The sequence below is a fragment of the Lithobates pipiens genome, unplaced genomic scaffold (genome assembly GCF_037356315.1).
Source record: "Lithobates pipiens isolate NorthernLeopardFrog02 unplaced genomic scaffold, aLitPip1_a1.2 Scaffold_13, whole genome shotgun sequence".
Lineage (NCBI taxonomy): Eukaryota > Metazoa > Chordata > Amphibia > Anura > Ranidae > Lithobates > Lithobates pipiens.
The window spans coordinates 233,457,700-233,746,057 of NW_027507718.1; the positions used below are offsets into that span (position 1 = coordinate 233,457,700).

Sequence of the window (288,358 nt, forward strand, 5' to 3'; positions counted from 1 at the left end):
CGTGGGGGGGGGGCACCTTCTGCAGAGAGAACCCTAAGGTAAGGGGGTGGGTTACTAATATAAGGAGGAAACCCTTTATATCAGTGCCCCTTACATTATCGTATTCACCCCCCTTTACATCAGTGACCCCCGACTGGCCTGGCGGTGCTTTCACTAACCTCCTCTCAGGTGCACTGTGCAGGGCTCAGTCAGTCGGCTCCAGCTTGGAGGTTTTATCCTATAGTCTCCTGTCCACAGTCCACACAAGTCTGACTTCTCCCATGACCCCCATCTCGGCGGTGCTCCCACTCTTGACTCCTCTCCAAACTCCCTCAGAGACTGCAGACATGCTACAGGAGATGGACAGAGACTGCAGACTTGATGCAAGAGCTCAATGCAGCCTCACCAGTGCCCATCAACAGCCTCACTGTGCCCACCAAATGCAGCCTCACTGTGCCCATCAAATGCAGCCTCACTGTGCCCATCAAATGCAGCCTCACTGTGCCGTGAATGCAGTCTCACTGTGCCCATCATTGCAGCCCCTCCTGTGCCCCATGTCCCAGTCTGCAGTCCCTGTCTGTGGGAAGATGTGTTGTTGATGCTCGGTACAGTACCTTGCATGCCAGCAGGATATCCATGACGGCCAGCAGCAGGCAGGGTCTGTTCATCGTTTTGGATGGGGACGGTGCTCCTTCCAGAGGATCTGTCTGCTGTGAGATGGAGTGGTCCCTGGCCACCTGCACCTTCAGCTGTCCTCATTTTCCGGGCCCAGTCAGCCTGCCCTCTGGTCCTGGGGAAGTGGAGAGCACTGAGTGGGAGTTGGAGAGAAGGGGAGCAAAGAGTACTGGCGGGGTTGGAGAACACATGGGTGGGGGCAAAGAGCGAGGGGGAGTGGAGATCACAGGGGTGGGGAGCGGAGAGCGCTGGGGAGGGGGGAACTTGAGAGTACTAGGGGGGCCAACAAGAACAGGGATAGAGAGCACGGTAGGCTGAGAGCACTGGGGGGGCTAAGAGTGTGGGGTGGTGGAGAGCACTGGGGGGGGCTAAGAGTGTGGGGTGGTGAAGAGCACTGGGGGGCAGAAAAACAGGGGTGGAGAGCACGGGGGCTGGAGAGTACTGGGGGGTACAAAGGGCAGGGGGGAGTGGAGAGCAATGGGGGGGAGCTTGAGAGCACCAGTGTTCGCCAGAAAGAACAGTGATGGAAAGCACGGGGGACTGGAGAGCGCTATGGGGGTGGAGAGCACATGGGTGGGGGCAAAATGCAGGGGGAGTGGAGAGTACAGGGATGGGGAGTGGAGAGTGCTGGGGGGAGCCAAAAAGAACAGGGGGGAAAGCACGGAGGGTAGAGAGCACTGGGGGGGCTGGAGAGCACCAGGGGGGCAGAAAGAGCAGGGGTGGGGAGAATGGGGGGCTGGAGAGCACTGGGGTGGGGGCTGGAGAGTGATGGGAAGAGCTGAATAGCACTGGGGGGGAGAAATAACAGAGGGGAGAGCACTGGGGGGAGTGGAGAGCACTGAGAGGAGAGCACTGGGGGGGGGGGAAAGAACAGGGGGAGAGAGGAGAGCGCTGGGGGGTGGGAGGAGAGCACTGGGGGAGAGCACTGGGGGGAGTGGAGGGCATGGGGGGGAGAGCACTAGAGGGAGTGGAGAGCACTGGGGGGAAAGAACAGGGGGGAGAGCACGGGGGGGAGAGCACTGGGGAGGAGAACGGGGGGAGAGCACAGAGGGGAGAGGACTGGGGGGAGTGGAGAGCACTGTGGGGGGGGAACAGGGGGGGAGCACTGGGCAGAGTGGAGAGCACTGGGAAGAACAGGGGGGGGGGAGAACGGGGGGAGAGCACTGGGATGGTGGCTAGAGAAGGATGGGGAGAGCTGGAGAGCAGCAAGAACAGGGGAGGAGAAAACGGGGGGGGGGCAGGAGAGTGTGGTGGTGGAGGAGAGCACTGTGGGGGGGGGGGGCAGGAGAGTGTGGTGGAGGAGAGCACTGGAGGGGGTGGCAGGAGTGTGTGGTGGTGGAGGAGACCACTGGGGGGGGGCAGGAGAGTGTGGCGGTGGAGGAGAGCACTGGGGGGGCAGGAGAGTGTGTCGGTGGAGGAGAGCACGAGGGGGGCAGGAGACTGTGGTGGTAGAGAGCACTGTGGGGGGGGGGGGGGACAGGAGAGTGTGGTGGTGGAGGAGAGCACTGGAGGGGGTGGCAGGAGAGTGTGGTGGTGGAGGAGAGCACTGGGGGGGCAGGAGAGTGCGGTGGTGGAGGAGAGCACTGGGGGGGGCAGGAGAGTGTGGTGGTGGAGGAGAGTACTGTGGGGGAGGGGTCAGGAGAGTGTGGTGGTGGAGGAGAGCAATGGAGGGGGTGGCAGGAGAGTGTGGTGGTGGAGGAGACCACTGGGGGGGGCAGGAGAGTGCGGTGGTGGAGGAGAGCACTGGGGGGGCAGGAGAGTGCGGTGGTGGAGGAGAGCACTGGGGGGGCAGGAGAGTGCGGTGATGGAGGAGAGCACGGGGGGGAGAGTGCGGTGGTGGAGGAGAGCCCTGGGGGGGGCAGGAGAGTGTGGTGGTGGAGGAGAGCACTGGGGGGGCGGGAGAGTGCGGTGGTGGAGGAGAGCATGGGGGGGGCAGGAGAGTGTGGTGGTAGAGGAGAGGACTGTGGGGGAGGGGGCAGAAGAGTGTGGTGGTGGAGGAGAGCACTGGAGGGGGTGGCAAGAGAGTGTGGTGGTGGAGGAGACCACTGGGGGGGCAGGAGAGTGCGATGGTGGAGGAGAGCACGGGGGGAGAGTGCGGTGGTGGAAGAGAGCACTGGGGGGGGCAGGAGAGTGTGGTGGTGGAGGAGAGCACTGGGGGGGCAGGAGAGTGTGGTGGTGGAGGAGAGCACTGGGGGGGGGGGCAGGAGAGTGTGGTGGTGGAGGAGAGCACTGGGGGGGGGGCAGGAGAGTGTGGTGGTAGAAGAGAGCACTGGGGGGGCGGGAGAGTGTGGTCGTGGAGGAGAGCACTGGGGGGGCAGGAGAGTGCGGTGGTGTAACCGGCTCATGTGATAGGCGGAAAGTGATTCTCTCTACTATCACACGAGCTGGTCTGGGGGGGGCGGGACTGTGTTACAGACGGCCGCCGAACACAGAACCACCGCTGTGAACCAGAAGAGAGAGCGGAGGATGCAGCATGGTGGCGGCGGCGGCAACACCTTGGGGATTCCAGGGGGGGCACTTGACCCCCCTTGCCCCCTGCTGCGGACGCCCATGCTATCAGTGCTCATCCGTGCCACCTATCAGTGCCCATCCATGCCGCCTATCAGTGCCCATCCATGCTCAACCGTGCCGCCTATCCATGCCCATCTGTGCCGCCTATCCATGCCCATCCATTTTCTGTCACCTATCAGTGCCACCTGTTTGTGCAGACTATCAGTGCTACATATCAGTGCCCATCAATGCCACCTCATCAGTGCCACTTCATTGGTGCCACCTCATCGGTGCCCATCAGTGCCGCCTTATCAGTGCTTCCGGCAGTGTTTGTCTGGAGGGTCTGGCACGCCAGGGGCATTGATAAGGGGAGTCACGGCTTCCCTATTTTGTCACTTCGTCTGCCAGTTCTTTTTCCAGGCTGATTGGTGTGAGCTGATTAGGGATGTCGGCGGCAGGGCAACTCAGGCTTTAGTATGGCATTTGGGGTTTGCATGGGGGGGGGGGGGGAGCTGTGTGTGTGTTGAGTGGTCATGTGGGGATATGTATATCGCATCAAGTATTTATTAAGGGGAAAAAAAAACCTCACGTTCCTGGTTTTTTTTTCTAAGGCCGCGTACACACGCGCGGACTGTTCGCCCAACTTTGTCCGTCCAACAGTTTCGGCAAACAGTCCACTCAAACTTAGCATGGACGGACATGGCCACACACGACGGACGAACAGTTTGCTGAAACCGTGCGCGATGACGTGAACGGCACGTACGACGGGACGAAAAATACGACGTCCTATACACTGCATTATAGCTTTCGGTGTGAAAATCCTTTCTGAGCATGCGCGCAACTTTGTTTGACGAACAAGCCTACACACGGGCGGACTGTTCGCTCAAACAAGGTTTCAGCGGACAGTTTTTCGGAATTTCCGAAAAACCTTGTCCGTCCAACTGTCCGCTGAAACTGTCCGCTGAAAGCCCACACACGAGCGGACTGTCCGCCCAAACACTGTTCAGCGGACAAAGTTGGGCGAACAGTCCGCCCATGTGTACGCGGCCTAATTAGTAGTTTATATGTTTCTTTTGTTGGTTTGTTCTAAATATCTACAGGAGGCACGAGATTGCATTCTTTGCCATTTTCTTTTTCCTGTCCATTTCAGGTAGGTATTTGTTTTTCTTCCGCCGGTTACGGGGGTGGTTTTATTTTTATTTTTTTATTTTTCTGTTGCTTCAGATTGTTGCTGAGCAGTTGTTGTGTGTATAGTTTCCTTCTGTAGTGGTTATTTTCTACATTGCAGCAGGGTTTCTCAGTTCCCTGGCAGTTCAGGTATGTATTTTCAGGTTTTAGACCAGGTTTGACACTTTTCTCACGCATTAGGGCCAACTACGTCTTTCCACTGCTGGTTACCCATCACGTCTATGGGTTTTTCTACAAATTGAGGTTTTCGTTTTTCATTTAGCTTGTTTCATGGCAAGTCTCCTTATCTGTTCTCACGCCGCCCATCGTTTTCTCACGCAAATTACGTTTTCTCATGCAATTTACGTTTTCCTATGCAGGTTACGTTTTCTCATGCTATTTTTAGTTTCTTATGCAATTTACGTTTTCTCTAGCCATTTACATTTTCTCATGCATTTTTACAGTTTCTCAGGCAATTTATGTTTTCTCAGCAATTTACGTTTTCTCGTGTGATTTATACTTTCTCATGCGATTTTCTTGTGCAATTTTACGGTTTCTTGTGCAATTTTACGGTTTCTTGTGGCATTTTAGTTTCTTGTGCGACTTTAGTTTTTTGTGAGATTCATGTTCTCGGGCAAATTACGTTCATGGGCAATTTACATTTTTCAGGCAATTTACGTTTTTCATGCAGTTTGTATTCTTGCAGCCACATTCTCATGCTGCTCACATTTCTCACGTTTTTAATTACTCGCGCTTTCGTTCCTTACGCAGCTTGCTTTTCTCAGACAGCTCACGTTTCTCACGTGGGTCATGTTCGTCTCCCGGTGTTGCTGGGTAACGTTTATGTGTTTTCTCTGGTTTCAGTTACTCAGTTTTCATGTTTCCATGGGTTTGTGTCACATCTTCACGTTTAGTTTGGCATCTCCGGTGCAGTTACCTGTCACGTTTTTCAGTTTCACGTGGATTGAGTTGATCGTTTCTAATTGGCTTGTGGGGTGGCAAGTTTTTTCATCCGTATCACTCACATACACCTCAATTTTCCTCTTTTTGTGTTACTTGTTACCACTTTCATCGCTGGCCTGACACGTTTTCAGGCTTCAAGGCCTGAGTTTGCATTTTTAATTTGCCTGTTATGCCTCAGGTAGCTCGGCCTGGTAGTTTCGCACACTGGTATATTCGGTCCCTTTGCTTATGTTGTTTGTAGGGGGAGGAGTGGCCGTTCGGTCGCAGTTAAGTCATGGGGTCGGTTATCATAATTTCTTTCTTATGTTTTGCACGTCATGCCGCAAGCAGCGGATATTGGGGATTTCGCTTCCATCCCACCTTCTTCGGCTAGGGGGTCAGGGCACGGTAGCTCATCCTCTCTGAGAACTTGGACTGTTCTGAAACTGATGGCAGAACTTCAGCGCAGAGGGATTTCATACCCAGCGTCAGCCCGAAAAGCCCAGCTTTTTAGGTTACTGTTCCCTCGTGCGTCAGACACAAGTGCGGAGCAAGTCACCCTATGGACTGTGGCTTCCCCTCTGGCTCAAATCCACACTACCCTAAATTCCCTGGCCACGTCCTGCCAAGAGTTGCGTAATAGGGTGGAGGTTTTGGAGAGCCAGCTGAGTTCAGCTCCTGCAGCGGCTGCCAGCCCTGTGGCATTAGCAGATCTCGGGACCTGGGCACGTACAGATAGGCCCAGGTAATATCTTCTGTGCTCCCCCTGTTACCCCAGCACATTTTATCCCGCGTAATATTAAGAAGGACATCCTGGAGGGGAAGGATGTTAACCTGGCATCCCTGTTAATTGCTGCCCATGATTTTGAGGACAACAGATCCTATTCTTGCAGGGATGTTTCAGTGGTGGTCAAGACCAAGGATCACAGGCTGAGTCGCAAGTTGTCCATCCCTGAGTTTGTCCTGGCCTTTAGTCTCTACAGAGACATTATTTGCTCTATGAGTCCACTGAGAAGGGAAGAGTTGGACCTGTACCTATATACGGTGGTCGAGTTAGGCTACAAGTATGGGGGGGTCCAACTTGATTATCACCGGTCTTTTTCCGCCAAAGCTGCGGCCCGTTTTGCTCAATTCCAAGTAGAGACGGTTTGGAGCAACATAGATACTGAATTATTTTGCCTGTATTTCGCTGGGCTCAGGTCTCCGGTATGTGCGACTTGTCAGTCATCTACACACACAGCATACTGGTATCCTAATTCAGAGGTTCCTGCACTGCCTAGTACATCCAAGGGGTCACAATAAGTGTATATTAATTGGTTTGCACAAAAGTTGTAGCGTCTACAAAATAGGGGATAGATCTATGGCATTTTTTTTATAAGTAATGGCGGTGATCTGCGATTTTTATCGGGACTGCGACATTGCGGTGAAAAGATTGGACACGTTTGACACCATTTTGGGACCATTGACATTTATACAGTGATCAGTGCTAAAAATAGTCTCTGATTGTGGAATGTGGAATGTGTTCCCTCAGCATGTTCTAACTATAGGGGCATTTTTTTTATAAGTAATGGCGGTGATCTGCGATTTTTATTGGGACTGCGACATTGCGGTGGAGAGATTGGACACTGTGCTAAAATAGTCACTGATTGTGGAATGTGTTCCCTCAGCATGTTCCAACTATGGGGGGACATGACAGAGATCACTGCTGCTGATGACAGGGAACAGAAGATCCCCGTCATGTCACTAGGCAGAACAGGGAAATGCCTAATTCCCACTAGCCCGAGATTACAAAGGGATGTACCGGTACGCTCTTTTGCGCACACGTGCCATTCTGCCCATCAGTGTGCGGCGGTAGAGAAACGGTTAAAAGATATTAAACACTATCAATAGTGACCACAGTGATAGTCAAATCAACGCAGTGAAATATCTTGCTCAAACTAGCAAATTAGTAACAGTGAGAAAACAAAAAAAATGAAACAAACATGTGTCAACCACGTAAAATGTGTCACTTGGTGTCCATATTGTTCATTACTCAAAGTCTACTGTGTAATATGTCTCAAAGACAACAATGTGATATAATCAATAAATGTTCAAAAACGAATCAAAAAAAACAAACATGATGCAAGGTGCACTGTTCCCAGTTTTCTTTAACAATTACATCCGCTAAAGTACTTCTGTGTTCCACCAGTAGTGCTCAAAAGTAGAAATAGTGGCCTCTTAACAAATCTCCATGATCTCCAGACTATAAGAGATCATGAATAGCGTGAGTTGCAGAGCTCCCTTCAATCTCCCAAGTTCAGCTGCACATCGGCACTGTGTGGAAGTGGATCATATGTTCAACCATAGATACCTCAATCTCCACACCAGATCTCGTTGTGAGCCTCGAACCAGTTATTCTTAGTATTGGGCCATGTTGTATATATAAAAAGAAGGAAGACTAATCGGACAGAAGCAGGCTGCCTCTCTCCCTGAGCGCATCGCATGTTTGTTGGGAACCCGGTGCTAAACCATTCGTAGACTAAATGTATCTGATTCAGAGTTTTGTGAGTAGCAAAGCAGCTACCTCACTGTGATCTATTGAGTCAACCCTTGAGCCAAACTTTTAAAAAACGGAGCTCAGATGGAAGCGGGCTGCCTCTCTCCCGTAGCGGTGCTAAATCATCCGTAAAACGACTTGATTCTGATTCAGGGTTTCTTGCATAGCAGAGCAGCTGCCTCGCTGCCATCTTTTGAAAGTAATCCCTTGAGCCAAGCTTTTAAAATGGAGCGCGGATGGAAACGGGCCTCCTCTCTCCCGGAGCGCATTGCATGTTCGTTGTTTAGTGCCCTGGAGTTTAGTCAGGGAGCTCCTCACCAAATTCCTTGTCGGGGTAGCTACCATAGTTAACTTGTTAGAGATCCATTGATTTCTCCCAAAGTTTGGCCTTTTCTCTTCTACCAATAGGTGGCCAGGCACTTGGTGTTACTAGATATGAGAAGGGCAACCCAAGGTCAGGTTATGATTATGTGGGTGTCCCAGCCAATGGGCTGGGGTTTCCTTTAATCCCTTGGCTTGCTGGGAGAGCCTATATATTCGGGTGAGGTCAGGTGATCTGTGTTCTGTGCCACCCGGACTGCCGTCTGAATCAGTGGGTCTACTGAGCGACCAGGAGCTCAGTATTAAAGAACTACTGTGAGCAGTTGTAGTGGAGCTGAAAGAACTGATACGTTGAGTTAGGAACTGTTAAAGGACTATTACCATAGATAGGGATGAGCTTCGAGTTCGACTCGAACATTGCCTGTTCGCCTGTTCGGTGAACAGTGAACAGTTTGGGGTGTTCGCGGCAAATTCGAAAAGCCGAGGAACACCCTGTACAAGTCTATGGGAGAAATCTAAAGTGCTAATTTTAAAGGCTAATATGCAAGTTACTGTCCTAAAAGGTGTTTGGGGACCTGGGTCCTGCCCGAGGGGACATGGATCAATGCAAAAAAAAGTTTTAAAAATGGCCCCCCCAAAGCACCATGTCCCCATGTTGATGGGGACAAGGGCCTCATCAACACAACTCTGGCCAGTGGTTGTGTGGGTCTGTGGGTGGGCGGCTTTAACAAGGGGGCCCCCAGATCCCGGCACCCCCCGTTTGAAATGGTAAGGGGGTACAAAAGTAGCCCTACCATTTCACAAAGAAAAGTGTAAAAAATAGTTAAATAAGACAAACACACTTTTGAAAAATTCCTTCCAGCGGTGATAATCCACTCTTGCTATCCAGCGACGGATGATCATCTCTCTGGGGCCCAGCAATGGCTGATCTGATCCAGCGATGGGTGATCTCTCCCTCCAGTCCAGCGCAGCGCAGTCCATCCATGCATCCTCTGTCTCCACTGTCGGAGACACTGCGGGGATGCCGGCGGCCTGATGTTTCTTATATGAGGGCGGGTTCCCCAATGACGTATGGGTGACCCAGCCCCCCTCTGAAAGTAATGGAAACCTGAAGGGCCTGGTAATTGAATTTGGGGGAACCCCACGCTTTTTTTTTTTTTTTTTAATCAATGACTTTCAATGAGTGTTCTCTGTATTACAGGAGCCGACAATTCATTATAGCCGCGAGAGATTTTAAATGACTTTTTTTTCTGCAGAAATGACACTTTGTGCAGGGACAGTTCTAAGCACGGGAAACATGCGCCCCTTCACAGGCATACTATAGACACCCCCCAGGTACGAAATTTAAAGGAATATTAGACTTTTATTGTTTCACTTTAATCATTATTAAAATCACTGCTCCCGAAAAAACGTCAGTTTTTAAAACTTTTTTTGCATTGATACATGTCCCCTGGGGCAGGACCCAGGTCCCCAAACACTTTTTAGGACAGTAACTTGCATATTAGCCTTTAAAATTAGCACTTTAGATTTTGAACGTTCGAGTCCCATAGACTTGAATAGGGTTCTAAAGTTCACATGAAGTTGAGGTCTGTTCGCAGGTTCTGGTGTGAACCGAATCGGAAGGGTGTTCGGCTCATCCTTAACCATAGAAGACAGCAATCCTGCACGTGCAGAAGTTGTGCCTTGCTGTATGGCAGTTCTCCTATTGAAGTCTCAGAGTCTGCCTTATTGAGTTTGCAACTATCTAAAGGTGTCCTGGCTCTAACCCTCGTTCCCCCCAAAATATATAAAAAAAGACTGTCAAAAGAAATAAAACCTCTTTAACATCCAAGAAGTGTCTGGCACCTAATGACTTTCACCATCTTTGCACCCACTATGGCTCAAAACCCACCACATATTGAAGGATGTCAGCTACCTTTGGCCTCGGAGGTTCTCATTAGACCAAAAGAGGTAAAGGGCCTTGCTACAGTTGGGAATCCGGTGCTAAATCATTCATAGACGACCTGATTCTGGGTCAGGATTTTGTGCGTAGCAGAGCAGCTACCTCACTGCGATCTATTGAAAGTCATTCCTTGAGCCAAGCTTTTAAAAAAATCGTAGGGCAGACAGAAGCAGGCCGCCTCTCTCCCAGAGAGCATCGCATGTTCGTTGGGATACCGGTGCTAAATCATTTATAGATGACCTGATTCTGGGTCAGGGTTTTGTGCATAACAGAGCAGCTACCTTGCTGCGATCTATTGAAAGTCATCCCTTGAGCCCAGCTTTTAAAAATGGAGCGTGGACAGAAGCAGGCCGCCTCTCTCTCGGAGAGCATCACATGTTCGTTGGGAACCCGGTGCTAAATCATTTGTAGACTACCCGATTCTGGGTCAGGGTTTCATGCGTAGCAGAGCAGCTACCTCACTGCAATCTATTGAAAGTCATCCCTTGAGCCAAGCTTTTAAAAGATGAGCATGGAGGGCCTCTTTCTCAGGGCGCATTGCATCTTTGTTGGAAGCCAGGCGCTAAGTCATTCGTAAACTACTTGCTTCAGGGTCAGGGTTTCATGTGTAGCAGAGCAGCTACCTTGCTGCAATCTGTTGAAAGTTATCCCTTGAGTCAAGCTTTTAAAAAGGCACGATGAATCTTCCTTCTGTTTATATATATATATATATATATATATATATATATATATATATATATATATATATACACACAACATGACCCAATATTAATGCCGCATACACACAAGCAGGAATATCCGACAGAAAAAGTTAGACGGAAGCTTTTCATCGTATATTCTGATTGTGTGTATGACTCATCTGACTTTTTTTTTCAAAAATTCTGACGGACCTAGAAATAGAACATGTTTTAATTATTTCCTACGGAACCCTTTCCTATGGGGAAAATCGCTCGTCTGTATGCTGTTCCGATGGACCAAAAACTATGCATGCTCTAAAGCAAGTATGAGACGGAGGCTATTGAACTTCCCTTTTCTAGTCTCGTCATATGTGTTGTACGTCACAGCGTTCTTAATGATCTGACTTCGGTGTGATCGTGTGTACGCAAGACAGTTTCAGCGGAACGCCATTGGAAAAAAGAGTTTATTCCAATGGGAAAACCGGTCGTGTGTATGCGGCATCAGAATAGGCAACAAGATCTGGTGTGGAGATTGAGGCATTTATGGTTAAACATATGATCCACTTCCAAACAGTGGTGATGTATAGCTGAACCTGGGAGGTTGAAGAGAGCTCTGCAACTCATTCTGTTCATGATCTCTTATAATCCAGAAATCATGGAGATTTGGTAAGAGGTCACTATTTCTATTTTTGAGCACTGGTGAGACACTGAAGCACTTTATTGGATGATATTATTAAGGAAAACTGGGAACAGTGCACCTTTAGAGTCCATTTACACAGGGGCAACACAACTTCCAGCGCGACTTTGGGGGGCAACTTGGACACAACATGAGTATGAATCACAGCGCGACTTGGGGCAACTTCAACACGACTTTGGGCGATTTACAACGCGACTTCAAGTCGCCCCCCGGCCAGGTGACTTTGGCTGTGGCCACAGAATAATCAGCTCTCGAGGGGGAACTCCATGCCGAATTTTAAATAAAAAAACGGTATGGGTTCCCCTCCAAGAGCATACCAGGCCCTTAGGTCTGGTATGGATTTTAAGGGGAACCACCTACGCCGAAAAAACGGCATGCAGGTCCCCCCAAAAGCCATACCAGACCCCTATCCGAGCACACAGCCTGTCCGGTCAGGAAAGGGGGTGGGGACAAGTGAGCGCCCCTCCTTCTGAACCGTACCAGGCCGCATGCCCTCAACCTAGGGGGGTGGGTGCTTTGGGGTGGGGAGACTTTAAGAATGAGCGGACCTGCCCACACACGACGGAATTTTCCGGCTGACTAGGTCCGGCGGATTAACCGCTGGACTATGGTGGGAGTCCACCGGACTTTTGAAATGAACGGACTTGCCCACACGGAAAAAAAGTCTGTTCATTTTGAATGCGGCTCCGGGTAGATGGGACTAGCAAAGGAGGTCAATGTCGCCACATCCATCGGCGAGATTGACACCTTGCTAGCCCCGTCACCTGGTATAGACTTAAAGGGGAAGCCCTACGCGTGGTTCCCCTCAAGGTCCATATCAAACCCTTATCTGAGCACGCAGCTCAGCCGGTCAGGAAAGGGGGTGAGGATGAGCGAGCGCCCCCCCCCCGAATGGTACCAGACTGTATGCCCTCAACATGGGGAGGTGGGTGCTTTGGGGAAGGGGAGCGCCCTGCGGCCCCCCCACCCAAAGCACCTTGTCCCCATGTTGATGAGGACAAGGGCCTCTTCCCGACAACCCTGGCCATTGGTTGTCGGGGTCTGCGGGTGGGGGGGGGGTTTATCGGAATCCGGGAGCCCCCTTTAATAAGGGGCCCCCAGATCCTGGCCCCCACCCTATGTGAATGAGTATGGGGTACATCGTACCCCTACCCATTCAACTGAGGGAAAAAAAGTGTCAATAAAAAAAAACACTAGACAGGTTTTTAAAGTAATTTATTAGGCAGCTCTGGAGGTCTTCTTATGACTCTACCGACTTCTCCACTCTGTCCGGCCTTTTCTCTAGGTCTCCGGTTCTTCTGCTAGGCTCCTCCGCTATCTTCTGCTCTTTTAACGCTCTTTTGCTAGCGGTGGCCCGGTCTTCTCCGTCATCTTGATCCCTCTCTCTCCCGCTATAATGCCGTGTGCGAGCTGCGCAACGACTTATATAGGCATGGGGCGTGGTCACCGGGTGATGCCTTATGACGTCACAGTCACAGGGCATGCTGGGAATATAAGCGTTATACAAAAAATGTAATATATAAAAATTATAACAAAAGGGGTATAAAAACATATTAGTATGTTGGCCTATTCCTATTTATTCAAAACATAATCAACCCCTTATTTCCACCATCCTAATATGTTATTCTAAGCTACTGATGAAATAGCTACAAAAGGGTAGGCATGGACACCCAATAGAAACACTAATATTGGCATCTTTTTATCGCAAAACAAGGGATAGTCTGAGCCAAGATGATATTTACTACTAAACTGAGAGGACTAATGTAGAGGCATATATTTATTATCAGCTGTTATCTATATAGCAGTTGATATCCCACTTGATGTTAAGTCCTAGGGGGCTATAACATTGGATATCAAATATGCAGCGAGTTTCTCTATGTGAGATATGTCGTTTTAAATTGTTGCCTCCCCAATTTCTCTATGGCAATAACTTCCAGCACAGATGGGTCCCTATCATGAACTGGCGGAAATGCCAAGACATACTATGTCCAATGAACCCCCATTGAATATTAGACTGATGCTCACCTATTCTGACATTTAATGCCCTAGTGGTCCTACCAATATATTGGTAGCCACATGGGCACCTGAGGAGATATATTACCCCTACAGTCTTGCATGTTATAAATTCCTTAATTTGATAGGATCTGGAAGTCACATGCGACACAAATGTAAAAGTTTTGGTAGTTATGGAAACTGTACACATTGCACACCTCTTGCAAGGAAAAAAGCCTTTGAGATTACCAAACATCTTGGTTTTGGGGGGCAGATCTATGACTCTAGGTGCCAACAAATCTTTTAAAGTTCGATTTTTACGAAATAAGACCTTCAGCAGTTCTGGTGATTCAGGCCCAAGAATCTTATCACACTTCAGAACCTGCCAATATTTCCGTATAATTTTGTTGACCCACCAAAAATGAGATGAAAAAGTGTCAGAAACCATGGACAAGACTGAGACAGAAGTACAATTAAATCACACTTGTTTATTAATAAAAAATAAAAAAGTAAATAGAGTAAGCGTAGTCAAAGCATAGCCAGAGTCCAGTAACCGGATCGAGTAGTCACCCAGTCCAGAGTTCAATAACCAGATCAGGTAATCAGCCAGGCAAGAAATCAGGGATCCAAGTGGAGCAACAGCAAGCAGGATAAGAAGCCAGAAAGAATGTCAGCAAGCCAGTCTTTAAACAGAACCGCAGGAGATGGTTTCTTGTGATGTGACCAAGGCGAAGGCAGAGATGAAGTGAGCTGGACAGCTTTAAAGTAGCCAGGTCAGATGAGCAGGATCAGGAACAGCTGGGTAACTGTGGAGAGAGATGAGAGCTGGCAATTAGCCGACAGCTGAGAAGCCAGCCCAGAGAAGGAAGGGCTAAGCCAGCCCTGACAGTACCCCCTCCTCAATGACCCCTCTCCCTCAGAGGGCCACCGGGCTTGAGGGAAAAACATCTATGGAACTCGCGGAGGAGAACAGGGGCATATACGTCCGAGGATGAAACCGAGGAGCGTTCCTCTGGACCGTACCCCTTCCAATGCACCAGGTACTGTATGCACCCACAAAACCTACAGGAGTCAACAATGGATTGTACCTCATACTCCTAATGGTTCTCGACATGAATAGGGTGAGGACGTGGCACCGAGGTGGTAAATCGGTTGCAGACCAACGGTTTTAATAAGGAGACATGAAACACATTTGAGATGCGCATACTAGGAAGAAGGTCCAACGCGTAAGCCACTGGGTTAATCCTGCGAAGGATACAGAAAGGCCCAATAAACCGAGGTGCAAACTTCAGTGAGGGAACACGAAGCCGGAGGTTGCGAGATGACAGCCAGACCCTGTCCCCAACCTGGTAGGATGGCGCAGGCAGGCGTCTGCGGTCAGCATGAAGTCTGTACCTATCATTAGCATGACGCAAAGCCTCTTGGACTTGTACCCAAGTGGATCAAAGACCACGGAGATGCTCCTCTAATGCAGGAATACTATGTGGAACAAATGAGTCAGGCAACATGGAAGGTTGGAAACCATAATTCGCCATAAATGGAGACAATCGGGAGGCAGAATTCAAGGCACTGTTGTGAGCAAACTCTTCCCATGGTAATAAGTCTGACCAGTTGCTATGGTGGTCAGAAATATAGCAACGTAGGAATTGCTCCAAGGACTGATTGGCTCGCTCTGCAGCCCCATTAGACTGCGGGTGATATGCAGAAGAGAAAGCAAGCTGGATACCCAACTGTGCACAAAAGGCTCGCCAGAACCGGGAGACAAACTGACTGCCCCTACCCGAGACAATCACCTTGGGTAGCCCATGTAAGGGAAAGATCTACCGAGCAAAAATGAAAGCCAGTTCCTTAGAGGTAGGCAACTTCTTAAGTGGAACACAATGACACATCTTTGAGAACCGGTCAACCACCATAAGGATAACAGTGTTGCCTTGGGAGTTGGGCAACTCCACAATGAAATCCATTGACAGGTGGGTCCAGGGCCTCTCTCCATTGGGTATGGGTTGTAGGAGGCCCACTGGAAGGTGTCGTGGAGTCTTACTCTGAGTATACATGGAACAGGCAGCTACGAAGGCAGTAACATCAGCCCGTAGACTAGGCTACCAAAAATTGTTGGGAAATGGCCCAAATTAGTTGATTCTTCCGAGGATGGCCAGCTGCCTTGGGAGAATGGTAACTCTGGAGCACGACACTACGGAGACTCTCTGGGACAAAGCAGAGGTCACAAGGTTTCTCAGTAGGAGCATGGACCTGAGCAGCAAGAATTTTGTCACCCAAAAGGAGAAGTAAGACTCATGCGAACCGTAGCCAAGATACAATCAGGAGGAATCACAGGAACCCAGAACCGACTCCGACTTGGAAGCGCTTACATTCTTAGTACCAGTTAAGAATGAGACAATGTAATTAAAACTCAACAAGAAAAGAGCCCATTGCACCCTTCTGGGAGAGAGGCGCTTAGCCTCAGACAAGAATGCAAGATTCTTATGGTGAGTAAGAATAAGAACCGGCACAGTGATACCTTCAAGGTAATCAGCCAGGCAAAAAGGTAAATAGAGTAAGCGTAGTCAAAGCATAGCCAGAGTCCAGTAACCGGATCGAGTAGTCAGCCAGTCCAGAGTTCAATAACCAGATCGGGTAATCAGCCAGGCAAGAAGAAGTCAGGGATCCAAGTGGAGCAACAGCAAGCAGCATAAGGATCCAGTCTTTAAACAGAACCGCAGGAGATGGTTTCTTGTGATGTGACCAAGGCGAAGGCAGAGATTAAGTGAGCTGGACAGCTTTAAGTAGGCAGATCAGACGAGCAGGATCAGGGACAGCTGGGTAACTGTGGAGAGAGATGAGAGCTGGCAATTAGCTGATGAGATCAGAGAACAGAGAACAGATGAGCAGCCAGCCCAGAGAAGGAAGGGCTAAGCCAGCACGGACAAAAAAAATGGTTATAAATGACCATTGGAAATCCTTTCCAGTATTTTCCTTATTCCTATCCTTAGGGACCAGTAAACTCTGCCTATCCAAATTGGAGACTTCTTGCAAGACTTGTTCTAATGATATACCCTTTCTCAATAAAACGGTCTTTCAACACATCGGCCTGAGATTCAAAGTCTTGCAACGTGCTACAATTTCGGATTATGCGCTGGAATTGTCCCCTAGGGATGGCCTTCAGCCAATTTGGATGGTACCCACTTGTGGTTGGGATATACCCATTTCTGTCAGTGTTTTTAAAGAAGGTTTTTGACATCAGTAGCCCTTCTTCCTTATATATAACTAAATCAAGAAAGTTTACTGATGTCATACTGCTTTCATATGTAAATTTGATCCCCCAACTGTTATCATTCAGGCCTGTCATGAAGATACACAGTGATTCCTGGTCACCCTTCCAAAGCAAGAATGCGTCATCAATGTACCGTAATATGAGGCAGATGAAGTCTTGGGGAGGGGGGTTTAGTCAGAGGCAACGGTGGTGGGGGGGTTCAAACAGACTGTCCACTGTGCACTGTGTGGGTATGGCAGCGAGTGCTTTGCCCAGGGCTGGACTGGGACAAAAATATGGCCCTGGACTTCATCCAGGCTGGCCCACTTTACTCCATACACCTGGTGTTGGTGCTTCAATCATCATGGCACCATGGTTGTTATGGTGTCAGGATGATTGAAGCGGAATTTTTCTATTATTACATTGTAATATAAAATGCAATTGTTCAACTCACCATAATGCAGAATTAGTGGCAGCCCTTAGTGTGTCACTTGCCACTGTCTCCTGTCATCAGATGCAACATGTCACATCACTTGTTAGCGGATGCAGTGTGTCACTTGCCACATCACCTGCCAAGCATTGTGGATTGTCACTTGCCACGTCACCTGCAGATTGCCACGTCAACTGCCACACATTGCAGATTACCCACTTGCCACACGTTGCGGATTGTCCACTTGCCACCTCACCTGCCACACATTGCGTATTGTCCACTTGCCATGTCACTTGCCACACGTTGCGGATTGTCACTTGCCACATCACCTGCCACATGTTGCGGATTGTCACTTTCCACGTCACCTGCAGATTGCCACGTCATCTGCCACATGTTGCGGATTGTCACATCACCTGCCACACATTGTGGATTGTCACTTGCCACAAGTTGCGGGCGGAGAAGGAAGAATACTGCCACTCTGCCACTGACATTGGATGCTGGACTTGTTTGTCTAAACTGCAGCAACAACTGTTCCCCTATTTGGGGCTCCAGCTCCTGTCACGTCGGCTCTGAGACTCGAGTCCGACGTGACCCACTGACGTCATTCGTCTGAGACGCAAGTCCGATGTGACTCTGATGTCACTTGTTGCTAGACGCCAGGCGGCTCAGGTGCTAGCAACGAGTGCATGGAAGAGGCTCTACCCACCTCCTCCGGCTCCTGGTCAGTGCGGCGTATAGCCGTAATAACACTAGACGAGTGTCTCTCTCTGCGCCGCTGATTGGCTGATGTGAGAGAGAGACTCAGGCAGAGGCAGAGCAAGTGACATGTCAGTGTGGCATTTTCGGGGGGGGGGATTGCCTTGTTGCTCCTGTTGCCCTCCCCTGGATCCGCCCCTGTGCGAGTTCCAGTCATCACAAAGTGGGAGTATACAAGCCCAATCAGTCCCCGTGAAATAAGCATCAAAGCGGGTGGAACGAGCTGGCTGGCTGGGCGGAGTTAGCCACCCCTCTGAATGTGCCACCTGGGACCCATGGTCCCACTGTTTTCCATGGTAGGGCCAGCCCTGTGCCTACCCCTGCCCTATAGTGTGTACTTGTCTACATTAAAAGCACTAAGTGTCAATTTTGTCTGCTGCTCCATTTCTCTGCTATCAGCATGAATCACTTCTGACAAGTTTTCCTGGCACCAAGAGAAAAATGGTGACAGGGGAGGGAGCTCCAGCTGATTGACAGCCTTATCTCTGTTCCTGTCAGCTGTGTGTGTGTGTGTGTGTGTGTGTGTGGGGGGGGGGGGTCAAGGGAATTTAAACTAGGATAGTTGGCAAGTATGAAGCAACTGCTTTGGGCCCCACAACAATAACAGGGCACAGGGCAGCTGCCCCTTTTGCCCTTCCTTAAAGACAGCCCTGATGTCAACTCTCCACCCCCCCTTATTAAAGGGGGCTCACGGATTCCGATAAGCCCCACGCCCACAGACCCCGACAACCAACGGCCAGGGTTGTCGGGAAGAGGCCCTTGTCCTCATCAACATGGGGATAAGGTGCTTTGGGGTGGGGGGGCGTGCGGCCCCCCCTTCCCCAAGACACCCCCCCATGTTGAGGGCACGTGGCCTGGCAAGGCTCAGGAGGAGGGGCGCTCACTCACCCCCACCCCCTTTCCTCGCCGGCTCAGGTAAGGGTCTGATATGGACGTAGGGGGGACCCCCACGCTGATTTTTCGGCGTAGATGTTCCCCTTTAAGTCCATACCAGGTGACGGGCCAGCGACGCCTCCTTCGCTGGCCCCGGCTACCTGGAGACGCGCTCAAAATGAGCGGACTTTTCTCCGCGCGGGAAAAGTCCGCTCATTTCAAAAGTACGGCGGACTAGCACACACACGGCCGTACTGTCCGCCGAAATGCGAGTCCGGCGGACAGATTGGAGTGCAAAAATACTTTCCTTGTCTGCCTGACTTTTGGGTAAAAAAAAAGTCCGCCAGAGCCTACACACAGCGGATTGTCCGGCGGACTTGAGTTTGCCGGACTTTTCCACCGGATTGTTTGATCGTGTGTACGAGGCATCAGAAAAACGTTCTAATTCAGCACTTTGAATGGATGTAGAGACGACTGCAGATAAATAGGTTCAACTTATGTAAGAGGATTTGTTTCATCTCTGTGTATCACCCGAGCCTAGTCACTTCACTGGGTATATGTAAGGTATTACAACCACTTTAAGACCCCTTTCACACTGGGGCACTTTGCAGGCGTTATAACGCTAAAAATAGCACCTGAAAAATAGCACCTGCAAAGAGCCCTGAAAGAGCCGCTGCTGTCTCTGCAGTGTGAAAGCCCGGAGCGGTGCACTAGCAGGAAGGTAAAAAAAGGCCTGTTAGCAACACGTTTGGAGCAGGGAAGGAGCGGTGTATACACCACTCCTTCCCTGCTCCAGCCCATTGAAATCAATGGGGCAGCGAGGCTACAGCGCCTGCATAGCGCTGCTGCAGCAGCACTTTTCAGTGTTTTAACCCTTTCTCGGCTGCTAGCGGGGGTGAAAGTGCACCACTAGCAGCCGAATAGTGCCGCAAAATTGACTGTAAAGCGCTGATAAAAATAGCAGCGCTTTACCGCCAACGCACCCACCTCCCCAGTCTGAAAGGGGCCTAAGGTACACATTTTTAATATCTATTTATTTTTACCTACAAAAATATAAAGGATGAAAAAAATTTCCTTGCCTACCTGAACTTCTTGCTGATGTTGCAGTGTCTCACTGGGAGCCTGGGAAGGTCTTGTTCAGGATTTACACATCTACCAGTTTCCTTTCATATACTTCAATGACCTCTAGTTATCCCTAGTTTTACACTGCTCTTCAGCCTGGGATGCAGACAGGTCAAGTCTGCTAGAGATGATTAGGCTTGGTCAGATACAATTAAACTGTATATTATGAGGTTGGCAAGCAACAGGCTTACTCAGTTAGGAATGTTATGTTTTAGTTTTTTTGGAGCATGAATAAAAGCACCTTTGCCAAGACACTACTGGACTGATTTATCTGTGTAAAAATGTTTCTCATTCCAGGAAGCAATCATCCATATTGGTCCCTTCCTATACAACATGACAACTGATAATGACCCAGAGGCCTTTCAGGGTAACATTGTGGCGGAACTACCAGGGTTTCAGCAGTCACACTTGCGACTGGGTCCTGGCGTTCCGCCACTGCGGGGGGCCCCAAGACCTGGCATCTCCCCTTGCATGTCTAGGTGTCAGTTCATTATGCAGTGGAGGGGCAGGAGGGGGTGATCGGCAGTTCTGTTGTGCCCACGAGCTTCGGGATCTCTTTCCGGATAGCAGTTCACTTTTCTCTATACATTGGGGAGGGGAGGGGCCTCCGTAGTTACCAACTGTCCCTATCTGGGTAGATCCCAACCTCCTCCCCAGCAGCGGATCAGGTGGCACTTGGGTAGACTTGCTCCTACTCCTGCAATACGTTCTTGAGGCAGAACCTGCAGAGGTTTGCATTTTGATTGAGCTGGACTCAGGAAGGGGGTGTGGCCAGCCATGAAGGTGATGGTTCCTGGTCCGCTTTCTGGTGCAGGTGCGAGGCTTAAGGTGCATGGAGAGACCCTGCAAGAGACTGAAGCAAACAGTGGAGGAATCCAGGTTGTACATGTGCAGCAGGTTGAGCTCCACTTAAATCAACAGATCTGGTAAGCAGAAAAGTGTGACCATATGAAGATGCTGAGGTTCCATGGATTTCATTTGAGGGTGGAGGTGTGCACCTCAGTTTCTCTGCCGCCAGCTAGTTTAATACTTTGTTGTCAGTGATCAAGATTACAGATTTAATTGATTATTATGGTCACTAGGACATTAGGCTGCCAATGGAAATGTTCCTAATATGTAAAAAAGTCACCACATATACTGTGACTGCTTTTTTTACTTATTGTTAATGCAAACGTGGATATTTATTTGGGTTTATTATTATAGTTTATAATAAGCTACAATAATAAATCCAAATAAATATCTGTATGTTTGTATTACCATGAAAGTAATAAAAAAGCACAGTCACAGTATTTTAACCTGGAGGACAGGTAGCAGGTACAAAGCCCCCTGGGATGAGCAGTCTTTCGGGCACAGATATCTGTGTAGTGACAAACAGTGCGGTGTTTGTGATATATACAAGTCTATATACAGGTGCTGTACAGGGTACAGGGTTCCAGAAAAACAAATAGGAACAAAAATAGCCAAACAAAAACCTAGCTTTGTCTTGGCACTAACTATACAATATTTATAATACCAAGCTGAGCAAGCCTACAGCTCGTCAGCTTCCACATACGCAGCTTAATAGCTTTTACCAACCTTTTGCTCTCCTAGGCAGAAGTTGTTTGAGGTTTCCAGGCCAAGAGCACTGGCTGTCTGTCTCAAGTGAGTTTAAATTGGCCTGGGGGAGAGAACCAAGATCTGAACTGGAACATGGATCAGAGATCCCTGAATGTGTGTCAGAGGAGCCTGGGAGACATATAAACCCCAAACAGGACTTTTCCCGGTTCTCTCTGGAACGCACTACTACATATCCTCCCCCCCTTGTTTCAACACCAGGGTTGGAACACCTATGGCCCAACAGGAGTGAACAGTGAACAGGGCATCTACATTCCCCATCTCATCACCTTGTCTGTGTTTTACAGTGAAGGAATATCCTGTAGAGCAGTGGTCATCAACCCTGTCCTCAGGGCCCACTAACGGGCCAGGTTTTATGTATTACCTAGGGGGAGATGCAGACTAGAATACTGCAATCACTGAGCAGCAAATTATATCACCTGTGATGTGTTTAAGTTATCTTGCAAACCTGGCCTGTTAGTGGGCCCTGAGGACAGGGTTGATGACCACTGCTGTAGAGCCAGAAACCACCGGTTCACCCGTCTATTAGTCTCCTTTTGGTCCATCCATTTCAGGGGAGCAAGGTCAGTTATTAAATCTACTGCATCTATGGTCCACTTTATGCCTAAACATTTCTTTTCAATGACTGCATACTTTTTCTCATGGTCTTTGAGCTTTCTACTTAGGTACACCACAGGGTGTTCTTCCCCATTGTGTAGCTGTGACAATACTGCCCCGAAACATACATCAGACGTATCCGCCTGAACCAAAAAGTCTTTAGAGAAATTGGGGGAGTACAGTACTGGCTGTGCACAAAGAGCCTTCTTCAGGACTTGGAAGGATTCCTCTGCTACTGGGGACCATTTCACCATTACAGAGTCTTTCCCTTTTGTAAGGTGTGTCAGTGGGGCAGCTATAGTTGCAAAATTTGGGATAAACCTACTATAATAACCAGCAATCCTAAAATAAGCCCTGACCTGCTTCTTGTATGCAGGACGTGGCCACTCCTGGATGGCCTGGAGTTTGTCTACCCTGGGCATCAGGTACGTGTCAAACTTTGTCACTGCATTAAGCTTCCTGAAGACATTACAGAACCTCCATGTGCCATCCGGTTTTGGGACTAACACGATGGTTACTATTGGATTCCTCAATGACATCTAGCTCCAACATCCTTTTAACTTCATCACTGATGTCCTTTCTTCTAGCTGTGGGAGATCGGTACGGTTTGAGCATGACATGGACCCCCAGTTCAGTACCAATATCATGTTGAATTGCTAAAGTCATGCCAGGTAACTCTGAAAATTTCTCATCAGGAGCTCTCTAGCTTCCTGTTTTTGGAAATACAACAGGGTGTCTGGATTTGTGACTTCAGGGATCAGAGGGGACTCAGTACCCTTAGGAGTTACCGGATGTCAGAAACTGTGAATCAGACTGAGACAGAAGTACAGTTAAATCACACTTTAATAATTAAAGTAAATAGAACAAAACATAGCCAAAAGTTCGGTAACCAGAATGGATAGTCAGACAAGCCAGAAAATCAGGAAGCCAGAGATCAGCATAGTGGAACAGCAAGCAGGATCTGGAGCCAGAAGGAATGTCAGCCAAGCAAGTCTTTAACAAGAACGCAGGACAAAGTCTCTGTGTGTTGAACAAGGCGAAGGCAGAGATCATCTGGGCTGGATAGATTAAGTAGGCAGGACTGACGAGCAGGATATTATCAACAGGTGAGCCACTGTGGAGAGATAAGCGCTGGCAATTAGCTGACAGCTCAGAGGAAGGAAGGGCTGAGCCCAGCCCTGACATCGGGAGAGATCTTGCGTCAATGTGTCAGAAACCATGAATCAGACCGAGACAGAAGTACAATTAGATCACACTTGTTTATTAAATAAAAATAAAAAGGTAAATAGGAAAAGCATAGTCAAAGCATAGCCAGAGTCCAGTAACCTGATGGAGTAGTCAACCAGGCCAGAGTTCAATAACCAGATTGGGTAATCAGCCAGGCCAGAACTCAGGGATCCAAGTAGAGCAACAGCAAGCAGGATAAGGAGCCAGAAGGGATGTCAGCAAGCCAGTCTTTAACAGAACTGCAGGAGATGGTTTCTTGTGATGTGACCAAGGCGAAGGCAGAGGTGAAGTGAGCTGGACAGCTTTAAGTAGGCAGGTCAGACGAGCATGATCAGGAACAGCAGGTAACTGTGTAGAGAGATGAGAGCTGGCAATTAGCTGACAGCTGAGCAGCCAGCCCAGAGAAGGAGGGGCTAAGCCAGCCCTGACACAATGCCAGTCTATCCTTCCAGGGCTTTAACAGGTTTATATGGTAAATTTGTTCAGGCTTCCTTTTACCTGGTTGATATACTTTGTAATTGACCTCCCAAACTTTTTCAATTACTTTGAAGGGACCCTGCCACTTAGCCAGAAACCTGCTCTCAGCAGTGGGAACACCAGGAACCTGTCACCAGATGAGAAAATACAGAGTTGGGCCCCCCATTGTATATTCTTTGTTGGGCTGCTTGGGCCTGCAGTTCGTGTTCTTTTACCATCGGCATGATTGCTGCAATCCTGTCCTGCATTTGAGCGATATGCTCAATTACACTTTTGTGGGGTGTCTGCTCCCCCTCCCAGGTTTCCTTGGCTATGTCTAAGAGTCCCCGAAGGTGTCTCCCATAAAGCAACTAAAATGGAGAGTACCCCATAGAGGACCAGGGAACCTCCCTAATGACAAACAAGTATGGAATAAGGAAGTCCCAGTTTTTACCATCCTTGTCAACAACCTTTTTTTTTACATGCTCTTTAATGTTTATTGAAGAGTTTCCCCAAGCCATCAGTTTGAGGGTGGTACACAGAGGTTCGCAACTGCGTCACCTTAAATAACTTGCACCACTCCCTAGTTATTCATGACTAAATGGAGTGCCCTGGTCTGTAAGGACCTCCTTAGGGATCCTAACATGACTGAACAGTGAACACCATGTACAGCTCTTTGGCAATGTTCTTAGCAGTTGCAGTGCGTAAGGGAACTGCCTTGTGGTAACGGGTAGCATAATTTATAATTACAAGGATATGCTGATGACCCCAGACAGACTTGGAGAGTGGGCTCACGAGGTCCATGGCAATCCTCTCAAAGGGCACTTCAATAATGGGCAAGGGCAGTAAAGGACTTTGGAAGAGGGGCTGACATTTGACATATAGGACAGGATTGACAATAATTCTCAATATCTTTCTGTATCCTGTATCCCGGGCCAGTAAAACCTACGTAAGTGGTTTTCTCAACCCCTAAATGACCTCCTAGCAAGTGCCCGTAGGCAAGTTCCAACACCACCCATCTGTATGGTTTAGGACCACCAACTGTTCAACAATTTCATCATTCTTTTTGCATACACGATACAGTAAATCATCAGTGCTGCTGAAATAAGGAAAACAGGGCCTGTCCCCTGGTTCGACAGGTACATTATTAATCACTACTACATTTTCTCATCCCCTGGCAAGGGTAGGGTCTTTTCTCTGCTCAGTACCAAAGTTTTCCTTGTGCACATTGAGGTTATAAAACTCTAGTGTAGCCTCAGAGTCAGCAGATGGCTGTCCGCCTTCCCTGGTTGTGGGGACTTCCTCAGGCTCCTCCAGTTCTCCTGCCATAACTGAGAAAGGAAGACCCGGGGAACACTGAGAGAAGTCTCCTGAACCCACGTTGTCAGTGCTGACCAGGAGTTCTTGCTCTTCTACTGAGTCAGTTACTGTGACTGAGTCGGGACGATCCCAGAGTTCCCAAAACTTAGGGAAGTCCCTACCAATGATGGCTCACTATACCAAAGTCAGTTTTAAAGTTAACAGTGGCTGTAGGATACTCCCAGGTATCCCCATGTACACAGATCACATCAACCTTTTTTGCATGAAAATTCAATTTCAACCATCTCAGCTTTAACCAAGGTCACTAAACTTCCAGAGTCCAGCAATGCCATAATAGGCTTATCATTAACAGGCATTTGGCACATGTAGTTTTCCTACACTTGCGGCTGCAGCGCATGAAACAGCAGCAAATGTAGATTGCCTTCTATAAGATACATCACACTGCATAGGTTCATCTGTCAATGGACAGTTTGCTGCAACATGTCCCAGTTCCTGACAACGGAAACACCTGATATTGCCCCAATTTGATTTGCTGACAGGCAGTGGCTTCCCTTGTTTGGGATGCCAAACTTCATCCCTGGCACCAAAAATTGTCTTCTTGCCATGCTTACCACCTACTTTCCCTGGAACAGTCTTACCAGTTGCCTGGGCAGATCGTGGCTTTGGGTGGAAAGTCTGTGTGGCTGTAGGGGTGGTGACCAAGCTCTCTGCCGCAAAGTATCTCTCCATGAGCTCCACCAGGTTGTTTGCCGACTTGGGATCTCCTTGATTCACTCACTTCTGCAGGGGAAGTGGTAGTGACCTCAGGAATCGGTCCATGACCACACGCTCCACTATTTGTGGCCCAGACAGGGACCCCGTCTGTTCCCGAACTGCCAAGGGGACACTGAGTCGCACCAAGATTTGCTGCTTGACCTTTTCATAGTCTCCTGCTTCTGCCGAATCCAGATCATAGTAGGCCTTCTGCGATTCTCCAGAAAGCAAGGGGGTGACCAGTCCTGCCCACTGGGTTCTAGGCCAACCTTTCGCTCAGCGGTGCGTTCAAACATTAGCAGAAAGGCCTCTGGATCATCATCAGCAGTCATCTTGGTAAGAAATCGACCCACATGGATGACTGGGGGCTTTTCTCCAACATCATCAATTTTGGCAGGTGATCACTGTGCTAGCATCTCCACAACTTTAGTCAGGGTTTTCCTATCTGCTTTTGCCTCAGTGGCTAGCTGTTCAAACAGCTTCTGCGATTTCTCCTGTATAATATCGTTAGTTTGCTGTTGTGCAGCGTTGGAAAAACACCATTTGTTTGAAGATTTCCTCCATGTTTACTCACTTTAGGTACTGGCCCTTTAAATAGTAACTTACTACCGCTGGTCACAGCTACCACCATATGTAACCTGGGGGACAGATAGCAGGTACAAAGCTCCCTCGGAGGAGCAGTCTTTCAGGCATAGATACCAAATCCAGTGAGGTAGCGATAAACAGTGCGGTGTTTGTGATATATATAAGTCCATATACAGGTGCTGTACGGGGTTCCAGAAATACAAATAGCCAAACAAAAACCTAGCCATGTCTAGGCACTAACTATAAAATATTTACAGGTCCTAACTACTAGGCTGAGCAAGCCTACAGCTCGTCAGCTTCCACATACACAGCTTAATCACGTTTACCAACCTTTTACTCTGCTAGACAGAAGTTGTCTGAGGTTTCCAGGCAAAGAGCACTGGATGTCTGTCTCAGGTGAATTTAAATTGGCCTGGGGGAGAGGACCAAGATCCAAACTGGACCATGGATCAGAGATCCCTGAATGTGTATGAGAGGAGCCTGGGAGACGTATAAACCCCGAACAGGACTTTTCCTGCTCTCTCTGGGACACTCTGCTACAGTATATATGGTCACTTTAGCAAATTATCACATCTTCATACATATTATAATATCTCAAATAGCATCCTAATGTCCTAGTGGCAATAATAATAGATACATGCAGTAGCATCTTTAGCCCTGGGCACTCAGATAATGTACTCCAAATCTCTCATAGGGTGTCCTGGGTCCCAAGTGATGTGATCACTAATGCTACAGCAGCATCTCTCCCCACCATTCGCCACATTTCACAAAAGTTAAACAGTAAACTTTAGAGACAAATAAAGCTTCCCCCTAACACATAAATGTGTGGAAGTGAACTGCTAGCTGAAGGAAGATCATGCAGCTCGCAAGCACCACAGTGCTGGCAATCGCCCCTCTCGCCCCCTTCACTGCATAGTGAACTGCAGCTGAAGTGAACTAAGGTGCAGGAGGAGATGTTCAGGTGAGCCATGGGATGAAAATGGGGTGGGGTACAGAGATGTGCTGGGGGTTGGAGGTGCACATCAAGTGGTTACAGAGCAGAGATGTGTTAGGCCCCTTTCACACTGATGGACCGATCGGGTCCACCTGTCTGTTTTTTACTGACGGACCAATCGTTCTATCTATTGCTCTCTATGGAGTGGTGAATTTCAGCAGACATCTGTCTACTGAAATTCGCCGCCATTCAATACGATCCTGTCCGCTAAAAAATAGACAGATGGGGATCTGCTCTCCATCCATCAGATCATATGACAGGTGGTCTGTTTCCATCCGACAGCCCCATAAAGAGCAGCGGGCTGTCCGTGTCCACTCTGCATCAGTGGAGCGGACATGGACCTGTCATCCATTTACTCAGCGGAGAGATTCCCCGCTTAGAAAGCGGATCCCGCTGACGGGTCTGCCCCGTGTGAAACATGTAATTAAGATACATTCTCTGCCTACAATAGCTGGCTGAACACACATAAAAAAAAAAAGTTGTCCCTGAATTTTTTGGGGAAAAGTTGGCAACTAAGCAGGAAGGAGTCCCGCTGCAGAATATGTGCAATGGTCCTGCTGAAAATAGTTTTCAATTTTTTTTCCAAATAAATATCTGAAAAGTATGGCATGAATTTTTATTCAGCCCCCTTTACTCTGATACACCTAACTAAAATCTAGTAAAACCAAATTCCTCTCAGAAGTCACCTAATTAGTAAATAGAGTCCACCTGTGTGTAATTTAATCTCAGTATAAATACAGCTGTTCTGTGAAGCCCTCCGATGTTTGTTAGGGAACCTTAGTTAACAAACAGTATCATGAAGGTCAAGGAACACACCAGATTTTTTAGGGATAAAGTTGTGGAGAAGTTTAAAGCATTGTTAAGCAATAACAAAAATCCCAAGCTTTGAACATCTCACGGAGCACTGTTCAATCCATCATCCGAAAATGGAAAGAGTATGGCACAACTGCAAACCTACCAAGACATGGCCGTCCACCTAAACTGACAGGCCGGGCAAGGAGAGCATTAATCAGAGAAGCAGCCAAGAGACCCATGGTAACTCTGGAGGAGCTGCAGAAATCCACAGCTCAGGTGGGAGAATCTGTCCACAGGACAACTATTAGTCGTGCACTCCACAAATCTGGCCTTTATGGAAGGGTGGCAAGAAGAAAGCCATTGTTGAAAGAAAGCTATAAGAAGTCCCGTTTGCAGTTTGCGAGAAGCCATGTGGGGGACACAGCAAACATGTGGAAGAAGGTGCTCTGGTCAGATGAGACCAAAATTTAACTTTTTAGCCTAAAAGCTAAAGGCTATGTGTGGTGGAAAACTAACACTGCACATCACCCTGAACATACCATCCCCACCGTGAAACATGGTGATGGCAGCATCAAGTTGTGAGGATGTTTTTCTTCAGCTGGGACAGGGAAGCTGGTCAGAGTTGATGGAAAGATGGATGGAGCCAAATACAGGGCAACCTTAGAAGAAAACTTGTAATGTCGCGTATACACCATCGGACATTCCGACAACAAAATTCCATGTTTTTTTTCCGACGGATGTTGGCTCAAACTTGTCTTGCATACACATGGTCGCACAAAGTTGATCTGTAATTCCGAACATCAAGAACGCGGTGAAGTACAACACATACGATGACCCGAGAAAAATTAAGTTCAATAGCCAGTGCTGTTCTTCTGCTTGATTTTGAGCATGTGTGGCACTTTGTGTATCGGAATTGTCTACACACGATCGGAATTTACGCAAACGGATTTTGTTGTCGGAAAACTTGAGAATCTGGTCTCAAATTTTGTGTGACGGAAATTCCGATGGAAACTGTCCAATGGAGCCTACACACAGTCGGAATTTCCGACAACAAGCTATGATCGCACATTTGCCGTCACAAAGTCCGACCGTGTGTACGCGGCATTAAGTCTGTAAAAGACTTGAGACTGAGGCTAAAGGTTCATCTTCGACCCTAAACATACAGCCAGAGCTACAATGGAATAGTTTAGATCAAAGCATATTCATGTGTTAGAATGGTCCAGTCAAAGACTCTTCACTCTATGGATGTGCAAAGCTGGTAGAGACATACCCAAAAATACTTGCAGCTGTAATTGTAGCGAAAGGTGTTTCTACAAAGTATTGACTTGGGGGCTGAATACAAATGCACACCACACTTTTCAGATATTTATTTGTAAAAAAATATTTAAAACCATTTATCATTTTCCTTCCACTTCACAATTACCGTATGTGCCACTTTGCGTTGGTCTATCACATAATATCCCAATAAAATACATTTATGTTTTTGGTTGTAACATGACAAAATGTGGAAAATTTCAAGGGGTATGAATGCTTTTTCAAGGCACTGTAAAAAGGATCACAGTTTTTGTAAAAACTGTCCCATATTCAAAACAAATTTTGAACTCACAATATTTATCAATGTTTCAGAATGAACACATTTCTCAGTTGCTATGTACTGTACATAAGCTGCAGTTATTGTAGCCTTAGTACTGCCAATTTCTCTTATGCAATATGAACAGTAAGAATTTTGTTAAAATAAGCTGTAATTTTACCCAATTTATATCTTGTAAACTGCATTTGCTGCTCCTGGAAAATAAATGTAATGGTGGAACAAGTTTCAGCAGGCTTGTACATCATGTTTTGGTTATATACAATCTGCTGTAAAAATTACAACATTCATGACCACCCCAACCGATATGAAGAACAAGTGCTTTCCATCAAAAGCAGGATCAAATGCATCAGTGATCAGGATTATTTGTGGCCAGACACAAGATAGGGGCTTGTTAAAAAGCAGTGACAATGTTGATAGTCATGCCCTCTTTTTACACCCTAGCAAAAGAAAATGTTTTTCTTATAGGATTAACTGGAAATTTGTGGGCATTGCTGAAAGACTAGGGACAAATAAGTGATCCACAATTAAAAAGCTTTCCTAGCACCATAGTATATTTCTTCGTGTTGTTGGCTTGTTCATCTTCTTTAACTGAATTTGCTACACATTTTCAACCACTCTAACCACAAAATTCATGCAGTCTAGTGATTCACAACTCTGCTGTTAGCTGTTACTAACTACAAAGCATACAATTTGTTAGTCCATCCACAGTGTTTAACTGGACTAGACACTAGATCATTATGTGTACACCCTCAATCACACTTGCTCCAATCCGAGGACCCTCTAAATCTTATATTCTCCGACTAACGCCCCACACCATAAACGTAGGCCTAATTTTCTCCACTCTCCCTTACCACTCCTTAAAGCTTAATTCTGTGCAGAGGGTGAAGGAGCTTACAAAGGATCGTCTTCCATATTGGATGGCAATGTTTGGTCCTGCTGAGTGGCCATTCAGGCCTGAGTACTGTATCATAGGAAGAGGTCACATTCTCCCCCATATCAAAGCAACATAGATTTTTTGTGAACACTCACCCAACTGGCGGTGGATAGGGGAAAGGAAACCAAGCGGGTTAGTGGTGACTTGGTAAAGGTCTCTTTTTTTTCTTTTCTCTTTTTTTGTTCTTAATTGGTTCCTTTAAGCATCTTACAGAGTTCTAAGGTAAGTTTTAGCCTCAGATAAACATTAAATCACAAACTGGCGGCCGTGGACATAGAAAGTCTTTACAACGCAATCCCCCATGATAGGGGCGTTGGGGTGGTGCAGACTTTAATAAATTAAAGGGGCTCAACATCCTTTGAATACAACAAATTTGTTTTGGAGCTACTTGATTAAATTTTGAGACACAATGTTTTTGTATTCGACTCTTCCCACTACCTCCAGGTGCAGGGGGTTGCGATGGGAACTAAATGTGCCCCATCATATGCCAACCTGTACCTGGGGGGGTGGGAAAACACTGATACCTCTATCTATACCTCCCTTATTAATATTCCAGTTGAACTGCTTGGTAAAACTATAAGGTGGGCACTTTTTGTTGCCTGTAGACAGATTGTTCTTAAATGGACCTTTTGTGAGTGGGGGGGGGGGGGATTGGCGGGGCGTGTTGAAGGGAAGTGGTTTGGGGTTTTTTTTCTGGGGGGTTTTGGTTTGGTGTGATTTCTATTTTTGTGGTTTTGTCTGTATTTTGTCAATGTAATTTTCATATGAAATAATAAAAAGGATTTGATTAAAAAAGAAGGTAAATGCACCTGTTGTTTTTCATAATGTTTTTATTGCATTAGCTGTTAACAAGTAAAACAAATCTTATACAGGAACAGGTAGGACAAGAATTGCATCACAGTAAAATGTGATAAGGAAGTGAACCTCAATTTTACCAGATGGCTATGGGGATTTCCACATCTAACTATGTTAGGGGTTTCATTTCTGCAATTTGTGTAATTAAAGGGGAAGTAAATGACATTTCTTTTGAATTTTATTTATTATTACTTTACAAGTGAATGAAAAATAATCAATTGCCAACACAATACTTTCAAATTATCATGCCACTGCTTTATACAAGCATTTAACTAAATAAGGCATACAAATATACAGTATATTGAGCTGGTGTAATCCATGCTATAATGCTAGAGAAAAAGGAATTGTCCCCCGTAAGGGGTTTTCTGGGCAGCAAGAGGTTGAGAAAATTCTACATGAAGTATAATTAATTAAGGTTTTAGTATGAGATAGTATCAAAAATTTGACAAAATCGGTCAAAAACGTGAGCTGTAAAAAAAAGGATAAAAACAACATCATTAATGTGGCTGTACACAAAATAAATATTTTTGTACTGTTGGAATACTGGTAAGAGGACACACTAGACACCTTTGCTGGGATGGTGCCATATGCTGGGTGTCTAGTGTGCCCCTGTGCTTTTAAGGAGGGGTGGGCTCCTTCCAGGCTCACCTGGCCTCTATCTCTCAATTATAATGCATGTGCTTCTACTATGGAGGCTCTCTTAATTTAGAGTTAGGACTTCAAATAATACTGGGGTGCCATGAAGTGGCTCTGCAGCTTATGCATGTATTTGCACATGTGTGCAAACGAAAACCCCTGTTTTTAACGCATACTGTTAGACAGGATAATTCAGTTGGTTACGGGCTGGTCGGTAAGTTGACCTGGTAATTTTCTTTGTCCTTCCATGTGCTCCTTGCTGCAAAGGCCAGTTATAGGTGGGGGCAGTGACCATTTGTTTGTAAAGTCCAAAATGTCCAGCACCTCAAAAGCAAATCAACTATCACTCAAAGGTAAGTATTGTACTCCTCAATCCCTCCCCAGACTCTTACTAGATTTTCTAAATCACAATGTAGATTTGGATCAAATAAAGCTTGATATAGGGGCTGCATTGGGTAAGGTGTTTTGTGCATAGGATGTGGAACATGGTGGCAAGCATGTATAGATGGAGTCACAGTTTTTCACTTCATGGAGGATGATTTGATGCAAGCACAATTCTAATTAGTGTTTAATCATTTTAATACTACACTATCCTAGTAATTTTTCTTTTTGAGAGACACTGTGGGGAGGAGAATCCTGAGATTGTTTTTGTGGACTTTTGGTGGAATGATATGCATCTTAAAGTGGAAGTTTGGTTAGAAGATAAGCAGAGGGGTGTGTGGTCATGTCTCACTGCTATTACGTATTTTTGAAGTGGATGTATGGTAAAAAGATAATCAGAGGGTTTTTGGCTTACTGCAGACTCTGTTTCATGCGACGGTACATAAGGATTAGTGCTTTCCATTCTTACCTCTGATCAATTATGGGCGTTTATAGGTGTTGCCTGCATCGGTCCTGTGTCCGTGGTACTCTCACAGTTTCCAGATCCTTCCACTTCTCTCCTTTCTTGGTTTCTTTTTTCTGTTCTTCGGTCTCCCTCTCTTTTCCTAGATAACATCTATTATTGGGGACTGTCACCCCTTAGAGGACATAAAAGAAATTGCTGAACACCACAGCTAGTTCCAAAGTCCTTTATTGGAGTCCCAATGTGACACTACAGGACACCAACATGCTGCATGGTTGACGCGTTTCACATGCTACAAATGTGCTTAATCATAAAACCTTCTTTGATTACTATATGTGGAGGCGAGCTGGGGCTAGCACCCACGTACAGTTTCAATTAGGCTTTCTTGCCTCACCTGGAGCAGCAGGTTGTCTTTATTCACCCTTAAAGAACAGCCTGTCAATGATTGGGATGTTTAACTTGACTTTCTTGCTGGTCTACCTTAGTTTTGGTTCAAATTCTACTGTTTTAACAATACACGTGGCTTATGTATGCCTGTTCTTAAATGTGACTGTTTAGCCCCTCCCCCTGCGTGGGCAAACTGAGAGCTTGCTATGATTTCTCGGGGGGCGTGGCCGAACCTCACAGGAAGATGGACGCATAACAGGTTAGCTCCCGCTGTGTTAACTGCCGCTATGCCGCTGAGAGACTTTTCTTTGCTTACCCGGTCCAGCTGACATGGGGACAGCATCGCGGACATCCTCCGCCTCTCATTCCCGCTCACCGAGAAGTAACCAAAGCGGCACAAACAGCAATTTTCCTGACCCTTTCTGGACACAGGGCTCTAACATGGCGGCTTCCCGCCAAACTTCCTCACAGAACTCCCAGTTACCTCAGCAGAGATTACCTGGAATGCAGCCAGATTATCACCCCACTGACTCAGATATTTCAGTGGCCTCTGCTTCTGCCCTAGCTGCTACACACCCAAGTCTTTTAGACCTCAGAACAGTAGCAGCAGATATAAAGGATACACTGTCAGCTGCCATTGCAAACCTGCGTCTAGACATCTGTGCCATTGCTGACAGGGTTCTTGTGGTAGAAAACACAGCTGCCCAGCATCATACAATTCTGTGCAGAATGTCCCATAAAATAGATGCGCACACACTACAACTTAGAGACATACAAAGACACACAGAAGATTTGGATAATAGAGGGAGAAGACATAATCTGTGTGTCAGAGGTTTACCAGAGTGGCTTCTGATCATTTACTGTCTGCCATTACTACTATATTCAATGACCTACTAGACAGACCAGTGCACACAAATATAGCAATGGAAAGAATTCACAGGGCCCTCAAACCTAAAGGCAGAGAGAATGATCCCCCAGGGATGTGGTGTGCTGTTTAGTTGATTATAAACTTAAAGAAGACATTCTTCACAAAGCGAGAAACAGGATTCACATTATGTTTGAGGGAGCGGAGATTCATATATACCAAGACCTTTCTGGCATTACTCTGAAGAACCGAAGAGACCTAAAACCCCTATTAGACACACTGCGTGTCAAAAATATTCCGTACAGGTGGAAATTCCCCTTTGGACTCTCAGCTACATTTCAAGGTCGCACGGCTCTGCTGAGAGTGCCCGAGGACCTACCATCCTTTTGCAACACCATGGGCATTCCTCTAGTAGAAGTCTCAAATTGGTACTCTGAATTCCGACAATCTGTGACTAAAAAAGAACAACAACACGAAGAGCCTATGGAGGCACAGGAGACCCAACACCGTCGTCGTAGATCTCCATCAGATGACAGGTCTTCAGTGTCCACCAGAAGACAGCACAATGGTACAAGCTCACCTGAATCCCCGCAACCTAGAAGGGCCAGAAGGGACCACGGGTCACAGCGCAACCGTGTTTACCAGCGCTAACAATCAAGCTTGGAGAGTATACTGGTTTAATCCATGGTTGTTTATAATCTCCTAGTTCAATGGGTTTATTGCATAGTACAAGATGCCTTTTCTAGCCTCTTTACACCGACTTTACTCATCTGCTTTGGTTAAACTGATTAGAGATTGTCAACATCATATACATTCTGGGGTTAAGTTACTGTTATAGATTGGATATGATAAGTTCTCTTACACAATTCAAATCTCATGTTCCCACTAGAAGAGTACATAGGAAAGTACTACTGCACAGTTTTTAAACATACTCATTGAAGTAACTGATCAATACAACCTATTATTATTATCAGTTATGTATTACTTTGTCTAGTCCCTATAGTTTAGTTAGTCCATCTATACTCCAAGCACATGCTATCGTTTACATCACAATACTACCACAATTAGCTATGAAATCAACACACGATCTAAGATCAATCAAATCTCATTTATTTCCCAAGGAAATAAGAAAGCTTACATAAGGTATCAATAGAAGTTACCAGAGTACATAACATACAATCAGAATACAATAGAAGCATTATACTTATCCGACCCTCGTGACTGGACCTCCTGATGGAATGAGAGGCAGCTCCCATTGATGAACCCCTTTTTGATAAACACACCTCAGCCACACCACACCCCATTGCCCACCCCCCTTTGCCTGTGGACCAATCAGCGTCTCTGGGGCGTCTCCTCCCCCAGGCTAACTACCTCTGACAGTCCTGCCATAATTGGCCTCTGGGGGGCAGTGTTTGCCCATGAATTGTAACTGCTCCGACTGGGTTCACATCTTGTGATTCGATCTTGGACGCCCTTCCCGCTCATTAGTTATCTTTTTGTCCTTACAGACAGACCGGCGCCGTCATTGTCTACATGTCTTTGAAGCTCCGTGCACACCAGGTGGGCTGAATAGAACTCATTCTGCTATGCAGATTCTGTTTGGTGCCACATTCCTCTATCCTTTAAACATGTGGGACTGCAAATATCAATATGGCTGAGTTCGGTTGTACAAACAAATGTGTAGAACTTTATATGTATAACATTAATTCCTGTTCGATTCCAACACTCATCCTCATTTATAGTGCCTTGATATTAGTTACTGCTCAGTCTGTTTCATTCAATTTCCAGCAGTTGATTAGTCCTATATAAGGTTTTCCAATGCAGAACCCCCCCCCCCCCATCACACCCATAGGACTACGGTTATTAGGATTTGTTTTCGGTTATCCTGCTCTGAGGAGACCAATGAGCTAGTATCATCCTGTGTATGATACCTAGAAACAGTCAAGCTAGGCACTGTTTAAATTAGATGTAAGGCATAAAGGTGGTCCAACAAGGCCCAAGGAAAATCGGAAGCACTATTAATTTTTTATTTTTTTGCGTTTTTTAAGCCATCATAGGTAAAATTGGCCTTTAATTTTAATTTCAATATTAGTGTTATAGTATACCACTTTAGTGGAATCATCATAATGGTTATGTCTCGTTCTTGAAAGGGCTTTAAATATTCCTACACCACTGCCCGGGTCTATTAAATCACAGAGGCAAAGATTGCTCCATTTTTTTTTATGTCCTCTGCTAGGCAATTTATACCTGCTTATTGGAAGACAAAGAATACTCCCCCATTGTCACGGTGGGTATTGATTATGAATGACACCATGAGAATGGAGGAGATGCTGGCGCTGGACAATGATACCTACGCCAAATTTATAACTCAATGGTCGATCTGGCTCCGCTTCTCCTCCTCTGACACTTTGTTGAACAAAATTTCGAACGCATAGGGACAATATGGGCTCCCTCTTACCCTACCCCCTTGTCCGTATCCCTTCACCTTCTCCCCTTCCCTCTACTCTCCTCTCTCCTTGCTGTTCAGCTCACCCCTCTACCACTTTGTTCCTCTTTGTTTTGTTCTTCTCTTCTCTTTCCTCTTTTCTCTCTCTTTCTGTCTCCTTTATGATATTGTTTAAACATTGCCTCATGTAGTAACCCATGAGCATCTCTCACTAGTATGACCTCGTGGATTAGAGAATAGGCTATCTTCCCAATTCTCCAAGCTTACTGACGGGGACCAGCTGTGGCCGATGTGTCATTAGCTGTGTCATTAGCCGGCCCCCCGTAAATGTATTTCTGTTACTGTTCTTTGCTTGCATTTATATCATGATGTTTACTGTTTTACTGTTTTCTCTTGAAATGCACCAATAAAAATATTTTCAACACTAAATATTCCTACACCATATCAGATTGGAGATTCCATGTCTGATAAGGATAGATAGGTGTGAAAATCAGGAACACCTTTATACCGAATATTTCATGCACCCACTATTACCTCTTGACAGTCGATTCACATGTCACAGAACCCAGATACTTGTTTTCTAGTTTTCTTAAAAAGTATCAGTTGTTATGGATGAAATACTAGAAAGCTTTATTGAATTACACTACGGTCAAGACATTAAGTGAGACTCTTCACATTTTATAATTGTTAGTTTTGCATTATTACTTGTTGTGCTGTTGTCCTAGTTAGTGCTTAGGTATGGCTATTTTACTTCCAGCATTTGATAAGTCCATCCCAGGATTCTACATTAAACTATCGCCACCTATCCTCACATCCATTGGAATGTGGCAGTTAGAGATTGTTATATTTCTTCCACCGTTGTGGATATACTAAGGAACGTGAATGGGTTTATACATAGGTATAGTACCAATACAATTAGACACTACACAAGTAGTTGGGAGATACTAGTTTGGTTCAAGAAAGCCCAAAATACTCCGACTGCACTAGAATTATTTTATTAAATTTTTTTTTTCCTGTTCTGTACTTGTCTTCTTAGGTTAAGATAATCTTTAATATTAAGGTTAAAGTACACCAAAGACACCTTATTAATGGTATATTGGTAAGGACATTCTGGTGTGGCAAATATTTCTAATTTTACACCGTCTATTCCATACACCCACTAATATTTCCTGTTAGTTGTTCTATAAATAATAGGATTCAGAGCTGTGGTTTCTAGTTCTTTCCAAAGAAGTATAAGCTTATATAGGCGTGATACTGCTATGCTTTATAAATTTACAATGTAGCTTTTTTTTTTGTGAGAACATCTCAGTATTTTATTTGCAGATTCCACAAAACAAGTCTCTACTCCCATATACCATGTCCTGATTTGCGTCACTCATGTAGTTGCTTGGGTCTATTATCATAATTAGATATTTCGTACTTCCACACCCATGCCAAATACATGACCGGTATCAACACAAATTTTCCTTAGTTTCTCATATTTACACCTTTATATGCATTTGGCATTGATAACAGCGGATTACCATGTCACTCATTCTCCTGTTCTCTGTGAGGTTTTATCCAACCCCCACACAGTAGCTTGGACCAGAGTTGGCCTGTGTTATGTAGGCTTTCTCTGGCCTTGCTCTGTACTTCTCCGATTAATTTTACGCAGGTCTTGGGTAGATCCCATAACCTGCTCGGTTATTGCTTCAGACCTTCCCCCACATTACACCATCTTAGCCTTATCACATAACCTGGTCTATTCCCCTTCCCTCTTTCCCCTATTGCCAAAGTTATTCCAAAAAGAAATCTACTAATCAAAACATACAATGTCTCTTGCAGAAAGGCACTGCCCCAGGTCAAGCTATATATATTCTTTAAACATAAGGAGTCTTAACACTCCAGAAAAAAGATCTCAGTTGTTTATGTTACTAAGAAAACGGACATTGTATACCTCCAAGAAACACATTTTAGATCAGATAATATCCCCAAACTTTTCAATCCAGAGTATCCAACAGTATTTCATGCCACTAATCCAGACTCCAAATCAAAGGGAGTATCTATTCTGATATCTAAAAAATGCCCATTGCAGATCCAAGATACTTTGATTGATACTAATGCAACATATATTTTTCTAAAAGGCAAATTGCATAACAAACTTGTTACTTTGGCTAATTTGTACACCCCTAACAAACAACACGTTCCTTATTTCCGTGAAGCCTTACAAAACCTCAGTACATTTCATGCAGGCATGCTCAGCATCGGGGTGATTTCAATTTGGCCTTGAACCCCTCACTTGATACATCCTCAGGTGCCTCCACTATCACACATAGGGCTCTTTGGGCAATAAAAACACAGCTATCTAACCTGGAGTTACACGATACTTGGCGCACATTGAACCCAAACTCTAGAGATTTCACTTTCAATTCTCCTCCGCATCGTAGATACACAAGAATAGACTACTTCTTCTTATCACAACTGGATTTGGATCTACTTCATCAAGCTACAATTGACACAATGGTAATTTCAGATCATCACCCTATTTCTGTCACAATCACATTTTTTACATCCAACACTAGACAATCAATCTGGCGAATGAATAGCTCTATTTTAATGGATCCAGTAAATGTAAAGCGTATAAATGATCGCTTGTTGCAGTATATTCAGGAGAATGATTCCTCCGAAATTACCCCGGTTACCCTTTGGGCAGCACATAAGTGTGTCATACGGGGAGAACTAATTTCCATAAATGCTCAATGTCAAAAAGCTAGACAAGCTCTGATATCCAAATTATTGGATAAAATTCATTCCCTGCAAAGACAGCATAAACAATCATTGGCTGATCAAACTTTTCAAGAGTTATTAAAAACTAGGGAAGAACTTCTAGAAGAACTAGGGAAATCCATACGTCGCAAATATGCCCTATCACAAAAAACCTTCTATGAGTTTGGGAATAAATCCAGCAAATTTTTAGCTAAAGCCCTGCAATCTAAAAAAGCAAATACTACCATTCATTACATAACGGACCCCAAAGGGAATAAAATAGAATCATCCAGTGGAATTGTAAATCAATTTAAACAATTTTTTTCTAAACTTTACAACATACAATCCCATTCGCAGACAGGCTCAAACAAGGACAGGATAAGATTAATACAAGATTTCCTTACACAATATGGTCCACACCCTATCACTGAAGAGGAGGCAGATGATTTAGATCAGGGGTGTCCAAACTTTTTTCAAAGAGGGCCAGATTTGATGAAGTGAACATGCACGAGGGCCGACCATTTTGCCTGACATTCTTTGAACCATTAAAAATCGGTCTAAGTGTGTTCGTTCGAACACTAATACACGGCCCAACAAGAATTCTCTTGCCTTTGTGGCTGTGTGTGTTGAAGAGATGAGCTCGGGCGTGTTATTTGGATATACCGTATTTATTGGCGAATAAGAGGGAAGTTTCAGGAAAAAAAAACTTAAAATTTTAAATAAAAAACTCTGAAGCAAAATAAGGGTCAGTGCCCATCTGCGCTCCCACCATTGCCAGGAATGCACCCACCATTGCCAGGAATGCACCCACCATTAGCCAGGAATGCACCCACCATTAGCCAGAAATGCACCCACCATTAGCCAGGAATGCAGCCACCATTAGCCAGGATTTCAGCCACCATTATCCAGGATTTCAGCCACCATTAGCCAGGATTTCAGCCACCATTGCCAGGATTTCACTAACTATTAGCCAGGAATGCAGCCACCATTAGCCAGGAATGCAGCCACCATTAGCCAGGATTTCACTCACTATTGCCAGGAATGCAGCCACCATTGCCAGGATTTCACTCACTATTGCCAGGATTTCACTCACTATTAGCCAGGAATGCAGCCACCATTGCCAGGATTTCACTCACTATTGCCAGGAATGCAGCCACCATTGCCAGGATTTCACTAATTATTGCCAGGAATGCACCCACCATTGCCAGGATTTCACATACTATTGCCAGGAATGCAGCCACCATTGCCAGGATTTCACTCACTATTGCCAGGAATGCAGCCACCATTGCCAGGATTTCACATACTATTGCCAGAAATGCAGCCACCATTTCCAGGATTTCACCTACTATTGCCAGGAATGCAGCTACCATTGCCAGGATTTCACTTACTATTGCCAGGAATGCACCCACCATTGCCAGGATTTCACTCACTATTGCCAGGAATGCAGCCACCATTGCCAGGATTTCACATACTATTGCCAGGAATGCAGCCACCATTGCCAGGATTTCACTCACTATTGCCAGGAATGCAGCCACCATTGGCAGGATTTCACATACTATTGCCAGAAATGCAGCCACCATTTCCAGGATTTCACCTACTATTGCCAGGAATGCAGCCACCATTGCCAGGATTTCACTTACTATTGCCAGGAATGCACCCACCATTGCCAGGATTTCACTCACTATTAGCCAGGAATGCAGCCACCATTGCCAGGATTTCACTCACTATTGCCAGGAATGCAGCCACAATTAGTCAGGATTTCACATACTATTGCCAGAAATGCAGCCACCATTGCCAGGATTTCACTTACTATTGCCAGAAATGCACCCACCATTGCCAGGATTTCACTCACTATTGCCAGGAATGCAGCCACCATTGCCAGGATTTCACATATTATTGTCAGAAATGCAGCCACCATTGCCAGGATTTCACATACTATTGCCAGAAATGCAGCCACCATTGCCAGGATTTCACTTACTATTGCCAGGAATGCAGCCACCATTGCCAGGATTTCACTCACTATTGCCAGGAATGCAGCCACCATTGCCAGGATTTCACATACTATTGCCAGGAATGCAGCCACCATTGCCAGGATTTCACTTACTATTGCCAGGAATGCAGCCACCATTGCCAGGATTTCACTCACTATTAGCCAGGAATGTACTTACCATTGCCATCAGTGCAGCCTTGGAGGGGACATGGAGGGGGCTGGACGAGCGCCAAAGAACAGGAGAATCTCCTGTTTTCACAGCGGCCTCTTTAAGAGAAAGTCCCGCCTCCTTTGATGGACAGAACAGTCGTCCAATGGCGGAGATGGGACTTCCTATTACAGAGGCTGCAGTGTAAACAGGAAATACTCCTGTGTGCACAGCGCTCGTAAAGCCTCCTATCTCCAATGCAGCCAGACTATATATCTTTTGTGGCCCCGGCGCTGGGAGATCGTCGGGGGCCACAAAAGATATATATATTTAGATTACCAGGCGGGCCGTTCAAAACCGGGCCGCGGGCCGCGATTGGCCCGCGGGCCGGACTTTGGACATGCCTGATTTAGATAAACCTCTTACCAGGGAAGAAATGCTGGAAGCCCTCAAAATTATGAAGCCAAACAAAAGCCCTGGCCCAGATGGTCTTCCGGTTAGTTACTATAAAACATTCACTGAAGTTCTCATACCAAGGTTCTTAGAGACCTTTAATTCCCTAGATACCCTCTCAGATAAAAATAAAGATCATTTAGAAGCCCATATAGTAATGATACCAAAACCAGATAAAGATTCATCTATAGTTTCTAACTACAGGCCCATTTCTTTAATAAATGTCGATGTGAAACTTTATGCAAAAATTTTAGCTAATCGTATACTTCCTCTACTGTCCTCTTTGATTTCTCTGGACCAAGTGGAATTTGTCCCCGGTTTCGCGGCACCGAAAACGCCGCCTCCTCAGGAAACGTCACCTACAGCTTTAGTACAGACAAAGAGAAAAAAAATAATATAACAATTCAATAGATACAATGATCTCAAATTACTTATAAAACCATAAGCACATAAATACAGTACAACCAGAGATAATAATGATAGAAAAACGTCATGACTCACCTGGGGCCCTTTAAGCCCCTTAACACTGGAGCGACCAACTTCGAGACACCCGGAATTAGGGTGCCCCCCTGGGGGCGGACACGGGGGTGTAAAATATGGGGAGACACACTATACGCTATAGATGAAAAACTAGAAAAAATGTAATAAAACAATCCGTTTAGGGCAACAATATGTCGGAAAATTCAATAGACCATGGACGGGAGAATTGAAAAAAGTGAAAAAAATCAGGATATTGAAGAAAGGTTAGATAGAATCTATCAAGCCAAAAACGGCACCCAGTGATTCATGGTCTATAAAATTAAGTGATAAGAGCTGGAAAAAAGGGGTAAGATAAAAAAGCAAAACCTACCCCAATTTTATCAAGATGACAAAAAAATTAATCTGGAATAACACGCTGCACTGCAGTTTATAAATACAAGCAGGTCTTCAATAAATGCCCCAGCAAGTTTCACAAAAGTTTGCTCTAGGTTAGAAACTTTTTAGGGAGTAAAAATGTATAAGCTGAAGCCATAAATGTGGACAAGCTGGGGTTGAAGAGCAAAGAAAACAAAACAAAAATGCAGTGGTCATATTACCTTTAGGACAAGATCCCCGTTCGTGTGTGTATCTCTCTCCAAACGGCGCCGCTCTAGGAGTAACATTCAATCAGCGGCGCCTTAAACATCCCCAACCCGGAAGTGGTCAGAGCGCAGCTGTGCGCTCCTTCTCAACATCCCCGTCAGGTACTGCGCAGGCGCGGAATACGCGCGTGTGCAGAACAACGTAAAAAAGTAATTTGAGATCATTGTATCTATTGAATTGTTATATTATTTTTTTCTCTTTGTCTGTACTAAATCTGTAGGTGACGTTTCCTGAGGAAGCGGCGTTTTCAGTGCCGCGAAACCGGTCGATTTATACGTCAACCCTACATTTATGTAAAAAATCCCCCTCTCTTCTATTGGGGATTTTCCAATCACTTTTGTATATTATATGTCTTCTCTCTTTTTTTTTGGATTGAATACATTGTTTGTTTTGTCATGTGTGTTTATGCTTTTCTACTACCCTTGTGTAGGTATTTATAATAAAATATTATTGAATCTTTATTTTTTTAAAAATCTATCGTTTGATTATATGATACCGCAATAGTCCCTACTGTTCCCACAAAAAATCTTTTAGGGAATTTCCCTCCAGAGTCTTTTCCTATTTTACGAGCTTGATGCTCAATATTCATCATTGGCTGACATCTTCCAACACCCCTGCATTTTTTTTTTCCCTCGATGCAGAGAAAGTGTTCGACAGAGTGGCCTGGGACTATATGACGGGAGTCTTACGCAAAATAGGTTTCAAGGAATGCATGATAAACTATATCTTAACCTTATATTCGTCCCCAACAGCAAAAATCAGAGTTAATGGTCTTCTGTCGGATGCTTTCTCCGTGTCGAATGGAACTAGACAGGGTTGTCCCTTATCCCCCCTTATATTTATACTAACCATGGAACCTATTCTAAGCAAAATTAGAGCCAACAGAGATATTAAAGGAGTTGAAATAGCAAATACTCATTACAAATTAGCAGCTTACGCAGATGATATTCTTCTTTTTCTTACTGATCCCATCATAATAATTCCAAACTTATTGAAGGATTTTGACCTTTTCAAAAAAATCTCCAACCTCCAAATAAATTTATCCAAATCGAAAGCACTCAACATTTCTCTGTCAGATTCCATTGTCTCCCAATGTCAGTCCAATTTCCCATTTGACTGGGATGCATCAGCCATAACCTACCTAGGGATACAATTACCATCAAAACTACCTGATCTTTACAATAAAAATTTTGCCCCCATTTTAAAAACCATACAGAAAAACCTTCAAGACTGGAACAAAGGCAATTTTTCCTGGTTTGGTAGGGCAGCGATTATAAAAATGAATGCACTCCCCAGACTCTTATACTTACTCCAAACAATTCCTATAAAATTACCGCCAGCCTTCTTCTCCACATATAAAAGATTATGTTTAAAATTTATCTGGGCTGAGAAATCATCACGGGTCAAATGGGGTAAGCTAATGTCCCCAAAATTGAAGGGGGAATAGGTCTTCCGGATATTCAAAAGTATTAGTGGGCTTGTCATCTGACTAGAATATTAGATTGGCATTTACATCACAAGACAAAGGCCTGGATAGGTATCGAAAAAGCTGTCCTCCATTTACCAATGTTTTATTTACCATGGATCAATCCACAAAAATTAACACATGAGTTCAGATCACATCCTCTAATAGCGCCCACGTTACAAATCTTCCATTCGGTTTGCAAGAAGCTGAAAAAAGGGGGGAAAAACTGCGCTACGGGATGTTCAAAAATGAAAATGATCGGAAGCTGCAATTCTAATGTATACCAAAAATACACCAATGAACATAAGAAAAAAAGAAGCAAGAAGCTGCACATTGCCTCAGTTCCGGGCCCACTAACCCCAATTGACCAAATCTGGACTTCCCTCCTGGTATTTCGCCTAAATTCGATGCTGACATATCTGCAGTGGAACCCATGAGAGCTAAATCCTTCTATCACAATGGTCAGATATTATCTTTTCAAGAAATTTTAGCTTGTTTCCCTGAAAAGAAGATTCCTTTCTTTAAATACCTTCAAATAAGACATTTTTTGCAAAGCTCTAACTCCCAATCTCTGTGGTATAGAGACCATACGCCGTTTGAAAACTTATGCTCCAAAACAGACCCTCAAAGACACCTCATTTCATTTACCTATTCTTTAATGTTCCCAGATGCTTCTTTCTCAAATGACACTACATGTAAGAGATGGGTAAGATAACTGTCCTTGGATTTAACACACGAGGACTGGCAAAACATATATACACACATACATTCAGGCTCCCTAAATGTTACCGCTCAAGAAAATGGATACAAATTATACTCTAGATGGTATAGAACGCCTGACCGAATTCACAAATTCCATTCTACTATCCCTACCACATGTTGGAGATGTAATCTAGCGCACGGTTCTCTTCTCCACATATGGTGGGATTGTCCTTTAATCCATTCATTGCTAAAATCACAACCTATACCCCAAACTACACGCCAGCTCAATACCTCCTGCATCATACCCCAATCGACTTATAAAAGATCCCTCACATTACATCTTATAAATGCAGCAAAGCTTTGCGTCCCCGTTCATTGGCGTTCTTCATCTCCCCCCACTATTTCTGAATGGTTCCGCAGAATAGAGAAAATAGCTGAAATGGAGAAAGATACCCATATTAAATTTCATAAAATGTGGTCATGTTGGTCACATTTTAAGTGCTCGACTACATATAACACCCTAATATCTGTCCCTGTTTAGCTTGACCTGGGGACCCCAACTTAATATAATAGAATAAATAAAATTTCACTGCTTTTATATAGTAGCTTGTACTCAATTTTGGATAGTAATCCCTTATAAGGTAGACAACCATGTTGGTTTTAGCTCAAATTAAAGCCATACAGACCACTACTTTATATAGTCTGATGTTAGGACTCAGATTATTTTCGCGCACAGATTGATCCCATTAGGGGTGTGTGAGATAATATGGAATTTACAGATTCATTGTTACTCTAGTTTGTTACACCTTTTTGTGGTTTCTTATGAGATGTAGGTACGTGATTAATATGACTCCATATATATGCATGTGTTGTTTAAATCAATTTTATCCAGCTTAGAGTAATTTCATCTATATGATAGATATTTACAAGTGTTTTTTTTTTTTTGTTTAATTTTTTTTTTATTGATCTATGCATTTCTACCTTATGGCAAATATCAATTCATATTGTTGCTTTATTTTCAAATTCTGTATTTCATGATATTCAGATTTATGTTTTACTATGTGTATGTAACATGCAATTTTTGTTTTATCAATAATAATCAATAAAAACATTGAAACAAAAAAAAGATATATACACTTATGGCCCATACACACAATCTGAAAATTGGACGAAAAATCATCCCTTTTTTTTTGGATGCTAGTCACATATCGAAAATGGAGAGGTTACTAAAGTTAAAAAAAAATTCTTGTACGACAATATAAAAAAAATCAGAAGTGTGCTATGATTTCTCTGAAAAGTTCAATGAACATATTGAAACAGAAGATAATCAGAGGGGGTGAGGAGTCACCTATCAATGGTGTTCATCACGTATGTTGACATGCACATATGTGAGCACAATTTCATTTTTTTTTGTGCTATTTTAGAAATTAATACACTATATGAGTTTTTTTTTTAACTTTTGGGCATGCATATGTGATTAGATGAAGAGGTTTATGGTAGATGTGAAAACATTGAAGTTACAAGGTCTATTGCAGGGATATTCAATTAGCGCACCTCCAGCTGTTGCAAAACTACAAGTCCTATCATGCCTCTGCCTTTCGGTGTCATGCTTGTGGCTGTCAGAGTCTTGCTATGCCTCATGGGACTTGTAGTTCTGCAACAGCTGGAGGTCCGCTAATTGCATACACACAGAGACGTTAGTGATTGAAATGACAGTAAGAATATCCCTGCGCTATCGAAACTAAACTCTACCTAAAACCAAATTAGGGTTGCAGCATAACACCGACAGAGGTATAGACCCTACCACTGAAAAATATAACACAAAATCAAATAGATGGTGCTGCGCTCTCTTAAACCAATAAGCTAAATAAATTAATCCATAAAAAGTGCTAATCAAATATATAAATGTACATAAAATATCAGTGAATAGACTCTGATTTACGTGACCAGTCGTGATCAGTGATAAAAGTGACCAGTGCAAACAGAAAATTCCAATATAAATTAATATATATATGTGCAAAAAATATATAAAAATCGCACCAACTAAAACAAAGTCGCATAAAAGCACACAGTGATAGTGATGAATACAAATAAGTAAAATATCTCACAAAGTGAATGTAAAATATCAAAACAAAACAATAGTGAATCACTCAGTGCAATTCGAAATAAATAAGTCTCTTAAACTGCGAAATAAATTAAAAGTGGCATAAGATCCATAAAGTGCTTCTTGTAGTAACAGGTGCAACAAAAACGCAAACGGTGTACACTCTGGTGTCTCTTCAGTGTCCCGCACCTAGCAATTAGGGTGGCCCCTTACCTTACTGCTGTAAGGCAAACAGCATATGGAGACCAGGGTCTCAAATGGTAGAAGCGGTGTACCCTTAATTCCCAATGGGAAGTCTTATCCCCACATCAAGGTATCCCAATGGCAGGATCTCATAGAAAGGGAAACAGGAGGGCTCCATATAGTGAAGTATGTATACACTCTTTATTAGTAAAAATCGATCAAAGTGGAGAGGTACTCACAAACAATCAGTTAAACAAGCGCAAAAATGTACAGCTGAGTATTCCATTCGTTTCTCAGACGTGACTTCCAGTATCCACAAACGCTTCCTATTCCGACGCGTGTCGTCATGTGTCACATGACTTCATCAGGGAATGGATTATGGGTATACGGAAGTGTCTTTTATATTATTATTTACGGCGGCCATTTTCCCGAAGTCTCCTATTCATTAACATTGGATCGGCCATTTTCCCGAGGTGTTTGTATTATTATGTACGGCGGCCATTTTCCTGAAGTCTCCTAATAGTTCCTATTGAGTCGGCCATTTCGCCGGAGTCCGGGCTCATCCGATGGCCGTCTACCCCGTGTTCGACCATCGATCCCTTTTTTGATGGCCTCCCATAGGGGAATATTCGGTGGCAAAGTATAACTATATTCGCCATCTATCTTTCGGTCATGGCCATTTTCTCGAGGTCCGGGTAGCCGCCCCCTGCCATTTTTCTTATGTCAGGCCGGCGGCCATTTTCCAGAAGTCCTCTCATAGGAATAGATTGTAGAATGTATTTTACCTATCACATTTACAAATAAATAAATAAGACCTATCCCACAAAAACATAGTTAACCCGTATTACCTATATATTGACTAGCTAATGTTTGATATTCGATACATCAAAGCTATTGTATATAAGATGATTAAAAATTGCTCTAGAGAAATAATATGTAGTCCCTATTTAAAAGGGCTTTGCTTAAGATATTTTAATAGAGGTAATAACTATATATCACCACTAGTACCTAAAACCGATAAAATTATTTTAATAGGGGTAATAACTATATATCACCCCTAATAACTAAAACCAATAAGAATAATCTGTAAAATCAATTTAAATTTTAAAATACATGGGTAATAAATATCAACTATACCCAATGAAAAACAATGCTCTAAAAAGACTTAATAAAATACAAAATTAATCCAGATTATGTGAATTCTAAAAAAATAGAAAAACGTGGATACCGAGAATAACGTCCAAGATGCCCATAAATAGAAATTAAAAATTAACACAGACCAATAGTATATGTTCCAATCTTCTAGATACCCTTAATTGTCCTCAACATTCTATCACTAAAAGTCACTAATAAAACAGTTAACATCAAACTCTATATTCAGGCCTTGGGGTTAGAACGTATCTAAAATAAAAATCCATTTAGATTCTAATTGGCTGAGTGTCCTGACTTTATGGCTGCCTCTCCAATGTTTTTTATAAGGTTCGATCCCCCAAAAAGTAAGGTGAGTGGGATCCCTATTATGGTGAGTGCTGAAATGTCTGGACACACTATGTTTGTCAAAGCCGCTAATGATGTTTTTTACGTGTTCCTTAATCCTTACTTTTAATGGCCTTTTTGTTCGTCCTACGTACTGCAGGCCACAGCTGCATTGGAGAACATATACGGCTCCTTCCGTATTACAACTTATGAAATTTTTAATTTCATATGAATTACCAGTACTGGTTGACATAAATTTAAATTTCTTCTCAGCCGGTCTTTTTATTCTTGTGCAGGCGTAGCAGCGTTTACATGGGTAGAATCCTTTTCTAGTGAAAAACGTAACCCCATTAAACGGTGGATCGGGGACGTTCTTCACAATTTTATCTCTTAGCGTTGGGGCCTTCTTATAAATAAATTTAGGATGTTGAGGTAAGATTTCTTGTAAGTGTACATCTGACCGTAGTATGTGCCAATGCTTTTTAATCATTTTTTCAATACTTTTATGTTGCATATTATAATTGAGTATTATTGGTACTTCATTCGGTTTATTTAAAATAGATTCTTTATCTTTTATTAATGTTAATCTATCCATCTCTTTTACTTCTATAATTTTCCTCTCAATTTCTGCATTCCTATATCCTTTATCAGTAAATCGTTGTCCAATTTTATTTGCTTGCATCAAAAAATCTCCAGGGAGGGAACAATTTCTTCGCAGCCTGATCAGTTAACCCTTTGGAATGTTACATAACCACGTACGGTGGTGGCAACTGTCTACTGGCAAGTAACTATTTCTATCAACATTTTTAAAATGTGTGTTAGTATAAAGTTTGTTGTCTTCTTGCCAAATTTCCAAATCCAAAAAGGAGATTGATTTCTCACTTATTTCCCATGATAGACTAATACTTCTATCATTATTGTTACATTTTTCTAAAAACGTTAGTGATTTAAAGCTTTCAAATCTCCATTGTGGGTCAGAAAATCCAGTAGGTGTCTGGGGAGTAATTGAGGAGGACAATACTTACCCTTGAGCTATAGTTGATTTGCTTCTGAGGCTCTGGATGTTTTATACTTTATTGAAACTGTAACTTGCCAGGTGGCACTGAGTTTGATCCAGGTGCTGGGAAGTTGTTGCGTGCATTTAAGCGCTGGTGGATAATTGAACTAATAACATTGCTCTAAGTGGTGTTATTGCAAGCTTACTGACAGTTCCCCATAAACGTTTACTGTACAAAATAAGGTCCGTTGGCATGGACCATAGGGTGAGTACATGGATTGAAAACTGGCTACAAGGCGAGTTCAGAGGGTGGTGATAAATGGGGAGTACTCTGAATGGTCAGGTCTGGGTAGTGGGGTCCCCCAGGTTCTTTGCTGGGACCAATCTATTTTGTTCATAAACGACCTAGAGGATGGGGTAAACAGTTCAATCTCTGTATTTGTGGACGATACAAAGCTAAGCAGGGCAATAACTTTGCTGCAGGATGTGGAAACCTTGTGTCATGAAGATCCTGCCAGTAACAGGCAGATTAGACCCATCGGTGCACGATTGCGGGCGTCTATGCACATGTGCACCCGTTAGTGTCTGGCGGGTTATTTAAACCTGTTTGACATTTGCATCGTTACTGTTTGCTCTGCAGCTCTGTGTATGTGTTCCCTGAAAACCTGATATCTGCTCCAGTTTTGACCCGGCTTGACCCGGCTTGCTTTGAGACTGTTCCTGTTATCCACCTGTACCCGACCCTTGGCTTGTTTGATGATTCCTCTGCCTTCTCCTTTTGTACCTCTGCTGCCAGCCTGATTTCCGACCCAGCCTGTCTGACGTTTCTGGACTTCTCTCCTGTATGCTGGGCCTGTTTGCTGATCCATCCAGTCTGCCGAGCCATCCAGTCTGCTGAGCCATCCAGGTGGCTCACCTGTTTTCTGATCTATCCTGCCTGCTGTCCTGTCTGCTGAGTTGTCCAGTCTGCAGTTCCTATTAATTCATCCTGTCATCTGCGCTGGCCATCTGATCCTTCTGCTGTTGATCCTACCCGGCACTCGTACCACTCCACACTCCTGTCACCACTACCAGTGTCGGAGGCATAAGAGAGGCCACCCTCTGCAATTTGGGCTCACCCTTTAGGTACGCAACATCTTGCAAAAAGATCTGAACAAATGAATGGGGTGGGCAACTACATGACAAATGAGGTTTAATGTAGAAAAAATTTAAATAATGAATTTGGGTGGAAAAAATATTAATTCAATCTATACACTGGAGGGAGAACCTCTGGGGGAATCTAGGATGGAAAATGACCTGGGGGTCCAGTAGATCAGCAATGACATGCAATGTCAAGCTGCTGCTAACAATGCAAACAGAATATTGGCATGCATTAAAAAGGGGATCCACTCCAGAGATAAAATGATAATTCTCCCGCTCTACAAGACTCTGGTCCGGCCGCACCTAGAGTATGCTGTCCAGTTCTGGGCACCAGTCCTCAGGAAGGATGTACTGGAAATGGAGTACAAAGAAGGGCAATAAAGCTAATAAAGGGTCTGGAGGATTTTAGTTATGAGGAAAGGTTGTGAGCACTAAACATATTCTCTCTGGAGAAGAGACGCATGAGAGGGGATATGATTTCAATTTATAAATACCGTACTGGTGACCCCACAATAGGGATAAAATATTTTTTGTGGAAGGGAGTTTAACAAGACACGTGGCCCCTCATTAAAATTAGAAAAGAGGTTTAACCTTAAACTACATAGAGGGTTCTTTATTGTAAGTAAGAGCAGCAAGGATGTGGAATTCCCTTCCACAGTCGGTGGTCTTAGCAGGGAGCATCGATAGTTTAGAAAAACTATTAGATGAGCACCTGTATGACCACAACATACAGGGATATACAATGCAATACTGCCATATGATCACACACATAGGTTGGACTTGATGGACTTGTGTCTTTTTTCCACCTCACCTACTATGTAACTATGTAACTGAGAGGCGGAAGTGATTGTGGTGTACTTGGGCCAAAGCAATCGATTTCAATGCACAAGAAAAGCATGCGAGCCAGAGACAACTACTTCTTACGTGCCTGTATTTACAAGTTAATTACATTTTATCAGTTAAGGAGAACAGTACCAAAGTATTAAATGCAAAAACATGGAACAGTTAACAACAAAAAGCAATCCGGACTCCTTTTTAAATGTGATACACAAACTCTAATTGGTTGCTAAAGAAACAGCTTCAGAGTTGCACAGATTTTTTTAAAAAAACATTTTTTATTGTATATTTATTAATAACTTTCAGTTATACAAGGATAGTAAAATGTTATCAATGATATACAATAAGAAGAACAAAAGTAGAATTACACTAAATCATCCAATTAAATCACAGAAAGGTAGCCGCCTGGAGGGTTAGAGTACGGCATAGTATTGGAGAACAGTTTAATATATCGTTAACCTCCAGCTTGACAAACCTAAGTTTGTCAAACAGGAAAGAAAAGGAAAAAAAAAAAACAAGGAGTAGGGACACCATGGGTCAGTAGACTATGGAATCAAATAGCAAAGCATTATAGGGGTAAATGAACATAAGAGATAACTATCTATCATTCTGTAAGGGACCTTTCTAGACCTTAGTCGGAGTTGTCCCAGACTCCCGAAATTTTGCTAAACCGCACCAGGGAGTCGATAGATGCATTCAAGTGTTCCATCCTACAGATGTCAGCTATATTGGATAGAAGCTGAGAGCTAGTAGGGGGGAGGTGGACAGTCAACAACATGGTATTGCTCTTTTAGCTGCTAAGAGTATAAAGGCCATCAGTTATTGTGCTGATTTAGGAATACCCGGGAAAGGAAGTTCTAAGAGGTAGTGTAAAGGGGTTAAGGGTATAGTCACATGCAAAAGGTCTTGCAGAACGGTTTGGGCATGAGCCCAGAAGGGTTTGATGAGGGGACAGTCCCAAAAAATATGATAATGGGAGCCTATCTCCTCGACACATCTCCAGCACTTTCGGGAGGCCTCTGGATTATGGGCATGCAAGATATCAGGAGTCCTGTACCAGAACATAATGATTTTGTAGGCTGTCTCCTTCCCCACGCAGCGTGATACCTTTGAGAAGGATTCCCAGATTTTATCCCAGGCTGACAGGGAGATGGTTTGTTGGAGAATACGAGTCCATTTAGTCATGTAATGCCGCGTACACATGATCAGACTATCCGGCGGACTTAATCTGGCGGACAAACCGCCGGAAAGTCCGCCAGACTTTGCGAACGAGCGGACTTGCCTACACACAACTAGGTCCGACCGGACTATTGCGGGAGTCTGCCGTACTTTTGAAAATGAACGGACTTACCCACACACGGAGGAAAGTCTGTTAATTTTGAACGCAGATCCAGGTAGCCGAGACTAGTGAAGGAAGTAAATGTCGCCGCCTTTGGCACATCGCTGGCCCCGTCACCTGGTATGGACTTAAAAGGGAAGCCCTACGCCAAAAACGGTGCACCCCCCCTCCTGAGCCGTACCAGGCCACGTGCCCTCAACACCCCAAAGCACCTTGTCCCCATGTTGATGAGGACAAGGGCCTCTTCCCGACAACCCTGTCTGTTGGTTGTCGGGGTCTGCGGGTGGGGGGCTTATCAGAATCCAGGAGCCCCCTTTAATAAGGGGGCCCCCAGATACCGCCCCCCCAACCTATGTGAATGAGTATGGGGTACAATGTACCCCTACCCATTCACCTGTGAAAAAAATGTCAATAAAACACAACACACAAGGGTTTAAAATAATTTATTGCACAGCTCTGGGAGTCTTCTTCCGTCTTGGGGGGGGTCTAAAGGATGCTGGGACTGTGACATCACAATGGGCGGGGACATCACTCGGTGACCCCACCCATTCTCCCTATATAAGTCACCACGCAACATGTCCCTGTCATTACGGCCAGAGACAGCGTTGAGTCAACATCTCAAGGAAGAAGAAAAGAAGAAAACAAGGCGGCGACAGAAGACCGGGCCACCGCCAGTAAAAGAGCTGGAAGAAGGAGCGGAGGCTCGGCAAGAAGAACCGAAGAGGAGGACAAGACCCCCAAAGTCGAAAGAAGCGGCGGCGGCGACAGAAGACAGGGCCACCGCTAGTAAAAGAGCTAAAGGAAGAAAGCGGAGGCCCGGCAAGAAGAACCGAAGAGGGGGACAAGACCCCCGAAGAGGGGAACAAGACCCCCGAAATCTGAAGAATACCCCCGGGTGGCGACGAAGAAAAAAGCCGGGCTCCTCCACTAGTAAAATAGCTAGCAGAAGATCTCGGAGGAGTCCGGCGAGAAGACCCCCCAAGACGGAAGAAGACCCCCGGAGCTGTGCAATAAATTGTTTTAAACCCTTGTGTGTTGTGTTTTATTTACTTTTTTTCACAGGTGAATGGGTAGGGGTACATTGTACCCCATACTCATTCACATAGGGTGGGGGGCCAGTATCTGGGGGCCCCTTATTAAAGGGAAATCCCGGATTCTGATAAGCCCCCCGCCCACAGACCCCGACAACTAACGGCCAGGGGTGTCGGGAAGAGGCCCTTGACCTCATCAACATGGGGACAAGGTGCTTTGGGGTGGGGGGCCACAGGGCCCCCCCTTCCCCAAAGCACCCCCCATGTTGAGGGCACGCGGCCTGGTACAGCTCAGGGGGGGTCCATACCAGGTGATGGGGCCAGCGACATGTCAATCTCGCCTGCACTAGTCCCGGTTTCCTGGGGCCGCGTTCAAAATGAACGGACTTTTCTTCATTGCGGGAAAGTCCGTTCATTTCAAATGTCTGCTAGACTAGCACACAGGCAGCCGGATTGTCCCTCGGACAATTTTTGAGTCAAAACTACTTTCTAAGTCAGTCGAACTTTTGGGGAAAAAAGTCCGCCGGAGCCCACACACAGGCGGATTGTCCGCTGGATAATCTGATTGTGTGTACGCGGCATTAGAGTGACTAGATTTAGTCAAAGTGGCAGCCTCTTGAAGAATTTTGTATATAGCCGATATAAGTGGATTTATCTAACGAGAGGCTTTAACAGATAAGAAATGTTTAATTTGTAAATAGGAGTAAAAGAGGGACTTTGAAATGTGCTTGGGAATGTTTATGGGAAGGGCCTCAGTTTTGGCAGGGTTTATCTTAAAGCCCGACAAAGTGCCAAAGGAGTTCAAGGTTTTATGTAATGAGGGAAGGGAAGTGAGTGGGTGGGTTAATGTTAAGCAATATGTCATCAGAAAAAAGATAGAGCTTATATTCCTCCTGTCGCTGCCACACTCCCCTTATATCTGGTTGAGAACGAATAGCTGCAGCCAGAGGCTCCAAGCTTACAAAAAAAAGCAAGGGTTAGAGTGGGCACCCCTGCCTGGTGCCATTTCGGAAGGGAAATGACTGCGACAAATGGGAGGTAAGTTGGACCTGGGAGGTGGGTATAGAATATAATGCTTGCAGGGCATGGAGAAAAGGGCCATAGAAACCATAATGGTATAATGTTGCAAACATGAATGAGCAATCCAGACGACCGAAAGCTTTTTGGGCATCTAGGCTTAAAACCATGGCAGGGTGTTTAGTTTTAGTGAGGAGATCTATGAGATCAATAGTTTGTCTAGTATTATCACCTGCATGTCTGGTAGGGACCAATCCCACCTGGTCTCTATGGATTAAGGCTGGCAATACTAGTGAAAGTCTGTTTGCTAAAATTCTCAAGAAGATTTTATAATCTGAGTTTAATAATGCGATGGGACGGTAGTTCTCAGGGTGGGATCGTACCCTTCATCAGGGATCTAGAGAGATTTAACATTTGCGGGGCAAGGGTTGGGTATATACGAATACAGGACCAAGGATTTATGTGATGGAAGATGTCAGATGACCTTGGCTAACTCCTCAGCTGTAATAGGGGCATTTAGCGCTGACCTATTTGCTGGGGACAAATTAGGGAGCTGTAAGGAATCAAAGAAAGCATTGAATTTCACCTGTAAATCGGGAGCATGGGTCAGTGCCCACACTACTGTATAGCTTGTGATAGAAGTCCCCAAAGACCCTGGACATAGTGTGGGGACAATAAATAGGGGAGCCATACGGTTGGAGGAGAAAGTAAGGCACGGAAAGCGAGGATCTGGGTTTAAGTCTTTGTACGAGCATTCTATGCGGTTTGTTGGCAAACTTGTAAAATTTCTGTCTAGCCCACAGCATTGATTTTGAGATCTTACCCAAATTCAAAGATTTAATGTGATTATGTAGGGGAAAGGAGTAAACTGGTAAGCTGTTCAAGCAGCTGCACTTTCTAGTGGGCAGACGCCATCTTCAGATGAGATCCTGCAGAGATGCATTCACCCCTAAAAATGAGCCTCCCATAGGGTGGATATCTCAGATACCGTACCCTCATTAAGTTGGAAAAATTCTGACTTCTGTAACAATTGATCTTTAATGTTAGGAATCCGAACGCATTTCATTGAGATGCCACTGACACGTTTTTGTAGTCGGGACAGACAGGGTAAGATCTAAGAGTTTGGGTTGATGGAGTGGATTGAAAAAGGGTGCGTCTATCTTTAGTTGGAGACATGTTGAAGTCACCACCTATAATCATGAAGGGTTGGGAAAGAGGATATATTTTCTCAAGCACCTCCATCAAGAACCCTATCTGCCCGAGTTAGGTGAATAGATGTTAACCAAAGTAAGAGACGTATGCATGTACATGTAATCACAGTTCGGGAGAAGAAATCGGCCTTGAGGATCTAATACAGATGATTTAACCCACAGTGGGCATGTGCGTTTGATTGGGATAGCAACCCCAGCTTTCACAGATGGTCCAGAAGCTACAAAAGTGGTGGGGAACAATTTACAAGCAAACTTAAAAGCACCCTCTGCACTAAAGTGGGTCTCCTGAATCATGATCACATCAGCATTAGAAGCCCTAAAAGCTAGCCATCTCCCATGAATAGAATTCAAGCCCTTAACATTGCATGAAAAAACATGTAAAGCCATAAAAGTTAATACATAAGTAAAGCCGTTGTAAGCTGGTCATACAAAAAGGAGAGTACAGTCCATGATGTATGGAAAAAAAAACAGTCCATAAGGAGCAAAAAAAAAAACAACTGTCGGGTGCAGGTCAAAAAAGGACCCGGTAAAAATAAAACAAAATAACATTGCTAAGTGGCCTGAGGGGGGTCCTTCTCTCAGGAATCCAAGGCTTGTGCCAAGGATGATGGAGTGGAACACAGCAGCCCGCAAGACCAGGTTTGTGGATCCTGACGTCTTCTGAGAAACTTGCAAACAAAACTAATTGAAGAACCAAACATGTAACAATAGGCACGGTGGTAGTCCCATGGGTAGAGGGACTAGATCGCTGCACCAAGAAATGCAGCCCACAGACAGAACGCCATCCATCTGTGTAAGGATAGAACATCTTAAACTGTATAGATAAAGAAGCTCATCAGGTGGGGTGTCGAGTAGCCTGTTGCAGGATAGAAACAGCTTTCCGTGGTTTCTCTTGTGCTGGGCATCAGATCTTCCCAGGGCTGGAGAACGGTCGAGGTGCAGGAAGAGGTAGACGGAGCTCATCTTCAGGTAGCGATGGAAGGCCAAGGTTGCGTAGGAAGGCTTCATCTTCATAGACATCTTGTATCGTACGTTGGACCCCCATCTTTGGAAAGGAAAACCCCAGAGATAGGTGATCTGGTGGTTTTGAAGATGAGTGGTAATGGGTAGGGATGGCCTTGCGGTTCGCAGCAAATTTTACGTGTTCGCGATTCGCCAAACCGGCAGACTTCTGCCGCTGTTTGCATGGCGGACATATGCGTTTACATTGTTAAATAATATGGACCCATGATAACACATCCATCATGGGGTACAGCACAGCCAATTGAGACATTTCAGCACATGGACAATTGGATATTCCCCCACCTTATAAATAGACCTGATCTGGGGGCCATTTTACATTCTGTCTTTTGTCAGTGTAGGGAGAGGTTGCTGTGTGGAGCAGGGACAGACTGTAGTGACAGAAATCACTAGCTATTAGGTCCACAAAAGTCCTTTTAAGGACTGGTATAGGTGTACAATATATAGGGTTCTGGTGCACTGCTGCTGACTGCTGTGCTGCTGATTGCTGAGTGCACTGCTGACTGAATCTGCAGCCGTCTTTTGTCAGTGTAAGGACAGGACGCTGTGTGGAGCAGGGACTGTCAGTTTAATCACTAGCTATTACTATTAGGTCCACAAAGGTCCTTTTAAGGACTGGTATAGGTGTAAAGTATATAGGGTTATACACGTATAATATACTTTCTTTCAAATATAGAAAGCCTATTATACTTGACTGCTGAACTGAGTGCTTACCGATTCTGCAGCTGTCTTTTATCAGTGTAGGGACTGAGGGACAGTCTGAAAATCACTAGCTACTAGGTCCACAAAGGTCCTTTTAAGGACTGGTATAGGTGTACTATTTGGTGTGCAGTATATAGGGGTGTAATACACATATAAAATACTTGCACATATAGAAAGCATAGTATAGTGCATTTCCACTGTGCAGCATTGTGACTGCTGAGCGGTTCTGCAGCGATACTACAAAGAGTGACAAACGCAATTTAAAAAAAAGTATTATAACTGGTGTGATAGACCAGTGGCCCCAAAAACGACAGATTGAAGCGGGGTGTTATATACCTTCTTCCACATACATACTGCACTTCTCTAGAGACTTTTGTCACAGGGTCATTTAAAAAATGACAGGCAGAGGAAGAGGCAGGCCCTTCCGCAGGGGTGGTAGAGGTAGGGCAGGAGCAACAGACTTGAGCCAAAGTGGCAAATTGCAGAAGGTGTGTGTGATTACGTCAAAGGACGCACCAGACTTGTTTGAGTGGCTCACGCAGCCTTATTCTTCTGCACCCATCCTCTCGATCTGCACCCTCTTCACTATCTGCAGTGTGCACCCCCAAAAACACTACCACCAACACCACCACCACCATATACCTTCCGCTTGAGTCACAGGAATTATTTTTCGATCCATCACAAGACATTTCCGATGCACAGCCATTCTTGGCATTGGATCAGGAAGAGGAGGTAGCAACAACCGCCACTCAGCAGTCTGACGACAGTACCCAGATCAGCCCAAGGAGGAGGTTGGTCCCCGGTGTTGCTGCCTACTCCGAGATCTCTAATTATAGCGGTGGGGAAGGTGACGTCGATGATGACGTGTCTAGTGATGTCACGTGGGTGCCCACAAGAGAGGAAGAGGAGGGGAGTTCAGAGGGAGATATGGACCAGCAGATAGGGAGGAGAAGCAGGTGGAACTTAGATTGCACAGGAGGGACAAAGGAGACTGCTAATGTATCAGGAGCGAGGCATCAACCATGTACGGTCACATCCGGAGCTCCCAGGACGCCGGCACATGACTCCGCAGTGTGGGCTTTTTTTAACGTGTCCGCTACTGACAATAGTGTTGCCATCTGCAATCTTTGCAGTCAACACATAAGTCGCGGTAAGCCCAACACTCACCTAGGGACGACCACCTTAAGAAGGCACATGAGCTGCCATCACCGAGCCCAGTGGGAGCAATGGAACCTACAAAGCCACACTCCAGGCTCCCACTGTCCAGCCTCGTCTTCTACTTCTCCTTCCTCCTCACAATTGTCCTCCACTCCACCTTCCATCATGCCATCCTCACGTTTTTCTGCAAAAAGGCAGGCTTCCATGGGCCAAATGTTCGAGCATAAAAAAATGATGACTCTGGATAACCCTCTTGCCCAACGGTTGATGGCTGGCTTGTCAGAACTGATAGCCCGCCAACTACTGCCATATAAACTGGTGGACTCTGAGGCCATTGGAACACCACAATGGAAGGTCCCAGGAAGGAAGTATTTCTCACAGAAGGGCATCCCAGAGCTATATGGCCATGTTCAGTGGCAAGTGAATGTATCTCTGGCACACAGTGTCGGTGCCAAGATACATCTGACCACAGACACGTGGTCTAGCAAACACGGGCAGGGAAGGTATATAACTTTTACTGCCCACTGGGTGAACCTTCTGACGGCCGTCAAGCATGTAACCCGTGGCACCCATGTAGATTTGGTTTTACTGCCACGGATTGCATGCAGGCCTCCCTCTTCTTCTCCTCCTCCTACTCCATCCTCCTCGGCTGACTCCTCCTTTTCCGCTGCTAGCGTCTCTTCCGCTGCGCCGCCCAAGACCCCAAGAACCTATTTGACATGCCAGGTGAGACGTTGCCATGCTGTGCTGCGTCTGTTGTGCCTGGAAGCCAAGAGCCACACTGGCCCTGCACTTTCAGCTTTGCGTTCACAGGCAGATCAGTGGCTAACACCGCTCAATTTGACAGTTGGTAAAGTGGTGTGTGACAACAGTGCCAATCTGCTTAGCGCATTGAAACAGGGCAAAATTACACACGTGCCATGCATGGCACACGTCTTAAACTTGGTCGTGCAGCGATTCGTTGTCAAATACCCTGGGGTCCAGGACATCTTGCTGCAGGCAAGGAAAATCTCGGCCCATTTCAGAAAATCTTACACGGCCATGGCTCACCTTGCTGACATTCAGCGGCGACACAATCTGCCGGTCAGACATCTTATTTGCAATTGTCAGACGCGATGGAACTCAACCTTCTATATGCTTGATAGGCTGCTCCAGCAGAAACGTGCAGTTAACGACTACCTGTACGAACTCTACGGCAGAACAGGTTCTGGGGAGCTTGGTTTTTTTCACCATGCCAGTGGCTGCTCATGCGCGACGCATGCAGACTTCTGCGGCCATTTGATGAGATCACCAAACTGGTCAGTCGCAGCCATGACGCCATCAGTGACATGGATCCTTATGCCTTCTTTATGGAGCGTGCAATGCATGTCATTGATCAAGCCATGGAGGAGTAGGAGCAGGAAGAGGAGGAAGTCGCAATTCTGGATGAATTCCCAGGGGGGCTACTCTATCTGAGACAAGTCAACAACAGGAGTCTGAAGAGGAGTCAGAGGAGGATGGTGCTGAGGCGGATGAGGAGGAGCAAGAAGAGCATGCTTTAAACCTTTCTGGGATCCCTGTTGTGTGTGGATGGGGAAGAGGAGAACGAGGAGGACGACATTATCCTGGATGATGAGCAGGAGCCAGGCCACCGCACCGCTACCAGTTTAGTGCAAATGGGGGCCTTCATGCTCCAGTGTTTTAACAGGGACCCCCGTATAAAAAGCATAAAGGTCAAAGACCAGTACTGGATGGCAACGTACTTAGACCCCTGGTACAATAACAAAATGGCAGAAATGTTACCACCGTCACAGAGGGCTGTCAGAATGGAGCACTTCCAGGCCTTGCTTCGAGAAATGCTGCATTCTGCTTTTGCGTGCGCTGGCAGAGGAGGAATTCCCTCTCCCAAAGAAAGAGTTGCGGGTACCAATCCAACAGCGCCTGCAAGAAGAAGGCGGTTTGAATATGTGTTGGTCACTTCTGATGAGATCATTCTTTCAGCCGACCCATCGACAGGTTTCATCCGGATCCAGCATCAGGGAACGCCTAGACCGACAGGTGTCCGACTACATCGGGTTAACGGCCGATGTGGATGCTCTGAGGAGTGATGAACCCCTGGACTACTGGGTGGGCAGGCTTGACCTCTGGCCAGAGCTTGCCCAATCTGCAATGGAACTGTTGGCTTGCCCCTCGTCCAGTGTCCTGTCCGAAAGGACTTTCACAGCTGCAGGGGGGATCGTGACCGATAAGCGCACTCGCCTAGCTCACAACAGTGTTGACTACCTCACATTTATAAAAATGAATGAGGCATGGATCTCGGAGGAATTCCAACACATGTGACCAGTAGACCATGTATATGCATAACGCTATAAACTATTTATTTTATCGAGCACACAGACCTTTTTTCTACCTTTGGCTCACTTCCTTGTACAAAAAAAGCACACCGTACTATATCCCTGTACCCTCCTGTTTGAAGAGGTTGAGCGGTGTCATATTTTTGGGTCCCGCGGCGAGTTGCTGGTATCAGTGCTGCTGTCAGTGCTCTCTATCTCGTGCTGGTGTCAGTGCTCTCTCTCTATCTCGATGCTGGTGTGGTCTCAGTGCTCTCTCTCTCGGTGCTGGTGTGGTCTCAGTGCTCTCTATCACGGTGCTGGTGTCAGTGCTCTCTATCTCGCTGCTGGTGTCAGTGCTCTCTCTCTCTCGGTGCTGGTGTGGTGTCAGTGCTCTCTCTCTATTTCGGTGCCGGTGTGGTGTCAGTGCTCTCTATCTCGGTGCTGGTGTCAGTGCTCTCTATCACGGTGCTGGTGTCAGTGCTCTCTATCTCTGTGCTGGTGTCAGTGCTCTCTATCTCTGTGTTGGTGTCAGTGCTCTCTATCACGGTGCTGGTGTCAGTGCTCTCTATCACGGTGCTGCTGTCAGTGCTCTCTATCTCGGTGCTGGTGTCAGTGCTCAGTCTCTATCACGGTGCTGGTGTCAGTGCTCAGTCTCTATCGCAGTGCTGGTTTCAGACAGTAAGGGAGATAGCAGCGGAGAAGCCAATCAGCAGGCAGTGCTAGCACCATGGCTGAGGATCCGTGCTGGACTGGCACCTCCGGACCACCGCAGTGGAGCCCTGCATAGGTGGGGGTAAGGGCCGGGCAGAGGCTCAAGCACAGGTTGGCACACTGGGACACCAGCACAGGACTGCGCTGCCCTGACTGTAACACTGATCATCTCCTGAACCCCCTTCATAGCCTGCCCTGACCTTGCCTCTCCTCCATGGCCTTCATGCACTCCTGAATTGTCAAAATTTCACAGATAAAAAAAGAATGCTTGTCGTTGTCGATCCCAGATTCACTTAATACTTTTGTTATGTCAGTGTCCATGTTGTGGGACTATGTGTGCACAGCTAGTAAGTATTTTGTGGCTGAAAATATGGCCTGGAGGTTTTTAAGATTTGCCTGCCATTAAAGTCAATGGGGTCTGCCACGAACTTTGCGGTTCGCAAACTTTTGGCCGCGTTCACGGTTACGTCCCGTCGGAAGTTCGTCCATCACTAGTAATAGGGCGCAGACTTTGACATTTAGCCAAAAGTCATGGGAGACAAGCCACTGAATATTTGGATCTTGGTGCTCTTGTAGTCTAAACAACTTCTGTTACGGGGAGCTGTGATGAGGAATTCTTTGCTCTCATAATAATAATGGAATCACACTATAATGTCCCTGGGATTGGTTTCCGGTGGACATTTAGGGGCCAAAGATCTATGTGGCTGATCGAGGCGCCAGTCGATATCTGGAATGTGGGGGGCCAGTGACAGAGACCCAGAAGATAGGGCTGGATCTCCTTGTCAGTAATGGTCTCAGGGACTCCGCAGATCCGTAGGTTCTGTCGGCGTTGCCCGTTTTTTAGATTTTCCTGCTGTATTTGGATGTGAGAAACTGTGTGTGTGAGGGCAGCATTATCTTCCTCTAAAACAGTGGTCATCAACTCTGTCCTCAGGGCCCACTAACAGGCCAGGTTTTATGTATTACTTTGGGGAGATACAGACTAGAATACTGCAATCAATGAGCAGCAAATTATAAGTGGCCTGTTAGTGGGCCCTGAGGACAGGGTTGATGACCACTGCTCTAAAACATGCATATATTGCACCAGGTCATGAAATTTATTCTCAAGGGTGTCTGTACATTCCCCTAAGTGGGTGATTTCCCCTCTAAGTACGTGTGCAATCTTCCCCACTTCCCTGGTAATGTTATGGGTTAAGTTTTGAAGCAGGTTTTGCCGCTTAGCATCGAGAACTTCTACAGTGACTGCTGCGGCAGGCCCTGTCAGGGGTGTGGATGATCGCTCTATAGGCAGCCCTTCCGGGAGCACTAGGGGGTCAGTAGGTTCCGGCGGGTCATCTGGAGTACCCGAGGTCGGGGATTGCGGCCCAAGTAGCGACCGCTCCATGTGCTGAGAAAGCAGCAACTCTGTGAAGGATCGGTATATGTATTTTTGGAAACCAATCTTACCCATGGGGTGCCCGGGATCTTCCAGAGGTGATTGATATAGCTCCAGTTGGGGTAGGTGCATGCGGAGCGGGAGCCATGGAAAAGAAGACGGGGCCCGAAGCCTGTGGATTACACGTCCACCATCTTTACAAGCCACGCATGCGCCCCGAGTTGCACAGATTTTTCATAGTACTTCCTATTAATCGACCCGAATGTAAAATATATGTAGTTAAATCATACACCATGAATGGACTAGGTCCTGCATTAGTGTCCTCTTTATTGCCAGTAAAATACCGTATTTATCAGCGTATAACACGCACCCCGATTTTAAGAGGGAAGTTTCAGGAAAAAAACTTTCCACAGCATACAGACCCCCTGCACAGCACAAGGACTCCTTTCATTATAAAGCCTCCTGGGACAGCGCTGTCAGCATACCTTTAGGGGTTGAGAAGGTGTTGCTGACAGCCCTTTCATAGTTACATAGTTAGTCAGGTTGAAAAAAAGACACAAGTCCATCCAGTTCAACCTTAAAAACAAATAAATAAAATAAAAAATAATCGTACAATCCAAATACCCAATTTTATGCCCACAATTTCTCGTGAGCCACTCCTCCTGTGTCACGCTCATTGTGGATGGGGGCTTCCGTGTGCCTCAATTGATGCCGCTCCCTCGTGGACCCACTCATGCAACTCTCCTCTTCTGTTTCATTGATGGTCACATGACCGCTCTCCTCCTCAGATCAAAAATCTACAATCGAGGAGGCGGAGCGGTCATGTGACCATCAATGAAACAGCAGAGGAAAATCACATGACCAGGTCAACGAGAGCGCGGCATCAATTGAGCCACACAGAAGCCTCCTCCTCCAATCAAAATCTACAATCAAGGAGGAGCCAGAGCGGGAGGAGGAGAGCAGAATTGCTTGAGGTATAGGCTCCTGTTTGCATTGGGGGGGCGGTGTGTGGGAGGGGGCTGGCAGTGTTATTTTTTTAAGCATGGCAGCACTGTCCCAGGGCCAGGAAGGGCGAGGCGGCCGGCCGACACCCTCCCAATGAGGCGGACTGCCCGATCCCTGCCCCCCATTGGTAAAAAATAAAATAAAAACATTGGCATATAACACGCAGCCACGGTTTACCCTCTGTTTTCAGGGGAAAGAAAGTGTGTGTCATATGCCGATAAATAAGGTACCAAACAAGGGGCCTGAAACAAGTATCAACATCCTAGTCATTCAAAACCAAAAATGGTGAAACTATCTCTGGACCAGAGAACACCAAGCTGACACTTAATCACTAATATATCTTGTGCAGACCTAAATTGGTCACAAAATATAAAGTATTGATTTGTAAATAGAAGGTTTAGAATTATTACATGACGTAAAAAGCAGGAATGTAAATAGTAGCTTACACAATAAATCAATGAAATTTAACATGTAATTTGAATATAAACTGTATTCCAATATTATTGATCATCTTTCATCACCCATCATCCTCTGCAGATATTTTTTTTTCTGAAACAATTATTACACAACCATTTCTGAAGAAACTGGTCCTGTGGCTTTGTTGTCAAAACAAGAAGTTACACTTCCCTTTTTATTTTCAGTTTCAAGAAAATAGGTTAAGAACACTTTGTTACAAATTATTGTTAAATTGTAATATAGGCCAGGGGTAGGCAACCTTTTGAGTATAGCGTGATAGGTTAGGTTTTTTTTTTTAGGTTTTCAAAGAAATTGAAAGTGCCGGTTATATAAAAAAGTCAGCTTAACAATCTCAGTCACGAGAAGGAATTCTTATAAAGTAAATGAGCCAAACTACTTGAGTAATTGTAATAAAAACTAACATTGACCTTTCAAAGACCAATGGTAAATGGTAATTTTAGTATTATTTTGGTATTCCAAAATGTGTGCTGCGAGTTGCGTACGGTGGTTGAAATGAATATGCCTGTATCTTATACCTGCGATAAAATATACAGTTGAAAATAAAATGTGAGGTGATAGTGGTCACCCTAATAAAGTTCTATCTATTCAATTCCTGTTTCTTCAGGCCTCAGATCAGCTCCAATTCCTGTATCATAATACCACAAATTACCCCAATTCCTGTTCCTTCAGGCCTCAGATCAGCCTCAATTCCTTCATCTTCATACCTCAGACCACCCCAATTCCTGCACCTTCAAACGTCAGATAACCCAAATTCCTGCACCCTCATACATCAAATGGGCCCCAATTTTTTCACCTTCAAACCTCAAAGAAGCCCCAATGCGATCACGCTCAAACTTCAGAAACAAGGGGTTTTATATACCTGCTGCACAGTTTAAACAAGAAAAAGAAGAGTGTATGTATATGTGCGGGTGAATAAGGAAAGGGATGGTTGGCACTCAGGATGACATCCAAAATAGTATACCTTTATTAAATACATGCACAGAGCTGTAAAACAGCTTAAGTGTTTCGGACATTAGTCTTTAGTCATGGTGGGTGGTCTTGTTCACAAATTGATGTCCTTAGCTACTATATGGAAATATCTTTCAGTAATATCAGGGAGATGGGTAAGCCATGGGTCAACCATTGTAATGGGCAACCTACCCACCACTCTACTCCCCTGCTCATCTGTCCTACCACTGTACTTGGGGATTTCAAATCCCTGGATTGCTGGAGTGGCTGTGGGAACTCTGACAGCTCAGGATCACTGGAAAGCACAATGGCGACCAGGGGGTGGACAGAGACTCTGGTGATACTTCACTTTTAAATTATTTCTGTAAAGGTGAACACTTAAAAGCCAAACTCTGGGAAAAACTTTACATTGAACTATTGGTGACTACTTTAGAATATCTATTGATAACTTTTTTTTTTAGAAAACACTTGACTAAATTTGTATATACCGTACGTCCTAACTATATGTACAGTGGGAATATTATGGCTTCTTTTTTTTTGTCAGTGAAGTTCTAAAGTAGTCGTTAACAACATCTGTTCTAAACTTGTACATAATTACCAATAGCAGTTATAAAGTAGTAGTTCTTTCTACTGGAAACTACTACTTTAGAACAGGGTTTGGTAACCACTGCTTTAGAGCTGCTTTTGGGAACTACTACGGTATAACAGGGTTTGTAGCTACAACTTTAAAAATTCGAAAGTTACCTACTACTTTAGAACAGGGTTTTGGTAACTACTACTTTAGACCTGCCTTTTGTTCTAAAGTAGTAGCTCCTAAACCCTGTTCGGAGAATACATTTGCACAGGTGTTTAGCTAGGATGCAAATGGCAGCTGATTGCTGCTCTTTTTGACACCCGTGGGAGGCTAGCTGCAGCTGCTGAGCCTGTACAGTACACTTTTATGAAAGACTGCTGTCAGCCACTTTTTTGTGATTGTTCATGCAGCTAGCAATTACTGTAGGTGATCGCTGTCGAACACACTTTGTGCATGTCCAGCAGTGATTACTACTGGTGAACAGTCACAAATAACTACAGGCACCAGCACCCTGTTATTTAAGTGTACGGGCTTGGGGCTAGCCGCTCACACATGTCAAAAACAGTAATCAGCAGATTCTTGCCGCTGGCTGTCGCACCATAGCTAAACTCCTGCAAATGTAGCCTAAATTATGAGTTCCCAATAGCTGGAATGTCAGAAAAGTCCTTAAAGCCCTCCTCCTACCTCCATGGTTGCATGCAAGAACCCCAACTGGAGTTCACGCGATTAGCTGGGAGAGGAAGCCCCACTGAAAGCAGCTAATTGCGCCAAATCACATCTAATCACTCATGCAGCGATCACATGCGGGGGATCAGTTGTGGACACAGGTAGGCTTTGTCCAGAGCTGATCACTCGTATGTGATCGCTGCATGAGTGATTAGATGTGAGTTGGCACAATTAGCTGCAAGAGCCAGCAGCCTCCCATTGCTTTAAATGAGGCTGCCTCTCGCAGCTAATTGGGAGAGCTCCAGTTGGGGTTCTTGCATTCAATTGGGCTGCATGTGCATTTGCAAGTGTGAATGCACCCTAAATCTTCTACTGCAGTGGGGTACTAACAAAAGTTTCCTGCAGAAGAGGTTATAAGCCATTTGCAGATAGAATTCTCTGGTTATAATGGAATCCCTTTCAACCTGAGCTAGATGCATGGCTAATGGGGAAGAGGAACATTCAGATGCAGGGCAGGCACACTGATAGTAAATGCCTGGTCATACGCTAGCTCAGGCTGAAAGAGGGCTGCACCATAGGAAAGGTAAGAACATCAGCACGTAATTACCTTTTGATTTGCTGCAGACTGAGATGGGCAGAATCTGATGCTGACGAAAATAAGAGATGGGTGGAAATAGAGGTGGACAGAAATAAAGGAGGGCACCAGCCGTGCTGGAAACAAAAGCGGATTCCAGATAGGTTCATTCATTAAATTCTCTGTTCTCTTAATCCTCTGTTGTGAGAGGGCACATCAATACAAACAATACTAGTGTGGTTAACCTCTTTCCACCAGCCATATGCATATACTGTATGTGGCCTCTCAGCGGGTGGGCTATAACACTGGGAGGCCACAGATATGTGCTGATGGCATGCACCCTGCACAGTTACTGGCAGGTCCTGGAAAGCTCCCGATGCCTACTTGCGATAAGGATTCTGTTCGTGTGATTGCTGCGACAGCCAATCACAGTGGTCACATAATCGGAATGCCCTCCCCCTGGCATTTAGAACTTCTTAAAAGGACCAAGAGGTGGTGGGAAAGGGTTAAACCTAAAGTGTAAATTCACCTTTACAGAAAAATCTGTAAGGTGAACTTAAGAGGGCTTTGTGCGGACTCTGATGTAAGGGGTCTGTATGGACTCTGATGTAAGGGGGGGTCTGTGCAGACTCTCATGTAAGGGGGCTCTGATGTAAGGGGGCAGGAGGAGCTGAAGAACTGCACAGTGAGCAGAGAGTAAAAGGGGGCACTGTGATTACAGAGAAAATGGGGGGGGGGGGGTAATTGCAGGGGCACTGTAATATAAAGGGACCTACCTGTAAAGGGGCACTGTAATCATTACAGTGGCACTTTACAGTGCTGTCCTGATTATATCACAGTGTCCCCACAGTGTGGCGGACACCGACACCAGCCACCCCCGCAAATGTCTACCGAAATCAAACCCCCCCCCCCCCCCCCCGTTCCTGGAAAAATTGGGTGCTCAGTCCGGGCCTATTTTTTGTCCCAGTCTGGGCCTGGATATTAATATCTTGGTATACCCACAGGTTACAATCCGCTAACTTGCATATTACTGTCCAGCACTGAAATACCTTCAGAATGAATATAACTGACAGGTTTCTGATGTATACTTTACCTAGGAGGGATAATGTGTTCCGTTAGCTCCCCATCTTGTCTAAGATAGAGGGGTTTGGACTTAAACAGTTACAGATTTACTGATGGAGGTAACTAGTTCCTTATTCTGGCTGTACTGTTATTATTTCATCAGTTATGATATAACCTGAAGTTATTGATTCTACCAAGACAAAAATGTGTATTTCTAGAGACTTTAGCTAAGGTATTTATGAAGGTGGGGGGGGGGGGGGGGGTTCTGGCAGGTCTTGTTTTCCCAAGCCTGCGAATTTGACAGTTTTATTACAGCTTCTAGACTGTGGATTCCGCTAGTAGGCGTTAGAGGGTCTGCATCTGAAGGATCGAATAAGAAGGTTCCGATATTGGCTGACATTTTGTGTATTGTATGAACTGAAGGAGGAGGGAGCTATGTGTCGTATTCTGGCAAAATGGCATGGGTGACTTGAACAAAATGTCTGCCACACATACAGGTTTTTGTGTGTTCAGTACGTGCAACCATTACAATCATGTGTATAGTGCCCAATAGAACATTTAATTCTCTATACATAAGGTACAGATGGCCTGAAATCACCTGTATTAGTTCTTTACAAGTCATAATTTAAAGCCAGAGAAAATAATTGACTTTTATATTTTTATTTTTTATTTTCAAGTAGAATATAAAACATAATTTTTAGAGTACCAGTCTGGGTTTACATTAGTAAACATTTACTTAAACAGTTTAAAACAAAACATACAAAAACTATTGTAAAATATGCAATGTAACCTTATTGTGTAATAAGAAAGATTAAGCGATACTAACGCTGGGCACTGTTTTTGGAGGTTAAAACAGTCATATCAAACACAAGTGGCAAACCATACAAAAATAAACCAGCTTATTTTGCAGGAGTACAATGTGGAGTGGCTGAAAGGAAACAGGACACCATGCAATAAACCCCTATTAACCCCAGCTGCCTTAAATGTTTAAAACCAACCTTGTCAACAAAGTCTGTGATGCAAGGAGTACCTAAGCTTTCAAGTGTATATGTACATAGGTACATTTTCACAGTATTCTTTTCTTTATTTTAAAAAGTAAAAAATGCTTTTCGGCAGGAAACTGGGGTTGTCAAGAATTTACCCACATCATTTATGTATAAAAATCTATAAACATTTTCTCAAACATATTTTGTGCATAGGGTTACTTTACAATGTAAAAAATCTGTTAAGAGAAACATCAAGAGCAATATGTATATGTTAGCGGTGAATATAAAAATACACAGCAAAGCAGACAATTTAAACCATCTTCAGCAAACTAAAACTGTAATCCTTGGTGTATCAGTAACTGTTTTAATGTTCTTTTGCGCCCAAATCAGCACAACAACATACATGTGTAATGTGTTACTGCATGTATTTTCCCTGCATTTGAAAGTGAATGTGCATTTTTCTCCACTCTTGTGTGTGTGCTAAATTACTCTCTATATAAGCTATTAAAGAAGGACTAGGTAAGAATCTGTTACTGCAACTGCTAGGCTGTGGGTTTAGCATTCATCTAAGTTCAACAAGTTTTACCGTTAAAATTAAATAAAATTCTAAAAAAGGGGTAAAAAGCTCACTACAATTCTGCATAGTTTTTTATCAGAGTGTGGATAAACCAATATAAGGTGGTGGAGCCCTGATGTATTATCAGGCAAGATTTCCCTCTCCCTATTAGCCAATAATATTGAAGAATTCAATTCAATGAAGGAGCAAAAAAAAAAAAAAAATGTCAGAAAATTGTATTTGTATGCTTTTTAGTGCAGAACACAAAGCTGAGAACAAGCATTTACAAGAGCAGTACTGAGCATTTGAAGTGAAACTTTGGTCAGAAAATAAGTCCTCCTTGATATATACTGTTTATATACTGTTTAAAATCCAGTAGTAGACCCTGCTCTGCACATTCCCAGTCACTCTATTTTTAGGCACTGTGCTGAAAATGTAGAGGCCGATCTACTGACAGCCTAAAGAGTTACTGCTGCTCAGAGGCTCTGGGCTTCAGCAAAATGGCAGCCTCCAGCAATAAGAAACAAGAGCAGTGCTGGAGGAAAATTACAGCACAAACTATCTTTGGTAGCAAATTATTATTGTGGAATGTATCTTCCTTGCTAAAGGACATTATTTTTAATCAAGTTGTTATGGGTAAAGTTCCACTTTAACATATGCTAATGCAGGAGCTACAGGCAGAGGATGGTGAAGAGGAAAGGGGTTAAAAAAGGGGTAAAAAAGCGTTGGTACATTTTCATAATATATATGATTAAAACAAGGGCTAAAGAAAAGATACTATGTAAATAGATATTTTTCAAGCATTTAACTATGACACTCGCTGTGATATTGAAAATTATTATTGGAATATATGTTTTGCAGCACTGAGTGCTTCTGTTTATGGTTGATTTAAACTTTGGTATGTGTCTGAACTGCTTTTCTTCCCTATTTAAGTCAAAATGAATGCAAAAGCACCTCAAAACAAATCATAACTAATTTTAACTGATCCAATTCTTATTTAAAATATGTATTGGAAGCTCCAAAAACAATATATAAAACTATTAGACAAGATGCAGTTTCATCATATTCACCCTCCCCAACGCAAAGCATTGTGAAAATGCTACTACCTATAGAGCTAGGTTTCATTTGGTTAAAGTAGAGTGCAGTTTTGGGGTGTAGTATTATCACTGATTATTGGTTAGTACAATACCCAGCTGTTTAGACTGGTTTACATAAAAATTCTAAAGTTAGACAGAACATCTTGCTGATCATAGCAAGATTTGCTCTAGTTTATTTTAAAATCTCTTACTGGTTTAAGCAGATAGTGAAGAGAAGTGAAGGGATTTGTTAAAATAATGTTTTAAATAGGTCCATAAATCACAAATCAAATCTCATCAGGTGAAATCCAAATTACATCTGAACCCTACTGTGTTACAATACAGAAAGGTCACAAAGATCTGGAAATCTCCTTTAAGATTAACTGCAATAAGCTATTTGATACGGCTTTGCTTCAAATGGTTTCAATATATATCACCAAGATGTCGCCACATTGCTCTCAATTGCTTCAATAGACAGGTTTAGGCTAGTGCAACAAACCCTTGCACAATGAAATTCAATTTGAAATACAGACTTATCATAGTTAGAAAAATAGGCACACGTTCTAAGACAAAAATACAAGTTAGTAAAGATAGCTTACTTAAATGTTAAACAAAAAAAATTAAAAATATTGCAGGGAACAAATATAAGAGGAATCTTCTTGTAATTCAAGACCTATAAGATGAGAAAGACTTGCAACAGTCTCAGTGGTTCACCTGTGGAATAGCAATAGCAAATTGATGATTTAGTCAACAATGTTCTAAGAGTGCCAAAGAGGACATGTGGGCCTTTCAATCATGTAGAATACCCCTATAATCAACAATTCCTTCTACATGACTTTTCACCTGTAGGACAAATAAAAGTCAGTTGTTCCTGTAATACATATGGAAAATAAATCATTTTTTTTTAACAAATAAAAAAAACTAACAACAAAAGGGATCAAAAAACTTTCTTAATCTAAAAGAGTAAAAAAAAAACTAAGTAAGGCAGTATACAAATTAATATGAAAAAGTTGTGATTTCGGCTCTGGGTTGATTATTTTAAAAGACTAAAGTGCAACAGCCTAACATATTATATTTCGAGGTATACAATCCAAAGACTTTAAAGAAAAATAGTCTTATTTAATAAAATGCCACAAGGCATTAAAAAGCAGCCTTAAGTGACCACTACTGCTTTGCAAGTGATGGCATAAGGACATTTTCTCTTTCCTTCAATTCCCCACCCCTGCCTGGGTGTTTTTTTACGATGTAATAGGGAACCTGCAATCCTAAACCTTTCAGGTATCAACAGCTGATTTAATATAGAATGATTAGTGTTAACTGGATGCTACAATTTTACCAAAAACAAATTAGACTATACAATAGCTAAAATAAAGCACTGTTCAGCAGCATTGTCATGTATAAATGAACTGCACACACATAATAGAAATTATGGTTAATTGTTATATATGCAAGAGGAAATGCTATCCATCTTTGATCTACAGTGTAAATACCGGGGGGAGAACAAGTATTTGATACACTGCTGATTTTGCAGGTTTTTCTACTTACAAAGCCTTTTAGAGGTCTGTAATTTTTCATAGGTACTCTTCAACTATGAGAGATGGAATCTAAAACAAAAATCCAGAAAATCACATTGTATGATTTTTAAGTAATTAATTTGCATTGTATTGCACGACATAAGTATATGATGCATCAGAAAAGCAGAACTTAATATTTGGTACAGAAACCTTTGTTTGCAATTACAGAGATCATATTTTTCCTGTAGTTCTTGACCAGGTTTGCACACACTGTGGCAGGGATTTTGGCTCACTCCTCCATACACTCCTTCTCTAGATCCTTCAGGTTTCGGTACTGTAGCTGGGCAATACGGACTTTCAGCTCCCTCCAAAGATTTTCTATTGGGTTCAGATCTGAAAACTGGCTTGGTCACTCCAGGACCTTGAGAGGCTACTTACGGAGCCACTCCTTAGTTGCCCTGGCTGTGTTTTGGGTCATTGTCATGCTGGAAGACCCAGCCATGGCCCATCTTCAATGCTCTTACTGAGGGAAGGAGGTTGTTGGCCAAGATCTTGCGAAACATGGCCCCATCCATCCTCCCCTCAATACAGTGCAGTCGTCCTGTCCCCTTAGCAGAAAAGCAGCCCCAAAGAATGATGTTTCCACCCCCCATGCTTCATGGTTGGAATGGTGTTCTTGGGGTTGTACTCATCCTTCTTCCTCCAAACACGGTGAGTGGAGTTTAGACCAAACAGCTCTATTTTTGTCTCATCAGACCAAATTGACCTTCTTCCATTCATCCTCTGGTGATTGGCAAACTTCAGACAGGCCTGGACATGCGCTGGCTTGAGCAGGTGGATCTTGCATGAGCTGCAGGATTTTAATCCATGACGGCGTAGTGCGTTACTAATGGTTTTCTTTGATACTGTGGTCCCAGCTCTCTTCAGGTCATTGACCAGGTCCTGTCATGTAGTTCTGGGTTGATCCCTCATCTTCCTCGTGATCATTGATGCCCCACAAGGTGCGATACTGCATGGAGCCCCAGACCGAGGGAGATTGCCTGCCATCTTGAACGTCTTCCATTTTCTAATAATTGCACCAACAGTTGTTGCCTTTTCACCCAGCTGCTTGCCTATTGTGCTGTAGCCCATCCCAGCCTTGTGCAGGTCTGCAATTGTATCCCTGATGTCCTTACACAGCTCTCTGGTCTTGGCCATTGTGGAGAGGTTGGAGTCTGACTGTGTGGACAGGTGTCTTTTATACAGGTAACAAGTTCAAACAGGTGCAGTTAATACAGGTAATGAGCAGAGAACAGGAGGGCTTCTTAAAAAAAAAATAACAGGTCTGTGAGAGCCAGAATTCTTACTGGTTGGTAGGTGATCACATACTTATGTCATGCAATAAAATGCAAATTATGTAAAAATCACACAATGATTTTTTGGATTTTTGTTTTAGATTCCGTCTCTCACAGTTGAAGAGTACCGATGATAAAAATTACACCCCTCTTACATGCTTTGAAAGTAGGAAAACCTGCAAAATCGGCAGTGTATCAAAAACTACCCACTGTAGAAACAAATGTACTGAATGAAAAGTGGCATTTTTACACTGATGCATTGCCGTTTTTCTGCACTCAAGGGTTTTGTGCAGGTTACCTGCACTTTGCTATAGACTTCTATTTCATGGGGAATGGAACTAAATTCCCAGAAGTAGCTTAGGTCCTCATGTGTGGCTAGGCGAAAACTGAGCTGCTTCTAGCAAATGGAGTATTTGGCCACCAGCAGTAGCCACCACCCAGACTTTGCTTTTCTTTATGTGCCTGGCGTTTTACTCCTGCAGGTGGCAGTATAAACATTATAGAACGAATGATCACCCCTGTGTACTTCAATGAACGTATGAAAGCAGAATTACTGTTGTAATAATCCATGTATTATTGTACAAATTGCTTTCCAAATAAGTTACATCTGTGTCTTTTAGAGTTAAATTTAGCAGGAGGACGTTGAACTGTATTCACACATAACAATGGTATAAGTGCACTGGTCTGCATTCATTTACATTTTAGTGAAAGCAAACTGGTCAATATATATTTGGGAAAGCTACGCATTTTTCGCTATGCAAGGTTGCTGACAAAATAAAAGTTCAACAAACCTTAGATCTGAACTCAGTGAAACTTAAAAATCTTCCCCTGCAGTGGGTCTGCGCCCACACTGCAACCGCTAAAGAGGAAGTAAACTCTCCCACTCTAATGCTTATAATAAGTAATTATCAAACTATAGCCACTGTAATCCAGCCCAAAACGCATATTACTTACTGTTTAAAGAAACTTTTAAAAAACGTGTTTCCAGGGGTAAGGCAGCACCATCTTAAGTATTGTTTTCTGAGTGCACAGTAGAGTGTATTTCCGCCCTCACATTGAGCACTTCCTGTACTGTTAACCAAGCCTCCTTCTCAATCCAACGTTTCTATGGCAACCCTGCTTCCCTGCTCATAGCCGACTTGTTTTATTTCATAGTATTTACTTGGGCCAATTATCTAGTGTTTGCCTTTGTCAGTCTTATCAGCTTCAGCTGATAAGACTGCAGTAATGCTGTCCGATGCCTTTTTTTCCACTCCATGTGATGTCACATGGGGTGTAGGAGGAAGCTCTGAGTGATTATGCAGTCTCGTGGGATTTCAGTGTTGTGCGTAGGAAGTCCTGATAATAGATAGACAAGCACACAGAGTGTGCCGTAAATCATGGGAGATATGGGCATGCTCAGTGATGTCATTCTAAAGAACAAAAAGGATTACAACAAAACTATGCAAGTAAGGCGATATCTACAAGCAGTGTTCATTAGGGTTTTTATGCTGATTCACATGGGATAAAGTTGTGGGGGAGAGTTTACAACCACTTTAAGTTCATGATTCTGTCTAGGAGACTTGGTAAAGCACTTTTAGTTACTCAATCCTCTGCGCCCACATGCTCCTCTTTGCTGCTAGATCCCATAAGTCCTGTAGCCTCTTATACCTTCCCATTGGGTGGTCAACAATCCTCTGATGTCATCAGGACCGATGCGTGAACCACAGCCCTGCACTGGATGTGAAGATTCTGAGGAACAGTTCACCACCATGGGGAAGTGCCATCTGCCAGGGAAGCAGAGCAGGTAAGTAAAATAACTTTTTCATCTCCTAGACAGAAATAAGCATTTAACCCTTGTAGTGCTGTTAATTGCATTTATGGATTTCTGTACAGAATGCTAAACACAATTATTTATGTATGCATATTAGCTGGAAAGGGGTTTAATTTCTTAAATGGCATTACTAGGCAGGAAGTAAGCCAGATTGTACAAAGATTCTGTCCTTTATTTCAAACATCAACTCTGAAACATGTATTTTTTTAGTGTTATAAAAGTTCTCTTATATAAATAGGGTTACTTATTTCCTTATTTTATGTTTCTCAAACTGTTGATTTTTTTCTTACTTTTTTACATTGCATTAACTTTTCTTATAAAGTGGGCCGATAACATGTTTATTTCTGTGCCTATAGAAGCACAAATGTTATACAAATTAACCCATGTAACAAATCAAACACAGGATAAAGTACTAATGAAACACCTTCTTAAAAAAAAAAATAAGCAAAACAATGAATTAGGTGTTAAAGGTGAAAGCAGTTTCCTCAACAGCTAAATGTATGCTTCAGGGCCGGGATTCCATGATAAGTTTCTGCTTTACTCTTAAAACTAGCATTAAAGCTCCACTCTGGGCAGCAGAAAAAAAATGACCCCTACAGTAGAGCCTCTCTGTTCTATAAGGGTTAAAAAGCTCATTACATGTGGAAGTAGAGGAATAAGCTGTAATACTTACAGTTCTTCCTCTGCGACTTGTCCCCCAAAAACCAACTTCCTTTGCCACTCCCCACTGTCTTTTTGATGTCATAATGTACAAAGCAGGACCAGCAGTCCCATATTGTATGCGAGTACAGTAAGGGATAGCCCACAACCTAGAGCATCAAAGAGAAGAGGAGCCAGCCGCCAGGGCAGTGAGAATAAAGCCTAGTACATACAGGTCGAATCTCAGGCCGCACCGGCCGGTTCAATAGAAACCGGCCAACATTCGGCCCAGGTGTACTACAGCCGGTTTAACAGAAGGCAGCTGTTCGGCTGGCATGACTGAAAAAGGTCTGCTCATGATCAGCGATTTCAGCCAACTGCTAAGCGCACTGACCAAAGTGTTCTGGCAGGTGGGGCGCCATTCCCCTGTCAGAACACAATAGAACAGCAGGGGAGATCGCTACTAACAGTGTCTCTGACCTGAGCTGTCAGGTTATTTTCATTCAGGCCGCTGGGTTGAAAAAAAACAAAAAACAAAAAAAATTGTGTATACAAGGCTTTAAGGTATTAGTCTAGGTTTTTGTCTCTTTGGGTTCAGCGTGCCTCGTTTACATGAGACCGGCAGCCTATTCATTTAAATGGGGTGCTCTACCTGCAGTAAACACTGGGAAAAAGTTCTTGACCCTTTTTAAAAAATAAGGCCTCATGGAACCGCATAGTTTGCGCACTAGAAAATGTGCCACGCTTTCCAATGCATGGGGGTGCCATTAACAATGTCACCCCTTTGCGTCTACTAAAGAGCAGCACATTTTGCCTGCGGGTCAGGAATATGTGTGATTATGCATGGATTCCTAACGAACACAACTTTGTACCTAGCTATACAGCTTTTTCATCATCTCCTAGACTTAATGTGGAGTTCCAGTCATTTTTTTCTTTTTTTTAAGCCAGCAGCTACAGAAAGTGTAGCTGCTGACTTTTAATAACAGCCCCTTACCTGTCCCCCAACCCAGCGGTAAACTCACCTGCGTGGTGTTCTCCCCGTGACCTCACTTGGTGGTGCTGGCATCTCTACTATGGCTACCCGGCTGTGACAGCTTGTGACTTCTCAGCCGAGTGCCCACTGCGCATGCAGCGCCGCTCTCTGACTGGTTCCAAAGTCTTCTAGGACCTGTCATTTGTACCAGAAGACATCGGGAGGGAGATCTTCCGCTTCTGATTGCCTAAGGCATCTAGACTGGAAGTGGGGGCAGGTACCTGTGAAAACCTGGTACCTTCTCCCCCTCTCCTTCCCAACAGCTCAGTTTCACAAACAGGAGCCAGGGAGGAGGCTTTAAAGTGGAAACTCCACTTTTGGGTGGAACTCCGCTTTAATGAGCATTTGAACCTTGCATTGTGGGAAGGACTCCAAAGCTTTTCCCACAGAGTTCAGCTTTAAAAAACAGTCAGTAAATGGCCGTTGTTTCACAGCCCAAGCATAAATGTGCTGTACTTCTTCACAAACTCCCTTTTAATTGTAGTCTATAATAAGATAATGAACACTGTAACAAAGAAAAAATGCAGTCAAAATTATGTTTGCCAAGACTGAACTGGTTTCTTTGGGCCCCATTACCACAGCCAAATATTGATGTCTCCATGGTCAGTATGGCCCCACATTTTAGACTGCTAAACGGTCAGGTTTAGGCTTAGTGCTAGGGTGGATAGAGCTCTAAGTATAATGTACACCAGGGGTTTCCCAGGACACAGAAAGTTATAACTGATTAATTATACTTGGAGGCACCACCAGCTGCCTACATTTTGAAACAGTTAGGCTTTGTTTACACTATTGTGGGTTAGGAAGGCTTGTAAAAACGTATGCATTCCTGCCTGCAGGCAGAACACGCCACTCTTTAGAAAACACGTGGGGATGACAAATTATTAATAGCACCCCAGCTCATTGGCAAACACACTGTTTTCATGCGCAGAAAATCACATGGTCTGTGGCATCATGTGACTTTGGGGGCCTTCTTTTCCTGCATTTCTGCGGGTAGGGCAGCCCACTGAAATGACAGGGCTACATACATAAAGAATGCGGGTCACACAGGTGGGAATCTAGCCTTAGGCCTCATCACCTTTGCTTACTTAACAAGCCCATCAAGTAATTTAAAGAAGAATTAGAGGTAGGCCAAACAAAATACTGTGTTCTTACTGCCTATATTTTGGACCATTCAAATTCATTCCATTTAGTCATACACACTACATTTTTCTATAATTCTAATATTCATGGTCATAAAGAGCAAGCAAAGTAAAAGGCCCATAAACCATCTGCCCCTGAGGTGGTACCAGTTATGTGGCGAGCCAGCACCACAGTCTGGTACCATTCCTCATTTCTTGCTTGCAATAACACATTTGATACCTTCCACATTTTCTGATGCATACAGTATATAATGGTAGCAACTGCTACTAGCGTATTCTTAAAAAATGTGTCTTATTTTAACATTAATACATTTTTATAGCTGCAATAGTATGCAATTTGCCTTGCAGAGAAATTCTGCAAGAAACACATCTGAACATGCATGTATACTGAGTGAATTCATATTCTCTCATCAGGGTCAAAGTAGCTAGGCATGAGTTAAAAACACAATGAAATATGTGATTCAATACTCCGGCCTCCCTTCATGACTCATATTTGTGAAGTACACTTTAAATGTGCTCTTTATGGGCCACTGTGGAATGCACAATACATTTACTAAAGTGCAGAACAGTTTGTCTAAATGAAAAACTCAGGCATAACATATCTGATAGGATTTACTACTTAATTTCTATACCTTTAAGGCTTAAGAATGTAATGCACATAATTTCTGCTACTCCTGCTCAGTGTATGGTAACCTAACATATAGATGTTGGATAACCATACACTGAGCAGAAAATCAGTGTTACATTCTTTCAGCAACCATCTCCTTAGCACTCATGCAATGTATAAAATAAATGCTCCTAAAAAAATAAAATAACCCCCCCCCCCCCCAAAAAAAAACAAAAAACTGGTGTTATATATTAAAATATAAGATTAATGAAAGTTAAGCTAAGGTAATGGGAGGATGAAGGAACTTCGTACTTGTGAGTTACACAGTAGTTCATTGATACTGCTGTCGATTAAAGAAAATCAGATACTGCTGTATACGGCTGTAACTAGCAGCATCTATGAAAAATTCCATTAAACACTATTTTTGCTAACGGGTCTGTTCACAGACATCTACTCTCTACATTGCACAAGAAGGTAAGAGGGTGTTTTGAAACTCTACGTGGCTTATTAAAAAAAACAAAAAACAGTAAAACCATTATTCTTCATGAAATCCATCGACCAGGCTCAGAAGAGAACAGGCTGCCTAAAAACAAAGTTCGAATTTCTATTCCAAACGCAACCTTAGGCACATTCTTCTACAGGAGAAATTGCTGTTAAAAAATGAAAGGTTCACCGAGATGGTGGTGCCAGCACAGGGTATGACAGAGAGACATTAAGGGCATCGTTGTGCTGTACCAAGGATGTATGTTGATAATGCAAAACCAACTCTTTCAACGAAGCATAAAGGTAATAGGGCTCAGCAAAGCCATATCCAGTGGTTGTCTTGTAGATAACGCAGTGTTTGGTATCACCATCGACCCTATATATAGGAGGTAAGAATAAACAAGTTAGGGGATCTAAGGTCACAGCATACACTTTCATTTTAGATCATCAGCATTGTGATTGTAATAAAAAATAAGATTTTTATAACAGCTTACCTGTAAAATCCTTTTCCTGGAGTACATCACGGGACACAGACCACCACAGTAATAACTATATGGGTTATAGGCCACCTTTATGTAAATGGACACTGGTATAACCAAAAAGGAAACAGGAAGTGCCCCTCCCTATATAACACCACCCATACCGGGAGTTTCTCAGTTTTTGTAGCAAAGCAATATATACACATATCCCAATAAGAGGGCAGGGACCTCTGTCTCCCATGTAAGCCAAGAAAACAGGATATAGTCTTTCATAGCATCTACTGTGAGACATAATGCGTCTGATACACCAGCCCATTGCTGGGCCTGCTGATCAGGCAGAATTTCAAGTATTTCCACAAACTGTTCCTTAATGGACTGAGATACACCAATTGTAGCAAGAACCGGTTGCTCTACTGAACTTACTAAAGACATTGTTTTTAGAAAGAAGTTCCAACCTTTTATCTGTTGGATCCTTTAACATCAGTGCATTATCCACCGGACTTCTGAGATTCTTGCTCACTGAGGCGATTGCAGCATCAATTGCTGGAACCCCCCCATTTTCTTCATAGAAATCCTCTTCCATAGGATAAAGTGTGGAGAGTTTCTTGGGAGGATAATATTGTTTATACGGATGTTCCCATTCAGAATACATAAGCTTTTTTTTTTAGCTATGCATGAATAGGAAAAAACATCCTCAGATGGGGGAGGTTCTAATGAACCCAATTAGAGGTAGGTTCCTCAAGAGCCTGTGCTGCAGGCAGCAAAAAGGTTGAGTAAGGGAGTACACAAGCAACCTGTCTTGTGATGCTACTCCTTCCATATTAGGATGCTCAGAAGGGGATAAATATCTTCCAAATATTTGGGAAGATCTACCTGACCCCCAGCCTCATGCACCTCAATAAGAGGGTCCTGTGCACTAGATGGGAATCTGCTATATTTAGCCCCACTATGGAGAGATATCATAGCATCAATCTTCTTTCCAAATTACAAATGGTAGAAGAAAAAATCCTCCGGTGAGTGGCCATGCATTCTGTCCCTTTTTTAAAAAAGAAAACAAAGGAAACTGCTTTTATATCAATCCCCCGAAGGGGAAAAGGGTCAATATTGGGGGCGTAGGAGGAGACCCAGACCCCCCTTGTTGTGGCTGGAGAAGGAGAAATTAAGGCTTTTGCGCTGTTTCCAGCATCAGGTCGGTGAGTGCTCAATACAGCCCCCAGTGGTGACACATAGGCATGAGCCCACATTACACATAGAAGGAGAAATTCCTGAGAAAATCTCCCTACCTTTTCCTCGCAGCAGGGTTATCTGAGATAAAAAGAATAAAGAGTAGTGGTGCACTGTACATAAGAGATAACGTGCAAAAGTGCTGTAAAAATACTAAAATTACTATAAGAGATGAGTGCTGGTGATAGCCAGACCTAAAAACGTAGAATAAAGTGCAGATGTCACAAAGTATCCAGGATGTAGAATAGTAGTAAACGAAGATGAACGAAAATAATAGTATTAAACTACTGACAATAAAATTGAATTCCAGTAGCATACAACATGATGATCCATGTTCTATGCTACTGGAATTAAATTTTATTGTCAAAAGGTTTACTACTATTATCATTTTCGTTCATCTTTGTTTACTATTATACTACATACTGGATACTTTGTGACACCTGCACTTTATTCTACGTTTTTAGGTCTGGCTATCACCAGCACTTGCCTCTTATAGTCATTTTTGTATTTTTACAGCACTTTTGCACTTTATCGCTTATGCACAGCCCACCACTACTCTTTATTCTTTTTATTTTTTTGGGGTTCAGATATTTCCCTCAGTGTGTGCAGTAGTACTAGTTGTATATTCATTTCAGTTGGCGCAGGAATACTTTCTTTTATTAATTATCTGAGATAAAAACCCAATCTTCACCCTTCACTGTGGGCTCCGAGACCTTTAGGAAACCTTCAGGAACAGGGGAACCTCAGGTTACCCACAATCCTGGACCTGCAACAGCACCCTGCCAGTAAAAACTTTAAGTGCCTTACTACCAAACAGTACTGGATCCCAGGGTCCAGCTCTCTAAGGAGAAGCGTTCGCAAGCAAAACCTTGTTTCTTCGGACACGAGGCCCGGGTACCATCCATTTAGCCCATGAAAGGACATCAGAACAGATCCGGTCAACATGGCTAGCCCCAGCAGGGAAGCTTCCAGTGGAGCTCAGCACAGCACATCTTTACTCGTGACCAACACCTTAGACACTGGTAAAAAAACAGAGGACTCCCAGTAGTGGGAGGGGTTATATAGGGAGTAGACTTCTTGCCTTAGGGTGTGCCAGTGTCCATCACCTATCAGTGGCCCTAAAACCCACATAGTAAGTACTATGGCTATGTGCCCCCGATGTAAGAAAAGAAAAGGATTTTACAGGTAAGCTGTTATAAAAATCCTATTTTCTTTATCGTACATCACAGGACAAAGAGCATCATAGTAATAACCAAATGGAATGTCCCAAAGCAATGCCACCGCAGGGGAGGGAGACACAAAGCAAATAGCTGCCGCCAGACATGAGGACCTATACTGCTATTACTACATCTATTTGATATAATCTCATGAATATATGTACTGACGACCAAGTAGCGGCCTTGCAAACCTGAGCCACAGAGGCTTGGTGATGCACTACCCATGAAGCACTGACTACCCTGGTAGAGTACGCTTTAATCTCAAAGGGAAGAAACCTTCTTTTCAGACCATAAGCCTGACTAATCACCTGACGAATCCACTTAGCAACAGTAGATTTTGATGCTGCTTGACCCTTTCTAGGTCAAACAAAACATCAGTTTTCTGTATCAGAGCAGTCACTTTCAGATTTAATTGCTCTCACTACATCGAGAGAATGTAATAATTTTTCTTCTGCAGAACGAGGTTCTGGGAAAAAGGAAGGTAAGGAAACCTCTTGATTCAGATGAAAACCAGACACAACCTTTGGCAAAAAGGTTGGGTGTGGACGCAGCACAACCTTGCGATTGATTAAGTATGGCTCTTTACAGGAGAAAGCCGCCTATTCTGATACTCTTTTTGCAGAGGTTATCGCAACTAGGAATACCATTTTCATTGTCAAAAGGATCAAAGGAATATTCTGTATAGGTTTAAAGGGTTTTTTTTGCAACACCGACAATACCAGATTTAAATCTCATGGGCACAAGGGTATTCTAACTGGCAGAGTTATCAGAGTTACCCTTTGTATGAATGCCCGGACTAAAGAGTGCGAAGCAAGCGGCCTTTGGAAAAACACGGCCAAGGCGGAAATCTGACCCTTAATTGTACTCAAGGCCAGCTTCATTTCTACTCCTAATTGTAGAAAGGCCAGAATTCTTCCTATGACATACGAGGATGCCAACCCTTGGTTTCACACCAAGTGACGTACAGTGTCTTGCGAAAGTATTCGGCCCCCTTGAACTTTTCAACCTTTTGCCACATTTCAGGCTTCAAACATAAAGATATAAAATTTTAATTTTTTGTGAAGAATCACCAACAAGTGGGACACAATTGTGAAGTGGAACGAAATCTATTGGATTTTTGAAACTTTTTTAACTAATAAAAAAATGAAAAGTGGGGCGTGCAAAATTATTCGGCCCCTTTACTTTCAGTGCAGCAAACTCACTCCAGAAGTTCAGCGAGGATCTCTGAATGATCCAATATTGTCCTAAATTACAACTGATTACTGCTATACCCTGGCCCCTTAGTCTGGCTAGTACTGGGGCTAACACTTTTATAAACAGTCGGGGAGTGGTGGCTAATCCGAAAGGCAAGGCCACAAACTGAAAGTGGCGCTGCTCTACCGCAGAAACTTTTGGTGAGCGGGAAGCATTGGCACAAGTAGATACGCATCCCTGATATCTACAGATGCTAGAACCTCTCCTCCCTGTAGGGTGGAAACAACTGACCGAATCGACTACATTCGAAAGGAGCGGATGTTTAGGAAGTGATCTAGAATGGGTCTGACATCTCCATTTTGTTTTGGTACCATAAAGAGATTTGAATAAAACCCCATGTCTCTATTCTGAGGGAACCTCTATTATCACTCCCTGACACAGTAAGTGGTCCAGTGCCAGAAAGAAGGACTTTTTATTTACTGTGTCCTTGGGAACGTTTGATTTTTGAAAAAGAGATGGTGGAAACTCTTGGAACTCTAGTTTGTAGCCTAGGGCTAATACAGAGAGGACCCACTTTGTCTTGGATTTCCTGCTACCAAGTTTCTGAAAACCACCGCAGTCTTCCCCCACTCGATCGAGCGGGGCGCTCCTTCACAAGGAAGACTTGGGATTCTGTTTTGTGGACTTCTAACCCCAGGGCTTTTTGTAGCCCTGTGTCTGGTCATGAGACTTACCCTTTGCCCCCGACGGTGGAGGCTGTGGATACTGCCTAGAAGCTGTTGCCCCAGGCATAGGAGGGGAAGTCTTGAAAGAAGGCCGTCTATTCTTTTTCTTAACTGGCAGAAGGGTACTCTTACCCCCAGAAATCTTTTGGATATACTTATCCAAATTTTCCCCAAACAACCTTTCTCCATGAAAGGTAAACCCAGCCAAGTGCTTCTTGCATGGTAACTCGGCTGACCATTTTTTAAGCCACAGAGTGCTGCGCATATGTATCAACATAAGTAAGAATCTTTGATAGTGTCCACTGCAAAGTATAGGGCCCTAGGAAGCTCAGCTAAACTTTGGGCCTCATCAGCTTGAGCAGGAACTTTTTTAATAACCTGCTTGAGTTCATCCCAAAGGGATTGACAGATGCCTATTGCTGCTACTGCAGGTTGGACCACTCCCCCCGGCTACAGCAAATGAGGCTTTTACTAGAAATTCCAACTTTTAATCAGCTGGATCTCTAAATACTTGTACATTGTCCACTGGACAAGTTAAACTTCTGTTAACAGAGGAGATAGCAGCATCCACTGCTGGCAAATCCCATCGCTTTGAGAACTTTTTCTCCATAGGGTAAAGAAATTGAAATTACTTAGGGGGAGAAAACTGCTTATCTGGGTGATCCCAATAAGCACAAATCAGTTGCTCCAGTAATGGGTGCATAAGGAAGGCATGAGTACCTTATGGGGCTTTTAGCAAACCCAAAGAGGAGAAGGAAACCTCATTCACCTCTGCAGGAGGCAACTTATATCCAGAGCGGACCAAGTCCATAAGGGATTGAATTAGCAATTTCTGAGACTACAAAGTTGAGAGAGGTTCTCAGAAGAGGAGTCACTTGAACCTCACCCCACCCACTGCGGACTTATGCGCCGCCCCTTTAAAAAAAGCCTTTCTCGCGATCTGTGCGGAGATAGCCGGCCCTGTAGAGAGGGCAGATGAAGGGGGGGTGTGCCTTCAGCAGGGGGGAACCTGACCTCTCTGATTCCCCCAAACACCTACTGATGGCTGACAGAGCAGGAGAAATAATGCTGGGGCAGGACGCAGGAAGCCTTTGCTTACACTTGAGCACATCACAGGGGAAGCATGGAATGCTGGAAGCCAGGTATGTAGCTTTTACACCCTATGGTGGCAAAACACAGGCAAGGCATCGCATACTCACACCAGAAAGATCAGGTGAATTATATATACACACACACACACACACACACACACACACACACACACACACACACACATATATATATATATATATATATACACACACACACACACCCTGTCTTTCTGACTTACCTGATCCCTGCCGCAAGACTGCTGGAAATTATCAGACACAGATCCAGCCTTCACCCAACACGGCGGGCCGTGTCATGCCAGACCATCAAGGACCGGGTCCCCTTTCATGGGTCCACTCCCTTGGACCTGTACAGCCCCACTGCTGGAAAACTCTTTGGCTGTATTAACATGACCAAGGTGCTGGGTCCCAGGGTCCAGCTCTCAAAAGAGAAGCATTACAGGCAAAAAATGTGTTTCTTCTTGTACGAGGTCCGGGTACCATCCATTTGGCTTTCAAGCACTTTGGATGGATTCGTTTGCACAGCCCCTTGATCCCATCAGACACTGGTGAAAAAACTGATACTCGCGGTATGGGAGGAGCACTCCGTTTTGGTTATACCAGTGTCCATTCACCTAAAGGTGACCTATAACCCATCTGTGTCCCGTGATGTACAATAAAGAAACAATAGTTATCTTTGGCAATCAAAAATAAGCTTCTTTGAAAAATCTTTCAGGTTATAAATGCTGCCAGTCTGCTGCCCATCTCTTCCTGCAACCTCTGCTGCACTCTACTGTATTGGTGGGTCGGGGTGCCATTCAAAGTGAATAGGACTACAGCACACCAACGACAGGTGTGTTCCAAGAACAATGGACAAACCTGGGTACAGGGTACATTACTGGAGCCCCTGAAGTTTTATTAGTGTTAGGCAGGGTGCTTTAGGTGCCAGCATAAAAGTAACAATAAATATTCTATATTGGCATGATTATCCATTTAAATACATTTAGCCTAAGAAAAACAAACACTATTTAACAAAAGTATTATTAGGGAATTGGGAAATATACATCTCACAGGTTTGTAACCTCATACTTACACAACAGAGCAGGCATAACAGCCTTTCTGTCGGCTCTCCCGAATCAGAAAGGTACCATCTGCTTTCCCAGCCAGCATCTCTTCAGCCTGCTCTCTTTTCATCTTTCCCATGTACCAAGTGCTTTCATCATGGTGTAGGAGATCCTCTTCACCATCCCTTATGGAGTATGGGCTGCAAGTCACATAGGTATATCAAACATCTATTTTCTAAATACACAGTTTAACATAAAGCATAACCTGTATCTCCACTCTATAGGTTAATCCCCTGTACGGTTTTGTTTAATACCAAATCAAACAGACAAAAACTTGAGAGAAATTCTCTATTGCATGCATGACATTTTAAAAGAATATTTACAGCCGTGAACAAATCTGGTAGCCTTCCATGAAAAAAAAAAAAAAAAAAGAACCTACAATATTCTCTGAATTAACTAAAAAAATATATGACATTGGTCATGGTTTACTCTTTATTTAGTACAGAAAAAATAATGGCACTTTTGTTTGAGTACTGAGTAAACAGAATATTTAAAATTCCAAAACATATGAAAATGGCATGGACAAAAATGATAATTGTTTTGCAACTCTTAGAGGGAATCACTGCAAACAAGCAATTTCTAGAGCTCTCATTGAAACTTCTGCACATGCCAACGGTAGTTTAGCCCATTCAGTTGTCTCAGGTTTGACGTTCCCTCTACATACGGCAGGTTTCAGCTTTTTCCATAAACGTTTCATAGGATTCAGATCAGGGCTCATAGAAAACAACTTCAGAACAGACCATTTTATTCTTAACCATTCTTGGGTGCTCCTACCTGTGTGTTTTGGGACAATACACTTTTGGGAGGACCCATGACCTGCAACTGAGACAGCGCTTACTCACACTGGGCAGTATGTTTCACTCCAGAATAATTTGAATTCCTTTAAGGGAGTGCTCCTAATCTCAGCTTGTTACCATATAGAAGACACCTGGGAGCCAGCAACCTTGCTAATTGATAAGCGATCAAATACCGTATATACTCGAGTATAGGCCGACCCGAATATAAGCCGAGGCCCCCAATTTACCCCCAAAAAAACTGGCAAACTTATTGACTCGTGTATAAGCCGAGGGTAAGACATGCCTGTCCATCCCTGTGTGTGTGTCCGTCCATCCCTGTGTGTCCGTCCATCCCTGTGTGTCCGTCCATCCCTGTGTGTCCGTCCATCCATCCCTGTGTGTGTGTGTGTCCATCCATCCATCCATCCCTGTGTGTGTGTGTCTCCATCCATCCATCCATCCATCCATCCCTGTGTGTGTGTGTCTCCATCCATCCATCCATCCCTGTGTGTGTGTGTATCCATCCGTGTGTGTGTGTGTGTGTGTCCAGCCTACCTGTGTCCCGAGCCTTTGTCCCGAGCCTCCGTCCCGTGCCTTGCCTCCTTGCCTCCGTGCCTCGCCGCCGTGCCTTGCCTCCGTCCCGTCCCGTCCCGTGCCTTGCCTTGCCTCCGTCCCGTGCCCTCTTCGTCGGCGCCTCGGCGGCCATTGTAAAATTCAAAAGCTGCGCCGCCGCCTTCGCCTGTGATAGGCGGAACACTGAATTTCCCAGCAGCCTGTGTTCCGCCTATCACGTACATCGTATCATCCTCGTCCGTAGTACGAGGATGATACGATGTCCGTGATAGGCGGAACACAGGCTGCTGGGAAATTCAGTGTTCCGCCTATCACAGGCGAAGGCGGAGCCGGAGGCGCGGCTTTTGAATTATAGAATGGCCGCTGTCTGTCTGCTCGACACGCTGATCGAGCGGGCAGACAGCGATGACTCGAGTATAAGCCGAGGGGGGCACTTTCAGCCTCAAAAAAGAGGCTGAAAATCTCGGCTTATACTCGAGTATATACGGTACTTATTTCACTCATTAAAATTAAAATCGCTTTCTCACTTTTTTGGAATGCGTTTTTTTGGATATTTTATTTTATTCTGTCTCTCACTGTTAAAAAAATGTATAAAAAAAAAAACTAAAAAAAAAAAAACTACCATTAAAATTATAGACTGATCATTTCTTTGTCAGTGGGCAAATGTACAAAATCAGCAGGGGATAAAATACTTTTTTCCCACACTGTATGTGTGAACCTAGCCTGAAAGTTTTCCTTGGCTCTTTGTTGATTATTCCTACTATCCTTTAACTCAGCCTGGGGCCGGTTTTCCAGTTGCAACCACGTCCAAGGAGGTTGCACCTTAAAAGTCTTAATATTTGCAGCTGTAGTCACAAGATCATCGAGCTTGCTTGGGGATGGTCTTTTAGCCTCAGATGACTCCTTAGCTTTCATTGGTACATGTTCAGTGTGGGGCACACAATAATACCAAAAATCACAGTCACTACTATTCTCCATTTATATGGGCTGATTAATTACAAGACGTATTATATTAATTAGACAAAACTGTTTGAAATATCACATTGATCCAATTATTTATCATTTTTTCTAGCGGTACCAGGCTATTTTAGAATATCTGCATATTAAGGAATAATTTCCTCTTTTCACACCTATTTGCTTTTTAAAGTCATGCAAGTACACATGAGAAAATTCCTTTTAATTTCATCACTTTTCAGAAAGAAGTAAATATTCAATGAACTGTAGGGGCACCAACAAATTTGTCCAGCTAAACGTCCTTAGTTTTTATATATTCACTTCCTTTCAATCAAGCAAAAACCCTAGCTTCGATGATGGCATACAGGTCAAGATTATGATGCAGGCAGGATTTTGATTGAAGTGCAAGAGTAATGTTTATTGGCCAGTTTTACCTAGTGTTACTAAAGACAAAAAACTTTTACATTTTCAAATAGAGTAAGGAAGGGTTAAAGCCTGAGAGTTTTGGGGATCACAGGAGTACAGTTTGCTTTGTGACCCATTTCAGCTGACAGTGGGCTAAAGCCCGCTACTGGCCATCATCACTCAGCCAATCCAGGCTCTGGACAGACAGCTGGCTGGGCCGCTCCAGCCCACTGCACAGTCTGGCGCTGGAGGGGCAGGGCAGAGAGCCAATTGCTGACTGTCTATCTGCTCACTGAACACGAAGAACTGAGAGATCATCTGTGTTTGATCGCTCAGTTTTCAGTCTCAGAGGTTGCGGGGGACAGATGCAGTATCGGATCAATACATTTTTTTTTAAACCCATACTTCTCTTATTTACAACTGAAAGTTTTACTAAATGCCAGGAGGGGCAGAAACAGCAGCTCAATATAACTCTGCAAATACAGAAGCTGAGAACAAAAAGGGTACAGCAAGTTTTACATAGTGGCTGAATTTCTGGAGTTCAGTGTTAAGCTTTCTGCCTAACCTTATGTTAGGCCGAAGGAAGAATTTCAACAACTACTTGCCTTTATGCATGTTGTTGTGCTAAGCGCAAGCCTGTAAAATCGTTTAGGACTACAGTATATATTCAGATTATTGCAAATACACAATACCGGTTTTACATTTCCAATATTGTAATAAAAGACCACATAGAAAGAACAAAAAAATATATATATATTTACTCTTCAGCTTCATTCTTCAGGTCCAGCCACTCACTGATATCTTTGTGACGAGCCCCTTTGCCAAACAGCCAACTGAAATACAGGACAGGACAATAAAACAGAATATAGGCAACAGCTATAAGATGCAAGGAGACAATAGATGAAATACCATTTATTTGTAGATGATCGTATGCACATTAGTAAAACCCCATATAGGGCATGCTTCTTTGCAGCTATCTTGACTTAGATGGCCTGATTAAATAAGCTCTTTACATTAAAAATAGATTGTAAGAATGTGTAGTTCACTGCACCACCTAAAGGTCATAAAAGCATAATTCTATCCCAGTTTCCTGATAGACTGGTGAGGCACGGTTATTATAGTTAGGCCTTTATTACTGAAGTGGCAGAGCTAAGCCTACCAGTGCTTTGCTGTAAACTGTCCTTCTCAGTTCTCCACACATCATTTAACCTTTTACTGGGAAGTAAGGAAAAGCAGGACCATTATGGGCTCATTTCTCTTTCACTCTTCTTTCCCTTTCTATCAGCATGCTTTTTGTCAGCACACAAAATGATTTCCTCCCACACTACAGCTCTGTTATATATACTGCGCAATGCTGATATCCAGTTAAAGAGGTTTTAAATTCCGCTTTTTGATTTTTACCTAAAAGGTACGTCTATAATAGGGCTTACCAGTAGGTAAAATAAATATCTCCTAAACCTGCAGGGTTTAGGCGATATTCATAATGCATACAGACGATGATATCAGCGGCGCATGCGCTCTGAAGGTCCGGCTTACTGTGCGGGAACTTCAGAGCTCCTTCCCGGAGCTCACAGCGCCAGAGCCTGCAATCCCAGGAGAAAGGATGGGAGAAGAGGTCACCACTCTAAGTGGTGAGCGGGTGTTGCTGAGAGGGTTTTGAGCATTTCATAATGTGCTAGTATGCGAGGCATACTAGCACATTATACCTTTGTCTTGCAGTTTCTTCTTCCTAGGTTTACAGCCATTTAATTTAAAATAGGATTTTATGTTAGTATTCTAGGTAAAATCTTTTTCTTGGGAGTTCATTGAGGGACACAGAAGTCTTTAGTCTTTGTGTCATACTGCCCTCAACAGGAGAACTGGACACTGACAAAACAAAACACTGTGGACCAGCCCAGAATAGCCCCTCCTACTACCAGCATGCCTCAGTTCTGCAGAAAAGCAGTATTGGGAACATGATCATGAACACAGTGGGGTGGGACTTTGGTCTCTCAAACTCCAAGGAAAGGATTTTTACCCCTTCCATCACCTTCCACTAATGTTAAGCAACAGACTAAAAAGAAAGAAGAAAAATAAATCTAAAACTCAATAGAAACAAAGTAAAGCGAACATATACAAAGAATATTCTGAGCCTGCCAATATAAATTTAAATAATGATTCTGTCCCTTTAAATTTTCCAGCTGGTTAACACTACAATCACACTCTAAACCTATATAAATACATGTACATATCATAAAAATGTAATAGCAGAATCCTGAATCAAGGGGCAAATGCAGCATGCTTTGTGGTGCATTCCGTTTGCATTTGAGATGCTTCCAAGATAATTCACAGTTCGCTGATATATTTGACATTTTGCCCATGGCAACTCACCAAATAACTAAAACAAGAAAATAGCTAAATTCAGGACTGTTTCCATATTCTCAGGGGTCTACTTATAAAAAAAATTGCTTGGCATTATGTCTCAACATTCGTGTAAGCATAGCAAACAATATCCATAATATAACAATTAGTTACATAATATAACTGAGTACTAACATTTATAGGTAAAGTTTATCCAGGGAATATTCGATTGCCTCTTGGGGGGTTCAGGAAGGAATTTTTTCCCCTGCTGGAGCAAATTGGATCATGCTTTGCTGGGGTTTGCATTTGTCTTCCTCTTGTCTTAGCCTTAAGAACACTTAATCATCAGGGGAACCCACCGATGTCCTAAAAACCAATGACTCCAACCCCACCACCAAATCTGGCACATTCAGCTGTCAGCTGCATGCTCGAATAAGTTCCCCTTAAAATTCATACAAGACTTAAAATGCTGATACATTTTGGTGGAGACCTCAGGCTGTTTTCTACGCTATCCTGGCTGTTTACTTACATTCACCTATCACTCTATCAGACAGCTCAATACACCGGTTGTAAGGACAGCGGTGAGTGACAGCTTCCTAACAGGAAGAAACATTTAGCAGTGGTAATAATACCATTACTAAATGTTCTGCTGCACACTCCAGCTGGAGTTTCATTCAGAAAAACACCCATTCATTTGGCTGTGTGCACAGGATTCGTCAAAGACTGTACACAGGCCAGAAAATATTTCCCCTGCTGGATGAATGTTCTTGGCCTCTAGCGTTCGGCTGTTTTCTGTTAGTGAACAATTCTCATGGTCAAATGTGCTTATTGATATTTTTCTCCTAGGATTTAGGCCTCATGCACACTGGATGTTTTTTTTAATTTTTACAGCAGTTGTTTTTGGCTGTATATGTTTTCTACAGTCATTAAACTCTCCATCATGTTATCCTAGGTGTCCATGCACATATAGGCTGTTATCAGCAGTTTTGGGCAGTGGCGTTTTTGAGCAGTAAAAAAAAAAAAAAACGAGTGGGTTCCGTGAGACGTATTTCAGCTGTAAAAACGCTCTAATGCTGATAAATGTTGATAAACACTCAAACATTTCGCATTTTTTTAATGTTTTTGATCTATTGAAAAAAAAAAACAACAAAAAAAAATAAAAACATTTTTTCTTAAAAAAACAAAAAACAAAAAAAAATAAAACGCTAAAATACTAATGCAGAAAAATGCTAATAAACGCTATTGCAATAACATTGAAAAACTCACTGCAAAGCTACTGACTTTTTTATAACGTTATTTTAACGTCCAGTGTGCATGAGGCCTTAATGTTAGGGAATGTTATATTTGCCTAACTAAATGACAACAAGGAAACGGTTACACACATATTGCAAACATTACGAGCATTATTTGTTACACTTGCATAAGTGTGGAGACATTAGCAAAGAGAATTCTTTATTAATAGACACCTTAATATTTTTTATGAAATGGATACATTTCTGTTTCTGTACTTCTGCTCAAACAGTAGAAGAGCAATTCAAAATGTATACCAGATAGAGATTTGCTGCGCTATGCTACTTACACCAGATACTGGTCTCTAAGTTTACGCAGCTGCAAAAGGTCTGGCTTCAAGCTGTTCATTTTCTTGTCAATTTCACGATTTTCATTCGCTTGTTTTTTTAAGTCTTGCTCTAGTTTCTTCTTGCTGTCATGAATTTCGGTCACTCGAGACTTTAGTTTTTCTGCATTCATTAAGATCCTATTAGAAAAATAGTTAAAGAGATATGATAAACAAAGCAATATCTCAAGTACAGGAGTATAAAACCTTGCTTCATGCAGTGATGTGTTTTTATTTTTTTAATCGCACTGTAAACGGCCGCTGTGATTGGCAGTTTACAGCGATCTGTGACTGGCTGTGTCAGGGGGACACAGCCAGCACAAAACTTCCCCGATGCACGCCCGTGGGGGAAGTTAAAGGGAGGACGTCCAGGGACGCCCTCCCAGCTATAGCGCGGGCGCAAAGTGGTTAATGAAAAGTGTTATTTATTCAGGATTTAAAAAGTGTTTAGAATGAGCAAACCAAGGGTCCCATTTCTTATCATATAAATGATATGTATTATCTTTTAATGCTTGTATATTTTATTTGTGTTTTTTAATACTATACAAAATGTAAGTAGATAGCAAACTTAGGGTAGAATAAAAGGCAAACTTATTTTTTTCAGATTTTGGATAGCGTAAGGGGAGGTTATAACCCCTACCAGTTTTTTTTGGGTTTTTTTTTGCCATCTGTTTCATTGGGGAGATTTCCCTTTACTTCCTTTCTGATAGCCAAAACAGGAAGTGAGTGGGGGAATCCCAGGGGAGTCACCAGAACTAGTTTCCCCATTGAAAAAAATCCCCTCCAATTCAGTTCTGATGTTAAGCCAAAATTTGGACTTTATCTTACTTTTTAGAACAGTAAACAGGATATCTACCGTTGCATCGTGGGTGCAATGTCAGGCTCCTGTCAATATAGCTGCCCGCTCTTACCTCGTATGGGTAGGCAGTTACTGAATGGCAGAAAGGATCACTGAGTTACATAGAGGCTTCATCAGCACCCTGGTAGTTTATTGAGAACTACAATCAGTCAGCTCCCATGGAAGAGGGTAGTTGTAGTTCACCCATGCACAGAACGCTGTGAGTGAATGATGCGGCTGGGTGGGGAGAGGGGGGGTAAGGGGAGAATCTGGGCCGCTCTGTATGAAATGATTATACAGAGCAGGCAAGTATAACATGTTTGTTATTTTAAAACCCAAGCCTTTAGTATTACTTTAAAATATTGTTTTCTTGCAAAAACTCTTCTGTATTTTATTAACCACTTGCCGACTGCCTTCCGCATATATACTGGCAGATCCCCCTTCTGACAGGAGACAACTCTGAGATCTGCTGTACCTAGTGATCAGGAACAGCAATCTGTATTTTCCGAACAAGCCCATCCCCCACACAGCTAGAACACACCCAGGGAACACAGTTAACCCCTTGATCGCACCTTAGTGTTAACCCCTTCCCTGACAGTGTCATTTTTACATTGTTTGGTGCATTTTTTTTAAGCACTGATCACAGTAATAATGTCACTGGTCTCCAAAAAGTGTCATTTAGGGTCAGATTTCTCCGCCACAATGTTGCAGTCCTGCTAAAAATCGCAGATTGCCGTCATTACTAGTAAAAACATCCCTAAATCTATCCCCTATTTTGTAGACGCTATAACTTTTGCACAAACCAATCAATATACTCCTATTGCGTTTTTTTTTTTTTTTTTACCAAAAATATGTAGCAGAATACATATTGGCCTAAAACTGATGAAAACATTTTTTTTTTTCGTTTTGTTTTTTTGGATATGTATTATAGCAGAAAGTAAAAAAATATTGTTTTTTTTTTCTTTAAAAATTGTCAGCTTTTTTGTTTATAGCGAAAAAGATAAAAACTGTAAAGGTGATCAAATGCCACCAAAAGAAAGCTATATTTGTGGGGAAAGGACATCAATTTTGTTTAGGTACAGCGTCGCATGACCACGCAATTGTCAGTTAAAGCGATGCAGTGCCTGACTGGCACTGGTCCTGGCCTGGTCATTAACCACTACAATACAGCCCAATTTTCAGCTTTCATCGCTCTAGCGCTTTCAGTGACAATTGCGCGGTCATGCTACACTGTACCCAAATTAAATTTTTATCATTTTGTTCGCACAAATAGAGATTTATTTTGGTGGTATTTATTCACGACTCCGTTTTTTATTTTTTTGCGATATAAGCGCAAAAAAAGCGGAAATTTGGAAAAAAAACAATATTTTCTTTTTTCTATTTTAAAAGAAATCCAATAAAATCAAATTTTGTCATAAATTTAAGCCAAAATGTATTCTGCTACATGTTTTTGGTAAAAAAAATTCCGTTAAGTGTATAATAATTGGTTTGTGTGATCACGGACATATGTACGCAAATGATCATGTACATATGTGTGCAGGTGATCACGTACATATGTGTGCAGATAATCATTGGGACATGTGATTTTAGTGGGACATATGTGGGGGACATGTTTTTATTATTAGGGACATGTGTTTTTATTTTTTGGGGACATGTATGTTTTGGGGACATGTGTGTTATGGGGACATGTGTGGGGACTGTGTTTACACTGTGTGGTGTGTTGTGTGTTTACACTAGACTGAAGATCAGTGAGTAAAAAGCTGTAAAAAACAGCTCATACTCACTGATCATCAGCCGGCTGCAGCAATCTGCTCTCCTCTCCTCAGCGATGACTTCTGTGTGAGGAGAGGAGGAGTCGATTGCCTAGCAACCGGCTGTTTGTTTACATCACATGACGGCCGTGATTGGACACGGCCGTCATGTGATCAGGAGGGCCAATCACAGAGCCCTCCTGCCGATCTGAGATGCGCCGTGTCCGGGTGACACGGGCGCATCGGGATCGCGCCGATGCGCGGGCATGCGCGCGCGCGATCCCGCTCCTCCTGATGGACGTTCCTGAACGTCCTATCAGGAGTAGACGGCTCCCACCCGGCAGTATATGTGCATTGGCCGGGTGGGAAGTGGTTAAGGGGGTAAATCCTTCCGGGGCTTAAGTGGTTAAAGGTAAAGATGACCATGTTACGCATTACACCCATATTTAGGATGGAACATGCTCCAGCACCTCCTCCTGTACCCCTGTTCCAGTCCCACTGATCACAGGTAAAAATGCTTTGCAGGCCCATTGAGGGAAAAAATACAGGCAAGAAAATAAACCCACTACCAGTGCATCCAGGAAAAGCAGCGTTTTGGCAGAAAAAACACTTTTGCATTAATGCTAGGCTTGTTTAGGAATTGCTTGTTTATTCATTTCAATGGCCAGAATAAATGATTATTCTGGCCAGTGAGAATTACCGTCCAAGCTCTTGATGCCTGAAAAACACACCTAAAAGCTGGTAAAAGCTTTAGACACTTTTAGGGTGCAATGCTTTACAGGCTCCAAATAAAATGAATAAATGCACAATTTTTTACCTGCAAATGATGTGTATTTATTATTGTTTTTTAAAAAGGTGAACTTATCCTTTAAATGGACAAGCATCCCTGTGTTAGATTTGGAAAGTAATATTTCCTAAAAGGGAAGATGATGGCCACCCCTTATGACTGAAAGGCTGCCTGCCTGTAGAGATCTGCTTCATGAAGAAGCAAGTAGAAACAGGTAGAAGAAACGAACAGAAAGAAGACAGCAATACAGACTTTTGGCTCACAACCAGCATACACTTGTCATATAACAGGTTCTCAAGTCCCCACCTGCTCCAGGGGTTCAAAGGAAAGGTCACCAGCAGTTTAGCAGTGTTTTACCCAGAAATCTCTCAAAATAGTTTCCTGCTCCATGCAACAGCTAATGAACACATACTGACTGCTTCCTGCTCTTTTCAGCCCTCTCTTACTGCGGGGTTAACCCTTTGAGGTCCAAAGTACCTGTACTCTGCACATCCCAGTACTCCAATTACAACACAAATAGCTGTTATATATACCTGCCATCCAGGACTCATCCCTGGCATCCTGTACAAAGCCTTTTGAGCAGGTCCTTCTTAGACATGAAAGGTCTGCCATGACAAGGCAGTGAACAGATTGTACATGTAATATAAAGAAGGCCCATTCAATAGGGAGGTATGATTGTGGATATTGGGGTAGGGAGCAACTTCCTTCCGTAGATACCTCAATTTAATCCTTAAAAGGAGAAGTCCAGCCTAAGCTTGTTTGCCTGGGCTTCTCCTATGGGTCACAGGAGCATGCACTATGGGCAACTCTAGAAAACTTCTTGGCAGTATCCAATTATCTTAAAGTGATTCATTAATTAAATTATTTTGTTTAAATAACAAACATGTCATACTTACCTGCTCTGTGAATTGGTTTTGCACAGAACAGCCCCGATCCTCCTCTTCTCAGGTCTCCTGCTCTCTCCCCACTAGCTGTGACAGTAGTGGGAGCCAATGGGAGGAAGAAACCCTGGAGAGCGACTGCTCTTGTGCACATTGCTGGATTGAAATATTGCTCAGGTAAGTACTAGGGGGGCTGTTACTGCACACAGAAGGTAAATGGGTAAAACTAGCATATCAAATGTTAAATTTATGTTGCAAAATGACCAAGTCTACAAATGTTCTATGTCTAAGGATATACATGAGTAGTTTCAGACACGAAAATGGAGACAAAACTAAATACATAAAGCGTAAATATGTGAACAGACAAGATGCAAATGAACAAGAACAAGACTGTAAAGTCTAAAATAAATTTAAATAGATGAAACTATGTATTCTAAACAATTGCCCTTTTTTTCTCTCCATAAAATAATGTATCGACCGTTTCTATCATTTTGACAAAAGCTGCAGAATTAACACAACTTCTGAAATTATGTGAACATATAAAGCTTCTATTTTAGGGATTGGGATTACATTTTGTGGCAAGATTTCTCAAGGTTTCTGTGATATGTGAGAAATTAATGCAAGCTCGATTTACTGTGTATTGTGTTACCTTGTTTGGTTCAGATCCAAGCAAAGATTTTAAATGTTCCTTTACCCTAGGAAAGGGGACCCCAAAAGAATGAAGGTTTACAATTTACTTGGAGAAAGGTGTATGGTACCTGTCAATCTCCTGGTTATTGCCCTCTCGACGACACTTTTCAATGTAGTCTTTAGTGAATGCTTCTTGGGTCTGACACTGCTCTTCAAAGATTTTGATTGTTTCTTTAAAAGCTTCAACGGCTGTTCTCTTCATCTGTAGTTCCTATTTGGAAGAAAACAGAGAACATGGGTGGTAAAATACTAGAAGAGTGCAGGATTTAAACAAAATACACAGATGATTTATGTCAAAGGCATACCTGAGTTGTTCTGGTATATTCCTCATAAAGAGAGTCAAATTCCCAGCTTTTCTCTCTGTATTGTTGGTTATAAACTTTAAGCTGTTCTCCTACAGCTTCTACGCTGTCTTCTTTAACAATCTGGTCCTATTTCCATAAAACAAAATATAGTAATTAAAGAAATGAAGAATGGTATTGTACATATTTTTATAATGTATAGTAAATATAGATATAAAACAGAAATAAAACAAACTTTAACCTCTTGCCACCTGCAAACAGTAGTTTTACTGTGAGCACACGGCAGATACAGGCTCAGCAATGTACTGGTACACCAGTAGTCACGAATGGTTTCTATTTACGACTGCTTGTTTACTATTATGATCCTGTGATTAGCCCACAGCTATCACATGGTACCTGACACCCTGTACCATGTAATTATCTGTAGGCAATTACAGATCACAATAGTAAGCAAATGGTCAAGAATGAAAGCCTTTCATGACATCTAAAACTATTGTGATAAAAATAGAATGTGGTGCTACCTAACTCAAGAAATAAACAAAAACTATTGCTTTTAACCGTGATCATCACTGTTATAAGCAATAACATTGTAACAAAAAAAAAAACCCCAATCAACCTCCAAGTGCAGTACAGTAACTATGGTGACACTATGATGTGAGTATGTAAAAAGAAAACCTTAAAGAGCAGAAAAATCTTAACTTGCTTCCATACCTTACCAGTTTAGAGTTACAGAGGAGGTCTTGCACTAGAATTATTGCTCCCTCTCTAACATTCACGATGATACCTTACATGTGTGGTTTGAACATTGTTTACATATGTGGACATGACTTATATATGCATTAGATTCTGTGCGCGAACATGTGCGCGAGGGGATGGGGGTACTTTCATTTTTTTTTTTTTATTGTTGTATATTTTATTATAAATTTTCTTATTTTTACACTTTCCCTTAATGTATTTATTTTTTTATTCCTATTACAAGGAATGTAAACATCCCTTTTAATACAATTAGGGCATGGCAGGTCCTCTTTAGAGCGAGATCTGGGGTCTCTGGAGTATGTGAATGATGCACCTGCAGGCATTCACATATCTCCACTGAAAGCCAAGGACATCATATGATGTCCAGCGGTACGAAAAGTGGTTTTTACATACTGTCACTAGTCAGTATCTCTGATCACTACTACACTGGTCAAATAACGTCACTGTACTGCACTGGTGACTGTGTTAAAAAAAAAAAAAAAAAACACATTGTGAGAAAAAAAAAAAATCTTTTATTTGATTTTTTCATTTTCCAAAAAATCGTATCATATCAATACTTTTGACTGGTTATTCAGCTAAATTGGGTCATTTGGGGGTATTTGTACTGTCCTGGCATTTTAGGGCCCCAAGAAATGAGAAAAGCCATCAATCCTGATCAATTTTCAATATATATATATTGTATATATACACATATACACACACACACACACATACATATATATATAATACACCACCACAATGGATTTGAAATGAAACAAACAAGACGTGCTTTAACTGAGGACTTTCAGCTTTATTGTGAGGGTCTTTACATCCAAATCAGGTGAATGGTGTATGAATTACAACAGTTTGTATATGTGCCTCCCACTTTTTAAAGGGACCAAAAGTAATGGGACAATTGGCTGCTCAGCTGTTCCATGGCCAGGTGTGTGTGTTATTCCCTCATTATCCCATTTAAAAGGAGCAGATACAAGGTCCAGAGTTAATTTCAAGTGTGCTATTTGCATTTGGAATCTGTTGGTGTCAACTCTCAATATGAGATCCAAAGAGCTGTCACTATCAGTGAAGCAAGCCATTATTAGGCTGAAAATACAAAACAAACCCATCAGAGAGATAGCAAAAACATTAGGAGTGGCCAAATCAACTGTTTGGAACATCTTTAAAAAGATAGAACGCACCAGTGAGCTCAGCAACACCAAAAGACCCGGAAGACCACGGAAAACAACTGTGGTGGATAACCAAAGAATTCTTTCCCTGGTAAAGAAAACACCCTTCACAACAGTTGGCCAGATCAAGAATACTCTCCATGTATGTGTGTCAAAGTCAACAATCAAGAGAAGACTTCACCAGAGTGAATATAGAGGGTTCACCACAAGATGTAAACCATTGGTGAACCTCAAAAACAGGAAGGCCAGATTAGAGTTTGCCAAACAACATCTAAAAAAGCCTTCACAGTTCTGGAACAACATCCTATGGACAGATGAGACCAAGATCAATTTGTACCAGAGTGATGGGAAGAGAAGAGTATGGAGAAGGAAAGGAACTGCTCATGATCCATGCATACCCCCTCATCAGTAAAGCATGGTGGTGGTAATGTCATGGCGTGGGCATGCATAGCTGCCAATGGAACTGGTTCTCTTGTATTTATTGATGATGTGAATGCTGATAAAAGCAGCAGGATGAGTTCTGAAGTGTTTCAGACAATATTATCTGCTCACATTCAGCAAAATGCTTCAGAACTCATTGGACGGCGCTTCACAGTGCAGATGGACAATGACAATTAACAGTAACAATAAAAATAAAATTAAAAAAATATATATATTAGTGATAAAAATAGTGGTAATAATGAGTGTAATAATAATTTTTGATGCATTTCACTTGCCAAAGACAAAAATGCCCCAAGAACAAGCAGGAACTGAAGACAGTTGCAGTAGAGGCCTTGCAGAGCATCACCAGGGATGAAACCCAGCGTCTGGTGATGTTATGCATTCCAGACTTCAGGCTGTAATTGACTGCAAAGGATTTGCAACCAAGTATTAAAAAGTGAGTTTGAAGGATGATTGTTAATCTGTCCCATTACTTTTGTGTCGCTGTCCCAATATTTATGGACCTGACTGTATATATACACACATACACACACACCATAGTTTGTAGACTCTATAGCTTTGACACGTTTCCTTTTTTACCAAGGAAATGTAGCAGACTACATTTTGGCCTAATTTATGAAGAACGATTATGTTTGCAGAAACTAAAAACAAAAAGTTTTTTTTTTCTAATTCTTCAGTATCCTTTTACTTATATATAGCAAAAAAATAAAAACCTATTTTTGATTAAATACCACCAAAAGTAAGCTCTACTCGTACAAAAATAATTATAAGAATTAAATTTGCAAACAGTGTCACATGATCAAACAATTGCAAGTTAATGCAGCATAGTGCTGAACAGCATAAAATGACCTGGTCATGAAGGGGGGAAAAACTTCCGGTGGTCAACTATAATAAAATCGATCTGAAAGCAATCTATTGCTTCTCTGTAACAGGCGGCAAAGGAAAAACAAAAACAATAAGCCAAATGATTACAAACCTGCTGATACTTAGACATGGGGTATAGCAGTGTGATGTCAAGTTTAGGGTTGTACTGAGCTAGAGACTCATGCCTGTAATGTGTAATAAGGGCCACCACTGATGTAAATGTTAGGGGTTCAGAGAATCCATACACGTTATCTCGATGGAATATCTTGATCAGTTTGTTGTTTCCTCCTTTCCTGAAAAGTAAATATTTTAATAGGATATAGATATATACACACATACACTATATTACCAAAAGTATTGTGACGCCTGCCTTTACACATATGTGAAATTTAATGTCATCCCAGTCTTAGTCCGTAGGGTTCAATATTGAGTTGGCACACCCCCTGCAGCTATAACAGCTTCAACTCTTCTGGGAAGGTTTCTGGGAAGGCTGTGCACAAGGTTTAGGAGTGTGTCTATGGGAATGTTTGACCATTCTTCCAAAAGCGCATTTGTGAGGTCAGGCGCTGATGTTGGACGAGAAGGCCTGGCTCGCAGTCTCCGCTCTAATTCATCCCAAAGGTGTTCTATTGGGTTCAGTGTTAATTTTCTTGACTAAAACATTTTCGTTGAGGAAATTAATACTATTTTAGTTGACTAATATACAACAAAAACAATTGAGATGACTAAAATACGACCAAAACTAAAATCGCATTTTAGTCAAAAGAGTATGACTAAAACTAAATTGAAATTTGACGTCAAAATTAACACTGGTCTGTGGTGCATGTTCAAACCATAATACTATAAATAATAACATATTCGATTTTTCACTCCAGCAGTAAATAATGAGTTTGGAAATTGTAGAAAAATGCTTAAATAATGCATTACAATTTAACGACACCCATTTGATTTTTGATGACTAAAACTAATGACCAAAATTAGTTTTAGTCGACTAAAACATACTGGAGATTTTAATAGACTAAAGAAAATGTATTGGAGATTTAGTCGACTAAATATGACAAAAACAAACAATTTCAGAAGACTAAAACTAAAATGCCATTTTAGTCAAAAAAGACTAAGAATAAAACTGAATCCAAATTTTCTGCCAAAATTAACACTAATCATATTGAGGTCAGGACTCTGTGCAGGCCAGTCAAGTTCCTCCACCCCAAACTTGCTCACCCATGTCTTTATGGACCTTTGCTATGTGCACTGGTCCAAATCCTTTAGTGGAGGTGGGATTATGGTGTGGGGTCGTTTTTTCAGGGGTTGGGCTTGGCCCCTTAGTTCCAGTGAAGGGAACTCTTAAGGCATCAGCATACCAAGACATTTTGGACAATTTCATGCTTCCAACTTTGTGGGAACAGTTTGGGATTGGCCCTTCCTGTTCCAACATTGCTGAGCACCAGTGCACGAAGCAAGGTCCATAAAGACATGGATGAGCAAGTTTGCGGTGGAGGAACTTGACTGGCCGTGTGCAGAGTCCTGACCTCAATATGATTGGTGTTAATTTTGGCAGCAAATTTCGAGAGGCCTCCATTGATCCTGTGGGCATAGAGAACCTGCTTATTGATCCTGGGTCTTGTAGAACTCCAGATAAATATGTATGTATACGTATGATGTGAGGAGTGACATGGACCGGTAAGACCTAAAAAAAAAACAAAAAAACAAAAAGCAGCTTTGGCAGGTAAGTCATACGGCTGGTTGCGATCCTTCCGAACCAGGACAACGGGAGGGTAAACCAGGAGGTGAGCATAGCTGCCAGCTTCCCAAAAAGTAAGGGAAAGTTGGCTTGATAAAGGCCTGAGTATCGTGGGGTAAGATTGATCCCCAGGTAGGGTAGTGAGTTTAACCATGGGAAGGAAAATGCAGATCTTAGGGTATCTAGTTCAGAGGACAAGAGGTTGATCGACATTGCTTTGGATTTAGCGGTGTTGATTGATAGGCCCGAAAACCTAGGTGTCAGAAACCATGAATCAGACTGAGACAGAAGTACAATTAAATCACACTTGTTTATTAACCGGTTCCCGATCAGCGCACGCAGATGTACGTCGGCAGAATGGCACAGGCAGGCATATTGGCGTACAGGTACGTCCAATCTTTAATGCCGCCCTGCCGGCGGCGCGCTCGCGTGCTGGTCGGGACCCCCATGAGTCCGGTCGCGGGTCCCGCGGACTCGATCGCCGCGGGCATACCAGCGATCGTCTCGCGGGGCGGCTGAGCGAGGAAATGCTGTTGTAAACAGCATTTCCCCGTTCTGCCTAGCAACTAGTGACGCTGATCTCTGCTCCATGTGATTGGAGCAGAGATCAGTGTTCACTAAATTAAAGCCCAGCCCCCAACAGTTAGTAACACACACCTAGGAACACTTAACCCCTACATTGCCACCCACTGGTTAACCCCTTCACTGCCAGTGTCATTTACACAGTAATCACTGCATTGATATAGCAGTGATTGCTGTATAAATGACAATGGTCCCAAAAAATGTGTCAAAAATGTCCGATGTGTCCGCCATAATGTTGCAGTCACAATAAAAATCGCTGATCGCCGCCATTACTAGTAAAAAAAAAAAAAAATTTATAAAAATGCCATAAAACTATCCCCTAAACGCTATAACTTTAGTGCAAACCAATCAATCGCTTATTGCGATTTTTTTTTTTACCAAAAATATGTAGAATACATATCGGCCTAAACTGAGGGAAAAAAATGTTTTTTTATATATTTTTGGGGGATATTTATTATAGCAAAAAGTAAAAAATAATGCGTTTTTTTTTTCAAAATTGTCGCTCTATTTTTGTTTATAGCGCAAAAAATAAAAACCGCAGGGGTGATCAAATACCACCAAAAGAAAGCTCTATTTGTGGGAAAAAAAGAACATCAATTTTATTGGGGAGCAACATCGCACGACCGCGCAATTGTCAGTTAAAACGACGCAGTGCCGAATCGCAAAAAGTGGTCTGGTCTTTGACCAGCAAAATGGTCTGGGGCTGAAGTGGTTAATAAAAATAAAAAGGTAAATAGAAAAAGTGTAGTCAAGCATAGCAAGAGTCCAGTAACCAGATCGGGTAGTCAGCCAGGCCAGAAGTCAGGGATCCAAGTAGAGCAGCCACAAGCAGGATAAGGAGCCAGAAGGGATGTCAGCAAGCCAGTCTTTAAACAAACCGCAGGAGATGGTTTCTAGTGATGTGACCAAGGCGGAGGCAGAGGTGAAGTGAGGTGGAAGGCTTTAAGTAGGCAGGTCAGACGAGCGTCATCAGGAACAGCTGGTAACTGTGGAGAGAGAAGAGAGCTGGCAATTAGCTGACAGCTGAGCAGCCAGCCTAGAGAAGGAAGGGCTAAGCCAGCCCTGACAGTACCCCCCCCCCCCCTCAATGACCCCTCTCCCTGGGAGGACCACCGGGCTTCAGGGGAAACAGTCTATGGAACTCGTGGAGGAGGACAGGGGCATGTATGTCGGAGGATGAAACCCAGGAGCATTCCTCTGGACCGTACCCCTTCCAATGCACCCAAGGAACCTACGGGAGTCAACAATGGATTGTACCTCATACTCCTCATGGTTCTCAAACTGAATAGGGTGAGGACGTGGCACCGAAGCGGTAAATCGGTTACAAACCAACGGTTTCAATAAGGAGACATGAAACACATTTGAGATGCGCATACTAGGAGGAAGGTCCAACGCGTAAGCTACTGGGTTAATCCTGCGAAGGACACCGAAAGGCCCAATAAACCGAGGTACAAACTTCAGTGAGGGAACACGAAATGGGAGGTTGTGAGATGACAGCCAGACCCTGTCCTCAACCTGGCAGGAAGGCGCAGGCAGGCGTCTGCGGTCAGCATGGAGTCTGTACCTATCATTAGCATGACGCAAAGCCTCCTGGACTTGTACCCAAGTGGAACGAAGACCACGGAGATGCTCCTCTAACGCAAGAATACTCTGAGGAACAAACGAGTCAGGCAACATGGAAGGTTGGAAACCATAATTCGCCATAAATGGAGACAATCGGGAGGCAGAATTGAAGGCACTGTTGTGAGCAAACTCTGCCCAAGGTAATAGGTCAGACCAGTTGTTATGATGGTCAGAAATATAGCAACGTAGGAATTGCTCCAAGGACTGATTGGCTCATTCTGCGGCCCCATTAGACTGTGGGTGATACGCAGAAGAGAACGCAAGCTGGATTCCCAACTGTGCACAAAAGGCTCGCCAGAACCGAGAGACAATATGACTGCCCCTGTCCGAGACAATCACCTTGGGTAGCCCATCTAAGCGAAAGATCTCCCGAGCAAAAATGGAAGCCAGTTCCTTAGAGGTAGGCAACTTCTTAAGTGGAATACAATGACACATCTTTGAGAACCAGTCAACCACCATAAGGATAACAGTGTTGCCTTGGGAGTTGGGCAACTCCACAATGAAATCCATAGACAGGTGAGTCCAGGGCCTCTCTCCATTGGCTATGGGTTGTAGGAGGCCCACTGGAAGGTGTCGTGGAGTCTTACTCTGAGCACACACGGGACAGGCAGCTACGAAGGGAGTAACATCAGCCCGTAGACTAGGCCACCAGAATTGTTGGGAAATGGCCCAAATGAGTTGATTCTTCCCAGGATGGCCAGTTGCCTTGGGAGAATGGTAAGTCTGGAGCACAGCAGTACGGAGACTCTCTGGGACAAAGCAGCGGTCACAAAGGTTTATCAGGAAGAGCATGGACCTGAGCATTTTGTCACCCAAAGGAGAAGTAAGACTGGTGCAAACCGTAGCCAAGATACGATCAGGAGGAATCATAGGAACCGGAACTGACTCCGACTTGGAAGTGGAGGAAAATTGTCGTGACAAGGCATCAGCCCTTACATTCTTAGTACCGGGTAAGAATGAGACAATGTAATTAAAGCTCTACAAGAAAAGAGCCCATTGCTTCCTTCTGGGAGAGTCACTTAGCCTCAGACAAGAATGTAAGATTCTTATGGTCAGTAAGAATAAGAACAGGCATAGTGGTACCTTCAAGGCGATGTCTCCATTCTTTCAGGACTAAAATGATCGCCAACAGCTCTCTGTCACCAATCTCATAATTGCATTCAGCAGGTGACAATTTCTTGGTAAAGTAGCCACGCGGATGCATAGTGCTCTCAGTTAGGACGTTGAGACAGAAGGGCGCCAACTCCAGTCTCAGAAGCATCAACTTCTAGGGCAACGTAGGATCAGGATGTGCCAACACAGGAGCAGAAACAAAGGCGGTCTTGAGAGTCTCAAAGGCCTTAATGGACTCCGGAGACCAACTCTGTGGGTTACCATCCTTTCTGGTCATACTGTATCAGTCAGGGGCTTGACCAGAGACGATAAGTTACGAATAAACTTCCGATTACAAAGGCCAAAAGGCATTACCAGGTATTCATAATGACCTGTTCTGGTGTTAAACGCAGTTTTCCACTTGTCGCCCTCCTTAATGTGCACGAGATTGTATGCCCCTCTCAAGTCAAGCTTCATGAAAACCGTTGCTTCCTTGAGGCTAGGGATGCACCGAAATTTCGGCGCCGAAACATATCGGTCGAAAATGCCCTTTTCGGCAATTTGCCGAAAGAGAAAAACGGCAGATAATGGAGCCGAAAATGGGGCGTGGCCTGGGTGGGGGACGGGGCTCCGCCCCCCGCCCTGGTAACGCCCATCACGGGGGTGTCCTATAGCGCAGGAGAGCCGCCTCCGGGCACTTTGATAGACAGATCACCCGCAGGATTGGACGGATGATCTGTCTATCAAAGTGCCTGGACAAGGGGGAGGGGCTGTGTGTGACGGCGCGGCCGGGAACACACAGCTATTGAAATGAAAGCTGAGATGTTCCGACGCTGTGATCAAACAGGTGGCGGAGGCGGCTCTCCTCTCTTCCATGCACCGGCTGGCTGCAATATGGGGCACTCTGGCTGCAAAATGGGGCACAGGCACTCTGGCTGCAATGGGACACACTGGCTGCAATAGGGGACACCTCCTGTACCACGTCCTCTGTCTCTGACCATCTCCTGTACCGTGTCCCCAGTCTCTGACCATCTCCTGTACCGTGTCCCCAGTCTCTGACCATCTCCTGTACCGTGTCCCCAGTCTCTGACCATCTCCTGTACCTTGTCCCCAGTCTCTGACCATCTCCTGTACCTTGTCCCCAGTCTCTGACCATCTCCTGTACCGTGTCCCCAGTCTCTGACAATCTCCTGTACCGTGTCCCCAGTCTCTGACCATCTCCTGTACCGTGTCCCCAGTCTCTGACCATCTCCTGTACCGTGTCCCCAGTCTCTGACCATCTCCTGTACCATGTCCCCAGTCTCTGACCATCTCCTGTACCATGTCCCCAGTCTCTGACCATCTCCTGTACCATGTCTCCAGTCTCTGACCATCTCCTGTACCATGTCCCCAGTCTCTGACCATCTCCTGTACCATGTCCCCAGTCTCTGACCATCTCCTGTATAAAAATATTATTTTTTTAAATATGTTTCGGTATCGGTTTCGGCCTAGTGTATTTTTCATTTTCGGTATCGGTTTCGGCACCAAAAAACACATTCGGTGCACCCCTACTTGAGGCGGTCAAATAACTCTGTAATCAGCGGAATCGGGTAGGCATTCTTAATCGTGACACGATTGAGACCCCTATAATCTATACAAAGTCTCAGTTCACCGCTCTTCTTTTTCACAAAGAAGAAACCAGCACCAGCAGGAGACGAGGATTTGCGGATGAAACCTTGAGAAAGTGCATCAGCAACATACTCCTCCATGGTCTTATCTTCCAAGACCGTCAAGGGGTAAACTTGGCCATGAGGAGGTATAGCACCAGGTTGAAGGTCAATTGCGCAATCATAAAACCGGTGTGGAGGCAAACTACCGGCTTGACCTTTATCAAAGACATTGCTAAAATCGCGGTACTCCTCCAGCACGGAGGGGAGTGAAGAGGTGCACAGGACCTTGGATACCTTCAGGAAGCATGTCTCACTGCATTGTGGTGACCAGGACAGAACCTCAGCATGGAGCCAATCAAAAGAGGGGTTGTGCCTCTGTAACCAAGGATAACCAATAAGCAGCAGAAACCTGGGTGAGGAAATAACTTGGAATTGGATTATCTCATGGTGAAGAGCCCCTACGGCCATGGACAATGGACCCGTCTCATGAGTCACATGGGCAGGCTGTAAAAGGTCTCCCATCAAGAGCCTCAATGGCAAGTGGAGTGTCACCCAGCTGCAGCGGAATCGAGTGCTGCGAAACAAATGCAGCATCAATGAACAGGCCTGCAGCCCCAGAGTCGATTAGAGCCTGTTGTCAGGAACCATGAACCAGGCTGAGACAGAAGTACAATCAAATCACACTTGTTTATTAATAAAAATAAAAAGGTAAATAGAAAAAAGCGTAGCCAAGCATAGTCAGAGTCCAGTAGCCAGATCGGGTAGTCAGCCAGTCCAAAGTTCATAAACCAGATCGGGTAATCAGCCAGTCCAGAAGTCAGGGATCCAAGGGGAGCAACTGCAAGCAGGATAAGAAGCCAGAAGGGATGTCAGCAAGCCAGTCTTGAAACAAACAGCAGGAGATGGTTCCTTGTGATGTAACCAACGTGAAGGCAATGGAGAAATTAGCTGGAAGGCTTTAAATAGGCAGGTCAGACGAGCATCATCAGGGACAGCTGGTAACTGTGGAGAGAGAAGAGAGCTGGCAATTAGCTGACAGCTGAGTGGCCAGCCCAGAGGCGGAAGGGCTAAGCCAGCCCTGACACCTGTATCTCGATGGACGACTCAACCCAAGAAAGGGTGACCAAAACCAGGGGCTTATCCTTCTGGATAACTGGGGACGAAACAACGTCACCTAAGGTCTGTCCATGACAGGACCTCGAGGTTCGGGCGTTCCCTGGACGGGTAGGACAAGACTTCAAAAAGTGACCTGCCTGGCCACAATAAAGGCACAATCTCTCCCTCCTCCTAAAGGCTCTCTCATTCGCAGAGAGATACATGAAGCCCAGGTGCATGGGTTCATCTTCACTGACCAACTCGGTACCAGGAGGCATGGGTGGGAATACAAAGCTTGCAGGCAAATGTACAGGAGGCTTCCGCAAGCGCTCCTTAAGAGAGAGTCTTTCTCTGAGTCTGGAGTCAATGAGGATGGCAAACGAGATCAAGCTCTCCAGCTCAGCGGGTATATTTCGGGCTGCTATCTCATCCTTGATGGAATCAGAGAGACCGTGAGAAAAAGCAGCCACAAGGGCCACATTGTTCCAAGCAACCTCTGCTGCCACAGTACGGAATTCAATGGTGTAGTCGGCAAAAGTTCTCGTACCCTTTTGATGGACATGAGGCACTTGGCAGCAAAAGCGGGGTGTGCGGGAACGTCAAATACCCTTTTAAAGGAGGCCACAAACTGAGGGTAACTCAAGACAACAGGTTTTTGCGTCTCCCATAGAGGGTTAGCCCAGGCCAAGGTTCTCTCAGAAAGCAAAGATATTACGAAACCTACTTTGCTTCTGTCCGTGGGAAACGCCTGGGGCAGCATCTCTAAATATATCTCAAACTGATTGAGAAACCCTCTGCATTGAACTGGATCGCCCCCAAATCGCTGGAGAAGCGGAGCGGAGCGGAACCAGACATACCTCTTATAGAGGTAATACTCGAGGCGGGTGCCTGCACAGAGACTGGCACAGCAGCACGGACGGCCTGCGACTCAGGTTGTACCGGAGCAGCCACCGTGGGGGATTCCAGGTGAGCCGTGCAATTCAGGAGCATTTGTAACACCATGGAAAACTGATTCATGCGGTGATCTTGCAATCTGGAAAAAATATTACCAACAAGTGGATTGAGTGTCTTCTGAATTCATGGCCTTCGCCTACTGTCAGAAACCATGAATCAGACTGAGACAAAAGTACAATTAAATCACACTTGTTTATTAATAAAAATAAAAAGGTAAATAGAAAAAGCGTAGTCAAGCATAGCCAGAGTCCAGTAACCAGATCGGGTAATCGGCCAGGCCAGAAATCAGGGATCCAAGTAGAGCAACAGCAAGCAGGATAAGGAGCCAGAAGGGATGTCAGCAAGCCAGTCTTTAAACAAACCGCAGGAGATGGTTTCTAGTGATGTGACCAAGGCGAAGGCAGAGGTGAAGTAAGCGAGAAGGCTTTAAGTAGGCAGGTCAGATGAGCATCATCAGGAACAGCTGGTAACTGTGGAGAGAGAAGAGAGCTGGCAATTAGCCGACAGCTGAGTAGCCAGTCTAGAAGAAGGAAGGGCTAAGCCAGCCCTGACAGTAGGAAAGATATTTAAAAAGGGATAACAGGCTTGGGAAGGGGAGTCTGGGCTTAGTAATAGTGAGCAGAATATTGTTCGCAAACAAGGACAATTTGTGGGAGGTACTTGCTATTTCCACTCCCAAAATATCTGGGTGGGATTGGATGTCCTCCGCCAAGGGTTCCAGTGCCAGGATAAATAGGATTGGGGAAAATGGGCAACCCTGGTGGGTTCCTCTTTTAATAGGAAAGGTAGGCGATTCAAAGCCATTTTGCCTTGGCCTGGGGGGTGTCATGAATAGCTGAAACCCAGCTCATAAAGGATGCGCCAAATCCATTGTGGTTTAGCACCCGAGTCAGGTAAGGCTATGACAATGTGTCAAAGGCCTTGTTGATGTCCATTGACAAGAACATTGTTTCTAGGCATTATAAAACAATATCATTTCTATTATGAACAATGTGTTGTATTTGGAGGAGACGTCTGATGGCATAACTGGCTTGTCTCATTGGGATAAACCCCACCAGATCTTTTTTTATTAGACGTGGAAGAAAGGAGTTAAGGCGATCTTTCTTAAGATCTTCGCCAAGATTTTCAAATCTATATTGATTAAGGAGATCGGCCTGAAATTAGCCCAGGAGGACTGGCCCCCATCTGGTTTGGGGATCATTACGACGCTAGCAGTCAGAAGGTCTGGTGTGTAGGGATGACCGAGTTATACATAGTTGTCAGATAGGGGGCAATGACGTCTGCCAATTTCCGATAGTATAGTGCTGTGAAGCCATCTGGGCCCGGCCTTTTACCCACTTTCAATTCCTTAATTCACTGAAGAACTTCCGAGACTTGTATGTCCCAGTCCATAAGGGACGTGTGGGATTCAAATAGGGATGTTAAAGATAGTTTCTTCAGAAAGGCATCAATGTCTTCGCCTTCCACCTGGGTGGAAGACTAAAGTTTAGTAAGACAATGTCTAAATTCGTCCAGGACCCGCTGAGGGTTGCCCGTGAGAATGTTGTGGCAGGTGCGCAAAGCAATGGGTTCAAATTTAGCTTGATTGGATTTCTACTATTCAAATTTTATGGCCAATCAAAAAGAACAGAATAATCTACTGTATGGCAATGGCTTGGGTGATGTTAAGTTATTGTTTGCATTTGCCTTATGAATAGAATTAGCAGATGAAGAGTCTGCCAATTCTATTCTATCAGTCCTGAGGATTTTGCTATTAATGAGTAAACACAGGTCCTCATGTTACCAAATTGCTGTCTTCTGGTACCAAATTGCCACATCTTCCTGGGCCAATCTGGTGCACTGAGAATCATTGGAGGGGGGAGGGAGAGAGGGAGGAGAGAGAATCTGAAGATACAGAAAGACATATATCAGACTGAACTAATTCCACAAGGTCCGAGTGTCTACTCCAAAGGCCTGAGGGTTAAAAGACCTGGTTACAAACATGTCCAGATTGTTGATGAATCTAAACACCACCCCACCTGTGGCAATGGGCTTACAAGGCCTTTGCCCCATCCAAATGCTGACGACTGGAAAGGTCTACCTGTCAATTATCCACACCTGGGATGTGGACAATGGAAAGAGCTGGAATGTAAAGTTCTGTCCAAGAAAGTATGATTAATGCTGTGGAATTTTCCAACTGGATTCTTGTTGGGTGTCCTTGCAAATAAGGTGTCTGGCTTTAAGGGAAACCCGCATTGCTCTAAGCTCCAAAATGTTGATAGAAATTCTCTTCACTTTAGAGGGCATATACAGTATGTCAGCTCCCCACAGGACAGGGTAGCATCCATCATAAGAACTTCGGAGGAAAAGGATTTGCTGACTCCAGTGCTGGGTTGAAAATCCACCATAAGGAGAAGCTGGCCTTGGCAGTGAAACACATGGTGTGGCCCAATGCTACCAGAATGTTGAATTGAAATGGTGTGGAGTAGGGGGTCTATGTCTACAAAGTACAGCTAATTTGTTCTGGCCAGCATCTAGAATCTTCAGGCTCACTGTAGAGATGGTTTCTGCTAAAGTTAACAGTCCTCAACCTCAGGCAGTATGCAGTGCAGGTCCGGCAACCTGACAAAGCTCGCCCCACCTGGCACCTCACTGTGTTGTCGGTTGCTAGGCCTGCCCACATCCTAGCAACCAAGTAGAAGTACTTCAGTGCAGACCTGCTGCAACTCCTATCAACTCCTTAGGTGTATTTCAAATTGGCACAATAGAGAGCCTATTGTTTCAGGGCTTCCAGGGCACTCTAAGATAAACCCCCCCTGTATACAACTGGTTGTGTCCCACACATGAGACCAGTATACGTTTTCTTGGAGAGAAGAGCTCTTATCGGAACAACACTTTGTTAAAGTGGTTCTTAAGTCAGAAGGTTATTTTATCTTAATGCATTCTATGCATTTAGATAAAAACCCTTCTGTGTGCAGCAGCCCCCCTAATACTTACCTAAGCCCAATCTTGATCCAGCGATATTGGACAGGGCGTCTCGGCTGTCCAGGACGCCCCTCCTCATTGGCTGTAACAGCAGCTGAACACTATTGGCTCTCGCTACTGTCAAAGTCAGTGAGCCACAGAGGAGACAGAGGGGGCGGGGCCGAGATACGGTGTCTGAATAGACACACAGAGCAGTAACTCGGCTCGGGTGCCCCCACAGCAAGCAGATTGCTGGGTACTTGGCAGGGGGGAGGGGCCAGAAGCACCGGCAAGGGATCCAAGAAGAGGAGGATCTGGGCTGCTCTGTGCAAAACCACTGCAGCCGGTAAGTATAACAATTTTTTTTTCATTTAAAAATTTAAAAAAAACAAATGAGACTTTTGTATCAATTTAAGCCTGTGGAGCACTGCCTGCAAGTATGATCTAATAGCATTTCCTTGACTTATACTTATCTTGTTTTTTTGACCTTGGCATTTTTAAATGCCTGTTGTGCTTACTGAACCCAGGCCTACCTAGAAGGCAGGTTTTATGTCTGCCTGACTTTAGCATCCCTATTATAGGATTTGCAACCTGCAATTCCTCCCCTTTTGAGAGGTGATATGAAAAGAAAAAGAACAATTTGGGACTTTATATGAGGCGATGACCTGGTAAGGTCCAGTGCCTCCATCCCTATCTAAATGAAGGGAGAACAATTATGCACTAAATTTGATCTTTTTACACCTACGTGCTTCATTCAAAGTCCCACCTTTTGAGACATGCTGAGCATTATGCAGATGTAGAGCAAGTTGGGGAATGTGTACTGCTAGTAGTGTTTTAAAGAAAAAATACTGTGTCCAAAGACAGAGGGTTATATTTCCATATATTTATTTATATAGCTCAGCAAAAAGTTACCATTTTTTTTCCCCTGGTTTAAGCCACATTTGAAATTTTTTATACCAAATGCAACCAATCTGAGGCAGTTAAACACTGCAAGGAAACTGTTGACCATGGACCAAAATCCTAATGTTTTCCAAATTTCCCATATACAGTATCTCCAATCAGAACTATCATAAGAAATAGTGTAATGAACAAAACACAAAATTGACTGCTCTTTCAGACGGATATTATAATTTAAAGCATGTTATTGTCACAAAAACATGTGGTTACCTGATTGTAAGTGTGTATTCCCCCGGAATTTTGTTGGCAGCATCTCTCACCAAATATGTACCATCTGGTGTGTCTCGGAGTATATCATTCACCTCTTCTCTGAAGTAACACAAACAGCAAAATTATTTCAAATGAGTATTGTCTATTTAGTATTATGCTGTTTTTATAATTGAGAACAAGTTGTCAAAGAATATGCATCTAGTTTTCCCTTTTCTTTGAAATCTTAAGCGGTCTTTCTAAATATCTTCTGCTTACTGACTCGTACCTAAAACTGGGGAATTACTGAACTTTAACACTTTTGGATGGAGTGCATGAAAATGATACTGTGTTAATGTGGAACTAAAGGTAAGGAAAGTTTATGAAGGAGTAACTGATGGATTATATCCACTTCCCGACCAGCGCACGACGATGTATGTCGACAGAATGGCACGGGCAGGCATATTGGCGTACAGGTACGTCCAATATTCAATGCCGCCCTGCCATTGGGGGCGCGCCGCCGGCGGCGCACTCCCGCGCTGGTCGGGACCCCCGTGAGTCCGGCCGCGGGACCCGCGGACTCGATCGCCGCCGGCATCCCCGTGATTGTCTCACGGAGCGGCGGAATGGAGGAAATGCAGAGTAAACAGCATTTCTCCATTCTGCCTAGCAACTAGTGATGCTGATCTCTGCTCCATGTGATTGGAGCAGAGATCAGTGTTCACTAAATGAAAGCCCAACCCCCCCAGTTAGTAACACACCCCTAGGAAAACTTAACCCCTACACTGCCACCCCCTGGTTAACCCCTTCACTGCCAGTGTCATTTACACAGGAATCACTGCATTTATATAGCAGTGATTACTGTATAAATGACAATGGTCCCAAAAATGTGTCAAAAATGTCCGATGGGTCCCCCACAATGTCGCAGTCACAATAAAAATCGCTGATCGCCGCCATTACTAGTAAAAAAAAAATAATAAAAAATGATTAATAAAAATGCTATAAAACTATTCCTATTTTGTAAACGCTATAACTTTTGCGCAAACCAATCAATAATCGCTTATTGCGATTTTTTTTACCGAAAATATGTAGAATACGTATCGGCCTAAACTGAGGGAAAAAAATGTTTTTTTTATATATTTTTGGGGGATATTTACTATAACAAAAAGTAAAAAATAATGCGTTTTTTTCAAAATTGTGGCTCTATTTTTGTTTATAGCGCAAAAAATAAAAACCGCAGGGGTGATCAAATACCACCAAAAGAAAGCTCTATTTGTGGGAAAAAAAGGACGTCAATTTTGTTTGGGAGCCACGTCGCACGACCGCGCAATTGTCAGTTAAAGCGATGCAGTGCCGAATCGCAAAAAGTGGTCTGGTCTTTGACCAGCAAATTGGTCCGGTCTGAAAGTGGATATAGTGTGCACTTCTCCCATCGGTCATCACTGCAATATGGTAACTATTAAATATCACAACCATTAAAGTGGGAGTAAACTCCCATCTCTGACGTTTACCTATAGGTAAGCCTATAATAAGGCTTATCTATAGATACTGTAAATATCTTCTAAACATGCATCGTTTAGGAGATATTTACTTTACATGCAGCCAGTGACATCACTGCTTTAATGTTTTTACTGATCAACAGTAGGCTGGAATAACAGTCCATTATCCATTCAGAGTTAGTAGATGTGTCCATGGAACAGATGCAATCATTTTTAACTAGGAGCCTGTTTTAGCAGCAGATGGGACAGTTGCAGGGAGCATGGGGGAAGAAATAGCAGCACATTTTTTCAGGACACTGTAGGGAAGTTCACAATTTACCCAGGGGCAGTGGATGTTTGCTAGGGTGTGTTACAACGAAATGCAAGTGGTGGGAGGTACAAGAGATATGGTGCAAGTCTTGTTGTTTACGTGGCACCAACTGTGGAAGTTGGCTCACACTATAGCTGGCCATACATAGATTTAAATTTGGCTGGTATAGCAGGTAACGACTACATTTTAATCCATGTATGGCCATCGTTGGTAAATTGCCAATTGGCTGCAGTGCTAATCAGTGTATTCTGACGGCCAGGGAATCTCACTTTCAGGATACGCCACAGTGGGGATGATTCCCGCATCCACATTGAATGTGTGGATCAGGCAATCGGTTCGGTTGTTTTTGACCAGCCTAAGACAGACAGCAGAAATAAGACTCATGTGTTTAGTGTGTTTTGCATGAACTTGGCAGCATGGACAGGAGTCTGTTTGAAGAAAGCATGCAAGTTCCATAGGGGAAAATGGAACAATTAGCAGTTGGTGTGTTGCAGCAGGCAAGGCAGCTCTTTCATATAATGTGTTTGAGGCTGGGTTCACACTGCTACGATGTCAGACATTGCATGTGATTCGCACAGCACATTGCACATACAGATTGTATGGCTAAATTTGCATTGCACTCGGATCAAAATTGTGCTGGACCCTTTTTTGGTCTGCACCCATGTGATCCGATTCCTGTCCGAATTGACAGTTTGCACTGAGATATGCAAACTGATCTGGGGGTGCCATTCATTTTCTATTGACACCCGCAGCAGTTCACATAGGGCCGCGTGACCTGCCTGCGGGTGACATGCAAAGCGGGAACCTGTAATGGATTTGCATGGGTTCTCACATCGCAGCAGTGTGAACCGAGCCTAAAACTGGCAGTTCATAAGGATGTGTACATAGTGTGAAATCAGACTTTGTACATGTGGATTTTTGTTTTAAAAAAAACAATGTTTACAGCAAGCTTTTACAAAGCATTTGCAAAGTTTTCTGCCTTTTTTTTTTTTAAACAGTTTGACGTTGCAGGGAGCAGCCTTTTGGGAAGGTTAAATACGAGTCTTAGGCAGGTCACAGATGATACGATTTTCTTTCCTGCAACCATGGGACACAGTCAGTGTTAATGGGAGGAATCCCTCCTGAGGAGCTACTGTGTTCCCCCAGCAAGGGCCGCCGGAGCCATCCCTGCCAGAAGTACACAGTGATTATTGCTAGCGGCTACAGCAGCTGGCAAAAATCGCATGTAAAGATCGGACATACTGTTTGCACCCAGGGTGATTGATGAATCAACTTGGGTACAATCAGCCTGCCCATACATGGTTTGAATCTCAGCAGGTTGGCTTTAATGGAAGTACTCTAGGTGAACTCACCTAAAAACAAGCTGTTAGGATGCTTCAGTAAGCTTCACCGCAGCTTGTTGAAGCCTGAAGCTGAAGCTGCTTGAAGCTTACTGAACACTTTGCAAATAGTGTGTAAAAGAATGCTGTAGAGATTGATCTTTCAAATACTGAGCCCTGTGTAGAGAAGTCTAAAAAAGCTGATCTAAACCCCAGAGTGAACACTAAAGGCAGTGTTAAACTGAAAAGAAAACACTTTTAATAAATTCTTACACGTGATGACTGCATTAGTTGTTTTAGGCTCTCTTTCCCTAATTTTCATCTGGTGATCCTGCCAATAAGTCTGTTTTTTAACAGAACAAGCTGTCCTGCAGATATAGCAGTTAGAGGGTTGAGACAAACCATGTAGCACTGACAGGGGTGCTTACAATGATCAGCTTTTACGTAAAACCTTTACAAGAACAAAAAACTGTTGCTTTAACTACTTAAAAACTGTTAGCTGGAGTTTGGCTTGAATTTGTCAGGGTATCTAATTCTGCTAGTGCATGTAACACTCCCTTTCCCCAGACTGACAATGCTGCTGTCCAAAGGTATTTCTGTTTCATCCAGAGTGTAGGCATCCTAAAACAGGAGATTACTTGCTAGATGACTTTTTGGTTTGGGGGTTTAATATTGCAGCTACCGTATATACTCGAGTATAGGCCGACCCGAATATAAGCCGAGGCCCCCAATTTACCCCCAAAAAACTGGAAAACTTATTGACTCGTGTATAAGCCGAGGGTGAGACATGGCTGTCCATCCCTGTGTGTCCGTCCATCCCTGTGTGTGTGTCCGTCCATCCATCCCTGTGTGTGTGTCCATCCATCCATCCCTGTGTGTGTGTCCGTCCATCCATCCCTGTGTGTGTATCCATCCATCCCTGTGTGTGTGTGTGTGTGTGTGTGTATTCATCCATCCATCCATCCCTGTGTGTGTGTGTGTGTGTGTGTATCCATCCATCCATCCCTGTGTGTGTGTGTGTGTGTGTGTGTGTGTGTGTGTGTGTGTGTGTGTGTATCCATCCATCCATCCCTGTGTGTGTGTGTGTGTGTGTATCCATCCATCCATCCATCCATCCCTGTGTGTGTGTGTGTGTGTGTGTGTGTGTGTGTCCGTGCAGCCTTGTGTGTGTGTCCAGCCTACCTGTGTCCCAAGCCTCCGTCCCGAGCCGCCGTCGTCCCGAGCCTCCTCCGTCCCGTGCCGTGCCTCCTCCGTCCCGTGCCGTGCCGATGGATCGCCGCTCCAGGATCGCCGCTCTTCTCGGCGGCCATTCTACAATTCAAAAGCCGCGCCTCCGCCTGTGATAGGCGGAACACTCAATTTCCCAGCAGCCTGTGTTCCGCCTATCACGGACATCCTCTCATACTCGTCCGTAGTATGAGAATGAGCGGATGTCCGTGATAGGCGGAACACTGACTGCTGGGAAATTCAGTGTTCCGCCTATCACAGGCGGAGGCGGAGAAGGAGGCGCGGCTTTTGAATTTTAATGTCCGCCGTCTGTCTGCTCGATACGCTGATCGAGCAGTCAGACAGCGGTGACTCGAGTATAAGCCGAGGGGGCACTTTCAGCCTCAAAAAAGAGGCTGAAAATCTCGGCTTATACTCGAGTATATACGGTAAGTCCTTATAGGTGGTGGCTGCATTTATTTTATTTTTTTCGTGTACAGTAAACAGGCATCTTAAAGTGGTTGTAAACCCTTACAACACACTTTGACCTACAGGTAAGCCTAGATTAAGGCTTACCTGTAGGTCCAAGAAATATCTCCTAAACCTACACGGTTTAGGAGATATTTGCCGAAAGACAGGCACCGAGCGCTGCACCGTCAATGGCGAACATGCCACTCGTGGCGGCTCGCATGCGCGGGAGTGACGTAATCGCGGCTTCGCCGAATGACAGCGGCGGAGCAGCGAGACCCACCGAGAAGATGGATGCGCCGGACTACAGGGGACAGCGGTGACATCGCTGGCTCCTGTGTCAGGTAAGTGACACATAATGGACTGCTATGCGATGCATAGTAGTCCATTATGCTTTACCTTTGCAGGGAATGAAAGAGGAAGTAAACTCATCAGGGTTTATTTCCTCTTTAATTACAATTACTCCTAGCTGAACAACTATTTTTCTTTGCAAGTATAAACTGTTGTATGAGGTTTTAGAATAACCCCCAACAAAAAATAAAAATGTTGCACTCACCTAGAAACGTCTCCCCAGTACCACTCTGCTTCCTGCAATGTTCCTCCACTCACGTTGGTTGTGCTGGCTGGTGGTTTAGGTTTTGTTGGTTTTGGAGGGAGAGCTAATAAAAAAAAAGCAAGGGAGCATACTGAAAGCCCAGTTTGTTTAACCATCACTGTTATAAGCTCAATTCATAGGATGGAGAGGTATTTATTTATTTTTTAACTTAACTCCTTATTTTATTATTACCGTATTTATCCCATGATAATTGTTCAGTTGAAAGGAAAAAAAATCACTTAAAGTGGGGTGCCCCCTAAAAAAAATAAAATAAAAGTCAGCAGCTACAAATACTACAGTTGCTGACATTTAATAATCGGACACTTACCTGTCCCAGGGTCCAGCGATGCAGGGGAACGTCATTCTTACTGTGGGCACCCGGCCGTGGCTTCACAGCCGGGCACCCACTGCGCATGTGCGATCGGCGCAGGGCGCCGTGATACTCCGCACAGTCATCTGGGACACGTGACAGGTCCCAGATGACCGTGCGGTGCGAGGGGAAGTGATGTCACCAGCCCGGGCATTGAAGAAGGCAGACTACGAGGGACCCCCTAGCAACAGGCATTTAGAGGTGAGTAAAAAAAATGTTTTTTTCCATATTTTTTTTTAAGAATTTTAAACTATTTTTTGGTGGCAACACCAATTTAAGTACATCATTTTTGTTTTACTAAAGAGTATACAAATACAGCATAAAGAAGGCTGAAGAACACAAAAAGATTAAGATTAAGTAACAGTAAAGTGCAGCTACCGAAGTGCTTCCACCTGACAGGCAGGAGTCTCCTCATCAGATTAACCCACAAGCCCAATGGGGGGGTGATGTATGTAAAACTCCCCGCTGTCAGGTCCATATGGACCTAGAAGTGAAAGCGATAAAAGCAAAAGATCGTGCATGTACCTCACACCCTTAGCAGTTCACCAGGCAAAAGCAGGTACATCCTATTTTTAAGAAGGATTTTTTGTACTCATCGTAAAATCCTTTTCTCTGTAATTCACAGACTGACACAGCTTCTCTCTTTAGACCATTGGGTTGTTATGCCACCTTCAGGAGAGGACTAGGCATTACATGTTAACGTGATTAAAAAAACTAGAACTTTCTAGTTCCGTCCAAGGGGCAGTCCCTTAGGTAACAACCCCTCAGAATGCTACTGCAGCCTCAGTACATCAACAAGCAGTATAACAGAGAAAAATATGAGGGGAGGGTGCTGTGTCAGTCAGTGAATTACAGAGAAAAGGATTTTACGGCGAGTACAAAAAAAAATCCTATTTTCTCTTATATTCACCGACTCACACAGCTTCTCTCTTTAGACCATTGGGACGTCCCCAAGCAGTGCCAAAAAGAGGGGTGGGAAAACAGCAAAAAACTTCATCCACCATGGCATGTGGGAGCTAGTGTGTGGAATAACCACCACAAAAAAACAAGGTGCTCCTCAAAAGAGAAGCACTACCCTCAAACCGCACCAAAACTGCGGCAACAAATGCAACAGTGCATTAAAAGGTACTGCGTTTTTACCCAAAAAAAAACACACAGGAAAAAAAATTTGTATGTGCAATTGCCATTATACAGGCGCCTGCAAAACTTTGCAGCCAAAACAGACATCACCCGATGCACTGACATCTACCTTGTAGAATTTTGTAAAAGTGTGAACAGACGACCAAGTCGCCGCTTGAGCGACACACTTGAGCGTCAGATGCTTGTTGTCGGAAGGCGCAAGACGTTCCGATTGTCCTTGTAGCGGGCCGTGACCGGAAAGGGGACACCTGCCCCTTCGAGGCATAGACCTGTACAATAATCTGTCTAATCCACCTGGAAAAGGTGGCCGACGAGTATGCCATGCCTTTTTTCGGACCAGCCACTGAAACAAACAAGGAGTCTGACTTCCGGAAGGGAGCCGTGACAGACAAATACCCCACAGAGCCCGAACCACGTCCAGGGAATGGAGGGCCGCCTCCTTAGGATGTGTCGGCTTAGGACAGAGCACCACTGCTGACACTGAAGCCCTGGATAACAGAGAGAGGGTATCCAGAGCTGCGTCACAAACGTACTTAAGGCCTGCACTAGTTGGTCTGCTAGTTCCACTCATATAGGAGAAGCCTGTTCTCCCAATTCGCTGTGCAACAGTTTTGCCCACTCTGTGTCTGCGACACAAGTGTGGATGCCAGTACTGGCCGCATGGTTGACCCCACAACCGTAAACAAGGAACGAGCCACTGCCTCGGCCTTCCTGTCCGTGGGATCCTTAAATGCAGGAGTCCCCTCCACCGGAATCGTGGTTATTTTGTTTAACCTTGATACTGGGGGGTCCACGACCGGAGGAGCCGACCACTTTTTGAGAAGGCTCTCCTCAAAGGGGTAATGCACCGCCATGTACTTGGGGACCAAAAAGGTCTGTTGCGGTCGACCCCTTTCCTTGTAAATGAACTTGTCAAAATAAGTCAGATACGGGAACACCTTAGGTGAACGGGCTGGCTTACGGGACCCAAAAGGGACCGCTACATCAGCAGAGGGATCTGCTGGCTCCTGAATTTTCAGGGTATCACGCACAGCTGTGATAAGTGCTCCAGCAAGCGCTTTATTGCGCACAGACCCGGACGGGGACTCATCCTCACTGTCCGAACAGTCCTGGTCAGCGTCGTCTGAAACGACAGAGCAGGGGTCACCAGCCTCAGCAGGGCCTGAGTCTGTGTCAGAGCTCTCCCCGGGGGGTGGGGGGTGGGGGGCAGGGCCGCTGTATAGCACCTGGCACCCAGGCACCGCCTCCATTTTGGCAACAAACGAATTGAGGACCGCCGACAAAGTGTCCAGGGGAACTGCGCATTCCGCAGGCGAAACAGTTGCAATTGCCTGGATTTTGGGGGGAAGAAACACCAGTTTCTGAAGTCATGCTGACCCTACCCTGTCTGCCACCTGTTAGGGACTTAGGGCAGTGATGGTCCCACCCTCCTTACTGCTGCTGGCTGCGGGGCTCTTTCCCACAGGACTCATCACCCTGACAGGTTCTGCGCTGTCCAGCAAGTAGTGCCCGTGTTCTGACAGCTCCCAGGTGCAGAGGAATTTGCTCTGTGTCATTCAAAGCTGCTGCTTATGGCGCTGAAACCGCTCTGCAATGTGCTCGGTACAGTGACTGAAAATGGCAGTGATCAGCGCAGCCCCCCCCCCCCCCCCACAGGTGAGAGGCCCCCCCGGAGAGCCCCTGTACAGACACACGCAGCATCCTCCACAGGGAGGGGGGGAGCGAAGATAGGGACAGGGAGAGAAGAGAGGGAGGTGAGGAACCCCGAATCGACCACCCAGGGAATGCCCAGCTGCTCAGCCCCACCGAGGCAGGGAGAGCTATACTTACCAGTCCTGAAGAGCTGGGAGACATTCCATCACAGACCCACTCTCTGATCAGAACAGGGTGGCTGCTGGCCTCGGCACACTGACGCAGACATCAGTAGCCCGGTCATATGTGCGCCCTGGAGCATACTAGATCATTATGAAATACTTACCTTAGAACGAGGCCCCGACATCTCGCCCGATCCACGCCGAGGGAGCTGACATGTTTAGGATATTTTTTTTTACCTACCGGTAAGCCTTATTATAGAGACTTACCTGTAGGTAAAAGTAAAAAAAAAATACCACTATACCACTGCTTTAAGTGCCTGACCTCACACACTGTACACTCAAGCTTGAAATCAATCTATGAGGTTGAAGTTGAAAGAAAGGAGTTTTAACCTTAGATTGTGGAAATGGTTCTTTAAGGTTAGAGCAAATGTGAGCTCCCTCCCCCAGAAAGTGGTACTAGCTAAAGTGTTGACAACTTAAACTTAGAGGTCTTCCTCAAGAACCAGAATATCAACTTGCGGACGACCCACCCGCAATGTCGTACTGGTACTTTGCTGCCCATTTCCAGGTTTAGGATGTACACATATGTGCCCCCCTCCCCACCGACACAAGTCTGTCAGTAGGTCTTGGCCAATGATTTTTCATGCCCGGAACCTGCTGATTGGCTGTGTCCAATCACAGTCCAGAGCCCTGTGTTGACGATCAACAAAGGGCTCTGTACAGAGGAAACAATTTCTCTGTTTTTTATCAAAGAGCAGGGATAAGAAACAAAGATCTTTAGTATAAATCAGCACACATTTAACATTGTTAGGCACAGATTTAACCCATTGATTACCCTAGATGTTAACTCTTCCCAGTCAGTGTGACAGTGTATAGTTTTAGCACTGATCACTGTATTAATGTAATTGGCGAGGTCATTGGCAGTCAGTTCCCACTCATTGTCAGTTAGTGTCAGATTTACCGTCACACTATGGCAATCCCATTATAAACAGCTGGTCACTGCCATTAGTAGTATTAAAAAACAAAAAACAAATAATAAAAATGCCATTATATATACCTTCATTTGTAAGCAAATAATAACTTTAACGCAAGCCAATCAATATACACTTATTGGGATTTTTTTTTTTTTTACTAAAGACACAGCAGAATACATTTTGGTCATAATTTATGAAGAAATTTGACTTTTGTTTAACCACTTGCTTACTGGGCACTTAAACCCCCCTCAGTCCCAGACCAATTTTCAGCTTTCAGCGCTGATGCACTTTGAGTGACAATTACGCGGTCATACAACACTGTACCCAAATGAAATTTTTATCATTTTTTTCCCACAAATAGAGCTTTCTTTTGGTGGTATTTAGTTACAGCTCGGAGTTTTATTTTTTGCTAAACAAACAAAAAAAAAAAAAAATCATGTTTTAATAGTTTGTTATAAAATTTTGCAAACGGGTCATTTTTCTCCTTCATTGAAGTGCGCTGATTAGGCGGCACTGATAGGCTGCATTGGTGGGCACTGATGGGCTGCATTGGTGGGCACTGATGGGCTGCATTGGTGGGCACTGATAGGCTGCACCGGTGGGCACTGATAGGCATAGTTAAGGCGGCACTAATAGGCACAGATAAGGCAGCACCGATGGGCACAGATAAGGCGGCACTGATGGGCAAAGATGGGCACAGATAAGATGGCACGGATGGGTGGCACGGATAAGTGGCACGGATAAGTGGCACGGATAAGTGGCACGGATGGGTGGCACGGATGGGCACTGATAGGTACCACAGATAGATGGGACTGATGGGCACTGATAGGTGGCACTGATAGGTGGCTCTGATAGGTGGCACTGCTGGGCACTGATGGGCGGCACTGCTGGGCACAGATGGGCGGCACTGCTGGGCACTGATGGGCGGCACTGGGGTGCAGCACCTTTGAGGCAGATTGGGTGGCACTGTGGGTGGCACTGTGGGGTGGCACTGTGGGTGGCACTGTGGGCACTATGGGCACTAACGGGGGGCACTGACGGGGGGCACTTACTTTTGCTTTTATTTTACTTCAGGATGGCACTGCGGGAGGCAGGTGGGCACAGGCAGGTGGCAGGTGGTCCCTTGTATTGATGGCCGTGATCGGGACTGATGTCCCGATCACGGCCACCGGTGATCGGCTTTTTTTTTCTCTCCTCGCGCTGTCAGCGCGAGGAGGAATAATAGCCGATTACCGGCTCCGTTCTATCACATGATCAGCTGTCATTGGCTGACAGCTGATCACGTGATAAGGGGTCGGGATCGACCCCTTACACGGATCGGTGATCAGGCGAGTCTCACGGACTCGCCGATCACAGAGCGCGCCGCGCGCGCCCCTCAGGGGGCGCGCAGGCCGCTCGTAACCGGGACGACGTCAATAGACGTAGTCCCGGAAATGTAGGTCCGCGCTAATGCCGTCATTTGGCAATAGCGCGGATCTGTAGTGGTTAAAAAATGATTGCTTATGTTTTATAGCAATAAGTTTAACCACTTCCCGACCAGCGCACGACGATTTACGTCGACAGAATGGCACGGGCAGGCATATTGGCGTACATGTACGTCCAATATTCGATGCCGCCCTGCCATTGGGAGCGCGCCGCCGGCGGCGCGCTCCCGCGCTGGTCGGGACCCCCGTGAGTCCGGTCGCGGGACCCGCGGACTCGATCGCCGCGGGCATCCCCGCGATCGTCTCACGGAGCGGCCGAATGGAGGAAATGCTGTATAAACAACATTTTTCCATTCTGCCTAGCAACTAGTGACGCTGATCTCTGCTCCATGTGATTGGAGCAGAGATCAGTGTACACTAAATGAAAGCCCAACCCCCCCACAGTTAGTAACACACCCCTAGGAACACTTAACCCCTACACTGCCACCCACTGGTTAACCCTTTCACTGCCAGTGTCATTTACACAGGAATCACTGCATTTATATAGCAGTGATTACTGTATAAATGACAATGGTCCCAAAAATGTGTCAAAAATGTCCGATGGGTCCCCGACAATGTCGCAGTCACAATAAAAATCGCAGATCGCCGCCATTACTAGTAAAAAAAAAAAATAATAAAAAATTATTAATAAAAATGCTATAAAACTATCCCTATTTTGTAAACGCTATAACTTTTGCGCAAACCAATCAATAATCGCTTATTGCGATTTTTTTTACCAAAAATGTGTAGAAGAATACGTATCGGCCTAAATTGAGGGAAAAAAATGTTTTTTTATATATTTTTGGGGGATATTTATTATAACAAAAAGTAAAAAATAATGCGTTTTTTTCAAAATTGTCGCTCTATTTTTGTTTATAGCGCAAAAAATAAAAACCGCAGGGGTGATCAAATACCACCAAAAGAAAGCTCTATTTGTGGGAAAAAAAGGACGTCAATTTTGTTTGGGAGCCACGTCGCACGACCGCGCAATTGTCAGTTAAAGCGACGCAGTGCCGAATCGCAAAAAGTGGTCTGGTCTTTGACCAGCAAATTGGTCCGGTCTGAAAGTGGTTAAAATGTTTTTTTTCCATCATTTTTGGTCTTTTTTTATTTATATATGTAAAAAAAAACTAAAGCAGATAGTGGTGATCAAATACACCCAAAAGAAAGTTCTATTTATGTGGGAAATTTGGGTACAGCTCTGCATGATCACGCAATTACTAAATAAAGTAGCAAAGTAATTGGCCTGGTCAAGACCAAGGGGTAAAACCTTCCAGAGCTGAGGATTTACACTGGGTCGTGGGAAATGTTAGAGAAAAAAAAAAAAATCATACACACATAGGTTCAACTGAATGGACCCTGTGTCTTTTTCAACCTTATAAACAATGTAATTATCATACAATTGACAGGCAGCCAACGTCTGATTTCAGGTGAACTATGACCACATTAAAAAAAAAGATGTACGATTCACAAAATAATTTCATGGGTCAAAGCAAATGGTCGTTACACAGGAGGTTTGAACTGTTAAATTGATTTCATGACACAGATGTTATTGAATTTATTACATGATGAGCATACCAGGAGGAGGGTGTTCTATAGGAACATTATTATCCTTCAGCAGAAGTTCCAAGAGCACAGCAGGATAATCAGGCAATGCTTCTGCCCTGTACATAAGAACAAAAACAACAGAATAGGAAATAGAAAATTAGCAAGAAGGAATATGGCCATTTCAAATGTATACACTCAAATCTAAATAAAATGTTTTCTATATATTTTTTTTTTTTTTACCTTTAAATAAATTAAAGCTGAAATAGAGACAGACCTGAATAAACATTTAACATACGGTAAGTGTAGTCAAGCAAAAGTGACATAAAAAAAAAATTTCCTCCACTAAATGACAGATCTTTCCTTGGCCTGCTTCTTTAAAAGGCATGGGAAGCCCCTAGAACAAGTACCCCAATTTTTAAGCCTTTGGCTATGCTTTTTTTTTTTTTTGCATTAGCCACATGCCATCTTGGCTAGTCTATTAATCATGATTAGTGGGAGGTGATACAAGGGTGTGATGTAACAATTCCCTCAAAGGAAGTTTTCTGTAGAAACTATTTTGTGATTCTTCTCCAGGAACTGAGCATGTAAAAAGGGTGTTTAATTCTTACCCAATTCTCTTTACCTTCTCTGTTGTAGCTGTCAATTAATAAAAAAGGGAAAACAAAGGACAGGACAGAGAGGAGTCATACTATGATTTCTGCCTCTTATGCAAATGTAGGAGGCAAAAAGACAATTTATGAAACTATACAGAAACTAGTGTGCAAATCCTCCTTCGTGCTCTCTGGTCCCCACTCACCTCTCGCTATATTGCTCCTCTGTGGTGCACTGTGTGTAACCTCTGCTAGTTTGCCCTGCTCTGGTCCCCCAGCTCTACTGATCCTCTGCCACTCAGTCCCCTCTCACCTTCCGTTATAGGGTTCCCATGTTGCACACTGTGTGCCGTCTGCTAGCTGCTCCACTCCAGCTTGTACCCTTCTCACCTTTCTTCGCTGTACACCAGATGTGATATCTACATCAAACACTTCCAGTCTATATAAACGTGATCTGGAAATGATTGCTGATGATGTCTTTATGGCTTGCTTGTTGGTTTCCCAGTGCATCCTGGGATCTCTCATATCTGCAATACTTCCAAAACAAAAGCAACGCTAAATAAAAGCCTCTACAAAGCTGCAGGTGCTGCTAGCGAGCTTTGTCATAGACTTCTATGGAAACTTTGGAGACACTTTGAAACACCAAGAAAGCAACATAGGGTATAATTTGTGAAGCAAAGCAAGCGCTGTAAGCTAACTTATTTCGTGACAGATGCATTCACTGGCAGTCAGAACGCTTTAAAAAAGCGCGTCTAAGGCCACATTTTGAAGCAAGTGTAAACAACCCCCTAGTCAGGCTATGGGTTTTTGTATAAAACTTCCTTCCATCTCATGTTAAGTAGCCCATAGGATTATGTGATTTTCTTTCCTTCCACCACAGGTTTCCCAAGAAACAGCAAGGAGCTGCAAAGAGGGCCTGATCTGACATACACCCTGGATAAAAGGTTTCTGAAAAAGTAGAAACCTTTCGTATCAGGGTGTTTAAGGTCCGGTTCTAGTCAAGCCCTGATTGTAGGAAGTGCAGAAAGCAAGGCACAGAGTAATCTCTGGGTTTGAAGTGCCTGTGTTCACACCAGGTAAGAAAGGATTTCCAGGCACAATGATAGATCTTTTTTAAGTGGCTTTTTTCTTCTTGTAATAAGCAAGATAAGAATGACAGACTCAAGAGAGAACTCTATCCCTGAAGACCTGAGCTTTAACATCCATGCTGTTAAACCCAATGACCGAGAACCAGAATGGAATGCAGAGCCCTGAGACCGCAAGGCTGGCCTGTTGGGAAGAGGCCAGGGGTTGTCTCCTAGTAGTCTAAATACATCTGTGTACCAAGTTCTTCTTGGCCAGTTTGGTACAATAAGAATAACTAGTTTCTTCCTTTGCTGTATTTTGTGAAGCAGGCAAGGTAGAATTTGCACTGGAGGGAAGGCAAAAATTATCTTGAATCTAGACTAGATTGTCAAAACATCAAATACAAATGCTAAAGGAATCTTGGTCCTGGTCATAGACAGAGGTAGCTTGCTGTTGAATCTGGAGGCCAGGCCAGCCATGTCCGGGGTTCCCTATCTGTGACATATTAGGATGCTGTGTTGAAAAAATCTCAAAATTTAGCAAATGGAACAGAACTTTGATGAAAAATTTCACAGAGACTATCTTTGACCTGAATTTTTGAGTGTGAGCTTTGAGAGAAAGAGGGTTCAGTTTAGAAGTATCTGAATTGTCCTGTGGATGTTTGCATATAGTTGAAAGGGACAGGAGTCCTTCAGAAGGTTGTCTAGATAACCTGTGATCTTAGGAAGGCAAGAATAGGTGCAAGGACCTCAGTAAATTTGCTGGTAGCAAAGGATAGGCCAAATGGCAGTGTGACAAACTGAAAGTGATGGTCTCTTGATGCAATGAGTAGAAAGTACTAAGTGGAAAATGCAGATAGACACATTGGATGTCTTTGCCAGGTATTCTACTTGTTTCAGACAGGCAATAACTGACCTTCCATGCAAAATTTTGGCATTCAAAAGCATTTATTGAGAGATGTTAGTGCTAGGATAGAACGTTGGTACCATGAACAGGTTTGAATAGAATTTTTTGAACCTGTCCTGTGGAGGTAATGGCACAACTATTCCCTGTTGCATGAGATGTTTCAGGGCATTCTGCAAATCTGGGGGGGGGGCAGTTGTGAATTCAAATTTGTACCCCTTTGAAACCATTGGTTCAACCCATGGGTTCAGAATGTCTGTGACGCAGAAATAAGCAAACTGTTCTCTTGAATTTTCTGCTGTGGGAAAAGAACCTTCTCTTATGTGACATCTTTAATGACTGAAGTGCCTCAAAGAGCTGTCCTCATTCAAAGGGTATGGATGTGAGATGTCTTTTATAGACAGCTCTAGCTCACTAGGCACTTAGCCACAAAATTCTGTGCATGTGAATGGAGACTACAACCCTTCTGGAAATGTGTGTAATTACATGTTCTAAGGCAGTGTTTCTCAACCTTTTTTCAGTCAAGGCACCCTTTAGAATTCTGCACAATCTTGGGGTACACCAGGAGGTGCGTCTGAGCACACATGCACATTTCTGTGCATTCCCACGCATTGTGTTTTTCAATGGGTTGCCCTCTGCATATGAAACAAGCATGAATGGCACAATTCTTAAAATCACTCCACACCAAAATATATGGTACTGAAGTACCATGCATTTTAGCATTTGCTAGATGCATGGCAGTGCCATTGAGAATAGCACCCACATGCATCTGCAAAAGGCAAGTTTTTGTGTGGTGTGGGAAAACAAGAAATTTCGAACGCATTCACTTGGTGTGAACAAGCCTTAAAATGTAGTATGTGAGGCAGAGTTTTGTGGTCAGTAGGTTATGACACAGAGTTGCCTTGTACCTGTATAAATATTTAAGCAGTATGTACTGCCAGGAGAGGGCAGTATGCAGTGGTAGAGCAGTCAGTGAGCGGTATGGTACCGCTCCATCAGTGAGCAGTATGGTAGCATCAGCCAGTGAGCGGTATGGTAGCATCAGCCAGTGAGCGGTATGGTAGCATCAGTCAGTAAGCGGTATAGTAGAGGCAGTCAGTGAGCGATATGGCAGCGTCAGTGAGTGAGCGGTATGTAGTGTCAGTATGGTAGTGTCAATCAGTGTGCAATAACATGGAATTCCTGCTGGAGAAGCCTCTCGCAATCTGCCACTTACAACGCACCACTGAAGATGAAAGGAGACTTGCAGGGCTGTTTTCTCTGCTCCTTCATCTTGAACCTTGATCAACCATAGCAGCCACCTGTGTGAGGAGGGAAGGAGGTGGCCACACCCCCAGTCCCATTCAACACTTCCGGCTGCATGGGGAGAAGCTCAGGGAGGAGAGCTGCATATGAAGTTAAAGGAGAGTGCCACGAACAGCCCCTGCCCCCTCTAACCTGTTCCTCTGTATCATCTGTGGCGGCAAGTCAGGGGAAACCAAGACCGCTGAGCAGTCTGACGAAGACCTCCTTAGCAACTGATTATGTCATGATTTGTCAGGACGCAGGAGGGCAGCCCACACAGCACATAGGAGGTTACATGTGAGTTTGAAAGGCACAATAAAAACCAGAATTGTGGTTACAAAAACAAGAAAAAACCCAACAAACTTGAGCCGGTAGTAAAGAATATTTCATTTACCTGCCTACCTTAGTTGGGGCATTTTTTTGTGCTTTTGCTGTGGAACCCCTGAGAACTCTTTGCAGCACCACGGTTGAAAAACTTGGTTCTAAGGCATGCAAACAAAAGAGCGGCATAGCTATATCTAAACCCTTTCTTCCTAAAGTGATCTTGTTTCTTCCACCTTTGAGTGGTTATCTTGGCCATCTTGCAAAATAGGAAGCCGCCCAAATGCAGAAAATCCCCTGTGGGTAGGCCTTGAAGCTGCAGGCTGTGACACTTTCCCACTCAATAACCTGTTATAGCTTTGACAGAGTGAAGGTGTACTGTATTTCTAATTCTCCCTCCCCGCATTCTCAGACTATGGGATCACATCAAAGGATCATCCCAGCTTTTATCCACCCATTGACTGCTCCTCTCATTCCATCCGACCTTTTATCCATCTCTAGTTGCTCTGGCTTCCTTTGCCCCCTGGCAGCTTTTTAATCTTGCTTGTTTGCATTGGTTAGTTGGCCTAGCAGGTTGCTTTCCTTCTTGACCCTGCATGAGACCCATAAACTACCATGATCTGAGGTCTTTAGATACCTACAGGTAAACACTTTTACACCCCTGCCCTGCAAACTCAATTCTCTTTAGACCATCTTTCATGTTTTGAACACGTCTTAAAGAATTTCATTCCCCTGGTCTTATCTCTAGGCATATGATCTCAAAGTAGTATTTTCGACTCCCATCCTGTTCTTGTAACGCTATATATTATATTGCATTATATTGTTAGAATACCTGGAAACTTGTCTTTTGATATTGGATGTTTTTCTCTATTAGAGTGAAAACAAGGTTACATAGTTTCCTAGTTAGAAAGGTTGAATAAAGACACCTGTCCATCTAGTTCAAGAGTGAGTGTGGGTGCGTGTCTACAATTACCCCTATTTAAGGTACCCATATAGCGCCATTTACGCAGCGCTCCACACATACACTGCACAATCACATCTGTCCCTACCCTCAAGGAGCCCACAATCCAAGGTCCCCAACTCACATTCATATACTAGGGCTAGTATAACTAGTATAACTGCTGTTCTCTAAGGTAAAAACCTTTGAGCATAAAAAGAGCAACACAAAAGGTAAATGTAAATTTCTCAATTAAAGCATAGTCCTGGAATACAAGATCATGTTGGTTTGTTCATTGCCCTAGCTGTGGCTAAAAGTGTAAGGAGAGCCTTTAAGAGTGTCCCAAATGTCTTATCTGTAGAATGTTTGAATGAAGGAACACCTTCAATTGGTACAGTGAGCTGTTTGAGACTGAGATGGCACACAAACTATTGGAAAATACAATTTTTTAGTGAACTCTATTTCGACTGGATAGAGCTTGGCTTTTCAGAGGAGTAAAAAAAACCTTATTGGATTGATCCAATCATCATAAAATTCTATTTGTTTATGAACAGGAAATGTCTTTTAGATTTAGCAGGTCACTTTGTACCCAAATAGGGACATGACAAAAAGGGGGACAGTCAAATTTAACAATGTCAAGGCTTCTGCTCACAAAAAAAGTGAGCAACATCAGGTGTATGGAAATCTTCCACCGTTTCCTCTAACTCCGCCTCTGGGTCCTTTTAATTCCATCCTCTTGTATTTCAGGGATGGTATATCGGGACTATGCTCAGGTAGAGACTGTGGAGCTGGAGAAGGAGTCTGGCATTTTGTAGCCAATGTACAGTGGTTAGCTGTCCAAGAAATTGTGACATAGTTTAAGAAAAATCTGCCTTAGTCAGACAGAGCTTGTTGCGTGCTTGAGACAGCCAAAATTGGATGCAGAAACTGGTGTTAAAATCAGGTGCTGCTCTGACTAAAGGGAAGCATTGTCACTCAGACTGAGGTTGAACAGAACAAATGTTTACAGGGGTTTTTGCTGTAGCTCCCTTTCGCTTCGATTCCACAATAGCTACAGGTAAGGATATTCCCCTGAGGGGTACTAAGAGTAGGGTGCGGAATATAGCATGTCTGAGAACAAATATGCAGCAACAGTCCCAAAATGAGGTCCTTGTGGCAAAAGGTCCAGAGAAAGTGACTGGGTACCTTATAAGGCCTCTAGGCAGAGGTGGAGGTAAAGTCTGTGACCTGTGGTGTGATGTAACACCAGGTTATCCACATAACATGAAACTGAGTGGTTACGTTTTTGCGCCAGGTTAGAAACCTTTACACTGTAAAGTGAATACAATCCAAACAAAGTCCCTGTTACAGTAACAAGTCAGAGATACATGGTGACCCTCTATAACCCATCTTTGTTGCTGGTCCCTGTATAAAACACACCCTCAAATGGTCTTCAGGGTCTGGTTTCTATAGCAATAGACCTTGGCCCTGGACCTGCATAGCACTCTGTGCAAAGTGCCGAGGTGAGTGCCCATTCAGGATCCAGTGTCCGAAGCAATATTAAAACCCAGGGTCTAGCAAAAATGTCCAGGGTCTAGCAATTTTATATATTTATAGGATTTTCTTGATTACTGGAGGCTTGCTAAACTGTTTTACAATGAACACTTGGCAAAAATAAACCTTAAACGTTTGTATAAAATTAATGGAGAGCTAGACCAAAAACAAAAACACTCACCCTGTGATCACAGGCCGAACCAACAATGGTCCAAAGATCTCTGCAGCTACCTTCACGTTGAATCCATTAACGCTGCCAAAGCTGCATAGCTTTCCAATGTGCCAAAGTATACATTGTAAAGTGAGAACATGCTGAATAGGAACAGTAGGTGGTTGTAAAATTGAAGAAATACGTGCTCTCTTCTGCTCGTCTTCACTAGGATCTGTGTGACAGAAAAAACAAGAACTAATGCATTAAGAAAAAAAAAAAAAAAAGGTACATTTAGAGTTCATATTGTCACTTGAGTGTTTTTTGCTTGTTTTGTGAGGATGCTGACTAATGTTGGCAACATCTTTCTGCTATGAAAATAGAAAAAAAGATTAAAGCAAAACTAAACTTTCTCAATCAACATTTTTTTTGTTTTAATGTTTTTTTATTACACATTTTTGCACTTAATTCCTGGTCTCTAGCCTAGGCCAAAACTATGATATCCCATGAGTCTTCATGGGCCTTTTTTTCTTTCCGCTGAGGGAGGCGGGGGTTTTTTTTTTTTTTTTTTAGGTAAGCACACCCTCCTCCCTGCATACCTAGCTAAGGGCAGATGGATTGCATGAAGATAATGCTACATGAATCATCTTCCCTTACTTTTTACTTACTTCCCTCTAGCCGTGGCTAGGAATGCTAGGGGGTGTGTTTCAAAGTGATTTCCCCTACAAAATAAAGCATGGAAACATGGATAGAGGAGTATGTTTAGAATGTCAAAAATTAAACTTTTCAGTTTATGGTACTCAGATACAGTTACTGCAAGTTCTGCTTTAACACCTTCCTGTCTGCAACCAGTAGTTTAACTTTGCACGTGCTGGGGGAATGCAAATCCTAATTCCCTTTTCCGAAACTTTCTTGGCACTGCCAGTCTTGGTTTTGGATCAATGATCCGGAGACTCTGAGATTGGTACCCCATCATGTGATTACTGTGACAGCCTTTAATAGTGTTCACAGATTTACAAAAGCAACAGTCACCTAAGACTAGTAAAGTGAAAGTCAGACCAAGAAAAACATTAAAGGAGAAGTCCAGCCTGAGCTTGTTTGGCTGGGCTTCTCCTATGGGTCACAGGAGTGCAATTCATCTTGCACTCCTGTGACCCAGTTTCAGCAGAGAGTGGTCTGAAGTCCATTCTCTTCTGACATCACAGAAATCTGGACTGATAGGAGTCTCAGCCTCTCAGCGAGTCCCTTAGAGACTGAGATGGCAGTTTTACAGCCCCTCTACAGCTCAGCACACTAAAGAGCGTGGAGGAGCAGCGCAGGAGAGATGCCGACTGAGACAGCAGCTCTCCGCTCGGGTAGGTGAGAGAATTGAGCCATCAGCCGTGTTCGGTGGTTTAGTTCTCACTGAAGAGGCGGCGGGGGACAGATGCAGCATCCACCTAGGTAAGTATGAATATGTGATTAAAAAAAAAAAAAAAAACCCTGTTTTAGAGTAGAGAAGGTTTAGGACCGCAGTCAGGTATTATTGCTGCCTGTGTTCATGCTGGGGTAATTTGTTCTCTCAATTTGTCCTAGTGAACATTGTCACCTGGGATAAGTGTGAGGACTAATATAAAAAGCTTGAGTTGAGATAGGTGGCCCTGTTGTAAAAGAATAAAATTAATACAAAAAACAACCAAATGCATTAGACTTTTGCATATGCTAGCCATTAACTGGTTCCCGACCAGTGCACGCCGATGTACGTCAGCAGAATGGCACGGGCAGGCAAATGGGCGTACCTGTACGTCCCTTTAAATTTGCCTCCCTGCCGGCGGCGTGCTCGCGTGCTGGTCGGGACCCCCGTGAGTCCGGTCGCGGGTCCCACAGACTCAATCGCCATGGGCATACCCTCAATCGTCTCACGGGACGGCTGAACGAGGAAATGCCGTTGTAAACATTCTCATTTTAGCCAGAATAGTGCAGCTCTACCCTGTAGTGAGAACTTTGTCTTTAGGGGCCTGATCTACTTGATTTTTTGTTCTAGCTTATAGGATTCTAGGAGATCTTGTGTAAGTTTTTTATATGTTCCCTTATCTGACAACAATCTTTCTGCTTCAGGTGGGTCCCTGCTAGTGTGGGCAGTGGTTTCTTCATCAAGTGTGTCCACCTTTGGTTTTTCGGTGGTGGAAGTCTTTTGGAGTTCACTGAAGATGTTGCCTCAGCTGTCTTCGCCAGCGAGTGTGGACACTCATAGCAGCCATCCAGTCCATCCTGTCTACCATCCTGGAACATCACACACAATATCACAGCACCTCTACACACAGATTGCAAGTTTCTTAGATGTAAGTGGATATTGGAATAAAGTATTGTTGGTTTTATTTACACTGACCTGGCTCCCTGTTTTTCTCTTTTTTACCTCTGTTTCAGAGGGAATCCCAAACCTCAACAAGGAGCTGCCGACTTGCATGTATCCTGTCCAGTCACCACCTGCTGCCATTTTTCCCATTGATCTGAGTCACATTGTGGTTCTTACCTGTTCATGGACTAGTATCATTGTCTATTACTTTTTATCTTCTGTTTTTAATAGTCCGTTTTTATTTTTATTTATTTTATTGTTATTTCAGTATATATTATACACAGATGAAGATGTCAGATGATGTCAGTGAACGCTGACTCACTCACTTTTTAGTGAGGCTCGGTTCACACAGGGGCGGCACGACTTGCAGCGCGACTCACAGACGCGACCTGCACACGACTTCAGCGGCGACTTGCAAAACGACTTCTGTATAGAAGTCAATGCAAGTCACCTGAAGTCGCCCCAAAAGTAGTACAGGAACCTTTTTTCTAAGTTGGAGCGACTTGAGTCGCTCCTATTAGAACGGTTCCATAGTACAGAACGGAGCGCGACTTGTCAGGCTGCTAAGTTGCCTGGACAAGTCGCCCCTGTGTGAACCGAGCCTTAGTGAATTGTTTGCATACTTTCTTATAGCTAGTTATCCTTTTTTTTAATACCTTTTGATCTTTAGCAATAACAGACATAAAAAAAGCAGTGTTTAGATGACAAAGATTCGATAAGAATAGTTTTAGAGTAAAATTCAAAGAAAATCAGATGTTACCTTGCAGTATTTGGATGAGTTCCAGGTTGATGTGTGAAGGTATTACAGGACTTGGCAGCTCTTGAAGAAATGTTTTGACTAGGTCAGCAATAAAATGTACATCTGCTGCTTCCAAATCACCTCCGAAAAATTCTAGAATGAGAAGGAACACCTTGTACTGAAGTAGGATGTGAATTTACAAATGTGCAATACAGATAGGCCTCCTTCACATGGGTGTACTTAAAGTGGTTCTTAAAAGCCTTAAAGGAGTTGTAAAGTCTTGAGGTTTTTCACCTTAATGCATTCTATGCAAATAAGGTGAAAAAACACCTGTGCTGCAGCTGCCCCCCTTTTGCTTACCTGAAGCCCATCATTCCAGCGATGAAAACGAGCCCAGCAGCTCCAGCCACTGTCTCGGGTCCTCATTGCATCAATTGATAGCAGCAGAGACCATTGGCTCCTGCTGCTGTCAAAAAAATAAATCCATCAAATCCAGTCACATGGGAGCCGGAGCCGAGTCCTGCTGTCGGTGTCAATGGATGCAGCAGCAGGACTCGGGAGCACGCTATGGAATGCAGCTCTCCATGGGGGCACTCGATGTAGAGGAGAAGCCAGGAGTGCCGCTGGGGTACCCCAGAAAAGGAGGACCGGGCCGCTCTGTGCAAAACCCTTGCACAGAGCAGGTAAGTATGACACATTTGTTATATAAAAAAATAAAAAAAACACAACACCTGATCCCGATCTGATCCAGCAATGTGCACAAGATCAGCTGCTCTTGCTGTGTCTCCCTGCTCATTGGCAGATTGATAGCAGTGATAGCCATTAGTTCCCACTACGGTCAATCAACTGCTACGATAAGGGAGAGGGGATGGGGCCAAGCCACCCGCTCTGTTTCATTTAACAGAGATAGGTGGGGCCTGGAGTGCTGGCAGGGGGACCCCAGAAGAAGATAATTGGGGATGCTATGTGCAAAAGCAATTGCACAGAACAGGTTAGTATGTTTTTTATTTAAATAAGAAAAAAAAATGGAAGCATCTAGAGATCACTGTGTTGTATGATGTAAGCAAGGGGAGTAACGAGCCAGCCAAGAGATGCATCCCATTTGGGCAAACACAGCCCTCAAACGGGTGTATGTTGCGGTACACCCATGTGACCAAGGCCTTAAGAGACTAGACCACTTCCTAACTTGGCCCTCCATGGAGAGCACACCTTAAATGGGTCTTAAGGGCCTGGGCTCTGTTGCTAGCAGATCATGGTGCTGGACCTGTACAGCAACCAGCAGCTATGAACACCATGCACCACCATTCAAAGGTGAACACCCATGCAGGATCAAGTTCCTAAAGTGTCATTAAAAGCTGGTCTGCATTTTCTATGGTCCTTCCACAATGCTATGTCATCAAATGCTGGGGAGAAAGAGGGAGGAGGTGAAAATTTTTAAATGGCAGCTCAGGATTAGACAATGCTCAGGCCACCTGAGGAAAAGGGAAGTGCTCATGTCTCCCCTGCACAGCCTGACAGACTGAGTAAAGGAGAGTTTCCCAAAACTAAAGCCTAGCTTTCACAAAACCCCACTGTACATAAAAATTTAACAAGCAAGTTCAGAAAAAAATGAGAGATGTTAATCACCCTTACAAAAAAGGCATTTACAGACTCCAGCCTCAGATAAAATAAAGGGAGGAAAAAAATCCTCAACACAGTATGTAGCCTGCTAGCCACTCAAAACAAAGCGAGTCTTCAGAGACAGGGACAGGAGATACTGCCACATCTAAACTGACATGGAAAATTAACCTGATAGCAATGAAAATACATTAAAACATACAGCGTTATATAAAAATACAAAGTGAACATTAAACATACGTTTTCTCAGTAAGTTTTCTGCTCATTTTATGTATAACAAACTCAACAGACCCTAGAGTTTGCAATAAAGGCCCTTAATAAGTTCAACTCTTGTAAGAACTGGTTCTTACCAGTTTTTAATGTGTGTCTAAACTCCGAGCCAGAGGTCCTATACAGAATTTCACTGTCCATTCCTAGAAGGAAAACAAAATCTGTCATAAATTACATTTACTAGTACTCAAGCATAGTAATCCCCCACACCATAGCTAAAGCAAGCAAAATACTCATCTTCTCAACAAATGAAAGTGACAAAAACTGTAAATGAATGAAAGAGGATTATTATAATATGCATCACCAATGTTTTTGTTAAATATATATTAGGTATATCCCGCTTTAAAGCATCTTCTTGGCACTTAATCAAAACATACCATACTGTACAAAAAACAAAAAACTAAATTGAACAACTGTATATAAAAAAAAAAAAACGGTTATACTTTTTTCTTTCTTTTTTGGAGGGTTATTTGACAGCAATAACTCCTGATTCTTGAGAACAGCAGGGAATTTGCAGCCCATAGATGGGTGGTTTTTTTTCATTCAACCAAAACAAAAAAAAAAAACAATCCTATTCTCCCAGCCACACATTTAAGGTGGATGGGGGAATCCTCCCAATAAGCTATTATTCTATTATTAAGCTATAGCTGGCAGCGCAGATCAAGTGGCAAAAACCCAAAAGGGTGGTTGTATAGTAGTTAATTGGTTGATTGAATTCTGTACAACTGCCTTGCCCATTTCTAGATCAAATTCGGACAGCTTCTGCTGTAATGGGCGAGTTTCCATCCATGTATGTTCGACTTTAGTTTTAGCCATTGTCAATTATCTTCTGTGGGACTGAACAGCATTTGTCAGCCTGCAATGTCTTGTAGACCTAGTGTGTTGTAGATTCCCCATCCATAAGGGAGGATGTAAGCTGATAACATGCTAATTTTGAGCGGACTGTCCGCTGAAACTGTTTGACGGACAAAGTTGAGCGAACAGTCCCCGCGTGTGTACGCGGCCTTAGAAAACAAAATATATAAATAAAAAAAAAGAAACACATTACTATCTTAAAAGGTATTAAATAAGGTAGTGCTCTTACAAAAATAAACAAAATACAATACAACAGAGTAATTTTCCTGCATTTAACCACTTAAGCCCCGGACCATTTTGCAGCTAAAGGACCAAGCCTCTTTTTGCGATTCGGCACTGTGTCGCTTTAACTGACAATTGCGCGGTCGTGCGACGTGGCTCCCAAACAAAATTTACGTCCTTTCTTTCCCACAAATAGAGCTTTCTTTTGGTGGTATTTGATCACCCCTGTGGTTTTTATTTTTTGCGCTATAAACAAAAATAGAGCGACAATTTTTAAAAAAACGCATTATTTTTTACTTTTTGTTATAATAAATATCCCCCAAAAATATATAAAAAAACATTTTTTTTCCTCAGTTTAGGCCGATCCGTATTCTTCTACATATTTTTGGTAAAAAAAATCAGGATAAGCGATTATTGATTGGTTTGCGCAAAAGTTATAGCGTTTACAAAACAGGGATAGTTTTATAGCATTTTTATTAATAATTTTTTATTATTATTTTTTTACTAGTAATGGCGGCGATCAGCAATTTTTATTGTGACTGCGACATTGTGGGGGACCCATCGGACATTTTTGACACATTTTTGGGACCATTGTCATTTATACAGTAATCACTGCTATATAAATGCAGTGATTCCTGTGTAAATGACACTGGCAGTGAAGGGGTTAACCAGTGGGTGGCAGCGTAGGGGTTAAGTGTTCCTAGGGGTGTGTTACTAACTGTGGGGGGGTTGGGCTTTCATTTAGTGAACACTGATCTCTGCTCCAATCACATGGAGCAGAGATCAGCGTCACTAGTTGCTAGGCAGAATGGAGAAATGTTGTTTACAACGGCACTTCTCCATTCGGCCGCTCCGTTAGACGATCGCGGGGATGCCCGCGGCGATCGAGTCCGTGGGTCCCGCGACCGGACTCACAGGGGTCCCGACTAGCGCGGGAGCGCGCCGCCGGTGGCGCGCTCCCGATGGCAGGGCGGCAAATTTAAAGGGACGTACATGTACGCCCATTTGCCTGCCCATGCCATTCTGTCGACGTACAATTACGCGCTTGTGCGACGTGGCTCCCAAACAAAATTGGTGTCCATTTTTTCCCACAAACAGAGCTTTCTTTTGGTGGTATTTGATCACCTCTGCGGTTTTTATTTTTTTGCGCTATAAACAAAAATACAGCGACAATTTTGAAAAAAAAATGCTATTTTTTTACTTTTTGCTATAATAAATATCCACCAAAAATACATAAAAAAATTTTTTTTTTCTTCAGTTAAGGCCGATACGTATTATTCTACATATTTTTGGTAAAAAAACTAAACAAAAAAAAACGTTTGATTGGTTTGCGCAAAAGTTATAGCGTCTACAAAATAGAGGATAGTTTATGGCATTTTTATTAATAATTATTTTTTTTTACTAGTAATGGCGGCGATCAGCGATTTTTATTGTGACTGCGACATTTTGGCGGACACGTCAGACAATTTTGACACATTTTTGTGACCATTGGCATTAACACAGCAATCACTGTAAAAATGTCACTGGCAGTGAAGAGGTTAACCACTAGGGGGCAGTGTAGGGGTTAATTGTGTTTTTTTACTATAGGGGGCGTGGCTTGGCATTTGATGTCACAGATAGTCTTTCCCTATGACAGGGAACAGACGATCAGTGACAGGCTCACTAGGAAGCACGGGGAGAAGTTTGTTTACACTTGCCTCTCCCAGTTCTTCGGCTCTGTGACCTGATCACGGGACACCGGTGGCGATCGGGTCCATGGGTCCCGCGGCCACGGAGCTCAGGAGCGGATCGCGAGTGCCCTGCCGGCTGGGCACTTAAAGGGCAACGTACCTGTACATGCTTGTGCACAGCCGTGCCATTCTGCCGACGTATATTGGCGCGAGGCTGTCCTTACATGATTTTACTATTGTGGATTTAGTCACTTTTTAACACTTTAACCAGTCTAGATATGCAGTAAAGCAGGCTTGTTATACTCACTGTAGAACTTAAGGGGTTAATCCTCTGCACTGTGTAAAAATTATGTTTGATCCTGCCTCCTCTCCTCTGATCCCCCCCCCCCCCCTCTTCTTCCACTGTCCTCTAATCAGTTCTTGATAGTACAGTGCTCGGGGACAAGCTGCACATGCTCAGTTTGGTGTGTATTGCTAGAGAGTTGTTTCAGTTCTTAGGAATGTATGTGATCAGTACAGGGCCAATCAGCACTGTCCAGACAGAGGATCGGGGTCCTGCAGCCTCATAGGACAATCAGAGGAGAATGAAAACTCTCCTTACAAGCTTTAACCACTTAAAGACCAGGCCTCTTTTTCAGATTTGGTGTTTACATGTTTAAAACAGTTTTTTTTGCTAGAAAATTACTTAGAACCCCCAAACATTAGATTTTGTTTTTTTTCTAACACCCTAGAGAATAAAATGCAATACTTTTTTTCACACCGTATTTGAGCAGCGGTCTTACAAGCGCGCTTTTTTGGGAAAAAAATTCACTTTTTTGAATAAAAAAATAAGACAACAGTAAAATTAGAACAATTTTTTTTATATTGTGAAAGATAATGTTATGCCGAGTAAATTGATACCAAACATGTCATGCTTCAAATTTGCGCCTGCTCGCGGAATGGCGTCAAACTTTTACCCTCCAAAATCTCCATAAGCGACATTTAAAAAATTCTACAGGTTGCATGTTTTGCGTTACAGAGGAGGTCTAGGGCTAGAATTATCGTTCTCGCTCTCCCGTTCGCATGTGTGGTTTGACCGCCATTTTCATATGCGGGTACTACTCACGTATGCGTTCGCTTCTGTGCGCGAGATCGTCGGGACGGGGGGGTGGTTTTAAACATTTTTTTTTCTTATTTTACTTGATTTTATTTATTTTTACACTGTTTAAAAAAAATTTATGGATCACTTTTATTCCTATTACAAGGAATGTAAACATCCCTTGTAATAGAAAAAAGCATGACAGGTCCTCTTAGATATGAGATCGGGGTCAAAAAGTCCTCAGATCTCATATATGGACTTAAATGCAATAAAAAAATAAAAAAAAGTCATTTTAAAAAAATGACATAAAAAAAAAAAATATACCTTTAAGAGGTATGGGCGGAAGTGACGTTTTGACGTTGCTTCCGCCCTCCTATGGTATAGAGACAAGTGGGGGCCATCTTAGCCTCACTCGTCTCCATACCCAGCCATCGGTAGGACCCGATCGCCTCCGCCACTACCGATGGCTCCGGAAGAGTGGCGGGGGTGGCACCTCTCCCGCTGCCGATAATCATGATCTCGCGGCAAACCCGCCGCGGAGACCATGGTTATCGTACACGGGACCGCCTCCTGTAAAGAGGGATACCTCAGTTGTGGCAGCAGCTGCTACCGTTACCGAGATATCCCTCTTCAAAAAAAGACGTATATTTACATGAGGCGGTCCTTAAGTAGTTAATCAGACACTGATAAAAGTCACAAGACTGTTTAACCGCTAATGAGAAGAGGTATTTAGCAGTATATATTTACTAAAATAATTGCTTTTTTTTTGTGGGAGACCAGATCTAGTGAATGCAGGGCCCTGGGTTTAGTAACACTTTAAAGTGGTTGTAAACCCTTACATATACCCACTGAAATATCTAGTCTCAGGAGATGCACAGAGATTAATTAAATCCCCCTACATAAGCTGTACCTGTTTATTTGCAGCCATCTCTTCTCTACAGCCATTCAAATGGCACATATCAAAGGCTATTTTTGAGCCTCCGACATGCAGGGGGTGGGTTATTAGACATCACACACTGCACAGCACAATGCTGAGTCTAATCTGAGACCTGAGTAGAGGGACACTCGACCACTGTACAATCTCATAAGTAAACATGGAAAGCTGAGCCTGTCAATCATCTATTACATGCTAAGGGGGAGGGGCTGTCTCCCATGATATTCTAGTTTTGGCATAAAGGTTCAGAAGTAAGGCATGTAGATAGCAGAAGGAGGAGAGGCAGACAAAAATTACACCAGATGCTTTGGATTTATGCAAGTACACACTATAGGAGGAGAGGATATGGTTTATTAATTGTTCAGTTTATTCACAGTTTAGGGAAAAAAAAAAAACATTCTATGGTGTAAAAATTGTGTAAACTGCAATAATATACACTTTTTATGATATTATCTATGCTATTATGTTGCTGTTACCACATAAAACTGACAATGGACTAAATAATAAATCATCTCACCTTTGTTTTCAAGGGCTTCAAACAACTTGACCAGTATCGGAGGACCTATTTCTGGAGGACAAAACTGATCAACCAGCTCAGGTAGTAGAGGCCCTTAAAGAATAAACAGAAATTATTAAAATACTGATCATACTTTTTTTTCAAAATCAGTGGCAGTACCACAAAAAAAAAAAAAAAAAAAAAAAAGATACATTTAAAAGAAAGAAATGGCTGTGTTGGACGCAACTTTTGTAACCTTGCATTCTGCAGTGCAAGCTGCACTGTTCAGTATATACCTAGGGTTCCTCCAGATGTTGCTAGGGGTCCCCTTGAGTAATGAGTAACTTCTGCCTCTCAGAAAAGTTCCCACTCACACCATTGATCTTTTTAGCTATCCGTAAGGGTAAAGTTCTTCCCAATGTCCACAAGTGTAAAGAGCGTTCTTCCCACTGACCATCACACTAATGTACCATGAGTTATAGTTAGATATAGTCATTTTTAGCAGGGGTTCCCGGAGACCGAAAAGTTTTTTCAAGGGTACCTCTGTGTTGATAAGGTTGAGAAAGGCTAGTATATACTAACACATCCTAAATTAAGCTGGGCCATCACATACAGCAGAAGTCCAGCCTGAGCTTTTTAGGCTGGGCTTTTCCTATGGGTCACAGGAGTGCAATTTGTTTTGCACTCCTTTGACCTGTTTTCAGAGGAGACCGGTCTGAAGTCTGCTCTCCACTGACTTCACTGCTATCAGTCGAGGCAGTGCATCATCCCGAATTCCGAAGTCTGGACTCACCAGTTGCCTTGACTCGTGGCGTCTCAGCGCCGCTACCAGCCCTTCCACAGCATATTGCTCCAATGAGCATGGAGGATCAGAGCAGGAGAGATGCTGACTGACAGGCAGCATCTCTCCGCCATCGGTGGGGTTCGGTGGCTTGGTTCCCAGTGCAAAGATGCCGGGGGACAGCTGCAGTATCGGTCTGATGCTAAATCCACCTAGGTAAGTATGATTATAAAAAAAAAAAGAAAAAAAGAAAAAAAAAACGAAAAAAAAAAACACCATACTTCTCTTTTAAACATCAGCTTATCACTAGGCCCCTTACACATGTAGCCCTTCAGTTGCAATGCGCCCAAGGGGGCCACATGCAGTGTCCAGCCCAGCTGAGGACAGCCTGTCAAAGGCTATGCCAGGATGTGTCAGGACGGGGCTAAATGCTGTACTGAGTGGTACCCCATTAATGTACCAGTGTGAATAAAGCATGAGATTTGAACAGAGTGGAAAGAACCTCTATTCTCACTGCTATCTGGGGGTCCATCAAGGAGATTTAGCCTCACTTCCTGTACTGTTGATGTTCAACTAGACAGAGAAATCTAGATCTCCAAAGCCACAAGACCACTGTTTTTTTTTTCAATGACAAAACATGGAAAATTTACAGCCACATTTTTAACTGACAACCTGAAATATGACAGAAACTCCTATTATAATTGATATGAGAATTGATATTTAAAGAGTTTAAACAATATGTAAACATGAACAATACCCATAACAAGTAATCTGCCTGGCTTTACAATGAAAATAAAAAACAAAAAACAGTGTGCCAAATATGAGCATGACTAGCATTATGAAAATGGTGTGGAGCAGAGAAAAAAGTCCTGCGGCCCTCTTAGCATGTCGGCAAATGGTGGTCAAGGTCAGGTTGTACCCAACGGTGGGAGTGGTCTAAAGGATGATTAACCGCTCCCAGACCACCCACCACATATATACTGTGGCAGGGTGACCCAGCTGTGCAAAATCACGTGCCTGTACGTGATTTTGTGCACGTGGTGTAAGGGGCACGTGCGCCACTCTCGCTGTGATCGGACTCTATCGTTTTGTGGAGAGATGGAGCAGCGGTGTGCCTATGTAAACAAGGCAAACCGCTGATCTGTCAGGGAGCAAAAGAGAGATCTTGTGTTTCAGCTCAGCTGAAACACGATCTCTCTTTTCCTCCAGTGTATCCGTCACCCACACAGTTAAAAAGCACCCCTTGAATGCCCCTAGCGTTAACCCCTTCCCTGCCAGTGTCATTTCTAATGTGACAGTTATTTTTTTCTGATCACAGTATTGGTGTCACTGGTCCCCAAAAAAGTGTTAGTGTCCAATTCTATCTATCCCATAGTTTGTAGACACTATAACTTTTGCACAAACCAATCAATATACGCTTATTGGGATTTTTTTTTTTTTTTACCAAAAACATGTAGCAGAATACATATTGGCCTAAATTGATGAAGAAATTTGATTATTTTATTGTATGTGTTTTACAGCAGAAAGTAGAAAATATATACAGTGGTGTGAAAAAGTGTTTGCCCCCTTCCTCATTTCCTGTTCCTTTGCATGTTTGTCACACTTAAGTGTTTCGGAACATCAAACCAATTTAAACAATAGTCAAGGACAACACAAGTAAACACAAAATGCAATTTGTAAATGAAGGTGTTTATTATTAAAGGTGAAAAAAAATCCAAACCATCATGGCCCTGTGTGAAAAACCTAATAACTGGTTGGGCCACCCTTAGCAGCAACAACTGCAACCAAGCGTTTGCGATAACGTGCAATGAGGCTTTTACAGCGTCCTGGAGGAATTTTGGCCCACTCATCTTTGCAGAATGGTCCTAATTCAGTTACATTAGAGGGTTTTCGAGCATGAACGGCCTTTTTAAGGTCATACCACAACATCTCAATAGGATTCAGGTCAGGACTTTGGCTAGGCCACTCCAAAGTCTTCATTTTGTTTTTCTTCAGCCATTCAGTGGTGGACTTGCTGGTGTGTTTAGGATCATTGTCCTGCTGCAGAACCCAAGTTCGTTTCAGCTTGAGTACACGAACAGATGGTCGGACATTCTCCTTCAGGATCTCTTGGTAGACAGCAGAATTCATAGTTCCTTTTATCACGGCAAGTCTTCCAGGTCCTGAAGCAGCAAAACAGCCCCAGACCATCACACTACCACTACCATATTTTACGGTAGGTATAATGTTCTTTTTATGAAATGCAGTGTTCCTTCAACGCGAGATATACTTGGACACACACCTTCCAAAGAGTTCCACATTTGTCTCATCGGTCCACAGAATGTTGTCCCAAAAGTCTTGGGGATCATCAAGATGTGTTGTGGAGAAATTGAGACGAGCTTTGATGTTCTTTTTGCTCAGCAGTGGTTTTCTCCTTGGAACTCTGCCATGCAGGCCATTTTTGCCCAGTCTTTTCCTGAAGGTGGAGGCATGAACGCTGACCTTAACTGAGGCAAGTGAGGCCTGCAGTTCCTTGGACGTTGTTGTGGGGTCTTTTGTGACCTCTTGGATGAGTCGTCGCTGCGCTCTTGGGGTAATTTTGGGTGGCCGGCCACTCCTGGGAAGGTTCACCACTGTTCCATGTCTTCGCCATTTGTGGATAATGGCTCTCACTGTGGTTCGCTGGATTCCCAAAGCTTTGGAAATGGCTTTATAACCCTTTCCAGACTGATAGATCTCAATTACTTTCTTTCTCAATTGTTCCTGAATTTCTTTGGGTCTCGGCATGATGTGTAGCTTTTAAGGATCTTCTGGTGGACCTTACTGTGTCAAGCAGCTCCTATTTAAGTGATGCTTTGATTGTGAACAGGTGTGGCAATAATCAGGCCTGGGTGTGGCTAGAGAAATTGAACTCAGGTGTGGACAACCACAGTTATAGTATGTTTTAACAAGGGGGGCAATCACTTTTTCACACAGGGCCATGATGGTTTGGATTTTTTTTCAACTTTAATAATAAACACCTTCATTTACAAATTGCATTTTGTGTTTACTTGTGTTGTCCATGACTATTGTTTAAATTGGTTTGATGTTCCGAAACACTTAAGTGTGACAAACATGCAAAGGAACAGGAAATGAGGAAGGGGGCAAACACTTTTTCACACCACTGTATGTTTTTTAAATTGTCGCTCTTTTTTTGTTTATAGTGCAAAAAATAAAAACTGCAGAAATGATCAAATACCACCAAAAGGAAGCTTGATTTGTGGGAAAAAAAGGATATCAATTTTATTTGGGTACAGAGTTGCACGACCGTGCAATAGTCAGTTAAAGCAGCGCAGTATCGCAAAAAATGGCCTGGTCAGGAAGGGGGTAAGACCTTCCAGAGCAAAAGTGGTTAAAGTACAACCAAAATTCTATTTTTTATTTAGTTTTCTATAGAATGGAGAGGACTTAGAACACCTGTCATGTTATTGCTGTCTATGCCTCCATTGGGGAAAGTCACCATGTCTTTGTCTTTTTGACAGTTATCATCAAAAGTGAAGGTAATAAAAATACATCATTGTGAGTTGACCCCAGAACAATAATAAAGAGGAAATATTCTAATGGGGACACTAGTTCTGACAACCAGTGATTCCCTCACTTTTGAGTAATTTCTTTATTCCTTCACTTCAGGCTATGGGACAGGAAGTGAAGGGAACTCTCCCCAATGGGAGATAGATGGCCAAGAAAGAAAAAAAAAAAAACCTGACAGAAGTTAAAACCCTCCCTAAGGCTGCTTTCACACTGGGGCGTTATTCAGGCGTTACAGCGCTAAAAATAGCGCCTGTGTAACGCCTGAAAAAACCGGCCCCTTTAACTCCAGTGTGAAAGCCGGAGGGCTTTCACACTGGAGCGATGCGCTGGCAGGACGGTGAAAAAAGTCCTGCTAGCCGCATCTTTGCAGCGGTGAAGGAGCGGTGTATTCACCGCTCCTATACCGCTCCTACCCATTGAAATCAATGGGACACCGCGGCAATACCGCCGGCAAAGCGCCGCTGCAGCGGCGCTTTGCGGGCGGGTTTAACCCCTTTTCGGCCGCTAGCGGGGTTAAAACCACCCCGCTAGCGCCCGCACACCGGCCCTAAATCGACGGTAAAGCACCGCTAAAAATAGCGGCGCTTTACCGCCGACGCTGCTCCCGCCCCAGTGTGAAAGCAGCCTTACACTATCCAAAATGAAAAAAAAAAAAAAAAAGATTTGCCTTTAATTCTGCTTTAAAGCAGAACTTCATGAAAACCAACAAATGTTGGGACAATGAAAGCTTTGGTCAGGTTTACGTAACATACAACATAACTTTGAGTGCAGGGGGTCAGAAGTAAGTAACATACAATATAGTGTATTGATTGCAGCAATCAGGATTAGAGAAGGTGGGGAGAACAATGTCAGCCAACGTCCCTGCCTCTGTTTACTTTCAGCTGTCTGTCAGTGAATCTCCCTGCTGGTAGTTGAACAAAGTCAGGGATGCGCCAATAGTTGATAAGGCACCACTGGTTGCCAGTGTCCTAGCAACCCATGAGCCCTGTGCAGAAAGCTGTCATTTTAATGCCAGTTTCCCAACAAATATGCTCAACTCTGAGCACTGAAGTCTGTCTGTCAGCACCCTAACTCAGAGTTGGCCTTAATTACCACCAGTTTGGTTATCTGTGACCTGAAGGTAAGTTGTTCTGGATCTGCAACAGATTCTAAACCAGGGGTTGACAAATTTGCTTGGAATCTAGGAGCCAGCTTAAAAAGTTAGGAGCCAGGTCCGTGACGACGATCCGGACCTGTCCCTGGCCTGACATGGAGACGAGTGAGGGGAAGATAGCAGCGCCGCCGTCGCCCCCCCCCCCCCCCCCCCCCGTCTCCAAGTCATTGCCCATAGCTCTTAGAGGGACATTTTATTTATTTTTTTCAAATGACAATTTTTTTTTCAATTGCATTTTAGTGTAAATATGAGATCCGAGGTCTCTCTGACCCCAGATCTCATATTTAAGAGGACCTGTCATGCTTTTTCTGTTACAAGGGATTTTTACATCCCTTGTAATAAGAATAAAACTGACACAACATTTTTTTTAAAAGAACAGTGGAAAAAAAAAAAAGTTAAAATAAAGCAGAAAAAATAATAAATTTTTAAACGTGCTCTGTCCTGCCCGCATATAAAATCGGTGTTCGAACCACACATGTGAGGTATTGCCGTGATCGGTAGAGCGAGAGCAATAATTCTAGCCCCAGACCTCCTGTGTAACTCAAAACGTGCAACCTGTAGAATTTTTTTAAACGTCGCCTATGCAGATTTTAAAGGGTAAAAGTTTGTCGCCATTCCATGAGCGGGTGCAATTTTGAAGCGTGACATGTTGGGTATCAATTTACTCGGTGTAACATTATCTTTCACAATATAAAAAATAATTGGGCTAACTTTACTGTTGTCTTATTTTTTTTATTAACTAAATTATTTTTCCCAACCAAAGTGCGCTTGTAAGTCCGCTGCACAAATACGGTGTGACAGACAGTATTGCAACAACCACCATTTTATTCTCTAGGGTGTTAGAATAAAAAATATATATATAATGTTTAGGGGGTTCTAAATAAAGGGAAGAAGAGGCAGGTAATATAATACAGGCAGAGGAATCTTCATTAACATTGCTGGTTTGTCATACCAACGGCGACCACAAGAGGGCGCCAGATTCCATAAGGAATCATAGGACCGCAGAAGGCCTCAAAGCCGCGGCCTAAATTTTCAGCCGCCGGCGGAACGGCCCGACGCGATCACGCTGGGGGGTCCACAGACACAGGATACCCCCAGCTGTGCTGCCCCAGGCGCGAGGTCGCTATTTCTAGTCGCCAATGTGACCTGGCGCCCGGGTTTTGTCGAGCCCTGTTCTAAACAAGCCATTAATCCTTGCCATGCCCCCCCCCCCCCCGTTCTAGAAGACTCCAGATTTTTATTGAGGATGTGAGCATGCAGACCGCTAATTTCACTATTAAAATGTATATTTTCATCAGCATATGAGAAGAGGCAGCAACATGTTAATGTCAACCCTATAATCTCCTCCAATAAGTCAGTTTATGTTTTGTGCAATGTGTGATTAGTGGTGTCCATGGTGGTGGACTAGACATCTTCAAAAATGGATGTATGGCCAGCTCAGTAGATTGTTTAAAAGAAATGCTGAATGCATTCCTAAATGAACAAAACATAACTGGATATGAACATTTTTAAATAACAGTACTATGGATTGTGGATCCTGGGAATATCCAATTGCCTTCTAGGGACTAAAAAAGGAAATTATTCAAAACTCAGAATGCCACTTAATGCCTTAATCAAAACTCAAACTTGGTCTTGTGCAAAACCACATTCAAATTCTCTCAGTGTAAAGCAAACAGGTAAAATTCTCTGAATACTACAAACAGCATCAAATGCCCTACATTCACTGCTAGAGGACAAACCTATAGTAGGTAAATACAAAGATGCAAAGCCAGATTTAATGCTTTCCTTGCTTCCCCCTTCCTCTGTATAGAAGCAGCCTGGCTAACTACTTAATCCTTAGCCTGGATGACGATCAGCAAATTCCAGACTCTTTGAGTATTTTAACGCTTAAAAGATGGAAAGTAAAAACAATGACTCAACAAAATTTCCTGTGAAAACATGGAGTGGAAAGGATGAAAGTTGCTTTGCCTAGACTCAAGATTTTTCAGCTGCTTTTGGAAAAATGTTGCTTTCAATAACTCAACTTTAAAGACCCCTTTCACACCACGCCGCCCATAGCGTCAGCGGTAAAACGCCGCTATGTTTAGCAGTGTTTTACCGTTGGATTTGCGGTGCATTTCGACCGCTAGCGGGGCTCTTTTACCCCCCGCTAGGGGCAGAGAAAGGGTTAAAACCACCGGCAATACGCCGCAGTAGTATTACAGCGCTGCCCCATTGATTTCAATGGGGAGCAGCGGTAAAGGAGCGGTAAACACACCGCTCCTTCACCGCTCCAAAGAAGCTGCTGGCAGGACTTTTCCTGAAGTCCTGCCAGTGCACCGCTGCAGAGTGAAAGCCCTCGGGCTTTCACACTACAGACAATGGTGCAGCTGTTTTAGAGCGGATTGCAGGTGCCATTTCTAATGCTATAGCGACTGCAAAACGCCCTCGGTATGAAAGGGGTCTTAGTCTCAGGTGTGCAATAAAAATAAACACCAAAATTGCACCACTAGAGTGGCCTGTGCAAACAAAATGCCAGTGCTCAGGATTTAGGTATGGATCACAATTAATTATGGGAAACAATAATTGTAAAAAGTCCAAAAAAACAGGATAAAAGTAGTCCAAAAGGAGGTGAGGTGATGTCTCTTTAAAAATAAATGATGATGATGCTGTATCTTGGAAGTGAGACTCAGGTCTAAGCTCATCACATGAGTGAAGCCAACTCTGGTAACAATGTAAAGGAAGACAGAAAAGCGCCTCCAAGCGCTTACATGGAGGTAAGGAAAGATATACGCATGGAGAACGGAGTGAACCGGGATCGTCTACAATGTCTCCTGTGTGAGCAGGGAACCAGCGACTAAGGCCGCAGTATCCCGGGATGGAAGCTGGCTAGTCCAATAGGGGACTGTGTTGTGGAAATTTTATTAAGTGTATTTAATATGTATTGTCGCAGTGTCTCCCAGTGTTAGTTCTCCTGCAGCCTGCTCTAAAGAGTGGACTGGGGCAGACTGATGTTGGTTGAGACCCATTTTGGCAGTGGAAAGCTTCTTGAGGATGCAGAGAAGTGTTTTCAGAGTGGGCATATGTCCGCCGGCGAAGGGCCCCTGTGCAATGCACAGACGATCATCTGGGTGGGGATGTGTTCACTCTGCAAAGACATTATCAGTTATGGGGGGGATGTGTGCTCATGTCTCTGATCAACACATAGGGAGGCTATGGCACGTTCCTGCAGATAATCTCCCATCCTCAGGAATGGTAGAATAATCCGGGTATACAATGTTCTCTGAACAATGCAGAATAAGAATTCACGTCAATGGTGAAAGTCAGTTTTTGAATTGTTATAGTTGGGACAGTGTCCATGATTTCCAGGCCAGACATACGACTTCCTTTGTCTAGCTGAAGGATGAAGACTCAGGCCGCGTACACACGGGCGGACTGTTCGCCCAACTTTGTTCGTCAAACAATCCGACAAACAGTCCGCTCAAAATTTGCATGAACGGACTTGACCACACACGATGAACGAACAGTCCGCTGAAAACGAGCGTGATGACGTGTACAGCACGTACGACGGGACTAGAAAAACGACGTCCTATACACTGCAATGCAACCTTCGGCCGTGTAAACCCTTTCCGAGTATGCGCGATACTTAGTCCGTCCAACTAGCCTACACCCGAGCGGACTGTCCGCTGAAACCAAGTTTGGACGGACAAAACCAAGTTTCAGCGGACTGTCTTACGGAAATTCCGAAAAACTTTGTTCGTCAGACTGTCCGCTGAAACTGTCCGCTGAAGCCCACACACGAGCGGACTGTCCGCTGAAACACTGTTCAGCGGACAAAGTTGGGCGAACAGTCCGCCCGTGTGTACGCGGCCTCACAGGTACAGGGGGCGGGGAATCATACACACTGCCCCTGTGCAGACACTCCCATAGACTCCCCTAGTCATTGTTCATTGGTTGAGATTTGTATAACTCCTCCTGTTTGAAGGAATGCCTGTGCTTGATTGGCTGATTGTGAAACCATCAAGCTCTACTGTTAAGTACTCTAAATAAACAGAACACAGGTTCTAGAGACAGTTGAGATGTGGAGCTAAGGATGTAAGGATGGTGGTCACGTCTGCTTACATATACAGGAAACAGGGGTTTACTAAGATGCATTATACCAAGAAGCTGAAAGAGCATTATTATCTCAGGAAACATGGATTACGCACAGCATATAGGGGAATTTCCATGACAACTGGGTACAGATGTAAGGTTTAGCTCAGAGAGCAGCGCCTCTAGGCATGTGACATCACTGGGAGCATAGGGCAAACTACAACGCGTTTTCAGAGCATGCGCGCTCTTTTGTCAAGTGATACGAGTTTGCGCTCTGCTCTTGCTGCACTGACTTAGCTATGATAGCTGCTAAGTCAGTGCAGCAAGAGCAGAACATAAGCTTGTGGAACCACAGGCGCCAGCAGACCTACAGCAGCAAAAGAGAATCTAAGACTCAACCCTCTTCCGTCCTCGTTTTACTTGACAAAGCAGCGCGCATGCTCTGAAACAAGTTGATTTCCCCTATACTCCCAGTGATGTCATACGCCTAGAGGCGCTGCTCTCTGAGCTAAACCTTACATCTATATCCAGTCCCTTATTTGATTAACCGGTTTCCATCCTGGGTTCCCTGCTCACAGAAGAGACAGACGATTCCAGGTTCATTTCATTCTCCATGTGTACATCTTTCCTTACCTCCATGTAAGTGTTGGATTCACTTCTACTATTGTACAATAAACATTGCACTCAGAGGCGCTTTCCTGTGTACCTTTACCTTTTTTTTTTTTTTTTTTTTTTTAGAGTGGCCTGTGCGGCGACCCCTGCTGTCACACATGCAGGCTGCTCCATTTGGATTAAAGCTTGTGCAGTGTGGCTTGAATTAGAGCCTATGCACTGCAATGTACTATGATGCCTGACTCCCAGGGACAATGCAGAGATAGATGGGGAACAGAAGGTTGATGCCAGATGAACCCTGAACCCTAAACTATGTGCATTACTATAGGGCTACAAGCAAAACACTTAATTTTGTTATTTTGAGTAAGAAAGAGTTGTAACCCATCAGATTTTTTTTACCATGTGTCCCATTGCGGACATTTCCCTTTGCCTTCTGTCCCACAGCCAAACAGAAAATAAGAAGAAATCCCTGCAAACTTATGGAAATTTCTTGTGGACCCCCAGGTCACCAGAACTAGTGTCCCCTTTAAGAGAGGGGGGAGAAAAGAGACAAGTCTCTTTAAAGAATAATGGGATTTTAATTGAGACAAGGTCTATCGATAGGGTACGCACATAAGACACCAATTTTTTAAAACATATAATAAATGTATTAATCGTATCAAAAACATATAAAAATACATATTCATAGCGTATTTGATGGACCATGAGACAATACTTGACAATCGTAATCTGATGCGTTGATGAGCAGAACCAACATGTTTCGCATGATTGCTTCGTCAAGGTTTTGCATATACCACAGATTTCATCTGGTCCTTAAAATAAATAATAACCGTATGCACCTCTGATTGCTCCACCACATCACAGGTGACGCAGATAACCCCATCCAGTTCCCACTAGGAGTCAGATCCCAGTTTGGCTGCCAGAGGGGAGATTGGATCGTGCCTGTCCGTCAAAATGTAAACAGCAACAGTAATCTGAGAACAGAACATGCAGATTAATCAGAATAGTAAAATGATGGAATAGCAGTTGCGATGTGGGATGATGGTACACCGCATATCTGGCAACAAGACACATGTGTCTTGTTGCCCGAGATGCGGTGTACCATCATTAATGTGGTGGAGCAATCAGAGGCGCATATGGTTATTTATTTTAAGAACCAGATGAAATCTGTGGTATATGCAAAACCTTGATGAAGCAATCATGCGAAACATGTTGGTTCTGCTTATCAACGCATCAGATTACGATTGTCATGTATTGTCTCATGGTCCATCAAATACGCTATGAATATGTATTTTTATATGTTTTTGATACGATTAATAAATTTATATATTTTTTTAAAAATTGGTGTCTTATGTGCCTACCCTATCAATAGACCTTGTCTCAATTAAAATCCCATTATTCTTTAAAGAGACTTGTCTCTTTTTTCCCCCCTCTTTTAGCATTACCAGGAATCTGAGACAGTGTCTATTCTGGAAATGTTCAATCATCAATATTTATAGTGTCCCCTTTAGTTATACTTTAATCTTGCCCCCTGCGCTTATATATGGTTATACTGATTCCATTGAGGCACCAGAGCACCCACTGGGGAGCGGGGAACAGAAGGTTGACAGTGATCTAAATCAAAATAAAATGGACTGTTCCCTCAACAGGAGGTCATTCAGGTATGTCACAATGCCCTGGGAGTGTAACAAGACAAGCACAAGGGTTAGAACCTTGGTGAATACATGGGGGGCAACAGACAGCATGAATGGCACAGCCACAAACTGAAAGTGTTGAGGACCCACATCAAAGCAAAGGTAGAGCTGATATGCTGGAAAAAAATAAGAACATCTAATTATTAAAGCATCCCTGATGAAAGAAGCTATGACAGAACTGCTAGATTCCATATGAAATTTTTGGGACTGAATGAAAGCAAGCTCTTGAGGTCTGTGATGGAGCTTATGCCTCCTTTTTTATTGATGAAACTATGAAAAGACTGGAAAAAATCCTTGAAACCTTTCCAAAACAGGAACTGAAGTAATAACTCCTTTTTCCAGAAGACCTACAAGGGCTGCATGGAGGTCTGCTAATCTGAGCAGTGACACTAGAATGTTGGAAGACATAAAGGAAGGGAGTTGGGGTTGACAGCAGAACTAACTTGTAGCCTGTTGAAACCACCTTTGTAACCAGACATCTAAGATACCATCTGTCCACATGTCCGCGAAAGTTAACAGACACTTGTAAGTGTATATAGGTTTAGAGCATAAGGGGCCCATGATTTGCGGAGAATGTTTGCTCATTTTTAGTTTTAGTTTTCCTGTAGACTAAAACATGGGAGTAACAAAATGAACTCTAAAGAAGGATTATTCTTATTAGATGAGGCCTATGTTTCTTTTTCTGGGGTAGAAGAGTATGCATACCACCAGTAACTTCCTTGATAAAATACAGAGAAAACGGCAGACTTTCACTGATGTTAGGCGCAGACTCCGAGACCGCAATATTAAATATGGCATGCTCTATCCTAGTCGCCTGCGAATCCAGCATGAAGGCACTGTCAAATTTTTCGACACGCCGGCCGAGGCGGATGCCTGGCTTACCAGGCTGCGCTGAGATGGCGTGCACTATTCCATTATGGGGGCCCGGGGGTTGACTGGGGCTCACTGGGGGACAGCACTGTAAATGACGGGAAAACTCTGAACTCTTATGTCATTTTAGGCCCAAGTACCGGCCCTTCATCCTTACCTGTCTACGATATCCTATTTTAAGTGAGCTATCCACGAGGAACTCTACAAGATAAGTTGTTGCTCTCCCCCCCTTCTGGCTTGTCTCGGTGAAGTTTGAAGTTGTGCCGGGGATATACCTCTCCACCCCGGCTGGAATACACCGTGGCAGCTATATTTTTCCCCCTGTTTTGGGGGGATTTTTGTTTTTTGTTTTCTCCCCTTGTGGCACTTGGGTGGCACGAAGTGTTGTTGCTGACCTGCAGAGGACTGCCCCCTGGAGGGTTTCTACACGTTCTTACGCACGGCATTGGACTGCTACCGTGCACAGTTTAAGGGGTTAAATTGTTATTTTTTGGGTATAGGCCCAATCTGATCGCTCCCCAGTTTCCAGGGATGCCATCAGCTATGGGCAGGGTTGGCCCCTCGCGGTCACCAAGGGTATGTTTGCTTTTTGTTAATGTGTTTATTTTTTTTGTTTGTATGGTTATTGTCTGGTCACGATTCTTCCTACGATGGGCTCTCTGGGTCTAGGCGGCTCTTGGTGCATGAAGTTGACGCTCAGGTATGTCTCCTTGACATAATAGTGACACCTTCTGATGGCCACGCGTGACATGTCCTCTTTTAACATCCTATCTTGGAATGTCCGGGGGCTCAATTCTAAATTTAAAAGGGCAGTTCTCTTTAAATATCTGAAATTGCACTCCCCCCATGTGGTGCTGCTTCAGGAGACGCACCTTATGGGCAGCAAACTGTTGGCACTGAAGAAGCCATGGATCCAGAGAGCCTTTCATGCCTCCTACTCTACCTATGCCAGGGGGGTCTCGGTGTTGATTAGCAAATCCCTTCCATGTGCAGTGGAGCAGATTCACACCGATCCTCAGGGTAAATACGTGATAGTGGTTTTCACAGTTTGGGGAACGAGATATATAGTGGTAAATGTATACTTGCCTCCTCCCTTTTCAGCATCCACCTTATACACGATCCTGGAAAAGGTTACCCCGTACTGCCCCGCTAGGCTGTTACTTATGGGTGATTTTAATGCCATTCTAGCCCCAGACTTAGACAGACCGGTCCCCCCCAAACACTGCTCCCCTGACCTATCCATTTGGGCACAAGCCATGGGAGTGACGGAGGCCTGGAGGTGGAAACACCCCTCGACTAGGGCCTACTCATGCTTTTCCACCACCTATAAGACGTCCTCACGCATCGACTTAGCTTTTGCCAATCCAGCCATGCTTTCGGACGTGTTAGACGCCACATACCTGCCCAGCGGGCTGTCGGACCACTGCCCTCTCCTCCTTAATGTCCGTTCCCCCACTTCCCGAACCTCGGCCCTTTGGCGCCTGGGAACCCACTGGCTCTCCCATGCCGATTTGGTAAACACTATCCCGCCCCACCTTACCGAATACTGGCAAATTAATGCAGGGTCCTCCTCCCCAGAGGTTACTTGGGACGCATTCAAGGCCTTCAGTAGAGGTCATTATATCTCCTCCATAGCTGGGATCCGTAGAGAACAAGCCACCACCACGACTGAATTACAGAGCAAGGTAGATACCCAGGCTGAGGCCTATGCAGCTGACCCCACTGACTCTAGTTTCGAGGCCCTTAGTGCGACGAAACGAGAACTACACCTCCACCTCACAGAACTTGCCAGACTGGATCTTTACCGCAACAAGCAGAGGTTTTTTGAACAGGGGGACCGAAACGGTCGTCTCCTGGCAATGTTAGCTCAACATGACCTGCCCCTGACGGTGATACCTAGTGTGGTGTCCCCCTCAGGTGAATCGGTCTCCTCTCTTCCAGACATATTAGACACTTTTAGGCAATACTATAGTTCCCTTTATACCTCCGTACTGCCCTCGGATCTTAGGCCACAGGACCTGGCGCCTTGGCTGGACCCCCTGGCACTCGGCTGGCTCTCGGACGCAGAGAGAGAAAATTTGGTAAGGCCCATTACCCCGGAGGAGGTACGGAGGGCCATTTGCTCCTTTCCCGCAGGGAAATCCCCGGGTCCAGATGGCCTCCCTATGGAGTTCTACAAAACCCACGGGGACCTACTTGCCCCCCAGCTGGCCCAGCTCTATACTCACTGTCTGGCGGAGGGCACCCTTCCCACCTCCATGAGCCATGCACACATTATACTAATCCACAAGGCCCCTAAGGACCCCACGTTATGTGCCTCATATAGGCCTATCGCCCTCCTAAATGCGGACTTCAAAATTCTTACCAAATTGCTCACTACGAGACTACAGCCCCTACTGCCGTCTGTGATAGAGACGGACCAGACTGGTTTTATGGCTAATAGAGCCACTGACATCAACTTACGACGCCTGTTTACTAACATCCATGCTCAGCACCTTACTGAGGGTTCCAGGGTGGTGGCCTCCCTAGACATAGAGAAGGCCTTCGACACTGTAGAGTGGCCTTTTCTGTGGGAGGTCCTCCGCAGAATGGGGTTCCCCTTGGTATTTATTAAGTGGCTTCAGACGCTCTATAGACACCCCACGTCGGCCATTAAGTTGGGGGGGAGTCTTTCGCGGTCCTTCCCTTTGTCCAGGGGCACGAGACAGGGCTGCCCTCTTTCTCCGGCCCTATTCGCCATTGCAATGGAGCCCCTGGCGGAGGCCTTACGTACCTCCCTGCATGTCAGGGGCCTGCGTGTTGGCTGGCTGGAGGAGAGGGTCGCCCTGTATGCGGACGACCTCCTTCTCTTCCTTAATGATGCGGACTCCTCACTCAGAGGGGCATTACAAATTCTTGACTCATTCTCCACGATCACGGGCCTTAGGGTTAACTGGTCGAAGTCGCTTCTGTTCCCCATAGACCCAGCGGCTCGCGACACTGCCCCCCCTGATTTACCCCTACAGTGGGTGGAGACCTTCAGGTACCTTGGGGTTGTGGTCTCGAGGCAGGCTTCGGACTTCGTACCCCTAAATCTATCCCCAGTGGTTCATGAGACACGGCTGCGTCTGAAGGCATGGGAGTCACTACCCCTATCATTGCTAGGGCGGATAAACCTGATAAAAATGAAAATCCTACCGAAATTTATCTACCTACTTCGCCAATCTCCACATTGGATTCCCAAATCCTTTTTCTCCCGTCTGCATAGTCTGTTTGCCTCCTTCATCTGGGGAAACCAGTCCCCCAGGTATGGATGGTCAACAATTACGCGTCCGTCCTCCCAGGGAGGATTGGCGTGCCCTGACCTGTACAAATATTTTCTAGCCACCCAGCTGGTTACAGCAGCTTGGTGGCTCACTCCTGATAAGACAAACCCTGCCACCTTGGTTGAAGCGGCGGTGTTGGGGTCGCTGGAGGCGTTGAAATTTTTACTCTATCGTGGCCCGAAGGCCCCGTACCCACTGACCCCCTCCATGCGCACCACGTTACGTGCATGGGGGGTAGGACTTAAAATTGAAAAATACCCTACCAATGCACTTTCTCCAGCTGCCCCCTTGTGGCGTAACCCCACCCTGGAGCAGTTTTACAAACTGCCTGAACCCCATGCTTGGACTAAATTCAATATTAGAACAGTAGACCAGGTGATTTCTGACCAATCGCTGGCTCCACTCCCCAAGTTGATTTCTGAATTCAACGTCCCACAGAGTTATTTTTTTAGGTATCTACAACTCTCCCATGCCTTCAGGTGCCAGTTCTCCAGCTCTCCCCCCCAGGTTGTCCAATCCGCATTGGAGGGCCTCCTCAAGTCCAGCTGTGACACTAAGCCCACCTCAACACTTTACTCCCATTTGATAATGACCTCCCTCCCTACTTTGGGGAAACTTAGAGATAAGTGGATGCGAGACATTCCCACCTTTGATAACGATGATTGGGATGACATGTGGGACTTCCCCTTCAGATCCCTGGTCTCCCTGAGAGATCGGCTGATACAGTTTAAGATGGCCCACCGAGCATATTTCACCCCCTACAGACTGCACAAAATGAACCCCGCCTCCCCGCCGGGATGTTGGCGTTGTGGGACAATACCGGGGGACTTCATTCATATTTTTTGGACCTGCCCAGCCATTGTTGACTATTGGAAGGAGATACTAGGGGTCATTACACAGGTCACCTCCATATCGCTCCCACTCTCTATAGAAACTTGCATACTGGGCCTGCTGGATCAGCTAATTCCCACTGTGGCGCGGCGCACCCTAGCTGGGCTACTTCTCTTCTATGCCCGCAAGGCCATTGCGCTCAGCTGGCGTAAGCCCACTCCTCCCCCTCTCTCCCTGTGGAAAAAATTGGTGAACGACAGCCTGCCTCTCTACAAGGACTGCTATGCTAATAGGGGTTGCCCGCAAAAATATGACAAGGTCTGGTCCAGCTGGCTGGCGGATGCCTCCACGGCCTCAGACCCATAGCCTACTTAACGCATTTTCGTTTGTTAATGAATAGGAATATGCACCAGTGGAAATGTTGTATATCTGAGTAGCATGGTTTAGTCCTGAGTCATCCTACTGCACATGGAGTCGGCTCTTTGTGGCCGGTGAGATGCCTTGAATTCTCCGACATGTTTTTTTTATGTAATGCACTGTCTTATATTGCAACTCTTTACATGTCACGCCTGTAACACTAATCGTGACCAATGTATGTGTTTTTGTTTTTGTTTTTGTCTGTCTTGTTTTGCTTTTGGTTACTTGTTCACTGTCTGAAATTCCAATAAACAGATTTGCAAAAAAAAAAAAAAAAAAAAAAAAAAACTTCCTTGATAAAAGATTTACAAGGCAGCTCCGACGAGAGATTTACTCTTCAAGGACATGCACAGCAAGTTGTTTTTTTTTGTTTTGTTTTTTTACAAACCAGTTGAAAAGCGCAAATTTTCAAACAAAGAGTTCTCAGCATGTTCACAAAGGAAATAAAAGAGAAGACATCCACTAGACCAACTACACAGTAGTGCAGGGCTTTCAATATGAACCCTAAACACTGCAAAAAAAAAAAAAAAAAAAGGGAATAGTGTGGAAACAGTTTGACAGACTAGCACCATTGCCATGTAAAATACCTCCATTGGAACACACCAGAGCGTTCTGGGATTGTTACGTTTCATCTCCAGGATATTGCATACTGGTAAATGGCAAAGCTTCATACTGCCCAGCATAACCCATCCCACTCCCAGCATTGCCCCAGTTTTATACCAAACAATATTGGGGTGAAAATAGAGGGGAGGGACCTTTCTCCTGTAATGTGCTCCTGGGCCACAGGGCAGTATGATAACGACCCCAACACACACCTCCAAGACTACCATTGCCTTGCTAAAGAAGCTGAGGGTAAAGGTGATGGACTGGCCAAGCATGTCTCCAGACCTAAACCCTATTGAGAAACTGTGGGGCTCTCTCAAGGAGAAGGTGGGGCAGCGCAAGGCCCCCAACATCCACCAGCTCTGTGATGTCATCATGGAGGAGTGGAAGAGGACTCCAGTGGCAACCTGTAAAGCTCTGGCAAACTCCATGCCCAAGAGGGTTAAGGCAGTGCTGGAAAATAATGGTGGCCACAAAAAATATTGACACTTTGGGCCTAATTTGGACATTTTCACTTAGGGGTGTACTTGTGTTGCCAGCGGTTTAGACATTAATGGCCGTGTGTTGAGTTATTTTGATGGGACAGCAAATTTACACTGTTATACAAGCTGTACACTCACTACTTTACATTGTAGTAAATGTCATTTCTTCAGCATTGTCACATAAAAAGATATAATTAATTTTTTACAAAAATGTGAGGGGTGTACTCACTTTTGTGAGATATTGTATTTATATGTATGAAGCCATCTAACACCATCTTGCGACAGAAAAGTACACCGTAAAAAACAAAACAAACAAAAAACACCATAAACAAACATTAAACCTTGTTTATTAAATGACCAAAAAAACAAACAAACATACTATAAATCCACTTCCTAATAAAATTTGGAAGATCTGTAAATATATTATGTAAGAAAATATGTATATATGTAAAATATGGTGGAAAAGGTATTAATAATTAGGAATAAGCAGTCAGGATCAATAACAATGTACAAACCATTAAGTGATGCGCAAATCCACCTAGTTTCATTCTTTGAAACCATTTTTTTTACATCTTTATCTCTCCAGTGTTTTTCAATTTTGTCTATTCCACAAAAGAACAACAAACTAGGGTCTTTATTATGGTATAAACAAAAATGTTTGGAAACACTGTTTCCAATAACCCTTCTTGATGTTGTTAATAATAATATTATCCCAGGTGGTTGGGATAGGATGTAGATAATTTTTTTGGATCTTGTGGTATATAAGCAAGGGAATAGATTTAAAACCCATACGTACTTTAAGGGCTACATCCCCACAGTTAGCTGCCATCATGCTAAGTGGATAAGGGGTGTACCCAAAGGGTATGTGTAGCTTACGCGCATTAGGAGAAACTGTAGCAAAGATAAAGAGAATTTTATGATTAGGCTGAGATGATTCAAATGTTTAAGGGTAAAGGCTAGAAATATATATTCCTGAGGAGTATCAAATAACATTTTGAATAGCAGGGAGTTGCTCATGGATAATAGAATAGGTGACAATTTCAGTTTGGCATTTATCATGGACTAGACCCAACAATATAAAACATTTGAAAAAGTACAGTAATTGGGAAACATCGGCCCATTCTCCTCAGGGATACAACCATGGCTAAAATTCTCCCAAGTAGATGACAATTTATCTATAGGAGGGGTCCTAATTTGAGAAATAAGTTGGTGCATAATGTGACAGACCCCCCCAAAAAGCTGGTGATGTAATTGGATCAAACTGGATTTTATGTGTGTGATCGGTGTATTCCATGCAGGACGATCAAGTCTAGGGTGTAGAAAAGCAATTACTTTAAATCCACTATCACAAAAAAACAATATTCCATTGATTAAATTAAAGAAACTGACTCATCTATGGGTTGCCTAAAATATGGCATCTGCAGGCAAGTTTTTTTTAACACTGCCTTTCAACACTTTTTTAAAGTGTTACTAAATCTACAACAGTAAAATCAGTCTGTATATGCAGTAAAGCATGCTTGCTATACTCACAATGGAACCTTAAGGGTTAATCCTCTGCATTGTGTAAAAAGGCTGTTTGATCTGGTCTCCTCTGCTCCTTCTCCCATTGTTCCATAACCAATTTGTGATAGTACAGAGCTCAAGGACAAGCTGCATATTCTCAGTTTGGTGTGTATTACTAGACAGTTTTTTTCCTCTTGGGAGAGTGCATGTTAACAGCACAGGGCCAATCAGCACTGCCCAGACCATGGGCCAGGGGTCCTGCAGGACAATCAGAGGAGAAAGAAAACTTCTCCTACAAGCTTTAACCAGACATATAGAAGTCGCAAGACTGCTCTAACTTCTGATGAGAAAGGGTATTTAGGAGTTTATATTTATTAAAATAGCATTTCCAAGTTGTGTACTGTGAGAGAACAGATATAGTGAATGCAGGTCCTGGGTTTAGTAACACTTTAATATCTTATGTTTTTTGTACAGTATGGGACACAGCCTTGATATTCATAGACCATGGGATGTCCCTAAGCAATGAGTAGAAAAGGTGAGCAACAACAAGGCAAACAGAATTGTGCTAAACGGGCATAAGAAGGGGTCAACGGTCCCAACTCAGAATGCCGCTGCTCTTGTGGCCAAAAGCTACATCTGCAGATAAGTGGACATTTACCAGGCAGAACTTTGAAAAGAGTATAAACAGAAGACCAGTGTCAGCCCTACAAATCTGGTCAACAGAGGCTTGATGTTGGAATGGCCTGGATACTCCTACCGATCCATCAGAAAGGACACATATTAGTACAGGAAGTGTTTTCCCCCTTTCCAGTGTATTTTTACAAGTTACAGAGCTGTGACAAACCATTTAACACTGACAGGGATGCTTTACAATGACCAGTTTTACTTATGTTAAACCCTTTTGTCAAACTAGCTAACTGGACTAGCGCAATGAACAACCAACACAATCTTTTGTTCCAGGACAGTAGTTTGACAGAGCCATTACAGCCATTGCCTTCTGCTCTGCTTTTTTGTGTGGAAGCCCTAAAAAGTCGTGATACAAATCTACAGAATTGCTGTTATTTTTGTTCAAAAGCACAACATTGTGGCTCAACACCTGGGCAGTTAAAGCTGCTTGTAAAGGACACCATGTATGTATGACCTTAGAAAGAGAACGTATCTTTGGTGAGGTAATTGTCACAGGAGGAAAAGTCCTTCTTGCACAGCTGATGGTCAAAAAGCAGAGCACATCAATGCTCCGATGGGGTTGTTCATCCTATCAGCACTTTCTGCACTTAGAAGACAAACATTTCCAGTTTGTTGCACAGCCCTTTAGCCTATCCTCTATTCCCAGGGTATTCACAAAAGGTACTTACACCCCTTATTGTCCGCCTAAGAACCCAGGGCATTGAGTTTACAGGTTATCTAGACGATCTTCTGAAGAACTCGTCTTCTGTACAGCTATCTGCAAACATACACACGACTATTCAAATACGCCAGGCTTTCGATTGGGTCATTAACTTGCAAAATCTGATCTCCAAACTTCCATTCGCATGGTGTGCTTGAGCCTTATTCTAGACACAGCCCAAGACAAGATCTTTCTTCCAGAAAACACACTGGTCTCTCTCTCCGATATCACGCTCAGACCTTGAGATCAAAAAACTGTCCCTTTGCGTGATTCTTAAAGCGGAGGTCCACCCTAAAGTGGACCTTCCGCTCATTGGATTCCTCCCCCCCTCCGGCGCCACAATTGGCACCTTTCAGGGGGGAGGGGGTGCAGGTACCTGTACAGTACAGGTATCTGCACCCACTTCTGGGATAGCTCTCTGCGGAAAGGGGCGTAGATTACGCCCCTTTCCGAAAGTCCCCCGCTGCCTGCTGGGAAACACACAGATCCCAGAGGCAGCGGGTCCATCCTTATTGCGCAGCGCGACTCGCGCATGCGCAGTAGGGAACCGGGAAATGAAGTTGAAAGGCTCCACTTCCTGATTCCCATACCCAAGATGGCGGCGGCAGCACCCGAGAGATGATCGAGAGATCGGCTTCGGGTGCCGACATCGCGGGCGCGCTGGACAGGTAAGTGTCACTATTTTAAAAGTCAGCAGCTGCAGTATTTGTAGCTGCTGGCTTTAAAAAAAAAAAAAAAAAAACGCGGACTCCTGCTTTAATGAGAGTTCTGGGCCTCATGGTGGCCTCCTTTGAGGACGTTCACAACATCTTGGTGGCATTAAAAAAATACAAATAAAAAAAAATAAACACGTTTCTTCTCTTCACCTGCCTATGCTCCTATCCAGCCAAACAAGGAACTCCTTAGCTTGGTGGGCTTCCAACCCAACCTGGACTATGGGGAGAATAGTTTCTACCATACCACCGGAAGGCGATTAGAGGTGCTCTCTAGCTGAGAAGTTGTTTTCCAATCTCTTAAGCCTCATGCACACGAGACGCAGTTAAACGCGCGTTCAGATGCAGTTGGACAGTTTTTTCAACTGCACCTGAACTCATTCAATGTTATCCTATGTGTCCATGCACACAGTCTCGTTTTTTTCCGTTTATATGCAGTTGCGTTTAATCTCGTTTTTCCAGAAGCAAAAAAATGCGTTCAGAAACAAAAATTTCTGCGTTTCAGACGCAAAACGCGGCAAAACGCGGTAAAACGCGGCAAAACGCCGCTACCGCGTTTAGCCGCGTTTGCGTTTATATGCGTTTTTAAAGGTGACCTTTTTTTTTACATTAAAAATCTCAAAAATGATTGCAAATGATGAAAAACCATTAGAAAAATATTTTAAACAATTGCAATTGCAAGTGGACAATCCACAACTTGTAGCAAGTGACGTGGCAAGTGGACAATCCACAACTTGTGGCAAGTGACATGGCAGGTGGCAAGTGATGTGGCAAGTGGACAATCCACAACTTGTGGCAAGTGACGTGGCAGGTGAAGTGGCAAGTGACGTGGAAAGTGGACAATAGACAACTTGTGGCAGGTGACGTGGCAAGTGACCTGGCAGGTGACGCGGCAAGTGACTTGGCAGGTGACGTGGCAAGTGGAAAATCAACAACTTGTGGCAGGTGACTGGCATGTGACGTGGCAAGTGGACAATAGACAACTTGTGGCAGGTGACGTGGCAAGTGACCTGGCAGGTGACGCGGCAAGTGACTTGGCAGGTGACGTGGCAAGTGGAAAATCAACAACTTGTGGCAGGTGACTGGCATGTGACGTGGCAAGTGGACAATCCATAACTTGTGGCAGGTGACGTGGCAAGTGACGTGGCAAGTGGACAATCCACTTGTGGCAGGGGACGTGGCAAGTGACGTGGCAAGTGGACAATCCACTTGTGGAAGGTGATGTGGCAAGTGACGTGGCGAGTGGACAATCCACAACTTGTGTCAGGTGACGTGGCAAGTGGACAATCCACAACTTGTGGCAGGTGATGGGGCAAGTGATGTGGCAAGTGGACAATCCACTTGTGGCAGGGGATGTGGCAAGTGACGTGGCGAGTGGACAATCCACAACTTGTGTCAGGTGACGTGGCAAGTGGACAATCCACAACTTGTGGCAGGTGATGTGGCAAGTGATGTGGCAAGTGGACAATCCACTTGTGGCAGGTGACGTGGCAGGGGACGTGGCAAGTGGACAATCCACAACTTGTGGCAGGTGATGTGGCTGGTGACGTGGCAAGTGGACAATCCACATCTTGTGGCAGGTGACGTGGCAGGTGACGTGGAAAGTGGTGTGGCAAGTGGACAATCCACAACTTGTGGCAGGTGATGTGGCTGGTGACGTGGTAAGTGGACAATCCACAACTTGTGGCAGATGGCATGGCAGGTGACGTGGAAAGTGGACAATCCACATCTTGTGGCAAGTGACGTGGCAGGTGATGTGGCAAGTGATGTGGCAGGTGATGTGACAAGTGGACAATCCACATCTTGTGGCAAGTGACGTGGCAGCTGACGTGGCAAGTGACGTGGCAGGTGATGTGGCAAGTGACGTGGCAAGTGGACAATCCACAACTTGTGTTAGGTGACGTGGCAGGTGATGTGGCAAGTGACGTGGCAGCTGACGAGGCAAGTGAACAATCCAAAACTTGTAGCAGGTGACGTGGCAAGTGACGTGGCAGGTGACGTGGCAAGTGATGTGGCAAGTGGACAATCCACAGCTTGTGGCAAGTGACGTGGCAAGTGGACAATCCACAACTTGTGGCAGGTGACGTGGCAGGTGACGTGGCAGGTGAAGTGGCAAGTGACGCGGCAAGTAGACAATCCACAACTTGTGGCAGGTGATGTGGCAAGTGACGTGGCAGGTGATGTGGCAAGTCACGTGGCAAGTGGACAATCCACAACTTGTGGCAGGTGATGTGGCTGGTGACGTGTCAAGTGGACAATCCACAGCTTGTGGCAGGTGGCATGGCAGATGACGTGGAAAGTGGACAATCCACATCTCGTGGCAAGTGACGTGGCAGCTGACGTGGCAAGTGACGTGGCAAGTGGACAATCCAAAACTTGTGGCAGGTGACGTGGCAGGTGACGTGGCAAGTGACGTGGCAGGTGACGTGGCAAGTGATGTGGCAAGTGGACAATCCACAGCTTGTGGCAAGTGACGTGGCAAGTGGACAATCCACAACTTGTGGCAGGTGACGTGGCAGGTGACGTGGCAAGTGAACAATCCACAACTTGTGGCAGGTGACGTGGCAGGTGATGTGGCAAGTGACGCGGCAAGTAGACAATCCACAACTTGTGGCAGGTGACGTGGCAAGTGAACAATCCACAACTTGTGGCAGGTGACGTGGCAAGTGACGTGGCAGGTGATGTGGCAAGTGACGCGGCAAGTAGACAATCCACAACTTGTGGCAGGTGATGTGGCTGGTGACGTGGCAAGTGGACAATCCACAGCTTGTGGCAGGTGGCATGGCAGATGACGTGGAAAGTGGACAATCCACATCTCGTGGCAAGTGACGTGGCAGGTGATGTGGCAAGTGACGTGGCAAGTGGACAATCCACAATTTGTGGCAGGTGACGTGGCAGGTGATGTGGCAAGTGGACAATCCACAACTTGTGGCAGGTGATGTGGCAAGTGATGTGGCAGGTGATGTGACAAGTGGACAATCCACATCTTGTGGCAAGTGACGTGGCAGCTGACGTGGCAAGTGACGTGGCAGGTGACGTGGCAAGTGGACAATCCACATCTCGTGGCAAGTGACGTGGCAGGTGATGTGGCAAGTGACGTGGCAAGTGGACAATCCACAACTTGTGGCAGGTGACGTGGCAGGTGATGTGGCAAGTGACGTGGCAGCTGACGTGGCAAGTGGACAATCCAAAACTTGTGGCAGGTGACGTGGCAAGTGACGTGGCAGGTGACGTGGCAAGTGGACAATCCACAGCATGTGGCAAGTGACGTGGCAAGTGGACAATCCACAACTTGTGGCAGGTGACGTGGCAGGTGACGTGGCAAGTGAACAATCCACAACTTGTGGCAGGTGACGTGGCAAGTGACGTGGCAGGTGAAGTGGCAAGTGACGCGGCAAGTAGACAATCCACAACTTGTGGCAGGTGATGTGGCAAGTGACGTGGCAAGTGATGTGGCAAGTCACGTGGCAAGTGGACAATCCACAACTTGTGGCAGGTGATGTGGCTGGTGACGTGTCAAGTGGACAATCCACAGCTTGTGGCAGGTGGCATGGCAGAGGACGTGGAAAGTGGACAATCCACATCTCGTGGCAAGTGACGTGGCAGCTGACGTGGCAAGTGACGTGGCAAGTGGACAATCCAAAACTTGTGGCAAGTGATGTGGCAGGTGACGTGGCAAGTGATGTGGCAAGTGGACAATCCACAGCTTGTGGCAAGTGACGTGGCAAGTGGACAATCCACAACTTGTGGCAGGTGACGCGGCAGGTGACGTGGCAAGTGAACAATCCACAACTTGTGGCAGGTGACGTGGCAAGTGACGTGGCAGGTGATGTGGCAAGTGACGCGGCAAGTAGACAATCCACAACTTGTGGCAGGTGATGTGGCTGGTGACGTGGCAAGTGGACAATCCACAGCTTGTGGCAGGTGGCATGGCAGATGACGTGGAAAGTGGACAATCCACATCTCGTGGCAAGTGACGTGGCAGGTGATGTGGCAAGTGACGTGGCAAGTGGACAATCCACAATTTGTGGCAGGTGACGTGGCAGGTGATGTGGCAAGTGGACAATCCCCAACTTGTGGCAAGTGACGTGGCAAGTGGACAATCCACAACTTGTGGCAGGTGCCGTGGCAAGTGACACGGCAAATGCAAGTGTACAACTGCTCTCTATGCTGCTGCTGCTCACTCTGATCAAAATAGCAGAAATAGTTAAAAAAAATGCTTTGAGAGCTTGGGGAGGGTCTACATGATGTTATCTTTATAAACGCGTCTAAACGCAAACGCGTCTAAACGCGTCTAAACGCGACATGCAAACGCGGCAAAACGCGCGTTTCTAAACGCGCGTTTCAGCTTTTTTTTAACAGAGGTTTCATCTGCGTCTCGTGTGCATGAGGACTTACAGTTCAGGAAACGGGGTCAATAAGGGAAAAGTGGTGTAGCGCTAGTGAATTGGTGAAAAACTCAAAAAATATATATTAAAAGGGGGTGATAATGAAACCAATACCGAAACCAAAACCAATACTACAACACATACACATACTTATATTTCAGCTACTGATATCCATCAAGATTCACGTGCACTTATATATATATTGTACTTACATACTTAGTGAATCATTATCTGTACTTATTTTTGATTTCACGTATTTTTGCACATTCTGTTATATGTATGTGTTGTAGTATTGGTTTCATTATCACCCCCTTTTAATATATATATTTTTTGAGTTTTTCACCAATTCACTAGCGCTACACCACTTTTCCCTTATTTCCACTGAACTTTGTTTGTTTGGGTGTTAGCTGCTGATCCTCAGCCTTTAGCCCTAGCGCAGTGCTTTCCCCCAATTTCTTTCAGGAAACGGGGTCACCAAGGAAGCCAAGCTCCCCACTGACATATTGGAATTAAGAGCAATAAAAAGGCTCCGAAATACTGGATTCCCTCTCTTTCAGGAACACCTGTTCAAGGTGCAATCAAACCGTGCCATAGCCGGGCCCTACGTCAATCACCAGGGTGTACCAGGATTTATGCAGCCTTGAAGAAGGCAAGCCTGATCATCTCATAAACGGAGAAATACTATCCAGCAATCTCTGCTTTTCACATCCCAGGAGTGGATAATTAGAAGTCAAATTACCACAGTCATCACTGTCTGGACCAAGGGGATTGGGCTCAATAGATCAGAGATGGGGGGGGGGGGGCTCAGGACTTTGGATATATTGGCCTCTAGGTTCAGCAACAATTTACCCCTATATGTGGCTGGGATCAAGGATCCCCCTGGCACTAGCATTGGAAGCTCTGATATTTTCTCCAGTGATTCTCATCAAACTGGCCCAGAAGAACCTGGTATGCACACAAACTTAGGATTTAGAAGACATCCCCTGTCTGCTTGAGTTAGCATCTCTCTTTTGTAAGGAAGCATTCCTCACAAAGAAACAATCCCTCCCCCCCCCCCCCCCCCCCAAGACTCCTTTTTCTTCCTAAGGTGGTTTCAACCTCCAGGAAAACATAAAGTTACTAAACCCACAACAGTAAAATCAGTCTGTATATGCAGTAAGGCATGCTCGTTATACTCATTGTTAGTGCAACGGAACAAAAAACTCACGCATCGGATCATTCCTCATTTTTCGGATCAGCAAATAATTGAATTTGCAAAAACCTGTGAAAATTCCACCACCATATAGTCCGCACTGTAATATCCACAATCTCCCCCACTGTAATATTGGCCGAGTATGGCTGGGTATTACCGAGTATTGCAAAGTATGGCAGAGTATCGGCATGGTATGGCAGACTATTGGCATTGCGGGATGGCTGTAACTGCAATTGTCACAGAGCAGCGCAGTGGACACTACAGATGCAGCCCACAGCACTGCTGCCATCCGATCTCTCCCCTCCACTGTACAGATCAGTACACAGAGGGGAGAGAGGAACCGGCCTCATGACATGACGCTGGTTTGTTTACATTTGACGGAGCGATCACATTGTTAACAGCCGCCGGGTGTACAAAGATGTACATGTAGAAGTACGAAACTGCGGCCTTTCCCGAGGCCGAGGCAGCGGAGCACTCCGGAGTGTGCTGTTCCGAACAGGGTGACCCGTTCGGATCACAGATCGGTGATGAACCGTTGCACCCCTACTTATTGTGGAACCTAAGGGGCTAATCCCCTGCATGGTCTAAACAGGCTGTTTGCTCCTGTCTTTTCTGATCCTCCCCTTCTTTCACAGTCCCCAATCTATCTGCTGATGGAACAGAGCCTTGGGGGCAAGCTGCATGAGCTCAGTTTGGTGTGTATTTTTTTTTTTTCTTGGGAGAGTGAATGTGATCAGCACAGGGCCAATGAGCACTGTCCAGACAGTGGGCCAGGTGTCAGGGATTTTGTCTCACTCCTCTTTTGCAGATCCTCTCCAATCATTAAGGCTTCAAGGCTGACATTTGGTAACTCGAACCTTGAGCTCCCTTTACATATTTTCTATGGGATTAAGGTCTGGAGACTGGCTAGGCAACTCCAGAACCATAATGTGCTTCTTCTTGAGCCATTCCTTTGTTGCCTTGGCCGTGTGTTTTTGTTCATTGTCATACTGGAGTACACATCGACTACTCATTTTAAATGCCCTGGCTGAGGGAAGGAGCACAGCAGTCCTACCTCCTTACCAGGCGAAACACTATAGGGGCTACAAGGATCCCCTCTTCACCTTGGACTATCTGGGAGAGGCTGTCTTCAATCTACCTGCCTTAAGACACCACAAGCAATGACTATTTAAATCGAAAAGAATACGGGGCATTATAACCCCCTCCTGTTTTTTGGCTGCCTCACACTACAAAGTACCTGAAGCCTTTATGCTAAACCGCAGGCTCTCCTATAGATCAAAGTGAGGTGCCGAAGTGAAAACCTTTTTTCTTATCTACTTGGAAAAATATTTCCCGTTCATTTCTCTTCTCCCTCCTGCGCATTTCTCTTGGGGTGTACCCATGAAGAAACAAAATTGTTGGGGGGGCGTGGCTACCGAGCTACTGCATGGACGTGTGAGCAGATAGCTCCGTGCTGGAGACCGGGGAACAACGCTTAACGGAGAGGACTTTGACTCTAACTAACCACTACCTGCGTGGGAACTATCCCTCATTCCCTCGGCATGGCCAAAAAGAGGAAAGGAGTCTCACAGCTCCATAAACTTCAACACTTCTTCCCGCAAAAAGACCGCGGCCTACTCCAAGATGGCGCCGGAGACGCCTCGCCGCCTACCTCCAGCGAGTCTGCGACATCCTCTCCGAGCCCGAAACACAGCCCCAGCGTGTCCAGAGACCCTCCGGATGTCTCATCTCCGCTGTCCCGGAGCCCGGCGAAATCTAAACCCCGTCTGACGGTGGACGTGACCGCCGACAAGGTGAGCGGGGACCACGAGGGCTTGGATGATACTAGGGAACTAGCTGAAACGCTCCATTCGTTCCCCACCACCAACCAGCCGGTGTCTGACACCACGTTGAAAGACATGCTGGTGTCCCTTCGCAGCTCCCTCCACGCGGACCTAATGGACTGCATGCGGAGTTTTAAGGCAGACATGGGGGAGCTGGGAGACAGAGTATCTCATGTGGAGGAAAAGATGGGCGATTATGCCACCTCTTATAACTCATTAGTTGATGCCCATAATGAGCAAGCTGACGAGGTGTCCTGGCTTAGGTCAAAGGTCGCTGACCTTGAAGATAGATCCCGCCGCAACAACCTCAAAATTAGGGGGATCCCCGAAGTGATCACCCCGGGCCAACTATTGCAATATGCTCAAACTATGATGAGATCCTTCCTGCCGGACGCCACTGACTCTGATTTAGTGATTGACAGGATCCATCGACTCCCCAAACCGTCCCATCTACCAGATAACATCCCTAGGGATGTCCTTATGCGGGTACATTTTTACCACATTAAAGAAAATTTCATGTCTGCTCATCGCAAAAACAAACAACCACCTGAATGCTATGCACATATTCAGCTCTTTGCGGACTTGTCCCAGTACACCATGCAGAAACGTAAAGCCCTGCTATCCATTACTAAAGCTTTGCGCAACCACGCCATCTTATACCGCTGGGGATATCCGGCTAAGTTGCATATCACTAAAGATGAACAGGTGTCCGTGGTCAATTCCCTGGAGGAAGGACTGAAGCTGCTTAGAGCATGGGACATCCTTCCAGCTCAATCAGAATCTCATACGTCTCCACCAGCTTCAATGGACGTTAGCGACACCTGGCAGGTTGTATCCAGGAAGCACAAAAATGCCTCCTCCAGGAGACGCACTTGATCTCTCCGCCACACGCTACCACCTTACTCGACAATACCCGGCTCCCCTAGCACGTATGCCACCGAGTGCTTTTACACCCCATGACATTTAGTGCAGAAATTCTGCCACGGGTTCCTGGAAAGGGCCCTTTTCTTAATCCGGAGCAAGATGAAGCTCCGAGTTTATTTTTTTTACTGTTTCTCTTTCTCTCTGTGCAACCATGTTGGTTTTGCTTTCCCCTGCTTGCTGTTTGTTCTTTTTTTTTCTCTCCCCCTTCTGTTTTATTCCCCCCTCACTTCTCCACAGGATGGACTCATCTAACTTCTCAGATTCCCAATCTCACTGCTGAAGATTGTTTCCACAACAGGATACTCGAGGACCTCTATCGGACCAAGACCGCTTGGGTATGCGTACTACACTCTCTTCCCCATAATAATTGCCAATGGTAAAGTTTGTTTCTTTTAACACACATGGGCTTAACCACCCGGCTAAAAGAGCAGCCCTCTGGAAGGAGGCCGGCAAGCTGAAGGCCGATGTCCTTTGCATACAAGAATCGCATCTCACACTACAGGACCAACATAGACTCCATCATAAAAAATTCCCACATATTTTCCAAGCCTCAGTGTCAAGTAAACATAAAGGAGTTGCTATTCTCATCAGTGCGTCTGTAACCTTCACTCTTAAGTCTTTTACCACCGACCCTGGAGGTCGATATGTCATTGTTATTCAACAACAAACTCTATACGGTAGTTAGCCTCTACGCTCCGAACTCTCATCAGCTGAGATTTCTGAAAAGGCTACTGAAAAAAATTGATGGAGTTAAACAGGGTGCTTTACTTATTGGTGGCGATTTCAACATCACTATGGACTACAATATTGACACTACGTCTAAGTCCAAGAGGCTTTTACCCACACTCCAATCCACTTTGCATTCCGCAGAACTGTATGACATCTGGAGATGTGGGCATCCTGGTGAAAAGGATTTTTCATTTCATTCAGCCAGGCACAACACTTATTCCCGTATAGATATGATTGTTGGGGATAGAGGTATATTGCGGGCAACATCCTCCTCCGCTATCCATGACATAACTTGGTCAGATCATGCGCCAGTATCGGTGGTGGTGGCGGAGAGGGATGTCCCTTCGGGAGATTTTGTATGGAGGGCTGACTCGAGTCTGCTTCGGATACCCGGTTATGTGACCTCTTTAACAAAAACACTACAAGAATTTTTTGATATCAACAAAAACTCTGTCTCCGACCCTATGACCCTATGGTGCGCCCACAAGGCGTATATGAGGGGTATTTTGCTACAACTCAGCTCCAGGCTTAAGAAACAGAGATCGAGCAAATTAGATTCTCTGCTTCAAGAAATTAAAACCATTGAGGCTCTCAATAAGGTCACTCCTGGGGTTCCCTTGGCAGACAAGTTGACAGCCCTTCGTTACGAACTGAGGGGTTTGCTTTTGGACTCTCATGATAAATATATTAAGGCTTTGCAAGTTAACCACTATGCTCATGGTAATAGGGCTGGGAAACTTCTCGCTAACAAATTGAAAGACCACAAAACCCGTAACAGAATCCCCTTCATTAGGCGAGCTTCTGATGGTGCTAAAATCTCAGATCCTAGGGGCATAGCAGACGCTTTCGCCGACTATTACTCCTCTCTTTATAACATAGATAAGGACCCTGACACAGTCCAACCCTTAGAAGATGATATCCAGTCTTTCTTGCAGTCTCTTAATCTCCCAACCTTGTCTCACTCACAGTTAACCTCCCTCAACGCCCCTATATCGGTGAATGAAATACAAAAAGCCATACATACCTTACCCCTAGGCAAATCTCCCGGTCCTGACGGCCTTCCAAATGATTACTACAAAGTATTTAAAACGGTGTTATCCCCGACGTTACAAGACGTCTTTTCTAAAGCAATTTTAAACGCCTCTTTCCCCCCAGAAATGCTTAGAGCTTATGTAGTTACCATTCCCAAGCCTGGTAAAACTCCTGATGTCCCGTCCAATTTCCGCCCTATATCCCTCCTAAATACTGATGTCAAACTGTACGCAAAAATACTAGCCTTAAGACTTTTAGACACCCTGCCTTCCCTGATCAACCCTGACCAGTCTGGATTCACGACTGGGAGACAGCCCTCGGATGCAACCCGAAGGGTTGTCGACCTGCTCCATCACGCGAAGTCCTGTCGGACGCCTTCTCTGCTCCTTTCTTTGGATGCGGAGAAGGCGTTCGACAGGATACACTGGGGGTATATGGTTCAGGTTCTTAAAAAGTTTGGGTTCACTGGGCCCATACTATCTGCTATTCTTGCCCTCTACTCATCTCCATCCGCGCAGGTTTACACGTCAAGTACATTATCTCAGATTTTTAAAATTACGAATGGCACGAGGCAGGGGTGCCCCCTCTCTTCTTCCATCTTTAATTTACTTATTGAACCCCTTGCGGAAAAAATCAGAACACACCCAGACATAATTGGCTTCACTTTCCAAAACACCTCCCATAAGATCAACCTGTTCGCAGACGATGTCATTTTATTTTTAAATGCCCCCACGAAATCCTTACCCGCTGCTCATTCTATTCTGCAAAATTTTAGCCAGATTTCATATTATAAAATAAATTTTTCCAAATCTTTAATCTTACCAATCAATGTCCCTACCAATCTTAGAAATATCTTACAAGCCTTGTTTTCCTACACCTGGAGTGAAGTGGGCATAACTTATTTGGGTCTCCGGATAGTTGCTGACCCAACTGAGCTAGCTGACATTAATTACCGCCAGCTCTCCGACCACTTGACTACAGAGACCGCCCGATTATCCAAAGTAGAACTTTCTTGGTCGGGGAGACTGGCTTCATTCAAAATGCTCCTCCTACCACAAATCCTATATATTTTTCGTACACTACCTGTTCCTCTCTCCCCCGCACATCTCAAAAGACTAGATGCCATAATTACTAAATATGTCTGGCAATCCAAAAGACCCAGATGCTCCAAAACTTACTTATTGAAACATAGGAATGCTGGTGGGGTAGGATATCCCATACTCATAGATTATTATAGGGCTTCGCTTCTTGTCCAACTTCGACACTGGTTTCGAGATACGAGGTCCTCGCCCTGGGGATCTATCGAGCAAGCGATATGCCCTACCAGTACGCTGTCAGCTATGCTTTTAATAGACAGGTGGAAACCGTTTCCACTAAAGCAGCTCCCTCTGACCATACAAGCCTCTCTGCTGGCTTGGCGGGCTCTCTGTGCAGCCCCGTCACCTGGCGAAAACCTAATCAATATCCCCGTCCCCATAGATACACTAGCAGACATCATTCCCAACATTCCCACTAAAAGATGGCGGGATAAGGGAATTGAAACGATTGCTGACCTTTTCCATGATAACTCTTTAAAATCCTTTGATGTTCTTGTCCAACAGTATGAGTTCCAAGTTCAGGATAACTATCCTTATAGTCAAATTTCCCACTTTTTTAAATCACTTTCATCCCACAAGTTATATCTCCACGAATCAGCGTGGAATTACCTCACATCCACACAAACTCAAAAGAAGGGAATATCTATATTTTATCTGCTCTTTCAACAAAAAACAGTATTTGTTAAAACCACTTCTCATATAAAGTGGGAAAGGGATTTGGCAACCACTTATACCACTCAACAGTGGCAGGTAGCATGCAGAACCCTATATAAGGCCACTAGATGCATCAACCACTGGGAACTCCACCAGAAGATTACCCTGAGATGGTATCTGACACCTTATCGCTTGAGCAAGTTTTCCGGTGATCACTCACAACATTGCTGGAGAGGTTGTGGCGAGATAGGGAACCTTAAGCACATCCTATGGTCTTGCAAAAACTTGAGCAGTTACTGGAACTCGGTGTTTCGTCTGATCTCCTCAACCACTGGAATGCTCACCCCTCCTAATATAAGTCTTGCTCTTCTAAACTTAGGTATAGAGCTTTTCCCTCCCGATCTACGCACCGTGGTTATCCATATCCTTCTTGCTGCTAAATCACTTATAACCAAACAATGGAAAAATGCCGTAGCGCCAAATATATCTGATTTATACCGTATCCTTCAAACTACTTCCACATATGAAATCTTACTCGCCCGGAAGCGGGGATCGGAGGGAAAAGCCATCCAGCTCTGGAAGGTTTGGCTAGATCAGTTTCCTGCCTAAGTTCCATCTACCACTAACTTGGAGATTATATTGTTATAATTTAATAATTATCCCCCCTGATGAAATGTCTATTTTGAAAATGGGTCCCCCCGATACCTTTCTGATACTTACCCACACAACTCTCCTCCACTCTTCTCCATCCTCTTTTGCCTATCCCTCTTCTCCTCTTTCTGCTTCCCCTTTTCTGCTCTCCCTCTCCCCTTCACTACATATGTCGGAATCTCTACGGTCCTGAGCATAATTTGTTGTAATTTATCAATATCAGATAACGTTTTCTACTATCCGAATGCTATTGTTAATAACATTGTTGTGGAGTTACTTGTCTAATACTACAACTAATTGCTACAGGATAAATGTTTCTCCTTATTCTCTGATGTATGTATTACCTCTGTTCTGTTAACCAAAAATCTTTTCAATAAAAATATTGTGAAAAAAAAAAAGAAACAAAATTGTTAAAGCTCCTGAGGAAGCGTTGCTCAAAAACGCAAAACATGTAGAGCGCCAGAACATATCTGAGATTTAGTTCTGTATTTGACACCCTGTCTAGTTTATTTCCTGCATTAAAGCGGAGGTCCACCCTAAAGTTGAGCTTCCGCTCATTGGAACCCTCCCCCCCTCCGGCGCCACAATTGGCACCTTTCAGGGGGGAGGGGGGTGCAGGTACCTGCACAGTACAGGTATCTGCACCCACTTCCGGCGTAGATTCTGCAGAAGCTACGCCCCTTTCCGAAGGTCCCCCGCTGTCTGATGGGAAACACACGGATCCCAGAGACAGCGGGGACCATCCTTATTGCGCAGCAGGGAACCGGGAAATGAAGCCACAAAGCTCCACTTTCTGATTCCTATACCCAAGATGGCGGCGGCAGCACCCGAGAGACGATCGAGAGATCGGCTTCGGGTGCCGACATCGCGGGTGCGCGCTGGGAGGGTAAGTGTCATTATTTTAAAAGTCAGCAGCTGCAGTATTTGTAGCTGCTGGCTTTTAAAAAAAAAAAACGGCGGACTCCCGCTTTAATGTACAATTTGTCTAGACCAGGGGTGGCCAACCCGCGGCTCCCGAGCCGCATGCGGCTCTTTGCCCGGTTCCATGCGGCTCTTAGATCCCATTCACACCTGAGCATTTGTAGCTTGAAGCCTGAAGCTACAAAACGCTGGAGGGGAAAAAATTTATTATTCTCAATGAAGATGGTTCACATCTCCACTCCATGTCGCCTGAAGCCAAACGCTCAAACAAGTTCCGGACCCTTTTTTGTCGCTCGAATTGAGCAGATTTGGGCGTTTTTCTTCTTTTAACATTGGTGACCTTTTGCCCTGCACAAAATCGCAGTAAAAAACACCGCAAAATCACGCGATTTTCTGCTTGAAAAACTCTACGCTCTGTGTGTACTGCATGCTTTCTGTGATGTTTTTTGGAAGAATTTACTGCTAGTTCAGGCTAGAAGACCCATTAACTGTTTATTGTTATCCTGACCAGTTCACTGTTTGTAAGACAATTTGTATTTTGGAAATTAGATGAGCTGCTGTCTTCTGTCACATGGATGTACTTTCAAAGGAAGATTAATGACTTGATGAAAATGACTGGCCTGTGGTCTTTGTAATGTTAAAACAGTGTGTGACATTTACAATAAATCCAGCTGAGCAAAAGTATGTGTGTATGAGGAAGGGATGGGGTGATGTTCATGTGTACCCATGCGTATGATGTGGCTCTTTGCGGTAACTTGGTAAAAAATGTGGCTCTTGGTCTTTGTCTGGTTGGCCACCCCTGGTCTAGACTGTACTAACATAGACAGGATACAAAGCAGTACTTGATATGTTTTTATAATTCCCCCTTTTTCCTTTTTTAACATTTTTAGTTTTTTTAAATAAATAATATTTTTGAATATATCGTTTTTCATTTTCTAATTTTGCCTAAAAAGTCCAATAGAACCAACACTTTTCCTTGAGGTCTTCTGTGTGAAGGTTTTTTGTACTGCCCTGCCATTTTAGCACCTCAAGAAATGAGATAGGCAGTCATAAATTAAAAGCTGTGTAAATTCCAGAAAATGTACTCTAGTTTGTAGACGCTATAACTTTTGCACAAACCAATAAATATATGCTTATTGACATTTTTTTTTACTAAAGACATGTGGCTGAATACATTTTGCCCTAAATGTATGACTAAAATTTAGTTTATTCGATTTTTCTTATAACAAAAAGAAAATATCTTTTTTTTTTTTTTCAAAATTTTCTGTCTTTTCCCATTTATATATCGCAAAAAATAAAAATCGCAGAGGCAATCAAATACCATCAAAAGAAAGCTCTATTTGTGGGAAGAAAATGACGCAAATTTAGTTTGGTTACAACATTGCACGACCGCGCAATTACCAGTTAAAGCAGTGCAGTGTGAAATTGTAAAAAGACCTCTGGTCCTTAGGCTGCCAATTGGTCCGGGGCTGAAGTGGTTAAGTGACAAAGTATGTTCATATCTAGAAGTGTATACTATGAATCTTTGGTAATACCATACTAATGGGTTATGCAGCCTAGTGGTAAAATATGTGGATGGATGTGCTTCTATGGCCTGGAACAGACAGTTTGAAACAGGAATACAGGGGGCCTAGCAGGATCCCCAGATATTTCACACAAAAGCAAGGGATGCAAAGAGAGCAGGGTACTTTTTAATATAAATGCATGAGAACACAGATAAAAAAATAAAAAAATAAAAAAGACCACCTAACCAAGTTGAAGAGAATACTGCTGCAGGCTTGTTAGACCAGCTATACAACCATACGACTGTCAACTGTGACAAACATTGCTTTATCTTTTAAATTGCTAGAACTGCAAGTTCAATTCCTGATTCAAATAACTTAAATGCCAAGCATGTTTGAAAATTCTGCAATAGAGGACTTGGGTCTCAAAAAGTGCTCATTATAAAGTAACAGCAATCCTCAGATTTGAAGCATATTTTAAAAGGAAAATTATGATTGGTTGTTCATTTTTATATTATATTTTTTTAAATATTTACAAGTTTATAAACGAATCATTCAAAAATGTTTATATTTGTATAAAATCTTTTCTGACATATATTACCGGGCGCTTTCATGACACTTTGCAAAGGATGCCAGTCTAAGAAAAAGCCCAGCATGGCCTCCATGGTTCTTGGTGCAGAGGTGACTTGAAAAGGGAAGACACTGCCCTCCAAGTTAGGGGAGCTCTGAGTCTTTCAGATCTGTGTATACACGGTGGGCAAAATTATTATATGATCACCTGCAGATTTTGTAAATTTGCCCACTTACAAAGAAATTAAGGGTCCATTTTTTTTTATCATGGGTGTATATTAAATGATAGAGCTAGAATATTAACCAAAAATCCAGAAAAAAAACAGGATACAAATATTATAAATTGAGTTGCAGTTTAGTGAATAGAAATAAGTATTTGAGTCCCTACCAACCAATAATAATTCTGGCTTCCACAGACTGCCTACAGTATGTGCTCATGTGGTACACAGATCATGGTCCTGTCAATTGAAGAAGGTGCACCTAACGACAACTCATGTATAAAAGATACTCCATTCAAACCAACCATCATGGGCAAGACCAAAAAAAAAAAAAAAACTGTAAAAAGGATGTCAGGGATAAGATTGTAGACCTACACAAGACTGGAATGGGCTACACAACCATTAGCAATAAGCTTAGTGAGAAGGAGACAACTGTTGGAGTGATTATTCACAAATGTAAGAATTACAAAACCACCATCAATCGCCCTCGGCCTGGAGCTCCATGCAAGGTTTTGCCTCACAGGGTAAGGATGATCACGAGAAAAGTAAGGGATCACCCAGAACTACACGGGAGGAGCTGGTGAATGATCAAGGCAGTTGGGACCACAGTATACCAATACGAACCAGTGGTAACACTATACGCTTCCATGGATTGAAATCCTGCAGTGCCCACAAGGTCCACCTCCCCAAGAAGGCATATATGCAGGCCTGTCTGAGGTTTGCCAATGAACATCTCAAGGATTCAAAGAAGGGTTGGGAGAAAGTGCTGTGGTCAAAACACCAAAATCGAGCTCCTTGGCATTAATTTGACTCGCTGTGTTTGGAGGAAGAAAAATGCTGACTATGACCCCAAGAACACCATCCCAACAGTCAAGCGTGGAGGTGGAAACATTATGCTTTGGGGAGGTTTCTCCGCTAAAGGTACAGGCTGACTTTGCCACATTGAGGGGCCAATGGACGGGGCCATGTATTGTGAAATCTTGGATGAGAACCTTCTTCCCTCAGCCAGAACACTGAAGATGGGTCATGGATGGATCTTCCAGCATGACAATGACCCAAAACATACCATCAAGGTAACAAAGGAGTGGCTCAAAAAGAAGCACATTAAAAAAGGAGAAGTTCAGCCTGAGCTTGTTTGGCTGTGCTTCTCCTATGGGTCACAGGAGTGCAATTCATTTTGCACTCCTGAGACCCATTTTCAGCAGAGATTGGTCAGAAGTCCGCTCTGTTGACGTCAAAAGAATCAGTCCAGGCACCGCATCATCACAGCAAAAAAAAAAAAACAAACACAGGATCCACCAGGTGCCTGAACTGATACAGTATGTAGATCATGGAGAGCGAGAAACTGAGCCAATAGCCCTGTTTAAAATTGTAATTGACCCTTAATGCTCCTGAAGAAGCGTTATGTGAAACAGCCCTTTGTATATTATCAGCGTTTGGTGATTTTTTTTTTTTTTTACCATGCTGTTTTTTTTTCGCTAATGTGAATACTTCGGAGGCTCCCTGCCTATGTCTAGGGGGTGGGTAAACACAGAGATCCCTGTTCTTTCAGAGGAGAGGAGTCAGATTGTGTGTTCATACAAAGTATGGTTTACAAATATTCATGTGCGCTATGTCAGCTCAAATAGAGAGAAAAGGGGAAATGAATCTGCTCTCTATAGTGGGGAGTCCATGCATGAGAGTTCAAATGCAGCACGAGGTGTGTTGATTACAGGTGGGCTGACTCTGGATGGCTGCCGGCTCATAACAAGCTAGAAGGGGCTCTGTACAGAGTTAAACACAAAAAGAGTGCAGCATGAGGCAAACCTTTTAATATAGAACAAATTATTTAAAAATCACAAGATCGTAGAGATCACAGCCCATGTAGGGAGGGAATTACTTATACCTCCCTACATGCGCTATGATCTCTACGTTCTTGTGATTTTTAAATTGTCTGTCCATATTAAAATGTTTGCATCATGCTGAACTTAGATGGCACCGATCTCTTTTTGTGTTCATACAAAGTATGAACACCGACCTCTCTTCCCCTAGTCAATCCCATCCCCCCCCCTACAGTTAGAACACATCTAGGGAACACAGTTAACCCTTGATCACCCCTAGTGTTAACCCCTTCCCTGCCAGCGAATTTATTTATACGGTAATCAGAGCAAAAAAGTTGCAGATCACCACCATTACTAGTAAAAAAAAAAAATAATTATATTATAATAAAAATGTCTTAAATATATCCCCTATTTTGTAGACACTAACCAATCAATATACGCTTATTGCAATTTGTTTTACCAAAAATATGTAGAATACATATCGGCCTAAATTGAGGGAAAAAAAATTGTGGGATATTTATTATAGCAAAAAGTAAGGTGTTTGACACAGCGCAGAAATAGGCCTGGTCATTGAGCAGCCAAATCTTCCGGGGCTGAAGTGGTTAAATTTTTTTTATTTCTTTTTTTTAAACTTTACATATCAACTAAATTATACACCACACTTTTTTTAAGGTTATATCTGATTAATCAAAACGATAATTGGCCAACTAATCCATTATGAAAATAATCATTAGGTACAGCTCTAGTTACAATAGCAGGAAAAAAAGAAAAAAGGATTTCAATGGATAAGTTAACAGATGACTTACATTTATCCTAGCATTGCTATTTGTATATACAGTGCTTCCAGAATGTATACACAGCACTTCACTTTTTCCACATTTTTCCAAAATAGAATACATTCATTAATTTTCCTCAAAAAAAGAAAAAATTCTACAAACCATACCCCATAATGACAATGTGAAAGAAGTTTGTTTGAAATCTTTGCAAAAATAAAAATAAAAAATTTCCATGTACAATATTCACAGCCTTTGCCATGGCACTCAGAAATCGAGCTCAAGTGCACCTTGTTGTTTCGACTGATCATCTTTGAGATGTTTCTACAACTTGATTGCGTCCACCTGTGGTAAATTCAGTTGATTGGACATGATTTGGAAAGGCACACATCTGTCTATACAAGGTCCCACAGTTAACAGTACATGGCATCAAGCCATAAAGGCCAAGAAATTGTCTGTAGACCTCCGAGACATGATTGTAAATCGAGAGTCAGATCTGGGGAAGGGTACAGAAAAATGTCTGCAGCATTAACCCCCCAGTTCAAATTGACGCGATCTGACATGTCAAATCCCATGCCAAATGGGCAGCAATTACACCGGTCGAATTTGTACTACACCACACCGATTCCCAAAAGTTTCTGGACTACTTTTGGCGACGTCGGGGTGCAATTTCCATTGACATCTGTGCAGCAACCTGCACAGATGTCTCTAAAATAGCCCCCGAAGTCGGGACCGACAGCCCATCTGGTGTGTGCCAAAAGGCACTTGATGGACTCTCAAGCCATGTGAAACAAAACTGTGGTCTGATGAAACAAAGATTGAACTCTTCATCCTGAATGGCAAGCGTCATGTCTGGAGGAAACCAGGCACCGTTCATCACCTGGCCAATACCATCCCTACAGTAAAGCAAGGTGGTGGCATCATCATGCTGTGGGGATGGTTTTTCAGCAGCGTCAAGTGGGAGACTAGTCAGGATCGAGGAAAAGATGAATGCAGCAATGTACAGAGACATCCTTGATGAAAACCTGTTCCAGAGCGCTCTGGACCTCAGACTTGGGCAAAGGTTCATCTTCCAACAAGACAATGACCCTAAGCACACAGCCAAGATAACAAAATGAGTGACTAGGGCAGGGCTTGACAAATTTGCTTAGAATTTAGGAGCCAGCTGAAAAAGTTAGGAGCCAGGTATTTAAATCCTCTGCCCAGCGCCCAGAACTGCATGTCTGGGGCATCGGACAATAAGAATTCCTCATGCCTGATGCCAAGAGAAAAAGACCATATTTAAAAAAAAAATATATATATATATCAACTTTTGTTTTGATAAGATTTTGCAAATACGTTTTTTTCTTCTTCACTGATGTGCTTTGATAGGCTACACTAATGGGCACTGATGGGGCGGCATTGAGGTTGGAACTGATGGGCACTGGCAGGTGGCATTGATGGGCACCAATAGGCAGCACCGAGGTGCCACTAATGGGAACTGGCAGGTGGCACTGATGGGCAGCACTGGCAGGTGGCACCAACTGGCAGGTGGTACTGCTTGGCACTGGCAGGTGGCACTAACTGGCATTGGCAGGTGGCACTGGATTACACTGGCAGGTGGCACTGGATGGCACTGCTTGGCACCAACTGGCAGGTGGCACTGGCAGGTGGCACAGATTGACAGTTGGCACTTGCAGATGGCATTGGCAGATGCCACTAACTGGCACTGGCAGGTGGCACTGGCACTAACTGGCACGTGGCACTGACTGGCATTGGCAGGTGGCAATAACTGGCACTGGCCGGTGGCACTGGATGGCATTGGCAGGTGGCACTGGATTGCACTGGCAGGTGGCAATAACTGGCACATGACACTGCAAGGTGGCACATGGCACTGACAGATGGCATTGGCAGGTGGCACTGCCAACTGGCATTGGCAGATGGCACTAACTGGCATTGGCAGGTGGCACTGGATTGCACTGGCAGGTGGCACTAGATTGCACTGCTTGGCACTGGCAGGTGGCACTGGCACTAACTTGCACGGATTGGCAAGTGGCACTGGATTTCACTGGTTGGCACTGGCAGGTGGCACTAACTGGCACTAGCAGGTGGCACTAACTGCCATTGGCAGGTGGCACTGTCATTGGCAGGTGGCACTAACTGGTATTGGCAGGTGGCACTGGATTTCACTGGTTGGCACTGGCAGGTGGCAGTAACTGGCATTGGCAGGTGGCACTAACTGCCATTGGCAGGTGGCACGGTCATTGGCAGGTGGCACTGGCATGTGGCACTAACTGGTATTGGCAGGTGGCACTGGATGGCACTGGCAGGTTTCACAGCCGATAGTATAACTGTGAAACTGAATGCTCCCTGCAGTGCTGCACTGTGTGAAACTGTATGGAGAGAGAGAGGAGCTGACACATTCAGCGTGATGTCAGAGGTGGGCGGGACCCGGCAGCTATCCAGCCAATGATTGGGCTGCTTAAGAAAGGGGAGGGGCCACATACACGTATTGGCCCGCCCAGATCCCATCCCATTGGCTGGTGTTGGAAAGCAGGGTCCCGTCCACCCCCACATTCAGCCTCAATTTTGACAGCTCCTCTCTACACACAGTTTCACACACTGCGGCGCTGCTCTGCCAACAGTGTGTGGAGAAGGGAGGAGGATGTCAGAGGCTGCTGAGCTGCTCTCTTCCTGCTCCATCCCGACTACCAGACAGTGCTCTGTGTCTGGAGGCACCAGACACAGAGCAACAGGACACCTGTCAGTGCCAAAAACCCAGGCGCCAGGGCACAATTTCTAGTCGCAATGGCGACCTGGCGCCTGGGATTTGTCGCGCCCTGGACTAGGGGACAACTCTGTGAATGCCTTTGAGTGGCCCAGTCAGAGCTCAGACTTGAATATCTCTTTTTTTTTTTATCAACAAAAGGGTTTTTATTGAGAAAAGCTTAAGGCACTACAAGGTATAATTGCACAGGTATACAATCAATCAATGTAATCAGTATTTGGTATAATCCAAGCAATCTATAGATATTTGAAAATGCATACCCATTCTTGTCTATTCCATATCACTAGGAGAAGACAAAATAAAATAACTAGTCCCACTGGCAGTAATAAGAGCATTTCATTACTGGTAGGTCTCCTCCAATAGATCTCCTGATCCACGTTTTGTTTCCTAGGAGTTCCTGTGCTGAAGTTGCTATCCTAGTAGCAATCTAATGCCAGTCTCGGCAGTGCCACATCTGGCGAGTCCAGCCAGCACTGCCATATACCATAGAATTTGGTGATTTCCTAGGGTGGAATGTATTTTTTTTCCCTAATAAGGGTGGTATTAACCTGCTGGATCCATTGTGTCATTTTAGGTGCATTTGCCGAGAGCCACATACGGCAATCAGTTTTCTGGCTATGTATAGGAGTCTTGTGAGCACAATGTACAATTGAACCTCTCCGGGGAGATCTGAAAATGGCTGCGCACCAACGCTCCCCATCCAACCTGATGGAGCTTGAGACATGCTGCAAAGAAGAATGGGAGAAACTACCCAAAAACAGGTGTGCCAAGCTTGTAGCATCATAGTCAAAAAGACTTGAAAATTGTAATTGGCGCTTCAACAAAGTATTGTGCAAAGGCAGTGAATACTCCTATACGGTTTGTTTCTTTAAAATAAATTTGCAAGGATTTCAAACAAACGTCTTTCACATTGTCATTATGGGGTATGGTTTGTAGAATTTTGAGAAAAATAAATAATTTAATCCATTTTGGAATAAGGCTGTAACATAACAAAATGTAGAAAAAGTGAAAAACGTGAATACTTTTCGGATGCAACATAAACACACACATTCTCTCTCTCCCCCCGAGACAACAAACTACACTATCTTATGGGAATACCTCTTTCATATGCCATTGTTAGATCAAGTGTCTGCATAAGAGCAGTTCTGCCACAAAACAAATGGAAGTATTGGTGTATGTGTATCTACTGTAAATCATTTGACAAAAAAGTACATATTTTTAGCTGTTTACATTGTTTGGAGAGACTCTGGTCAAATACTGGACCCAACCTTTATAGCAGCTGTATTAATAAGAATCAAGAATAGTTAGACTTTTTGACAAAGCTGATCTTTGGCATTTATAATACTGTGCTGCCATCTAGAGTTTGCAGGCAGAAATGTTCCAGAAAAATAACTCATAGAAAGTAATGTAGGAAAGAAGTGGCAATGGCTACAGCCCAGTGGGAAGTGGATGTAAACTTTCCAGGATAAAAAAGGCTGTGCATAAACCTGAAAGGAGGACTCTACCATGGGGTGAAACAAAAGCTGCAGAAAGAGAGAGACTGTCAAGATCAAGAATTCACTTTCCTGCAATCACCTGATGCATAGAGACCTGTTTGCAAAGGAAATGGTGGACCAGCTAGAATGAAAGCTACGCGACTTCTGAAATATCCCCTCTTCTATCCTGTCTATACCATTGACGAGGTTCGCTTGCTAGGAAAGCATAAGAAAACGTGATTATGTATGCTTATTTATGGCTGTATGTTTTGTATTGTTAGCCTTGAACTATAAATAGTTTGTGGCCAAAGCTCAGTCCTCCTCTTCTGTGGTCCCCACCAGTCCTCATGGCTCCCACCCACTGAGTGCCTCCATAGGAAGCCGAAATTAACAACATTAACACTATGGCAGCCAATCCAATTCTCACTGTCCTCCAATAATAGATTGTGTGACTGCATCAACAAAATGACTATTAGGAAACCTGCACTGAAAAAATATAAAGGCTTTTATTAGCTTCAATGTTTTTTCCAATAATTGACCCAGAGTAAGTTCAGTTTACACATTTTCTTCAGGTCATATTTCTTTATAAGACTAAATATGGTCTGGTTAGGGTTGGTCAGCTTGTGAATGTGTAAGCATATTCAATCTGGGTAATTTCAAGACAAAGACATGGATATTTCCTGGTGTAGATTTAAGCTGGCCAAGAATCTCAAAGTGTTTTTTTTTGCATTATTAGCTCTCCTCATATAGGAAAATAGGCGCCCAGTGTGCTCTCTTGCTAGACAATTCTGGAAAGAGATCACAGGGGCAGCCCGGCACAATTAACCTTTAGTTAAGTGTTGCGTATAGGTTTTTTTCTTCTCTCTTTTTCCCTTCCCCCCCCCCCCCACTCCCCACTGGTTGTTTCTTTACTCTGCTGGTGCGTGGGTAGTAGACCCCGGGTATTAAAATGTCAAATATACATTAAAGGTTAATGGATTAAATATACCAGAGAAACGTACAATGGTTTTGCAGGAATTGTGGCATATGTGAACACAAGTCGCATTTATTCAAGAAACACATTTTCAAACAGGGAAGATTCCGAAATTTAGAGATGAACATTATACACAGATATTCCATAGTACAAATTTAGATGCCAAGACGAAGGGGGTGAGTGTCCTGCTCTCGAGTTCGTTTTCATGGTCTTTTCCTCAAACAGATGAGCGGTTCGGAGGGACGGTATCTATTTGTTAAGGGTCGGCGGGTTGCACTGGTTTCTCTTTACCTACCGAATAGAGCCCAGTTGAGCTGTTTGGAGAGTATTCTTAATACCTTACAAAGCTTTATGGAAGGAGGGGTGATATTGGGTGGAGATATTAATGTGGCCCTTGAACCACTAATGGATGTTTCAAAATCGGCTTCATATCTTCCATATCTGTATCTTAAATGGATAAAAAAAAAGCCCTCCAAATGGTGTGTTTGGTAGACATCTGGAGAGTTCAACATCCAGCTGAGCACGATCATACTTTCTATTCATCGCCACATGACAGTTATTCTCGTATTGATTACATATTGGTTTCCCAATCCTTATTACCTACTGTATTTAATTCTTCAATTGGTGTACAAACCGTGTCTGATCATGCCCTGGTGTTTACTGATCTCCAGCTGGCTAAGAGGGCCAATAGACCACGGTCATGGAAACTTAATGAATCATTAATTCAGGAAGGGCAACTACGAAATGATTTTTTAAGTGAATTGACTAGAATTTTTAATGAAAACTATTCAGATGAAATCTCCCCACTGACTTTATGGGAAATGCATACGTGTGTTATATTTATCAAAAAAGCAGCAGAATTAAAGAAAAATAGTCAAGCAGTATTCCAAGCCCAATCAAACCAGGTGGCAGATTTAGAAATCAAACATAAAAAAAAAAAACACTGGTACAGTCTTTTGCAGTGGACCTCAGAATAGAGAAAAGTTACATTCATTAATGAGGCAAGAGACCAATATACAGATAGCGAAAATTAGAAATAAGTACCAAGAACTAAGTAGTAAACATGGTAAATTATTAGCACAGTCACTTAGGGAAATCTCTGGGAAGAATTATGTCCCATGTATCGAATCTGACAGTGGGAAACGTTGCTTTAAATCTAAAGAAATTGCAGAGATCTTTCGAAAATATTATACAGGACTTTATAATCTGCAGACTAACATGGTGTCAGGTCAGATGCCTACAAAAAAACAAAAAATTAGGGATCATCTTTCCTCTTCAGGATTACTGTCAATTTTAGAGGAAGCGTCAGAATTATTTAATTTACTGATTTTAATCGAGGAATATACAAAGGCTGTCAATATGTTCAAATCTAATAAAGCTCCCGGCCCGATGGGTATACGGCTGTTTACTATAAGGCATTTGCTTCTATTTTAGGTCCCAGATTCGTAAACTTTCAATTAAATATTAGAGGACAAGCCCATAGGAAGATACCCTTAGAGCACATATTACAGATATTCCTAAGGAAGGTAAAGATCATGCTCAATGTAAGAATTATCAACCGATTTCCTTGGTAAATGTTGATTTAAAATTTTTTACTCGGATTTTAGCTACCAGGTTACAGCCCCTCCTTCAGAACATTATCCACCCTGATCAGGTGGGTTTTATGCCCACCAAAGAGGCAAAAGATAATACCACAAAAGCTTTAGATATTATTCATTTAGCTCATGCCCATAAAACATTGACGTGCTTGTTATCTTCGGATGCTGAAAAAAGCCTTTGACAGGGTGGATTGGACATTTCCGAAGGAGACGCTGACCCATATTGGTGTGGGGAAGTCTTTTAGTAAATGGATAGAGGCAATCTATTCCGTTCCATCAGCAGCGGTAAGAATTAATGAGGTGACCGCCTCATATTTTAATATGAGGAATGGCACTAGACAAGGTTGTCCTCTTTCTCCATTGATTTTTATACTAACCCTTGGACCATTTCTAAGACATGTACGACAAAGTAAGGATATCCAAGGCTGTCTAATTAATAAGTTAGAGCATAAAACTGCGGCATTTGCCGATGATATATTGTTTTTTATTATGTCACCAGAAACAACTCTACCAAAAATTTACTAAAGGAGTTTGATCATTACAGCAAAGTGTCAAATTTTAAAATCATCATTCAAAAATCTGAAATATTGAATATTACGCTGCCAAGTAAACAAGTACAGGCTCTCCAATCTTCCTTCTCATTGCATTAGGCATCGACTTCTTGGACGTATCTTGGGGTAAAACTGACATCCTCAATAGATGAGGTTTTCCAGGCAAATTTTCCACCATTATTGAAGGAATTCTCAGTAGATTTGGATAGATGTAATAAGGGTCCCTATATCCGGATGGGTAGAAATTCTATCCTTAAAATGAATATTCTACCAAGATTATTATACGGTCTTCAGACCCTACCAATAGTTATCCCAGAGTCATTTTTGAAGTCACTGCGTAGTGCCTTTATTAGATTTGTTTGGGCAAAAAACACCCTTGAATAGCTTGTCATTATTTATCATTGCCAAAAACCCAGGGGGGGGGGGGGGGGTATGGCTCTCCCGGACCCAATAAATACAAGGCAGTTCCTCTCGCTAGGGTTTTAGCCTGGTGTAGAGATGAGGGAAATAAAACCTGGGTATCGATAGAGCAAAGATCCCACTCTGATGTTTGCCATGGTTACGGCCAAAAACATTGGGAGCATTAAAACAGCAACCTTAAAAGTAATTCAGCAAAGTCATTTATTCCTAAAAGTGGAGGGGGAAATCACCCGGCTTTATCCAATCTTGGGGAATCCGTTATTTCCGCCAGGATACATGGATAGTAGATTCAAACAAGCCATGGGAGAAGACAGAATTAGATTGGGTGATTTTCTAGAAGGGTCAAGAATAAAAACTGCATCGGAAATACAGCTTATGTTTAATCCGCCTTTGGACCCTTGGCGGATGCCACAGCTTACTCATTTTCTCATCTCTTACTCATGGAGAGAGATCGGAGGATTTATATATGCCAATGGAAAATCTGTTTGGTAGACAAACCTACGTCTCAAGGTGTATCAGGTGTATAAAATATTAATAGATCCTCCAGAAGATTGTGTTGCTAGATTTCTTGAGAAATGGGAAAGCGACTTAGATACCACATTTTCTAAAGAACAACGTAACCAAATTTTATATTTTTGCTCATTATCCTTCTACTGTCTCCAATCATCAAGAGTTATGTTACAAAATTCTTACAAGATGGTACAAAGTCCCATTCCTAATACAGAAAAGCTACCTGGAAGTGACAAACATTTGCTGGCTACAGATTATGATTTAGGATCTGACTCAGGTAGATATCTCCATCTTTCAGATTTCAGAATGCAAGCACACAGGGTAAGGAGGAGAAGTTTGAATCAAAATGGATATCTTGGTCCCATTTTGTATGTACCAGAGAATATGGCAGGGAGCTTGTGGAGGCGGAGTTGGGGATGGAGGGAGGAGGAGAGAGGGATTAAGAAGAGAGAAATTATTATTTTTTTTCTCTATGGGTATGTATAACCAGATAAAATAAAAATGAAACAATATATATGCAAGATATGTTTTGTGATACGCATGCAATGAAAATTTTATTTGTGTTAATGTATAAAAATTTGTTGAAAACATAGAATTTACAAAAAAAAGAAACTTGGAAAAAGTATGTGCTTTTATATTATGTTTAAAATGCTTACCAGAGAAAGTACTTTGCTCTGTCTGAAGTGGAGTGGGTGTAGCAGGTAGTGGACGAAGGCCACGTGGACGATGGGCAGGTAAAGGCATTTGGACAGGCCCAATATATTCCACATAGGTTCCTGGAAAGTCCCCCTTCTGCTTTGTTCTTTCATTAATACCCAAAATCCATCCAATATGATCTGGGTCACGCTCCTCTCCATTTTTGCAACCTAATGCTAATAAAGCTGCTCGAGTAACAGTCAGAATATCACCAGGCAAAAGGTCTATGTCTTCTGCTCGCTCTTTTTCATACGAGTACAGCGCACGATACTGGTACCCCTCGGTTGACATTGGTAAAAAAAAAAAAAATAATAATAATATTATTTCCTTTGCGATTTAGGGTTTAGAAGCCTCAGCTTCCCAGAATATGTCTAGTGTATACCAGAAACAAAAAGGCAAGGTGAATAGGTTACAGCATGAAAGTAGCTGGGCTTTCTGCCAGCATTGTCCTATAGAAAAAAAAAAAAATGAACGTTGAATTAATGCTAAATTAAGGAGTCAACAAATCCTAACAAACAGCTAGCTGGAACTCTCCATAGAACTGAAGACATGTTCATCGAATATAAGGAGGAGATGTTTCAAATGTTACGCTCCATTTTCTAATTTCTCCAGCAAGTTCCTGATATGTGCTCAGCCCTGACAAATTCTCTTCTGCATTGAAGTCCAGGTTGTACAAATAATGGATGAAAAATGGTCTCTGTCTTTAGCTGCCTCTTATTCTGAGCTTGAAGCCTCGGTTGAGCCAGATGATAGAGCACAAGAAAAGGGCCACAAACATAATCCACGACTTTAAAGGAATCATGCAACAAAAAACACAAAAAATAAATAAAAAAAAAAGAAGGATGGAAAGCAAAAACAGAGGGGGAGCCCAAGCAGAAATTCTCAACAAAATGTACTTTCTTAGATCAATTCACAGAAGGCAAGAAATCTGAAAAGACAAAAGTGGAATACAAGTTATTTTTTGCATAAATGCACATAAACTTATTCTGCTGGTCAAAAGTTTAAGAACACCCCCATTTTTCCAGCGGTACACTGCTACAGGTGAAAATAAAAGAAGTTTAGATAAAAGTGATTGCAAACCCTTACCTTGTCAAACAAACCCTTCCGTTTAAAATATAAATTAAAAGTAAAACTAATGTTGTAACCACTTCAGCCCAGAAGAATTTACCCCCTTCCTGACCAGGCCATTTTTTGCGATACAGCGCGGTCGTGCGACGTACCCACACAAAACTGATGTATTTTTTTCACCACCAAAAGAAAGCTCTACTTGTGGAATTTGATCACCTCTGCGGACTTTATTATTTGCGCTATTCGCAAAAAAAAAAAAAAAAACGCAACATTTTTGAAAGAAAACACAATATTCTGCACTTTTTGCTATAATAAATATCCAAAAAAATATTATTCATCAGTTTAGGCCGATATGCATTATTCTACATATTCTTGGTAAAAATATAAATAAAATAATAAGCGTATATAGATTGGTTTGTGCATAAGTTATAACATCTACAAAATAGGGGATAGATTTGTGGCATTTTTATTATTTTTTTTTTTTTTTTTTACTAATAATGGCGGTGATCTGCAGTTTTTAATTGGGACTGGAACATTGCGACGGACACATTGGACACTTTTTTGGGACCGGTGACATTTATACAGTGATCAGAGTTAAAAATAACCACTGATTACTGTATAAATGTCACTGGCAGGGAAGGGGTTAACACTAGGGGGCGATCAAGGGGTTCCCTATGTGTGTTCTAACTGAGGGGCAATGTGGCTGACTAGGAGGAGACAGATCGTTGTTCCTACACACGATCTGTCTCCTCTCCCCAGACAAAACCAGGATTTGTGCGCTTACACACACAGATCCCGGTTCTGGTTCTGTCACGAGCGATCACGGGTTCCCAGCGGTTATTGCCTGCTAAGAGCTGAGGTACAGCTATGATGGCTCTGCCATCCTGCCTCAGTATAACTGTGGCAGCTGGTTGGGAAGCAGTTAAACTATAAAATATATTTTCCCCTACTTTTTATTTTTTAATAAGTGATCACATTCCCTCTGTTCTCAGCTGTATAAGGAGCTCAGAGAGCTAGTGGAGGAGAAACTGTAGCACACAGATCTTCCCTGTGAAAGGCTGTGCAGGGGAGGTGTGTCAGGACAAGTCTGATCATTGGTGGAGAGCAGGCCAGGTTCCCAGCACAGCTAGCAAACCGACTATGGTGTGTTCTGCTTAGTGTGGTCAGTTTTTAATATGAACACTAAGGGACTGGCAGAAACCACTGGGATTTCACATAAGGGAAGCAATACAAAAAGGAACAGGATACTTTCTCATACAAGTACATAGTACAGAAGGAACAGATCAGGAATATGAAATGTTGGGTTTACATATTCTTTAAAGAGGGATTTCACTGTGAAAAAAAAATATTAAAAGCCAACAACTACAAATACAGCAGCTGCTGACTTTTAAGAAATGGACACTCACTTGTCCCGGGGTCCAGCGATGTGGGCAGCCGAGGCCGATCGATCGGCTCTCGGCTGCTGCCGCCACCATTCTAGGTGAGGGAATCAGGAAGTGAAGCGTTGCGGCTTCACTTTCCGGTTCCCTACTGCGCATTCGCAAGTCGTGCAGCGCAATAGGAATTGTCCGCGCTGACTCTGGGACCCGTGTGTGTCCCAGCAGACAGCGCGCAGGGACAGGAAGAGGCATAGATTACCGTGGGAGTCTATGCCCGGAAGTGGGTGTAAATACCTGTCTTTGACAGGTATCTGCACCCCCCTCCCCCCTGAAAGGTGCCAATCGTGACATTGGAGGGGGGGGGGGGGGAGGGTTCAGATGAGCAGAAGTTCCACTTTAGGGTGGAACCCCGCTTTAACAAAAACTGAAAAACAATGTACAATTTCAGTTATACAAAAAGCCTTCTGGTTTTGGCTATGGGACAGGAAGCGAAGGTGAACCTCCCCAATGGGACAAAGATGGCAAAAATATAAAGCTGACAGGGGTTATAAACCTCCCTTACTCTAAAACTCAAGCAACGAAAGAAGGCACATCAGCCTAGTGCATTACTGAATTACTGTATTGAAAGAAGTACCACTGAAAGTCCAGAATGGGAACGCATTTCAAGGATCATGCCCTCTACCTCAGACTCCTCTACTCTAACCAATATGAAAAAAAAAAAAAAAAAAGTTTTGCCTAGAGAGGTTCACAAAAAAATTGAACCTCCGCTTTTCGGAACCCCCCCCCCCCCTCCGGTGTCCCATTTGGCAACGTTCAGGGGGGGAGGGGGGATGCAGATACCTAAAACCGGTATTTTCACCCACTTCCGGGCATAGACTCACGTGGGAGTCTATGCCTCTTCCCGTCCCACCACGCTGTCTGCTGGGACGCACACGGGTCTCCGAGACAGCGCGGACCATTTGGATTGTGTAGTATGGCTTGTGCATGTGCAGTAGGGAACCGGGAAGTGAAGCCGAATGGGGTGCAGCAGCCATGAGAGGGTGTGAATTAGTGGGGCGCCTCGTGATTGACAGTGGATAGAAGTGAGATTATGTTGATGCTTGCTCAAAAAATACACATACAATCTAAAAATGTTGGCATCAGGATTGTAATACAGCGGGGCAGCTCCCTGACATCTACATTTACAGCAAGCACACTGTTGGTAATGCAATTCTACATGCAACTACTGCGAACCCGATGCCTCTGGTGAAAAGTATCCTGTATAGTCATTACCTTAGGGATTAGACAACTGTACAGTGGAGGTATACTTTGAAAGAGTGGCTAGGGTGTTACAAGGCTACATGAGCAAGGTTATAGCAAAAAGACCATGAAGGAGGCCTATCAAAAAGCCAAGTTTCACACTAACAGTATTTAGTATATAAACAATCTTTCAAAGCAAACCCCAAATTCATAAACAAACAATTACAGCACAGCCAGATCCATGACATTGTCAAAATATTAGCATTTACTTACAAGTGATGATATAGGTAAGAAACACGTGAGGGAGAACCTGAAATGGTATATGTTCCAATTACACACACACACACACACACACACACACACACTTGAGACTGCAATGATTTGCAAATCTCATAAACCTATCATTCATTCATTCACAACAGAAAACATATCAAATGTTTAAACTGAGAAAATGTATCATTAAGAAAAAATGAGGTAAAATGTAAAAACTGAACGCAGCAACACATCTTAAAGTTGGAGCAGAGCAACAAAAAGCTGGCAAAGCAAGTTCCACTAACGAGGAAGAACTGGAACAATTTGCAACTTAATTAGGCAACAGGTTGGTGAGATGGTTGGATATAAAAAGGGCATTTTAGAAAGTCATACTGTGTGAGGTAGAGATGGCGAGAGATTCACCAATCTGTGAAAAGCTGCATCTAAAATTTACTTCCTCTTTGTTTCCCTGCAAAGGCAAAGCATAATGGGCTACTATGAATCGCAGGAGCCAGCGATGTCCCAGATTTTCTCACCGGCTGGAAGCGGCCATCTTCCTTTCGCGGTCACGGACTCTGGCTCTGTGACTGGCCAGACTCACCTGATGTTACTCCCGTGTGGAGCCGCCAGTCAAGGCATGTAATTTAATGAAAACGGCACGCCGTGACCCTTCTAAAGTGCGCATGCGCCGAGTACATCGGCGCATGCACAGAAGCAATCCTCGCACGGGGAATTGTAAATATCTCCTAAACCACAAAGGTTTAGTAGATATTTACAGCACCTACAGGCAAGCCTTAATCAAGGCTTACCTGTAGGTGAAAGTGTGTTGTAAGGATTTACAACCACTTTAAAATGTAGCATCACCTACAGTACTTAAGATCAAAAAAAAAATAAATTGAAAATCTGGAGAAATCCGTGCGCTGGGGCAAGGCCGAAGTGCAATATTGGATGCCCATGATCTTTGGGCTTTCAGATGGCAGTGCATTAAAAACAGACATGGTTCTGTGATGGACATCACTGCATGGGCTCAGGAACACTTCAGACAATTACCGTATGTGAACAGTGTCTGCCGTACCATCTAGATATGCAACTTAAAAGCTCTATCATGCAAAAAAGCCAAATAAGAACATAATCCAGAAAACATGGCAGTCTTCACTGGGCCAAAGCTCATTTAAAAATGGTCTGTTCAGTGGACAAATTAAAATTTGACTTTTTTGGCAACCATGGGCACCACGTCCTCCAAACTAAAGAGAGGGATCTTCTGGCTTATCAGTTCAAAAGCCTGCATCTCTGATTGTATGGAGGTGCCTTATTTCATATGGAATGGGCAGCTTGTACATGTGGAAAGCCATCAATGCTGAAAGATATATCCAGCTTTTAGAGGAGCATATCCTCCCATCCAGACAAGCTGTTTTTAACAGGACAATATGACAGTAGCATGGCTTTGTAGTAGAAGAGACCGGGTGCTTAACATTTGATATGGTTTCTACTGTATTTTCTAATGTGAATAAAATATGGATTTATGAGATTTGCAAAGCATTGCATTCTCTTTATGTATATTTTATACAGCATCCCGACTTTTGTGTTTTATAAGAGATTTATTAGGTTTTTTTCAAGATTTACAGACAATGCAACAGAGGCAGGAATGTCAATGAAATGTCCAAGAACATGACAAGCTATGAGCAAGGACTAAACACTATAGACCTTGGCGTAACAAGAATTCCCATGTCCAGCACCAGTAATGAAGGAACTGAAAAGCCCAGCATGTTGGTAGGTGTGGTCACCTCTGCAAGGGAGGGCAATGGAGGAGCGCCAGTCGGCTCTCAAATTGTTTCAAGATGAGATGGAAGATCATAGAGAAGCACAGACTACAGAGGAGAACAAGGACCAGAGATTTTTTTTTTAATACTTTAATTTAAAGAATATGTTGCCTCCACATTTCACTTTCCTGATATGCGGCTGTTGTACCATGTGTACTAAAAAAAAAAAAAAAAAAAAATTATTATATATATATATATATATATATATATATATATATATAATATATATATATATATATCTCCTTTTTTCTTTGCATTGCTTCCTTTGTGTGATGTACCTGGTGATCCTGCCCGTTCTCCTGCATTCCTATTTGGAACTGACCACAGGGCATGAGAGCACATTAATTCCAGCATGGTCAACTTTTTAACTGTGCTAGGTGCCTGTCCTCCAATGGCCAAGACTTGTGCTGACACACCCCCTGCACAGCTCTTCGCTGAGAAGGTCAGTGTACTGCTTTAACCTTGCCCTTTTACTGACAGACATTCTCCTGCCCCCCCCCCCCCCCCCCCACAACCTCTCTAAGCCCCTATGCAGCTGAGCGGGGTGTGGATTCACTACTTTAAGCATGGGAAAAGTTTTAAATGTTACAAGTTATGTTATGAAACCTAAGCTCTATCAGATAGTCTATTAACACACTGATCAGCCACAGCGTTATGACCACTGACAGGTAAGTGAATAATATCAATAGTCTTGTTGCAGCTGAAAGTTGGTGGGATAGCAAGCAAACATGTCATTCTTGAATTTTATGTGTTCAAAAGCAGAAAAACTGGTAATCAGTTTGTTGTTTGAGGCCGCATAGCAGGAGACTGGTTCTGGATGCCCATGCTGACCTGTGTCCCCAGACAATCTACAAAGGGCACGTGAGAATCAGAACTGGATCAATGGAAGACAGTGGCCTGGTCTGATGAAGAGATGCAGTGTATACACCGCCCCTAAAGTACCTCAAAGATGCTGCTTGCAGGGCTTTCACACTAGAGTGACAAGAGAGGTGCTTTACAGGTGATATGTTTAGTGCTATAGCACCTGTAAGGCACTCAGTGTGAAAGTAGCCTTAGACCTCTTACTCCACATAATAGTTTTGAATCAACATTAAAAAGCACTGAAGAGTTGGACAGCCAACTGTCACTTTTTCAAAAGATCATAGATTTCAATTTAGGGAGGAGTTCACAGTGGTGTGTTGCGGTTTGGCCACAACATGGGTGTATACCTTTTATACCATTTTACTGGCGGTCCAATTGACTGAAAGCAGCATGCAGGACTTTTGGTGGTCTTTCAGATGACACTGCAAAAACGCACAACCTAATAGAAATCCTCAGGACCGCAGCTAAAAATGACTGGGAAACAAAAGAAAAAAAAATGCACAAACACCTGTGCTGCAGCCAAACTGCAGCGCACTCGTCTGAACTTGGACTAAAATCACTCACTTCATTCAAAACGCAATTCTGTGTTAGGCTGGCCATACAACCACGGGTTGCAGTAAAGAAATTTGCACAATTCCCCCATCAACACAGACGGAGTAGGGGAAGGCATCCCTGCCGGGACTAGACAGTGCTTATTGCTACAGCAGCCTTTAGAGATAAATCTCAGGTAAAAGCCGGCATGCTGGTTGTACCAAAGTTAAACAACTTGGTACAATCAGCCTGCCCATACACGGCCGAGATTCGAACCATGTATGGTCCGCCTTACATGAAACACGTAGAGACTGCAGTCCAAAACATGCACCAATTCAAATACATTATTCTAATATTATTATATCTATATATATCCCCACCCCCATCAAATCATTCTCTGCAGCTATTACCTTTTGTACCACCACCCCCTCCCTTTAGAATGTAAGCTCCACGAGCAGGGCCCTCCTGTACCTTTTGTATTGAGCTGTACTGTAATTGTGTTGTCCCTCTTATACATTGTAAAGCGCTGCGTAAACTGTTGGCACTATATAAATCTGGGGGGGGGGGGGGGGAGCTTACTTACCGACAAGCTAGCAGACAACCAATTAAAACTGTCTAACAGTGTGTGTTAAAAACAGGATTTTTATAACAGCTTACCTGTAAAATCCTTTTCTTTTGCGATACATCACAGGATAGTCTCAGTAATTACTGATGGGTTATATAGGGTATCACTAGGCAATTGGCCCACCCTAGACAGGAAGTTCAATCCCCCTATACAACCCCTCCCCTTACTGGGAGTACCTCCGTTTTGTAGCAAAGCAACATAAGTATTAGAAGAGGGGAGGAACCCCTGTGTCCTGTGGTGTATCTCAAAAGAAAAGGATTTTACAGGTAAGCGGTTATAAAAATCCTATTTTCTTTCTCATACATCACGGGACACAGAGTCTCAGTAATCACTGATGGGATGTCCCAGAGCAATGCTATCTGAGGGGAGGGAAACCACACAAAGTAGGGTGTAAGAAGACCTGAAGACCCTGTACCGCTGCCTGCAGCACACTACGCCCAAAGGGGATATCCTCATGCCTTCTCACATCCACCTGATAAAATTCGGTGAATGTATGAACTGATGACCAGGTTGCAGCCTTGCAGATTTGAGCCATGGGGGCCTGGTGGTGCACTGCCCACGAAGCACTAATAGGGCTAGTGGAGCGCGCTTTCATCTCAAAAGGCTTCAAACCATAAGCTTGAACAATTACTTGTCAAATCCACTTAGCAATGGTAGATTTCGACACTGCCTGTCCTGTATTAGGACCTTCTGGCAATACAAACAAAACATCAGTTTTGCGAACCCAAGCAGTCGCTTCCAGATTGGCTGTAGTGAGAGCAGTCAAAGCCTAAGAATGTAGTGCCCTTTCTTCTGTAGAACAGGGATTTGGAAAAAAGGAAGGCAGAATATCTTGGTTTAGATGAAAATCGGAAACCACCTTCGGTAGAAAACTAGGATGAGGGTGTAACACCACTTTATCCTTGTGCATTATTAGATATGGCCCTTTACAAGAAAGGGCCGCTAATTCTAAGACTCTTCTGGCAGAAGAAATGGCCACCAGAAAATGTATTTCCTTGTCAACAGAACTAAGGGAATTAAATGTATTAGTTCAAAAAGGTGCTTCCGTAAAGCTGACAGAACTAAATTCCAATTTCGTATCAGTTGGATCCTTAAGCATCTGAGCATTGCCAACAGGACAAGTCAGACTTATTTACAGTGGACAGCGGCGTCAATCACCGGTATACCCCACATCTTAGTACATTTTTCCTCCACAGAATAAAGTGTTGAAAACTTTTTAGGAGGGAGGGTGATCACACTCAGAATAAGCTTTTCCAGTAAACTATGAACAGGAAAGGCATGTGTAGTTTTGAGGAGGCTTCAGTGAACCCAAAGAGGAGAGTTCTTTAACTGACTCAGATACGGACAACTGAAATGTGGAGCGGACCAATACAGCGAGAATTTGCACCAAGACTTTCTCATCCTGATCATCTGAGGGCGATTCCTCTCCTTTTTCCGCCCAGAGTTTCTCTATTTGAGGGTCCCGGGTGGCAGAGGGGGACCTAGTGCAGTTTTGTTCCACTGAGTGAAGATGCGATTAAGGTCACTAATCTTTCCTCTAATCCATTTATGGTTGAGGAAAAAACCTCCTGCGTAATGTATACAGGGGCTGAAGTGTCAGAAGCAATTGCAGCCCCTGATCCAAACGGCTCACCCTGGCCAGCTTCCCCAGGTCCTTCAGGAATCCCTGTAGGAGAGAAAAAAAAAACCCTTCCCCCATCCTACCCGGAGCATGGCTTGGAGAGCGTACAGCATGGACACGGAGCTGACAGATCAGGCATGAAAAAGGTATATGCTCTTGGCAGCCCCCGGTGGCTACTTTAGGCATAGCATACATTTACTAAAGGAGAGTTTTTTTTTTTTAAAGGAGAAACCTACTAGAATTAGAAAAACTCTTAAGGAGTCTCCCTTACTTTATCCAGCTGCAGGGTTCTGTGTAATAGACCCAATCTTCACCTCTCACGGTGGTCTCCGTTTAGAAAAAACCTTCAGAGACTGGGGCTCCCTTTGAAAAGGGTGATCCGCAGTTCTGGGCCTGTAAAGCACCCTGCCAAGAATATGGCTGCAAAAAACAAATACTGGATCCCGGGGTCCAGCTCCCTAAAAAGAGACGCGTTACAAGTAAAACATTGTTTCTTCGGACACGAGGCCCAGGTACCATCCAATTCGGCCTGGAAAAGACATCTTGAATGGATCAGGTTGCATGGCTAGCCCCAGTGAGGATATTCCAGTGGAGCTCAGCACAGCACATCTTTACTCGTGATCAACACCCAAGACACTGGCGAAAAAACTGGGGTACTCCCAGTAAGGGGAGGGGTTGAACTTCCTGTCTAGGGTGTGCCAGTGTCCAATCACCTAGTGATACCCTATAACCCATCAGTAATTACTGAGACTCTGTGTCCCGTGATGTACAAGAAAGCAGGGGTTTAGTCTGCACGCATTTGCAAATGCATGCGTAAGCCGGGAACACACGGGGCTCTGGGCTTACGTGTGCATTTGCAAATGTGTGCAGACTAAACCCCTACATTTAATGCATACTGTTAGACAGGTTTAACTGGTTGTCTGCGAGCTGGTCGGTAAGTAAGCTTGTTTTTTTTCCCCTTGGATTTATCCTTGGCCCTGTTTAATCCTTGAGGGCAGGGACTGATGTGAATGCACAAATTATATAAAGTGCTGTGTAAATTGACAGCGCTATACAAGTACCTGTATTAAACAAATACAAATATTGATGCCATACATGCACACGGTCCGCTCACATTGCCACCCATTCAGACTGTGGCTGGATCTATCTGGTCTGCCCACTGCATTAAGAGCTTGCTGTACTGAAAACTACGGTCTGAATGGGTGGCAATGTGGATGAGACTGTGGGTGTGCATGGGATGAATCAGACCCCTGGCTTGTCCATCTATCTTTGCTGTATAGTGGGCAGATCAGAGCAGGAGTCAGACTCTCTGGTCCACCCGCTAGTTAGATGGACAAGCCAGGAGTTTGATCCATCCCATACACACTATCCCCCATTCAGATTCTAAATGCTAGGGTATGAGGAGATTGAGATTTGTAGTCTTAGTATTTGTTGAGTCAAACACTAACAGGAAGTGATGTCACTACTTAAAACTGTGAGGCATGTACACAGTGTGTTTCTAATCCAAATCACAGCAGTTTAGCTTGACTAACAAAATTGGGCTAATGTTCAAATTGGATCACTAACCTGGAGTTCTTCAAATCCTAAATAATCCCAGGCCAAAAAAAAAAAAAAAAAATTCTGTATATTTTTAAACATGCTGTGTTCCTTATAGTTAAAGCATATGTGAACCCTTACCTTGTAAAACAACCTGTTTAAAAAAGAATGGCAAAAATATATTTTCCTTTTTTTAACCACTTCCTGGCTGGGTCACGTACATTTAAGGAGGCAGGTTGGCTTCCCTGCAGGAAGCACCGTACATGTACGTTGGCTACTTTAAAGCGGTTGTAAAGCTTTGTTTTTTATTTTCTAAATAGGTTCCTGTAAGCTAGTGCATTGTTGGTTCACTTACTTTTTCCTTCGATTTACCTTCTAAATGTTTTTTTCCTACGTCTGAATTTCTCACTTCCTGCTTCTCCTCAGTAAACTTCACACCATCATCCGAGTGGTGTTTAGTCAGCCAGAACAGCTTACTGAGGAGGAACAGGAAGCGAGAAAGGGAAATCGAAGGTAAAGGTAAGTGGACCAACAATGCACTAGCTTAAAAATGAACCCATTTAGAAAATAAATAAATAAAATAAAAACACTGACCTTTACAATCCCTTTAAGAGCCATAGCAGGTGTGCGCATGGGACATGATGTCCGCCGGCCACCTACGATTGTGGTACGTGAGCAAGAACAGGGATTTGTGTAAACACACATATCCCAGTTCTGACAGGGGAGGAGAGACAGATAATCTGTTTCTAGTAATTAGGAACAGTGATAGGTCTCCACCTCCAGTCAGTACACTGCCCCCACAGTTAGAACACATTTAAGCCCTTGATCGCCCCCTAGTGGTAACCCCTTCCCTGCCAGTGATATGTACACCGTAATCAATGCCATTTTATAGTGCTGATCACTGTAGAGATGTCAATGGTTCCAAAAAAATGGCCCCTTGCTACCTGTAGATCCTGGGACAACTGCTCCAGGGAAGAGGCAAACAGGAGTAGATCGTCCAACTATGCGACTACCGAGATGCCTCTGAGCCGCAGAAAAGTCAGGACCTCCACCATGACTTTGGTGAAGATGCGGGGGGGGGGGGGGGGGGGGCGTGGGTGAAGAGGCTAGACCAAAAGGGGAGGGCCCTGAACTGTAGCTGGAATGTCCCTTCTCTGGTTTTTACCGCCAACCTGAGGAACTTCTGGTAGCTCTCTGCCACAGTGGTCAACCGTCATTGGGTCTTCTTGGGCTGGTCAGGAGGGGGGGGGGAAAAAAAAAAAACAACCCATGCCCTCCAAGCCTTCTGCCATTCAGCTTTTAGGGCTTCAAACTTCCTCCGAGGGCGAGATTTTCTTTTATGCCGCGTACACACAAACGGAAATTTGGTCGGCAAAAGCTCCAAAAGGTTTTCCCGACAGAATTCAAATGGGATTTCGCTCAAGCTGTCTTGCATACACATGGTTACACCTATTTCCGCCCGTCAAGAATGCGGTGACAACACGTACAACGGGACTAGAAAAAGGAAGTTTAATGGCCAGTAGCCAATAGCTTCTGTCTCCTAGTTGAATCTGAGCATGAGTTTTTGTGCGTCGGAATTGCACACACACGATCGGAATTTCCGTCTGAAAAATTGAGAACCTGCTCTCTATCTTTGGCTGGCGGAAATTTGGCCAGCAAAATTCCAATGGAGCATACACACAGTCGCATTTTTCGACGAAAAGCTCTCGTCTGTCTTTTGCTGGCCGAAATTCCGACCGCATGTACGCGGCATTAGTCTGCTCTCCAAATTTCCTTTTAATGGGAAAGTCCTTTTTCTTGTCGGTCGTTCAATCTAAAAAACGACCTCCAAACCTGGCCTAACAAATTCCCCTGCGAGTGGAATCCCACAGAGTTTGACCTTGGACATGCCGTCTCCCTGCCACATCTTAAGCCATAAGGCCCTTCTTGCAGAGTTGGTCAGGGCTACGGATCTTGCTGACTTGCACACCGATTCAGCCGAAGTGTCCGCAATATAAGCCACCCCTTTAGGTAGCATAGGGAAGGAAGTCAAAACTGTTTATTTTGGCATCCCTGCTTCAATGTGCACCTTAATCTGTGTAAGTCAATATTACATTTTGCGGGCCACCACTGACTGCCATGGCAGGCTTAAGGTTTCCTTGCGACGAGTCCCATGACTTCAAGAGCGAGTCCACCCTTCTATCCATGGGGTCTGAAAGTACCCCATGTCCCTGAAGTCCAGGTCAGTATGCCTGGAAACCTGTGAAAAGACTGTGTCTAGCCTAGGAGATTTCAGAATAGAGCCTCTTCTTCTGCAAAGGGAAACCTTTGTTGAAAAGAAAGGTTTCCTTTTGGGATCTTGCCATTCCCTCTTGATGGATTTGGCTAAGACATTGTGGACTGGGAACACACTTTTCCTGTTCCCCCAGACCCTTGTACATTGGTCATGGAGTGACAACCCCTTTTCGTCTTGTATTCCAAAAGTGGTATGGATAGCTCCTAAGAGATCCTCCACTTCATCAATGGAAAGCTTAGAACAAGAGGTTCTTGTTGATACCCCATCCACCCCCTCTCCTTCTGACTCTCCCTGGGAGTCTGAAGTGGCGCTGTCTGGCTCTTCCTTAATATCCTCTGTGGAGCCCCCTGGTCTCTCTCTCTCTACTAACAGAGGGAGTATCCGCTGGGCTAAGTGTAACGCTCTGCTGAGCTGGTGGAGGATTGCCCTGGGGCTGCTGCAACTAGAAAAAAGCGACTTAGACTGGAAGCTGCTAAAAAAGCTTCTTGACAGATGCTCCCAGGTCTCTACCCTGTTCTGCTGCCTGCTCCTTCACCAACCCCTCAATGCACTCCTCACAGAGCGCCTTGGTCCAGGATTCCCCCCATGGCGTCTCTGCATGAGGGACATTTCTTCTTAGAACCGCGGGGCGACTTATTTTTGTTTGTGGCTTCTGAAACACAGAACAGCCATAAATGACTAAGCCCACCAGCGCAATCACAGAGGACCACGGGAATACCCCCCTGGGCCAACCACCACCAGGGTCCCAGACACCCCCTCCCCCCCCCGTGGAGCTACGAGGAATAGGTAGGGGGAACACCACCCCAGGGTTCCTCTTACCTTGGAATGGCTGGTGCTGTTATCTCCTGGAGCAGCTCGTGAAGCCTCCGCCATCTCCCACTGAAGATGGATGGTCGATCGTGCCTCCAACAGCTGTCTGTACAGCAAAGAGTAGGGCCGCACCAGCCCAACACTCGGCCCACTTTCGTATCCCGTGCCTATAACTGGAAGACGTGGGTCTGGCGGAAGTGCCTGCCCCCACCGGAACGGCTGTCGCCCGCCATCCGGTCTGGCTTCTAAAGCTCCACATGCTGGCTGCATAATGCAGAGGGGATCCAGTGCACCTCTCGTAACAACCCCCTGAACTGAAGAACAGCAGACCTCCCCAGGCTTCCTCCTTCCCCATGAGAATCTGGTCATTTCAGCCCCCTAGCCTACCTGGCTGCACATCAGAGAGAGACCACGTCTCCCCCTTCTCAGGAAACACTAGGCCTCAGCTTCCCTGGCTGTCCAGCCCGGCTCCTTAGCGGCCGGAGGAAACACCAGAACCGAGGGGCCGGCGGGACAGCGAGGCTTAAATCTTGCAGTATAAAAGCGGTGTTTCCTGATAAGGGAGGAGCCAAGGTCTCTCTATGGTGGCTGTCCTAAAAGGACAACAAGAAAAAATGCCATAAATATATCCCCCTATATCGTAGACGCTATAACTTTTGCGCAAACCAATCAATATAAGCTTATTGCGATTTTTTATTTACCAAGAAATATGTAGAATACATATTGGCCTAAACTGATGAATAATTTTTTATTAAATATTGGTTGTTTTTTTTTTTGCAAAATTGGTCTTTTGTTTATGGTGCAAAAAATAAAAACCGCATGTGCAAATAAAAAGGTGATCAAAAGAAAGCTCTATTTGTGGGGAAAAAATAAATAAAAATATAGTATTTTTGTACTCATCGTAAAATGCTTTTCTCTGAAGTTCATTGACGGACACAGCATCTTCATCTTACCCTTAGGTTATATTGCCCCTTTAGGAGAGGGCTAGGCAGAAAGTGTTAAAAAACAGCAACACTTGCACAGTAACACCCAAGAGGCACCAATTTCCCTGGTAGAATGTGCCGTGACAGGAAAGGGAGGCGCCCGCCCCCTTATGGCATAAGCCTGAACCACAATCTGGCTGATCCACCAAGAAATGCTGGCCGATGAGACCACCAGTCCCTTCTTTGGACCAGCCACGGATACAAACAGCGAGTCCGACCTCCGAAAAGGAGCCATAGCAGACCGATACACCCGCAGAGCCCGGACTACGTCCAAGGAATGCAAAGCCACCTCTTTGGGGTGTGACGGCCTAGGACACAAGGACGGAAGCACAATGTCTTCATTTACATGAAAGGCCGAAACAACCTTGGGCAGAAATGAAGGTTGTGGGCGCAGCACCACTTTATCCTTGTGATCAAGTAGGGAGACTTGCAAGACAAGGCCAAGGCCACCAACTCAGAAACCTTCCTGACAGATGTAAAAGCCACTAAAAAGACTAACTTTCTGAGCAAGTGTCCATAAGGGGATCTCCCTAATGTTTTCAAACGGCGGTTTCTGAAGCACCGAGAGCACCAGATTCAAGGGAAAGAGACAGCCAAAGCCGATGTCTGCCCCTTAATGGTGCTTAACCACTTCAACCCTGTAAGGACTTACCCTCTTCCTGACCAGAGCACTTTTTGCAATTCGGCACTGCATCACTTTAACTGAAAATTGTGCGGTTGTGCGACGTGACTCCCAAACAAAAATGTACATCCTTTTTTTTTCCCACAAAGAGCTTTCTTTTGGTTAAATCACCTCTGCGGTTTTTTTTTTTTTGCGCAAAAAATAAAAAAGGCGTAAATTTTGTAAAAAAAAACAAGATAGGGATAGTTTTATGGCATTTTTATACAAAATTTTTTTTTACTAGTAATGGCGGCAAGCAGCAATTTTTATCATGACTGCAATATTATTGTGGACACATCGGACAATTTTGACATATTTTTGGCACCATTGGCATTAATACAGCGATCAATGCTATAAAATTGCATTTATTACAGTAAAAATTTCACTGGCAGTGAAGGGGTTAACCACTAGGGGGCAGGGATGGGTCAATTGGGCTAGCAGTGACATGACACTGATCGCTGCTTCCAATGACAGGGAGCAGACAGTGTCCTGTCACTAGGCAGAACGGGGAGATGCTGTTTACATCGGCATCTCCCCATTCTTCAGCTCCGTGACATGATCGTGGGTATCCCAGTGGCGATTGAATCCACGGGTCTCGTGGGCATGGAGCTTGCGCCGCATGGCAGGAATTTCAAAGTAACGTATGGGTACGTTACTTTGCCCAGCCGTGCCATTCTGCTGATGTATATATGCTGACAGCGGTTGGCAAGTGGTTAAGGCAAGTTTCTGATCCACTCCTCTCTGCAAAAACAGAAGGACCCTGGAAACTGAGTACATGCACAGACGCCACCCCATCTCCTCACACGGAGATGCCTGCCTTCCACGTACAATGATAAATCTTCAGAGAAGATGACTTCCGTTCACTTAGCCTAGTGGATATTACCCAATTTGACAGACCTCGGTACCTTAGCACCTGGCTTTCAGCAGCCATGCAGTTAAAGCAGGACAGAAGGTCCTCTTGCATCGGCAGCCACCAAGGAACTAGTCATACTATGTGGACGTACCACAGACACCGAGGCCAATCTGGAACAATCAGAATCACGGGAATTCCATCGTCCTCTACTCTGCGTAGCAGACGTGGTAGGAGCTTTAGTGGGGTGGGGAGATCCTTTGACCTGGCAACAAAACTCTGTTCCTTCCGATTGAGTCAAGAGGCCAGGAGAGCCACATTTGGCGTGCCACACCTCAGGAAAAGGAGCCGAAATACATCCGGATGCAGCAGCCATTCCCCTTGGTCCAGCATCTGATGGCTTAGGTAGTCCGATTGCCAGTTTTCTACGCCCGGAACGTACACGGCCAACAGAGCCGGCACGAGCCGCTCTGCCCATCGCAGGATGTGAGCAACCTCCAGTGCTGCACCCGAGCTCCTTGTTCCTCCTTGATGGTTGACATATGCAACCGCCGTGCCGCCTCTGAGACCATGTAGAGAGGCACCGCCTGATCGCCCGAAGTTTCAGCACGTTGATCGGCAGGCGGGATTCTTCCTGGGTCCAGTGACCCTGGGCCAACTGTACGCCCCAAACTCCCCCCAGCCGGTCAGGTTGGCATCCGTTGTGATCACCATCCAATGAAGAGTAAGGAACGACTTCCAAAAGGGCCAGAAACCTCAGCCACCAGAGCAGGGAATCCCTGTTTAGCTGGCTCATCCGAATTAGACAATCCAGGGACAACAGATTTGTCTCATTTGGACAGAATCTCCTTTTGCAAGACTCGAGTGTAGAATTGAGCATACGGTACCGCCTCGAAAGTGGCTACCATGAGACTCAGGACTTGCATGCAAAAAAACACAGCAGCGACCACCTGCCAGACACCAACAACTTCACCCCAGCTTGAAGAGTCTGCAGCTTGTCCGAAGGGAGAAAGACTCTCGCTTCTGAGGAGTCCAGAAGCAAGACCATTGGAGGCTTTGGGTTGGCACCATCACCGAATTCTGTAGGTTCAGTACCCAACCAAACTCCCAAAGATTGCCACATCCTTCCCTTAATTCTGAGGCAGAAGCTGCCCTCAGAAAGTGGTCGTCCAGGTAATCCACGATTGCGATCCCTCGCTGCCTTAGCGAAGCCAAAATTGGGGCTAGCACCTTGGTGAAGACCCTCAATGCCACGCCAGGCCAAAAAGGGAGAGCTACAAATTGGTAGTGCTTGTCCCCGATTGCAAATCTCTGATGCTTGGTGCATATGGGGACATGCAAGTAAGTGTCCTTGATGTCCAGGGATGCCCCAGAAAATCCCCCTGATGGAGTGTGGCAACCACTGAGCAAACCGATACCATCCTGAACCTTTGTACTTTCACAAAGCTGTTGAGGGCCTTGAGGTCCAGGACTGGATGGACCCCTTCCTTCTTTGGGACTACAGATTAGAGTAGAATCCCTGAAACCTTTCTGGCGTTGGTACAGGCACTATCACCCTGCACAACAGCAGGTCCTGTACTGCCCCGAACATGGCTTCCCAACGAGCCGGAAGAAGATGAAGGTTGGAGGGGAAAAAAAAAAAAAAAAATCAGTTTGGCGTACAAAAAAGAAACTATCTTGTACCACTGATGAAACCAGTTTGCAGACCCACTGGTCGTAAAGCAGGGAGGTCCACCGGGCTGCAAACTCCTGAAGGTGACACCCCCACCCAAGAGTCAGGCAGGGGCAAACCTTCATGCATTAGCAGATTGCTCGCAGGCTTGTTTGGCTTGCGAAACCAGAGACGCCTTTGTCCCTCAGCAGGTACCTTGTCGGAGTGGGAACGCTTACCTGGCAACCCGGGCAGACAAAAAAAATCCACTTCTGAGCGAAAAAGGAGGGCCCTTGCCCACGGCACGGCTCGATACCTTTTCTGGACTGTGGGAGCAATGTACTCTTACCTCAAGTAACATTCTTAACCACTTTCAGACCGGACCAATTTGCTGGTCAAAGACCAGACCAAAGACCAGACCACTTTTTGCGATTCGGCACTGCGTCGCTTTAACTGACAATTGCGCGGTCGTGCGACATGGCTCCCAAACAAAATTGACGTCCTTTTTTTCCCACAAATAGAGCTTTCTTTTGGTGGTATTTGATCACCCCTGCGGTTTTTATTTTTTGCGCTATAAACAAAAATAGAGCGACAATTTTGAAAAAAACGCATTATTTTTTCCTTTTTGTTATAATAAATATCCCCCAAAAATATATAAAAAAACATTTTTTTCCCTCAGTTTAGGCCGATACGTATTCTTCTACATATTTTTGGTAAAAAAAAAAAAAAAAAAAAAAAAAATCGCAATAAGCGATTGATTGGTTTGCGCAAAAGTTATAGCGTTTACAAAATAGGGATAGTTTTATAGCATTTTTATTAATAATTTTTTATTATTTTTTTTTTTTACTAGTAATGGCGGTGATCAGCGATTTTTATTGTGACTGCGACATTGTCGGGGACCCATCGGACATTTTTGACACATTTTTGGGACCATTGTCATTTATACAGTAATCACTGCTATATAAATGCAGTGATTCCTGTGTAAATGACACTGGCAGTGAAAGGGTTAACCAGTGGGTGGCAGTGTAGGGGTTAAGTGTTCCTAGGGGTGTGTTACTAACTGTGGGGGGGGGGTTGGGCTTTCATTTAGTGTACACGGATCTCTGCTCCAATCACATGGAGCAGAGATCAGCGTCACTAGTTGCTAGGCAGAATGGAAAAAATGTTGTTTACACAGCATTTCCTCCATTAGGCCGCTCCGTGAGACGATCGCGGGGATGCCCGCGGCGATCGAGTCCGCGGGTCCCGCGACCGGACTCACGCCGGCGCGCTCCCGATGGCAGGGCGGCATCGAATATTGTACGCCAATATGCCTGCCCGTGCCATTCTGTCGACGTACATCGTCGTGCGCTGGTCGGGAAGTGGTTAATGTCATGCAGCGAGGTTCCAAATAGCCTCTCTCCCTGGAAGGGCAAAACCTGCCAGTGCTTTCTTAGATGCCTGAACCCGCAGACCAGCATTTCAGCCAAGTCAGGCAACGTAGCACTACTGCTGATACTTAACGTAAACATGGAACGGGCAACCGCCTCGGCTCTCCTGTCAGCAGGGTCCATGAAAGCAGGGGTCCCTTCCACCGGAATCATGGTTACCTTATTTAACCTGGATCAACAATTGGAGATGTCCATTTCTTCTGGAAACCCTGCTCAAAAGGGGTAACGCACCGCCATGCGTTTCGGGATCGAAAAAGCCTGCTGCGTTTTTCCCCACTCCTTGTAAATAAACTTATCAAAATAAGTTGGGTAAGGAAACACCTCAGCTGTGCGGGCCAGCTTGTGGGATCCGAAAGGGACCGACACCTCTGTAGATGTCCCCACTGTATCCTCCATCTTTAGGGTATCCTGCACCACTGTAATAAGTGCTCCTACAAGCACCTTTTCCTGCGCTGACCCGGACATGGAATCATTCTTACTGTCCAAACGGTCCTGGTCTGCATCCTCTGACATGTCAGAACAGGGCCGCCTGTCACAGCTGGGCCCAAGTCTGAATCAGAGCTTTCCCCAGAAGACAGTGGGGGCGTTTTTTACCCCCCTTGTGCCCGCATGCCGCTTCCACCTTGGCAACAAAGGCCTCCAGGACTGCCGATAGAGCACCATAGGCACCGCAGGTGCAAGGAAACCAGTTGCAATAACAGGGATGTCTGGGGAAGAAGCGCCAGCTTCTGACGCATTGCTGACACAGACTCACCTGTCACCAAGGCAAGTCACGCAAAATGTCCACCCTCCTAGCTGCTACAGACTGAGGAGCCCCCCCACAAGACTCACCACCCCGACTCAGGTACCTCGCCGTGCTGCCACCATACGCCCTCCTCTGTGTCATCCACATGGTGTGTGTGAAAAGTGCGCTGTTCTGGAAGGAAACAAGCACCCAGTGCTAGAGGCAAAATTATCTGAAGCTACTAGAAAATGGCCACCGGCCACCTCAGCAAAAAACATCTGAGGGCGCCAAGAAAATGGCTGAAAGGAAGAAACTGGCTGTGGCTACAGCAAAATGGCCGCGGAACGCATGGCGGCCTCCTCACACGGCAAACATACCAAAAACACCCCACTGTGGCCCAGAAACAGGGAAGAGGACCCCCAACACCCAGCGCAGCCCCCTGCCAGAACCCAGAGCCCCCCAGGCCAGGTACGTGCACTGCACCCCCATGTGCCCAGTCAGGCAGCGGCCCATAGCATGGGGTGGAGGGAAAGGGACCAGGAGAAAAAATAAAAAAATAAAGGGAATGCCCAGCTGCTCTATCCTGCCAAGACAGGTGGAACCATACTTACCCCTCCTGCAGAGACTGCTGGATGCATTCCACGGACAGACCCATCACCCGAGCAGCATGGGGTGGCTGTCGGCCACAGCACACTGTGACACAGACAGCAGTAGCACGGTCATATGTGTGCCCCGGAGCATATAGCTCACCGAGCACCAGCTAGGTCAGACAGTGCATGTGGTGGCACCAAGCCTGGCTGTTGATTGTAGATCACAGGAATCAAAAAAGCTGAAAAAATAAAAATTCCCAGGACCAATGGTCCCACAGGGAGCCAGGTCCTTCTACGCTAGGCAGAAAAAAAACTGAGCTGCTGGATGCAGTGTCAGGGGTTATAGCCAGCAGGACCGTCCCCTGGGTGGTACTGTGCAAATATTGCTGTTTTTAACACTTTCTGCCTAGTCCTCTAATGAACGAAAGAGAAAAAAAGGACATCAATTTGGTTTGGATACAGCGCCGCACGACCACGCAATTTTCAGTTGAAGCTCCGCAGTGCCACATCGCAAAAAAATGTCCGGGACTGAAGTGGTTATGTGATCGCATACCCTCTGTTCTCAGCTGCACAAGGAGTTCAGAGAGCTTTTTTTGAGAACTGCATTAGGAAGTACAGTGTTACTTGAATTGTATTCCAGGATTTTCTTATCTTCAGCAGGGAGAACTTGCAAGAATTTAAGACTTTTCATAAGGTCTCAGAAATCTTTCATTAAGGTCTTAATGTTATAGAATTTGAATACCATGTCATAGATATACTGCTTATTGCAAAAGAATAGTCTGTATTCCACTTTTTTTTTTTTTTTGCTCCAAAGCCAGGTTGTTGTTTTTTACGGAAAAATTTTAAAGAAAAAAAGAATATAAAAACGTTGGGGTAATATGTTCTTAAAGTCCCATGAGGAGAATGCCACTTCTATGCGGCTCCCACTATACTTCCAAGGCTGCAACAGAACTGCGGCTCTCATACTTGGAAGCAAGTGTTGTAAATTCACCCCTCATTACCATGCCAATTAATAGAACACTTTGTATTCTGTGAATCTTTAATAAAAGTGTTTTGTGCATGGGTACAGGCGAGGACCAGGGACAGTGCGATTTCCACGCACAAGAGATGCAGCTCTCCTGTTGCAGCACTGGAAGTATAAAAAGGTATACTATCTGGCAAGCGTGAAACTCTAATGCATGTAATAAAACACATAAGACAGTGATCCTTAAAGTGTTATTAAACCCACAACAGTAAAATCAGTCTCTATATGCAACAAAGCATGCTTATTAGACTCGCTGTGGAACCTAAGGGGTTAAAGTGATTGTAAAAAAAAAAAAAAATTTAAATAACAAACATGTTATACTTACCTCCTCTTTGCTGTTGGTTTCGCACAGAGCAGCAAGGATCCTCCTCTTCTCAGGTCCCTCTTTGCTGCTCCTGGCCCCTCCATCCCATTGAGTGCCCCTACAGTAGGCAGCTTGCTACGGGGGCACCCACCCCTAGAATGCAGCCCCGTCAGGGCCCTGATCATTCGTGCAGTGTTGCATGATCGTGCAATTGTCATTTAAAGTGTGACAGCGCTGAAAGCTGAAAATTGGCCTTGGCAGGAAGCGGGTAAAAGTGCCGGTATTGAAGTGGTTAAATCCTAACTGTTCACATTTGTGCAGTCCCTATAGAGAAAAGTGGAATCAGAAAAAGTTTACGCGTGGATCTAGACCAGTCTGACAGGAAAGTGAGTTTACAAGAGACACACAAGGAAGTGTATGCACATTTTTTTGTATGCAAAATTGCTGCTGTGAAAAAGACCATGGGGGAATTTACCAAGGCTGGCTCTACAATGAGTGATTTTCTCATAGGTTGAAGGAAAGAAAACTGCATAAATTCCCCATCAATACAGTGCTGATGGGGGAATGCCTCCCGCTGTGATATTCTATTCTGATAGTGGGAGCATTCCCTGTTGTCAAAATACGATGATCAGTGTTGTCGGCTATAGCTGCTGGCAGTGATTGAACAACAAACCCCCCCCAATAGGCTAGTTGCACTGAAATGGATTGATCAATTGGGCTGGTTATATTGAAGTCACACACAGTTGGGTCGAAATCCGGGTAGTTCTTCCTGAACCAGATGAATTTTAATCTGCCTTTGGTTGGTTTAAACTGGTAGTAAACCCGTTTTTTGAACTTGTACCTTCAGGCATGTCTGTAATAAGGCTTACCTCTATGTACAGTGAACATCTCCTAAACTTGCACTGTTTAGGAGATATTTACACTGGATGCAGTCGTGTGCATGTGTAGGAGTGACGTCATGATGGCTCCAGACACTCATACAGCCGGAGACCACAAATCCAGACGGAAGACCAGGTGAAGATGGAAGCCCTGTCAATGGTGACAGCCAGGGTTGCCATCTTAACCCTTCAAACATGAATACATATTAATTACACAGGTACTAAGGCTAACTGAATGCAGATAAAGCACCGAGTTTAATTACCACTTTAATCAGCCACAGAGCCTGTGTAATTTATCTGTTTGGGTTTAAAAAGGAATGAGGTGGCAACCCTAGCGACAGTGCACCAATGGAGGGCTTCGTTTTAAAGTAAGCATTTTATAATGTGCCAATATGTGATGCATACTAGCACATTATGCCATTGTATTGCAGGGGATTTATTTTTTTAGCCACTTGCAGACCGGCCGCAATACATATACTGAGGCAGGTCTGTCCTATTGCGAGAAATGACTTATCTGTACATCAGGTGGCGATGCCCGCCGGCCACCCGTGATTGATCCCCAGAGGTAGAATGGCGGTCTGCACTCGGTGATCTTGTGTTCCTGCTATTCAGGAACACGGATCACTGTGTTCATCTAGGGAGTCCATCCCCTTCCCTGCCAGTGACAGTACAATAACAGTCCATTTTTATTTGCACCGATTACTGTTGTATTTTCACTGGCTCCCAAAAAAAAGTGTCAGTTAGGTGTCTGATCTGTCCGCTGCAATGTCGCAGTCCTGTTAAAAGTCACTTATCGCCATCATTAGTAAAAAATGCAAAAATGTATCCCCTAGTTTGTAGACACGATAACTTTTGTCCAAATAATATATACATTTTTTATTTATTTTTTAACCATAAATATGTAGCAGAATGTATATTGGCCTAAATTTATGAAGAAATTAGATTTTGCTCTATTTGTGGGGGGGGGGGAAAGACATCAATTTTATTTTAGTACAGTGTTGCACGACCATGCAATTGTCAGTTAAAGTAATGTGGTGCAGTATCGCAAAAAATGGCCTGGCCAGGAGGGGGGGGGGTAAAACCTTCCGGAGCTGAAGTGGTTAAGTGCCGCAGTTAACTACCACTTAAGGCTGGATTCACACTATTACAAATTGGATGTGGGGAATCAGTAGATTCTGACTGGCTCTCTATGGAGCCGGTTCACAGATCTTTGCTGTGGCTCCGGTGCGAATTGCACTGGAGCCCTTTGCGTCTTTTGGTCCAGTTTGAGGTCCGAATTCAGCCAAAAATTTGGAACTGTTCCGGTGAACGGGGACACACCGGACCCCTGCTGTGAGCCGCATGTGAAGATAGTGTGAACCCAGCCTCAAAGCGGAGCTCCACTCAAAAGAAAAAAGCTCAGTTTGTTCACAACCCCACCACTTTTTTTTTTTTGGCAGGTACCCGCTCCCACGTCTGGGTAAGATTACCATTCTATGACATTTGCAGCCCCTCCTCCTCCCCCCCGATGCATGCTGGGACACACACAGGTCACAAAAGATGGCGGAAACCTTCAGAAAGTGCCAATTTGTTTTTTATAGGCTGGAGCTCCTCTTTAACCACTTGCTTACTGGGCACTTAAACCCCCCTCAGTCCCAGACCAATTTTCAGCTTTCAGCGCTGATGCACTTTGAATGACAATTGCGCGGGCATACAACACTGTACCCAAATGAAATTTTTATCATTTTTTTCCCACAAATAGAGCTTTCTTTTGGTGGTATTTAGTTACAGCTCGGAGTTTTATTTTTTGCTAAACAAACAAAAAAAGGTGCAAAAAATAAAAATAAAATCATGTTTAATAGTTTGTTATAAAATTTTGCAAACGGGTCATTTTTCTCCTTCATTGAAGTGCGCTGATGAGGCGGCACTGTTAGGCTGCACTGGTGGGCACTGATGGGCTGCATTGGTGGGCACTGATGGGCTGCACTGGTGGGCACTGATGGGCACAGATAAGATGGCACGGATGGGTGGCACGGATAGATGGGACTGATGGGCACCGATAGGTGGCACTAATAGGTGGCTCCGATAGGTGGCACTGCTGGGCGGCACTGCTGGGCACTGGTAGATGACACTGATGGGCACGGATATGTGGCACTGGGGTGCAGCACCTTTGTTGAGGCAGATTGTGGGCACTGCTGAGTGGCACTGTGGGCACTGCTGAGTGGCACTGACGGGGGGCACTAATTTTTTATTATGTGTAGTTATGAGGGGGCAGGTGGGCACTGGCAGGGGGCAGGTGGGCACTGGCAGGGCTGGCCGTGATCGGGACTGATGTCCCGATCACGGCCGCCGGTGATCGGCTTTTTTTTTCTCCTCGCGCTATCAGCGCGAGGAGGAATAATAGCCGATTACCGGCTCCGTTATATCACATGATCAGCTGTCATTGGCTGACAGCTGATCACGTGATAAAGGGTCGGGATCGACCCCTTGCACGGATCAGTGATCAGGCGAGTCTCGTAGACTCGCCGATCACAGGGGGCGTGCAGGCCGCTCGTGCACGGGACTATGTCTATTGACGTCGTCCCGGAAAAGGAGATCCGCGCTGTAGCCGTCATTCGGCTATAGCGCGGGTCTCAAGTGGTTAAACGCAGCTGACTTTTTTTTTTTCCCCCAGACTTGCAAGGCATAATGAGCGAATATGCACCACATACTAGCTCATTATGAAATACTTACCTTAGAATGAGGTCCCGACATCTCGCCCGATCCACGCCGAGGGAGCCGACATGTTCCCTCGGCGTGTCTTCCAGGTATCGCAGCTCCGGGGATGTGAGTGGCCAAAACCGTGATACACGCACAGGAGATTTCTTTCCAGCAGGGTCCGGGCATTCAGCCGGGAATGCCCTGTGCGCATGCGCCGCTGCAGTCAGCGGCTCATTGCAAGGGGAATATCTCCTAAACCATACAGGTTTAGATCGTTTTTTTTTTTTTTGTTTTTTTTTTTACCAAAAAGGTTAGCCTTATTATAGGCTTACCTGTAGGTAAAAGTAAAAAAAAAAAAAAAAGAACAAAAAAAAAAAAAAAAAAAACACCACACACACACTATACAACTGCTTTAAAACTGGAGAAGCAATCCATGGCAACCAATCAGCTTCTAGCTTTCCTTTACAAAGCCTAATTGAACAAGCTGAAGCTAGAAGCCGATTGGCTGCTCTAGTTTTCGATAAATCTCTTCTTGAGATTCCAGAAGGAAATCCTAAATGTAATCTGCCATTTTATGTGGGACTTCCTTCTGCTTTCAAAAAGGGGTGCGTTAAAATAAGTCCACCGTCCCTAAAGAGAACACATTACTAGGAAGGGTTTTCTTTTCAGAGACTCTCTCCCGTTATGTTCTCCCCCCCTGAAGTGAAGAAAAGTAATCCTATCCTGCTATACGCACAACTTTTCCCTTACCCTCCTCACAGCGCTCCATGCTTCATGGCGGCCGTTCTCCTCAGACTCTCGCCTGTCCCGAGCCTCCCCCGCCTAGGACATTACAGCGCCACACGAACACTCACTGCAACGACGGTGGCGGCGACTGGCATGTTCTACGAGAACCATTCAACCCCCCCTGACAAGCGCTGAGGCCTGCCACCGATACCCACCACGGCAGTGCGCCTGCGCCATCACACCCCTCCCCCTTTGTTAGGAGGTCCAATGAGCTTCCCCCCCCCCCATGCCTGCCTAGGGGTGGGCGTGGTGACGTGCATGACAAAAAGACAGGAAACAGCACTAGGTCACTGAATGAAATGGCCAGCTGTGCTCTTGGTTATCTTGCTGCTTGTAGTTCTACAGCACTGGTTTGTCTTATTCCTCACAGTTTAAGCAGAAAGAAAGGCAAAGCTTTTATTTTTCACTTGGATAAAACATGGACCTTGGTAATGGTGCTTTATACAGCCGTGGCCAAAAGTTTGGAGAATTTTATACAGGATTTATATAGCACCAACAGTTAGCGCAGCACTTAAAGTGGAGCACCACCCTAAAGTGGAACCCTCCCCCCCTCCGGTGCCACAATTGGCACCTTTCGGGGGGAGGGGGGTGCAGATACCTGTATAATACAGGTATTTGCACCCACTTCCGGGCATAGCTAGTCTCAGAATCTGTGGGTATTTACGCTACTTCCTGTCCCTTCCCCGCTGTCTGCTGGGAAACATACGGGTTCCAGAGACAGCAGGGACCGTCCGTATTGTGCATGCGCAGTAGGGAACCGGGAAGTGAAGCTGCAAGGCTTTACTTCCTGATTCCCGTAGCAAAGATGGCGGCGGCAGCACCCAAGAGCCGAGCGTCAGATTGGCTTTGGGTGCCGACGTTGCGGGCGCGCTGGACAGGTAAGTGTCCATATTTTAAAAGTCAGCAGCCGCAGTATGTGTAGCTGCTGACTTAAAAAAAAAAAAACAGCAGAACTCCGCTTTAACAAACTAAAGGCAGACATTACAATTTGGTACAAGGGGAATCAGAGGGCCCTGCTCATTAGAGCTTACAATCTACAAAATGACACATATTCCTTTTCACAAAGTCTGCTGCTTCAGTGTTTTTAGATCTTTTTTGTCAGATGTTACTATGGTATAGCGAACAGCAGCAGGCCATCAATAAGGGATCTAATGAGCGCCCCCCCCCCCCCCCATCTAAATACAGGGGTGCTGGGGCGCATGGGTGTGTTTTTTCGAAGCACGTGATTAGAGCCAGAGGCTAAATAGGCTTCAAAAAAAGGGTGGGCTTGGGGTACACCCAGTTGTGTGACAATAGCGAATGAATATTCGCTATCGCCACACTGATTCTCCTCCCGGCCAATCAGAAAGTGGGTCATGAGACTTGTCTACCCAATTGGCTGAAAGGACAGGTGACTCTATTGGACACCTAGGAGGAGCTGCATGATGCAGAAGAAGGGAAAAGGACACAGGAGCCCTCAATCCAGCCATTGCCCGCCGCCTGTAGGAGCTCGCATACCCACCCGCAATCTACATGGGGTAAGTGATGGGGGTGTCGCTAGCCGACCAACCAACCAGGGGGGACGGGGGTGGTCGTTTGCCGTCGCCCCCCCCCCCCCCCCAAAAAAAAAAAACCATAAAAACCGCTTATACTGAGGTATGATTACAAGCATTTTATCAGTATCAAAGGTTTTTATTGACAATTACATGAAGTTTATGCAAAGAGTTAATACTTGCAGTGTTGACCCTTCTTTTTCAAGACCTCTTAAATTCGCCCCGGCATGCTGTCAATCAATTTCTGGGCCACATCCTGACTGATGGCAGCCCATTCTTGCATAATCAATACTTGGAGTTTATGAGAATTTGTGTTTTTTTTTGTTTACCCGCCTCTTGAGGATTGAGCACAAGTTCTCAATGGGATTAAAGGGGTTGTAAATCCTTGTGTTTTTTCACCTTCATGCATCCTATGCATGAAGGTGAAAAAACACCTGTCAGTCACTTGCCCCCCAGCCCCCCCCCCCCCCCCCGTTTTACTTACCTGAGCCCTGGAATTTCACCTGGTGGAGCCGTGCTCTTCCTTTGCCTGGGGTTCTCGGCTCCTGATTGGATAGATTGTTAGCAGCGCAGCCATTGGCTCCCTCTGCTGTCAATCAAATCCAATGATGCGGGGGACAGGGCCGAGTGTGACATTCGTGTCTATGGTTCGCAAGGTAACCCCCCGGGAGAGCGCTTCTCCAAGGGGGTTATCTGAGAAGCCGCAAGAGCTGCCAGGAGACCCCATAAGATGATGTTCAGGGCCACTCTGTGTAAAACGAACTGCACAGTGGAGGTAAGTATGACACATTTGTTATTAAAAAAAAAAAATGCAAACCTTTACAATCACTTTAGGTCTGGGGGGTTTCCTGATCATGGACCCAAGTGTTTGATGTTTGTTCCCCAAACCACTTAATTATCACTTCTGAAGCGCCGAATAGCTTCCGCCGCCCGTTCGTAGTATATATTACTATGGCCGGCGGTTTGATTGATATCTGAGATGATGTCACTTCCTGTTTTCTCTCTTCAGTTGCGCCCAGGAGAGAGGAACCAGGAAGTATGAGAGGATGGACCTCTCTACAGGAGACATCGCTGGAGAGGACAACACACTGCAAGGTAAGTAAGGGGGGGGTTTGATGTGAGGCTGCTGCAACTTGGTGGGACGCATGCTGCTGCAACTTGGTGGGATGCATGCTGCTGCAACTTGGTGACACACATGCTGCTACAACTTGGTGGGACGCATGCTGCTGCAACTTGGTGACACGCATGCTGCTGCAACTTGGTGACACACATGCTGCTGCAACTTGGTGGGACACATGATGCTGCAACTTGGTGACACACATTCTGCTGCAACTTGGTGACACACATTCCGCTGCAACTTGGTGACACACATTCTGCTGCAACTTGGTGGGACACCTGTTGCTGCAACTTGGTGGGACACATGCTGCTGCAACTTGGTGGGACACATGCTGCTGTAACTTGGTGACACACATGCTGCTGCAACTTGGTGGGACACATGCTGTTGCAACTTGGTGGGACACATGACGCTGCAACTTGGTGGGACACATGACGCTGCAACTTGGTGGGACACATGACGCTGCAACTTGGTGACACATGCTGCTGCAACTTGGTGGGATGCATGCTGCTGCAACTTGGTGGGACGCATGCTACTGCATTTTGGCGATGACACATGACGCTGCAACTTGGTGGGATGCATGCTGCTGCAACTTGGTGGGACGCATGCTGCTGCATTTTTGCGGTGACATATTCTGCTGCAACTTGGTGTGACATATGATGCTGCAACTTTGTGGGACGCATGCTGCTGCAACTTGGTGGGACGCATGATGCTGCAACTTGGTGGGACGCATGCTGCTGTAACTTGGTGACACACATGCTGCTGCAACTTGGTGGGACACATGCTGCTGAAACTTGGTGGGGCACATGCTGTTGCAACTTGGTGGGACACATGCTGTTGCAACTTGGTGGCACACATGACGCCGCAACTTGGTGACATGCATGCTGCTGCAACTTGGTGGGACACATGACGCTGCAACTTGGTGACACATGCTGCTGCAACTTGGTGGGATGCATGCTGCTGCAACTTGGTGGGACGCATGCTGCTGCATTTTTGCGGTGACATATTCTGCTGCAACTTGGTGTGACATATGATGCTGCAACTTTGTGGGACGCATGCTGCTGCATTTTGGCGGTGACACATGCTGCTGCAACTTGGTGTGACATATGATGCTGCAACTTGGTGGGACGCATGATGCTGCAACTTGGTGGGACGCATGCTGCTGCAACTTGGTGGGACGCATGCTGCTGCAACTTGGTGGGACACATGCTGCTGCAACTTGGTGGGATACACAATGCTGCAACTTGGTGGGACGCATGCTGCTGCAACTTGGTGGGATGCATGCTGCTGAAATTGAAGGTGACACATGCTGCTGCATTTTGGTGGGATGCATGCTTCTGCAATTTGGTGGAACGCATGCGGCTGCATTTTGGCGGTGACACATGCTGCTGCAACTTGATGGGACGCATGTGGCTGCAATTTGGCGGTGACACATGCTGCTGCAATTTGGCGGTGACACATGCTGCTGCAATTTGGTGGGGCGTATGCTGCTGCAATTTGGTGGGACACATGCTGCTGCAATTGATGGTGACACATGCTGCTACCATTTGGTGGGACACATGCTGCTGCAACTTGATGGTGACACATGCTGCTGCAACTTGATGGTGACACATGCTGCTGCAATTTGGTGGTGACACATGCTGCTGCAATTTGGTGGTGACACATGCTGCTGCAGTTTGATGGTGACACAGGCTGCATGTAAGTGGAGGGACTCCGCTTGGGACACCTGATGGCATCTGGTGGCAGGCGACATGGCTAGTGACACGCTCAGGTCTCCCACTGATTCTGCATTATGGTGAGTTGAATGATTTAATTTTATATTACAATGTTATAATAGAAAAAATGTGCTTCAATCATCCTGACACCATAACAACCATGGTGCTGGGATGATTGAAGTGCTAACACCAGGTGTTTGAAATATCTTTATCTGCTGATTGTTAAACTTTCTAGAATACACATATTTCTATTGTTGTGTAGGATCTGGGCCTGCTGTCCTTCCATCCCTCTCTCCCTCTCCCTCTGTCCCTTGTTCATCTCAGACACTAACTACACCACCTTAGAGCCACGCCCACTATTTTGCTGAAACCACACCCATTTTCACAAAGTGGGAGGGATCAAAAAGGAAGGGCTGGGTCTGGCTCCCCCATCTTAAAACTTCACCAGCCGTCACTGAGGTAAGTATAACAAGTTTGTTTTTGAAAAAAATACAAAACAAAAACAAGGCTTTAATATCGCTTTAAACAACACCCCAAAAACAGTTTACAAAACGCAGTGCAATTGGCAATATTGGATCGCATAGATGTGAACACTCATGCAATCCAATTCCAATGTGTGTAAAAAAAAAAAAAAAAAAGGTGCAAGCACCATTTTCGTGTGGTGTGATTTGAGCTATACACAACGAATGGGCTAAAATTGCACTGCAAAGAATTGCATGTGACTTGAACAGGAAGGCGATGTGATTCCTGCCCAAATCGCATGTAGTTTCCCACACCGCACCAATGTGAACTTAGGCCAGTGTTTCTCAACTCCATTCCTCAAGGTGCCCCCAAATAGATAATGTTTTTCAGACTTTCCATTATTTTGCACAGGTGATTTGTTCAGTTTCATTGCCGCCTTAGGCTGGATGCACACCTATGCATTTTTTTTTTTTGTTTCAAACATTTTATTGAAAATTCAGTTTAACAATACAGTGATAATATTGCAAATGAACAATTAGAGTACAGCACAATTGAAACAATAACAGATTTAGTTCATGTTTAAACACAAGTTTGTAGTCTACATAGAGAGATTTTTTTTCCACTAGTGTTTTCTATGGAAAGTACTCGGAGCTTACTCCACCTGGGGTCTGTTTGTTTCTTAGCTTGGCCTGTGAGGTAAGAATGTGTCTTCGCTATGCGGCTTAATTCAGGGGATTGTGTTTTGATAGCCTGAGTGGTACCCTGTTCTCCAGCCACCCCTATCGGGTTCAGACTGTGTCTGGAAAAGGCAGCACCAGGCCATAAGTAATCTGTAGGGTTAATGGGGTGAGCTGCATTTCTTGAGGAATGTCTAGTGAGTCGGCATTCTGTATGGATGTTTCTTTAGATGGGGCTGTTCCATATAGGGGGCAATCCTTGTCCTATGTAGGCCATGGTTAGAGTGTCTGGATTGAGCTAAAGTTAACTTTCTATTATTGCTAATATATTGTCTGGTATTATCATTCAGTTAACAACAAAGGATTATACTGGAGTTATTCCCCGGGGCGTATTGCTTCCTATATTTTCGTTTGGTGTGGACGTGTGGTGTTGTTGTGTTGATGTCACCTGGTTGTTGTTGATCTTTTGATGGGCAAGATTGCTGTATTCTGGGGTTTCTTTAAACTGTTTCCAGCTGGCCCAAATTTTTTTGGGAATTTGGTTGGGTTTTCTGTGGCTTGATGTATGAGGGCCTCCATTTCTGCTATTCGATCAATGCGTTTAAACCAGTTGAGGATGGTAGGGGGGTTGGTCTGCCTCCAAAGAACTGGTATGCTTTGTTTTGCTGCATTTATTAGGTGTAGGGTGAGAGATTTCGCAGAACCTGCGTGAGGTAAAGTTGAGTGGTGTAGTAAGAATCGCTCTGGTGTGAACTTGGGAATATGTTGTGATTTGCTCTATTATGCGGTGGACCTCCCTCCAGAAGGGTTGAATGAGTGAGCATTCCCACCAAATATGCAGTAACGATCCTGGCGACAAATTGCAATGCCAGCATAGTGGGGAGATGTTAGGGTAGAATTTGTGTATCTTGACTGGCGTTCTATAACATCTCGAGTATAGTTTATAGCCGTTTTATTGGGCTGATATGTTGGTTGATCCTTTATGGATATGTCTAAGAATCCTGAGAGAGTGGGCACAGCGTGTTCCTAAAAAAATAAACAAATTTAGGGAGATACACCATCTTCAGGAGGTTCACCCTGCCCAACGGAGACAGCGGCAATGTTTTCCACATTTGGCATTTCCTACCAAGCTGGACCAAAAGGGGGGAAAGGGGGGAAAGATTGTCTCCTATATACGCCTGAGGGGAGTTTTTAACAATTACTCCCAAATATTTAAATTCGTCCACCCACTGAAGTGGCATGTTGGTGAGACCTCTGGGGCCAGAGTCGTGGAGGGAAAAAAGGACAGACTTATCCCAGTTAACTCGGACCCCCGGATACTTCACTAATTGATCTATTATTTCTAGTGCAGCTCAGAGAGGTGTCTGTGTCAGCTAGGTAAAGCAGGGCGTCATCAGCATACAAGGAGATTTTTTTTCTTGTAGTACTCCAACCCGTATTCCCCTTACCCTCTGGTCCTGGCACAGCAAGATTGCCAAGGGTTCAATTGCTAGGGCAAAAAGCCCCGGGGATAGGGGGCAGTCCCGTCTGGTACCCCTAGGCTGAAGGGGGGGGGGGCAACAGGCTGTTCACTCTAACCCGGGCAGTAGGCTCCTTGTACAAAAGCTGGACCCAGGAGATGAACCTGGGTCCAAACCCAAAGCACTCCAGGACCTCCCGAATATAGAGCCATTCGACCGAGTCGAATGTCTTCTCGGCGTCCAGAGTGGCAACTATGCCTGCGTTCCCCTCCTCTGCCAGATCAATGTGGGTAAATAGCCTGCAGATATTTATATCTGTTCCTCTACCCGGCATGAATCCCGACTGGTCCGGAGGGACCAACGCCGTGATCACCCCGTTCAGTCTAGTCGCCAAAATTTTGGCTAACAATTTGGCATCCACATCAAAGAGATCGGGCGGTAGGATTTGCAAAGTTCAGTATCCTTCCCGGGCTTAGGGATTACCACTATCACTGCCTCTGACATAGACTTTGGCAGAGCTCCATCCCTCAACGATGCAAGGAGCATAGAATGGAGCTTGGGGGCTAACTCTTCAGCGTACATTTTATAAAATTCGGTGGGGAACCCATCCGGTGTTTTACCCACCTGAAGTGAGGATATGGCCTGCTGGACTTCTCAAAGCATAATGGGAGAGTCGAGTTGGGCCTTGTATGTGTCGGTCAAGACAGAAAAGTCAACGTCTGAGAGGTATATGTGGAGGTCTTCCATAGAGTAGTCCACCCGCGTGGAGTATAATTCAGAGTAGTGCGTGAAGCCCTCGCTGATCGCCCTAGAGGAGGTCTGTCTGATCCCAACTCAGTCAAGCAGCGAGGGCACACTCATGGAGCTTGACTGATCCTTGACCAACCACGCCAGTAGCCTACCCCACCCCCCCCCCCCCCCTCGCCCTCTTGGAAAATTCTCCAGGACTGCTGAAGCATCTTTTTTTTGGCGAGTGAAGTGTGCAGTAGCATAACTTCCCTGGTGCTGTCCTGAAGTTTGGTGCAAGTCTCTGGGTCCCCTGTCTGGACATTAGGGATGAGCCGAACACCCCCCGGTTCGGTTCGCACCAGAACTTGCGAACGACCCCCGCGTTCGGTACGAACGTTAGAACCCCATTGAAGTCTATGGGACTCGAACGTTCGAATTGGAAAGTGCTAATTTTAACGGCTAATATGCAAGATAGTGTCCTAAAAAGGGTTTGGCGACCTGCCTCCTGCCTCAGGGGACATGGGTCACTGCAAAAAAAAGTTTTAAAAACTACCGTTTTGGTGGGAGCACTGATTTTAATGACAATTAAAGTGAAAAAAAAAAAGTGAAATATTCCTTTAAATATGGTGCCTGGTGGGTGTCTGTAGTATGCCTGTGAAGTGCCACGTGTTTCCCGTGTTTAGAACAGTCCCTGCACAAAATGACATTAAGCGGAAATAACACCATTTAAAACTGCTTGCGGTTTTAATGTTATATCTGGTTCCTGCAATATGGTTGAAAATCATTCAGAAAAATGGCATGGGTAGCCCTCCCTGCCCATTACCAGCCTATTTGGGTCTTGTACGCATATTAAGGGGAACCCTGTACCCATATTAAAAAAAGGAAATGCGTGTGGCCCCCAGGCCCTATATACTCAGAACAGAAGTATACAGGCGGTGCAAACAAGACAGGGACTGTGTAGGTTTGTTGTGTTACCGTAAGTTGAATCTGTTTGTAATTTTCAACTGGTACATTTTTAAAGTGTAGCTCCAGTCAAAAAAAATATTTTTAAGCTTTTTGGAAAACATAGGGGTTATCACCCCTGTATAATTTGTTTTGTCGTCCATCTTTTTTCATCTCACTTGCTGTTGTCTCCTTCCGTTTGCAAGTAGGAGATGTTTGTAAATTGGATGTTTGAAAGTAGGGGCCTGCCCTATATGCTCTGCAGAAATGGCGGAACAAGGTGTTGGTTTTGCAACAACATTGTAAGCCCTCAAAGTGACTCTTGGTGGGCGCTGGAGCGCCCTGCTGTGAACGATTATATCAAGAATTGTAATTACATGCCATTGTTGAACAGTGGTAGAAAAATTTACCTTTGGTGGTTGTGGTGCTGGTGCCACAACACTATAAGTCCTCACAGTTACTCTGGGTGGGCACAGGAAGGGGCCCTCCTGTAAAATATTATATCAAGAATTGTAAATACATGTCCCTGTTAAACAGGGGCAGAAAAATTGGGCCTTAGGCACTGGTGCCATCACACTGCAACCTCTGCCATACACTCTAGTTTTATTGCAGGAATTAGCCCTGCTGCAAAGCATTGCATCAAAAATTGTACTTAAACGCCCCTGTTAAACAGGGGCAGAAAAATTGGGCCTTAGGCACTGGTGCCATCACACTGCAACCTCTGCCATACACTCTAGTTTTATTGCAGGAATTAGCCCTGCTGCAAAGCATTGCATCAAAAATTGTACTTAAACGCCCCTGTTAAACAGGGGCAGAAAAATTGGGCCTTAGGCACTGGTGCCATCACACTGCCATCACACTGCAACCTCTGCCATATACTCTAGTTTTATTGCAGGAATTAGCCCTGCTGCAAAGCATTGCATCAAAAATTGTACTTAAACGCCCCTGTTAAACAGGGGCAGAAAAATTGGGCTGCTGGCATCACCCAGAACCAAAAATGTTCTTCCAACATATCAGCGGAGGAGGAAGAGGATAGACAATCAACATAACAGGACAGTCACTCAGCATCAGCATAGGCAGTCTTGAAGGGATGTGGTATTTCAAAAAAAATTATTCGGTTACATCAGCTTCAGGTGCTTGGTAGCTGTGGGTGATCCAAGACTGATTCATCTTGATGAAGGTCAGTCGATCAACTGATTCGGTGGACAGGCGCACCCTGTGATCGGTAACGAAGCCACCAGCAGCACTGAAGGTGCGTTCCGAAAGAACGCTGGATGCAGGACAGGCCAGTAGCTCAATTGCATACTGTGCAAGCTCTGGCCAGTGATCCATCCTCAAGACCCAGTAAGCCAGAGGATTTTCAGTGGGAAAGGTGTCCAAGTCTGACCTTGCCCCTAGGCATTCCTGCACCATGTAAATTAGACGCTGGCGATGGGTGCTGGAACCAATCATACCTTGGGGCTGCGGACTAAAAAATTGTCTGAAAGCATCAGTCAGACGGCCACCTTCTCACCGCTCCTTCTGACTGATGCCTCAGCAACACGTTGTCCAGGACCAGGAGTTTGTGACCTCCCAGTCTCTGGGAACGCGTTGCACAGAGCTTTCTGCAAGGCCTCCCGGAGATGTCTCATCCTCTGCTCCCTCTGCGATGGCAAGATAAGGTCGGCAACCTTACCCTTGTACCGTGGATCAAGGAGAGTGGCCAGCCAGTAATGGTCCCTCTCCTTGATCCGAAGAATACGAGGATCCTTCCGCAGGCTTTGCAGGATCAGGGAGGCCATGCAGCGTAGGTTAGCTGAGGCATTCGGTCCGGAGTCCTCTGGGTCACTAAGGACAACATGATCCGCAGCTACCTCCTCCCAGCCACGTACAAGTCCACGTGTTTCTTGGGACTGTAAATCATCCCTATAAGACTGCTGCTGCTGATGCTGAGTGCCAGCCTCCACCTCCATGCTGACACAATCATCCTCCTCCTCCTCTTCCTCCTCCTCACCCTCTTCCTGTGTGATGGGTGGCACAGCAGGAACACTGTCTGGATAAAGGGGGCCTTGAGAGGCAAGGAAGTCCTCCTCTTCCTGCCTCTGTTCTGCCTCAAGTGCCCTGTCCATTATTCCACGCAGCGTATGCTCCAAGAGGTGGACAAGAGGTATAGTGTCACTGATGCATGCACTGTCACTGCTCACCATCCTTGTGGCCTCCTCAAACGGTGACAGGACAGTGCATGCATCCCTGATCATGCCCCACTGGCGTGGTGAGAAAAAACCAAGCTCCCCTGACCCCGTCCTGGTGCCGTAGTCGCACAGGTACTCATTGATGGCCCTCTGCTGCGTGTGCAGCCGCTGCAGCATGGCCAATGTTGAGTTCCATCTGGTGGGCATGTCACATATAAGGCGGTTCTTGGGCAGGTTCAACTCCTTTTGGAGCTCAGCCAGCCGAGCACAGGCATTAAATGATCGGCGAAAATGCACACAGACTCTCCTGGCCTGTTTCAGGACATCCTGTAAGCCGGGGTACCTGCCCAAGAACCGCTGCACCACCAGGTTAAGGACGTGAGCTACACAGGGCACATGGGTCAGTTGTCCCTGTCGGAGGGCGGAGAGGAGGTTGGTGCCATTGTCGCAAACCACCATTCCTGGCTTAAGCTGGCGTGGCGTCAACCACCTCTCGGCCTGCCCCTGCAGAGCTGACAAAACATCCGCCCCAGTGTGGCTCCTGTCCCCCAAACAAACCAGCGCAAGCACGGCATGGCATCGTTTTGCCTGCGTACTTGCGTAGCCCCTGCAACGCCTACGGAGCACCGCTGGTTCTGAGGACAGAGCACTGGAAGAGGCCATGGAGGAAGAAGAAGAGGAGGGGGTGGAGGAGAGAGGTGTGTCACAACCAATAGTAGCATTTTGGAGGCGTGGTGGCGGAACAACCTCCAACACTACTGCACCTTGTCCTGCATCCTTCCCAGCAGCCAGGAGAGTGACCCAATGGGCCGTGAAAGACAGGTAACGTCCCTGTCCATGCCTGCTGGACCATGAGTCAGCGGTAATATGCACCTTACCGCTGACCGCCCTGTCCAGCGAGGCAAGGACATTGCCTTCCACATGCCGGTAGAGAGCCGGAATCGCCTTCCGTGAGAAAAAGTGGCGTTTGGGGACCTGCCACTGAGGAACCGCACATTGTACAAACTCACTGAAGGGGGCCGAGTCTACCAACTGAAAAGGCAGCAGTTGAAGTGCTAGCAATTTAGCCAAGCTAGCATTCAACCGCTGGGCATGTGGATGGCTGGGAATAAATTTCTTCCGCCGGTCCAGCAGCTGGGGCAGGGACATTTGTCTGCTATAATCGGACGTGGATGTACCACTAGCAGAGTTCCCGGAAGCACTTGGCTGTGACACACCTAATTCTACACCTTCATTCCTCTCAGAGCAGGTTTCAGAGAGGACTGAAGGTCTAGTGGGGTTGGAGATGCCAGCTGATGAGGAGCAAGGAGAGGTCCGCTTTGTTCTTTGGTGTGGGTCTTTGAGGTATGCTTGCCAACGAGCTGCATGGCAGGTCAACATATGTCTGGTCAAGCATGTGGTGCCCAAGCGGCTGATGTTTTGGCCACGTGAGATACGCTTGAGACATATGTTGCAAATAGCAGCGGTGCGATCTGATGCACTCGTCTCAAAAAAGGCCCACACCAAAGAACTTTTAGAATAACGCGCAGAGGAAGCGCTCTGCGCAGAGGAAGCGCTCTGCGCAGGCGGAGCTCTGCGGTGTGATTCAGTCGGTGTGCTGCCCCTAAGCTGGCCCCCAGAGGGCATCCTGCCTCGTTGGACATGTGCCTCCTCCTCCTCCTCCTCCTCCTCCTCCTCCTCTTCCTCCCTCCTTCCAGGCACCCACGTGGAGTCAGTGCCCTCATCATCCCCTCCCTCTTCATCGCTGTAGCAAACCTGGCAGTATGCTGCAGCTTGTGGAACATGACTGCCAGATTGCTGTCCTTCTTGAGCATCCCCTCTCTCTGTGCTCACGCTACTGCCTTCCTCTAGCTGAGTGTCATCATCAGAGCCCACCAAACACTGGGCATCCTCCTGGAGCATGTACCCAACACTGTGCTCAAAGAGTTCAGGAGACTCCTCAGGAGGACGTGGTGGGTCTAGGGAAGGAGTCACTGATGATGACATTGAGAGGAGGGACGACGATGTGTTGGCAGCTGCTTTTCTACTACCCTGAGACTGGGTGAGAGAGGATGAGGAGGATGAAGAGGGCTTGGTCATCCACTCTACCAAGTCGTTGGCATGTTGCGGTTCAACATGTCCAGCTGCAGAAAAGAAGGACAAGCATGTCCCATGGCCACGTGCTGATGACAATGCACCGCGTCCACGACCAGCACTGTTGTCTCTAGACACAGAGCCTGCTTGCCCTCTTTTATCGGCTCGCGCCTGTCTGCCTCTCCTTGCTGGCCTTCCAGACATAGTAATGGCCTGAAGGGAGTTGGGTAAAACAGTAGTTGGGTAGTTTATATTGTGCTGGAGGCACACAACACCCACTAACTCCTGCAGATGCCTTTTTTATAGAACAGCAGAGTTAAAGGGGTATATACAGATGTATACTGTGCTGTGCTGGAGGCACACACAACTTCCAATAACTCCCGCAGATGCCAATCGGGCCCAAATAGAGAACAGCTATGTAGGTGGATAATAGCGGTATGTACTGGGTACAGAGCAGGCACACAGCACGCACTATCTCCTGAGTGACACTGCTGACTGCAAGCTCTATTGTTAAAGATGGACCACTAGCTATATAGGTGAGGTGAATATCACGGTGTATACTGCGGTCAGGGCACGCAGACAATAACAAGAAAACAGCAGAGTTAAAGGGGTATATACAGATGTATACTGTGCTGTGCTGGAGGCACACACAACTTCCAATAACTCCCGCAGATGCCAATCGGGCCCAAATAGAGAACAGCTATGTAGGTGGATAATAGCGGTATGTACTGGGTACAGAGCAGGCACACAGCACGCACTATCTCCTGAGTGACACTACTGACTGCAAGCTCTATTGTTAAAGATGGACCACTAGCTATATAGGTGAGGTGATTATCACGGTGTATACTGCGGTCAGGGCACGCAGACAATAACAAGAAAACAGCAGAGTTAAAGGGGTATATACAGATGTATACTGTGCTGTGCTGGAGGCACACACAACTTCCAATAACTCCCGCAGATGCCAATCGGGCCCAAATAGAGAACAGCTATGTAGGTGGATAATAGCGGTATGTACTGGGTACAGAGCAGGCACACAGCACGCACTATCTCCTGAGTGACACTACTGACTGCAAGCTCTATTGTTAAAGATGGACCACTAGCTACATAGGTGAGGTGAATATCACGGTGTATACTGCGGTCAGGGCACGCAGACAATAACAAGAAAACAGCAGAGTTAAAGGGGTATATACAGATGTATACTGTGCTGTGCTGGAGGCACACACAACTTCCAATAACTCCCGCAGATGCCAATCGGGCCCAAATAGAGAACAGCTATGTAGGTGGATAATAGCGGTATGTACTGGGTACAGAGCAGGCACACAGCACGCACTATCTCCTGAGTGACACTACTGACTGCAAGCTCTATTGTTAAAGATGGACCACTAGCTATATAGGTGAGGTGAATATCACGGTGTATACTGCGGTCAGGGCACGCAGACAATAACCAGAAAACAGCAGAGTTAAAGGGGTATATACAGATGTATACTGTGCTGTGCTGGAGGCACACACAACTTCCAATAACTCCCGCAGATGCCAATCGGGCCCAAATAGAGAACAGCTATGTAGGTGGATAATAGCGGTATGTACTGGGTACAGAGCAGGCACACAGCACGCACTATCTCCTGAGTGACACTACTGACTGCAAGCTCTATTGTTAAAGATGGACCACTAGCTATATAGGTGAGGTGAATATCACGGTGTATACTGCGGTCAGGGCACGCAGACAATAACCAGAAAACAGCAGAGTTAAAGGGGTATATACAGATGTATACTGTGCTGCGCTGGAGGCACACACAACTTCCAATAACTCCAGCAAATGACAATCGGGCTCAAATAGAGAACAGCTATGTAGGTGTATATAGTGGTATGTACTGGGTACAGAGCACGCAGACAGCACGCACTAACACTACTGACTGCAAGCTCTATTATTAAAGCTAGATCACTAGCTATATAGGTGAGGTGAATATAGTGGTGTATACTGCGGTCAGGGCACAGACAGTAACCACTACACAAGAGCAAAATAGTAAATCAGCCAAAAACGATTGGTGTGTAACTGTGTTGAAGGTACACAGAACACCCACTGCTTCAGATGCTAACAAACACTACACGAGGCCGCCTAAAAGGCAGCTTTATATAGTGTGGGGCGTGCACTACACAGCCTGAGCTATGATTGGCCACAGGCAGGATGCCTGTGGCCAACCATTGCTCTCCTCGCTACTGGCGCTGCGATTGGCCAAGCATGCGGGGTCACAGTGCATGCTTGGCCAATCGTGAGACAGCAATGCATTGCGCCATCGCAATGCATTGTGGGCCACACGAATTTTGCCGCGAACGGCCCAAACGTTCGGAATTCGGCGAACGCACGAACGACCGATGTTCGAGTCGAACATGCGTTCGACTCTAACACGAAGCTCATCCCTACTGGACATATTGCCGCTCCAAAGAGGCAGCCCTGTCCTCCGCCCTAAGAATATCTGCCTTCAATTGTGTACAGACTCCACCTATGAGCGTCTGTTAGTGTCCCCTAGAAGATGCCTTAAAGGCATCCCAAACCACCGCCGGGGGGGCCGACCCCGAGTTAAGTGCCCAGTAAGTGTTCATTTGCAAGCAAAGCCCAGAATCCACCCCAGGGTCCGAGATCCAGAATCTCGATAGCCTCCACAACCCGTCTGCCGGAGATCCCTCCAGGGACAACCGGAGGAGGAGCGGAGCATGATCAGATATTCGCCTCGGAAGAATAGAGATCAGTTGTACCCTGGGCAATAGAGGCCTCTCCGCGTACACTAAGTCAATACGCGAGAGAGCCCTATAGGTGGCCGAGTGACAAGTAAAAGCTCTATCGGAAGGGTTTCTCCATCTCCATATGTCTGTCAACGCATAAGCGTCTGCCCAAATCGAAAGGTCTGAGGTGGATCCCCCAGATGATTTCAGGTGGTCCATCCCAGGGTTCGGTGTCATATTAAAGTCCCCCATAATTAGCAGGTTATCTGTACCATAATTGGCAAGGAGGAGGTCCAACTTATGAAGCAATTTGACTGAGGCAGGGGGAGGAACATAAACACCTACAATCACCATTTCCAAATTCTCCACCATAGCATGCATTATTATGTATCGTCCATCCGGGTCATGCTCCAACCCCAGGAGTTTAAATGGCAGCGATGCATATACAGTGCCTTGCGAAAGTATTCGGCCCCCTTGAACTTTTCAACCTTTTGCCACATTTCAGGCTTCAAACATAAAGATATAAAATTTAAATTTTTTGTGAAGAATCACCAACAAGTGGGACACAATTGTGAAGTGGAACGAAATCTATTGGATATTTTAAACTTTTTTAGCAAATAAAAAAACTGAAAAGTGGTGCGTGCAAAATTATTCGGCCCCTTTACTTTCAGTGCAGCAAACTCACTGCAGAAGTTCAGCGAGGATCTCTGAATGATCCAATGTTGTCCTAAATGACTGATGGTGATAAATAGAATCCACCTGTGTGTAATCAAGTCTCTGTATAAATGCACCTGCTCTGTGATAGTCTCAGGGTTCTGTTGAAAGCGCAGAGAGCATCATGAAGACCAAGGAATACACCAGGCAGGTCCGTAATACTGTTGTGGAGAAGTTTAAAGCTGGATTTGGATACAAAAAGATTTCCCAAGCTTTAAACATCCCAAGGAGCACTGTGCAAGCGATCATTTTGAAATGGAAGGAGTATCAGACCACTGCAAATCTACCAAGACCTGCTGGCCCTCTAAACTTTCAGCTCAGACAAGAAGACTGATCAGAGATGCAGCCAAGAGGCCCATGATCACTCTGGATGAACTGCAGAGAACTACAGCTGAGGTGGGAGAGTCTGTCCATAGGACAACAATCAGTCGTACACTGCACAAATCTGGCCTTTATGGAAGAGTGGCAAGAAGAAAGCCATTTCTCAAAGATATCCATAAAAAGTCTCATCTAAAGTTTGCCACAAGCCACCTGGGAGACACACCAAACATGTGGAAGAAGATGCTCTGGTCAGATGAAACCAAAATCGAACTTTTTGCCCACAATGCAAAATGATATGTTTGGCGTAAAAGCAACATAGCTTATCACCCTCAACACACCATCCCCACTGTCAAACATGGTGGTGGCAGCATCATGTTTTGGGCCTGCTTTTCTTCAGCAGGGACAGGGAAGATGGTTAAAATTGAGGGGAAGATGGATGCAGCCAAATACAGGACCAATCTGGATGAAAACACGTTGGAGTCTGCAAAAGACCTAAAACTGGGACAGAGATTTATCTTCCAACAAGACAATGATCCCAAACATACAGCAAAATCTACAAAGGAATGGTTCACAAATAAACGTATCCAGGTGTTAGAATGGCCAAGTCAAAGTCCAGACCTGAATCCAATCGAGAATCTGTGGAAAGAGCTGAAAACTGCTGTTCACAAATGCTCTCCATCCAACCTCACTGAGCTCGAACTGTTTTGCAAGGAAGAATGGGCAAGAATTTCAGTCTCTCAATGTGCAAAACTGATAGAGACTTTCCCCCAAGCGACTTGCAGCTGTAATCGCAGCAAAAGGTGGCTCTACAAAGTATTAACGCAAGGGGGCCGAATAATTTTGCACGCCCCACTTTTCATTTTTTTTATTAGTTAAAGTTTAAAATATCCAATATATTTCGTCCCACTTCACAATTGTGTCCCACTTGTTGGTGATTCTTCACAAGAAATACAATTTTTATATCTTTATGTTTGAAGCCTGAAATGTGGCAAAAGGTTGAAAAGTTCAAGGGGGCCGAATAGTTTCGCAAGGCAATGTAAGTATAGTGACCCCCCCTGGCAAAGTTAGAGTACGTTGAATTGTATTGATGTCGAAACCACGTTTTTTTTAGGCCAAGGGTCTTTTTTCCAACTAAGTGGGTTTCTTGAAAAACACAGATATGAGGGTTGTGGGATTTCAAAAATTGCAACACCAGTGACTGCTTCACTGGGGAGTTTAGGCCCCTGGTGTTCCATGAAATAAATTGTTAGCGATGATATATTAACGTCAGTGTGAGGGGGTTCGCTCGGTAGCGGGTGTGTGTGACCCCCTAGATGGGTTCACAACACAAAGTCAGGCACAGCAGACAGCGGTGTAGGTGCAAAAAATAAAAGATCCGGTTTATTTAGGCTACATGCAGTGATACATATAACAGCCAAACAAAATAAAACAAGAAAATAAATCCTGGTCAGCTTGACCTCTAACTACACACGTAGACTCCCTATCTAACAACTGGGTGCAGCCTTGTGCTGCCCCAGTCCCTTTCTCTATTGTAGGGGTTTGCCACACAGGCGTTAACTCACCGCACAGAACAGATCTCAGACTCCCCAGTCTACACACACAAAACTGGTTCCAGGATGGAGCATCTCCCTATGCATGCTGGGGTTTTTTGTAGAGGTCTTAATGAGCCCACTTACTACAGCTGGGCTCATTAACTCTTCCCCTCTAATTGTAAAAGTCTGCATAAAGCCTGAATCTAGGACACACATATTTCCCATCCTGAATACAACCAGGTGATTTTAACTGTGTGCTGCCACATACCCCCCCCTCTTGTTTCAACCTTGGGGTTGTAACACAAGCAGCCAGACACGCATGTATCCGAGACAAAGCATCCACATTCCCCATTTTAACACCAGGGCGATGCTTAACTGTAAAGTTAAATTCCTGTAGGGCCAGGAACCACCTATTTACCCTTCTATTGGTCTCCTTGTTTTGAGCCATCCACTTTAAAGGAGCGTGATCAGTCACCAGGTCAAAGTGCCTACCTAGCAGATAGTACCGAAGGGAATCTAGAGCCCACTTCACTGCTAAACATTCCTTCTCAATCGTGGAGTAATTTACCTCATGGGACTTTAACTTCCTGCTGAGGTAAATGACTGGGTGCTCTTCCCCGTTCCAGACCTGGGATAACACTGCTCCTAACCCAACGTCTGATGCATCAGTTTGTACAACAAAGTCCTTAGAGAAGTCTGGTGAGTACAACACTGGCTGGCTACATAAGGCTGTTTTTAAGGACTGAAATGCTTCCTCAGCCTCTGGGGACCATTTAACCATAACCGACTCTTTCCCTTTTGTCAGGTTGGTGAGGGGCACAGCCTGAGAAGCAAAATGGGGAATGAATCGTCGATAATAGCCAGCGATTCCCAGAAAGGCTCGTACCTGTTTCTTGCTGTTGGGACGTGGCCAACTCTGTATGGCCTCGACTTTATTGACTTGGGGTTTTATCACCCCCCTCCCAATAGTGTACCCAAGATATTTGGCCTCCTCCTGTCCAATGGTACACTTCTTTGGATTGGCCGTAAACCCAGCTTCCCGGATAGAGTCTAGGACTGCTTGTACTTTTGGCAAATGTGAGACCCAGTCTGTGCTATGGATAATCACATCATCCAGGTAAGCTGCAGCATATTTATGATGGGGCCTCAGAATCTTATCCATTTTCCGCTGGAATGTTGCCGGTGCATTCTGTAACCCAAACGGCATTCTCTTATATTGGAATGCCCCATCTGGGGTTACAAACGCAGTTTTCTCCTTGGCCGACTCAGCCAGGGGAATTTGCCAATACCCTTTGGTGAGATCAAGAGTTGTCATATATCGGGCTGTTCCCAGCCGGTCAACCAACTCATCTATACGTGGCATGGGGTAGGTGTCAAATTTTGTAACTTTATTTAATTGTCTAAAATCGTTACAAAACCGCCAGCTCCCATCAGGTTTGGGCACTAGTACAATAGGACTGGACCAGTCACTCTGGGACTCCTCTATCACACCCAATTCCAGCATCCTTTGAACCTCCCCACGTATTGCCTCCCGTCGGGCCTCTGGTATTCTATAAGGTTTTAGTTTTACCCTTTCTCCTGGCGGGGTGATAATGTCATGCTCTACGCCAGATGTTTGTCCCGGAAGCTCAGAGAAAATCTCTTTGTTACGAAGTACAAACTCTTTAACCTCCTGTTGTTGGGGTTTCGATAAGGTGTCTGCTATTCCAACCTCAGGAACTAAGCAATCAGGCTGTACTTGTGACAAAGTCTCTGCGACTAGGGATTCTCTATCCCTCCAGGCTTTCAGCAGATTGACGTGATAGATCTGCTCCGGCTTTCGCCTTCCTGGCTGTCTAACCCTGTAGTTCACCTCACAAATTTTTTCAATTACTTCATATGGACCTTGCCATTTGGCCAGAAATTTGCTTTCAACCGTAGGGACTAGCACCAAGACCCTATCCCCCGGGGAAAAAGTACGTGTCTTGGCCCCACGGTTGTACACTCTCTGCTGTGCTAACTGCGCTTGGGTTAAATGTTCCTTTACAATTGGCATTACCTGTGCAATTCTATCTTGCATCAGGGCGACATGCTCAATCACACTCCTGTGAGGAGAACTCTCATTTTCCCAAGTTTCCTTGGCGATATCCAGCAGCCCTCTTGGGTGTCTCCCATAGAGCAACTCGAAGGGTGAGAAACCCGTAGAGGATTGGGGTACCTCCCTAATGGCAAACATCAGATACGGTATTAGACAATCCCAATTCTTTCCATCTCTATCCACCACCTTCTTTAACATTTGTTTTAGGGTTTTGTTGAATCTTTCAACCAACCCATCTGTTTGGGGGTGATACACAGATGTACGCAATTGCTTCACTTTGTACAACTTGCATAATTCTTTCATAACCCGGGACATAAAGGGTGTACCTTGGTCCGTAAGCAGTTCCTTACAAATACCCACGCGGCTAAAAACAAGGGATAGCTCTTTGGCTATGGTTTTGGCCGAGGTATTTCGGAGAGGAATTGCTTCCGGATAACGGGTGGCATAGTCCAATATAACCAAAATGTACTGATGCCCCCTAGCAGACTTCATTATCGGACCTACCAAATCCATTGCGATCCTCTCAAAGGGGACCTCAATGATAGGAAGAGGTACCAGTGGGTTACGGAAATGTGGCATAGGTGCCGACTTCTGACACACAGGGCAGGAGGAACAATACTTTTCTATTTCCTTCATGACCCCAGGCCAATAGAATCTCTGCAATACCCTCTCTCTGGTTTTCTCTGTCCCCAGATGACCTCCCAGAATGTGTCCATGAGCCAATTCTAACACCAACTTCCTGTAAGGTTTGGGCACTACAAGTTGCTCAATGGTTTCTTCTGCCCTTTGAGCCACTCGATATAGCAGGTCCCTTTCCATAGTGAAGTAAGGATAAGGGCAAGTCTTATCTGGGTTCACTAACTCGCCATCTATTTTCACCACATTTTCCCGTGCCTTTATTAGGGTGGGGTCTTTTAACTGTTCTGTGGCAAAATTTTCCCTGTGAACCTCAAGATCCGAAAACTCCACAGACGGCATGTTTTCATCTGAGGATGTTGGCTCCTTCCCAGTTTCTCGAGTTTCCCCCGCCAATACCGACAAGGGAAATTCAGGAGAGTCCTCACCACTCCCAGAGGAATTCTGGTCATCTTCCTGGTTTATAGGGGCACCAATGGGGGCCTCAGGACAATCCCAGAGTTCCCAGAATTTTGGAAAATCCCTTCCCACAATAGCATCATGTGGTAACTGAGACACTAACCCCACCTGATGAGAGAGGTTACCTTTGGGGGTCTCAAAAAACACTGAAGTTACAGGATACTCTCGGGTGTCCCCATGCACACAAATAACAGCCACCCTGTTCTTCCCAGAGACCTCTGTAGTAACTAATTCAGCTTTTATCAATGTTACCAGGCTACCTGAATCTAGCAACACATCAACATGTCTACCATTAATACACATTTTACATAAATGTTTCTCAGGTCCCCGAATGGCAGTGCATGCAACTGTCGCAAACAGCGACTGACGTCTCTCCCTTATAAAGTCACATTGCATAGGCTCATCCACAACTGGGCAATTGGCTGCAATATGTCCCTCTTGCCGGCAGCGGTAGCAAATAATTTTTTTCGCTGCCTCTTGCAGCATGGGCTTCCTGGGCTGCTCCCGCCAGACCTTAGGTAGAACTCCCACCCTCTCACTCTCTCCACCCTCACCCCTTGGAGTCATCTTACCCGCCACTGGGGATGATCTGGTCTTAGGGGGGAAAGTCCGTGAGTCCCTGGAAGAGGTGGTCAAGTTCTCTGTAGCCAAGTACCTCTCAACCAGATCCACAAGTTTATCTGCATTTTCTGGGTCTCCATGGCTTACCCATTTTTGGATGGCAGTAGGAAGAGCTCTCAGGAAACGATCCATAACCACACGTTCCACAATGTTTGGTGCGGTCAAAATCTCTGGCTGCAGCCACTTCCTGCTCAGGTGAATGAGATCATACATTTGAGACCTGGGAGGTTTTCCAACCTGAAAAGTCCAGTTATGCACACGCTGAGCCCGGACTGCCAGGGTGACACCCAGCCGTGCCAATATTTCTGCTTTTAGCACCACATAGTCTTTTGCTTGGTCAGGCTCTAGGTCATAATAAGCTTTCTGCGATTCCCCAGTTAACAGAGGGGCCACCAGTCCAGCCCATTGCTCCTTAGGCCACTTTTCCCTTTCAGCAGTCCTTTCAAATGTGGTCAAAAACGCCTCCGGATCATCCTCTCCAGTCATTTTTGTCAGTAAACGGCTCACACCAAAGGTTGCGGTATTATTGTACCCACTTGCTTCATTGGTCTGCGGATGTTGCTGTATCAATGTCTCTATTTGCTGTTGAAATTTCTGCTCTTGCTTCTGCAACAGGTCTATGAAGCGAGCTTCAGATCGCTGCTGGGCTTGTTGCTGAGCTTCCAAACTCTGCTGCAAAGTTGCATTTGTCTGCTGCTGATTTGCATTTGCCTGCTGCTGGGCTTCCAAACTCTGCTGCAAAGTTGCATTTGTCTGCTGCTGATTTGCATTTGCCTGCTGCTGGGCTTGTTGTTGAGCTGCAAGGCTCTTTTGTAAAGCTGCATTTGTTTGCTGCTGGTTTGCATTTGCTAGAGCCAGCTGTCTCAGTATCTCCTCCATGCTGGCCTTAACAACAAAAAAAAAAAAAACTGCCCGCATTCTCCACCAACTGTGAGGGGGTTCGCTCGGTAGCGGGTGTGTGTGACCCCCTGGATGGGTTCACAACACAAAGTCAGGCACAGCAGACAGCGGTGTAGGTGCAAAAAATAAAAGATCCGGTTTATTTGGGCTACATGCAGTGATACATATAACAGCCAAACAAAATAAAACAAGAAAATAAATCCTGGTCAGCTTGACCTCTAACTACACACGTAGACTCCCTATCTAACAACTGGGTGCAGCCTTGTGCTGCCCCAGTCCCTTTCTCTATTGTAGGGGTTTGCCACACAGGCGTTGACTCACCGCACAGAACAGATCTCAGACTCCCCAGTCTACACACACAAAACTGGTTCCAGGATGGAGCATCTCCCTATGCATGCTGGGGTTTTTTGTAGAGGTCTTAATGAGCCCACTTACTACAGCTGGGCTCATTAACTCTTCCCCTCTAATTGTAAAAGTCTGCATAAAGCCTGAATCTAGGACACACATATTTCCCATCCTGAATACAACCAGGTGATTTTAACTGTGTGCTGCCACATCAGGTTAACCAATAATGGAGAGCATTCAGGGCATAAGCCCGATCCAGATGGAGTACAAGCAAAGAACTTCATAGCATACAAAGAGTAGCCCCCAAAGGGCAGTAAAATTATAGGCCCAAATGACTGTGTCAAATATACATTCGCATAGTAGTCAATGAAACAAAAACATAACCAATAACAAAACAACCCCCAGGAACTTTGGGTGGCCTTCCTGCCCAATAACCACACGGCAAGCCACCATGTTTCAGGGGAAACGTCTCCAAGAGGCTCTCTAGTCATAAGTCTGTAGACCCCATAACAGTTGGGGTCGTCTGGATAGAATAAGTGGTGCCGGTCTCCCAGCAAGCTGGGGGTACAGTTCTTAGCTTAGGTAGATAGGTATAAAAAAAAAACATGCCTATGCGAGCAGACAGAAAAATAAGGAGGAGAACAATGAAAATAACATGGTGGAATTAAAAATTAGCAGCAAAAACAAATAAGAAAAAACAAGAACCCATGGATTCCTGGCGTGGACGCCGACTACCAGCAAGCATCAGGTGAGGTAGGGAAGAGGGGAGAGGGGTAGGGGGACAGGCAGTAAACCCCCCCACCCCGATCGCCCCTCCAAGGAGGAAAGTCAAAGGTCCCCTCCCCTCATCCTCCAAGGCAGGGTAGCAGTTAGTGCGACCCAGGGGGAAAGGACCCCACACTCACTAGAGTCTCGGCATCTGATAGATAGTTTGTTCAAGCAGCGGATAGTGCCAGAAAGCTTAATGCAGGTGCTCAGCATGAGAACTTAATTAACAACAAGGAACTGCGATGTGTATACTTGCTTCATCCCGCACGGATCGTGTCAAGCCAGGAAGACGCTTCTTTAGGTGATGTGAAGAATCTCACTCTGTCTCCATCCTGGACTCTGAGCCTGGTGGGAAACAGCATACTGTACTTCAGGCTTTTGGCGTGGAGTACGGAGCGCACATGGTCAAATGATTTCCTCTGCCGCTGTGTTTCAATTGAATAATCTGGGAATATAAGAAGTTTAGTATTCTCATACTTGAGGTCCGCGACATTCCTAGCTTCTCTCAGGATGAGGTCACGGTCCCAATAGTTCAGCAGTTTGAAGATAAACGTGCGTGGGGGGGCACCCTGTAGACCTCAGACAGTGGGTATTCTATGGGCACGTTCCACCACAAAGTGGGATGAGAAGGAGGCACGGGGCAGGAGTGTGCGCAGCAACTGCTCTGTAAACAGGGTGGTGTCATTCCCCTTAGCTCCCTCAGGCAGACCAATAATACGCAGATTGTTGCATCTGTTGTGATTTCCTGCATCCTCAGCATGCGACTCTAAGTGCTTAACTCTGATTTTTAGGGAGTGCAGATCAGCCTTGTGCTCCCTCTGTATAGCCTCAGCCGAAGAGACATGATGCTCCACCTGTGTCACTCTGCCCTTGAAAGCATCAATGTCTCTCCTGATCAGGCTCAGTTCAGTGTACACATGGTCAATCTTTTCTGTCAGGGCTGTTTTGCACCTATTTATGGCTTCTAGGAGCGCTGTGTGTTCGGGGGGGGGGGGGGGGGGGGTTGGGGCCTGGGGATCTGCTGCTCCATGACTCACCCCCCCTCTCTGATCCGCCATAATGGAGGATATGGCTGCTGACTTCTCCCCTGCACTCGGCCCGGTCCAGGCCTTTTTCTGGCTTTGTTGGCGCGCTGCTCCCCCCCCCCCCATTTGTTGCCGGGCATGAGTGAGACCTGCTAGGGGCCACGGAGGAGCTGTCTTTGGCGGTGTTTGGGTCCCAGCACCGTGGGATCAGCGGATAAAAGATCCGGACGGCGGAGCGAGGTTAGAAGACGTCCGCTCCCGTCGCCATCTTGGACACGCCCCCCAATACGTATATTTTTATGATGGCTGCCCTGTCAAACCAGGAAAAGGGGCCAGTGTTCCATCTCCAGAGGTCTGATTTAATTGATTGTAAGATCGGGGAAAAGTTGTACACGTATGCATTTTTAAGATTTGTGGGGATTTTAATTCCTAGGTCATTTATCGCGTGGGATTTCCATTTGAAGGGCAAATTCAACTGGCATTGCGTTACTGTAGGGTGGGGGAGAGAAACATTTAACGCCTTGGATTTTTCAAAGTTAATTTGTAAGTTGAATTGCATTCTTAACTGTGTAAGATCCTTTAGTAGGTTGGGAATGGAGGTTAATGGGTCTGTGAGGAATAGTAATACGTCATCAGCATATGCCGCTGTTTTACAGTGTCTGTGCTTAACATGAACCCCTTTTATGTCCAGGTTAGCTTGTATCCTACGAAGTAGGCGTTCAATGGTGAGAACCAATATAAGGGGCGATAGGGGACATCCTTGTCTTGTGCCATTGGGCACGGAGAAGGCATCTACAGGCGGCCATTGACTCGCACCCTGGCCGAAGGAGCTGAATAGAGAGCAAGTATAAGCTGGATAAGGTGATTTGGGAATTTCATCGCTTTTAGTGTAGCTGCCATGTAGTCCCAGGTCACTCTATGAAACGCCTTCTCCATGTCAAGGGACAGTAAGAATCCGGATCTTGAGGAACGAGATAACCAGTGATGGATATTAATGGTTTTTAGGGCTATGTGGGCTTGTAGGATAGCTTTTGTTGCTTGGTTTGTGTCTGAAAGCAAGGTGAACATGGGTAGTAGTCTGGGGAGTAGTTAGTCTATGAAAGTCCTATAGTAATGCGGCCATCTGGGCCTGGGCTCTTATTCGGTTCTAGCTGTTTTAAGGTTGCAATGACCTCCTCCTTATTAATTGGGTGTGCTATCATGGCAGCTTCTTCAGGGGAAATGGGGGTGGGGCAGCATTTTGCCAGAAAGGTATTTATCGCTCTCAATCTGTTAGCATCAGTGTCTTTTGTCTTGGGAGTGGAGAGGTTATACAATTTAGAGAAGAAGTTAACAAATTGGTTCGCTATATCTTCTGATGCTGCTAGCGTATTTCCCTCGGGGTCTTTTATGGAATGTATAGGGGTGCTTGCCTTTTTGATTTGCAGGGCTTTGGCCAGGAATTTTCCAGATTTATTTCCGTGGTCATAGAATAAGCATTGGGATAACATATTTTTTCGTTTAAATTTTTTCCCCAGTTCTTCCAGAAGATCTTCCCTGGTCTGTATTAGATCTGTCAGGGTTTATTCAGCTAACGGCTGCTTATGTGTTTTTTTTCTAGAGTATGAATGCGTTTGTAAAGTCTTCTAGATGGGCAATTTTAGCTTTCCGTATTTTAGTCGTCAGGGATATAAATTGACCCCGGATTACACATTTGTGCGCAGCCCATAGAGAGGCAGGAGATATGTCAGCTGATGCATTCTCTTGGAAGTAATGGAGAATTCTGGTGTCGATTGTTTGTGTAATCTCTGGCTCAGTTAGTAGAGAGTTATCTAGTCTCCATATAGGTGGAAGTCTTGTTTGTCGGGAAGGAAACGGTCATTGAGATGGGGTTATGATCAGAGAGGATCATTGGGTCAATGTAATGCCGCGTACACACGGGCGGATTGTATGGCGTACTTAGTCCGTCGAAACACATTTCAGCGGACAATCCGCTCGTGTGTGGGCTTCAGCGGACTTTTTCAGCGTGCAGTCCGGAGTACTAAGTATTTCGGTTTTTTCGAAATTCTGTCCGTCGTACTTTGGTTTCAGTGGAGAATACGGTCATCAGTATGCTAGTTCGACGGACTAAGAATGGCGCATGCCCAGAAAGTATTTACACGGCGGAAGGGTGCTTTGCTGTGTCTTGGACTTCCTATTTCTAGTCCCGTCGTACGTGCTGTACACGTCATCGCGCAAGCTTTCGACGGACTGTTTGTGTATCCGTGTGTGGTCAAGTCCGTTCAGTGGAAAGTACGACGGACTGTCCGTCGGATTGTATGACAGACTAAGTACGCCATACAATCCGCTCGTGTGTACGCGGCATAAGTCTTCGTCAGGAAGGGTAGGTCAGTCTGAGAGATGAAAAAGTAGTCTAGTCTAGTCTGGAATATTTGGTGTGTGGGGTCGAGAATAATGTGTAGTCTTTTACTTTAGGGTTAAGGGTATGCCAGGAGTCATGCAGGGACAGATCACTGCGTTTTGATTGCCCGGAGGGCTCTGTATGAGATGGGGGAACTTCCAGAGGATGTGTCTAAGGAGGGAGAGAACGCTACGTTAAAATCTCCCCCTACAATCAACATGCCCTTCTGGAAGGTGGTCAGTCGAAGCATTGTTTTGCGGAAAAAAGCTACCTGGTGTTTATTTGGAGCGTATAAGTTTGCGCGTGTAATAGCGTGCCTTTAATAAAAATATATCTACAGTCCTGGTCACTATCCACCTCTTGTATTTGTATGGGGCAATGTTTAGAGAGCAGTATCGAGACACCTTTAGATTTTGAGTCTGCATTGGTTGCGTGAAATACATTTGGGAATAGATTGTTACTGAGTTTTGGTATGTTGTACCCGACTTTGGGGCCCCCTATCTCGGGGTCACTTGGTAATAGGAACCTCAAATTTGGATATGTTGTAGTGCTAGATCCACAATGTCTGCATACCAAATTTGGGGTTCCTGGCAATAATTGGCCCCAACATATGGGCCCCCAAAATCGGGTCGCAAAATGTCATTCTCTGATGCAGAAAAAAGTGCATGACATTTTGCGACCCGACTTTGGGGCCCCCTATCTCAGGGTCACTTGGTGGTAGGAACCTCAAATTTGGATATATTGTAGTGCTAGATCCACAATGTCTGCATACCGAATGGGGTCCCTGGCAATAATTGGCCAGAAGATATGGGCCCCCAAAGTCGGGTTACAAAATGTCATTCGCGGATCATATTTCTGAGTTTTCAGGTCCAAAAAATTGGGTTCCTTTAAAAACGCATATAAACGCAAACGCGTTTTGCGTCTGAAACGTGGAAATTTTTGTGTCTGTACCCATTTTTTTTGCTTCTGGAAAAATTTGGTTAAACGCAACTGCATAAAAACGGCAAAAAACTAGACTGTGTGCATGGACACATAGGATAACATTGAATGAGTTCAGGGGCAGTTGAAAAAAGTGTCCAACTGCATCTGAACACGCGTTTAACTGCGTCTCGTGTGCATGAGGCCTAACGGTGCATTTTGTGGGTGACCGTCTCTCTGGCTTCCGTCTTTTGTAAATCTAACCTGAGCCGGGCCCACGTGTGCACTTAGTTCAGTTCGTGAGTGCCAGAGGGGGGCACCAGCCGGTGCACTTAAGCGTCAAATTTGCATACGAAATTTAACCAGCATAGCTGGCTTGTAAAAGCCTAATAGCCCACGGGTATGGCAGGTGCATTTTAGTATTCTATCTACCCGATTTGTCTCCAGAGTCAGGATGCACAAAAAAGTTTCAGGCAGGTAAACATCTTATCATATATATAAAGAGTTCATAGGTATGATGCACCAGGGTGTCAGTCTGTCTTGTTCACATTTTTCATATGTACACTGGCATCCGTATTGAATATTTTAACTTGCTCAAACAACATAAAACTGCAAACATACAACAGTCAAACGAATACCTTTAGGACCAGGTGTGTCCGGCTGAACGGAATGTTCGGGTAAAGGTATGTGAGGTAAAACTTGAAATGTTCCTCTGTAGTAGTAAACTTCCCTTACAGGGCGAGGTTTTTGTAGACAGCCTTGTAGTCGCGCCAGGCTCTCCTTTGCCTTGGGGATTTCGTTGGGCTTGCATCTCTGGCGTGGTTTCTGGGCATGGGCTTGGGGGCCCGATGGTGATCTGCATTGGTGGTGGCGGATGGATTTAGTTTCCATGGGTTCATCTGTGCGTGTATCTTTTCTGGTGACCGGTCTTCTGAATTCAGCATACCACTGGGGGGACTTCAACAGGCAGGATACCGAGCGTGTCGCAGAATTACTGTATGTCCTCTGGTACTATAAGGAAGACTATGTGTCCTTGTGAGGTGGCTTCCAAGCAAAATGGGAATTTCCATTTGTAGTGGATGCCATTGGTACGCAGGGGTTTGAGATCTCTGCGATACTGCAGATTAGTGCTGGAAACGTCTTGGTATATCTGTATATGGGAACCTTCCACTGTAATGTGTGTCTTGTTTCTTGCCTTCCTCAGAATGTCTTCTTTAGTTTTAAAATCTACTAGGCAGCACACCACGTCTCTCGGAGGCTTGTTGGCTCTCCCTCTGGGGCACAGTGCCCTGTGAATCCACTCCCGTGCAATCTGTTTGCGCCAGCCGGTCTAGTAAGTTATTGAAGAGCCCAATGACAGTGGTGGGGAGGTGATCGGTTTCAACAGACTCCAAGAGGGCTCTGATTCTGAGGTCCTCCACGTGTCTCTGGAGGTCTCTAAGCTGTAGTGTGTGGGCATCTATCTTTGTTGCATGACGGAGTATTGTGCCCTGTTGCGCTCACTGTTTCGCTCACTCTGTCAGCGTGTGTATATCCAGCTGGAGTTCTGCTATGGTGGCAGAGTGTCTTTTAGGTTTGCTGCAATGGATTTTAAATCCTGGATGTTCAGCAGTTGAGGGGAGTGAGCTGGAGGGTCTTCCGAGAGATGGAATCCCTGTGAGGGGGATGTGGAGGGAGTTTTAGGTGGTGGCGCAGCGAGAGAGTGAGTGTGTGGCAGGAGGGCGCCATATTACCACTCTGTCAGCGGAACGTGGACGGAATGTTCTGGTTTGCGTCCTCAGTCTGATCGCGGGGTGAGCGTGATCGTGAGGCAGAGGATGTGCGCAAGGCTGTCCCCATGTTCTGGCAGGTGTCATTGGTCTCCTTACCTCCGCTTATTGTGGTGTATTAGACTGCAGCGGCGGGAGCGCTGAGGCTAAGCTGCCATCTTCTAGCCAGGTCAGGCCACGCTCCCCACACCTATGCATTTTTAATGCTTGTTGCAGATTTGCACTACAGTTCATTTAACATGGCTATACCTCCATGGTAACCTATGTGCATGTCCTATGTGTTCTCTATTCAATGCATATATAGGAGTTTAATTTACAAGCTGGGGGTGGGAACAAAAAAAAAAAAAGGAGATTTTTAGTAAAGGAGCGGACAAGCAGAAAAAATGCTGATGCATCTAGTCTTGTATTTAAATAGTCAGAATAAATTAATATTCTGGGCAATGACATCCATTAATGCCTAAACATGGGTTTGTGACATGGATTTTAAGCATCTTTTCTTATACCAGTGGTTCTGGCAGTCAGAGGGGCTAAACAGACTAAAGTTCGAAGGTTTCTATATAATATAAAAAAAAATAATACCGTATATACTCGAGTATAAGCCGAGATTTTCAGCCTCTTTTTTGAGGCTGAAAGTGCCCCCCTCGGCTTATACTCGAGTCATCGCCGTCTGACTGCTCGATCAGCGTATCGAGCAGACAGACGGCGGACATACTACAATTTGAAAGCCGCGCCTCCGCCTCCGCCTGTGATAGGCGGAACACTGAATTTCCCAGCAGCCTGTGTTCCGCCTATCACGGACCTCGTCACATCCTCGTCCGTAGTACGAGGATGAGACGTTGTCCGTGATAGGCGGAACACAGGCTGCTGGGAAATTCAGTGTTCCGCCTATCACAGGCGGAGGCGGAGGCGCGGCTTTCGAATTGTAGTATGGCCGCCGAGGCGCCGACGAAGAGCGGCGATCCTGGCAAGGCACGGCACGGGACGGGACGGAGGCAAGGCACGACACGGGACGGAGGCAAGGAGGCAAGGCACGGCACGGGACGGAGGCAAGGAGGCAAGGCACGGGACGGAGGCTCGGGACACAGGTAGGCTGGACACACACACACACACACACACACACACAGGGATGGATGGATGGATGGAGACACACACACACAGGGATGGATGGATGGATGGAGACACACACACACAGGGATGGATGGATGGATGGAGACACACACACACAGGGATGGATGGATGGATGGACACACACACACACAGGGATGGATGGATGGATGGACACACACACACACAGGGATGGATGGATGGATGGACACACACACACACAGGGATGGATGGATGGATGGACACACACACACACAGGGATGGACGGACACACAGGGATGGACGGACACACAGGGACGGACACACACACAGGGATGGACGGACACACAGGGACGGACACACACACAGGGATGGACAGGCATGTCTCACCCTCGGCTTATACACGAGTCAATAAGTTTGCCAGTTTTTTTGGGGGTAAATTGGGGGCCTCGGCTTATATTCGGGTCGGCCTATACTCGAGTATATACGGTAAATGGGGATACACGTGATGCAAGGGGAACACTGACAAATGTTAAGAACAGCAATGCAGTCAATTCAAAAATCAATAAAGTTAGTAATATTGAGTTTTCTCTTTTTTTTAGGTTTTCTGTAGTCTGTCACTTGCAGACAGGAAACATTTGCCTCTATTTAACACAATAAACAAAACAAAAAAAACTGCATTGGTGACATAGCCTTCCTATGGAGCAGCTGTGAGCCCCTGGCTACATCGTCAGTGCTTACGGAAAAAACAAAGTGTGGAGAATTTTTTTTTAAGTTTACCAAAAAGTTTTACTGTACAATATAAAAGAGAAGCTGCAGCTGTCCCCTGCCACCATCTCTGCACTGAGAACTGAGCCACCGCACACCGCCAATGGCTTGGTTCTCACAGATCCCCAAGAAAGCTGCTGACTGCAAGTCAGCGTCTCTCCTCTCCGATCCTCCACACTCATTGAAGCGCTGAGCTGTGGAGGGGCAGGGAGCAGCCATCTCAGCGGCTCACTGAGAGGCTGAGACTGCCATCAGTCCAGGCACCTGGCAGATCCAGACTTCCTAAGTCAGGATGATGCGCTGCCTGGACTGATCCTAGCGACATCAGCGGAGAGCCGACTTCAGGCGGCTCCCCGCTGAAAACGGGTCACAGGGAGTGCAAAACTAATTTCACTCCTGTTACCCATAGAAGAGAAGCCCAGCCTAAAAAGATTAGCCTGGATTTGTCCTTTAAGGTAGATAATGTAAATGCAGAGCTGTAGGCAATTTTGTGTTTGGGGCATAACGGTCCACTTTAACTACAGCTGCCCCACAAAACATGAACAACAAGAATAATTCTCACCCTCAAGTGACAATACTGAGCCCTATTATAATTCTTTTAAAAGGAGCCATTGAAGCATAGTGCTCTACGATGATCAAGTCCAGTTGTGTGGAGAACTAAAAGCAGAGCTTCACCCAAAAGGGAAGTTCCACTTTAAAGCCTCCTCCCATTTGGGAAATTGAGCTTTTTGGGAAGAGGGAGTACCAATTTTGACGGGTACTCGCTCCGTGTTCTCCTCCCCCCCTTCCTCCCAAAGTCTTCTGGGACACAACAGGTCCCAGAAGACTGCGGGACCATTCACAGTGCGCAGTGGGCACTAGCAAGCTGTCACAGCCAGGTGCCCATAGTAAAGATGCCGGAGTTCTCTCAGAACAGCCAACTCGCCAAAATCTCCAACCACGTCACTTCTGCTGACTCTACAGTTTCAACAACTTGGCTGTTTTCACAGAACACTGACAGCGTATACACTACCAAGTTGTCGAAATCAAAATCATATTGCTGCTGGAGATTCACCGGAAGTGACGTAATTGGAGATTTTGACAGAACACCGGCAAGAGGGAACACGGAGAAAACTGCTGGGATGAACACAGCGTCGGATTCTGGGAGAGGCGAGTGGGTGTTTATTAAAAGTCAGCCACTACAGTTTTTGTAGCGGCTGCCTTAATTTTTACTTAAGAGACCAGAGCTCCTGTTTAAGTGGTTATTTATAGGGACAGTGAGGAAAACGCCAGAAAGGAAGATGTCAGTGATGTCATAGTTCTGGGCAGGCCACTGATGTCAGCAAATGCATAGTTAATCTTATTGAAAAAAGACACAAGGCCAACCAATGTAAAAAAAATTAAATAAAATAAACACAGAAAATGAAAACCTCCATATACACTCTTATACCCACAGCTGATCCACAGGAAGGCAAAATAAAAAAAACACACATCAGTAAAAGCATGATCCAATTTGCTCCGGGGGGGGGGGGGATATTCCCTCCTCATCTCCAAAGGCAATCAGATATTCCCTGAATCAACTTTACCTATAAATATAAGTATCCAGTTATATATTATAGCAAGCAAGGCTTCAATTTGGGGACTGCAAGGGCTAGTATATATTGGAAAGTTATTGAAAGTACTCTTCATTAACCCTTTTGTAAGCAGAGGTAATTAAAGAGGAGGGCCGTTTAAAAAAAAAAATTAAAAAAAGTCAGCAGCTGCAAACACTGCAGCTGCTGACTTAATCAGCCCACTTACCTGTCCAGGGCGCCCGCGATGTCGGCCGACCCGTCCCTCGGCTCTCAGGTCCCGGCGCCACCATTCCTTGTAAGGGAAACAGGCAGTGGAGCCTTACGGCTTCACTGTCCGTTTCCTACTGCGCATGCGCGAGTCACGCAGCGCTTTGTGAATGGGACGCGCTATGTTCTGGAATACACAGTTCCCAGAACACAGCGCGACCCATTACCCAGAAGACGTCGCACGGAGGAGAGAAGAAAGAAGATCTCCGCGGAGGAGGAAGAGGAAGATTAGGATTATGTGCCTAGCAACAGGCACTTCTGGTAAGTCAAAAAAAAAATTGTTTTCATTTTTTTTTTTTTTTAGATTTTTTTGTAATTTTTAATATTTTTTTTTTTTCAGGGTGGCCCTCCACTTTAAAGCCTAAATATCAAGGCCAAATTGAAGTGTCAGCACCAGTATACAGTGTCTTGAAAAAGTATTCATACCCCTTGACAATTTCCACATTTTGCCATGTTACAAACAAAAACTTAAAATGTATTTTATTAGGATTGTATGTGATAGACCAACATAAAGTGGCACATATCCTGTCCCCTGGTTTATGGGACTGGGTGCTGTATGTGGATTTAACAGTATATGTTTGTTGTTTATCTTTAATAAACATTTATTAAACAAAAAAAAGTGGCACATAATTCTGAAGTGGAAGGAAAATTATAAACGGTTTTTAAAATTTTGTACAAATAAATATCTGATAAGTGTGTTGTGCATTTGTATTCAGCCCCCCTGAGTCAAATACTTTGTATAATCACCTTTCACTGCAAGTACAGCTACAGCTAAAAAAAAAAAAAGTATTTTTGGGGATGCCTCTACCAGCTTTGCACATCTAGAGAGTGACATTTTTGCCCATTCTTTTTACAAAATGGCTCAAAATCTGTCAGATTAGATGGAGAGCGTCTGAACAGCAATTTTCAAATCTTGCCACATATTCTCAATTGGATTTAGACTGGACCACACCAATATGCTTTGATCTAAACCATTCCATTGTAGCTCTGGCTGTATGTTTCGGGTCATTGTCCTACTGGAAGGTGAACCTCAGTTTCAAGTGTTTTGCAGACTAACAGGTTTTCGTCTAAAGATTGCCCTGTATTTGGCTCCATCCATCTTCTTATCAACTCTGACCAGCTTCCGTGTCCCTGCTGAAGAAAAGCATCCACACAACACGATACTGCCACTGCCACGTTTCACAGTGGGGATAGCGTTTCCAGGGTGATGTGCAGTGTTTGGTGGAAACCTTGTGTTTTGCTTTTAGGCCAAAAAGTTCAATTTTGGTCTCATCTGACCAAAGCACCTTCTTTCACAGATTTGTTGTGTTCCCCATATTTGGCTTTCTTTCAACAATGGATTTCTTCTTGCAACTCTTCCATATAGGCTAGATTTGTGGAGTGCACAACTAATAGTTGGCTTGTGGACAGGTTCTCCTACCTGAGCTCTCTGCAGCTTCTCCAGCATTACCATGGGGCTCTTGGCTGCTTCTCTGATTAATGCGCTCCTTGCCCAGTTTAGGTAGATGAGCATTTCTTGATAGGTTTGCAGTTGTGCCATACTCTTACCATTTTTGGATGCTCTATTGAACAGTGCTCTACGAGATGTTCAAAGCTTGGGATATTATTATTATTATTTTTTTTTTTTTTTATAACCTAACCCTGCTTTAAACTTCTCCACAACTTTATTGCTGAACTATCTGATGTGTTCCTTGGCCTTCATGATGTGGTTTGTTCACTAACGTTCTCCAACAATCCTGAGGGCTTCACAGAACAGCTGTATTTATACTGATTAAATTACACACAGGTGGACTTTATTTACTGATTAGGTGACTTCTGAAGGAAATTAGTTTCACTAGATATTAGTTAGGGGCATCACAGCAAAGGGAACTGAATACAAATGCACACCACACTTTTCACATATTTGTAAAAAAAAAAAAACTTCACAATTATGTGCCACTTAGTGTTAGTCTATCACATAAAATCCCCCCAAAAAAATCCACTTACATTTTTGGTTGTAACATGACAAAATGTGGAAAATGTCAAGGGATATGAATACTTTTTCAAGGCACTCTAGCAGCCTTGTGACTTGTAGCAGTTCCTAGTAAAGCTTGTAGGAAGTTTTTCCATTTTCCCCTGATCCTCTGTCTGGACAGTGCTGATCACATGCACACTCCCAAAAAAAAAAAAAAAACACACACTTAGCATGTGCAGCCCGTCCCCTAGCTCTGTAAATATCAGGTTATTTTTTTTTTTGGAGACAGTGAAAGAAGAGGAGGAGAGAGACATGATAAAACAGCCTTTATACACAATGCAAATGATTAACCCCCTTGGGTTCCACAGCGAGTATAACAAGCTTGCTTTATTGCATATATAGACTAATTTTACTGTTGTGGGTTTAGTAACACTAAGGTTTTAACATTAGAAAATTCCATTGCCCATTTACTCCCAACAAGTCAAGAGAGATCAACAGGTTCCCTTGTAATCTTTTTAAATGTAGCGCATAGGAGATCTTATCAGTGTCCTGGAATAAGAACAATGGTTTCCATTGAAGGAAATTCTTAAAACACTTTCAGGCCCCTGTTACACTGGCGTAGCCCCCCAGCGGATCCACTCACTCAGAAGGGGATCTCTCCACTGATTCACGCTGAGCAGGTGGATGACAGGTCCATGTCCGCTGATGCAGAGGTGACACATCCCGCTGTCCTCTATGAGCTGTGGGATGGAAACAGACCTCCTGTCCATTTCCATCTGTTATCCAAGCCGATCCACCAGACTGATGGGGAATGGATCCCCATCCATCTGTTTTTAGCAGACAGTATCAGGTGGGATGTCAGTGGGTGGCTGTTGACACCCCTTCCCGCTCCATAGCGATCAATAGATTGTCAGATTAGGGCCACCTGAAAAACTGACAGGCAGACCCGATCGATCCATCAGTGTGAAAGGGGACTAGATCAGTGATGGTGAACCTTGACACCCCAGTTGTTTTGGAACTACATTTCCCATGATGCTCACCTATACTGCAGAGTGTATGAGCATCATGGGAAATGTAGTTCCAAAACATCTGTAGTGCCAAGGTTTGCCATCACTGGTCTAGAGTTTGCATGCATAGGTAAATATATATTTCAATGTCATTAATTAAGCTGCTTATCAGTTAAAGAGTAAATGCCCAGTACATACGATGAGAAAAATTAGACGTAAAAAAACCTTTTTCAAAGCAATCGTACGATAATCTGATAGTTAGTACACAGCTTTTGAGAGTTCATCCAAAATTATCCAAAGCGGCAAATACAGAAAAATTTTCTTGTACGATACCAGAGCGTACGATTTTAGTTTAATCAGAACAGTATTTCCCCAATACATTACTTCTAAAGTTGTATTTTGTCATATGAGAATTTTCATAACTTTATGAGACTAACACACAAAAATATAGAAAAGAAAAACCGAAAAAAAAAACACACCAAAAAAACCCCACACACGATTATTCATCCGACATTCTCATTGTGTGTACAAGGCTTAAGGCAAAGCTTTTTTTTTTTTAGATCTGGATAGAATGGTGAGGGGTTAGAACCACTGTAAAGAAGGTTTCTCTGCTGCCCATGTTCCTGTTAGGGAAGAGTCACTCTCTCCTATTGTCCTGATCATCAACATCTCTAGGAATGAATGCAAAAGGAGAACCTAATATTCCGAGTTGCCACCAGAACAGGAACAGAGGAGAAATCTCCCAATTGCGACATATGTCGCAGGGGACTTTCCTTACATTGGAAAGATATCTTCTCGCTTCCAGTTGATGCTACAGGACAAGAAGGGAATGGAAAATATCCCTAATCAGAAACAAATGACAAATTATTTTTTTTTTTTTTTAAATACAGCGATTTTAACCCACCCATACTTTATCCAAAGTTAAAGAAAAAAAGTTTGTGTTTTAGATATACTTTAATTATAATGCAACAAGTAGTAAGTACAGTACTTTCAGTTTTTAGGATACTACTTTGCAAATACACGTACACAATATTGTTCTTTAATTAAATAATGAAAAGTAACATTTAAGGTCTCAAAGGAAACATTTCACTGACAAACAGCCATCCATGTAGTTATAAAAGAATGCATAAATAGGATCGATGGTCGAAGAACAGTATTACAGCAGTTTTTGCTTGTTAACCTAGGTCAAGCTAAAAATAGTCTTCAGTAAACACAATCTGCTTCTTGTAATATGTACACATATTTGAAAATTGAAATGTATATAAAACTGCAGACATGGACAAACACAATATTCTTCGGTCATACTCCATAAATACTTGCCTTTACAAATATGTTTTCTGTTTTTTTGTTTTTGTTTTTTACAAATAAAAAAAAAAAATCTGTTATATATTTATAAAATACTAAGTTATACAAATGAAGGAGTTTAATAACATTGAAAATAGGCAATGCCCTTTTATCACATCACTATGTATTAAACAGGGGAAATTCGGCTTTCTCCTCTGCACATATTAAGAACACAAACTTCAGCAGCCTCCGGTTAATAGTATATAGCAAAGGCACATTAAATAGGAAAACTCCAGTTTTCGTAATAATTAATAGAACAGATATTTGCTATACGAATCATTTTGTAATTAAACATTATAAAAAATTAGTTCAGTACTAATATACAGGCAGCCCACTGAAGTCTACGTCATATACTAGCACATGCACAGTACTGCAATCAGCCCGCTTAGGAAAATCTGTTGTAAACACAAACAGTGGCCCAGGCTGGTAGAAACTAAAATGAATCATACATTAAACAGTGCAGAGGGTCAAATCTACTGCTGAGGATATTGTATTCTGCATGCCAAAATGGAGTGGGTGCTGCCAGTTGGCTGCAGTCACTGTTTGGTCAATAATCTGCCCGACTCCTTCAGATTGAAGGATATCAGGAGGTAGGATGTACAGGCGGTATTCTATATTACATGCCAATACCAAACTGTTTTCTTGGCTCTCTTCTACCAAAAAAACTCTACATGCTGCCATTTCCCCCCCCCCCCCCCCCCCCATTTAGTTCTACTTTAAGCAGCTTAAATTAGTTGAACTATGCCCTTAAAGTGGCTGTAATCCCACTCCACACACACAAAAAGGCATAAATGAGCCAATATGCATCGCATACTAGCTCATTATGAAATACTCACCTTAGATCAGGGGTCTCAAACTGGCGGCCCTCCAGCTGTTGCGAAACTACAAGTCCCATGAGGCATTGCAAGGGTGACAGTTACAAGCATGGCTCCCACAGGCAGAGGCATGATGGGACTTGTAGTTTCGCAACAGCTGGAGGGCCGCCAGTTTGAGACCCCTGCCTTAGATTGAAGCCCCCGCTGCAGTCCCCTTACACTGGTCCCGCTGGCGACATTGCTCCCGGAATGATCCCCGCGTATCACAGGCTCCAGCACTGCGATTGCCCGGAGCCACAATGACATCACTCCCGCAAGTGCGAGCCACCGGCAAGTCACCTGAAGCAACGGCACGAATGCGCTGTTGCTTCAGTGCGCATGTGCCAATGACGTCAGCACATGCTGATACAGGAGATATCTCCTAAACCGTGCAGCTTTAGGAGATATCTCCTAAACCGTCCAGCTTTAGGAGATATCCAGGGTAGCTACAGGTAAGCCTCATTATAGGCTTACCTGTAGTAAAAAGTGGATTGTAAGGGTTTACAACCAATATAAAATTTTCCAAAAACATCTAAAACAGAAGAAAAGGATTTTTGTACCCACCAGTAAAATCATTTTCTTGAAGTCTATTGAGGCAGCACAGAAAGTCTTAACCTTTGGGTTATAATGTCACCTAAGGAGGACTAGAAACTACGTCCACAGCTGGTATCAGATGGGGCCACAACATCCACTTGGTAGAAATTAAAAAACACATGAACTGAAAATCAAGTAGCAGCTTTGCAAATCTGGAAAAAAACAGATGCTTGATGCAGAAATCCAAAGCACCCAGATCTAGTAAATGGCCCCTTGACAGAAAAGGGTGGAACCTGATCTTTGAGACCATAAGCTTCAATGATGGTCTGCTTTACCCACCTAAGGACCGCCTGCTGCAGTACTGTGGCAGGTTGGCTCCCCTGTGCGAATCGCTGTCATTGTACGGCGGCTAGCGCTGTAGTGGAGTGCTCTCGTGCCCGCTACAGGAGCATGCCCGCGGGTCGGGCAGACTCGATGTCCGTCGGGACACACAATCCCCTAGTACAGAGGCAGAATGGTGGATTCACATTCTGACAGGGGACATGACAGATTTTCTGTTCCCAGTGATTGGGAACAGCGATCTCTCACGTTCAAGGCAGCCCATCCCCTCTACAGTTAGAACACACCTAGAACGCAGTTAACCCCCTTTCTGCCAGTGTCATTTATGAGCACTGATCAATGTCACTGGTCCCCAAAAAGTGTAAATTGGGGTCAGATTTGTCCCCCACAATGTCGCAGTCCTGCAAGAAAAAATAAATAAATAAATAAATAAACCCCAAGGTCCCTACATGTATCCCATAGTTTGTAGATGCAATAACTTTTGCACAAACCAATCAATACAAGCCTATTGTGATTTTTTTTTCACCAAAAATATGTAGAAGAACATTATCTGCCTAAACTGATGAATTACCATAATTATATTTATATATATATATATATATATATATATATATATATATATTTATTAGCTATGCATTATAGCAAAAAAAGTATATTTTTTTCCAAAATTGTCGCTTTGTTTAAAAATAAAAACCACAGAGGTGCCATTTGGGGGGGGGGGGGGGGGGGCGGACGTCAATTTTTTTTGGGTACAGTGTTGCACAACCGTACAATTGTCAGTTAAAGCGACGTAGTGCCGTATCGCAAAAAAAAGGCCTGGTCATTAAGGGGGCAAATCCTTAAGTGGTTAAAAAGTGTTACTAAACCCAGTAATATGAAAATAGTTCATCGGCCGCCAGTTCATTAAAATACTGCCATTATAACCTTTTTGGTTGATCTGTATACCACACTCACATGATAAACTGCAGGGTGCGCCCGAGTGCTAAGTGTTCAGATAGGAGGAGATTTCCATTATAGCATGTGTCTTCATGCGGTTATTGGATTCCATCAATCAAGAGGTGACATAACACCCACTGTGTTCCTTTTTAGTTACTGGGCATGGAGGGAGACTGTGCTGTCATTTAGGATCTGTATCCACACCCACAGGTGTGATGTCAATACCATGTGACCTGACTAGCTTAGCTCAACAAGGAAATATTCTCTACAGCAATAGAGACTAAACTGAACATGTGCAAGGGAACCACTCTGTCTTATCTGTCCTTGCCCAGAGTGACCCTGCAGGAGGGAAAGGATCTGTACATACAGGATCAAAGAGCCTTTTTACATAATACAGAGGATTGACCCCATAAGTTCCACAGTGAATGTAACAAGCATGCTATTCTGCATATACAGACAGATTTTACTGTAGTGGGTTTAGTAACACTTTAAGCCACCAAGAAATGGTGGAATGGAATAAGAAACTGATGCACCCTCACTGCATCCTGCATACAATTCTCACTAGACAGATACAAGACTAACAGGTATTTAGGGGGAACAATTTGTAAGGATGTTTGCAATCTCCAAAGAGAAATAGCAGGTACAAGGGGAAGTCTGTGCAGTCTCAGGAGTTAAAAACAATCCAAGACTAGAAACAACACTAGTAGAAGCAACAAGCTGATTCTCTAGATTTAGAGTAATGTGCAAACAATACGAGCTGAAAGGGTCTCCTTTAATTTGAAAAATTATAGTAGTAGGCTGTGACTCCTGGGGTGCAAGTTTATTGGTCAAGGACACGAGCAACTCAGAATGTCTGTGGCTCAGAAGCCACTAAGGCCACAGCCTAATCAGATACAGAATCTGCAGTGGAGTTTGTGGGAGTACACTTGTGGCCTCTGCGATCAGAGTCAGAAAACTAGGTAATTTGGCTCAAACTCTCTCATGATCATAATGAAAACCTCAGCTGAGAAAGTCTAAGGCTGTCGTGCACTGTTCAAAATTCGGATGATTCATGCTGAACTGGCCAAAATTCAAACCATGGGTGCCCCAATCCTAATCTAGGCAACAGGATAACTTGAAGGTTAAGCCTTACTGTGGCCTGAAATGGATGAGAAATACGTCTATAGATACACCACTTATTACATGTGTGCTTTGTGGAGTTCTGTTCATCACATTCACAATATACACAAAACTCAGGTAGTATAACAGATATTTGGAGAACCACGTCTGCTGTAAACAAAGATTTGTATGGAAAGATAAATGTGTCCCTTCTGCTTTGTATGTGAGGGGGGACTCTGAACAGCCATGTACAGTTGTGCTCATAAGTTTACATACCCTGGAAGAATTTATGATTTCTTGGCCATTTTTCAGAGAATATGAATAACACAAACTTTACTTTCACTCATGGTTAGCGTTTGGCTGAAGCCATTTATTATCAATCAACTGTGTTTACCGTTTTTAAATCATAATGGCGACAAACTGCCAAAATGACCCTGATCAAAAGTTCACATACCCCAGTTCTTAACCACTTGTTACCCGTCATATAGCACAATGACGGCGGCAAAGTGGTTTCAGTACCCTGACCAGACATCCAGCAGGACGTGGGGGCATGCATCGCGGCAACTGGTGGTGCGGTGTGTCAGTCTGCTCCTCTCACTAGGGGGGGTCTGTGCTGATCATGAGCACAGCCCCCCTGAGAATGCCCACACTGGACCACCAGGGATGCCACCCTAGACCACCAGGGATGCCAATCAGTGCCCACAATGGGCATCACTGAATCGCAGGCATTGTTTGGCATCCAGCCCTACCATCAATTACTGTACAGTGCTACCTACCAGTGCCCATCCATGCCACCTATGTGTACCCAGAGCTGCATATCAGTGCCACCTCATTGGTGCAGCCCCATCAATGGAGAAAAAGTTTTGTAACAGAAACAAAAAAAAATGTATATATTTTTTATTTGTTTGTTTAGAAGGAAAAAAAATCCCAGCAGTGAAAAAATACCTCCAAAAGAAAGCTCTATTTGTGGAAAAAAAATGATAAAAATGTAGTTTGGGTACAGGGTAGCATGCCTGCGCAACTGTCTTTCAAAGTGCGACAGAACTGAAAGCTGAAAATTGGTCTGGGTTAATACTGTATATTGCCCCCCCCTTTAACATCAGTCTTTTGTGGTATTTGTGGATGAGGCTCTTTATCTTCTCAGATAGTAAAGCTGCCCATTCCTCTTGGCAAAACGCCTCCAGTTCCTGTAAATTCTTGGGCTGTCTTGAATGAACTGTATGTTTGAGATCTCCCCAGAGTGGCTCAATGATATCGAGATCAGGAGACTGAGATGGCCACTCCAGAACCCTCACTTTATTCTGCTTTAGCCAATTACAGGTCAACTTGGCCTTGTGTTTTGGATCATTAAGGCTGCATTCACACCTGAGCGTAGCGTTTTTTGCGGTGCTTTTTACCGCGATTCGCGGCGCTTTTTACCGCGAATTTGTGCAGGGCAAAAGGTCACCAATGTTAGAAGAAAAACGCCCAAATCAGCCCGATTCGCGCGACAAAAAAGGGTCCGGAACTTGTTTGAGCTTCAGGTGGCTTGGAGTGGTGATGTGAACCATCTCCATTGAGAATAATGGATTTTTTCCCCTCCAGCGTTTTGTAGCTTCAGGCGTCAAGCTACAAAACGCTCAGGTGTGAATGGGGTCTAAGTTGGAATGTCCAAGCAAGTCCCATGTGCAGATTCCCAGCCGATGAATGCAAATGTTCCTCCAGTATTTTTTGATAAAATACTGCATTTGGTCTCATCACTGCAAATGACTTTGTGCCAGAAGGTTTGAGCCTCGTCTGTGCTGTTTGGCGTATTGTAAGCGGGATAATTTGTTGCATTTGCGTAGTAATGGCTTTCTTCTGGCCACTCGACCATGCATCCCATCTTTCAAGTGCCTCCTTATTGTGCATCTTGAAACAGCCACACCACATTTTCAGAGAGTCCTGTATTTCATCTGAAGTTACCTGTGGGTTTTACTTTGCATCCCGAATAATCTTCCTAGCAGTTGTGGCTGAAATTCTAGGTTGTCTACATGACCGTGGTTTGGTTTCAACAGAACCCCACATATTACACTGCTGATTGGCATTCTGAATTCCTTGGATATCTATTTATATCCCTTTCCTGTTTTATACAGTTCAACGATTTTTCCCCACATATACTTTGACAATTCTTTTTCTTTCCCCATGACTAAGAATTGAGAAACGTCAGTGCAGCCATGGATGAAAGATGCAAGGGTCTGTCAGGAGTCCAGAAATGTATTGACCTTTTCAATACACACACACACACTAAATTACAAGCAATCAGATCACAGGTGAGGCTGGTTACCTTTAAAGTGGAAGTAAAATCCCCTATCGTTTTCAGCCAAGGAAGCTGCCATCTTTGTCTCTGTTTAATCTTTAACTGCTATGGTGCTGCACACGTGATTCGTTATGACACCAGCAATTGGATGGTTTGATAGTTTGGCTGAGAGCACAGCCAATGTGCAGTTAGCATTCCCGGCATGCCTTTTTTTTTTTAACTGTTTAAATCGATGGGTTTACTTCCACTTTAATAGTCATGCAAACCCCTTTGTGTCAACTTGTGTGCATCATATCAGGCCAAAATCACCAGGGTATGTAAACTTTTGATCTGGGTCATTTGGGTAGTTTCTGTTGCCATTAGGATTTAAAAAGAATAAACCCAGTTGGTTAATAAATGGCTTCAGCCAAACACTAACCATGAGTGAAAAATGTTTTTGTGTTATTCATATTCTCTGAAAAATGGCCAATAAATCATGAATTCTACAGTAAACAAAAAAAATTGTTCCATAAAGTTTCACACAACCTGCTGTAAATGGAAGCTAGCACATAGGCAGCACATGTGAACTTAAGCCTAGTGTACATCCACATATTCATCAAGCTGCAATAGCAGCCACTGACACCTCTGAACTGAAAAGAACTCATTGTTCTTGATAAAGGAAGACAACTTAAAAACAGTGGCTTCACTTCACAAAATACTTTAAACTCATCTTGTTGCTAGTGATGTAGTAATGACCAAATATAATCTAAAATACATTAACTATACAGGATTACGACCCATTGATTTTAATCCCCTGCAGTACTTATTTCATGCTACCTCCCCGAAACTGTATAAACCAGTGTCACCCCATATCTTCTAAATGCAGCGAAGACTTTAATACCCAGATTTTGGAAACAAAGTCAATGTCTGAATTTATGAGATAGGCAAAAAGGGAAGCAGAGAGGACTATGGAAGCAGAAAGATGGATCCATATTGCAAATAAGAGGAACGTTTTTGGAGACAAAATTGCTGAACATTTTTGATTACTCCCCTCCCTTCATATCTCCACCTCAGGTTGACCTATGGTGCCCATGTAAGGATTAGTTGGAAATGTCCTTGGCTTATACCTACTGCCCTTTGATCAGATACCAAACAGAGTATAAGTTAACTATTAAAATAATTGCAAGACCAATTCATCTCATGTACTATGTTGATTTTTGAAGTTTTCTATCATTTTCGATTTATTTGCTCTTTTCTTTTTAGGATCTGTGGCTACCCATTATTATTTTTAGGATTGATAATAGTGACTATGGTTCTACAAAGTCATGCAGTGTCTAACGTGCCACACCTGAGGCATTTTGTTTAACCTGATTTGTTTTTATATGTATTTGTGCAAACCTTGTGACTTTCATGCCCAAGGTTTACATGAGGGTGGAACTCGGTAAAAGCTACGTATATATTACTGGTTATCTGCATCTTTAGGTGCACTTTGCAGAATCCATAATCCCTTTTTTTGTATAAAACATGATCATTTGCTGTTCTGGGTGTAATCTAAATGCAGCCAAAGCCTTGGGAATTCTTCATAATTCATAGAACACACTTTCTGGAAACAAGATATAAATAAAAGTTACAATATTGTAACGTAAAAAAAAAAAAAAAAAGTATAAAAACAATAAAATTAAATTAAGTTTACAATTGTAAAAGATGCCATTCTTTTTCCCTTGCTTACATGTAAACCCCCCCCCCCCCCCCCCAAGTACAAATCTTTGTATTTTGCAAGAACTACTGCTGTGAAATGTTTCACTGCCTTCAGTCCATATTGACACTTGTAGTCTTAGCGTTATAGCCAACATATTGACTCAGCATGTTTTCTTGCTTTGCTCATTTTTGTCCAAGTGCATATCTGAGGTGGCTATAGACAACGAAGTCTGTAACTTCTGCTGTCTGGGAGCATCATGACAATCAGCCTGCCTTTCTAAACTGGCAGCCAAACTCTCTGATAACCAAGGAACAGGAGAACTTTTGCCACTGTCTGTTGCATGTAGGGGATAAAAAGCCTGGCATTCCCAGTGCCCTTCTTGTTCATCACTTTCAGAAGTCTGAACAGCTATTTGTGGAACTAAGCGATGCTGCTGCTCCAGGACTGTAGATATTGATGATATACTTGCAGGTCTTGCTTGAACCCAAGAAGTTTGGTGAGGTAACCGTTCCCATAGCACCAAATTGCCCCCTGCCTTTTGCCCTTCAGAGACCAACTCGCCATCCCCTGAATCTTGTTCATCAAAACTTACTTCTTGCACAGCTTCTTGCTTTTTGAAGGAGTCTCTGCGTTCTGAGAGGTTAAGCCGCCTCATTACTACTACTTCTTGATCCCGCTCAAGTTTTTCTGTTCCCCAGTCTTTACAATGGCTTGCAGCATCTGTCAAACTTTCAGATGTCTCAAGTAGCTCACCACACTGATGGCTGTCTGGAGGTGTTTTGCGTCCAATAGCAAAGTGGGCAGCCATCTTCTCTACAGACTGTACTCTCTTTAACAAAGGTGAACGAGGAGGCTCTGTCGTCCGACCTCTTGCTCCTTGGCGAACAACTGTTGGGGGTGACAAAGTTGATCCCTGGAAAACATTATGGCTGCTTCTTGAATGTCCAGAGATTAATGGAGGAGATGCACGCTGTGGGGAAGATGGTGCTTGAGACACTGAAGATGGAGTGCACGCCAAAGGAGATGGAGGAATGCTGCTTGTGGATTTCCTGCGTCCTACCTTGTACCGTTGCCCACTTAGCTTGGGTGCTAAACATTGGAGCGAACTGGGTCTGATGTGTCCAGCAGGGGAACTGGGTGTGCTAGAGCATGGAGATGTGCTTTGAGGTGACACTGCATCTGAAAGACATAAATGTTAGTTCAATAATATCCTTGGTTAGTTTCAAATTAGTTACAAAAAGATATTGTAATACTGTGATATTGTAATAAGGCCTCATGCACAGAGGAAGTTTTGCAAACTAGAAGCTTTTTCTCCTGGCAGCAGTGTTTAGGCAGAAATAAAAAACAACCCACGCTTGTTAAAACATGTAATGCTTTTAGTCGCATTTACAGGCATTAGTACAGGCGTTAATTTATATCATCATATTTCATAGGCCAGAATAATAATCTATTCTGGCCTTTGAAATGAACGAACGTTCAAGCGCTAAAAGCACTTAGCGTTTAGACATGTTTACAAGCGTTAAGCGGTTTTTCTGCCAAAACTCTGTTGCTCCTGGACGCACTGGCAGTGGGTTTTTTAATATAAAGAAAAAATACTGCACATGTGTAAAAACAATGTCAATCACCAACATTACAGTGTAAATTGTCCAGCAGCACCACAAAAGTGAGATATAATCACAATAAAAAATGATGCGCTAAACAAAAATCTCATATTAGGTTATTAACCACTTGACCACTGGGCACTTAAACACCCTTAATAACCAGACCAATTTTCAGCTTTTGGTGCTCTCACATTTTGAATGACAATTACTCAGTCATGCAACACTGGACCTATATGAAATTTTTGTCCTTTTTTCACACAAATAGAGCTTTTTTTTGGTGGTATTTAATCACCTCTCAGTTTTTTATTTTTTGTGCTATAAAAGAAAAAAGACCGAAAATTCTGCGTAAAAATGAATTTTTCTTTGTTTCTGTTATAAAATTTAGCAGATTAGTAATTTTTTCTTCATAAATTTTGGCCAAAATTTATACTACTACATATCTTTGGTAAAAATAAGTACAAATTGGTGGATATTATTTGGTCTTTGTGAAAGTTATAGAGTCCACAAGCTATGGTGCCAATATCTGAAAATTGATCACACCTGAAGTACTGACGGCCTATTTCAATTCTTGAGACCCTAACATGCCAGAAAAGTACAAATACCCCCCAAATGACCCCTTTTTGGAAAGAAGACATTCCAATGTATTTAGTAAGAGGCATGATGAGTTTTTTGAAGTTGTAATTTTTTCCCACAATTCTTTGCAAAATCAAGATTTTTTTTCCTTTTTTTTTTTTTTCCACAAAATTGTCATATCAGGTTATTTCTCACACACAGCATATGCATACCACAAATTTCACCCCAAAACACATTCTGCTATTACTCCCGAGTACGGCGATACCACAGGTGTGAGACTTTTACACAGTGTGGCCACATACAGAGGCCCAACATGCAGGGAGCGCCATCAGGCGTTCTGGAGCACCCAGGACAATTCTGACATTTCTCTCCTACATGTAAAAATCATCATTTATTTGCTAGAAAATTACATAGAATCCCAAAACATTATATATGTTTTTTTAGCAAAGACCCTGGAGAATACAATATCTCACACGGTATTTGCGCAGCAATTTTTCGAACGCGTTTTTTTGGGGGAAAAAAACAGTTTTGTGCTTAAAAACAAAACAAAACAAAAAAAAAAAACAGTAAAGTTAGCCCAATTTTTGCATAAAGTGAAAGATGAAGTTATGCTGAGTAAATAGATATCAAACATGTCACTCTTCAAAATTGCACATGCCCGTGGAATGGCGCCAAACGTCGCTACTTAAAAAATCCCCATAGGCGACTCTTTAAATTTTTTTTTACTGGTTACATGTTTTGAGTTGCAGAGGAGGTCTAGGGCTAGAATTATTGCTCTCGCTCTAACGTTCGCGGCGATACCTCACATGTGTGGTTTGAACACCGTTTTCATATGTGGGCGGGACTTGCGTATGCGTTCGCTTCTGCATGCGAGCACATGGGGACAGGGGCACTTTAAAAAAATTTTTTTTTTTTTTTTTTTTTTTTTTATTGTTCATTTTACTTTATTTTAGTTTGACATTTTTTTCCCCAAAAATAAGTTTTTGATCACTTTTATTCCTATTACAAGGAACGTAAACATCCCTTGTAATAGGAATATGGGGTGACAGGTCCTCTTTACAGTGAAATCTGGGGGTCAATATGACCCCACATCTCACCTCTAAGCTGGGAAGCCTGAAATAAAAAAAAATAAAAAAAAAGATTCTGGCTTTGATCGTACTGGCGAGTTGGTAGAAGCACCGGAGGGTGGTGAGGGGTGGGGGGGTGTCTATGGCTGGGTATTGCAGGGTATCACCAAGTATGGCTGGGTATGGCAATTTATGGCAGGGTATTGGCGGGGTATTGCAGAGTAATGGGGGGTACTGCAGGGTAATGGCGGGGTACTGCAGAGCAATGGCGGGGTACTGCAGAGCAATGGCGGGGTACTGCAGAGCAATGGCGGGGTACTGCAGAGCAATGGCGGGGTACTGCAGAGCAATGGGGGGGTACTGCAGAGCAATGGGGGGGTACTGCAGAGTATTGAGGGGTTAAATTCGGTGAGCAGCGATGTGGGCACTGCAGATGCAGCCCACATCACTGCTGACACCGATCTCTTTCCCCTCCGCTGTACCGATCGGTACAGAGAGGGGGAGGGAGGAACCGGCGTCATGTTATGACGCCGGTTTGTTTACAAGTGATCACATTTGACGGAGCGATCACGTGGTAAACGGCCGCGACGAGCGGCCGTTTACCATGATCCGTGATGCGCCCGGTCCACTGGACCCGGCAGTCACGGATGATCTCGTGTGCGCGCCCCAGGGGGCGCGCGAGAGAAGAATTCTGGGAGGCCGTTAATTAACGGCCTCTCAGAGTTAAACAACCGCCCTGAAGCCGTTAATCGGCAATGGGCGGTTGTTAAGTGGTTAAAATCCAACTATAGAAAACACAAATCCATGATAAGTAGTTGAATCCAAAAAAAAAAAAAAACAAACACAAACAGGGCATAAGCAGGATATCCAAGCCAAGATCCATTCACCCCACAATCAGATAGAGACGCCAGATAGTGTAGAATCCCAAAAAGTTTGTTTAAAATAAAGTATTGCACTTACATTAGTACAGGTAAAACCAGCGTATAAATATAAGCGGCCACCTTAAGATATCCAGGCACTGTGCAAACAAACGCGATAGCAGGAAACCTAACTCGACCGGTTTCATCAGAGAGGACTTCTTCCGGGGCATGCCAGTCGGGTTAGAAGCAATTTTCTGCTATCGCATTTGTTTGCGCATTGCCTGGATATCTTAAGGCGGCTGCTTATATTTTATACAACAATGGTTTTACCTGTACTAATGTAAGTGCAATACTTTATATTAAACAAACCTTTTGGGATTTTACACTATCTGGTGTCTCATTTTATGATCAATCTGATCACTGTGGGAAGGAGTCTGGTTCGAATATCCTGCTTATGCCCGGTTTGATCCGACAACAGATCTCCAGCTGATGACCCCTGCAAAGATTACTACATCAAGTCCCTTTGACCCTTCATAATAAAAGGGTCCAGGCTCTCTGGTAAGAGTCTATATTGCCTGTGGTGACGGTGCACACACGAGGTGGAGTTTTTTTTGGATTCAACTACTTATTTTTCTACAGTTTTTTTTTTTTTTACCTGCCTTTAAAAGCCCCTGCCACTAAACACTGCTAAAGGCTTATGTGTGCATGGACAACAGGCAGGGGAGTTTAGAGGCAGGGGAAAAAAAAAAAAACGCCTATGCGAGAGACCCAATTATTAAAACAAGAACTAACTGAAAGTTGTTACATTTGGTAATTTAAGTGACAACAATGACCAGCAATTTGTCTGGCAGTGAATTGTCAAATGATGGGTCAGGGCTTCATGCCACCATAGAGACTGATGCCATAAAAAGCACATGATCCAAAAATCTACCCAGGCAATTATTAGCAAGCATGAAGATAAACAGACCTTTTACTGGAGTTTTGGCATAAAAATGGGAAAAGCTGTACGATTAAAAAAAAAAAAAAAAAATAATAATAAAAAAAAAAAAAATGTTGAGAATACATATTGAATCCTTCACATTCAAGGCCTGCCTCTAGGCGTCATGACTGAAATTGAGCACTTTCTGTAACTGTTGTCAATTATCTTAGCTTAACATTTAACATTTTTAGTACCATGAGCAGCTGTTTTTACTTCTTGACACAAGATCTCAGTCTGACTAGGGTTACCATAAACTTAAAAAAATTAACACAGGCCCAAACAATTCTTAGTTTGATAACGTAGGAGAGAATTTGAGCCGGTCTATGGCACCAATGTACCAATCTACCCTCACCTCCTCAGGGATAGGAAATAAAGAAAATGTGGCAAACTCCAGGGGACAGATGATATTTACAGACACCTTTTTTAAGACCCCTTTCACACTGAAGGTGCTTTTCAGGAGTTTTAGTGCCAAAAATAGTGACTGTAAAGCGCCTGAAAAGGGCCTCTCAAGTCTCCCCAGTGTGAAAGCCCGAGTGCTTTCATGCTGGGGCGGTGCACTTGTGGGACATTAGAAAAAGTCCTGCAAGCAGCATCGTATACACGGCTCCCAAAACGCCCTGCTCATGGAAATGAATGGGTAGCGCTGCCAAAGCGCCTGCAAAGCGGGCGCTTTTAGCTCGTTGATCACCCATTAGCGCTAAAACTACTATCGCTTTACAGCTAACGTGGCCGCGCTACAGCGTGAAAGGGCTCTAAATGTTTAACACCTGCTTGACATACAATGCATCCTGAAAATATTCACATCGCTCCACTTCTTCCACATTTTGTTTTGTTACAGCCTTAATCCAAAATGGATTAAATTCATAATTTTTCTCAAAATTGTACAAACAATACCCCATAATGACAACGTAAAAGAAGTTTGTTTGAAATCTGAGCAAATTTATATATAAAAAAAAAAATAATAAAAAAACAACACGTATAAGTATTCACAGCCTTTGCTCAATACTTTGTTGACACACCTTTGGCACCAATTACAGCCTCAAGTCTTTTGGAGTATGATGCTACAACCTTGGCACACCTATTTTTGGGCAGTTTCTCACAGTCTCCTTTGCAGGACCTCTCAAGCTCCATCAGGTTGAATGGGGAGCACAGCCATTTTCAGATCTCTACAGAGATGTTCAATCAGGTTCAAGTCTGGGCTCTGTCTGGGTCACTCAAGGACATTCACAGAGTTGTCCTGTAGCCACTCCTTTGCTATCTTAGCTGTGTGCTTAGGGTCGTTGTCTTGTTGGAAGATAAACATTTGCCCCAGCCTGAGGTCTAGAGCGCTCTGGAGCAGGTTTTCATCAAGGATGTCTTTGCACATTGCTGCATTCATCTGTCCCTCACTCCTGACTAGTCTCCTAATTTCTGCTCCTGAAAAAAATCCTCAGAGCACGATGCTGCCACAACCATGCTTCGCTCTAGGGGTGGTATTGGCCAGGTGATGAGCGGTCCCTGGTTTCCCCCAGATATGGCACTTGCTATTCAGGCCAAAGAGTTCAATCTTTGTTTCATCAGGCTAGAGAATTTTGTTTCTCATTGTCAGAGTCCTTCAGATGCCTTTTGGTCAGATCCAGGCAGGCTGTTGTGTGCCTTTAACTGAGGAGTGGCTTCCATCTGGCCACTCTATCATACAGGCCTGATTGGTGGAGTGCTGCAGAGATGGTTGTTTTTCTGGAAGGTTCTCCTCTCTCCAGAGAAATGCTGGAGCTTTGTCAGACCATTGGGTTCTTGGTCACCTCCCTGACTAAGGCCCTTCTTCCCTAATCACTCAGCTTGACTGGGTGGCCCGCTCTAGGAAGAGTCCTGGTGGTTTCAAACTTTTTCCATTTACGGGTGATGGAGGCCACTGTGCTTATTAGGACCTTCAATGCTGCATACATTTTTCTGTACCCTTCCCCAGATCTGTGCCTCAATACAATCCTGTCTCGGAGGTCTACAGACAATTCCTTGAACTTCATGACTTGGTTTGTGCTCTGACATGCACGGTTAACTGTGGGACCTTATATAGACAGGTGTGTGCCTTTCCAAATCATGTCCAATCAACTGAATTTACCACAGGTGAACTCCAATCAAGCTGTATAAACATCTCAGGGATGATCAGTGGAAACAGGATGCACCTGAGCTTTTGAGTGTCATGGCAAAGGCTGCGAATATTTATGTACATGTGATTTTTTTAGTAAATTTGCAAAGATTTCAAACAAACTTCTTTCACATTGTCATTGTGGGGTATTGTTTGTAGAATTTTGAGAATAATAATGAATTTAATCCATAATCGTAACATAATATGTGGATAAAGTGGGGCGCTGTGAATACTTTCCAGATGCACTGTAACTCTTTTCAGACTAAAGTTCACATGCCTATGTATACCCACCTTTACTTGTATATTTGGGATCAACGGATTTGTAAATAAATACCACCTTAACAAAGCTCTATTTGTGTGAACAAAATTATAAAAATTTAATTTGGGTACAGTGTTGCATGACCACGCAATTCTTATTGGGCGTGCAAGAGCACTGAAAGCTGAAAATTGGCATGGGAAGGAAAGGGGAGAAAGTGCCCAGCATTGAAGTGGTTAAGAATGTTCTAATGCAAAGCTAATTCACTATACAGTAAATATATGCAAACTGTGTCTATTTTAAAGGGCAACTTAAAATTGGGTTGGACAATTCCCGCTAGTTAGTGCAAAAAAAAAAAAAAAAAACACTCTGGCGTCTGGATCATTGAAGGCTTCTGTCAGTTTTGGCAGGTGCACACACTCTTCCAAAAAATATAAAGGGTTGCGCTGAACCCGTGTCAAAGTAATAGAATTGTGTGAAAAATTCCACAAAATTGTGTCATCAAATAGTAACCATAGCAGATAACATAAGCGATCAAACATATGTATACTGTAAATTACAATAAAAATATATACGTGAAAAAAAGTTCCTCACATAATATATTAATATCCAAAATAACAAGTCCATGTAAAGGGTAAAAATCCCACACCCGTGCAAACAATGTGAAATAAAAAATGCAGAGTATTGCTACAAATTAAAGTCCATCCGTGAGTAAAAAATCTTCATAGATGTGTGCTGTGTCCAATCTACCACCAAAGATGTAAAGATTTACTTCTTACCAGATGTTTATGACCCCCGTTACAGAGGATCACAGAAAGCCTGCAATAATAGTGAATCTTCTCCCAGATCGCCAAACTATCTTGCATCTCTCTATTGCACAACCACCAAATTGTAGGCACACCCCTCAGCAGTCTCTGGTCAGCTTATCATTGGACTCAAGCGGTCATGACACACACAGGAGACACCGACCACACTCTGTGTTTTTGGCTGATCAGGCAGTGGAACGCACGCCAATTCACCAAAACTGGGAGCAAGTGAGGGGCTGCTTCACACTTCACCAGAAATTTGCTGAGCCTGTTATCTTCAGTGCAGAGAAAAGGCACTTTTAAACTTTGTCTTTTCATGCCACAATTAAATATCGATAACCGCTCGAGTCAATGATAAGCTAACCGGAGAGTGCTGAGGGGTGTGCCTACAATTTGGAGGTTGTGCAATAGAGAGCTGCGAAATAGTTTGGCGATCTGGGAGAAAATTCACTATTATTGCAGGCTTTCTGTGACCCTCTGTAACGGGGGTCATAGACATCTGGTAAGAAGTAAATCTTTACATCTTTGGTGGTGGATTGGACACAGCACACATCTATGAAGAATTTTTTTACTCCCGGATGGACTTTATTTAAACTTGTAGCATTACTATTTTTTATTTCAAATCTTGTGCACGGGTGTGCGATTTTTACCCTTTACATGGACTTGTTATTTTGGATATTATGTGAGGAACTTTTTTTCACGTATATATTTTTATTGTAATTTACAGTATACATATGTTTGAACACTTATGTTATCTGCTATGGTTACTATTTGAGGACCCAATTTTTGGGAATTTTTCATACAATTCTATTACTTTGTGACACGGGTTCAGCGCAACTCTTTATATTTTTTGTTTACTTTTTACTGTAGAATATGTTGTACAGTAGAGTTACAGCTTCCCATAGATCCTCATAGAAGATCTATCTGTTCGGATATCTCTTTGCACTTCGGTGCAGTTTTTCCGTAGCGCAGTTTCTTTTTACTTTATAATTCACAAACCCTTCCACCCTGTGTAGACGAAGGTGTGCAGGGTCGGGGATGTGTCTGAGCTCTGCACAGCTCCTAGGCTAATCCGCCCCTTTCAACTGGGATGATGGCAGTGCAGTGAGCAGGGCATGTGGGAGTCCTGGTTCAAATACTTTTGGTGTTACTGTACAATCATATGACGGCCTCCCAGGACGACCGCTCTGATTCACCAGTGGGGGTGCGCATCGTGGTGATCGGTGGTGTAGCAGTGTGTCAGACACATCGCTACACCAATCTCAGTAAAGAGCCTCTGATGGAGGCTCTTTACCACGTGATCAGCTGTGTTCAATCACTGCTGATCACGATGTAAACAGGAAGAGCCGTTGATTGGCTTTTCCTCACTTGCGACTGACAGACACGAGTAGAGGAGAGCTGACCGGCTGCTCTCTTGACAGGGGGGGGGGGTCTGTGCTGATTGTTTATCAGTGCAGCCCCCCCTTGGATGCCCTCCCAGGACCACCAGGGATTGGCATCACCCTGGACCACCAAGTATGCCTCTAGACCACCAGGGAAATGCCAAACACTGCCCAGGTAGCTGCCAATCAGGGCCCACCCCCCAATGCCATCTATCAGTGCCCAGCAGTGTCGCCTATCAGTGCACACCAGTGCTGCATATCAGTGCCACCCATAATTGCTGCCTACCAGTGCCGCCTTATCTGTGCCCATCAGTGAAGGAGAAAGCTTACTTATTTACAAAATGTTATGAATAGAAACTAGAAACAAAAGAAACTTTTCAAAATTTTAGGTTTTTTTTGTTTAGCATAATTGGGTACAGTGTAGCATGATGTAGCGTAATTGTCATTTAAACAGCGACAGCGATGAAAGCTGAAAATTGGCTTGGGCAGGAAGGGGGTGTAAGTGCCTGGTATTGAGGTGGTTAAAAAAAAAAAAAAAAAAAAAAAGTTCTAATCCTTCTCAACTCTATCCAAAAAAAAAAAAAAATGAAAAAAGAAAAATAAAAAAAAACTTTTGCCTCTAGTGACACTTTTACTGCTTTAATACTGGGCTCTTCCACCCCCTTCCTACCCAGGTCGCACATTGAATGACAAATTGTGCAGTCATACAACATTGTACTGCTATGAAATTACTGTTTTTGTGTGTTTTTTTTGACAGACATTTTTTTGTTTAAAAAAAAACAAAAAAAAAAAAAAACAAATAGAAAGACCAAACATTTTGAAGAAAAAAAAAAAATAAATAAAAAAAATAAAAATAAAAAAAGAAGGAGGGTTGTGGCCGTGTTGCAACCCGCCCTTAGACACAGGCAAAACCCCCCATTTAACACACCAAACTCACCCTGCAACACAGAGAAAACCTGACCTTGAGCATGTTGTAAACCCGCCCTGCAACAACGAGGCACAATGTGACAACTACAGTCTCCCTCCGCTGTTTGCATAGGTTTAAAATTCTGCCCATTAAATGGTATCTCCCGTCGAAAAATGCCTCCTACAATGGGCACTATTCGATAGAACACCAGCTCTCCTCTCCCCATGCTTCCCCAGCACATGAGGAAAGGAAATCCGAAAACTGGCAAGTATGTTTACAACTGACCAGCTGTGATTGGCAACAGCTGATCATATGGCAAAGGGCCACCACGACTTTTACTACAACCTGTTCAGTTGTGTCTAAAGGACACAGCAATCATAGCAAGCGCAGGGGGCATGTTTCTGGGAGGACATCCATGGAACCCTTCCAGAGCTGGACGACCACCATGTAGCTGTCTTTTGGCTAAATCGCGGTTGAAACTGGTTAATTTTATCACATCCTCTGCTGTTGAGTAACAGCACTGCTCCTTTGGATCCTGTTGGTATTGTGTGTGTTGGAACGTAGGGCTATGATCAGTAGGGGTCCCTCAGGTATAGCACATCAATATTTAGTTCCTGCTTACTATGTCTTTGTCTTAATATGTGACAGTGATCAGAGTGAAACAACACGTTTGTGGGAAGTTCACTGGTTCTAACTGTGAACGGTTATTTGTGCTCTGTATTGTACTGTATTTTGTACCTTCATGCCTTAAAAACACTAAGCAGACCAAAAACATTTCTATACCAACATCTTTGGCTATTGGCTTCACAGGCACTTACCAATTGGCATATCAGGAGCTGGGCTACGGCTTGGGGTTGTGGGGCCTGGAGACAAGCTGTGGGTGGGGGAGGCTGGGAGGCTCTCACTGGAAGACAAGGACTGATGGAAGCCCGAGGAAAAACTCTTGCTTGTTTGTAATACTGATGACTGCTTAGAAAGCTTCCTGAAAAGTGAGGATTTCCTACAGTAAGAAAAAAAAAATGTACGGTAAATTTAGTAATAATTCTGGCCATTTAAAAGAACATTTCTGTACAAATCAATTTTTAAAAAATCCAGCAATATAAAAAAGTAACCTAAAACCAGTCGCAGAACTCAATAGTAAGTGAACAACCAAAACAATATCTGGTCACCAAATGATAATTTTCACAAATAACCATTGCCTTGCATTTCCCAACCATGCATGTTTATTTGATGAAGTACAGATTATGTACAACACCAGTGCTGTTAAATTAAGGAAAACAATAGCAGCCAAAATTTAAAAAACATTCCCAAAAAATCTTTAGAGAGCTACATTCTTTGCCATTACATTGCCTTTAGGTATCCAGAAGGAATACATTAAAAACCTAACTTAGAAATATGGCTTTACCTGATTTTTTTTAATGCAAAATAAGGACATAGAAAAACCTATACCCTTTATATCATTTCCCCTTGGAAGCAGTTTTATACAGACCAATAAACTCAGCATTGGCAAAAAAAATAAAAAAACCCAACAACTTTATTTAGGTGTTTTTCATGCATCTACAAAATGTCCTACATTAAATTTATAAGAATCACATTTTTAAAAAACACTTTCCTTTGATAAGGATCTTTTCAACTCCAAGACCTAATATCTACTTCATCTAGCCACTTACTGCAAGACAAAATTCTTATAACGAATTGAGGGATCTATTCCCAAACAATTAGGAATGACTGGACAGGTGTTTGGACATTACATTTATTAGTAGGACTAACACATAAAAATTACTATGACCCACATTTTGCCAATGTGACATCAACAAACCAAAGGAGGTAAAACCCGTCTTTTATAGTAAGCCATATTCTTCACCCCAATTCACTAGGATATCAAGCCTTAGCTTACCTGTCTTGAGTATCTTTTTTCCTGTTCTTCTTGGTTCTCCTTGCCATGCGACCTTTGCAACTATTTTTTCTGGCAGGTCCAATCTTTATGGAAGTGTTTTCTAGTGGGGTAGTCCTTAGAGACACTTTGTTGCCACTCTGTTAGAAAAAAAAAAAAATCTAAGTTTCCATCAGTTAGAAAGCAGACACAAAAGGGAAACTACAAAGCTTGTGGTTTCACTGTAATAATAAAAAAAAATTTGGATTTTAATAACAGCTTACCTGTAAAATCCTTTTCTTTGATGTACATCAGGGGACACAGAGCCATAGTAATTATTATGTGGGTTATATCGGATCGACACTGGCCCTCTAAAAGCGTGTACTCCCCCTATATAACACCTCCCATTACTGGGAGTCCTCAGTTTTGTAGCCAAGCAATACAAGTGTATCCTGAGGAAGGGAGGGACCTCTGTGTCCCCCTGATGTACATCAAAGGATTTTACAGGTAAGCCGTTATAAAAAATCCTATTTTCGTTTCTTACATCAGGGGACACAGAGTCATAGCAATTACTATATGGGATGTCCCATAGAAATGGCAACTGAAGGGGGTGGGGGGGGGGGGGGGGGGGAGAGACAGAACAAAAAACAGGAGGCCAGAGGACTCATACTGCAGCTTGCAGAATAATGTGCCCAAAGGCAATATCCTCATGACCTTTAATATCGATTTGATAAAATCTGATAAACACATGAACCTAAGACCAAGTTGCGGTCTTACAGATCTGAGCCATAGAGGCCTGATGATGCAGCACCCAAGAGGCACTAATCGCCCTGGATGAGTGCACTCTTAATATGAGAAGGAAGAATTTTCTTCTTTAAGCTGAAGCTTGAATAATCACTTGACAAATCCATTTGGAAAATAGTGGATCTTGACGCTGCCTGTCCACATCTTGGACCCTCTGGCAGTACAAACAAAACCCGTGTTTTGCAAAACTGAACGGTCACCTTTAAATAGACTCTGATCGCTCTTACTACATCAAGATAATGTAGTGCCTTCTCTTCCCTAGATTAAGGCTCTGGGGAGAAATGAAGGAAGGAAGAATATCTTTGTTTAAATGAAAACCTATTACCACTTTTCATAGGAAAAAACAATGACAAGGCCGGGATCTGGCTCTTGATAGAAGTCAAGGCCAGCTTCATTTCAGATCCCATATGCAGGACATCAGGAATCCTGCCTATGACATACTTCCTGGGGTGCCTATCCCTGAATCCACACCAAGAAACATATGCCTTCCAGACTCTATAGTAAGTGATTCTGGAACCCGGCTTCCTGCCATTAATCAAAGTAGACACTACCAAGAGAGACCACCTATTATCATTTAGAAAGTGGGATTCAACAGTCAGACCTGTTAAATTTTTCGTCTGTAAGGTAGGATGAAATACCGGACCTTGTGCAAGAAGGTCCGGCTATAATGGCAGAGTCCGAAGGACTCCTACTGCACTGGAGGAAACGCATAGATCAGTGAAAACTGATCCCATGGGAACATTAATGCATCTGTTCCGCCTGCTAGCAGACCCGTTGTTCTAGACATAAAGTTGTTGGCTTTTTTAATGAATCTGGACGCTAATAGGTCCATGTCCAGAACACCCCCATCTTCTGACATATCGCAAGGAAAATGTCGGGGTGAAGAGATCATTCTCCCGGAAAGAAATTGTTGGCGACTCGAGTAGTACGCCTGAAAAATTTGAATTGCCGATAGGCAAGGAGTGTTGTGTTCTGCCCAAGCTAGAACATTATTCACCTCTTTTTGGGCTGCACGACCTCTCATGCCCCCCTGGTGATTGATGTAAGCCACCGCCGTGGCCTTGTCAGACCGAATCCTGTCAGGACAGTCCTGTAGTCTGACCGCCAATATTCTAGGGCCAGACGTACTGCCTGAAACTTCTAAAAAAGTTGATAGGCAAGGTCCTCTAACCTGGACCATCTCCCCTGAACAGAATCTTCTTCCAGGGCTGCTCCCCAGCCTAGAAGGCTGGCATCTGTTACCACCTTCCAGGATAAAGATTTTCCCTTAGCTGGATAACCACCAATTTAGGCTCTGACTATGTCGGGAGCCAAGCGTATTGGAAACAAATAAGGCCTGAATTTTTATTCCAGACCGACAGGATGGTGTCTTGAAGCAGTCTTTGTGTAAAACTGCGCGTAAGGGATGGCCTTGAAGGAGGCCACCATTTCCCCTAAAAATTTCCTGCACAGCCGAATGAAGGAACTTTCCTTTGTTTTGATAAGTTGAATTAGTCCTACAATGGAACTGATTCTTGTCTGGGGTAAGAATACCTTCTTCTGTATGGTATCTATAACCAGCCACCCAAGTACCGTAATCTCCTTGATGGTTTTAAGGAGAATCTTCCTAGGTTGAGAATCCAACCTAGAGATTTCAGATATTTACGGCTGAGATCAGACACTGAGTTTAGACTTGAGACTGAATAATCTATTAAAAGTAGATCTTCTAAATAGGCTAGGACCGCTATGCCTTGAGCCCTCAACCTGGCTAAAGGAGGTGCCAGAATCTTTCAGAACACTCGTGATGCTGTGGCTAAGCCGAATGGCAGGGCCACAACTGAAAAGATAATTTTACATTTCAAAATGCAGAAATTTCTGGTGAGCGGGAAATCTGACACATGGAGATATGCAACTCCCCTCCTTGCAGGACGGACACAGCCGATCGAATTATGAACAGATCGGATGTTTAAGTGCCGATTCAGATCTTCGAGATCTAGAATGGGTCTTACCCCTCTGTTCGGTTCTGGAACCTTAAAAGGTTTGCACCAAAACCCCCTGTTCCACTAAGGGAACAGCTGATCCAGAGGCCAGAAAAAGAGACTTCTTTTTTTCTCTGGATCCTTAGGATCCGGAAACTCTTGCATAAAGACTGCCCCATCAGCAGCCCAAGGACCCCACAGGCAGCACCCAAACAGGGATCTGAACCCCGGACCCTCAGATCAAAAGCAAACGGAGCCATCTGGGCTTTCGTAACCTAGAGAAAAAAATTGTAGAAATCGCTCTACTCTTGACATTGTTCCTGCCAGATTGAGAATCGCAGGACCTTTCCCTTCACCCAAATGAGTGGGTGTGCTCCTTCATGAGAAGGCTTTAGCATTCTGCTTTGTGGGCTTTCTGCCCTCAAGATCCTGGTGCTGCCCTTGGGGACTTTCCCTTGAACCCGATGATTGAGACAGTCGAGACTGCCTAGAGGCAGATGCTACAGGCATAGGAGAGGCAGCACGATAAAAGCAGAAATGTTTGGGGGCGTGGCTTGGCGCGGAAGGAATGGCCGCTTAGTGAGGAGCTCCTGGAGACTCACAGCCCGTTAACGTCTTTCCTGGCCGAATCAGACGCTGAAAATGAGCAAGCAAGCTCGGCACAACCCGGGGACTAGATCGCGACAATCCGCTTCGTCCCAGACCCGCAATATACAGGACTTGTTCCTTATGCAGGCCCGCTCTGACCGTTCCACTCCGCGCAAGATGGCGCAGCCACGAGGAGGAGATGAGTGACGGTTCCCAAGGTACCGCGGACGACCTGGTAAGCGGGAACGGAAACCCTGACCACCCTCTAACGCTGGGCGACATGACCGCCATAGCATCAGACATTAAGAATACCCTGTTCTCTGCTATTACCGACCTTAAAGCTGACCTCCTCTCACTGAACGAAAAAATGGCCACCATGGAGAGGGCTGAGGATAGGAGAGACAAGGCGGTACACAGACTGGAAGCTACAACGGCCTCACATACTGCGCACTTAATTTCCATCAACAGGCACCTTGAAGACCTCGATAACAGGGGTCGGCGGTGTAACATTCGAGTGAGGGGGGTTCCAGAGGCGGTGGCCCCCGACCAGATACCCTCGGCCCTACGCTCCATATTCAACAACCTGCTGGAGAACCCGGCCGATACCCCTATTGAATTTGTACGGGCGCACAGGGCCCTGCGAGCGAGACCGTCAGACACAGCCCCACCGAGAGACATCATATGCTGCCTCCAGAACTTTCCTCTGAAGGAGGAGATTCTCAGCCAAGCAAGGAAGAATGACCGTATCCAATTCAATGATAGTGATTTGGCACTTTTTCAGGACTTGTCACCCATCACCCTGCAAAACAGGAGGGCCTTACGTCCTCTCTTGGAAGTATTGCGAGAGAGGGGCATTGTTTACAAATGGCGCTTTCCGTTTGCCCTACAGGCTACTTTTAATGGGAGACAACTCTTACTCAGGCTCCCAGAGGAGCTTCCGGATTTCTGCGCAGCACTGAATATCCCCTGCGTTCATCTCCCAGACTGGTATGCGGAGTTCCGGAACCCCCCACAAGACGCTAGCCCTGACAGCTCTCCCCACTCTTCCCCTGCCAAACCCCCCACGAAGAAGAGCAGAGGCGGCAGGATGGGCGCTGGAACGGGGGGCCGCCTTCTGTTTCCTGCACGGCAGTCCAGGAGCCGGGACCTTGCTTGAGGGACCAGTGGGACGCCATTCATTTTGCCCAATTTTTTTGATCGTTTTGGCTGGTGATTGCCCAGAGGTTTTCCAGGGGCACGATGTGTTTTTTCTTCTTTTTCTGTTTTTTTTTTTTGGGGCTGTTCTGAGCTGACAGCTCTAGGTTGCATGTCCCGCCACTTAGTGGCTGCTAATTTCCGGCCAGGAAATATTCTTTTGCCTTGTTATGCTTTAAATTAGGGTCTGTGAGTCTCCCCTATGGTGACTCTGTGTTTTTGTATTATTATTCCCTTTTTTCTTTTTTTTATTTCTTTTTATGCACCTTTTTGTTAAGGGATTCTCCTTATTGTTACAACTGGGGCAATTTTCATGGTATCACTGTGAACACTTACCCCTTCTGTGGTGTTCCTCCCACGTACCCCACAAACAGGGCATAGCAGTATAGTTAGGTTTTTGCTGCGTGTACCTCTCCCTGCTCTTTTTTCGGCTTGCAGCTCAGAGATCTGCAGGCAAGAACTCACCCTAATTGATACGCCCTGAGTACAGGACGTTCTCCCACCTTATCCTACCCTCATTTTTGTCCTTGTACCTCTCTCTTCTCCCGATTTCTCCCCATCTTTCCTTCTCCTTTCTCTCTACTGTCATCTCTCACTGCTTCTCCTTCTTGTTTATCTCCACAGAGTGAGCCGCCCTCGGAGGGTTTTGATTTCTCGACCATGGCATACTCGATGCTGGGCCCCTGCCCGACTCTGATATCGCACAATGTTCGTGGCTTAAATATACCTGAAAAGCGCATCTCCATCCTCCGGGAGTTGAATAAGGTAAAACCCATGTTTGTATATTTGCAAGAGACACACTTCCGATCTAGTCAAATTCCTAGGTTATTTAACAAAAATTTCCCACGGGTGTTTCATGCAACAAACCCGCAAGCGAAAACGAAAGGAGTCTCGATTCTCCTCCACAAGTCGGCGGGTTTTGAGGTCACTCAACAGCTGTCAGATCCCGACGGCATATACTTGTTCCTAAAGGGCATGTGGGGCTCTACGCCCTTAACGCTAGCCAACGTTTATTTCCCCAATAGTGCACACGTATCCGAGTAGTAGGTGAACTAAAGAGCTTTGCTACAGGCTGCATTTTACTGGGGGGGGGGGACTTTAATGTTCCACTTAACCCGATTCAGGACATTTCCACTGGTAAATCAAGCTTAACTTACCGTACTTTGAAACAGGTGTTACATTCTCTGACTTTAATAGACACTTGGCGCACTCTCAACCCTACTGGTAGGGACTTTACTTGCTACTCGGCACCTCACGATAAGTACACTCGTATTGACTACATCTTTATTACGCAGCGGGATCTGTTGAATGCCAAGAGCTCTCTTATTGGTCTCCAGACCCTCTCGGACCATGCTCCGGTTTCGGTTTCCCTGACGCATTCTGACTTGAGGCCTAGACTCTGCACGTGGAGACTGAACCCCTCACTATTGACTGACATTGAACTACTCCCGACGCTAACGGACGCCCTCCGTAATTATTTCCGAGAAAGTGTCTCGGAGGAGCTTTCACCCCTGACTATTTGGGAAGCACACAAGTGTGTAATGAGGGGGGAGTTTATCAGAGCAGGGGCGTCCCGTAAACGGAAGGCGGAATCTCAGATAGCTGCCCTAACCTCAAGAATTGCACAGCTTGAGTCCCAACATAAGCAGTCCCGGGCTACTTTAGTGGCCCAGGAATTGCTTGAGGCGAGGTCGGAGCTGAAAGGTATCCTAGAGACCAAGAGTAAGCGCACCCTTTTTCTAAAACAAAAAATATACTATGAACATGGCGACAAGGGGGGTAGACTATTGGCCAGGGCGGTTAAGGAGGCTGCCCTCGCCAATAATATTATGGCAATTAAGAAGGCGGACGGCTCTTTGACGAACCGTGTGGATCAGATTGCCGACAGCTTTCACCGGTTTTATAGTGACCTCTACAATATCCCACCTCAGCATAAACCTGGGGGGCTGCTCAGAGAGAGAGGCCATATAATCCGGGATTATCTGTCTCAGAGTGGCATGCCTACACTCTCTCCTGATGACGCAGATTCCTTGGAGGGTCCGGTCACCTCGGAGGAACTATTGGGGGCGATAAAAAGCCTTAAACCGGGTAAGAGTCCTGGCCCTGATGGGCTGACGGCGCACTACTACAAGGCTTTTTCGGACCTGTTAGAAAAACCACTCTTGAGAACCCTCAATTCATTAAGAGAGCCCCATCAACTTCCTACGACCTTTTTGGGAGCTTATATAACGGTGCTCCCCAAGCCGGGGAAGGACCCCACGGTCTGTGCTAGCTACCGTCCCATTTCCCTACTTAATTTAGATTTAAAAATTTTGTCTAAAATTATCGCAAACCGACTGAGATACTTTTTGCCCCAATTGATTGGCCCGGATCAGGCAGGGTTTATGCCGGGGAGGGAATCCAGGGACAACGCAACGAAGGCTTTGAATTTAATCCACCACTGTCAGAATGCTCGGTTTGGGGGCCTTCTCCTGTCCACGGACGCGGAGAAGGCCTTCGACAGAGTGGCTTGGGATTTTCTATTTGCTACATGCACTCATGTGGGGCTACGCCCCAGCATGCTTTCCTGGATTTCCTCCCTCTATCAAAATCCGACTGCCCAATTGAAGATCAATGGGACCCTGTCTGATCCAGTGCAGATTAGGAACGGGACGAGGCAGGGGTGCCCCCTCTCCCCGCTTCTGTTTATCCTCACCCTAGAGCCATTCATTCGCACGATTAACAACACACCCTCCATCTCAGGTTTTCCCGTGGGGCAGAGAATTTGTAAAATCGCTGCTTATGCGGATGATTTATTGTTTTTTCTGACCCACCCGCATACCTCGATCCCAAACCTGTTGCAGGCCTTTTTGGTATACGGCTACATTTCAAACCTCAAGATTAACTATACTAAGTCAGAGGCCATGAATCTAACGCTCCTCCCTGACGTGTTGGCGCAGGCCCAATCAAATACCTCATTTAAATGGGTGACGGACGCCTTGACATATCTGGGCATCAAACTTACTCCGCAGTTAAGCAAGATCTTCTCTTTTAATTTTAAGCCCATGTTGAGGCAGATTGAACTAGACCTGACTAGGTGGTCGTGGGGCCTCTTTTCATGGTTTGGAAGGGCCGGACTCATTAAAATGATAACACTCCCACGACTTCTTTACCTATTTCACACTTTGCCCATCGAACTCCCAGTCGCCTTTTTTAAACAGTTTCAATCCTTACTTTGGAAATTCTTATGGGCCCAAAAAAGACCGCGCATTAGTTTACACCTATTGACGAAACCGAAGGCAGCAGGCGGGATGGGGTTCCCGAATTTCAAACTGTATTACTATGCCACCCATCTAGCCAGAATAGTTGACTGGAACTGTCATGCAGATAGCAAAGACTGGATCTCAATAGAAGAGGGAGTGTCTAGATCTCCATTGCGATTCTCCCCTTGGATCCCGAAGGCCAGATGCCCTAGGGAATTATCACAACACCCTCTCATTGGGGCTTCGTTGCGGATTTTTCATAAGCTGACCTCACACCATGACTTTACTTCTTCCCCTGGCCCTCTAACACCTCTCCGGGGCAATCCGGATTTTCCCCCGGGACTGTCCACAAATGACTTCTCACACACTGCTGACTCCCCGTTGTTAGCTTCACACCTGGTACGGCGGGGAAAGATTCTTCCCTTTGATGACCTCATAGGTAGCCTCCCTCCGGCAACATTATCGTTTTGGAAATACAGGCAGGCGTGCCATTATCTCCTGGCGCCTGTGCGGAGGGAGGCTGTGCTTAGGGGCCCTACACCCTTTGAGAAGATCTGCCTCCAGGGCGCCCCCTTGGAGAAGACGACCTCCTTTATGTACGCATGTCTCCAGCAGCTGATCCACACGGAGTCGGACAGATTTAGGGATGCATGGGAGAAGGCCCTCCTGACTCGTTTTACGGATGCACAGTGGCACAATGCATGTATCCTTGCCCACAAAGGCACTATAAGCACCAGGCTACAGGAAAACGCATACAAATTACTCTCACAATGGTACGCCACCCCGACCAAAGTTAAGAGTTGGTATCCGGCATCCTCTGACCTCTGCTGGCGCTGCGGGGAGGCAGCGGGAGACATGCTGCATGTTTGGTGGAGTTGCCCCCGGATAGCTAGCTTCTGGGGCGAGATCTGCAATTTAATTCTCAATATTACTAACACCACGCTAACTCTTTCACCGGAGTGTTGTCTCTTGCACATATCAGACATGCCGCTGGGCAGATACAACAGATCTTTGACTAAGTACCTGCTGATAGCGGCCAAATCCCTGATTCCTAAATACTGGAAACTAACTACGGTACCCTCAGTCAGGGAGTGGGTACACTCAGTTAACCATATTTTCTCTCTGGAGGAGATGCTCGCTACAGCTAAAGACACGGCGGATAAATTTCACAAGACTTGGTCCCCATGGGTCCAGTTTAAGTATTCTGCCGCTTTTCGGGATTTGAGTACAGGGTGAATGCTCGGCGGTTGAGATTGAGATGTGCCCTAAGGCTTGGAATCTCACCCCTGGTTGGTATGACTGAGAGATGACTCGCAGGGCCGTAGGGTGGCCCAATCTGTAAACTCTGTCTACTTTACTACGCCTCTTTCTGC

General features: G+C 44.6%; 2 protein-coding genes across 4 annotated transcripts in view; both read right to left on the reverse strand.

The window, feature by feature from the left end:
• Positions 1-69,936: 69,936 nt before the first annotated feature.
• On the reverse strand, positions 69,937-221,183 carry PIK3R2 (phosphoinositide-3-kinase regulatory subunit 2). The gene is made up of 16 exons (XM_077476339.1): positions 220,981-221,183; positions 194,400-195,367; positions 145,206-145,298; positions 140,010-140,072; positions 138,064-138,195; positions 135,002-135,203; positions 128,218-128,303; positions 120,840-120,942; positions 115,506-115,604; positions 102,772-102,952; positions 99,439-99,564; positions 99,202-99,344; positions 94,151-94,327; positions 90,993-91,064; positions 87,493-87,663; positions 69,937-80,848 (listed from the first exon to the last, which is right to left on the reverse strand). Exons 2-16 carry the CDS (start codon positions 194,728-194,730, stop codon positions 80,659-80,661), a joined length of 2,169 nt encoding a protein of 722 aa, XP_077332465.1. The 5' UTR covers positions 194,731-195,367; positions 220,981-221,183; the 3' UTR covers positions 69,937-80,658.
• Positions 221,184-261,487: 40,304 nt separating this feature from the next.
• The window catches only part of MAST3 (microtubule associated serine/threonine kinase 3), a 229,955-nt gene continuing 203,084 nt past the window's right edge, over positions 261,488-288,358 (reverse strand). For all 3 annotated transcript variants that reach the window (XM_077476340.1, XM_077476342.1, XM_077476341.1), the window contains 3 exons: positions 279,224-279,360; positions 278,145-278,326; positions 261,488-267,949 (listed from right to left, as the gene is read on the reverse strand). In XM_077476340.1, coding sequence (XP_077332466.1) covers positions 266,931-267,949; positions 278,145-278,326; positions 279,224-279,360 — 1,338 coding nt within the window. In that variant the 3' untranslated portion in view covers positions 261,488-266,930. The remainder of the gene's footprint in view (positions 267,950-278,144; positions 278,327-279,223; positions 279,361-288,358) is intronic.

Bases quoted from the DNA above. Each gene is read 5' to 3' on its own strand.
- PIK3R2 (XM_077476339.1), bottom strand. From the start codon at position 194,730: ATGTCAACCGAGGGGTACCAGTATCGTGCGCTGTACTCGTATGAAAAA. The intron at 140,073-145,205 runs GTGAGATGATTT...TTTTCCTTCTAG, and splicing joins TGAAGCCCTTGAAAACAAAG to GAATGGACAGTGAAATTCTG. The intron at 102,953-115,505 runs GTAACCACATGT...TTTACTTTTCAG, and splicing joins GAATACACACTTACAATCAG to GAAAGGAGGAAACAACAAAC.